Source organism: Bombina bombina, chromosome 2 (genome assembly GCF_027579735.1).
Source record: "Bombina bombina isolate aBomBom1 chromosome 2, aBomBom1.pri, whole genome shotgun sequence".
In the NCBI taxonomy this organism is placed as follows: domain Eukaryota; kingdom Metazoa; phylum Chordata; class Amphibia; order Anura; family Bombinatoridae; genus Bombina; species Bombina bombina.
The window spans coordinates 355,855,457-356,143,814 of record NC_069500.1 but is presented as its reverse complement, the minus strand read 5'-3'; the positions used below and the strand labels follow the sequence as shown (position 1 = coordinate 356,143,814).

The 288,358-nt window shown below is 40.7% G+C and overlaps 1 protein-coding gene across 1 annotated transcript; it reads right to left on the bottom strand.

The window, feature by feature from the left end:
* Nucleotides 1-70,092: 70,092 nt before the first annotated feature.
* Nucleotides 70,093-265,903, bottom strand: TMEM120B (transmembrane protein 120B). The gene is made up of 12 exons (XM_053701749.1): nucleotides 265,741-265,903; nucleotides 235,961-236,079; nucleotides 216,985-217,101; nucleotides 195,748-195,807; nucleotides 193,526-193,621; nucleotides 153,484-153,573; nucleotides 145,620-145,685; nucleotides 143,866-143,927; nucleotides 133,703-133,795; nucleotides 98,665-98,729; nucleotides 91,035-91,103; nucleotides 70,093-70,726 (listed from the first exon to the last, which is right to left on the bottom strand). The coding sequence occupies exons 1-12, from the start codon at nucleotides 265,801-265,803 to the stop codon at nucleotides 70,619-70,621; spliced, it is 1,008 nt and encodes a 335-aa protein (XP_053557724.1). The 5' UTR covers nucleotides 265,804-265,903; the 3' UTR covers nucleotides 70,093-70,618.
* Nucleotides 265,904-288,358: the final 22,455 nt, after the last annotated feature.

Here is a 288,358-nt window from a genome sequence, read left to right as displayed (position 1 = left end):
CTGGGTGTCTGACGGGTAGTGCTGTAAACGAACTTGTGAGAGAGTGTGCCTGGGTGTCTGACAGGTAGTGCTGTGACTGAACTTGTGAGAGAGTGTGCCTGGGTGTCTGACAGGTAGTGCTGTGACTGAACTTGTGAGAGAGTGTGCCTGGGTGTCTGACAGGTAGTGCTGTGACTGAACTTGTGAGAGAGTGTGCCTGGGTGTCTGACGGGTAGTGCTGTAAACGAACTTGTGAGAGAGTGTGCCTGGGTGTCTGACGGGTAGTGATGTGACAGAACTTGTGAGAGAGTGTGTCTGGGTGTCTGACGGGTAGTAATGTGACTGAACTTGTGAGAGAGTGTGTCTGGGTGTCTGACGGGTAGTAATGTGACTGAACTTGTGAGAGAGTGTGCCTGGGTGTCTGACGGGTAGTGATGTGACAGAACTTGTGAGAGAGTGTGTCTGGGTGTCTGACGGGTAGTAATGTGACTGAACTTGTGAGAGAGTGTGTCTGGGTGTCTGACGGGTAGTGATGTGACAGAACTTGTGAGAGAGTGTGTCTGGGTGTCTGACGGGTAGTAATGTGACTGAACTTGTGAGAGAGTGTGTCTGGGTGTCTGACGGGTAGTAATGTGACTGAACTTGTGAGAGAGTGTGCCTGGGTGTCTGACGGGTAGTGCTGTAAACGAACTTGTGAGAGAGTGTGCCTGGGTGTCTGACGGGTAGTGATGTGACAGAACTTGTGAGAGAGTGTGTCTGGGTGTCTGACGGGTAGTAATGTGACTGAACTTGTGAGAGAGTGTGTCTGGGTGTCTGACGGGTAGTAATGTGACTGAACTTGTGAGAGAGTGTGCCTGGGTGTCTGATGGGTAGTGATGTGACAGAACTTGTGAGAGAGTGTGCCTGGGTGTCTGACGGGTAGTAATGTGACTGAACTTGTGAGAGAGTGTGCCTGGGTGTCTGACGGGTAGTGATGTGACAGAACTTGTGAGAGAGTGTGTCTGGGTGTCTGACGGGTAGTAATGTGACTGAACTTGTGAGAGAGTGTGTCTGGGTGTCTGACGGGTAGTGATGTGACAGAACTTGTGAGAGAGTGTGTCTGGGTGTCTGACGGGTAGTAATGTGACTGAACTTGTGAGAGAGTGTGTCTGGGTGTCTGACGGGTAGTAATGTGACTGAACTTGTGAGAGAGTGTGCCTGGGTGTCTGACGGGTAGTAATGTGACCGAACTTGTGAGAGAGTGTGCCTGGGTGTCTGACGGATAGTGCTGTAAACGAACTTGTGAGAGAGTGTGCCTGGGTGTCTGACGGGTAGTAATGTGACCGAACTTGTGAGAGAGTGTGCCTGGGTGTCTGACGGGTAGTAATGTGACCGAACTTGTGAGAGAGTGTGCCTGGGTGTCTGACAGGTAGTGCTGTGACTAAACTTGTGAGAGAGTGTGCCTGGGTGTCTGACGGGTAGTAATGTGACCGAACTTGTGAGAGAGTGTGCCTGGGTGTCTGACGGGTAGTAATGTGACCGAACTTGTGAGAGAGTGTGCCTGGGTGTCTGACGGGTAGTAATGTGACCGAACTTGTGAGAGAGTGTGCCTGGGTGTCTGACGGGTAGTAATGTGACTGAACTTGTGAGAGAGTGTGCCTGGGTGTCTGACGGGTAGTAATGTGACCGAACTTGTGAGAGAGTGTGCCTGGGTGTCTGACGGGTAGTAATGTGACTGAACTTGTGAGAGAGTGTGCCTGGGTGTCTGACGGGTAGTAATGTGACTAAACTTGTGAGAGAGTGTGCCTAGGTGTCTGACGGGTAGTAATGTGACTGAACTTGTGAGAGAGTGTGCCTGGGTATCTGATGGGTAGTAATGTGACTGAACTTGTGAGAGAGTGTGCCTAGGTGTCTGACGGGTGGTAATGTGACCGAACTTGTGAGAGAGTGTGCCTGGGTGTCTGACGGGTAGTAATGTGACTAAACTTGTGAGAGAGTGTGCCTGGGTGTCTGACGGGTAGTAATGTGACTGAACTTGTGAGAGAGTGTGCCTGGGTGTCTGACGGGTAGTAATGTGACTGAACTTGTGAGAGAGTGTGCCTGGGTGTCTGACGGGTAGTAATGTGACTGAACTTGTGAGAGAGTGTGCCTGGGTGTCTGACGGGTAGTAATGTGACTGAACTTGTGAGAGAGTGTGCCTGGATGTCTGACGGGTAGTAATGTGACTGAACTTGTGAGAGAGTGTGCCTGGGTGTCTGACGGGTAGTGCTGTGACTGAACTTGTGAGAGAGTGTGCCTGGGTGTCTGACGGGTAGTAATGTGACTGAACTTGTGAGAGAGTGTGCCTGGGTGTCTGACGGGTAGTAATGTGACAGAACTTGTGAGAGAGTGTGCCTGGGTGTCTGACGGGTAGTAATGTGACAGAACTTGTGAGAGAGTGTGCCTGGGTGTCTGACGGGTAGTAATGTGACAGAACTTGTGAGAGAGTGTGCCTGGGTGTCTGACGGGTAGTAATGTGACAGAACTTGTGAGAGAGTGTGCCTGGGTGTCTGACGGGTAGTGATGTGACCAAACTTGTGAGAGAGTGTGCCTGGGTGTCTGACGGGTAGTAATGTGACTGAACTTGTGAGAGAGTGTGCCTGGGTGTCTGACGGGTAGTAATGTGACTGAACTTGTGAGAGAGTGTGCCTGGGTGTCTGACGGGTAGTAATGTGACCGAACTTGTGAGAGAGTGTGCCTGGGTGTCTGACGGGTAGTGCTGTGACTGAACTTGTGAGAGAGTGTGCCTGGGTGTCTGACGGGTAGTAATGTGACAGAACTTGTGAGAGAGTGTGCCTGGGTGTCTGACGGGTAGTAATGTGACAGAACTTGTGAGAGAGTGTGCCTGGGTGTCTGACGGGTAGTAATGTGACAGAACTTGTGAGAGAGTGTGCCTGGGTGTCTGACGGGTAGTAATGTGACAGAACTTGTGAGAGAGTGTGCCTGGGTGTCTGACGGGTAGTAATGTGACAGAACTTGTGAGAGAGTGTGCCTGGGTGTCTGACGGGTAGTAATGTGACTGAACTTGTGAGAGAGTGTGCCTGGGTGTCTGACGGGTAGTAATGTGACAGAACTTGTGAGAGAGTGTGCCTGGGTGTCTGACGGGTAGTGCTGTAAACGAACTTGTGAGAGAGTGTGCCTGGGTGTCTGACAGGTAGTGCTGTGACTGAACTTGTGAGAGAGTGTGCCTGGGTGTCTGACAGGTAGTGCTGTGACTGAACTTGTGAGAGAGTGTGCCTGGGTGTCTGACGGGTAGTAATGTGACAGAACTTGTGAGAGAGTGTGCCTGGGTGTCTGACGGGTAGTAATGTGACAGAACTTGTGAGAGAGTGTGCCTGGGTGTCTGACGGGTAGTGCTGTAAACGAACTTGTGAGAGAGTGTGCCTGGGTGTCTGACAGGTAGTGCTGTGACTGAACTTGTGAGAGAGTGTGCCTGGGTGTCTGACAGGTAGTGCTGTGACTGAACTTGTGAGAGAGTGTGCCTGGGTGTCTGACAGGTAGTGCTGTGACTGAACTTGTGAGAGAGTGTGCCTGGGTGTCTGACGGGTAGTGCTGTAAACGAACTTGTGAGAGAGTGTGCCTGGGTGTCTGACGGGTAGTGATGTGACAGAACTTGTGAGAGAGTGTGTCTGGGTGTCTGACGGGTAGTAATGTGACTGAACTTGTGAGAGAGTGTGTCTGGGTGTCTGACGGGTAGTAATGTGACTGAACTTGTGAGAGAGTGTGCCTGGGTGTCTGACGGGTAGTGATGTGACAGAACTTGTGAGAGAGTGTGTCTGGGTGTCTGACGGGTAGTAATGTGACTGAACTTGTGAGAGAGTGTGTCTGGGTGTCTGACGGGTAGTGATGTGACAGAACTTGTGAGAGAGTGTGTCTGGGTGTCTGACGGGTAGTAATGTGACTGAACTTGTGAGAGAGTGTGTCTGGGTGTCTGACGGGTAGTAATGTGACTGAACTTGTGAGAGAGTGTGCCTGGGTGTCTGACGGGTAGTGCTGTAAACGAACTTGTGAGAGAGTGTGCCTGGGTGTCTGACGGGTAGTAATGTGACAGAACTTGTGAGAGAGTGTGTCTGGGTGTCTGACGGGTAGTAATGTGACTGAACTTGTGAGAGAGTGTGTCTGGGTGTCTGACGGGTAGTAATGTGACTGAACTTGTGAGAGAGTGTGCCTGGGTGTCTGACGGGTAGTGATGTGACAGAACTTGTGAGAGAGTGTGCCTGGGTGTCTGACGGGTAGTAATGTGACTGAACTTGTGAGAGAGTGTGCCTGGGTGTCTGACGGGTAGTGATGTGACAGAACTTGTGAGAGAGTGTGTCTGGGTGTCTGACGGGTAGTAATGTGACTGAACTTGTGAGAGAGTGTGCCTGGGTGTCTGACGGGTAGTGATGTGACAGAACTTGTGAGAGAGTGTGTCTGGGTGTCTGACGGGTAGTAATGTGACTGAACTTGTGAGAGAGTGTGCCTGGGTGTCTGACGGGTAGTGCTGTGACAGAACTTGTGAGAGAGTGTATCTGGGTGTCTGACGGGTAGTAATGTGACTGAACTTGTGAGAGAGTGTGCCTGGGTGTCTGACGGGTAGTGCTGTGACTGAACTTGTGAGAGAGTGTGCCTGGGTGTCTGACGGGTAGTGATGTGACTGAACTTGTGAGAGAGTGTGTCTGGGTGTCTGACGGGTAGTAATGTGACTGAACTTGTGAGAGAGTGTGCCTGGGTGTCTGACGGGTAGTAATGTGACCGAACTTGTGAGAGAGTGTGCCTGGGTGTCTGACGGGTAGTAATGTGACCGAACTTGTGAGAGAGTGTGTCTGGGTGTCTGACGGGTAGTAATGTGACCGAACTTGTGAGAGAGTGTGTCTGGGTGTCTGACGGGTAGTAATGTGACCGAACTTGTGAGAGAGTGTGCCTGGGTGTCTGACGGGTAGTAATGTGACAGAACTTGTGAGAGAGTGTGCCTGGGTGTCTGACGGGTAGTAATGTGACTGAACTTGTGAGAGAGTGTGCCTGGGTGTCTGACGGGTAGTGCTGTGACAGAACTTGTGAGAGAGTGTGCCTGGGTGTCTGACGGGTAGTAATGTGACTGAACTTGTGAGAGAGTGTGCCTGGGTGTCTGACGGGTAGTAATGTGACAGAACTTGTGAGAGAGTGTACCTGGGTGTCTGACGGGTAGTAATGTGACTGAACTTGTGAGAGAGTGTGCCTGGGTGTCTGACGGGTAGTAATGTGACTGAACTTGTGAGAGAGTGTGCCTGGGTGTCTGACGGGTAGTAATGTGACTGAACTTGTGAGAGAGTGTGCCTGGGTGTCTGACGGGTAGTGCTGTGACAGAACTTGTGAGAGAGTGTGCCTGGGTGTCTGACGGGTAGTAATGTGACAGAACTTGTGAGAGAGTGTGCCTGGGTGTCTGACGGGTAGTAATGTGACCGAACTTGTGAGAGAGTGTGCCTGGGTGTCTGACGGGTAGTAATGTGACCGAACTTGTGAGAGAGTGTGTCTGGGTGTCTGACGGGTAGTAATGTGACCGAACTTGTGAGAGAGTGTGTCTGGGTGTCTGACGGGTAGTAATGTGACCGAACTTGTGAGAGAGTGTGCCTGGGTGTCTGACGGGTAGTAATGTGACAGAACTTGTGAGAGAGTGTGCCTGGGTGTCTGACGGGTAGTAATGTGACTGAACTTGTGAGAGAGTGTGCCTGGGTGTCTGACGGGTAGTGCTGTGACAGAACTTGTGAGAGAGTGTGCCTGGGTGTCTGACGGGTAGTAATGTGACTGAACTTGTGAGAGAGTGTGCCTGGGTGTCTGACGGGTAGTAATGTGACAGAACTTGTGAGAGAGTGTACCTGGGTGTCTGACGGGTAGTAATGTGACTGAACTTGTGAGAGAGTGTGCCTGGGTGTCTGACGGGTAGTAATGTGACTGAACTTGTGAGAGAGTGTGCCTGGGTGTCTGACGGGTAGTAATGTGACTGAACTTGTGAGAGAGTGTACCTGGGTGTCTGACGGGTAGTAATGTGACTGAACTTGTGAGAGAGTGTGCCTGGGTGTCTGACGGGTAGTGCTGTGACAGAACTTGTGAGAGAGTGTGCCTGGGTGTCTGACGGGTAGTAATGTGACAGAACTTGTGAGAGAGTGTGCCTGGGTGTCTGACGGGTAGTAATGTGACCGAACTTGTGAGAGAGTGTGCCTGGGTGTCTGACGGGTAGTAATGTGACCGAACTTGTGAGAGAGTGTGTCTGGGTGTCTGACGGGTAGTAATGTGACCGAACTTGTGAGAGAGTGTGTCTGGGTGTCTGACGGGTAGTAATGTGACCGAACTTGTGAGAGAGTGTGCCTGGGTGTCTGACGGGTAGTAATGTGACAGAACTTGTGAGAGAGTGTACCTGGGTGTCTGACGGGTAGTAATGTGACAGAACTTGTGAGAGAGTGTGCCTGGGTGTCTGACGGGTAGTGCTGTGACAGAACTTGTGAGAGAGTGTGCCTGGGTGTCTGACGGGTAGTAATGTGACTGAACTTGTGAGAGAGTGTGCCTGGGTGTCTGACGGGTAGTAATGTGACAGAACTTGTGAGAGAGTGTACCTGGGTGTCTGACGGGTAGTAATGTGACTGAACTTGTGAGAGAGTGTGCCTGGGTGTCTGACGGGTAGTAATGTGACTGAACTTGTGAGAGAGTGTGCCTGGGTGTCTGACGGGTAGTAATGTGACTGAACTTGTGAGAGAGTGTGCCTGGGTGTCTGACGGGTAGTGCTGTGACAGAACTTGTGAGAGAGTGTGCCTGGGTGTCTGACGGGTAGTAATGTGACAGAACTTGTGAGAGAGTGTGCCTGGGTGTCTGACGGGTAGTAATGTGACCGAACTTGTGAGAGAGTGTGCCTGGGTGTCTGACGGGTAGTAATGTGACCGAACTTGTGAGAGAGTGTGTCTGGGTGTCTGACGGGTAGTAATGTGACCGAACTTGTGAGAGAGTGTGTCTGGGTGTCTGACGGGTAGTAATGTGACCGAACTTGTGAGAGAGTGTGCCTGGGTGTCTGACGGGTAGTAATGTGACAGAACTTGTGAGAGAGTGTACCTGGGTGTCTGACGGGTAGTAATGTGACTGAACTTGTGAGAGAGTGTGCCTGGGTGTCTGACGGGTAGTGCTGTGACAGAACTTGTGAGAGAGTGTGCCTGGGTGTCTGACGGGTAGTAATGTGACTGAACTTGTGAGAGAGTGTGCCTGGGTGTCTGACGGGTAGTAATGTGACAGAACTTGTGAGAGAGTGTACCTGGGTGTCTGACGGGTAGTAATGTGACTGAACTTGTGAGAGAGTGTGCCTGGGTGTCTGACGGGTAGTAATGTGACTGAACTTGTGAGAGAGTGTGCCTGGGTGTCTGACGGGTAGTAATGTGACTGAACTTGTGAGAGAGTCTACCTGGGTGTCTGACGGGTAGTAATGTGACTGAACTTGTGAGAGAGTGTGCCTGGGTGTCTGACGGGTAGTGCTGTGACAGAACTTGTGAGAGAGTGTGCCTGGGTGTCTGACGGGTAGTAATGTGACAGAACTTGTGAGAGAGTGTGCCTGGGTGTCTGACGGGTAGTAATGTGACAGAACTTGTGAGAGAGTGTGCCTGGGTGTCTGACGGGTAGTAATGTGACAGAACTTGTGAGAGAGTGTGCCTGGGTGTCTGACGGGTAGTGCTGTGACAGAACTTGTGAGAGAGTGTGCCTGGGTGTCTGACGGGTAGTAATGTGACAGAACTTGTGAGAGAGTGTGCCTGGGTGTCTGACGGGTAGTGCTGTGACCGAACTTGTGAGAGAGTGTGCCTGGGTGTCTGACGGGTAGTAATGTGACTGAACTTGTGAGAGAGTGTGCCTGGGTGTCTGACGGGTAGTAATGTGACAGAACTTGTGAGAGAGTGTGCCTGGGTGTCTGACGGGTAGTAATGTGACTGAACTTGTGAGAGAGTGTGCCTGGGTGTCTGACGGGTAGTGCTGTGACAGAACTTGTGAGAGAGTGTGCCTGGGTGTCTGACGGGTAGTAATGTGACAGAACTTGTGAGAGAGTGTGCCTGGGTGTCTGACGGGTAGTGCTGTGACAGAACTTGTGAGAGAGTGTGCCTGGGTGTCTGACGGGTAGTAATGTGACAGAACTTGTGAGAGAGTGTGCCTGGGTGTCTGACGGGTAGTAATGTGACAGAACTTGTGAGAGAGTGTGCCTGGGTGTCTGACGGGTAGTAATGTGACAGAACTTGTGAGAGAGTGTGCCTGGGTGTCTGACGGGTAGTGCTGTGACAGAACTTGTGAGAGAGTGTGCCTGGGTGTCTGACGGGTAGTAATGTGACAGAACTTGTGAGAGAGTGTGCCTGGGTGTCTGACGGGTAGTAATGTGACTGAACTTGTGAGAGAGTGTGCCTGGGTGTCTGACGGGTAGTGCTGTGACTAAACTTGTGAGAGAGTGTGCCTGGGTATCTGATGGGTAGTGCTGTGACCGAACTTGTGAGAGAGTGTGCCTGGGTGTCTGACGGGTAGTAATGTGACAGAACTTGTGAGAGAGTGTGCCTGGGTGTCTGACGGGTAGTAATGTGACTGAACTTGTGAGAGAGTGTGCCTGGGTGTCTGACGGGTAGTAATGTGACAGAACTTGTGAGAGAGTGTGCCTGGGTGTCTGACGGGTAGTAATGTGACCGAACTTGTGAGAGAGTGTGCCTGGGTGTCTGACGGGTAGTGATGTGACCAAACTTGTGAGAGAGTGTACCTGGGTGTCTGACGGGTAGTAATGTGACAGAACTTGTGAGAGAGTGTGCCTGGGTGTCTGACGGGTAGTAATGTGACAGAACTTGTGAGAGAGTGTGCCTGGGTGTCTGACGGGTAGTAATGTGACAGAACTTGTGAGAGAGTGTGCCTGGGTGTCTGACGGGTAGTAATGTGACAGAACTTGTGAGAGAGTGTGCCTGGGTGTCTGACGGGTAGTAATGTGACTGAACTTGTGAGAGAGTGTGCCTGGGTGTCTGACGGGTAGTAATGTGACAGAACTTGTGAGAGAGTGTGTCTGGGTGTCTGACGGGTAGTAATGTGACCGAACTTGTGAGAGAGTGTGCCTGGGTGTCTGACGGGTAGTAATGTGACTGAACTTGTGAGAGAGTGTGCCTGGGTGTCTGACGGGTAGTAATGTGACCGAACTTGTGAGAGAGTGTGCCTGGGTGTCTGACGGGTAGTGCAACATAAGCAAATGTGAGGAAATGATACCATCAGTGGTCATAGCTTCATAAAACTAAATGGGTTATGAAACACAAAAATGTTCTTTTGTAATTTATACAGAGAATACAAAGGGAAAAGTTCCCAATTTACTTCTATTATCAAATTTGCTTCGTTCCCATGGTATCCTTTGCTTTTTGATTAGATACCTAGGTGGGTGTGTGGAGCACTATATGGCAGGAAATAGCGCTGCAATCTAGTGCTCTTGCAAATAGATAACATTCTTGCAAAACTGCTGCCATATATGTCCCTGCTTTTAAACAAAAGATACCAAGAGAAGGAAGAAAATTTGATATTAGGAGTAAATGAGAAAGTTGTTTAAAATTGCCGGCTCTATCTGAATCATGAAAGAAAAAATGTGGGTTTTGTGTCCCTTTAACCTCTTAAGTGCTAACGACGGCTCAGAGAAGTCATGAGCACTCTCCCCCCTTGAGGGAGATCTGGGGGCTCCCACCCGCTACTTCCCCAGCGATCGGGCCTGCATAATGAGAGGCATCGCCGGGGCTTCACGTTATGCATGGTGACATCACGCGCAACTTTATTTATACTTAACAATGTTAAGTATAGGAGCAGGGGGCATGCTGCTTAGAAGCCTGTATCTCGGGCATCTAAGCAGCTACAGACCCCCAAGACCCACCGTTAGAAAGGGAATCGCCTAACCTTGGGGATCTGAAAGAGAAAAAAAAAGTTAAAAACATTTTTTTCAAAAAATAAAAAAATAAACTTAAAAAAGCTTAGCACCTAGGTGGGAAAGTGCTTAGCACTTAAAGGGACATTAGTTTTCTGTATATATGTACAGTATACATAAAAAAAAGCTTTACATTTATTGCAGACCTTGAAAAAATTCAGAGAACGGCCACAAAGCTAATAAGGGGATTGGAGAAATCAACCTATGAGGAGAGGTTAGACAAACTGGGTCTGTTTTCTCTAGAAAAAAGGCGCTTGAGAGGTGACATGATTACTTTATATAAATATATTCAAGGCCCATATACAGAGATGGCAGATGCTGTGTTTATTCCAAGAATTTTTTTTTGTGACAAGAGGTCACAATTTAAGGCTGGAAGAAAGGAGATTTAATTTCATGCAACGGAAACTTTTTTTCACTGTAAGAGCAATAACATTGTGGAACTCATTACCAAAGGAGGTAGTGGATGCCAATACCTTAGAAACATTTACAAATGGTTTGGATGCATTTCTGGCTAGAAACAGAATTCATGGATATGATTGCTTGTGTTAAATGGGTCACCTTTTATTGAGATTAATTTAAGCTTCAAGGTACATGAAACCCAATTTTTTTTCTTTCATGATTTAGGTAGAACATACAATTTTAAACAACTTTCTAATTTACTTCTATTATCTAATGTGTTTCATTCTCTTGGTATAATTTGTTAAAGGAGCAGCAATGCACTACTGTTTTCTAACTGAACACATGGGTGAGCCAATGACAATTGGTATATATATGCAGCCACCAATCAGCAGCTAGAACCTAGGTTCTTTTCTACTCCTGAACTTTCCAGGATAAACATTTCAGCAAAAGGATAACAAGAGAAGGAAGCAAATTAAATAATAGAATCAAATTGGAAAATTGTTTAAAATTGTATGCGCTAAATCATGAAAGAAGAATTTTGGGTTTCATGTCCCTTTAACTGGAGATTTTTTGTAAGTTTATTAGATTTGTATAGGTTGAACTCAATGTACTTCGGTCTTTTTTCAGCCTCATCTACTATGTTACTATGATATTTAATACTGTCCCTTGAAAGAGCGGTCCTGAACAGATCAAGCAATCACTGTAATATGAGGTCAGAATCCTGCAGAGTTAAATTACAGATATTTTTTTATAATTTAGATTTTTGTTTGTTTACTGCACTGCAGAAGTATAAGATATATGACAGACTTTGTACTTATTAACTGTAATTCCTTAGTAATTATTTATATTAGCAGCTTGTTTTAGATAAAGGAACAGTCAACATATAAAGGTTTTAGTATAAAATGTTTAATTTATATGTAGTAAAACAACTTCACTATACTTTTTTTAACGTGGTCCCTTTTTATTTATAAAAGGAAATTGAGTTTTCCAATATCGACACTTGTAAGAGCACATTAGGCTTTGCAAGCTTAACCTTGCCACATATCTGCCTCTTATTGACTTTAGTAGAGATTAGATAAGTAACTGCAATAAAATTGTGGTTTTGATAACACATTGACCATGGCTAGGCTGTTAAAAAGTCCAGATTGGCTCCTCTAAAGTAGTGAGTGAAGTTTGGCTATTGAAAACATTTTCAGCAATCATGTGTAATCAACTTAAAACCGTTTCAAACTCACCCTCTATGTTAACTTATTGCAAGACTGTGCAAGTAATGAGTTTACTGTCACTTTAAGTAATTAACTTTATTTGTAAAGTTATGTTTTATGGAGATTTGATGCCCCTGGATTCTCTTTCCTTGTAATATTCCTACTAAGAAGCAGTCAATCTGCTGTAGACACAGCGTGGGAGAAATCAGGCCTCTGTGTTGCTTTACCACACACATGGTAAATAAAGAAAACATTAATATGCACTCTTTCAGATGGAACGAAGAAAAAAGGAGTACAGTTAGAAAACCCCCAGACTCAAATGCCTCACAGGTACTTATAAAAATAAGACTTCATAAGAAGCAGAGCTCACAGGAGTTTACTGAATATGAGGAAGTATATGAAGCACAGTAGTTATACTTCCTATGAGCCATATCTTGGTTAAAGGGACAGTCTAGTATAAATTAAACTTTCATTATTCAGATAGGACTTTTAATTTTAATTGACTTTCCAATTTACTTTTATCATCAAATTTGCTTTTTTCTCAACACAAAGAGACAGGAAGTACACGTGGGCCATATAGATAACACTGTGTTCAGGCACAGAAAGTTATTTAAGATTTAGCACAACACAATGGTAAATGCAAGACAATAGATAATAAACAGTCACAGTCATGTGATCAGGGGGCTGGAAGAAGGTTCCTACATACAAGGTAATCACAGAGGTAAAAAGTATATTATTATAACTGTTGGATATGCAAAACTGGGGAATGGGTAATAAAGGGATTATCTATCTTTTAAAACAATAACAATTCTATGGTTGACTGTCCCTTTAACAAGGATTTCTACATACTTATGATGAGAGAGCCCTCGGCACATAACTAGCGGAGCAGTTAACATTCTTTTTTAAAATTCTTTTATTTATAAAGTGACAGAGTACAAGAAACAAAAAGGAGAGGGGAACATAGGATATTATAACCAGACATGTGCAGTTGTTGATATAAATGGTAGATGGTATCTTAATATCTGTGTTAAGTTGAAACTAATAATTGTACTTTCTGTCTAAGTTTTATCTTATATACCCATACCTCAGAAAACAAAAAGTCAAAAACTTAAATTATGCTAACCTGATAATTTTCTTTTCTTCTGACGGGAAGAGTCCACAGCTGCATTCATTACTTTTGGGAATTTGAGGCAAAGACACCCCAGCCAAAGGCTTAAATACTCCTCCCCCACTTCCCTCATCCCCCAGTCATTCTGCTGAGGAACAAGGAACAGTAGGAGAAATAGCAGGTGAAAAACGTGCCAGAAGAATAAAAACTAAAATATGGCCGCCCCATAGAAAAAACACGGGCTAGGAGCTGTGGACTCTTCCCGTCAGAAGAAAAGAAAATTATCAGGTAAGCATAATTTAAGCTTTTCTTCTTAAACGGGAAGAGTCTACAGCTGCGTTAATTACTTTTGGGAAAACAATACCCAAGCTATAGAGGACACTGAATGCAAACAAAGGGCGGGTACAGAAGGCGGCCCCCTTCGAAGGACACCACAGCCTGAAATTACCCAACAGAAGCAGAGCTCACAGGAGTTTACTGAATATGAGGAAGTATATGAAGTACAGTAGTTATACTTCCTATGAGCCATATCTTGGTTAACAAGGATTTCTACATACTTATGATGAGAGAGCCCTCGGCACATAACTAGCGGAGCAGTTAACATTCTTTTTTTAAATTCTTTTATTTATAAAGTGACAGGGTACAAGAAACAAAAAGGAGAGGGAAACATAGGATATTATAACCAGACATGTGCAGTTGTTGATATAAATGGAAGATGATATCTTAAAGGACCAGTAAACACAACAGATTTGCATAATCAACAAATGCAAGATAACAAGACAATACAATAACATTTACTCTGAATTTCAAATGAGTAGTAGATTCTTTTCTAACACATTTCAAAGTTATGTACTGTATATTTCCACTCCCCCTGTACCATGTGATAGCAATCAGCCAATCACAAATGCATATACGTATAGTCTGAGTTCTTGCACATGCTCAGTAGGAGCTGGTGACTCAAAAAAAGTGTAAATATAAAAGACTGTGCACATTTAGTTAATGGAAGTAAATTGGAAAGTTGTTTAAAATTACATGCTGTATCTGAATCATGAAAATTTAATAAAACCTGAGTGTTCCTTTAATATCTGTGTTAAGTTGAAACTAATAATTGTACTTTCTGTCTAAGTTGTATCCTATATAACCATACCTCGGAAAAAAAAAAAAAGTCAAAAACGTAAATTATGCTTACCTAATAATTTTCTTTTCTTCTGACGGGAAGAGTCCACGGCTGCATTCATTACTTTTGGGAAATCAGAACCTGGCCACCAGGAGGAGGCAAAGACACCCCAGCCAAAGGCTTAAATACCTCCCCCACTTCCCTCATCCCCCAGTCATTCTGCCAAGGGAACAAGGAACAGTAGGAGAAATAGTAGGTGAAAAACGTGCCAGAAGAATAAAAACTAAAATATGGCCGCCCCATAGAAAAAACACGGGCTAGGAGCTGTAGACTCTTCCCGTCAGAAGAAAAGAAAATTATCAGGTAAGCATAATTTAAGCTTTTCTTCTTAAACGGGAAGAGTCTACAGCTGCATTCTTTACTTTTGGGAAAACAATACCCAGGCTATAGAGGACACTGAATGCAAACAAAGGGTGGGTACAGAAGGCGGCCCCTTTGAAGGGCACCACAACCTTAAATTACCCAACACCCGATAAAAAAAAACTAACACTGAGACACAAGGGGTGAAAAACCTGAAAGACCAAGTAACCGCCCATCAGTTAAAAACCCAATCCATTGAGCACAAAAAAACCCAGAAGAACCAAGTTCTGCAAGTTTTCTGATCGCACAGAATTAACCCCCGACCCGAAGGAAGAGACTTACCCCTACCCTCGAAGGGGAAAACGGAGGAGACATAATTTATCAAAACGAGTAAGCAAACCCAACTCCCTAGAAGGTTAAGAACCAGGGATCAACTCCACACCTATGAAAAGGCAATCACAGGAAAGAACCAAGGTCTACCCTCAGCTCCCTGACAACACCATACGACTTATGGTGCTTCAAGGAAGCCACCGGCTCCTCACATTACCATTGTTTAGCAGACACAACCGCTAAAAGTAGACAACATAGGAAGAAACCCATATGGAGCTGAAGAAAGTCGGAGCCCGTAGACAAGGATAGAAACAAACTAAATAAATATCCTATCAGAAAAAAAGGCTATCTTGTGAAAACACACAGCCACCTCTGAGCTCCAGCAACAAGGCAGCAAGGCTGACCCTGAGCCAACGTGGGAGATCAACCCACAGAGAATGACGAAAATATTGACGGAAACTCCTTAGAAGAACATCCAACCAACAGCATATGAAATCAGTGGAGGGATGAAACACTGTGAACCCCCCACCGAAAGCAGGAGACCAGATTAGAAAACCACTACAGCAGGACTCAAACTCCAAGCCTTCATCTACTAGGCAGGGTAGAGATCCCTTAGGCTACCTAGACCTGCATCAACTGGAAGTACACGGTCAAGATTTAGCAGAACAGTCAGATCCCTGACCCCCACTCCGAGGAAATAGACCCAGTCCAAAAGGATTGGCAACATCCGAAAACAGAGAATATAAAATTCTTCGGACCACACCTCAAATGAAAAGGGAATGACCCAAATGGGGGAACACTCTGACCATAATTTAAATCATGCTTGCTACCACAAGCCATGACGGAAATACTGCGTGCTCCAGTTCCAGAACCCCTACACAGCTCCCTCCTAAGAGGGACCACTCCCAAACCAGGGAAATAGACACTAAACCACAATGTCCCAGTACCAAAATTCAGCCCCAGGACCTCTTGCTCGCAAGGACAGAATGCCTCAGAAATGACACGAGAAGGACCTCGGGGCCTCAATGGAAAACTCTCCGAAGGAGGACAAACGCAAAGGAACCGCTTCCACAGCCATAGGCATGGAGAAGGGATAAGACAACGGTGAAACCAAGTGATAAGAGACCATTCGGTCATACCGACAGCTCAGTGGAACAGACAACCACAAGCCCACATCAAAGTGCAATAACTGACCCTGGCAACCACTGACAGATCCCACTGGAAGAATGCAAGCTAACCTTCAGGTAGATACCAGAAGGGACAAGCGGATGTCTTCAAACCTAAAGGTTTGAAACCTAACCGGCCAGGACCGATTTAGGTCCAGACTCCGAACTCTCAGACAAGAGACATGGTCAAAAACTAGACCCCCAGAACCCAAGACCGGTCGAAGTTCATACCCCCTGAGGAAGTGGCAAGTCACCACATACAGAGAAGAGCACCCTGGGCAGTGTATCCCACATCCCAATGTCCCTGGACATTGGATGCTTGAAATAGGTTGAGACCAGAAAGCCTAGAAAGACATCTTAACAGGTCTAAGAAAAGGGCAACCAGCACCCGGGGGAACGTCCGACACCTGGACCCTCTGCTTGTAAACCCCAAAGGCTAGATCTCTTAGAGAGTCTGTCAGGGTTTTTTCCCTGTTTCATTGCCATGTGCTGCTGGCAGCCATTTTACTCACCTCTCTTGATGACTCTGGTGCATACTGTGTGATGCTGCTCATTTCCTGCACTTCCTTTTATGGCCAGACTAGTGTATATCATCCGTGTGAGACAGGATGCAGTCCCAGAATTGTGATGTCATCACTTATTATTTAAAGGGCCTCTCACTTAGTCTGATGTCAATTAGGATAAAAAAAGACACCAATGCCTCTAGATCTTCTGGTAAATCTCTGGCAGCAACTTCATCTTTAATCCCATCAGAGAGCCCATGAAAGAAGGCGGCAACAAGGTCTTCATTGTTCCAACCTACCTCTGCGGCAAGCGTATGGAACTCAATGGCATACTGAGCAACAGATCTTGTACCTTGCTGAATGGACGTGAGTCGTTTAGCAGCAGAGGAGGAGCGAGCCGGAACATCAAATACCCTTCCAAAAGAGGCAACAAATTCAGGGTAATTTGAAATCACAGGTTTATTAGTCTCCCACAAGGGATTAGCCCAGGAAAGAGCTGTGTCAGAGAACAACGAGATGAGAAATTCCACCTTAGCTCTGCCAGAGGGAAACCCCTGAGGTAACATCTCAAAGTAAAAAACCCTCTGCACTGATTAGGATCGCCTCCATAACGCTGAGGTAGAGGTGCAGAACCGGACATGCTCCTAGTAGGACTAGGTGCAGCAGAGGAAACAGGAGCAGCCATAACTTGTGGGACACTTTGGTCCAAATGTGCAGTGCGAGTCAGCAGGGTTTGCATGGCTAGTGCAAATTGATCCAAGCAGTGATCCTGTTCATCCATCCTGGAAATTATGGCAGGTAAAGGTGGATTATTAGCACCATCAGGATTCATGACCCTTGCGTAATGCCAGGGTGCCAAAAATAATTACACCTTTATTAATAGCAAAAAATAATAAAAAGTCCACAAGTCAAATAACAAGCCAGGAAACCAGACCAGAGCTGGTAGTCAGATGAGCCGAGTCAGGAGCCAAAGCGAAAAGTCAGACGAGCCGAGTCAGGAGCCAAAGCGAGTAGTCAGACGAGCCGGAATCAGGAACAAGGAGAACAGCAGAGTCTGGAACAAGCCAGGGATCAGGAACCAGGAGGGACGTCAGACAGTCAGGTAATACACAGGAGCTCTCACAAACAGGTCTGAGACAACGCAAGGGCAATGCATACTGAACAGAGGCCCTTTAAATAATAAGTGATGACATCACAATTCTGAGACTGCATCCTGTCTCACACGGATGATTTACAGCAGGCTGGTCATAAAAGAAAGTGCAGGAAATGAGCAGCATCACACAATATGCACCAGAGTCAGCAAGAGAGGTGTGTAAAATGGCTGCCAGCAGCACATGGCAAACAAAACAGGGAAAAAACCCTGACAGAGTCGAAGGGGAACATCCCCCCGCTAAGGTCACGAGATTACATGGAACAGGCTCCATTTGAAGGATGAAGGGCTGATTAAGTCAGGGTATTTTACCAAATGAGCTACCTTTCTGGCCTTCAAGCCCTAAAGGATCAGCCTCACAGAAAATCCTGTACCTCACAGGAAAAAACGGTGGGAGCCTCACACCTCCTGACAGACCAGTCAACCAGAAGATGCCGGGGGAAAAACAACAGGGAGTAACCCCAACCCCTGCACTCCCTAGAGAGCGTGCAACTTACTAAAAAGGTAATGGTAAGGTAGATACAGATGACCCAACCACCCAGAAAGGGCAGTAAGTAGCCCTAGCAACCACGAGAAGTAACGCGACTAGGCCACATAAAAACAGACATCCGGAAAACAAAAATCATCATCCATCTGGTACCCCCGACGCCCAGAGGTCATCCAAACCTCCAAACCCATGGCAAATGGAGGAACGTCGGTTCCCAGGTCAAAGGGCCTTTCACAAGGAGCCTCAGTGGGCTCCGAGTCCGGAACCCCCTCAACAGGAGGAATAGGAGGAGGACCGACGAAGTCCCTCCGACGTCTAGTAATGATAACAGGAACAAACGAACACTTACCAAAGTGAACAACCCAGCACACCGTAAATATAAATGTGATGATTCTAAACAGAACCCAAAACAAAAGTTCATATAAGGATATGTGTTTTTCTTGTGCAGACTTCTGTATCTCTTGTGTCTTTTCTGTCCTTGAAGATTTCTCAAAGGAAGGGAGAGAGAAATAGCAACATAGTGTAATTCTGTGATGGTTATCAACAATGTATCAGGTTTGTGGCTAAATGCCTACTCACATGTACTTGAGCTTACGACCAAGCTCAGGGGAATGCGCACACCCACTTTATACTGGTGGGTAAACAGTACTCTCACGATAAATATGATATAAAAATATTTATTTAAAATATAATAAAAAACGTCACAAATGCGATACACAACAACTGATACAGAGGTTAATAGAGCCTTATGTCTTGATATTGCTCACAAAAGTCAACTCCTACTGCAGGATGTCAGCGGATTCAGGCAGCAGAAATTTAACCGCTGCACTGATCCCCTTAGACCCAAATGGGAGTGGCTCCTCCTACAAGTGTGACCGCAAGTGTATAGATGCCCAGGAGAGTAGAGAAATCCAACGATCGTTTCGCTTTGCAGCTTTTTCAAGGATATAAAGTGCGCATGTCCATAGGTCCTTATAAACCAGTCTCTTGTGTTTAAAACGGATATCCGGATTTTTCTGTTGCCATTTTGGAAAAGGGCATAGGTATCTTCCGTATGGTCAGATGAGATTAATTTCTATTTGCAGTTATTTAAGGAAAACACAAATGTGTACTTCTTAATTTACTTAACATATTGCCATCAAAGTAAACTATATTTAATAGGAAATCACAAAACAAATCTTGGTAAATTGTGCCACCTCTTAAAATACGATACACCAGGTATGATGTACCTTTCATACATACTGATTAACTGATGATATCTTTTATTCTTTATGTCAGTGTTATGTTGATCAAATCAATTGCCATCATTAATGTATCTTACTCATTATGTTTATTCTAAATCTGATCCCGTATCACTGTATTTGGTTCAATATTTTTGCCCCAAGTTACAGAACCTATTTACACTACATATACAGCTTTTAATAACAATCAAGATTATGGCATACTCAGATACTGAATTTAATGTAGCATTATCATTACAATTAGATTTAAGATTACTACTGTAAAAAATGGTGCAGTTCAAAATCTTTGTTTAAACCATTAGGTATAAACGTATCCATAGTATGAATCCATTTCATTTCTAAGCGTCCTAACTGGTTCTGTATATCACCACCTCTCCAGTCTTGTTCAATTTTTCTTATCCCTAGAAATTCTAGATCACCAACTTTCCTTTTATATATCCTATCAAAATGTGCTGACAGTGTGTGATTCTGATATCCCTTCTCAATATTATAGATATGTTCATTTAGCCTAGTTCTAAGGAGCCTAGAGGTGCGACCTATATAGATAAGATTACATGAACAGCGTAATAAATAAATTACATTCTTGCTGTTACAAGTAATGAATTGATTTATCTCATACTTTTTTGTAGTCCGCTGAATGAAACTTATTACATAATTTTGATGTTTTTTTCATTCTCTGACAAGCATTACAAAATGAACACTTTCTAAACCCTATCTGAGGAGTGGGCAGCCAATTCTTGGCAGAAGATACAATCTGTTTGTTCTTTATGTTATTTGTATGTGATAGCTGTAATCTTAAATTTGGAACCTTTCTAAACATAATGTTTGGACCTTCCCCAAGGAGTTCAGTTAATCCTGAATCTCTAGTGAGGATGCCCCAATGTCTATGAATAATATTTCTTAATTCATAACTTTGTGTACTGTGCTGAAAAATTAGTCTATTTGCCAAATCCTTATTTTTATCCTTATAATCTTGTGTGTTTTTATTCTTATATTTTAATAATTCAATTCTATCCATACTTTTAACTTCCTCTATTTTTTCCTCCAAAAAACTATCTGAATAATTTTTTTCTAGGAAATGTTTTTTCAAGACTTGAGATTGGGTTTGATAATCAGATATTTCCTTGCAGTTACGTCTTAACCTAACAAATTGTCCTTTGGGCACATTTGTTAACCAGTGGCGCTGATGGCAGCTGTTAAGATTAATGTATTTATTTACATCTATACTTTTGAAGTGATTCCTTGACTTAAGAGAATTATCCTTAATATATATTTCCAAGTCTAGAAATTCTATTTTTTCTTTACTATACTTCCAAGTTAAGGATACTTGGAACTCATTATTCTTCAGATATTCCATAAACTCAGTTGGACCTCACTACCTGACCATATTAGGAACAGGTCATCTATATAGCGGCGATAGGACACCAGATATTGCGCCCAGGGGGAGTTGTAGATATAATTATTCTCCCAATTAGCCATATAAAGATTGGCATAACTGGGCGCAAATCTGGTGCCCATCGCCGTCCCGCTAGTCTGAAGGTAGTATGTTTTATTGAAGTAAAAATAATTAGTCTCCAAGATAATCCTAATACCTTCCAAAATAAATTCTAGTTGTTTACTGTTTAGGGTTTTGTCTTCCTCCAAAATCTTTTTAACTGATGCAATCCCCAGATCTTTATTTATGATGGTGTACAGGGACGTAACGTCACTGGTGACTAACCACCATTCTTTATTCCATTCAATACCCTCTAGATGGTTCAGTATACTTATGGTGTCTTTTAGATAAGATTTGGTACTTTTCACATAATTTTGTAACTGTTGGTCTATATAAGCTGAGAGGTTACTAGTTAAGGAATTTACACCCGACACGATTGGTCTCCCTGGGGGATTACATAAGTCCTTATGGATCTTGGGGAGTACATAAAAGGTTGGTGTTTTCGGGAATGGATTATAAATGTAACCATACTCTTTTTTGTTTAGAATATCATCTTTAAGTCCTTTATTAAGATAGACTTCCAATCTTTTTTTAAAAAACAAAATGGGGTTGGAATTCAATTTTTTTATAGGTGTCAGTGTTATTTAATTGTCTAAGACATTCTTCATCATATTTATTTTTGTCCATTATCACTGTTCCTCCGCCCTTATCCGCGGGCCTAATGGTGATTCTATCATCATTTTTCAATTTATCTAGTGCAATTTGTTCTACTCTAGTCAGATTTGATCTATAATCCATTTTCAGATTTTTTATATCTCTGTGTACCAATTCCAAAAAAGTCTCCATAGGGGCCGATTTATATTGAGTTGGATTAAAGGTAGACTTTTTGCTTAATTCTACATGTCTATACAGATTTGGCTCTAAAGAATTATTTTTGATAATAGGACTATTTGCAAAAAATTTTTGCACAAGTTGCGTATAAATTTCTGTATCCCTATATATGTATCAAATTTGTTGAGTCTGTAACTTGGGGCAAAATTCAATCCCCTTTCCAAAACAGATGTTTGTGCTTCAGATAAAGCGACACTAGACAAATTGAAAATCCCTTTCTGTGCAGTGTTGGTGTTGCCCTTTGCATTGATACTTTCTTTCTTAATGTTGCATGGTTCACTTTTTAATAATCTATTCTGTCCATATTCCTTCTTCTCTTGTTGAATAGGTCCCAGCCCACTGGCACCACGTGGGTGACATGAACCGTAAGGAACTGCAGCTAGCGCCCAACCAGTATGGTATGGTATGAGAACACTCCAAAACCGCCCAAGGTCCAAGAAAAATGGAAGCCCCCGAAGGGATCAATAACATAAACTATAAACATAACTATGTCATTATATAATACTGCGCAACTTCCGAAAAAGTGCTCGCGCGACCATAAAATCGCAAGTATCAGTTCCAGAGAAGAAACGTTCCAAACGGAAAATCATAACAGACATGAGCTTCATAAAAAAAAAAATAAACAAATCCTAACCGGATCAAAGAAAATGAATGTAGCACCCAAGGGTGAACGCCCAAGGAGAATGGGAGCGCTATTAGGACCAGTCGATCAGAGGCCATAATCTCCTAAGCTCAGAACTGGAACAGATACTTAAAAGAAAAGAAAAGAACGGAGACGTCAAGGAGATTGGCTTCATCCCCATACGTCTAACCCAGTTTGCCATCCGGCACGGAAAACCGAGGCTCTCTCGGCCCAGTAGGACCAGAATCCTCCAGCACCGCCAAAACATGCCTTTGTAGTACACAAAGATGTGCCAGTCTATAATGGAAGGCAAAATGTTCCCCCGCCGGAACGATGGATGACAGCTTGACAGACCCTGGTTAACAGAACACGGACAGTATCTTAAAAATACTTCTCTTTGGAGATATAAATGCGCCAGCGCCATAGATATGGCCATGCGGAACCGTGCCGTAACCTCTGGAGGAAACAGGCCGCCTTCCGGAGGAGCAACAGCCATAGGGCCTGCTTGCGTAGCTAAAGAAGGTTCTGGGGCACGCGCCTCACGGCACATGGAATCCTCAGGGGCGGATGGCTCAACGCAATCTACATTCCCTGATTCGGAGGAAGAGAGTACTCTAGAATGGAAATCGGAACATAACTGATGGGCATGGATAACCCGGGCCATTTCATACTCCTCACAAGACGAATACTGCAAGCCGTAGATGTCCGTCTCTAAAAAATCAGAATCCTCCATAACTTGGAGATTGCAAATATGGACTAAAGCTAACGGCACCTTACACCCCCAATGGCTGGGACACTCACCACCTCCTGTGAACCAGACAACCAGTGAACAGACTCTCTCTGTCGCTACTCGGTCAGGGTACGGAAATGGAATGGGATATTAACCCTTGATTCCATTTTAAGATAAAAGGCGTCCCACTGGGACCCTGACTTCTTTCGTTAACATTACATTCACATATGGAAATAAAATGAAACGATCTTACCAGAATCCACGTTGTGGAACAGGAACACGGCCCTTCAAGTGTGACAGATAGTAGCAGCGCTTCTGACATGGACTTGAGTGAAGAAAGGCAGGTAGCGAAACTCGTCTGATTGCCAAGGAGCTGTTAATATGAGTCGGAATGGTTTCGCAGAGACGACACTGACAGAGACTGCATCTCCGGACTCCAACTTTCATCCATGCCCTCACTGAGAGGCTGACAGGATTAATTAAAACTCCAGTCCCATTTCTAAGAGTACTACCCTCCATAAGAGACTATCTTTCAATCTTCTGACACTTCTCTGCCAACCTCCTGTGACGAAAGGCAAAGAATGACTGGTGGATGAGGGAAGTGGGGGAGATATTTAAGCCTTTGGCTGGGGTGTCTTTGCCTCCTCCTGGTGGCCAGGTTCTGAATTCCCAAAAGTAATGAATGCAGCTGTGGACTCTTCCCGTTTAAGAAGAAAAAAGACAAACACAAAAAATAAATAATTTCCTCCCTCTGTAACCCAGTCTATAGGGCCTGCTATATTCCAAGTAGGACTAAATCTGTGTTTCTAAATGGGAATATAATAATATCTTGTTCTTCCTTAGATGAAAATTGACCATTTTCCAAAAAAAGGACCAAATTTGTAGTTCTAAATTGGTATCTGTGTCTCTCTGTTCGATGATACATTGCTTTTTGATAAAACTCATTATTTATGTAAATGTATGTATTGCCTTATCTTTCCACTTGTGGAAATGAGGCTTCTTATGCACAAAATGAAAGAATTAATAAGTTTGTTATTAGACAGGTCTATGTTATAGAGGGAGAGAATGACTATGTCATGCTTGCAAAAAGTAAAAGGAGATATATTTAAGACCATATTAATCCGGTATTCTAACTTTAACCACAATTGTTTTATCTTAGGGCATTTCCATAGCATATGCATTAAATCAGCTCATAGTAATTGACATTTAGGGCATTTGTTGAAATCTAAATTGTACCACTTATGTCCCTTGTATGGAGTGTAATAGGTCATATACAAAAGTGTAAGATGTGATTCTCTCCAGGAGGCTGATAGTGTGGTTTCATGCACCCTGTTAATAGAATGCTTTATGTCATGAATATGAAGATTTACACGTTATTATTCACAATATAAGTTAAGTTTTTCATCTCCTCTAAGTCCCAATAATATTATATACCAGAGAGAGATAGAAGAAAGACCATTTTGAACTAATTTGATCCAAGAATCTAATTTTACCCAAGTCTAATTCCACCCATGTAGAGTGGTAATATTAAGGATATAGTGTATTATCTGAAGAGAGGCAAATAAATCTTTATTGTCTAAAAGATACACTACTTTCAGATTAGAGAAAGATTTTACTATTTTTAAATTAAAATCTACAAATTGTACTAACTTGAAAAGCCCCAAACGGGCCCATTTTTTAAACACTTTCGTATAAATTCCCGGAGTAAATTCAGGGTTCCTCGTGGTAATCTGATAATTATAAATTGCGTAAGACCTATTTTTTCACATATCTTATGCCAAGCTAGCAGTAAATTATATATCTAGCTTATATTTTCAAATGATCTAGGAATAGTCTTAAGATTACAGTGAAGAATGGCTATAGGTGAATATGTGTATAAAACATTTTCTTCAAGTTCTGAGAAAAATTGTTCAAATTCAAGTCAACCTACAACAAATTTCGCCAAAGAAATTAAGCTATATAATTCCAGGTCGGGAAGTGCCAGACCACCATGCTCTTTTTCCAAAAATAGTCTTTGTCAAAGCAATTCTAGGTCTTTTCCCTTGCCATATAAAGTATGATAATGATGAATAGAAATTGCGGAGATCTTTTTTTTTTTTTTTTTTTTTAAAGAATTATAGGAATATTCTGAATTACATAAAAAATCTTAGGAAAAGAGATCATTTTGAACATGGCAACTCTTCCTGAAATGTTTAATGGCAAATTATGCTAACTTTAACCACAATTGTTTTATCTTAGGGCATTTCCATGTATATGCATTAAATCAGCGCCTAGTAATTGAGATTTAGGGCATTTGTTGAAATCTAAATTGTACCACTTACAATGCCTTGCAAAAGTATTCACCCCCCTTGACTTTTTACCTATTTTGTTACATTAAAGCCTTAAGTTCAATGTTTTATTAAAGGGACATTCAACACTGCCCACAACAATAATCTATGTTTCTAAACTAAGTATAAAGAGCAAGCTTCAACGTTCCCCCTTTCTCTTACTTACTGCCTTCACTGTTCAATCCTCATCGATAACTTCAAAATTTGTCTCCTAATATGGCTGCTTAACTCCCCCCACTGTGACGTATAGGTCGTCTTCTTCAAACTAGCCGGCAGTTATATCCCATTTCTCCTACTTCAATCCCAGCGCGTTCACGGGCGTTAGCGCATGCGCGATACAATAGGAACATTAAAAGCGGAACCATAATAACCCAAGTTGTTTCCGTTCTGATTATCTTACTTATAGTACTCCATTACGTAATATAAGCGGAACGGAAACAACTTGGATTATTTTGGTTCCGCTTTTAGTGTTCCTAGTATATTGCGCATGCGCTAACGGCCGTGAACGCGCTTGGATTTCAGTGGGCTCTCATTGGCTGCTAGTTTGAGAAAGAAGGCGAACACGTCACGGTGGGGGGAGTTAGGAAGACATGTTAGGACACCAATTTGGAAGATAACAATGACGATTCAACAGTGAAGGCGGTAAGTAAGAGAAAGGGGGTGATGGATCAGAACACAACAGTCTAAGTTGGTGAAGTGAAATGAGAAAAAACATAATTTATGTAAGAACTTACCTGATAAATTAATTTCTTTCATATTAGCAAGAGTCCATGAGCTAGTGACGTATGGGATATACATTCCTACCAGGAGGGGCAAAGTTTCCCAAACCTCAAAATGCCTATAAATACACCCCTCACCACACCCACAAATCAGTTTAACGAATAGCCAAGAAGTGGGGTGATAAGAAAAAAGTGCGAAAGCATAAAAAATAAGGAATTGGAATAATTGTGCTTTATACAAAAAAATCATAACCACCACAAAAAGGGTGGGCCTCATGGACTCTTGCTAATATGAAAGAAATGCATTTATCAGGTAAGTTCTTACATAAATTATGTTTTCTTTCATGTAATTAGCAAGAGTCCATGAGCTAGTGACGTATGGGATAATAAATACCCAAGATGTGGAACTTCCACGTAAGAGTCACTAGAGAGGGAGGGATAAAAATAAAGACAGCCAATTCCGCTGAAAAACCATCCACACCCCAAAATAAAGTTTCAATCTTATAATGAAAAAAACTGAAAATATAAGCAGAAGAATCAAACTGAAACAGCTGCCTGAAGTACTTTTCTACCAAAAACTGCTTCAGAAGAAGAAAACACATCAAAATGGTAGAATTTAGTAAAAGTATGCAAAGAAGACCAAGTTGCTGCTTTACAAATCTGATCAACCGAAGCTTCATTCCTAAACGCCCAGGAAGTAGAAACTGACCTAGTAGAATGAGCTGTAATCCTTTGAGGCGGAGTTTTACCCGACTAAACATAAGCATGATGAATCAAAGACTTTAACCAAGATGCCAAAGAAATGGCAGAAGCCTTCTGGCCTTTCCTGGAACCGGAAAAGATAACAAATAGACTAGAAGTCTTTCGGAAATCTTTAGTAGCTTCAACATAATATTTCAAAGCTCTAACTACATCCAAAGAATGCAACGATCTTTCCTTAGAATTCTTAGGATTAGGACACAATGAAGGAACCACAATTTCTCTACTAATGTTGTTAGAATTCACAACCTTAGGTAAAAATTTAAATGAAGTTCGCAACACCGCCTTATCCTGATGAAAAATCAGAAAAGGAGACTCACAAGAAAGAGCAGATAATTCAGAAACTCTTCTAGCAGAAGAGATGGCCAAACGAAACAAAACTTTCCAAGAAAGTAATTTAATATCCAGCGAATGCATAGGTTCAAACGGAGGAGCTTGAAGAGCCCCCAGAACCAAATTCAAACTCCAAGGAGGAGAAACTGACTTAATGACAGGTTTTATATGAACCAAAGCCTGTACAAAACAATGAATATCAGGAAGATTAGCAATCTTTCTGTGAAACAGCACAGAAAGAGCAGAAATGTGTCCTTTCAAGGAACTTGCAGACAAACCTTTATCCAGACCATCCTGAAGAAACTGAAAAATTCTAGGAATTCTAAAAGAATGCCAAGAAAAATGATGAGAAGAACACCAAGAAATGTAAGTCTTCCAGACTCGATAATATATCTTCCTAGACACAGATTTACGAGCCTGTAACATAGTATTAATTACGGAGTCAGAGAAACCTCTATGACTGAGAATCAAGCGTTCAATCTCCATACCTTCAAATTTAATGATTTGAGATCCTGATGGAAAAAAGGACCTTGCGATAGAAGGTCTGGTCTTAACGGAAGAGTCCACGGTTGACAAGTAGCCATCCGAACAAGATCTGCATACCAAAACCTGTGAGGCCATGCTGGAGCCACCAGCAGAACAAACGTACGCTCCTTTAGAATCTTGGAAATCACTCTTGGAAGAAGAACTAGAGGCGGAAAGATATAGGCAGGATGATACTTCCAGGGAAGTGACAATGCATCCACTGATTCCGCCTGAGGATCCCTGGATCTGGACAGATACCTGGGAAGCTTCTTGTTTAGATGAGAAGCCATCAGATCTATTTCTGGAAGTCCCCACATTTGAACAATCTGAAGAAATACCTCTGGGTGAAAAGACCATTCGCCCGGATGTAATGTCTGGCGACTGAAATAATCCGCTTCCCAATTGTCTATACCTGGGATGTGAACCGCAGAAATTAGACAGGAGCTGGATTCCGCCCATGCAAGTATTCGAGATACTTCTTTCATAGCCAGAGGACTGTGAGTCCCTCCTTGATGATTGACATATGCCACGGTTGTGACATTGTCCGTCTGAAAACAAATGAACGACTCTCTCTTTAGAAGAGGCCACGACTGAAGAGCTCTGAAAATCGCACGGAGTTCCAAAATGTTGATTGGTAATCTTGCCTCCTGAGATTCCCAAACCCCCTGCGCTGTCAGAGACCCCCATACAGCTCCCCAACCTGTCAGACTTGCATCTGTTGAGATCACAGTCCAGGTCGGAAGAACAAAAGAAGCCCCCTGAACTAAACGATGGTGGTCTGTCCACCACGTCAGAGAGTGTCGTACAATCGGTTTTAAAGATATTAATTGTGATATCTTTGTATAATCCCTGCACCACTGGTTCAGCATACAGAGCTGAAGAGGTCGCATGTGAAAACGAGCAAAGGGGATCGCGTCCGATGCAGCAGTCATAAGACCTAGAATTTCCATGCATAAGGCTACCGAAGGGAATGATTGAGACTGAAGGTTTCGACAAGCTGAAACCAATTTCAGACGTCTCTTGTCCGTCAAAGACAGAGTCATGGACACTGAATCTATCTGGAAACCTAAAAAGGTTACCCTTGTCTGAGGAATCAATGAACTCTTTGGTAAATTGATCCTCCAACCATGTTCTTGAAGAAACGATACAAGTCGATTCGTATGAGATTCTGCTAAATGTGAAGACTGAGCAAGTACCAAGATATCGTCCAAATAAGGAAATACCACAATACCCTGTTCTCTGATTACAGATAGAAGGGCACCGAGAACCTTTGTAAAAATCCTTGGAGCTGTTGCTAGGCCAAACGGCAGAGCCACAAACTGCTAATGCTTGTCTAGAAAAGAGAATCTCAGAAACTGAAAATGATCTGGATGAATCGGAATATGCAGATATGCATCTTGTAAATCTATTGTGGACATATAATGCCCTTGCTGAACAAAAGGCAGAATAGTCCTTATAGTTACCATTTTGAATGTTGGTATTCTTACATAACGATTCAATATTTTTAAATCCAGAACTGGTCTGAAGGAATTCTCCTTCTTTGGTACAATGAATAGATTTGAGTAAAACCCCAGACCCTGTTCCAGAACTGGAACTGGCACAATTACTCCAGCCAACTCTAGATCTGAAACACATTTCAGAAACGCTTGAGCCTTCACTGGATTTATTGGAACGCGAGAAAGAAAAAATCTTCTTGCAGGAGGCCTTATCTTGAAACCTATTCTGTACCCTTGTGAAACAATGTTCTGAATCCAAAGACTGTGAATCGAATTGATCCAAATTTCTTTGAAAAATCGTAATCTGCCCCCTACCAGCTGGGCTGGAATGAGGGCCGTACCTTCATGTGGACTTGGGAGCTGGCTTTGGCTTTCTAAAAGGCTTGGATTTATTCCAGACTGGAGATGGTTTCCAAACAGAAACCGTTCCTGTAGGGGAAGGATCAGACTTTTGTTCCTTATTCTGACGAAAGGAACGAAAACGATTAGCAGCCCTATATTTACCTTTAGATTTTTTATCCTGTGGTAAAAAAGTTCCTTTCCCCCCAGTAACAGTTGAAATAATAGAATCCAACTGTGAACCAAACAATTTATTACCTTGGAAAGAAAGGGAAAGCAAAGTTGACTTAGAAGACATATCAGCATTCCAAGTTTTAAGCCATAAAGCTCTTCTAGCTAAAATAGCTAAATACATATACCTGACATCAACCCTAATGATATCAAAGATGGCATCATAAATAAAGTTATTAGCATGTTGAAGAAGATTAACAATGCTATGAGTATTATGATCTGTTACTTGTTGTGCTAAAGCCTTCAACCAGAACATCCGCCAAAGATATAGCAGGCCTAAGAAGATTACCTGAACATAAATAAGCTTTTCTTAGAAAGGATTCAATTTTCCTAACTAAAGGATCCTTAAAGGAAGTACTATCTGCTGTAGGAATAGTAGTACGTTTAGCAAGAGTAGAGATAGCCCCATCAACCTTAGGGATTTTGTCCCAAAACTCTAATCTGTCAGATGGCACAGGATACAATTTCTTAAACCTTTTAGAAGGAGTAAATGAATTACCCAGATTATTCCATTCCCTGGAAATTACTTCAGAAATAGCATCAGGGACGGGAAAAACTTCCGGAATAACTACAGGAGGTTTAAAAAACGTATTTAAACGTTTAGATTTAGTATCAAGAGGACACGATTCCTCTATTTCTAATGCAATTAAGACTTCTTTAAGTAAAGAACGAATAAATTCCATTTTAAATAAATATGAAGATTTATCAGTGTCAATCTCTGAAACAGAATCCTCTGAACCAGAAAAATCATCATCAGAAACAGAATCAGAATGATGATGTTCATTTAAAAATTCATCTGATAAATGAGAAGTTTTAAAAGACCTTTTACGTTTACTGGAAGGAGGAATAACAGACATAGCCTTCCTAATAGACTTAGAAACAAAATCTCTTATGTTAACAGGAACACCCTGAGTATTAGATGTTGATGGAACAGCAACAGGTAATGGAACATTACTAAAGGAAATATTATCTGCATTAGCAAGTTTATCATGACATTCATCACAAACAACAGCCGGAGGAACAGTTAGCACAAGTTTACAACAAATGCACTTAACTTTGGTAGATCCAGCATCAGGCAGCGATTTTCCAGAAGTAGCTTCTGATCCAGGGTCAATCTGAGACATCTTGCAATATGTAATAGAAAAAACAACATATAAAGCAAAATTTATCAAATTCCTTAAATGACAGTTTCAGGAATGGGAAAAAATGCCAATGAACAAGCTTCTAGCAACCAGAAGCAAATAAACAACGAGACTTAAATAATGTGGAGACAATAATGATGCCCACATTATTTGGCGCCTAAATGCTTTTGGCGCCAAAAATGACGCCACATCCGGCGACGCCGACATCTTTGGCGCAAAAACGTCAAAAAAATGACGCAAACACAAACAACTTCCGGCGACAAGTATGACGCCGGAAATGACAAAGAAATTTTTTTGCGCCAAAAAAGTCTGCGCCAAGATGACGCAATAAAATGAAGCATTTTCAGCCCCCGCGAGCCTAACAGCCCACAGGAAAAAAGTCAAATTTAAGGTAAGAGAAATGTATTATTCATATGCATTATCCCAAATAATGAAACTGACTGTCTGAAATAAGGAATATTGAACATCCTGAATCAAGGCAAATAAATGTTTAAACACATATATTTAGAACTTTATATAAAAGTGCCCAACCATAGCTTAGAGTGTCACAAAAAATAAGACTTACTTACCCCAGGACACTCATCTACATGTAGTAGAAAGCCAAACCAGTACTGAAACGAGAATCAGTAGAGGTAATGGTATATATAAGAGTATATCGTCGATATGAAAAGGGAGGTAAGAGATGAATCTCTACGACCGATAACAGAGAACCTATGAAATAGATCCCGTAGAAGGAGATCATTGAATTCAAATAGGCAATACTCTCTTCACAACCCTCTGACATTCACTGCACACTGAGAGGAAAACCGGGCTCCAGCCTGCTGCAAAGCGCATATCAACGAAAAATCTAGCACAAACTTACTTCACCACCTCCACGGGAGGCAAAGTTTGTAAAACTGATTTGTGGGTGTGGTGAGGGGTGTATTTATTTTAAATATATTTTTATTGGATGAAAGAAATTATGACAATACATCGTGATACATTTCAGAGCAAAGTGAGTACATGTAGGCATGTCAAATTATGCTGTACAAAAGCTTAACATCCTGTATTGTATTTTCGAGGGTTATCAAACAACTTATACAACTTACTAAGAAATATAAAACCAAAAGTCGATCACCACATCTATGCGAACACTGAAGATTCTCATGTCTATCCCGATATAAGATTATAATGAATTATACAATGTCTATAAGATTTCTAACCGGGCTCTCTTCTCCCATTTGCTATAAAGTTGCTCCTAATTTATATATTGTAGTTAATGTGCGTGCATTCGTGTTTCCCAATAGAACTTTACATTGTTAAACATTTCCATATCTTTTCTTATAAAGTAGCCATATTCCTCTAATTGGATTGTATGATTCATTGACGCCTCCCAGGCCTCATATGTGGGGATTTCTTGTGATTTCCATTTAGTAGCTATTAGGGATTTAGCAGAATTTAGAGCTAATTGTATTAATTTCCTACGTATCTTGCATTTGCATTTTGGGAGTAAGTTTAGTAATGCTGTTGTGGGTTGCATTTGATACTCATCGTTTTGATTACTGACAGATTTAATATATTCCCCTATCTTAAGCCAGAAAGGTTGCAACTTGGAACAGGACCACCAGATATGTAACATGGAACCCCTACCTCCACACCCCCTCCAGCACATATCAGAGGCTGTCGGGTATATTGTCTTGATTCTCGCCGGGGATTTTCTGGTATTCTGTATAATATATTTCCATTCCTGTTCATTTAGTTCTTTCCCCAACTCCCTTTGCCATCTACCCACATAGTTAGGAACTTTGGTTAATTCACCAAGTGACAATGCCTTTTTGGCCCACATCAAAGTGTGACACAGGGGTTGATTACTGAGACATTGTTGTTCGAACAAAGTGGGCTGTCTAGTAAGTTTTTCCTTATCTGGGGAGGTGGTCAGGAAGTGCTGAAGTTGCAAATATTTCAGCCACCTCGAGAAGGCTCCCCCCATTATGTCCCCAAGATCTGTTCTCGGCTTAAGTTTACCGCTAGTTAAAAATTTATGTATGGGCGTTGTGTATCCTATTTCCCAGTCGAGCTGCTTACTAAGTTTTTGTTCTAAGCCTCCATGTAGTTCTGCATTAGGTGAAACTGGAGACATTGGGGACGATATACTATTTTTGCCCGCTATAGTGCTATCCCAAATGTCGAATACATGTTGATACAATGGATAAGTTTTAATCCAAGTTGGGCGACTCTTTCTTTCTATCCAGCACAGCACCCCGGGAGAAGGGGCCCTCAGAATATGGGAATCCATTGTCACCCAGGCCTTATTGTCTGCATTTCGGTGCCAATCTAATATTTTTTGTAGGCATTTTGCTTTATAATATAATTCGATATTTGGGAGTCCTAGACCTCCACTACTTGTAGGTCTATACATTGTGGACTTATTGATTCTTGGTTTAATTTTACCCCATATATATGTATTGAACAGTTTTTGGAGTTTATTGCGGAATGGGATAGTTAGTGCAATTGGTACAGTTTGGAGCATATATAGAACTTTGGGCAATGCGGTCATCTTTACTGCCTGCATACGGCCCCACCACGAGATCGATTTATCGCTCCATCTATTTAGGTCTTTAGCTAATTCATTGTATAAGTTTTGGTAGTTTTTCTCAAATAGGGTGCTGGGCCTAGGCGACAAGTGGATCCCCAAATATTTGATGGCTTTTTTCTGGGGAATGAAAGGGCATTTCTTTAATAATTCAGAATATTCTTTACTTGGCATGGTGATATTTAAAATTTCCGATTTTTGATCGTTCAATAGGAAATTGGAGAAAACCCCAAATTCCTTAAACTCCCTCAGCACTTCTGGGATCGACTCAGACGGATTAGATAATGTGAGTAGCACATCATCAGCATAAAGCGACAGTTTATAGTTATTTTGTCCTATTTTTATTCCTAAGATTTTCTTGTTTTGTCTAATTTTGTGGGCCAGAACTTCCATACTCAACACAAACAAAAGGGGGGACAAAGGACATCCCTGTCGGGTTCCATTCTGGATGAAAAACTTATCAGATAATATATTATTTGCTTTCACTTTAGCTGAGGGATTGTGATATAAACTAAAGATTCTTTTTATAATTGTATCCCCAAATCCCATTTTCCGTAATATTGCTTGTAAAAATCTCCAGTCTAGGCGATCAAACGCTTTTTCAGCGTCAGCGGAGACAACCACCATTTCTAGTTTATTAAATTTAGCGTAGTCAATTAGTTGTAATGTTCTAATGGTGTTGTCTCTCGCTTCCCTCCCCGGGACAAAACCTGCTTGGTCCAAGTGTACAATTTGGGGTAAGATTTTATTGATACGCCCAGCCAGAATCTTTGCGTAAAGTTTGAGGTCTGTGTTGAGTAGAGATATGGGTCTGTAGCTGCTTGGTTGATTAGCTGGCTTGTTTGGTTTAGGGAGTACGGAAATATAGGCTTCTAAACACTCTGCTGGGAAACTCCCCAATTCATCAATGTATTGGAATGCTTTTAATAGATGTGGGGCTATAAGTGTTTTGTACATTTTATAATAACTATTCGAAAAGCCATCTGGGCCAGGGCTTTTATTATTGGGTAGCGACTCAATAGCATCTAAGACCTCTTTCAGTGTGATTGGGGAATCCAGGGCATCCGCCTCTTGTGCTGAAATTTTAGGTGTATCAACCGAATGTAGGTATTGATTAAGGGCTTCTGAGTTTCCCAATGCATCTTGATTCGCTATATTATATAATTTAGCATAATAGTTACCAAATACATTTGCTATATTTTTCGGCTCCGTCTCGGTCTGTCCCTTATTTTCAATTTTGAAAATATGGGCCTGATATATCTTTTTTGCTAGGGATTTAGCCAACCACGTACAAGCTTTATTGCTGTTGTGAAAATACATTTTTTTAAGATAGAATGCTTTTTTGTTGGCATCTTTTTGTAGTAATGTTCGCAAGGCGACTCTTGCCTCGCACACTAACCTTGTGAGAACATCGTTTGTGGGGTTGAGTTTATGTCGCTGTTCTGCTATCTTTAAATTAGAGAGTAGTGTTTGAAACTCTGTGTCATATTGTTTGCGGAGGGTTGCTCTTTGTTTGATTAGCTCTCCCCTAATAGTTGCTTTGTGTGCTAGCCAATTATTCATATTATTTGTGTCTCCTGAAGTGTTGTGTCGAAAAAATTCTTTTATATGTTCGCTTATCTGATTTTTAATAGGTGGATTATGTAATAGAGTAGAGTCCATCCGCCACAAAGGTTGGCGTTTGGGCATTGATGGCCATTTAAGTTCTAGGGTAATAGAAGCATGATCGGACCATGATATCGGCAGAATCTCTGTGTCAGAGGCTAGAGCTATATTATTATGGTCTAACAGCCAGTAGTCTATTCTAGAATAAGAATGACCCAGGTGTGAGTAAAAGGAATAACTACGGGTTCTGGGGTGGTGTAGCCTCCAAACATCCATCAGTAAAAGGGTATCTAGTTTTTGGAGGAGCCCCATTCTATTTTTCTGAGTTATTTGGCTTTTCCCTGTGGAGCAATCTATAAGTGGATTCAAAGTAATGTTAAATCCCCGCCCACTAATACCACCCCTTTTCGAACTTCTCCCAATTTGGTTAAAGCCTTATTTAAGAAAGCCCGCTGTCCTGTATTGGGCGCATATATATTCATCATGGTTAACTGAGTGTTATATATTGTACCCACTAGTATTAAGTACCTGCCTTCTTCATCTGAGTATTTATCTAAAATTTGGAAAGGTACATCTTTGCTTATTAGAATGCCGACCCCATTCTTTTTACTGACGTTAGAGTTGAAGAAATTTTGAGTGTAATATTTGGAGTATAGCGTTGGTTCTCTCTGTTTGGGGAAGTGAGTTTCTTGTAGAAACACTATCGATCCCTGGGATTTTTGAAACCACGTCAGGGCGATTGATCTCTTGGTGGGGGAGTTCAAACCTTTACAGTTTTGTGATATTAATTTTATCTCTTGAGACATTGATTAAGACCTAGTATATATATGCGTTCAATCGGGTGGACAATACAATAATACCTCATATATAGTGGTGATCGACAATACATAAAAACCAAACATAACTTGAAAACAATATATAACAATTTCAACATTGAAACTATAAACCTCATTGTCAGTATCATTTTTTCTCTTGAGATATAGAAACAAGAGGAAAAAGTAAAAAAGAAAAGAAAAAGAAAAGAGCAGGGGAATCCAAAGACCATATTAGGTCTAGACACAGTTGGGGAACAAAGTGAAAAAAAAATTACGCTCACTGTTTGCAAAATTTTTCTATTGTAATTCTTTTTTTTTTTTTTTTGTTTTTTTTTTTGTTTGTTTGTTTATTAATACTTTCAATACCTATATTGAATAGTTATTCAGTAGGCTCTAGAGACTATGGTGATTGATTATGAATGCAAAATCTGTCAGTGACATCAACAATAAAGAATTTTTTCCCTTTTTTTTTTTTTTTTTAAAAAGAAAAGAACAAACTATAACTGCGTTTGAGTCCACATCTAAGTCTTTAGTGTGTAAAGGTGATACCTGTTCCTGGAGGGCTCTGAACAAAACAGCATAAAAAACATCAACAGAGTTACCTGAGCAGATGAGAATCAGCCTCTTCAAGGCAGAGGTGAACCAGAGGGATATTTTCAAACCCCCGGTTTCTCCAAAAGATCTATGCTTTATTTACAATGCAATGAGTCAACCATCCTCAGAGTCCTGTGCTGTAGATGGACCCCCTGTGGCAGGAGCCCTTGGACGTTTTCGCTGTACAGTTTGCCAGCGTAGTCTTTGTTGTAGTGGGTTGGGTTCCACTGGGGCCCTTGTTTCATGCAGAGATGGTAAGGAGGGTTGAGGTATTCCAAGTTGAGTGCAAAAGGTTTCCAAGTCGTCGACTGATTTGTAGATATGTATGCGGTTGTTTTTCAACACTTTAACACTAAAGGGAAACCCCCATCTGTAAGGGATTCCGTTGTCTTGGAGATGCTGCGTCAAAAATCTTGTTTCTTTTCTATTCTGTAGCGTGAGTGGGCTAAGGTCAGAGTAAAGTTGTAACTGGTGGTCCTGATAGGATATGGATTTCTGTTGTCTCGACTCTTTCATTATCCTCTCTTTATCCAAGTATTTATGGAACTTTATGATTACATCCCTTGGGGGATCTTTTTCTTTGGGTTGTGGACGTAATGCCCTGTGGGCTCTATCAAGTGGTATCTCATTATAATCAGATTCTCGTAGGATGGTTTTGAACAAGTCTTGGAGGGAGGAGTGCAGGTTTTCAGTGGAAATCCTTTCTGGCAATCCTCTTATCCTTATGTTCTGTCTCCTCCCTCTATTGTCCAAATCTTCCAATTTTTCCTGCAGGAAGGATATTTGTGATTCTTGTGCCAGGAGTTTTCTGTTTATTAGATCCATATCAGATGTCTGAGTTTCTGTCTGTTCCTCCAGAAACTCCACTCTATTTCCAAGCTCATTAACTTCTTTCCTCACCTCCGCCAGCCCATCCTTAATCATGCGACCTACTTGTTGAATAAATGAGGTGAAATCTCCCTTCGTGGGAAGATCTTTTAGATCAGCTCTGGTGAGTGGGGTATCCATCGCCACATCTTGATGGATTTCTATTTCTTCTGGGGTCTGAGATGAATCATCATCTTCCATTGTCAACGCCTGTGTCGTTTTAAAGAACATACTCATCTTATTGGGGTTGTTTTTTGCATTTTTATCCCCTTTAACCGACCTCCTTGATGCCATATTTGAGGTCTTAGCGGGTGTTAAACAATACAGCTTTCCTCCCCAGGATATAGGCTTTTGTCGTGAGAGTACAGCTTAAATTGAAGGAAATATTATGTTCCAGGTTGTTATCAATTTTCCCTTTCCTCTTTTCTCTCCTTCACTCTCACTCTCTCTCTCCTTTCTTTGATTTTCTTTGCTTCACTCTCCTTCCCTCACCTCTGTTCTCTATGTGTACCCTTTTCGGGTTTATGCTGTTTGATTATATGTCTCTTGAATTATGTTGTAGGTTGTAACCAGAGCATAAAGCTGTAATCTCTCTTTGATCTCACAGCAGTGAATTCTGCGTGAACAGTAAAGGCCTCTGGATGATTAGGTGCAAGGGAAAGAGAACAGCCCAAACCTTCTCCCAAACCTCTCTTAAAATGAGCCAACTTATTAAAATCTATCTGGGGAGTCAGTCATTTGGGCGCTATGCAGTGGGGAGGTAGGTGTCAAACCTTAATGTGCAGATAATCTGATCCGGTACCACGAGGTCAATATGCATAGGCCTACCGCTGTGTCTGACACAGTGGATCCAAAACAGCTCCTATTAGCCGTGTGGCCGGCAGCGCTAGTTGTAGCGGGGGACTTCCCACCCGGTGCTTGTGGCGATAAGCTCCGTATGGCATGTATTTATGTTTGCAGCGGTGAGGGTAAGTCTGGTCGCTTATATTTTGCTGCGTGTAAAGATGGCGCTCACCTTTCACTTGCGCTAGCGACGAGACGGCCGCTTCCTGTAGCTTCTTATCGATACCCGATCTGTCAAAACACCGGCTCACTCGCTTAGTGAACGGGTGATTACTTTTTCTTAGGAGTGACACTTAGATTGACTTGCGGTCCTGTCACTACGAATTTAGCTTCCCTAATAGGTAAAGGCTGATTGCTGGATAACTGTGCTCCGTTACAAATAGTGATTGCTTTGATACTCACATAATTAGCTTTCTCTGTTCTGTAGAGTTTGGTGATGTTGCAGAACATATTTCTTTGAGTAAGGCATGAGTAAATAAGGTTTTATGCCCCAACTGTGTCTATTGATTTACAGAGCTTCAGTACTATGCGACCATTTCAGTCCATGGTCGGCTCCGCCCCCTTTTGGTGAGGGGTGTATTTATAGGCATTTTGAGGTTTGGGAAACTTTGCCCCTCCTGGTAGGAATGTATATCCCATACGTCACTAGCTCATGGACTCTTGCTAATTACATGAAAGAAATACATACATAAAACTATTTTTTAGAAATAGAAAACAGAAAATTGTCATGTGCGTATATATTCACCCCCTTTGTTATGAAGCCCATAAAAAGCTCTGGTGCAACCAATTACCTTCAGAAGTCACATACAATAGTGAAATGATGCCCACCTGTGTGCAATCTAAGTGTCACATGATCTGTCATTACATATACACACCTTTTTTGAAAGGCCCTAGAGGCTGCAACACCTAAGCAAGGGGCACCACTAACCAAACACTGCCACGAAGCCCAAGGAACTCTCCAAACAAGTAAGGGACAATGTTGTTGAGAAGTACAAGTCAGGGTTAGGTTATAAAAAAATATCCAAATCTTTGATGATACCCAGGAGCACCATCAAATCTATCATAACCAAATGGAAAGAACATGGCACAACAGCAAACCTGCCAAGAGACGGCCACCCACCAAAACTCATGGACGGGGCAAGGAGGGCATTAATCAGAAAGGGCAGCACAAAGACCTAGGGTAACCCTGGAGGAGCTGCAGAGTTCCACAGCAGAGACTGGAGTATCTGTACATAGGACGACAATAAGCCGTACGCTCCATAGAGTTGGGCTTTATGGCCAGAAGAAAGCCATTACTTTCAGCAAAAAACAAAATGGCACGTTTTGAGTTTGCGAAAAGGCATGTGGGAGACTCCCAAAATGTATGGAGGAAGGTGCTCTGGTCTGATGAGACTAAAATTGAACTTTTCGGCCATCAAAGAAAATGCTATGTCTGGCGCAAACCCAGCACATCAAATCACCCAAAGAACACCATCCCCACAGTGAAACATGGTGGTGGCAGCATCATGCTGTGGGGATGTTTTTCAGCAGCTGGGACTGGGAAACTGGTCAGAGTTGAGGGAAAGATGGATTGTGCTAAATACAGGGATATTCTTGAGCAAAACCTGTACCACTCTGTGCGTGATTTGAGGCTAGGACGGAGGTTCACCTTCCAGCAGGACAATGACCCCAAACACACTGCTAAAGCAACACTTGAGTGGTTTAATTGGAAACACGTAAATGTGTTGGAATGGCCTAGTCAAAGCCCTGACCTCAATCCAATAGAAAATCTGTGGTCAGACTTAAAGATTGCTGTTCACAAGCGCAAACCATCCAACTTGGAGGAGCTGGAGCAGTTTTGCAAGGAGGAATGGGCAAAAATCCCAGTGGTAAGATGTGGCAAGCTCATAGAGACTTATCCAAAGCGACTTGGAGGTGTGATTGCAGCAAAAGGTGGCTCTACAAAGTATTGACTTTAGGGGGGTGAATAGTTATGCACATTGACTTTTTCTGTTATTTTGTCCCTATTTGTTGTTTGCTTCACATTAAAAAAAAAACATCTTCAAAGTTTGTGGGCATGTTCTGTAAATTAAATGATGCAAATCCTCAAACAATCCATGTTAATTCCAGGTTGTGAGGCAACAAAACACGAAAAATGTCAAGGGGGGTGAATACTTTTGCAAGGCATTGTATGTCCCTTGTATGGAGTGTAATAGGTCATATACAAAAGTCTATTGGCAAGAATAGTAGTTAGGATTTTGTAATCAGAGTTTAATAAGGCTATTAGCCAATAAGAAACCTATTTCAAGAGGATCTTTACCTTTCTTTAGGATCAAGGTAGTCCAGGATGCAGAAAAGGGCGTCCGAACATGGTGATTTATTTTAAAGTAATGATTGAAGAGATTTTTGAGATATGGGGTGATATTAAGTTTCAACATTTTATAAAATCCATTAGGAAGCAAATGGAGCAGTTAACATTCTGATTATAAAACAAAAACACAGTGCAGAGCTAGCTGTCAAGAGTGAAGTAACTCTCTGCAGCTCTGCTGAATCCAACTTATTATAGGGACAAAAAATTTCATACATACTAAAATTATATACTCTGTTTGTTCCCATGTTCAGACTTGTGCCTCGCTCTAGCAGGACTTTAATTTTTAAGTCACTGGAGCTGCTTTGTGGAGAATGTGGGAGCGGGAGGCCTAACATCAGACCAAGTGAGAGGCGGGAAGTCACAAGACCTTCTCCCCCACTCTGTAACCTTGCCTGGTTCCTGTTACTCAGTTACAAGAGAGACTTTCAGCACCCAGTGGGCTTCTCCTTCCAATAGGTAATGTCTCAGTGAGAAGCAAGTGGAGAAAGTTGAAGTTTGAAGGTGAGGCGCTTCAGTTGCACAAAGCCATTTTCTATACTCTAGCTGATACATTAACTGTTTCCACATCTAGACTAGGACTTTGGGGAATTTTGCTTACATCACCATTGAGTTATAAGCCTATTCCTTGCTGTACGATTACTTGCAACATGTCCCAAAACTCTAAAAAGAAGCAAAACATCTTTCCCCCTCCATAAGAGAACTGCTGCTGATCATTTCCATGGAGTCGTTTCAAAGTGACAGAAGATGATAACCTTAACTCAGGAGACAGTGGGCCGACTATTGAAGCTTCACCAGCGACATTAGGCTCTTTAGCTTTGCAGCTGCCCACTGTAATACCCTCTGATAATGTTAGATTCCATAAAAGCTTTATTAAAATCTCTCACTAAACGCTTTGATTGTTCCTGTGCTGAATTCATAAGGGACATTGCCTCTATTGGAGAGAGAATGGATGCTTTAGAGTAGAATTGGCGGTAGATCACACTAATTTAGTGAGCTACGCATACAATTTAGTGGATTATATTAGCTCCTTAGAAGCAAAGTTGGCAGATCTTTAAGACAGATTGAGGCGCAAAAAGATCAGTTTCAGAGGCATCCTCGAGACTGTCTCTCTGCAAGACTTAACTACCTATTTGCAAAATCTCTTTAAATATATAATGGGGACATATCTCTGAAAATGAGTCCATGGTGGACAGGGTATATATAAAGCTTTGAGCACTAAGATGGGAGCATCTGACAGACCAAGAGACATTATTGTTAGATTTATAGAACCTTTGGCGGCAGCCATTCAATCACATCCAGAGATTGCTACTTGGCACTGTTTAATATTTGGCCTTGTTTGCAGACGATCTAACAATTTTTCTCTCAGACCCTGAACACTCACTCCCCACTTTTATCCAAACAATTTGGTGAACTTTCCTTTTACAAACTAAATGATGGCAAGACTAAAGCATATTTTATTAATCTGGATAGTTCTATTGTGGATAGATAATGAGCGGTTTACCCTCTATGATGGTCGTCTGGTAGACTGAAGCACTTTGGTGTAGTACTCTCTCATAACTAACAGGTGTCACGCTGCCCCGCTCTAGCCATTGCTAGGCGCACGGCATCTCCTTCCTTGCTCGTTGCCTAGGGCTGTGTCGGGTCTGGATGCGTGCGGTGCTGACGTCATCCCCGCTCGCTCCTCTCCCTCTCTGCTGGTCACACGCTGTGGCGTGAATCCTACGCCTATTTAAGTGATCCTAGTACGATCCATCACTGCCCAAGTATAGGTGTTACTTTATGTGTTCCTGGGTGTGATAGATCGTACTATTCTTACTGCCTTATTGATTATTGTTGCTGAACTCTGCCTGTCTGACTACTCTGCCTCTTAACCCCTAACTCCTGGATTGATATACTGCTGCTGAACCCTGCCTGTCTGACTGCTCTGCTTATTAACCCGTTGTTCTGGATTGCTTCTTTGTTCCCGAATCCTGCCTACCTGACCATTCTAGTGGTGTGCCCTTGAAATGCTTTACTGTTGCCAAATTCTGCCTGCCTGACCATTCTAGTGGTGTGCCCTTGGACTGCTTTACTGTTGACAAAAAGTAGAAAATGAGAAAGCGCTGAAAACTAGAGGGGAAGGAGCTATGCCAACACAAGGAAAACAGGATGATTAATATAATCCCCAGGGAAATATTCTTCCTGCGCTAGAGGCCAAATAAACTGACACCAGAGCTAAATGAATGGGGCGATTCTATTTATGTTGAAATTATTTTTATTGATTTTATAAATAAAAGACAAGACAGAAATCAAATGGAATGAATACAACATAGGTCTTCGTAATTCAACAATAACAAGAAAAACGGATTGGCCAATGCGGATGACGTCATGTGGTATAGTGCCTGGGTTTCTGAACTATTCCAGGCTTCAATATGTATCGTCTAAACGTTTATTCAGAACTAACTTGAATGCTCTACGTAGCTCCATCTACATTCCCACTTCTATCTGATCTCCAAGCCGTTCATCATTGTAAGAGTTGCTTAGGGTATCAGGTCCCTATTAACCCTTAGCACTAATAGTTAGATAATAAGACCAAACCATCTTGAGAAGATATAATATTAAGACCAGATAACTATAAATTCTTGTGTCAAGAAAAAGGAATAAGAGGTAGGGTAAGAAGAAAGATGAGGAAATAGAGAGCGATAGATATAGAGTGTAGATATACCCGTTGTTTTTGTTTATGATTCTAATCAGGTAATCCGAAGTTATATCGGGTAAATACACAGAAAGTAAAGCATAAGACAGAAGGCTAGAAAGGATAAGACAAAGGTTAGATTAGGACATCCGCCCCCCCCCCCCCCCCCCCGATCAATGTGGTTACTATGTTCTTTGTTTCTGTGAGATCTCAAGAAAAATAATTATATAGCTAAGGGCGATTCTATTTATAAAGGTAAAATATTTGGGATTATATTAAAAGATAGATGGAGTCAATATATTAACATATGACAATAAAAAAAGGCTCTTTTAAAAATATTTATTCATAAAAAATAATTAAAAATAATAAATTATAGTGGGTTAGTGTATAGTGAATTAATAAAAGGTATACAATAAATACAAAGTTATAATCATAAATATACAAATGTAATAGCGAAAAACAGTAATAGTTGATTATATTAAAAGCACTAACAATTGAAAAGCAATTGATTAAATTCTGATGTATAGACAGACGGTAAAAGAAGATAGCACAATTGCAAAGGCCAAAACAGAGTTAGTATACACAATTAGTGCAGGCTAAGTTGTGCTATGATGAGATTACTGCAGTCAGAATAGTATTTTGTTGCATATATTGCTTTGCATAAGCAGACAATTATATTATCCAAATAGCTGACAATGTTGCTGTACAAGAAAGCAAAAAGAGGGCTGAAACAGTAGTCTTTTGGAAAAAAATCCCTTATCTTTTAAGAGGATATCCAATGTTGTATAATGGAAAACACTCTCTTCCAACACTGTGTTGTCACATCAGTATCGAGGCTGCAGTTGAAAATTCTGTAAATGCAGACAAAAAACTTTTCTCAAAAGTATGCTGACAGTTATAAACTTAAAAGTGTCAATCGAACTTACAGTTTAAGATATCTGTAAACCGCTCCGTTCCAGGGGGACGCTGTATCCACGTCTAGATTGTTTGTCGATCTTTTTTTCTTCCTCTCTCTCAAAAAAGCCGGGTATAATGGAAATGTTCTGACGTAGCAGACTACGGTGGCCTATCTTGGCCAAAACAAGAAGCAACGCGTTTCGGATAAGTCCTTTCTCAAGCTTCTCCTGGATTATTATGCTTACTCAAACATACTAGGACTCTTTTAAGGCATTGGGATTATGCTGAAGTATCTTGGTTGGGTCGCATTGCTGTCCTCAAGATGGTGTTACTCAAAAAGCTAACGTACCTTTTTCGTTACCTTCCTATTAAAGTTCAATTTCCAGTCCTTAACAAATTTTAGTCTGTTTTTTTCTGAATATATCTGGAGACCAGGTAAATATAGGATTGCATCCCAAGTGCTTCAGCTCCCCATATATAGGAGGAGGGATTGTTTTACAAATGTGAAACTATATTATGATGCAGCTATGCTGTCTCATGTGTCCCACATAAGCACCGGCCTGTTTGTAGAGAGTTGGAACAAGCCCCACCTCAGCGTTTTTGCAATTAGGTGATTTAATTTGGATTCCAATGCACACAATAATTCTTTCATAAATTAGCTAATCCAATTATTCACGTGTGTCTGCAATGGGGGAGGGATGGGGGCTACCAGGTGATTATTACACAGGCTGTGCCATTTTTCCATAGTATATTTGGTCTTTTATATTGTCTCCAGAACATATTTCCTTCTATTTGGGAAAGGGCAGTATATCAGAGAAGCAAGAGATCTTTAAATTTCTGATTCTTTATGCACCCTCTCTCTATTCAAGAACATTTTAGCTTGCCTAATAGAATACATTTTAAAGGTTTCAGATTGTGGTCACTTCTTTTGTGGGGATTTCCTAATTCTGCTCTTAGACCTCTCACTATTTGTGAGACTTGTTGGAGGGCAGGAGCCCAGCAAATGGGACAGAGATCTAGGTGTATATACTCAAGAGATTAGGATGATGGCCTTTGCTTTACAAGATCTGACATTCATTGTGTTACTTTGGTAGGGTTTGTATATCAAGATCTTATATAAATGGCATTGAGTACCTTCTAAATTACACCAAATATTTCCCACAAAAATATGATCTATATTGGAGAGACTTAGGTGGTATAGGTACTGCGTTTCAGCTTTGTAACACCTTTGTTCCTGCTTTGCGGCAGACTCCTTCGGGGGCTAGTTCCATCATAACCTTAAGGGCTTTCCCAAACCATATAGACATGTATTTATATTTTAATGGCTGTAAAAATTGGCACTAGCCAGCAACTAGTGAAGTACTGTTATTCCTAAAAGGCTGAAATTGGTGATATTAAATATTAAGTATATGAGACATAAGGAAGATCAGGTCTTTTCAGGCATTATCGCATCTTCTGAAGCTCTGTTCAAATAAACTGGTGAACTCGGATTTCCATACATGGAAAGTGGAAATTTTAAAATTTTATATTTTTGAGCCCAGGGTCCTACTTTGAAATATTATGTTTGCTCGTTTTGAATCTTGTTCTAAGATCTGTTGCAACAGCTATTCTGATTTAGAATGTTTCATATTATAGATATGTTGTGGTTTTTTAGTTTACTCACTGCTTATTTGTTTCTCAAAAAATCATTTGAGGTTATATATTGTCACGGATACCAGGCTGCTAAGTTTACACCTCCACTCCCCTCTCTACCTAGTCCCCTTATATTTCTCCCCTGATTTGAACTTTTGGGAGTTTCGGGATCTCCATGACGCTTGAATTTGTTCATTTTGATGTTTTGTACATCCTCCCAGGGGAGCTGTTCTCTAACCAGGCAAAACCCTTCTCGTCTGCCCGGGCTCCAGGAACTGCTGGCCGGGCCGCACTGGACACCCTGCTTCCATTTACCCCAGGTCGCTCCAGTGGCCCCTTGCCCCAGAGCTCCGCTCTTTTGGGGATTTATAGCCCCTAGGGAGGACCAGAGGTGGGGTGATTGCCGGGAGGGAGTTCCCTGGGGAACCGGGGGTTTTGAACACCGCCACCTCCATATCTTTCCCAGGCTGTAACTCCAGTCCCTAGTGACGGATTATGCAGCTTTTTGGACTGTGGCATCTGGGGACCGAGAACTTTCCAAGGACACCCTAGATCACCACAAACTGCCACCTCTTTATCACTGGGACTCTATAAGACAATGGACACTATGGGGGGGCGCCAGCCTCTCTAGAGGGGCGGGAATGGCGGAGATCTGGGGGCCTGATAAGGCTCCTTATCAAGATCAGTTTGTGTATAAAGGTAGTGTGTTTTCCAAAATAAAGTTGTTCTTTGTGTTTCACCTGAATGCTAGTCTGTCTAGTTATTTGGGTGGGGTCTGCTATAATAACTTTCTCTGCTACATAGTGGTATGTTCCAAGTATAAGAAGGTCCTTTGGCGGAGCTACCCAATCGGGAGAGCCGGAGTCCGTCACATTGGTTGGCAGTGGTGGGGATGCTTCCCGTCTACCTGAAACGTCTAAATCACTAACTGAAGACACCTTCAGATGGAGCAGCAATATGCTGGGCTCCGAAAGGATACCTTGAAAGACTTGCTGGAAGCTAGAGGGAAAGTTGCCGGCCACAAGTCCAAGGCAGAAATCATACCCAAGCTCATGGAAGGCAACCGGGCTAGCGAGGCCAGCTAGTGAGGCCAAGTAGCAGCCGGGACAGCGAACAGCCCAATGAGGCGTCACCCAAGGGGACCAAGATGTCCGAACTACAGAGAGAGATCCAGTGGTGGCTGGACCTCTATGGGACTGCCCCACCAGAGGAGGTTATCACTTGGATAATCACAGATGCCACCCAGGTCCAGATGCTGGAGCTCCAAAAGTCTATGGGGGGAGCCGTGCAGATGGCTCATGATCCCTACTTCCACAGCATAGGGAGCCGGCACCCCAATCCAAGTGCACCCGGCTGGAGCCCTTGGCCACTGAGCCGGAGGGGGATTCCTTGGCCTCAAATAGTTGAAGGTAGCTGTTGATCTCCTCCTCATTGTCTTTGAAGGCTCGAAAAGCCTCATGGGGGAGCCGGCTGAGGAAAGCTACCCCATGAGGCTTTTCGAACCTTCAAAGACAATGAGGAGGAGATCAACAGCTACCTTCAACTATTTGAAACCCAGTGCGAGTTGCAGGGTGTCGCCACTGCCGACAGTCACCCCCACTTGCTGTTCCAGACGGGCCCTGGAGGCTTTAAACACTGTGCCCCAGGAGACCAAAAGAACTATGACCGGGTGAAGGAGCGCGTCCTTGCCCGCTATGGTCTTACGCTGGAGGCTCACCGGCTGAAGTTCGGAGAACTAAAAAGACAAGAGGGGCAGTCACCCACCGGTTCACCCGATCCTTGGACTCTTGGTTTGCAGGCTGCCATGTAACTTCCCTGGAAGAGGCTACCCAGCTTGTTTTGTAGGAGCATTTCTACAACCACACCCCGGCGGAGGTCCGGAGGTCCGGAACTGGGGTAAAAGATAAGGGGCCTACAAACAGCTGACCAGGCTGATTAATAATTGGATGCCTGGCGCCAGACATCCCTGAGCCCCGACCAGTCACCTGCTCCCACCTCAGCAACGCTCTCTGGCGCCTACCTGGTACCCCCAGACTTGGCTGTCCGCCCCTCAGGGCCCAGCTCATCCCAGGGTCAAACGAGTGCGGATGGACGGGCCACATGAGACAAGAGTGCCCATAGCGGAGGCCAAGGAATCCCCCTCCGGCTCAGTGGCTTAGGGGCTCCAGCCGGGTGCACTTGGATTGGGGTGCCGGCTCCCATGCTGTGGAAGTAGGGATCATGAGCCCATCTGCCCGCTGAGGTCCCTGTTGGAAACGACCTTGTCCACCTTGCTTCAGCCTTTGTGTGGGATAACCCCACGGGATGCTTGTCCTGTCACCACTCGTCAGCAAGCCAGATGCCAGGCCACGGCGCACGATCTGAGGACCCAGGTAAGCCACTTCCCCCCCGACTCCTGCCCTGCCCCAACGACCAGCTCCCCTGGGCATCCCCCACTGACTTTGCCCAGGAGACATTAAGCGACCGACCCTATCCCCTTATACCGTGAACGAGTAGGGACTGACCCCAAGGGCCCCGGAGGGGAATGTTTTGAGTGGGAAAGGGGGCACCTGTACAGGATTTCCAAGAGGAAAAAGAGGCCGGTGCCCAAACGCCAGCTGGTGGTACCGCAGAAGTATCGGTACAACCTGCTGCGAATAGGGCATGACATTCCCCTAGCAGGACATATAGAACCCATCATATACTGACCCAGACATTCTTTTGGCCAGGGGTTACAGACACTATTAGGCAGTATTGTAGGACCTGTGACGTATGCCAGAGAGTAGGAAAGACAGGGGACCACTCCAAAGCCTCCTTACACCTCCTCCCCATCATTGACAAACCCTTCAGCCGGGTAGTCATAGATATTATTGGTCCATAGCCCCGTCCCAGCCCTTCCTGGAAAAAGTATATACTGACAGTGGTAGATTATGCCACCCGGTACCCAGAGGCGATACCTCTGTCTAATGTGCAGGCGGAGACAGTGGCAGATGCACTGCTCCGGATATTTACCAGGGTAGGTTTTCCCAGGGAAGTGCTCTCCGATCAAGGAACTCAGTTCACGGGGTAGCTCAGCCGGCAACTATGGAGACTGTGCGGGATAAAACCCACTGGGAGGGGGTCAGCCGGGGAGGAAGGACACTCCGTTTGTGGAGTACGTTCTAGAATTCAGGGACCGACTGAAGGACCTCGCCGAGAGGGTCCTATCCTTGAAGTCTGTCAAAACAGACAAGCTACAGGCCTCCTGGCAGGGACCCTACCGAGTGGTAAAGAAGCTGAAACAACCTACCTGGTAGCTAAATGCTCAGATGACCGGGTTTACCAGACCCTTCATGTGAACATGCTGAAGGCATACTAGGAAAGAGCCAGAGAAGTAGCTGCCATCTGTGCTCTGGCTATGAAGGACTCCGAGAGTCTTCCCATGCTGGAGCTCCCAGGGCGATATAAGGTGCCCCCAGGTGTAGAGGACATACAGCTGTTCGAGAGGCTATGGGCTAGGCAGAAGGGGCAAGTCCAGCAAATGTTACAGAACCGGAGAGAGATGTTCTCCAGTACCCCTAGGTACACCATGGCGGCAGTACAATGAGTGGAGACCCTGGGGCAGGCAACCCTGCGACAGCTTGCATACCGGGTTCCTGAGGCAGTTAGGGAAAGTATGCACAGTGAGCTCAGGGAGATGCTGGACCTAGGTGTTATTGAACCGTCCAACAGTCCCTGGGCCTTCCCGGTGGTGCTGGTACCGAAGCGGGACAGGACCACCAGATTCTGCTTCGCTCTTTTGGGGATTGATAGCCCCTAGGGAGGACCAGAGGTGGGGTGATTGTCAGAAGGGAGCTCCCTTGGGAATCGGGGGTTTTGGACACCCCCCACCTCCCTATCTTTCCCAGGCTGTAACTCCAGCACACCCCTGGAAGTGCTGCCACTCCCCCGGGATAACCCCAAAACCTCTTTATCACTGGGACTCCTATAAGACAATGGACACTATGGGGGGGGGGGGCGCCAGCCTGTCTGGAGGGGGTGGGAATGGCGGGAGATCTGGGGGCTTGATAATGCTCCTTATCAAATTCAGTTTGTGTATAAAGGTAGTGTGTTTTCCAAAATAAAGTTGTTCTTTGTGTTTCCCACCTGAAATGCTAGTCTGTCTAGTTATTTGGGTGGGCTCTGCTATATTCACTTTCTCCGCTACATAGCGGGCATGTTCCAGGTATAGGAAGGTCCTTTGGTGGAGCTATTCAGTCAGGGTAGCCGGAGTCCGTTACATATATATTATCGTTACTCTATGTATTATTTATGTTTCGATGCCTCAATTTTATTTATTTTGTCCCGGACCATTTTGTTTATATGGGGGTAGCAAGCAGCGTTTTGGGATTGAATTTGGGTTCAGGACTTGTGACTTTTTCCTTGTTAATCTAGTCCTTTGGAGGCAATTATTAATCATGGACTTTTTTTTTTTAGTATAGGGCTCATTATTACCTTGTGTAACTGTATTTTCCTGTTTGTTCAATTGAATCTATACTTCTATAATATATATATATATAATATATATAAATAAAATATGAGCAGGATTTTCTGTAACACTGAATCCTGGGGTATAGTGAACTCAGGATTATCTCCTGAAGAGACAAAGAGATAACTCAAACTCATCAGGAGTGTTTCCTCTAAAAATCAGTATTGGAGGCAGTACAAGTATCATATGTCTGCAACATATGTAAAAAAAAAAAAAAAAATATATATATATAGTATATATATATATAAACGCCATAGTAGAGGGTTTCTTAACCTTTATATCTACAGAGGTAGCAGACACAGTAGATTTTGCTTCTCAGAACATATTAAATAACAAAATGCTTAAGTACACAACACATGGACAGAAAATCACAGAAGGTTAAAAGCAACTGAAAGGCTGGAGATGGACCTTGTTACAGTCTTCTGCACACACTATTGTGACTAATATAAATGGCCCAACAAGTTTGGAAATGCAAAAAAAAAAAAAACAAAAAAAACAATGCATAGATCAAATCAGCAGCAGGATTTCAATGTCAATTGTCCAAATAGTCCAAAAAGGAAAGAACTTCTTACTGATATCAGCAAATTACAGATTCAACTCAACTCCCCTCAAGGCATTTAGTATTTAATATGTATTAGAATGTTTAGGTTATTTAATTTCTGAACTCTAAGAGATTCTCAGTTCATTTTGTAAATATTTGTACAACAGGTATTTGTAAACACACTTAAAAGGCGCATAAAATACGAGCAGAATTGTATAATCCATTAATGCAGAATAAAAATACAATGCAGTAGCACATACTCGAAATTTGAAAACATAATTATACTTACCCGATAAATTCCTTTCTTTCATGGTGGTGAGATTCCACATCCCTTACTTATGGTAATTACTTCTCTACCGCTAGAAGGAGTCTAGAAGGAGTCAAAGTTTCCCAAGCTCTATAAAACCCTCCCACCTAACACATACCTCAGTGCTCAAAAAAACAAAATAACCTTAAGAAAAGGGTGTGGGCTTGTGGGTAAGTATAAATGATATTTTCTATTCATATAGGAGGTGATAGTCCACGAGTAATAACAAAGAGAGGGATTTAAAAAAACATTTTCACAGAGAAAATAAATCCACAACCCACAAGTTTTTCTGTTTTTTAAATGTACTTAAAAAAACAGAAACAAGGTCTCAAGCAGAAACAACTACCTGAAGAACATTTCCACCAAAGGCCACTTCAGTTGAAGCAAAAAAATCAAAATGGTAAAATTTAGTGAAAGTATGGCAAGAGAGGGGGTGTGACGCTGTTACGTCAACAAGCAACGGAGCAGCAGCGCAATCACAGAGGTAGGCAAGGAACCGACAGCGGTGGAAAAAGACGCGGCCCGATGCCGACTCTGATTCTAAGGCTAACTGCGGAGTCTCCTTTGCGAGGAAGCTGGGGGCAGTGTGGCGGAAGTGGCGACCGCACAGGGGCTACCCTCCAGGAGCGCCGCGGGGAGAGAGGCGGTGCCCGTGGGTGACCACGCTAGTTGCTGTATACAGTGCTGTAAGAAGGGTCTTGCGGCCCAGAGTTTCTGTCTGCCGACCAACGCTGGGGCTTGCATGTGGGTGTTCCAGGAGGGGTATTAGGGCACCCGCAAGGCACAGCATCTTTAACCCCCTATAATACCCAAACTAAGAAAAGGAAAGAAGAAGGAAAAGAAAGAAGGAACAAGAGGACAAGATTTATTTAATAGCCCAAGGAAAATGAAAGTAAGGAGCTAAAGAAGGAAGAAGTGAAAGAAGGGGAGGTAGGAATTGTTTATTTATTTGCTCTGTTTTTTTGTTGGGCCCTGGAGAAGATTGTTGCTTTTTCCCCTCCCCTGTCTCATCCAACCCTTGTTACTGAGAGACTTGTTGAGTTGAAAATTTTTGTCCTTTGGTTCTAACTGGCTTCTCTTGCTCCCCTCCCCCTGCTTGGGGTAGTTAACAGCCTGGGGAATTGTTGGATATGTCAATAAGTATGCATGATTCCCTATCCTGATTTGATATTTTTCCTTCTATTCCTACAATTACAAATTCTCTTAAAGGGGGCCGACATCTTTTGACAGTGGATACATAAGTGACTAAATAACAAGTGTAAGAAACTAGCAGTGACACCACAATATCTGTTGATTTCTATATGGATAAATATCTTACCCCAACCAAAAAAGTCACCAAAGTTAAAACAAGTGGAGAAAAAAAGCTAATAAACCTGCTAGTATAACCAGATCCCCCGAATAAATCTTGAGAGAAGATAGGATCCCAGATACTTCATATGCAGGAGAAATTGCAACTTTAGTATCTGCTTTAATTGGTCCAAAATTGGAAGAAATTAACACAAGGCTGGGTACAATCCTGGAAGAATTGAAAAATCATGCAGAAAGAATAAATGAAGCAGAACAGAGGATTTCAAATTGTGAAGATGCTCAAAATATACTTCAATTGCAGATGGAAAGCCTGACAAAGCAAATCTATCTTTACTTACAAAAATTGATGACCTAGAAAATAGGACAAGGCGAAATAATCTGCGCCTAATTGGCATTCCTGAATCCTTATCCTCCCATGAATTAAAAAAATTGGTGGAATATTCTATCCCAGAGATGCTTGGTTTAAACACGGGAGAACATCTTTATAACTGAGAGAATACACAGGATGGGAAAAGAAAGGGATCCATCAGCATTAAATGGTAGAAGACCATGGCCAGTTATAGTGAAGTTTTTAAATTTCCAGGGGAAAAATTAAATGCTGAGAGCCTACAGGAAGCAACAACCCCTGCAATACCAATGAACAAAGATCCTGCTCTTCAAGACTTTTCTATTGAGACTTCAAACGAAAAAGAAGCAATTTTCACCTATTTGCTCACACTTAGTGGCTGAAAATAGATTTTTTTGCATTGCTGTATCCAGCTAGGCTTAAAGATAAAATCTGGCACTGACTTTTTTTTCTTTGACTCCCCTGAATCAGCCCAGTCTTTCTTGGAGAATGAAGCAAAATAGGGAGAAACTGAATGAGAGTCCTCCCTCCATTTGATATTAGGGCTATGTGTACTTATGTACAAATGTTTCTTCGTTTTAATGTGGTTTTTTTTTTTTTTTTTCTCCCATTTATACAGTGAAAACGGTCATGGGGTATTTTCTTTTTCTTTTTTTTTCTCTCCCATTTATACAGTGAAAACTGTCACAGGGTATTTTTTTTCTCTCTCTCCCATTTATACAGTGAAAATTGTCATGGGGTTTTTTGTTTTTTTTCCTCTCTCCCATTTATACAGTGAAAACTGTCATGGGGTATTTTTTTTTTTTTCTTTTCTCTTTTTTCCTTTCTTTTCAAAAACTACCCACTAATACACACAAATTTTATTAGTGAGCACAAAATTAACAGCACAGGGTGTATTGGAAAATATGGCTAGATATTTGTTGATACTAGTGTACATAAATTGTTAAGATATATGAATATGTTGTTTTTATGGGTAAAAAAATATGAGATTTTATTATTCACTAATGCACACTAAATGATATAAGATTGAGAATATGACACTTGAACACAGAACCACTGTAAAAGAAAAAAAGAAGAAAAAAGAAAGAGAAAAGAAAAAGAAGTCTATTACCTTCTCTTATGTTTAGGGGTGCGTGCAAAAGGTATAGATTTACCATATAACCACTGATATTATAGATATAATTATGGGGATGATTGAAAGCACGTGGTTAGAACACAAACACTAAATAGTTTATTCTTAAGTGTAAGGGGGGTATGTAACTAATATAATTCTGTTTTATGTTTTTAAGGCAATCATTAGACTGCCGTTTAGTATAAACTTTTTTTCTAAAGGAAAAGAATCAAGGGAAGGGAAGGGAGAGAGAAGAGAAGAGGGGAAAGAGAAAAGAAAAATGGGTACAAAGGTTAAACTAAGATGGGTGTAAATATTCTGTTAAGTTATGTAAAGATTCTTTTTTTTTATTTTTTTTATTTTATTACTATTATTCCTTCTCTTTCTCCCCGTGTTCCCTCCACCTCCTGCGGTGCCCCCACTAGGCTTGATCTATTTGCTCACTCTTTTTTGCTGGGTTGGATTGGTTAAAATCTTAACCTGGAATATAGGGGGGATTCACTCCCCAATAAAAAGAAAGGCAGTTATGAACCTTCTGGGAAAAAGGGATTTCGACATAGCTTGCCTACAAGAAACCCACCTATCCGATGTAGAGCATAGGGAAGATTAAAGCTAGATGGCTGGGAGAAACTTTATTTTCATCATATACAAGATCTTCCAGAGGGGTTATGGTTCTTTTCCATTCAAGATTAGAATATAAAATTTTAGATAAAGTCTATAGATAAAGGAAGGGAGATACGTAATTATTAGACTCTCTATTCACAATGAAGGAATATTTGTTGGTGAATATTTATGGTCCAATAGTCCCTGATGAAGGGTTTTGGAATCTAATGGTAACAGAAAATGTTCAAATTTCCGAAAGCTAAATTTTTGATGACAGGGGATTTAACGTCACCACCCGAATTCTTATCTGGATAGAAGGAAAATAGGGGAACGATAACACTAAAATCAAAATTAAGTCCACACAATTGAAGGTTGAAAAAAAAGTATTAACCTACTCTATAACTCACTTAATCTGGTAGAGTATTGGAGGATGTTAACCCCAATGCTTAGAATACACATGCTGCTCCAAGTCCCATAATACGCTTTTGAGATTGGACCTTTTCCTAATCTCAGACCTTCTGTACCAAGGTTCGAGAAATGCATTATTGGGGATTTTAGTTTGTCAGATCATGCTCCAGGTTATTTTGGCTATTACAACGAAAAGGAAATTTTCGTATAATTCTTTCTTTTTTCCGGTTTACCTGCAAGACTCTATTGACTTTAGAACCTTCCTAGCCAAAACTTGGGGAAGATTTTAGAACATTTAACAGTCACTGCAGGGACAATATTCAGCTTTTTTGGGAAACAGCGAAAGCTTACCTAAGAGGGGAAATAGCTAGCTATTGCGAAAGCAAAGAAGGGAGAAGGCGAGAAGAGATAAGGCCCTCTCAGATAAAGTGAGGGAATTTGATATTAAACTCTTGGGAAAGACCCTGTAAGGTAAATACTTGAGAATTACTTTCAGGCAAGAAAGAAAGAGAGACATTTCTTTTGGGAGAAGCACAGTACTCCTGTATAAAAACAGTGCCAGATTTGCAAAATTCGGTAACAAAGTAGGTAAATTTATGGCCTCAATGTTCAAAAGACAATCCAGGAGAAACCAATAGCAGACAATAAAGGTAAAAGAACAATTAGTTACAGGAACAAGAGCAGATTTCACACCTTTTCCATGCTTTTTACTCTGATCTTTATTCATCTCAACGTCCCGGATGCAGATACCATTAAAAAAATTTCTGGATGGGATTTGCTTGCCCACAATTCCATCAGAAAGTTGTGATCTTTTGAACCAGCCAATAACAGAAAATGAGATCTATAAAATTATTGGCTCAATGGTGAGAGGGGAAAGCTCCAGGCCCGGATTGCTTACCTAGTTGAGGCTCTATCAAATACTGCGACTGGAGATAGGGCCAGTAACTTCATCGAGTTATACAATAGAATACTTTGGAACAGAAATCTAGATCTCCGAGAATTTTAAAGAGGGCTAACATAATTTTTGATTCAAAGGCCAATAAGATCCAACAGATATGATCTCGTATAGACCTATTTCGTTATTAGGAGCTAGATTATAAAAATATTGATGAAAATCATTGTGGAGAGGTTGAAACCTTTAATGCCGGCGATTATCCACCAAGACCAGACAGGGTTTATTATAGGAAGAGCATCTTGAAATGAACATAAGGAAAATTTTACAGGTAATATGTCAATATGGGGGGATCGTTCTGCCCTGCCGGAGGCCTTCCTGCTATCCTTGGATGCAGAGAAGGCCTTCGACAGGGTGAGGTGGCCCTTTTCTGATCCAAGTTTGGAGAGATTTGGCTTTAAGGGATACTTTAGAGGACTTCATTGATAAGATCTATATAAATGTTAAGGCTTCCATTTTGATCAATGACTATGGTCAGATCCTTTTATTTTGACAAGAGGCACCCGTCAGGGTTTGGCCCGATGTCACCATTATTATTTGACCTTATAATGGAACACCCTGGCTATAAAACTGAGAGACTTATTGATCAGTATAGGACAAACAAAGCTTAAAACCGCCTTGTTTGCTGACGACCTTCCTGTTATTTGTTGCCGAACCAAAAAGACAAATCAGTGCGATTATGGGGTTGCTTGAACATATGGTGAGGTTTCGGGCTACAGAACAAATTCTCAAAATCAAAAATTTTGTGGCTTAAAGAAGAACCCTGGGGAACTACTCAACTTTTCAATTCATAGAAACTAAAACTCTGGAGTATCTGGGCTTAAAAATCTCAGCCTAATACAACAGACTGGTATAAAAGACAATTTTGGTACAATAACTAAGGGGACACAGCAAAAATAAATTAAAATCATGGGCATGACCTTCCGGTATCGTTGTCCGGGAAAAATTTCCCTTTTTAAGATGTTATTATTCCTAAGATTCTATATACGTTTAAGGATGCTTCCTTTTTTTGATAGATAGAAATTATTTAAATCGTTTTAACCCAATCATTAAGGCTGTTTCTTATGGAGTGGGAGAAAACCAAGGTTGAAACTAACTAAATTATATCAGCCCTATAATAAAAGGGGGCCTGGCGCTTCCTAATTTAGAGCGCTACAACCAGGCAGCAATTCTACGCTTCCCTCTTGATTGGCTAACAAGGTCTTTCTTATACTCCGAAGGAGAGTCCATAGAAAATCAAGCTTGTTTGCCGCTATCTTTAAATTATGTACTCTGTGCCACAAATAGAGGAGCTAGGTAAGAGCTTTCTGTCACACCCCTTGTATAGGGATATAATAAAAGTATGGAGAAATCTGGTCTACCAGTATTGGTGTGAGCCAAAATATCTCAAAATGGATTGCGAATAAGCGGTAATCCTCATTTCCCCCTAGGTAAATCTGATATCCCTAGGTAAATCTGATATTTTTAAGAAATGGTCACCAGAGACCATTAGTAGTGAATGATTTTTTATAACTACACCACAAATTAAAGTGTGTACATTTGATAGGTTTCAAGAAAAACATATGTTTTATTTTTCTACAAGTTAAAGGTTATATCCTCAAACTGACTAGGGATAGCTCCTCAACTATGGAAAAAGTTCATCCTTTAATTGATGTTGCTAAAGTTAGAAAAACAGAATTTATGTTTTACCTGATAAATTACTTCCTCCAACGGTGTGACCGGTCCACGGGGCGTCATCCTTACTTGTGGGATATTCTCTTCCCCAAACAGGAAATGGCAAAGAGCCCAGCAAAGCTGGGGTCACATATCCCTCCTAGGCTCCGCCTACCCCAGTCATTCGACCGACGTTAAGGAGGAATATTTGCATAGGGAGAAACCATATGATACCGTGGTGACTGTAGTTAAAGAAAATAAATTATCAGACCTGATTAAAAAACCAGGGGCGGGCCGTGGACCGGACACACCGTTGGGAGAAAGTAATTTATCAGGTAAACATAAATTCTGTTTTCTCCAACATAGGTGTGGTCCGGTCCACGGCGTCATCCTTACTTGTGGAACCAATACCAAAGCTTTAGGGACACGGATGAAGGGAGGGAGCAAATCAGGTCACCTAAATGGAAGGCACCACGGCTTGCAAAACCTTTCTCCCAAAAAATAGCCTCAGAAGAAGCAAAGTATCAAACTTGTAAAATTTGGTAAAAGTGTGCAGTGAAGACCAAGTCAACTGCCCTACATATCTGATCAACAGAAGCCTCGTTCTTGAAGGCCCATGTGGAAGCCACAGCCCTAGTGGAATGAGCTGTGATTCTTTCAGGAGTGCTGCCGTCCGGGCAGTCACATAAGGCCAATCTGATGATGCTTTTAATCCAAAAAGAGAGAGAGGTAGAAGTTGCTTTTTGACCTCTCCTTTTACAGAATAAACAACAAACAAGGAAGATGTTTGTCTAAAATCCTTTGTAGCATCTAAATAGAATTTTTAGAGCGCGAACAACATCCAAATTGTGCAAACAAACGTTCCTTCTTCGAACTGGTTTCGGACACAAAGAAGGCACGACTATCTCCTGGTTAATGTTTTTGTTAGAAACAACTTTTGGAAGAGAAACCAGGTTTAGTACGTAAAACCACCTTATCTGCATGGAACACCAGATAAGGAGGAGAACACTGCAGAGCAGATAATTCTGAAAACTCTTCTAGCATGAAGAAATTGAAACCAAAAACAAAACTTTCCAAGATAATAACTTAATATCAACGGAATGTAAGGGTTCAAACGGAACCCCCTGAAGAACTGAAAGAACTAAGTTGAGACTCCAAGGAGGAGTCAAAGGTTTGTAAACAGGCTTGATTCTAACCAGAGCCTGAACAAAGGCTGCGAACATCTGGCACAGCTGCCAGCTTTTTGTGAAGTAACACAGACAAGGCAGAAATCTGTCCCTTCAAGGAACTTGCAGATAATCCTTTCTCCAATCCTTCTTGAAGAAAGGGATAGAATCTTAGGAATCTTTACCTTGTCCCAAGGGATCCTTTAGATTCACACCAACAGATATATTTTTTCCATATTTTGTGGTAAATTTTTCTAGTTACAGGCTTTCTGGCCTGAACAAGAGTATCAATAACAGAAATCTGAGAACCCTCGTTTTGATAAGATCAAGCGTTCAAATCTCCAAGCAGTCAGCTGGAGTGAGACCAGATTCGGATGTTCGAAACGACCTTGAACAAGAAGGTCTCGTCTCAAAGGTAGCTTCCATGGTGGAGCCGATGACATATTCACCAGATCTGCATACCAAGTCCTGCGTGGCCCACGCAGGAGCTATCAAGATCACCGACGCCCTCTCCTGATTGATCCTGGCTACCCAGCCTGGGGATGAGAGGAGAAACGGCGGGAATACATAAGCTAGTTTGAAGGGTCCAAGGTGCTACTAGGTGCATCTACTAGAGTCGCCTTGGGATCCCTGGATCTGGACCCGTAGCAAGGGAACCTTGAAGTTCTGACGAGAGGCCATCAGGTCCATGTCTGGAATGCCCCAGCAGTTGAGTAATTTGGGCAAAGATGTCCGATGGAGTTCCCCACTCCACCGGATGTAATGTCTGACGACTCAGAAAATCCGCTCCCAATTTTCCACTCCTGGTTGTGGATTGCAGACAGGTGGCAGGAGTGAGTTCTCCGCCCATTGAAGTGATTTTTGGTCACTTCATTCCATCGCCAGGGAACTCCTTGTTCCCCCCTGATGTGTTGTACGCAACAGGTCGTCATGTTGTCTGATTGAAAACCGTATGAACTGGCCTTTGCTAGCTGAGGCCAAGCCTTGAAGCATTGAATATCGCTCTCAGTTCCAGAATATTTTATCGGTAGAAGAGATTCTTCCCGAGACCAAAGACCCTGAGCTTTCAGGGGTCCCCAGACCGCGCCCCACCCATCAGACTGGCGTCGGTCGTGACAATGACCCACTCTGGTCTGCGGAAGGTCATCCCTTGTGACAGGTTGTCCAGGGACAGCCACCAACGGAGTGAGTCTCTGGTCCTCTGATTTACCTTGTATCTTCGGAGACAAGTCTGTATAGTCCCCATTCCACTGACTGAGCATGCACAGTTGTAATGTGGTCTTAGATGAATGCGCGCAAAAGGAACTATGTCCATTGCCGCAACCAATCAAACCTATTACTTCCATGCACTGCGCTATGGAAGGAAAGAGAACGGAATGAAGTGTTTGACAAGATTTAGAAAGTTTTGTTTTTCTGGCCTCTGTCAGAAAAATCCTATTTCTAAGGAGTCTATTATTGTTCCCAAGAAGGGAACCCCTTGTCGACGTAGATAGAGAACTCTTTTCCACGTTCACTTTCCATCCGTGAGATCTGAGAAAGGCCAGGACTATGTCCGTGTGAGCCTTTGCTTGAGGGAAGGGACGACGCTTGAATCAGAATGTCGTCCAAGTAAGGAACTACTGCAATGCCCCTTGGTCTTAGTACCGCTAGAAGGGACCCTAGGTACCTTTGTGAAAATCCTTGGAGGCAGTGGCTAATCCGAATGGAAGCGCCACGAACTGGTAATGCTTGTCCAGGAATGCGAACCTTAGGAACAGATGATGTTCCTTGTGGATAGGAATATGTAGATACGCATCTTTAAATCCACCGTGGTCATGAATTGACCTTCCTGGATGGAAGGAAGAATTGTTCGAATGGTTTCTCCATTTTGAACGATGGAACCTTGAGAAAACTTGTTTAAGATCTTGAGATCTAAGATTGGTCTGAACGTTCCCTCTTTTTTGGAACTATGAACAGATTGGAGTAGAACCCCATCCCTTGTTCTCCTAATGGAACAGGATGAATCCACTCCCATTTTTAACAGGTCTTCTACACAATGTAAGAATGCCTGTCTCTTTATGTGGTCTGAAGACATTGGAGACCTGTGGAACCTCCCCCTTGGGGGAAGCCCCCTTGAATTCCAGAAGATAACCTTGGGAGACTATTTCTAGTGCCCAAGGATCCAGGAACATCTCTTGCCCAAGCCTGAGCGGAAGAGAGAGAGTCTGCCCCCCACCAGATCCGGTCCCGGATCGGGGGGCCAACATTTCATGCTGTCTTGGTAGCAGTGGCAGGTTTCTTGCCTGCTTTCCCTTGTTCCAGCCTTGCATTGGGTTCTCCAGGCTGGGCTTGGCTTGAGAAGTATTACCCTCTTGCTTAGAGGGAGCGTAGCACTTGGGGCTGGTCCGTTTCTACGAAAGGGACGAAAAATTAGGTTTATTTTTTTGGCCTTGAAAGACCTATCCTGAGAAGGACGTGGCCCTTACCCCAGTGATATCAGAGATAATCTCTTCAAGTCAGGGCCAAAACAGCGTTTTCCCCCTTGAAAGGAATGTTAAGTAGTTTGTTCTTGGAAGACGCATCCGACTGACCAAGATTTCACCAAAGCGCTCTGCGCGCCACAATAGCAAACCCCAGTATTTTTCGCCGCTAACCTAGCCAATTGCAAAGTGGCGTCTAGGGGTGAAAGGAATTAGCCAATTTGAGAGCACGGATTCTGTCCATAATCTCCTCATAAGGAGGAGAATCACTATCGATCGCCTTACCTAGCCCTCATCGAACCAGAAACGCGGGCTGTAGTGACAGGGACAATGCATGAAATTGGTTGTAGAGGTAACCTTGCTGAACAAACATCTTTTTAAGCAAACCTTCTAATTTTTTTATCCATAGGATCTTTGAAAGCACAACTATCTTCTATGGGTATAGTGGTGCGTTTTGTTTAAGAGTAGAAACCGCTCCCTCGACCTTGGGGACTGTCTGCCAAAGTCCTTTCTGGGGGTCGGACCATAGGAAACAATTTTTTAAATATGGGGGAGGACGAAAGGTAAACCGGGCCTTTTCCCATTCTTTATTTACAATGGTCCGCCACCCCGCTTGGGGTATAGGAAAAGCTTCTGGGAAGCCCCCGGGACCTCTAGGAACTTGTCCATTTTACATAGTTTCTCTGGGATGATCAAATTCTCACAATCATCCAGAGTGGATAATACCTCCTTAAGCAGAGCGCGGAGATGTTCCAACTTAAATTTAAATGTAATCACATCGGGTTCAGCTTGTGAGAAATTTTCCCTGAATCTGAAATTTCTCCCTCAGACAAAACCTCCCTGGCCCCCTCAGACTGGTGTAGGGGCATTTCAGAACCAGTATCATCAGCGTCCTCATGCTCTCAGTATCTAAAACAGAGGCAGTCGCGCTTACGCTGATAAGTGGGTATTTTCGGCTAAAATGTTTTTGATAGAATTATCCATTTCCATTAGCAGCCTTAATGTTGCATAGTAAGGAGTATTGGCGCGCTAGATGTACTAGGGGCCTCCTGAGTGGGCAAGACTGGTGTAGACGAAGGAGGGAAGTGATGCAGTACCATGCTTACTCCCCTCACTTGAGGAATCATCTTGGGCATCATTTTCAGTGTCACATAAATCACATTCTATTTAAAGGAGAAGAAACCTTGGCTTCCCCACATTCAGAACACAGTCTATCTGGTAGTTCAGACATGTTAAACAGGCATAAACTTTGATAACAAAGTACAAAAAACTTTTTAAAATAAAACCGTTACTGTCACTTTAAATTTTAAACTGAACACACTTTATTACTGCAATTGCGAAAAAGTATGAAGGATATTGTTCAAAATTCACCAAAATTTCACAACAGTGTCTTAAAGCCTTAAAGTATTGCACACCCAAATTTTGAAGCTTTAACCCTTAAAATAACGGAACCGAGCCGTTTTTATCTTTAACCCCTTTTACAGTCCCTGGTATCTGCTTTGCTGAGACCCAACCAAGCCCAAAGGGGAATACGATACCAAATGACGCCTTCAGAAAGTCTTTTCTATGTATCAGAGCTCCTCACACATGCGAGCTGCATGTCATGCTTCTCAAAACAAGGTGCGCAATACCGAGCGCGAAAATGAGCTCCTGCCTATGATTAGGGAAAGCCCCTAGAGAATAAGGTGTCTAAAACAGTGCCTGCCGATATTATTTTACAAAAAATACCCAGTATTAAATGATTCCTCAAGGCTAAATATGGTATATATGAATCGATTTAGCCCAGAAAATGTCTACAGTCTTAATAAGCCCTTGTGAAGCCCTTATTTACTGTCTGAATAAAAAGGGCTTACCAGGATCCCATAGGGAAAATGACAGCTTCCAGGCATTACATCGTCTTGTTAGAATGTGTCCTACCTCAAGCAGCAAAAGACTGCTCACTGTTCCCCCCAACTGAAGTTAATTCCTTCTCAACAGTCCTGTGTGGAACAAGCCATGGATTTTAGGTAACGGTTGCTAAAATCATTTTCCTCTTACAAACAGAAATCTTTCATCTCTTTTCTGTTTCAGAGTAAATTAGTACATAGCCAGCACTATTTTTAAAATAACAAACTCTTGATTGAATAATAAAAAACTACAGTTAAACACTAAAAAAACTCTAAGCCATCTCGGTGGAGATGTTGCCTGTACAACGGCAAAGAGAATGACTGGGGTAGGCGGAGCCTAGAGGGATCATGGTGACCAGCTTTGCTGGGCTCTTTGCCATTTCCTGTTGGGGAAGAGAATATCCCACAAGTAAGGAGTGACGCCGTGGACCGACACAACCTATGTTGGAGAAAGGTATGTTATCTTTTATATATAAACTATTGCTGTCCTTAGAAAGAAAACTCAGCATTAACAGAACTGGGTATCTTATTGGGACATCAGCGGTTGATTCTTCTAATCTGGAAAAAATACTATTGAAAAGTTTAATTACTACCCAAAAGCTACGACCTTCATCTTACCATAGAGAAATTGCAATTCAGACTATTACATAGGGATTATTTTATTCCACGTAGAGTGGCAAAATGGAATAAAAATGTGCTTAATTGTTGTTCTAAATGTCAATTTGGTCGATCCAGATCTAATTCAATTTGATATGGAACTGCCCGAAATTAAATCAATTCTGGAAGAAACTAGAATTTTTTTTCTTTACTATATTTAAAAGGAAATCTACTTAACTAAGGAATCTATTTTTTTTTCTTAGATCCCACTCTTCTTCGATAGAGATATTAATTTTTTGGTGGTAGCAATAACAATTACTAGAACTCTATTTTTAGATACTGGATTATAGATAAAGTTCCGTCAATAACGGAAGTAAGGAAATTACTATTAGATGCAGTTAATTAAAAGCGGCTTATGATGTTAAAATAGGAGGGAATTCAGGGGAAAGGTTCTGTAATATCTGGATAGCTTTTTGCTTGCTCTCAGAGGGCAATGATTTCACACAGCGAATAGAACAAATTTTAAACATTAAGCTAAACTAGGTCTAGTGCCCGGTGGAGTTGGAGAGAGGGACACGTGTGGAATTAGAAAAGGTCTTATAATATTTATAATATTATATTCTTTTTTTTTTTGTTTGTTTTGTTTGTTTGTTTTGTTGGTTTTGTTCAAATGGATCTCATAAGAGGGCTAAAGTAGTGTGCATATGTGGAGTTGGTATGTAATTGATGCTTGTATATTTTTTCTCTGCGGTTTCCTTCTGCCTTTCTGTATTGTTTCTTTTTTGTCTTGATGTACAGAAATCTACTGAATATTATGCAACATGTTTATATATATTGTTATACTAAAATAAAAATTTAATAAAAAAAAAATAAAAAAAATAAAAAAGAAAGAAAGTATGCAAAGGAAGACCAAGTAGCTGCTTTGCAAAACTGAAGATTAATTCTTGAAAGCCCAAGTGGGAACTGACCAAGTAGAATGAGCAGTAATTCGCTGTGGAGGTGAGTGACCTGCTACAAATAAGCCTTGTGAATCTGATACTTCAAAACAGAGACTAAAGCAACAGCAAAGGCTTTCTGGCCTTTCCGAGAACCAGAAAAAGAAGAAAAAAAAAAACAGACTAGAAGTCTTCCTGAATGCTTAGTGACAGAAACATAATATTTCCAATGTCCCTGGCAACATCCAAATAATGCAAGGATCTTTCCAAAGCATTCTTAGGATTGGGACACAAAGAAGGAATAATAATTTATCCGTTAATGTTGTTAGAAGAAACAAGCTTAGGCAAGAAATTAAAAGCTGTCCTTAAAACGGCCCTTATCCGGATGAAAAATCAGATAAGGAGATTCAAAAGAGAGCAGACCAATTCAGAAACCATTCTTGCAGAAGAAATAGCCAAAATAAACAACACTTTCCAAGAAAGTAGTTTAATGTCCAACTTATGCATAGACTCAATAGGAGGAGCTTGCAAAACTCTTAACACCAGGATCAGATTCTAAGTAGGAGAAATAGGCTTAACAGGTTTAATACGACCAAAGCCTGAACAAAACAACGAACATCAGGGAAGATTAGCAATATTTCTGTAAAACAATACAGAAAAAGCAGAAATCTGTCCCTTGAAAGAACTTGCAGATAAACCCTTTCTAAACCATTCTGCAAAAACTGCAGAATCCTAGAATTTGAAAAGAATGCAGGAGAAACCATGATCTATGCACCAGGAACTGTAAATTTTCCAACCTGATAAATCTTCCTAGACACAGGCTTACGAGCCTGTATCAGAGTCTCAATAACAGAGTCTGAAAAACCTCTATGTTTCGGATGAAGATAGGACCTAGAAGAAAGTAGGTCTGGCTGAAAAGGGAAGAGGCAAAGGAAGACAACTGGACATCTGTACCAGATTGCATACCAAACCCTGCGTGATCATGCTAGGGCAATCAGGATTACAACGGATTTCTCTCCTGCTTTACCTTGGAAATTACTCTGGAAGAGAGACCAGAGGTGGGGAATGACCAAGAAGTTACTAGAGAATCCACTGCCACTGCATGTGGAATCCTGGACCTCGCAAAGTGACCTGGGAAGTTTGTTGTTTCAAACAAGAGACCATCAGATATATCTCTGGTAGGGCCTCAAAGGTTCACTATCAGACTGAATACCTACTGATGAAGAGGGACCATTCCCCTCGATGAAGTGACTGACGGACTGAGAAAGTCGGCTTCCCAGTTGATCACTGCTGGAATATGAGCTGCAGAAATCGAAAGAGTTGGTTTCTGCCCTGGAAAGAATTTAGACACGTCTTTCATAGCTAGGGAACTGTGAGGTCTTCCCTGATTGACAAAAGCTACTGCTGTAACCATTGTCTGACTGGAAACAGAGTTAACACTCTCTTTTCAAAAGAGGCCATGCTTGAAGGGCCCTGAAAATAGCATGGAATTCTAAAATATTGATTGGAAGACTCGCCGGCAGAGGACTCCAAACCTCTTTTGCTGTCAGAAACCCCCCAAACTGCTCCCCAACCTAAAAGCTGAAGTGGCCTTATGTGAAACTGAGCAAAGGGGATTGCACCCAAGGCTGCAATCAGGAGACCCAAAACTTCCATACACTGAGCCACTTTAAGGAGAAAGACTGAAGGTTCAGACAAGCTGACACTCATTTTACTCTTCTCTGATCTGTAAGAGAAAGATTCATGGACACTGAACCTATATGGAAAACCAAATAAATAAATTATTGTCTAAGGAAACAAGGAACTCTTTGACAAATTGATCCTTCAACATGATTTTGAAGAAACGAACAATAGTTGTTTGGAATGAGATTCTGCTTAAGGAATAGGACCTGAGCTTGAACCAAGATATCGTCCAGGTAAGGAAACACTTCCAATACCCTGAGTTCTGATTACAGACAAAAGGGCACCCATAATCGTGACAAATATACTTAGAACTGTAAATAGACCAAATGGAAGTGCAACAAACTGATAATGTCGTTCCAGAAAGCAAACCTCAGAAACTGATGATGTCCTGGGTGAATAGGAACATGAATGTAAGCATCCAATAAATTTATGTGGACATTCAACTGAACTTGCTGAACAAAAAAAGGTAGAATAGTTCTTACAAACTTGTTTACGTAGACTTAGATCTAAAACTGGTCTGAAAGTACCTTCCTTGTTTGGAGCAATGAAGAGGATATGAATAAAAATCCCATCCTCTGTTCCAGTAACAGAACTGACACAATCACTCCCATTTCTTCCAGATATGAGACAGATTAAAGAAAAGCCTAAGGCTTTTACAGGATTCTTTGGGACATTGACAGAAAAAACATTCCTCTGTGAGGCCTTGATCTGAATCCTATCCGATAACCCTGAGAAACAATATTCTGGGGTAGATTTATTTTGCCTGCTTAGACTTATTCCAGTTGATAGTGGGTCTCCAGACTACACTGGGAATTACCTTGTTTCTGAGAGGAGTCAGATTTATATTCCTTGTTCTGGACAAAAGGAACGAAAACAACTGGGAGCCTTAAATTTTCCTATTGGATTTTTGTCCTGAGGAAGAAAAGCACCCCTTACCACCAGTAACAGAAATAATAGAATCTAAATCAGATCTAAAAGCTTATTTCCTTGAAAAGAAAGGACAATAGTTTTAGATTTAGGAAATCATGTCAGCATTCCAGGATTTTCAGAATATCAAATATAGCATCACCAATAAAAGAATTGCATGTTAGCAAATTCAATAAATTAGCAAGGACTATCTAATCAAAAGAAGCAGCTGCAGATACATCAGTAATAGATATAGCAGGTCTAAGAATATAACCAGAATGTAAAAAGGACTCTCTTAGAAAAATATTCAAATTTTCTATCAAGAGGGTCTTTAAAATAAGTACTGTTTTCTAAAGGAATAGTAGTACATTTAGCAAAATAGAAAAAGCTCCATGCACTTTAGGAATGGTTTCCCATAATTCCAAATTAGCAAATGGTACAGGGTGTAACTTTTAAACTTGCAGGAAGGAATAAAAGACAAATCTGGATTTAACCAATTCCCTAATTATTAAATCAGAAACATATATTTTTTTTAGGAGATTAGACACAGATTAATAGACTACATTTAAATTATTACAGGGCTTAATATCAGTAGGTTTAGGGTTTCAACCTCTAACGTATTCAAAACCTCTTTAAAAGAGAACAAATATATTCAATTTTAAATAAAAAAAAAGAGGCAATCAGGCTCATATCAGGTAAGGAATCCTCACCATCAGAGGAAATCTCACTATCCGAAGATACAGCAGTATCCTCATGTATCAGGAAACTTCATTGCTAGCAGAAGGGCAACACTTGAACTGACCTTTCACGTTTGCTAGTGGGCAGCAAGGCAGTTAGCGCCTGTGAAATCGCTGTAGAAATAAACTTTCTTGATAGCTGGAGGAACTCCATCATCATCCTGTAAAGAAGAGACAGTAAGTGCATTAACAACCCTGAGAAAAATTAGATTGATCAGAATGTGATAACAAATAAAGTACAAGTCAAATAAATTATGCTGACGACACTTCAGTTTCTTTCATGAATCAGATAGAGCATGCAATTTTAAAGCAACTTTCTAAATTTTCTCCTATTAGTAATTTTTCTTTGTTCTCTTGCTATCTTTATTTGAAAAGGCATGAATGTAAAGCTTAGGAGCCAGCATATTTTTGGTTCAGCACTCTGGTTAACGCTTGGTATTGGGAGTCTAAATGTAGCGTCCAATAAGCAAGCACTATCCAGGGTATAGAACCGAAAATGGTCAGGCGCCTAAGCTTTACATTCCTTTTCCAATAAATATAGCAAGAGAGATGAAGAAAAATTGCTAATAGGAGCTAGTTGCTTAAAATTGCATGTTCTATCTGAATCATTGAAAGAAAAAAATTTGGGTTTAGTATCCCTTTAATATTGGTAGAAAGGTGTACAGGAGACTCCAGTTTCTAGGGAAGATTTAGGGACATATTGTTGTTGCTCCATAATAGCAAAAACAAAAATAATGCTAACCCCCCTTAAATCAAGCTTTTGAGGAAAGGGAAAACTAAGCCCTAAGTGCAACGCAAGTCACAAAGACAGATAGCGAGCACCAGAAAAAACCTGGCATTTAACAACAAAATATGCGCCAAAAGACCAAGTTCGAGTCCTGAAGCGGCGAAAAAAACGCGTGAACGAGCATCAACCTGAAAAAAGCACAAAAATAATGTGCACAGCCCCGATTGCAACAAATTAAGGGTCAATATAAAAAAAAGAGCCTGCAAATTTAAAAAGCGTATAACTACGGTTGATAGTCTGGTGCGTGAAAACTAAAGCGCATCAAAAAATTTGAGTAAAAATCTGTCCCAGGGCTATATATATATATATATTTATTTTTTTTTAAACCTAAAGCGCCTATAAATAAAGGCATATGAGCGTAACATATATAAAAAATATACTTACCAATAGGACACTTGTCCACTAACACAGTAGTAGACAGCCAACAAGTACTGAAACTTATCAGTCCACAGGGATTCATCTTCTGCTCTGTAAAGGAAAGCAGAAGATGAATCCCTGTGACTGAATTTACAGAGGGCAAGTATGTAGAATCAAAGACCATACTCCAAGTACGTCCCTTCGACAACCACTGTACTCTGAGGGGAACCGGGCCTTACATAGATTGAAGAACGCTCGCTACAAAGAACACTGCACATCTTCATTCTTTAACCACCTCCATCGGAGGCAAAGTAAAGACTGAGGTATGTGGGAGGGGTTATATAGAGCTCTTGGGGTTTGGGAAACTTTGCCTCCTCCTAGCGGTAGAGAAGAAATTCCCATGAGTAAGGGATTGTGGACTCTCACCACCTGAGATTGCTTCCATTTCCCTGCCTACTGTATTTTGTGACACCCACCCTGCCAATTACAGACATATATACATTTTCACTGTGAATCTTTCCACATGCTCAGTAGGTGTTGTGTGCCTCAGAAAGTGTGCATATAAAAAAGACTAAGGAACAAATTGAAAAGTTGCTTCTAATTGCATACATTTATCTGATCTATGAAAGTTTTTATTTTGACTTTAGTTTTCCTATTAACTTTTGTGTATGATGAACTAACAATATATTGTTAGCACTGGCACTATGCAATGACAAAATGCTAAAGGACTTATTTAGTGGCTGAGTAGCTCAGATGATCCAGTGCTGAACAAGGTTTAAATCATACTGAAGGTACTTATGGCAGAATTCAAGTTTGAATTCTGAGATCTGAAACCCGGAATTTCCTAAAATTTTCATGTTTAAGTGGGAACTTTAACTATGGCATTATATATTCGTGTTTGATTTTACATTGGCCAATTATTCTATTTGGTTTTGAATTGTGATTTGTTAAAATAAAATAAAAAACTCATATTCCTAAAACACTCAGCTTACTAAGAGTACAAATTAGAAAACATATTTTTTCTGGTATTTAAAAGGTGGTAGTGATAAAGGTATCCACTAAAAGCTTCACATTGCATTGTACAATGAAATTCTAGGTGTAACTACAAATCTTTAGAAATTGTAATCCCCACCAATGAAAAGGTTGTGGTCGACTATGGAATGTTCTGTGAATAAAAAGTGCAGTTTGCATGGTGTAAGAAATGAGTCAGACTTCTTACATTTTATCACAACAAGGGGGCGGATTCCAGCGGTAACACTACAGCTCCTACTACTCCAAGATGTAAATAATATTATAGAGCTGCAGAAAAAGGTCAAAAATGTACCTGGATCAACAATTCATATTGTTAACAAAATGACACATTCATATGGCATCTGAACAAGAAATCATGCACTAGCTACACAATGTACAAGCATTTATCACTCTACAAGATGTGCAGTGCAAATAAATGCATCTTCTTGATTAAAAGCATTGTACTAAAAAGAAAAGGATTAACACAAGGTGGTTTAGGTTTATTTGTCATTCCTTACAGACATATAATAGACACTTCAACATAAAGAACATGTACGTCCCTTGTAAACAGTATAGACCTTAGAGTAAATGGTAACTCTCCTTTTTATTTAGGTAGGTCAGTTAATTACATAATTTCCTTTCTCTCAGATTTGAATAGGGGGAGGAAAAAAATCAATAAAAAAAAAAGGATGTAATAATTGATCTTTAGTTTTTCCAACAGTCGGTATTGTGTATTTAGTAACTGCTGCATAGTATTCAGGACAATGCAGTAGAGGGCTAATACTGTTCGGTATGTAATCTGTCTCTCCCAGAGAGAAAGAAAGAAAAAAACCATGAGGAGTTGGTCAGAACTCCATCATTTACCAATATCGCATAGCTGCAAAATGTCTGAACAGACTGGACAGATTCTGGCACTTCTCTCTTTCCTAGTAGTTCTTTCAAAATGCTCCAGGTCAAGTGGAAAAGTTTATCAGTATAAAAATACAAGTCCAGTATTATTCCGTCTCAGTGTTTCTTTAGCTTATTCTTCAGAAGTTTTGTGTGAACCACTTTTAGTGTTGTCAAAAAGTTACCCAGGAAAAGTACAAGAAACGTTAGAGCCAGAACAAAAATCTGCAGAATAATAAAAAAGAGAACATTATTACATTTCTAAGGACCAAATTGAAATATACACAGATATAATGAATAGTGTATGATGTGGTGGTGTCATATGATGGCAAACAAACAAACACACTCGGTCTGATAAATACGGATAAAGGTCTGTTAACCAATTGTATTTCCTATAAAAAACACAATATCTTCCAATAGGCTTATAGATCCAAGGGGTATGTATAAAATAGTACTTAAAAAACTATGCATTAAAGGGACATTCCAGACAAAATTGAAATCCACATGATGTATTTTAGTTTGTATAGAAGCGCATTTTTGTAATATTTTAGCAAAATGCTTCTAGTAAAGCTATAGTGGCTTCAAAGGTGTATTTAAGTATGCACCGTGCACGAGCATTTTAAACACAGCACTTGGGCAGAGAGGCCTAAGGTGCTTGTACCATCTAGCAATAACCCAATTCGTTAATTGCTGACATAATACAAGCCACACTGGCAATCTGAGCAGCTGCAGTATTTAAAATGCTGGTGTACTGACAATATCTAGCTATGCTAAAGGGACACTGAATCCAATTTTTTTCTTTCATGTTCAGATAGAGCATGCCATTTTAAGCAACTTTCTACTTTACTCCTATTATATTTTTTTCTTTGTTCTCTTGCTATCTTTATTTGAAAAAGATGGGCATCTAAGCTATTTTTTGGTTCAGAACTCTGGACAGCACTTTTTTTTTATTGGTGGATGAATTTATCCACCAATCAGCAAGGACAACCCAGGTTGTTCACAAAAATGGGCCGGAATCTAAACTTACTTTCTTGCATTTCAAATAAAGATACCAGAGAATAAAGTAAATTTGATAATAGGAGTAAATTAGAAAGTTGCTTAAAATTTCATGCTCTATCTGAATCACAAAAGAAAAAAAATTGGGTTCAGTGTTCCTTTAACATGCAAGTGCAGAGAAAAATGTTAACAGTAAAACAGTGATAACTTTTACTAGAAGCATGTTTGTCAATACATTTATATGAAAAAAAATGTTTCTATTCAAAGATCTAATTCATCTATGTGCATTTAAATTTTAATCGGAATGTCCCTTTAAGTATATATCAGTACGCATGTAGATAAAGTATTAAAGCAATTTATGTGTAAATTATTGAATTCTTAGGTTTTAACTCACAGGTACGTTTGTTTTATGATATTTCACAAGGTGATGTGACGGGAACAACGCACAAATGTGCAGTAAGTATTTAGAATAACCGCTTGTGATACGTATAAGACTAGTGTATTAATATCTATGTAGTTATCTGCAGACAAAAATCCCTCACACTGTGCTAAAGTATATATTACATAATTAAGTTCCCTTATTGCATCGCTCTCAGACATTGGTCTAACTACACCTGCCTGGGACATCCAAAGACCTTTTAAAGATTGAAAAGGGCAGGTTTGTGGGCTGAATCATTTGCAATTCTGCAATACGTTAAAAGCAAGTTTGACGCCTCCTCATATAAAGAGAGCTTTAGATTTCCCTGCAGAGCACAGCATTCCCCTGACCCCTGTGCTCCCCCAGCACACGCTGCAAATGAGAGGCATTGTACAAAAAATGATTAAGCAAATAAAAGCCACAATTAAAGACATTAAAATAACATTTTCAGGTGGGATCATTTGAAGTAAAAGCTGTTAAACCAGCTGAGCCAGGTGATAAGGACAGCAGCTGTAATTGGTTGAGGGGGACAACTCCACCATTAGAGTTTAGGATCATTTTTTAAAAACAAATTCAAGAGTAAACAGATTTAGACAAAACGGAGACTTTGTATTATTTTATACAGCATGTCTAACAGACCCCTGAAGAGATCTGCCTGCAGAGGAGGCACAGCTGAATTAGAAGTGTGCAGATAATGGCTACCATATCACATTCCTGTAATAAAGGGACATGCCAGCACATTTGTGTATTTCAGTTTTGAATAGAAGCATTTTTGCAATATACATTATATTAGCTAAAAACAGAATTTATGCTTACCTGATAAATTACTTTCTCTACGGTGTATCAGTCCACAGATTCATCCTTACTTGTGGGATATTCTCATTCCCTACAGGAAGTGGCAAAGAGAGCACACAGCAGAGCTGTCCATATAGCTCCCCCTCAGGCTCCGCCCCCCCAGTCATTCGACCGACGGTTGGGAGAAAAAGGAGAAACCATAGGGTGCAGTGGTGACTGTATTTAAACAAAAAAATTTAACTCTGACTTAATTGCCGGGGGGGCCGTGGACTGGATACACCGTAAGATAAAGTAATTTATCAGGTAAGCATAAATTCTGTTTCTCTTACAAAGGTTGTATCCAGTCCACGATTCATCCTTACTTGTGGGATACCAATACCAAAGCTTTAGGACACGGATGAAGGGAGGGAACAAGGTCAGGTAACCTAAACGGAAGGCACCACTGCTTGCAAAACCTCTCCCCCAAAAATAGCCTCCGAAGAAGCAAAAGTATGAATTTGTAAAATTTGGCAAAAGTATGCAGTGAAGACCAAGTCGGCTGCCTTACAAATCTGTTCAAACAGAAGGGCCTCATTCTTGAAAGCCCATGTGGAAGCCACAGCTCTGGTGGAATGAGCTGTAATTCGTTCAAGAGGCTGCTGTCCAGCAGTCTCATAAGCCAATCGGATGATGCTTTTCAGCCAAAAGGAAAGAGAGGTAGCAGTCGCTTTCTGACCTCTCCTCTTACCAGAATAGACAACAAACAAGGATGATGTTTGTCTGAAATCTTTAGTTGCTTTTAAATAGAATTTTAAAGCACGAACCACATCAAGATTGTGTAAAAAGTCGTTCCTTCTTAGAAACTGGATTAGGACACAGAGCAGGAACAATGATTTCCTGGTTAATATTCTTATTAGAAACCACTTTCGGAAGAAAACCAGGTTTGGTACGCAAAACAACCTTATCTGGCATGGAACACCAGATAGGGTGAATTACACTGCAAAGCAGACAATTCTGAAACTCTTCGAGCAGAAGAAATAGCTACCAAAAACAAAACTTTCCAAGATAATAACTTAATATCTATGGAATGTAAAAGGTTCAAAACGGAACCCCTTGAAGAACTGAAAGAACTAAACTAAGGACTCCATGGAGGAGCCACAGGTTTATAGACAGGCTTAATTCTGACTATAGCCTGTGCAAACGCTTGAACGTCTGGAACTTCTGCCAGACGCTTGTGTAACAGGATAGACAGAGCAGATATCTGTCCCTTTAAGGAACTAGCTGACAATCCTTTCTCCAATCCTTCTTGGAGAAAGGACAATATCCCTGGGAATCCTAGTTTTACTCCACGAGTAACCCGTGGATTCACACCAACAAAGATATTTCCGCCATATCTTATGGTAAATCTTCCTGGGTGACAGGCTTTCTAGCCTGGATCAGAGTATCTATAACCGATTAAGAGAACACACCTTAGATAGAATTAAGCGTTCAATCTCCAAGCAGTCAGTTGCAGAGAAACTAGATTTGGATGCTTGAATGGACCCTGTATTAGAAGATCCTGCCTCGATGGCAGTGTCCAAGGTGGAACAGATGACATGTCCACTTAGGTCTGCATACCAAGTCCTGCGTGGCCCACGCAGGCGCTATCAGAATTACCGAAGCCTTCTCCTGTTTGATTCTGGCTACCAGCCGAGGGAGAAGGGGAAACGGTGGAAAAACATAAGCCAGATTGAAGGACCAAGGCGCTACTAGAGCATCTATCAATGCCGCCTTGGGGTCCCTGGACTTGGATTCCGTAAAGAGGAAGTTTGGTGTTCTGACGGGACGCCATCAGATCTAATTCTGGAATGCCCCATAGCTGGGTCAGCTGAGCAAAAACCTCCGGGTGAAGTTCCCACTCCCCCGGGGTGAAAAGTCTGGACGACTTAGAAAATCCGCCTCCCAGTTGTCTACTCCTGGGATGTGAATTGCAGATAGGTGGCAGGAGTGATCCTCCACCCATTTGATGATCTTAGTTACTTCCTTCATCGCTAGGGAGCTCTTTGCTCCTCCCTGATGATTGATGTACGCTACAGTCGTGAGTTGTCCGACTGGAAATCTGATGAATTTGGCCGCCGCTAGTTGAGGCCATGCCTGGAGCGTATTGAATATCGCTCTCAGTTCTAAAATGTTTATCGGGAGAAGAGATTCTTCCCGAGGACCATAGGCCCTGAGGCTTTCAGGGGAGTCCCAGACGCACCCCAGCCTAACAGACTGGCATCGGTCGTGACAATGATCCCACTCCGGGTCTAGCGGAAGCACATTCCCTGAGACAACCAAGAGAGAAGAGAATCTCTGGTTTTCTGGTCCAGTTTATTTGAGGAGACAAAACTGCATAATCCCCATTCCACTGTTTGAGCATGAACAGTTGCAGTGGTCTGAGATGAATTCGGGCAAAAGGGGACCACGTCCATTGCCGCAACCATAATCCGATTACCTCCATGCACTGAGCTACAGAAGGCCAAGGAATGGAATGAAGAACTCGGCAAGTAGTTAAAAGCTTTAACTTCCTGACCTCCGTCAGATATATTTTCATTCTACCGAGTCTATTAGTGTTGCCCAGGGAAGGGAACCCTTGTGAGTGGGGACAGACTTTGACGTTCACCTTCCACCCGTGAGACCTTAGAAAGGCCAGAACAATGTCCGTATGAGCCTTGGCTCTGTGAAAAGACAGACGCCTGTATTATGATGTCATCTAGGTAAGGTGCTTACTGCAATGCCCCGGCGGTCTTAGTACCCGCTAGGAGGACCCTAGCACCTTTGTAAAAAATCTGGGGAGCGAGGGGCCAACCCGAAAGGAAGGGCCACGAACTGGTAATGCTTGTCCAGAAAAGCGAACCTTAGGAACTGATGGTGATCTTTGTGGATAGGAATATGTAGGTACGCATCCTTTAGATCCACAGTAGTCATATATTGACCTTCCTGGATCAATCGGCAAAATTGTCTGAATGGTTTCCATTTTGAATGATGAAGGAATTTGTTTAGAATTTTTAGATCCAGGATTGGGCCTGAAAGTCCTTCCTTTTTGGGAACTCAAACAGATTGAATAAAATACCCAGTCCTTGTTTCTGCAATTGGAACTGGATATATCACTCCCATCTTTAGTAGATCTTCTACACAGGTAAGAAACGCCTGTTTCTTTGTCTGGTCTGAAGACAAGCGAGAAATGTGGAACCTTCCCCTTGGAGGAGAGTCCTTGAATTCTAGAAGATATCCTGAGCAAACGATTTCTAATCGCCCAGGGATCTGGGACATCTCTTGCCCAAGCCTGAGCAAAGAGAGAGTCTGCCCCCTACTAGATCCGGTCCCGGATCGTGGGCCACCCCTTCATGCTGTCTTAGTAGCAGCTGCAGGCTTCTTGGCCTGTTTTACCTTTGTCCAGCCCTGCAAGGGTTTCCAGTTGCTGTGGGCTGTGAAAATGTTACCCTCTTGCTTTGCGTTTGCCAGAGGTTGAAGCAGGGGCCGCTCCTGAAGTTGTGAAAGGAGCGAAAATTAGCCTTGTTTTTGGCCTTAAACGGTCTATCTTGCGGGAGGGCATGGCCCTTTCTCCCAGTGATATCCGAAATAACAGGAATTTATGCTTACATGATAAATTACTTTCTCCAACGGGGTGTCCGGGTCCACGGCGTCATCCATTACTTGTGGGAAATGTTCTTCCCCCACAGGGAAGGCAAGGAGAGCACACAGCAAGAGCTGTCCATATAGCTCCCCCTCTGGCTCCGCCCCCCAGTCATTCGACCGATGGTTAGGAGAAAAAGGGAGAAACTATAGGGTGCCGTGGTGACTGTAGTGTATAAAGAAAAAATTTTTCAACCTAGATTAAAAAAAACTGTTTTCTCCAACATTGGTGTGTCCGGTCCACGGCGTCATCCATTACTTGTGGGAACCAATACCAAAGCTTGTAGGACACGGATGAAGGGAGGGGAGCAAATCAGGTTACCTAAACAGAAGGCACCACGGCTTGCAAAACCTTTCTCCCAAAAACAGCCTCCGAAAGAAGCAAAAATATAAAATTTGTAGAATTTGGCAAAAGTGTGCAGAGAAGACCAAATCACTGCCTTACATATCTGGTCAACAGAAGCCTCGTTCTTATAGGCCCATGTGGAAGCCACAGCCCTAGTAGAGTGAGCTGTGATACGGTCAGGAGGCTGCCGTCCGGCAGTCTCATAAGCCAAGCGGATAATGCTTTCAGCCAGAAAGAGAGAGGGATAGCAGTAGCTTTTTGACCTCTCCTCTTACCAGAGTAAACGACAAAACAAGGATGAGGTTTGTCTAAAATCTTTTGTTGCTTCTAATAGAACATGTAAAGCACGAACAAACATCTAAATTGCGTTATAAACGTTCCTTCTTTGAAACTGGGATTCGGACACAAAGAAGGAACAACTATTTCCTGGTTGATGTTCTCGTTGGAAACAACTTTTGGAAGAAAAACCAGGCTTAGTACGCAAAAACAACCTTATCTGAATGGAACACCAGATAGGGTGGATCACACTGCAAAGCAGATAATTCAGAAACTCTTCTAACAGAAGGAAACAGCAACCAAAAACAGAACTTTCCAAGATAGTAACTTAATATCTATGGAATGTAAAGGTTCAAACGGAACCCCTTGAAGAACTGAAAGAACTAAATTTAGACTCCAAGGAGGAGTCATGGGTCTGTAAACAGCTTGATTCTAACCAAAGCCTGAACAAAAGCTTGTACATCTGGCAAAGCTGCCAGTCGTTTGTGCAAACAAGACGGATAATGCAGAAATCTGTCCTTTTGGAGAACTAGCTGACAATCCTTTATCAAACCTTCTTGGAGAAAGGAGAGGAATCTTTGGAATTTTAATCTTACTCCAGGAGGAATCCTTTGGATTCACACCAACAGATATATTTTTTTTCCATATTTTATGGTAAATCCTTCTAGTCACAGGTTTTCTGGCTTGGACCAGAGTATCAATCACAGAATTTGAAAACCCACGCTTGCGTTCAATTTCCAAGCAGGTCAGCTGCAGAGAAACTAGATTGGGATGTTTCGGAATGGACCTTGTACTAGAAGGTCCTGTCTCAAAGGTAGCTTCCATGGTGGAGTCGATGACATATTCACCAGGTCTGCATACCAAGTCCTGCGTGGCCACGCAGGAGCTATCAGAATCACAGAGGCCTTCTCCTGTTTGATCCTGGCTATGAGCCTGGGGAGGAGAGGAAACGGTGGAAACACATATGCTAGGTTGAACGACCAAGGCGCCACTAATGCATCCACTAGAGTCGCCTTGGGATCCCTGGATCTGGACCCGTAGCAAGGAATCTTGAAGTTCTGTCGGGACGCCATTAGATCCATGTCTGGAATGCCCCATAATTGGGTTAACTGAGCAAAGACCTCCGGATGGAGTTCCCACTCCCCCGGATGAAAGTCTGACCTGGGATGTGAATAGCAGATAGATGGCAGGAGTGATTCTCTGCCCCATTGGATTATCTTGGTTACTTCCTTCATCGCTAGGGGAACTCTTTGGTTCCCCCTGATGATTGAAGTACGCAACAGTCGTTATGTTGTCCGACTGAAATCTTATGAACCTGGCTTCCGCTAGCTGAGGGCCAAGCCAGGAGCGCATTGAATATAGCTCTTAGTTCCAAAATGTTTATCGGGAGAAGCGACTCTTCCCGCGACCATAGGCCCCTGAGCTTTCAGAGGAGTCCAGGACCGCGCCCCACCCCAAGAGGCTGGCGTGGTCGTGACGATGACCCACTCCGGTCTGCGGAAACTCATTCCCTGAGACAGGTGATCCTTGGTCAACCACCAGAGAATGAGTCCTGGTTACCTGGGTCTACTTGAATTTGGGGAGACAAGTCTGTATAGTCCCCCATTCCACTGATTGAGCATGCACAGCTGTAATGGTCTTAGATGAATTCGAGCAAAAGGAACCACATCCATTGCTGCGACCATTAGCTCCTATTACTTCCATGCATTGAGCTATGGGAGGGTTGAGGAATAGAGTGAAGAAACTCGACAAGCTTTTAGAAGCTTTGTCTTTTGACGTCTGTGAGAAAGATCTTCATTTCCACAGAATCTATTATTGTTCCCAGAAAAGGAAACCCTTGTGGACGGTGACAGTGAACTTTTTTCTATGTTCAACTTTCCACCCGTGAGATCTGAGAAAAGCAACACAATGTCTGTATGAGCCCTCGCTTTGGCAAAGAGACGACGCTTGGATTAGGATGTCGTCTAGATAAGGTGCTACAGCGATGCCCCTCGGGTCTTAGGACCGCTTAGAAGGGACCCTAGGCACCTTTGTGAAGATTCTGGGAGCGGGTGGCTAAACCGAATGGAAGAGCACAAAACTGGTAATGTTTGTCCAGAAAGGCGAACCTCAGAAACTGATGATGAGATTTGTGGATTGGGATATGCAGATACGCATCCTTCAGATCCACGGTAGTCATGCACAGCTGTAATGGTCTTAGAAGAATTCGAGCAAAAGGACCCAAAAAGGGTCTTACCCTTGAAAGGAATATTCAGTAACTTAGTCTTGGACGACACATCTGCGACCAGGATTTTAGCCAAAGCGCCCCTCCGCGCTACTATAGCAAAACCTGGAGTTTTTCGCCGCCAATTTCGTTATTTGAAAGGCGGCATCCAATATAAAGGAAATAGCTAAACTTTAATGCGTGAATTCTGTCCATGACTTCTTCATAGGAAGTCTCTTTCTGGAGCGACCCTTTCTAGTTTTTCGAACCAAAAGGTCGCCGCTGAAGTGACAGTAATAACACACGTAGCTGGTTGAAGGATGAACCCTTGCTGAACAAAAAATCTTTTTAAGCAAACCCTTCCAATTTTTTATCCATAGGATTCTTTGAAAGCGCAGCTGTCCTCTATAGGAATAGTTGTGCGCTTCGCTAGTGTTAAAAAAGCTCTCCCTCAACCTTCGGGAACCGTTTGCATGCGTCCTTCTAGAGGTCTACTATGGGAAACATTTTCTTAAATATAGGAGGTGGGGCAAAGGGGTACACCTGGCTTCTCCAACTCCTTTTCCACTATGTTCGCTACCCTCTTAGGTATTGGAAAAGCGTCGTCGTGCACTGGGACCTCTAAAAATGTGTCCAATTTGCACAACTTCTCTGGTACTACCATGGAATCACAGTCATCCAGAGTAGCTAATACCTCCTTAAGCAAAGCGCGGAGATGTTCTAGCTTAAACTTAAATGCCACTAGATCAGGTTCTGCCTGTTGAGAAATTTTTCCTGAGTCTGAAATTTCACCCTCAGACAGCCCTTCCCTCACAGCCAATTCCGATTGATGTGAGGGTAAAATAGATAAGGCATCGTCAGCGTCTGATTGTTCATCCTTTTTATCTGTATTTAAAACTGAACAATCACGCTTTCTCTGAAAAACTGGCAGTTTGGATAAAAGATTTGCTATAGAATTATCCACTACTGCTGATAATTGTTGCATAGAAATAAGCACTGGCGCGCTAGGTGTCGCCTGCGCGGGCAAAGCTGGTGTAGACACAGAAGGAGAGGATGTAGAGCTATCCCCACTACCTTCATTAGATAAATCATCTTGGGCAACATTATGAAAAATAACAGAGCTGTCCTGATTTTGTTTGGACGCTATGGCGCAATTATCACAAACACTCGAAGGGGGAACCACATTTGTCTCTATACACACAGAAACATAATTTATGCTTACCTGATAAATTCCTTTCTCTGTTGTGTGATCAGTCCACGGGTCATCATTCCTTCTGGGATATAACTCCTCCCCTTCGAAAATGCAAGAGGATTCACCCAGCAGAGCTGCATATAGCTCCTCCCCTCTACGTCAGTCCCAGTCATTCGACCAAGAATCAACGAGAAAGGAGTAACCAAGGGTGAAGTGGTGACTGGAGTATAATTTAAAAAATATTTACCTGCCTTAAAACAGGGCGGGCCGTGGGCGGATCACACAAAACAAAAAAAGAATTTATAAGGTAAGCAAAAAATATGTTTTCTTCTGTTATGTGTGATCAGTTCCACGGGGTCATCATTACTTCCTGGGATACCAATACCAAAGCAAAAGTACACGGATGGACGGGAGGGATAGGCAGGCTCATTATACAGAAGGAACCACTGCCTGAAGAACCTTTCTCCAAAAATAGCCCTCCGAAGAAGCAAAGTGTCAATTTGTAAAATTTGGAAAAAGTATGAAGCGAAGACCAAAGTTGCAGCCTTGCAAATCTGTTCAACAGAGGCCTCATTCTTAAAGGCCCAAGTGGAAGCCACAGCTCTAGTGGAGTGGGCTGTAATTTCTTTCAGGAGGCTGCTGTCCAGCAGGTCTCATAGGCTAAACGTATTATGCTACAGAGCAAAAAAGAGAGAGAGGTAGCAGAAGCTTTTTGACCTCTCCTCTGTCCAGAATAAACGACAAACACGGGAAGAAGTTTGCGAAAATCTTTAGTTGCCTGCAAGTAGAAACTTGAGGGCACGAACTACATCCAGATTGTGTAGAAAGACGTTCCTCTCTTTGAAGAAGGGATTTGGACACAAGGATGGAACAACAATATCTTGATTGATATTCCTGTTAGTGACTACCTTAGGTAAGAACCCAGGTTTAGACGCAGAACTACCTTGTCTGAGTGGAAAAATCAGATAAGGAGAATACAATGTAAGGCTGATAACTCAGAGACTCTTCGAGCCGAGGAAATAGCCATTTAAAAACAGTAACTTTCCAAGGATAACAATTTTATATCAATGGAATGAAGGGGTTCAAACGAGACACCTTGTAAAACGTTAAGAACTAAGTTTAAACTCCATGGCGGAGCAACAGCTTTTAAACACAGGCTTGATCCTAGCTAAAGCCTGACAAAAAGCCTGGGACGTCTGTATTTTCTGACAGACGCCTGTGTAACAAAGATGGACAGAGCTGAAATCTGTCCCTTTAATGAACTAGCTGATAAACCCTTTTCTAAACCTTCTTGAAGAAAAGACAATATCCTAGCGATCCTAACCTTACTCCAGGGAGTAACCTTTGGATTCGCACCAGTATAGGTATTTTACGCCATATTTTATGGTAAATCCTTCTGGTAACAGGCTTCCTAGCCTGTATCAGGTTCAATAACCGACTCAGAAAAACCACGTTTGATAAAAACAAGCTTTCAATTTCCAAGCAGTCAGCTTCAGAAGAATTTAGATTTTGATGTCTGAATGGACCCTGTATCAGAAGGTCCTGTCTTAGAGGTAGAGACCAAGGCGGACAGGATGACATGTCCACTAGATCTGCATACCAAGTCCTGCGTGGCCATGCAGGCGCTATTAGAATCACTGATGCTCTCTCCTGTTTGATTTTGGCAATCAATCGAGGAAGCAGCGGGAGGGGTGGAAACACATAAGCCATCCCGAAGTTCCAAGGTGCTGTCAAAGCATCTATCAGAACCGCTCCCGGATCCCTGGATCTGGACCCGTAGTGAGGAAGTTTGGCGTTCTGGCGAGACGCCATGAGATCTATCTCTGGTTTGCCCCAACGTCGAAGTATTTGGGCAAAGACCTCCGGATGAAGTTCCCACTCCCCCGGATGAAAAGTCTGTCGACTCAAGAAATCCGCCTCCCAGTTCTCCACTCCCGGGATGTGGATTGCTGACAAGTGGCAAGAGTGAGACTCTGCCCAGCGAATTATCTTTGATACTTCCATCATTGCTAGGGAGCTTCTTGTCCCTCCCTGATGGTTGATGTAAGCTACAGTCGTGATGTTGTCCGACTGAAACCTGATGAACCCCCGAGTTGTTAATTGGGGCCAAGCCAGAAGGGCATTGAGAACTGCTCTCAATTCCAGAATGTTTATTGGAAGGAGACTCTCCTCCTGATTCCATAGTCCCTGAGCCTTCAGAGAATTCCAGACAGCGCCCCAACCTAGTAGGCTGGCGTCTGTTGTTACAATTGTCCAGTCTGGCCTGCTGAATGGCATCCCCCTGGACAGGTGTGGCCGATAAAGCCACCATAGAAGAGAATTTCTGGTCTCTTGATTCAGATTCAGAGTAGGGGACAAATCTGAGTAATCCCCATTCCACTGACTTAGCATGCACAATTGCAGCGGTCTGAGGTGTAGGCGTGCAAAAGGTACTATGTCCATTGCCGCTACCATTAAGCCGATCACCTCCATGCATTGAGCTACTGACGGGTGTTGAATGGAATGAAGGACACGGCATGCATTTTGAAGCTTTGTTAACCTGTCTTCTGTCAGGTAAATCTTCATTTCTACAGAATCTATAAGAGTCCCCAAGAATGGAACTCTTGTGAGAGGAAAAAGAGAACTCTTCTTTTCGTTCACTTTCCATCCATGCGACCTTAGAAATGCCAGAACTAACTCTGTATGAGACTTGGCAGTCTGAAAGCTTGAAGCTTGTATTAGAATGTCGTCTAGGTACGGAGCTACCGAAATCCCTCGCGGTCTTAGTACCGCCAGAAGGGCACCCAGAACCTTTGTGAAGATTCTTGGAGCCGTAGCCAATCCGAATGGAAGAGCTACAAACTGGTAGTGCCTGTCTAAGAAGGCAAACCTTAGATACCGGTGATGATCTTTGTGGATCGGTATGTGAAGGTAAGCATCTTTTAAATCCACTGTGGTCATGTACTGACCCTTTTGGATCATGGGTAAGATTGTCCGAATAGTTTCCATTTTGAAGGATGGAACTCTTAGGAATTTGTTTAGAATCTTTAAATCTAAGATTGGCCTGAAAGTTCCCTCTTTTTTGGGAACCACAAACAGGTTTGAGTAGAACCCTTGTCCTTGTTCCGACCGCGGAACCGGATGGATCACTCCCATTAATAACAGATCTTGTACACAGCGTAGAAACGCCTCTTTCTTTATCTGGTTTGTTGACAACCTTGACAGATGAAATTTCCCTCTTGGGGGAGATAATTTGAAGTCTAGAAGGTATCCCTGAGATATGATCTCTAGTGCCCAGGGATCCTGAACATCTCTTGCCCAGGCCTGGGCGAAGAGAGAAAGTCTGCCCCCCACTAGATCCGGTCCCGGATCGGGGGCTCTCGATTCATGCTGTCTTTGGGGCAGCAGCAGGTTTCCTGGCCTGCTTGCTCTTGTTCCAGGACTGGTTAGGCTTCCAGCCTTGCCTGTAACGAGCAACAGCTCCCTCCTGTTTTGGTGCAGTGGAGGTTGATGCTGCTCCTGTTTTGAAATTCCGAAAGGGACGAAAATTAGACTGTCTAGCCTTAGCTTTGGCTTTGTCTTGAGGTAGGGCGTGGCCCTTACCTCCTGTAATGTCAGCGATAATTTCTTTCAAACCGGGCCCAAATAAAGACTGCCCCTTGAAAGGTATATTAAGTAATTTGGACTTAGAAGTAACATCGGCTGACCAGGATTTTAGCCACAGCGCCCTACGTGCCTGTATGGCGAATCCTGAGTTCTTAGCCGTAAGTTTGGTTAAATGTACTACGGCCTCCGAAATGAAAGAATTAGCTAGTTTAAGGACTCTAAGCCTGTCCGTAATGTCGTCTAGCGTAGATGAACTAAGGTTCTCTTCCAGAGACTCAATCCAAAATGCTGCCGCAGCCGTAATCGGCGCGATACATGCAAGGGGTTGCAATATAAAACCTTGTTGAACAAACATTTTCTTAAGGTAACCCTCTAATTTTTTATCCATTGGATCTGAAAAAGCACAGCTATCCTCCACCGGGATAGTGGTACGCTTAGCTAAAGTAGAAACTGCTCCCTCCACCTTAGGGACCGTTTGCCATAAGTCCCGAGTGGTGGCGTCTATTGGAAACATCTTTCTAAATATTGGAGGGGGTGAGAACGGCACACCGGGTCTATCCCACTCCTTAGTAACAATTTCAGTTAGTCTCTTAGGTATAGGAAAAACGTCAGTACTCGCCGGTACCGCAAAGTATTTATCCAACCTACACAGTTTCTCTGGTATTGCAACGGTGTTACAATCATTAAGAGCTGCTAAGACCTCCCCTAGTAATACACGGAGGTTTTCCAATTTAAATTTAAAATTTGAAATATCTGAATCCAATCTGTTTGGATCAGAACCGTCACCCACAGAATGAAGCTCTCCGTCCTCATGCTCTGCGAGCTGTGACGCAGTATCAGACATGGCCCTAGTATTGTCAGCGCACTCTGTTCTCACCCCAGAGTGATCACGCTTGCCTCTTAGTTCTGGTAATTTAGACAAAACTTCAGTCATAACAGTAGCCATATCTTGTAATGTTATCTGTAATGGCCGCCCAGATGTACTAGGCGCCATAATATCACGCACCTCCCGGGCGGGAGATGCAGGTACTGCCGCGTGAGGCGAGTTAGTCGGCATAACTCTCCCCTCGCTGTTTGGTGAAATTTGTTCACATTGTACAGATTGACTTTTATTTAAAGTAGCATCAATACAGTTAGTACATAAATTTCTATTGGGCTCCACCTTGGCATTGGAACAAATGACACAGATATCTTCCTCTGAGTCAGACATGTTTAACACACTAGCAAAAAAACTTACAACTTGGTTATAATCTTTTTTAGCAAAAACGTACTGTGCCTCAAAGAGGTACTAAACGATTAAATGACAGTTGAAATAATGAACTGAAAAACAGTTATAGCATCAAACTTTAAAACAACACAACTTTTAGCAAAGGCTTGTTCCCATTAGTAAAATAACACTAATTAAATTTGACATAAAAAATGCAAAGCAACGTTTTTATTCACAGTCACTATAAGAATTCTCACAGCTCTGCTGAGAGAATTTACCTCCCTTCAAAGAAGTTTGAAGACCCCTGAGATCTGTCAGAGATGAACCGGATCATGCAGGAAATATAAAAGTAACTGACTGGAATTTTTTGATGCGTAGCAAAGAGCGCCAAAAACGGCCCCTCCCTCTCCCACACAGCAGTGAAGAGAAACGAACTGTCACAAATAAAAGTAAAAAAGGCTGCCAAGTGGAAAATAATGCCCAAATATTTATTCACACAGTACCTCAGCAATGTAAACGATTCTACATTCCAGCAAAAAACGTTTAACATGATAAATAGTTATTAAAAGGATTAGTGACCTTTAACAGAGTAGTTCCGGTGAAATACCATCCCCAGAATACTGAAGTGTATACATACATGTCATTTTAACGGTATGGCAGGATTTTCTCATCAATTCCATTCAGAAAATAAAAACTGCTACATACCTCAATGCAGATTCATCTGCCCGCTGTCCCCTGATCTGAAGCCTTTACCTCCCTCAGATGGCCGAGAACAGCAATATGGATCTTAACAACTCCGATAAAATCATAGTAAAAAACTCTGGCAGATTCTTCCTCAAACTCTGCCAGAGAAGTAATAACACGCTCCGGTGCTATTGTAAAATAACAAACTTTTGATTGAAGTCATAAAAACTAAGTATAATCACCATAGTCCTCTCACACATCCTATCTAGTCGTTGGGTGCAAGAGAATGGATGGGGACTGACGTAGAGGGGGAGGAGCTATATGCAGCTCTGCTGGGTGAATCCTCTTGCATTTCCTGTTGGGGAGGGAGTTATTTCCCCGGCAGAAGTAGATGATGACCCGTGGACTGATCACACTAAACAGAAGAAACATAGGGTTATCTGATGGAACTGACATGTTAAACAGATTTAGGCAGGCAAACAATGCAATAAAAAACGATTTTAAACAAAAACGTTACTCGTCTCTTTAAATAATAAAATGACACATTTATTTCTGAATGTTCAAAAAACTATGAAGGCAATATCCGATTTTTCTGAAATTTGGACCCCAGTGTCTTAATGCTTAGAACGTATTGCACAGCAATATGGAGACTCTAGGCTCTTAAAACAAGCAACAACGGAGCTAATTGTTGATTTAACCGTTTTTTATCACACCACAATCCCAGGCTACAGCCTTGCCTGCAGCTTTTTGCCTTCCTTAGGGGTCACCATTCACAGAAAAAAGCCTTTTGGAGTCACTTTCTGAACCACAGGACCCTCTCACATGAATCTGCATGCACTGCCTTGAAATTCAACTGCACAGCTGAAGTGCCAAAATGAGGCTTCCTCCCTCAGCACACTAGAGTGAGAGGGGCCTTCCTGACTAGATTTAGGTGGTCTAAAACAAGCCAGATCAATAAAAAACATTCCCAAGTGTATGTGAGCTTATAAAATATTTCTTATAATATTGTAATAAAAAACCAATCGATTTAGCCCCTAACAGTGTCTACCAGCATAAAAAAACAAAAAGGGGAAGCCTTTTTTGCTGAGGTGAAAGAAAAATGGCTTACCGTTTCCCCTGAGGGGAAAAATGACTGTCATCTAAGCATTAGCCTATGATGGTTAGAAGGAGACTAGTCATACCTGAAGCAGAGGAGTCCAGAAAACTGTTACCCCCAACTGAAGTTCTCTTGTTTCAACAGTCCTGCGTGGTAACAGTAATGGATTTTAGTTACTTGTGCTAAAATCATAACCCTCTTAAACAGAAATCTTCATCACTTTTCTGTTATAGAGTAAATAGTACAAGCCAGCACTATTTTAAAATAACAAACTCTTGATAGAAGAATAAAAAACTAGAACTAAACACCACAAACTCCCTCGCATCATCCCCGTGGTAGATGCTACTTGTTCAGAGCGGCAAGGAGAATGACTGGGGGTGGGGGGTCGGAGGCCAGAGGGGAGCTATATGGACAGCTCTTGCTGTGTTGCTCTCCTTGCCTTTCCCATGTGGGGGGAGAACATTTCCCACAAGTAATGGATGACGCCGTGGACCGGACACACCAATGTTGGAGAAAATTTCTTTCAACTCGGAGCCGAAAGGGTCTTTCCCTTGAAAGGAATAGTTAGTAATTTTGTTTTGGACGACACGTCAGCCGACCATGATTTGAGCCAAAAGCGGCTCTCCCGCGCCTATAATGGCAAAACCAGAATTTTTCGCCGCTAACTTAGCTAATTGTAAAGCGGCAACTGTGATAATTAGCCAGCTTTAGAGCATGAATTCTATCCATGACTTCGTCATATGAGGTCTCCCTCTGGAGCGACTCCTCCATAGCCTCAAACCAAAAAAGCCGCTGCAGTAGTCACAGGAATAATGCAGGCAATCGGTTGAAGAAGGAAACCTTGTTGAAACAAATATTTTCTTTAGTAAACCTCTCTAATTTTTTTATCCATAGGATCTTTGAAAGCACAATTGTCTTCTATTGGTATAGTTTGTGCGCTTGGCTAGTGTTGAAACTGCTCCCTCTACCTTAGGGACCGTCTGCCACGCGTCCCGCCTGGGGTCAGTTATGGGGAACTTTTCTTCTTAAAGATAGGGGGGGGGGAACAAAAAGGTACCCCTTGGTCTCTCCACCACTCCCTAGTTACAATATCTGCCACCCTCTTCGGGATCGGAAACGCATGCAGTGTATACAGGGACTTCTAGAAACTTGTCCATTTTACAACAATTTTTTTGGGACCAACCACTGGGGTTGTAATCAACCAGAGTAGCCAAAAACCTCCTTAAGCAGTACGCGGAGGTGTTCCAGCTTAAATTTTAACGCTAAGGGAATCTGATTCTTGCCCGCTGAGAAACCTTTCCTGTGTCCAGAAATTTCTCCCTCGGACAGCACATCCCTCACTGCCACTTCAGAGTGTTGTGAGGGTACAACGGATAAATCATCCAAAAGCTTCTCTGGTTGCTCATCCTCTTTCTTAAAACTTAGCAATCACGCTTTTTAGGAAAAACTGGCAGTTTGGATAGAAAAGCCGCAAGGGAATTATCCATGTCTGCTGCTAGATTGTTGTAATGTAATAGGGGGCCAATGCGGCTAGAGGTACTAGGCATCGCTTGCGCGGGCTTAACTGGTGTCGACACATGGGGAGAGGAAGGTGGACTATCCTCATTACCTTCCGTTAAAGTATCATCTTGTGCAATGTTTTTAAGTGTCATTGCATGGTCTTTAAAATGTTTAGGATACCTTAGCACACTTTAAAACACAAATGTAAAAGGGGGGGTCCGCCATGGCTATTAAACACATAGAACAACGTCTATCTGTAGGCTCTGACATGTTAAACAGACTTAGACAGCACTCAAGTACAGAAAAATACAATTTTAGAAAAAACGGTTACAGTTGCCTTTTAAATAATAAAAAGCGCACACTTTTTTTACTAAATCTCAAAAAATATACCCAATCATTATTAAATTTTTCACCATATGAATCCTAATGCTTTGAAATGAGTTGAACAGTGAATTTCAAGTCAATTAACCCCTTAATGGCCAAACCGGAGCAAACTAAAGATGGCAACCGTTAGCAAAACTACAGCACCATGCCACAGCAATCTGCTGGTGGCCCTACCTTCCTTGGGGATTAGTTTTGATCGAAAATCAGCCTCTCTGAATCCTCAAGTATCTTTGGACCCTCCATGTGAAGCTGCATGAAGCTGTCTGCAATATCAACTGCGCAACTGAGGCGGCGAATTTAGGGCCCCCCTCCCTCTCCACTCTGGGAGTTGTGGGGCCTTCACAAGCATAAATAGGTGTCTAAATATATTGCCATGTGGGAATAAACCCCATAAAAACGTTCCAAATGTAATAAAAACTTGTAAAAAGATTCCGATTTTTGTTATAAAACAATCGATTGCCCCTTAACAGTGTCCACCAGTGTTTTGAGCCCTTTTAATGTAAGCCTTCCTTCTATACTAAGTCTCAGAATATGGCTTAGCCTTCCCCACATGGGGATTCTTGTCAGTCTTCTAGCATTACTAAGTCTTGACTAGAAAAAAGATGACTGAACATACCTTATAGCAGTTAAGCCTGCAAACTGATCCCCCCAACTGAAGTTTTCTGGTACTCATCAGTCCTGTGTGGGAACAGCAATGGATTTTAGTTACAACATGCTAAAATCGTTTTCCTCTCAGCAGAAATCTTCATCACTTTCTGCCACAGAGTAAATAGTACAAACCGGCACTATTTTAAAATAACAAACTTTTGATTGAAGAAATAAAAACTACAAATCTAACACCACATTCACTTTACCCTCCCGTGGAGATGCTACTTGTTAGAGCGGCATGGAGAATGTCTGGGGGGGCGGAGCCTGAGGGGGAGCTATATGGACAGCTCTGCTGTGTGCTCTCTTTGCCACTTCCTGTAGGGAATGAGAATATCCCACAAGTAAGGATGAATCCGTGGACTGGATACACCTTGTAAGAGAAATTATTCTAGTAGAAGCTATAGCGGTTTCAAAAGTGTATTTAAGTATGCTCCGTGCAGAGAGTAATCTGCTTGTATCACCTGGTAATGACTCAATTTGTTAATTACTGACATGATACAAGTCCTACTGGTTCTCTGAGCAGCTGCAGTATTTAAAATGTTGGTGCATACAGAATACATAGCTATGTGTCACAAGCACATGCAGAGATAGATGTTAACACTAAAAAAAGTGATAGCTTTTATTAGAAGCCTTTTTGTCAATACATGTATATTGCAATTATGTTTCGATTTAAATATGCAATTTATTTGCATTTAAATTTTGACCGTAATGTCCCTTTAAAGGGACATAAATCCCTTTTTTTCATGATTTAGAAAGAGGATGCGATTTTAAACAACTTTCCAATTTACTTTTATTATCCAATTTGATTAATGCTCTTGATATCCTTTGTTAAAGATCATATCTAAATAGGCTCAGCAACTTCTGGTTGGTGGCTGCACATAAATGCCTCATATCATTGTCTCACCCATGTGCAGTTCTATTTCTTTGACAAGGATATCTGAAGAATTAAGCCAAATTAAATTATAGAAGTAAATTGGAATGTTGTTTAAAAAAGTTATTTTCTATTTGAATCATGAAAGAAAAATGTTGGGTTTCTTGGCCCTTTAAGATGATAGAAGTAGTAATATTTAAGTATCTACATAAAGATGTGCTGTACAGTGTTACAGCTGCACACAGGACACACCTTATTTTACAATGGCACTTGTTTCAGTTGCTATTTAATGTGTTTGGCTTACACAGGTGTGCCATAAATCCTGCAGAAACTGCAGCCGCTCCTCTGTTTTTATGCAGACACCGCCACTGATAAAGCCGTCAAGTGATTCACTCAATACTGTAACAGTCTGATTAATCACTCATACCTACAAATCACTATTATATCAGTTGGTTTGTGTGCCTATTGCAAGTCACCAAGTGATTCACTCAATACTGTAACAGTCTGATTAATCACTCATACCTACAAATCACTATTATATCAGTTGGTTTGTGTGCCTATTGCAAGTCACCAAGTGATTCACTCAATACTGTAACAGTCTGATTAATCACTCATACCTGCATATCACTATTATATCAGTTGGTTTGTGTGCCTATTGCAAGTCACCAAGTGAAGAGGCAATAACGTGTAACTCACCTGCCATTCCTTGCAGGATTCATGTCTGGACAGCCCAAAAAGTGTAATTGAGTTATACAACTGCCAAAACTGAAGAAAATATAAAGGTAATTATGAGTATGCAAATGACAGCATTGGTACAATATTAACTACATGTGAGTGTTGGGTTTTAGCTTAAATAGAAGCTTCTTTCTAAACCCTTACACATTGTCCTCCTGTTTAGCCCCAGAGCACGTTCCTTAGTTTGGGATCTTATATACAGATGAAGACAACTTGATAAAGAACAAGGGGTATAAAATGTACTCTCTCTTGGATTGTTTATTACATGAATAAACCTGGTGCTCTCCCTTAGCATTAAATAAAGACTTTACAGATCACAAACAAAAGGCAGGGAGCAATACAGCATAACATAAAGAACATGATGGCTGTTAACGCGCCCTTGGTCACCCTATTTCTAATCTGTTATAAAGGCTGCACCACCATCACATTAGTCTCGCTCTTTATTTACAAAAACAGTAAAAACAGAATTTATGTTTACCTGATAAATTACTTTCTCCAACGGTGTGTCCGGTCCACGGCGTCATCCTTACTTGTGGGATATTCTCTTCCCCAACAGGAAATGGCAAAGAGCCCAGCAAAGCTGGTCACATGATCCCTCCTAGGCTCCGCCTACCCCAGTCATTCGACCGACGTTAAGGAGGAATATTTGCATAGGAGAAACCATATGGTACCGTGGTGACTGTAGTTAAAGAAAATAAATTATCAGACCTGATTAAAAAAACCAGGGCGGGCCGTGGACCGGACACACCGTTGGAGAAAGTAATTTATCAGGTAAACATAAATTCTGTTTTCTCCAACATAGGTGTGTCCGGTCCACGGCGTCATCCTTACTTGTGGGAACCAATACCAAAGCTTTAGGACACGGATGAAGGGAGGGAGCAAATCAGGTCACCTAAATGGAAGGCACCACGGTTTGCAAAACCTTTCTCCCAAAAATAGCCTCAGAAGAAGCAAAAGTATCAAACTTGTAAAATTTGGTAAAAGTGTGCAGTGAAGACCAAGTCGCTGCCCTACATATCTGATCAACAGAAGCCTCGTTCTTGAAGGCCCATGTGGAAGCCACAGCCCTAGTGGAATGAGCTGTGATTCTTTCGGGAGGCTGCCGTCCGGCAGTCTCGTAAGCCAATCTGATGATGCTTTTAATCCAAAAAGAGAGAGAGGTAGAAGTTGCTTTTTGACCTCTCCTTTTACCGGAATAAACAACAAACAAGGAAGATGTTTGTCTAAAATCCTTTGTAGCTTCTAAATAGAATTTTAGAGCGTGAACAACATCCAAATTGTGCAACAAACGTTCCTTCTTTGAAACTGGTTTCGGACACAGAGAAGGTACGATAATCTCCTGGTTAATGTTTTTGTTAGAAACAACTTTTGGAAGAAAACCAGGTTTAGTACGTAAAACCACCTTATCTGCATGGAACACCAGATAAGGAGGAGAACACTGCAGAGCAGATAATTCTGAAACTCTTCTAGCAGAAGAAATTGCAACTAAAAACAAAACTTTCCAAGATAATAACTTAATATCAACGGAATGTAAGGGTTCAAACGGAACCCCCTGAAGAACTGAAAGAACTAAATTGAGACTCCAAGGAGGAGTCAAAGGTTTGTAAACAGGCTTAATTCTAACCAGAGCCTGAACAAAGGCTTGAACATCTGGCACAGCTGCCAGCTTTTTGTGAAGTAACACAGACAAGGCAGAAATCTGTCCCTTCAGGGAACTTGCAGATAATCCTTTTTCCAATCCTTCTTGAAGGAAGGATAGAATCTTAGGAATCTTAACCTTGTCCCAAGGGAATCCTTTAGATTCACACCAACAGATATATTTTTTCCAAATTTTGTGGTAAATCTTTCTAGTTACAGGCTTTCTGGCCTGAACAAGAGTATCGATAACAGAATCTGAGAACCCTCGCTTCGATAAGATCAAGCGTTCAATCTCCAAGCAGTCAGCTGGAGTGAAACCAGGTTCGGATGTTCGAACGGACCCTGAACAAGAAGGTCTCGTCTCAAAGGTAGCTTCCAAGGTGGAGCCGATGACATATTCACCAGATCTGCATACCAAGTCCTGCGTGGCCACGCAGGAGCTATCAAGATCACCGACGCCCTCTCCTGATTGATCCTGGCTACCAGCCTGGGGATGAGAGGAAACGGCGGGAACACATAAGCTAGTTTGAAGGTCCAAGGTGCTACTAGTGCATCCACTAGAGCCGCCTTGGGATCCCTGGATCTGGACCCGTAGCAAGGAACTTTGAAGTTCTGACGAGAGGCCATCAGATCCATGTCTGGAATGCCCCACAGCTGAGTGACTTGGGCAAAGATTTCCGGATGGAGTTCCCACTCCCCCGGATGCAATGTCTGACGACTCAGAAAATCCGCTTCCCAATTTTCCACTCCTGGGATGTGGATAGCGGACAGGTGGCAGGAGTGAGACTCCGCCCATAGAATGATTTTGGTCACTTCTTCCATCGCTAGGGAACTCCTTGTTCCCCCCTGATGGTTGATGTACGCAACAGTTGTCATGTTGTCTGATTGAAACCGTATGAACTTGGCCCTCGCTAGCTGAGGCCAAGCCTTGAGAGCATTGAATATCGCTCTCAGTTCCAGAATATTTATCGGTAGAAGAGATTCTTCCCGAGACCAAAGACCCTGAGCTTTCAGGGATCCCCAGACCGCGCCCCAGCCCATCAGACTGGCGTCGGTCGTGACAATGACCCTCTCTGGTCTGCGGAATGTCATCCCTTGTGACAGGTTGTCCAGGGACAGCCACCAACGGAGTGAGTCTCTGGTCCTCTGATTTACTTGTATCTTCGGAGACAAGTCTGTATAATCCCCATTCCACTGACTGAGCATGCACAGTTGTAATGGTCTTAGATGAATGCGCGCAAAAGGAACTATGTCCATTGCCGCTACCATCAACCCGATCACTTCCATGCACTGAGCTATGGAAGGAAGAGGAACGGAATGAAGTATCCGACAAGAGTCTAGAAGCTTTGTTTTTCTGGCCTCTGTCAGAAATATCCTCATTTCTAAGGAGTCTATTATTGTTCCCAAGAAGGGAACCCTTGTTGACGGAGATAGAGAACTCTTTTCCACGTTCACTTTCCATCTGTGAGATCTGAGAAAGGCCAGGACTATGTCCGTGTGAGCCTTTGCTTGAGGAAGGGACGACGCTTGAATCAGAATGTCGTCCAAATAAGGTACTACAGCAATGCCCCTTGGTCTTAGCACAGCTAGAAGGGACCCTAGTACCTTTGTGAAAATCCTTGGAGCAGTGGCTAATCCGAAAGGAAGCGCCACGAACTGGTAATGCTTGTCCAGGAATGCGAACCTTAGGAACCGATGATGTTCCTTGTGGATAGGAATATGTAGATACGCATCCTTTAAATCCACCGTGGTCATGAATTGACCTTCCTGGATGGAAGGAAGAATAGTTCGAATGGTTTCCATCTTGAACGATGGAACCTTGAGAAACTTGTTTAAGATCTTGAGATCTAAGATTGGTCTGAACGTTCCCTCTTTTTTGGGAACTATGAACGGATTGGAGTAGAACCCCATCCCTTGTTCTCTTAATGGAACAGGATGAATCACTCCCATTTTTAACAGGTCTTCTACACAATGTAAGAATGCCTGTCTTTTTATGTGGTCTGAAGACAACTGAGACCTGTGGAACCTCCCCCTTGGGGGAAGCCCCTTGAATTCCAGAAGATAACCTTGGGAGACTATTTCTAGCGCCCAAGGATCCAGAACATCTCTTGCCCAAGCCTGAGCGAAGAGAGAGAGTCTGCCCCCCACCAGATCCGGTCCCGGATCGGGGGCCAACATTTCATGCTGTCTTGGTAGCAGTGGCAGGTTTCTTGGCCTGCTTTCCCTTGTTCCAGCCTTGCATTGGTCTCCAAGCTGGCTTGGCTTGAGAAGTATTACCCTCTTGCTTAGAGGACGTAGCACTTTGGGCTGGTCCGTTTCTACGAAAGGGACGAAAATTAGGTTTATTTTTTGCCTTGAAAGGCCGATCCTGAGGAAGGGCGTGGCCCTTACCCCCAGTGATATCAGAGATAATCTCTTTCAAGTCAGGGCCAAACAGCGTTTTCCCCTTGAAAGGAATGTTAAGTAGCTTGTTCTTGGAAGACGCATCAGCCGACCAAGATTTCAACCAAAGCGCTCTGCGCGCCACAATAGCAAACCCAGAATTCTTAGCCGCTAACCTAGCCAATTGCAAAGTGGCGTCTAGGGTAAAAGAATTAGCCAATTTGAGAGCATTGATTCTGTCCATAATCTCCTCATAAGGAGGAGAATCACTATCGACCGCCTTTATCAGCTCATCGAACCAGAAACATGCGGCTGTAGCGACAGGGACAACGCATGAAATTGGTTGTAGAAGGTAACCCTGCTGAACAAACATCTTTTTAAGCAAACCTTCTAATTTTTTATCCATAGGATCTTTGAAAGCACAACTATCCTCTATGGGTATAGTGGTGCGTTTGTTTAAAGTGGAAACCGCTCCCTCGACCTTGGGGACTGTCTGCCATAAGTCCTTTCTGGGGTCGACCATAGGAAACAATTTTTTAAATATGGGGGGAGGGACGAAAGGAATACCGGGCCTTTCCCATTCTTTATTAACAATGTCCGCCACCCGCTTGGGTATAGGAAAAGCTTCTGGGAGCCCCGGCACCTCTAGGAACTTGTCCATTTTACATAGTTTCTCTGGGATGACCAACTTGTCACAATCATCCAGAGTGGATAATACCTCCTTAAGCAGAATGCGGAGATGTTCCAACTTAAATTTAAATGTAATCACATCAGGTTCAGCATGTTGAGAAATGTTCCCTGAATCAGTAATTTCTCCCTCAGACAAAACCTCCCTGGCCCCATCAGACTGGGTTAGGGGCCCTTCAGAAACATTATTATCAGCGTCGTCATGCTCTTCAGTATCTAAAACAGAGCAGTCGCGCTTACGCTGATAAGTGTTCATTTTGGCTAAAATGTTTTTGACAGAATTATCCATTACAGCCGTTAATTGTTGCATAGTAAGGAGTATTGGCGCGCTAGATGTACTAGGGGCCTCCTGAGTGGGCAAGACTCGTGTAGACGAAGGAGGGAATGATGCAGTACCATGCTTACTCCCCTCACTTGAGGAATCATCTTGGGCATCATTGTCATTGTCACATAAATCACATTTATTTAAATGAATAGGAATTCTGGCTTCCCCACATTCAGAACACAGTCTATCTGGTAGTTCAGACATGTTAAACAGGCATAAACTTGATAACAAAGTACAAAAAACGTTTTAAAATAAAACCGTTACTGTCACTTTAAATTTTAAACTGAACACACTTTATTACTGCAATTGCGAAAAAACATGAAGGAATTGTTCAAAATTCACCAAATTTTCACCACAGTGTCTTAAAGCCTTAAAAGTATTGCACACCAAATTTGGAAGCTTTAACCCTTAAAATAACGGAACCGGAGCCGTTTTGAACTTTAACCCCTTTACAGTCCCTGGTATCTGCTTTGCTGAGACCCAACCAAGCCCAAAGGGGAATACGATACCAAATGACGCCTTCAGAAGTCTTTTCTAAGTATCAGAGCTCCTCTCACATGCGACTGCATGCCATGCCTCTCAAAAACAAGTGCGCAACACCGGCGCGAAAATGAGGCTCTGCCTATGCTTTGGGAAAGCCCCTAAAGAATAAGGTGTCTAAAACAGTGCCTGCCGATATTATTATATCAAAATACCCAAATAAAATGATTCCTCAAGGCTAAATATGTGTTAATAATGAATCGATTTAGCCCAGAAAAAGTCTACAGTCTTAATAAGCCCTTGTGAAGCCCTTATTTACGATCGTAATAAACATGGCTTACCGGATCCCATAGGGAAAATGACAGCTTCCAGCATTACATCGTCTTGTTAGAATGTGTCAGACCTCAAGCAGCAAGAGACTGCTCACTGTTCCCCCAACTGAAGTTAATTGCTCTCAACAGTCCTGTGTGGAACAGCCATGGATTTTAGTGACGGTTGCTAAAATCATTTTCCTCATACAAACAGAAATCTTCATCTCTTTTCTGTTTCTGAGTAAATAGTACATACCAGCACTATTTCAAAATAACAAACTCTTGATTGAATAATAAAAACTACAGTTAAACACTAAAAAACTCTAAGCCATCTCCGTGGAGATGTTGCCTGTACAACGGCAAAGAGAATGACTGGGGTAGGCGGAGCCTAGGAGGGATCATGTGACCAGCTTTGCTGGGCTCTTTGCCATTTCCTGTTGGGGAAGAGAATATCCCACAAGTAAGGATGACGCCGTGGACCGGACACACCTATGTTGGAGAAAAGGACTATTTTTTTAGTCACACATTCTATTTTCCTCTTTTTTCCCCTTTACTGTGATAGAGAAAAACAAAATGGAGACAATTACTAATTACCTTTCCACAGTTTACCCAATTACATAAAACAGTGTTAAGAAGTCTAAATATCCAGTGAAGCTCTAGTACAGCAGAGTTATAGTAATACCTCATATGCACTGTTTTAATATGGGTTCACTCTATGAACTTGTGATTTGTTTACCATATTATGTAAGAAGGGCTGATACAGTTCATTTTATCTCAATACAGATATACAGCAGGTTTATAGTGTTTGCAGGTTCCTAGTAATGTGTCAGGTGTGGCTGCTGTAACTATATTGTCATAACATGAGCTGTACTGATAACATGTTTATTACTGTACTTGACTAAATAAACAGAAGGTTTTAACTGGAACATCTCAGACTTTAACAACCGCCATACACAGGTTGTAATCAAAGGGAAATCATAGTTAAACTAAAAAGAGTGCATGTCAGTTTTTGAATATAAATATTTTTATAGTATATGTATATTTTAGTAAACAAAACGTTGCCAGTAAAAGCTGTTTCAGGGGCATACACACATATGCTGCACATGCACTGTGGGTCAGCATTCAAACAATACACAGTGCCTTGCATGACACAGACCAAGCAATAACAAAAGACTTGTTGGCCTATAGTCCTTTTCTGCCTTGAAAAAACTATTTCTATGTGACAATACAAGGTGTACCAGTGACTCTATAAGCAGACAGTGCTGCACAAGCAGCATATGAGAAGCTAACATTTTAGCATATGAGAAGCTAAGCATTTTTGTTAAAACAAGAAAATACAAAAATGATTCTCTTCAGGGTAAATACAATCAGTGTTTTACTATTTAACCCCTTTAATAATTGCAGCTATAATTAGGCAGTGTGAGTTTCCCTTAGCTCCAGTGCACAGGAAAAGCACAGCATAAAGGACCAGGTAGCATTGCCCTATATCCCAAAGAAAGAAATGAGGGGGGTTAATGTCCCTTTAGTGCCTCATTCCCTACAAATTGGGGACAACTAAATTAGGTTTCCACTGCACAGGCTTTCAGGTACCACACAATGTCTCCATCTTTACACCTCAAGAAGGGACATTCCAATATATAGATAGTTTATTTATTTTAATCATTTACATTTCAGGGGGTCAAAAGTGCACACATGTTTATTAGATACAAAACACAGGTCACTTATTGCTTAGTACATAAATAGTGAATGTCCAATCCCTCATACTTACATGGCCAAAGAATAGGAACGGTAGTAGAAACGTGAGGCCTCGCCACATCCAGGACTGAAACCCCTCTGAAAACAACAGAACAATGTAATATGTGCATCACACACACAACACCCACTGTAACCATAGTCTAAAACTATTCACTTATAAAGTAGCACTGGAATCATTCTCTAATACATCTGTAGAAAGATTGTAAAATGCACAAGCTTTTACTGTACAGAGCTTTTTCACCAAGATAATATGTAGGTGTGACAATCAAGCCTTCAAGGGCTTACAAATTAGCATATGAGCCTACCTAGGTTTAGCTTTCAACTTAGAATACCAAGAGTACAAAGCAAAATGAATGATAAAAGTAAACTGGAAAGTTGTTTAAAATGACATGCCCTATCTGAATCAGGAAAGTTTATTTTTTACTAGACTGTCCTTTAATGTACTATAAAAGTATGCTGTAAATTCTCATACTGCTGCCTTCCTCTGCCCACAAGTAGAGGATTCACATCTGCTGCTATGAAGTACAAATACCATTGTCAATAGTGACTTTTTTTTTTTTTTTTAGACCAAGAAACGTCTCTACTACGCCATCCTTCTATCACATTATAGTGCAACTTTACACATCTTTTAACTGTTTTAGTATATCTAATGTATGGGGTGTAGTCGAGCTAAATGGAAGTGCAACATTTATTTATGTAAATTCAATAATACTCCAACTGGGGTTGGTCAGAACTAAAACTGAGTTAATATCAAAACACGCCAAGCCCAAAGGACAAGATCTCATACAAATGCCTATAATCTGGAGTATTATCAGTCCAAACTTTCCAGCAACTGGGAGCTGGAGAAGTGTGCCAGCTCAAAGGGTTATGCACAACACCCCAGAAATCAATCACGAACAAGAAAGAGCGGCACCCACAGTCTCGTTAACAGGATTTATTCAGCTCATACAGCCAGACCACAAATCATACGTTTTCGAAAGCTAGTCCTTAGTCAAGTATGGGTACAACCGGAAATGATCATGCCTTAAAAACCTCTCTAAACCACACCCCTAATAAACCTGACATACCTATATTACTGCCACCTAGTGGGCTTACACATTTTATCTATTATTTATTTATAAAATATTTTACCAGGAAAGATACATTGAGATTTCTCTTGTTTTCAAGTATGTCCTGGGTACACAAAACATTGCATTGATACAATGGGTACAATAAAATAAAAAAAACAATAATAATACACAATATATGCACAAAAATTTAACATAGAACAGGTAGGAAATATATAATCAACAATGACAGGTGCATTCTGTTTTGAGATATGTAGAGAGGGATCTCTTAAAGGATATTAGGCATGGGGAAGGTTTGAAAGTGTGAGGGAGGCTCGTTCCATAATTGTGGTGCACTGCAGGAAAAGGAGGATCGAGCTGCTCTCTTTTTGTATTGAGCAAGCTAAATAATGTGCTGGGGTACTGGATCGGAGGTTATAGGATGGTGGGGAATAACCGTTGAGTGCATTCTGCTCAGGTAGGGTGGGAGCTTCCCTGATAAGCTTTAAACACAAGGCACGGGAAAGTAGTGATGTGCAGTTCATGAACGAATCGTTCATTTGAAACTGGTTCTTTTACTGAACTGTATGAATCAGTTCCCAGAGCTGAACTGATTCGTTTGTAACAGTTCAGTTCCACCAGGCAGCATGTAATATGATCCTAGAGTGAGGTCTCTGTTATAACCTCTGCTTCTGCTATGAGACCTCACTCTAGATCATATTAGCATGCTGTTGAATCAGTGTACTGCATCAGTGCACTGTGTACTGTTAACTCAGTGATTCATTAGCAATGTGTTATAAGCTCTGGTTTCTGCTATGGAATCACTGAGCTTAACAGTACACTGTAAACTGTGATTCAGTAACACTGATTTCAAACACGCACAGCAACTAACAAGCTCTGTGATACACACATTAATTATTGGTGGAATACATTGGAACAAATTACAATAATAAAAAAATAAAAATATATACCTTGAGTGTAAATGGGAAACTGCCCGATCCCCACCCCCCCCAGGTTTTTAAGTTCTAACTTAAATTGTAATGTCTAAGATTGTTGTAATTATTTGTGTTTAAAATTGATTAAACTTTATATATGATTTTCAGGGGAAAATTATTAGTAGATATGTGTTTTGAGGTGATTATATATATATATATATATATTATATATATATATATATATATATAAACTGACAACAGGGAGTATGTGGTCCACATTCATCGATTGTGACTGAACCTAGGGTTGTTGTGTGTTTATTATTTTATGTTAAAAAATGCGAGACAAGGGCATCAGGATCGGGGTTTGGTCTGAAGCAACAAGCAGCCAGAGAGCAGTACAGACACAGTGACTCAGGAACTCATTCTAAATGATTCAGAATCGCTGCGTCTGTACTGAATTCTGCGATTCTTCTTGCTCTGCCCCTCAAGCGCATCATGTGATCAGTAGGTGAACTGATGAATCGGTTCATGAACCGGATTCAGTTAATCGAACTGTCCGAAATGAACCGATTCATCAGGATGAACCGAACTTCACATCACTACAGGAAAGATGGAGGGTGCGTCTGGATTCCAGCGACAGTCAGTTTAGTTCTTTTAGCATGTCACAATGGTGGGTCCTGTAGTTACATTGTAGCACAAAGCGGCAGAATGAGTTATACAATGTATTAAGTTTATTAAGGTGAGTTTGCGGTGCAGGTGCATATACTACAGCCCCATAATCCACGATTGGCATCAGCATTTGCTGTACAATCTTTTCCTTTACAGTAGGGCTGAGCAGGATTTGTTTCTGTACAGGGCACCTATTTTTGGATAAGTTTAAGATGCCAGTTTTTCTATATGGAGGCCAAAAGATAGATTGGGGGTCTAACAACATACCCAAGTATTAAAAGACTGGACTGCGGTCAGTGTGCAATTTGATTTTGTTTTGATGCATAGATGTGAATTTTGCAGTTTGTGTAGTTTAGGTCCCGTTCCAAAGATCATTGTGACAGTTTTGTCAGTGTTAGGAAGAGTTTGTTTTTGAGATCCACTTTTCTACTCTGCTGAACTGGTCTTGGAGCACTGCTTCAAGCTGCGGCAGATCGGAATTGTTTGCATAGATTACCGTGTCATCTGCATACATGTGTACAGTTGAGGATTTGCAGACATTAGGCAGATCATTATAAATAATGTGAATAGTAGGGGACCGAGAATGGAACCTTGGGGAACACCACACGTGACTGGGAGAGGGAGGGAGTCACTGTCAGAAATGGAGACATATTGTGATCGATCCGATACATATGATCAAAAACCAGATGATCACTAATACCTGCATTTTTTAATTTGAGCAGTAGTTAGTCGTGGTCTACTGTGTCAAAGGCCTTTGCAAAATCAAGGAAAATAGCTCCAGTTAGGTCTCCTTGTTCCATTCCAGTTTGGATGTCGTTTTAGGAGGGCAGTTGTGAGTGGAGTGATTTGTACGAAAACCTGATTGATCAGGGGTCAATAGTTAGATTGTTGGTAATATTCAATAATTGCGTATGGACGCATTTTTTCTAAGATTTTTGACAATACTGGGAGCAATGATATTGGGCGATAGTTAGAAACCAAGGTATATCTCCCCCACTTTTATGGATAGGCACTACTCTTGCAGTCTTCCAAAGTTTGGGTATGTATCCAGACACCAAGATATTGTTAATTAGGGTTGTGACAGGTTTAGTAATTGCTGGCACACTAAGCTTCAACAGTATTGCTCGGGATTTGATCAGGTCCAGACTGGGTTTTTCATTTTTAGGTTATTAAGGTGTTTTTTTTTTAATGACATTGATGGGTACAGGTCTAAATTTGAACTTCCTCTATATTGGGTCTTTCCTGATTTAGTGGGGGCCTGATCCACATTTGTAGCTTCAGGATGCGTGTCATTTATTAGTTTGTCAATCAGGGTGGTGGAGAATCAGACAAAATAATTGTTAAAGGCATTGCTACTTCTAAGGGAGTTGCAGGTTTGGTTGTCCACATTGACAGTGGAGGGTTTGGAGAGGATTGGTGGAGTTTGTAAGTTATTTATGAGCTTCCAAAACTTTCTAGGGCTTGATATGTTATTGTTCAGATTTTCACAGATATATTGGGCCTTGGCCAATTTTGTTTTTTTAGTGCATATATTTTGGATTGTCTATATACAAAGTGATCGTTCATAGCGCCAGTATGCTTGAACCTTGACCACAATGAATCCCGAAAACTGGTACATTTGAATGAGGTCAGCTGTGATTCAATTCAAATGTGCTCCTTTTACTCTTACCTTACGCAGCGGGGCATGTAAATTCCAAACTGTAGGAGTTTGATCTAAAAGAATTCAACTGCAGAGTCAAGATCTGGGATTAGGTTTAATCTGTGCCAGGGGATGTTCTTGATGTGATTTAGAAATGATTGAAGATGAAATTTTTTGAAGGATCTGGTGATTTTAACCTTGGAGAGGTTTTAGTTGCCTTTATTTTGCGCACACAGTACACTAAGCAGTGGTAAACTGAAATTGTGAGGGAGAACACCTGCCTCCTGGATTCGGTCGGGAGAGGTGGAGAGAATCCAATCGAGCAGGGTGTGATTATGGCTTTTGATGTTTATGCTAGTTGGGGAGGAGATTAATTGCGTTAGCTGCAAAGACTAAACACAGAGCAACAACTATTATTTTTAGATTCAGCCAATCAATATTAAAATCTCCAAAAAACCAAAACTTCACTTTTTGGGCTTTGAGCTATGGTTTCACTAAGGAGATGTGCTATGTCAGAAAGGGAATGCACAGTGGAGCTAGGTGGGCGGTAGATTCCTGCAACAATGATTGATTTACTGCACGGGATCTCAATTGTGCCAGAAAGGAAATCGAAGGTGGCAGGAGAGTTAGATTTTTGTAAGGGGGTGTACTTTGTGGAATTGTCAACATAAATTACAATGCCACCTCCTCTCTTTGCTCTGTCATTTCTATGGCTATGAATACCCATGTATTGCAATGGAGTCAGGTATTTTGAGGTTAGCCATGATTCAGAGATCACAATGATTTTGGGCTTGTATTGTAAACACCAAGCTTGTAGTGCATCGATTTTTGGTAGTAAGCTGCGGATATTACAGTGCACAAAGGAGATTCCTTTTTAAGCTGGAAGGCTAGGAATGGAATTTGTTGGGGGACCAGAGTTAGACTCCCACATCATTTGCAAGGGCAAGTAACATAAGGAATAGGAATTTGGACATAGTTTTTGTTTTGCCATATAGTGAATGGGATACTTTATAGTTTTATGAGGTGGGTTTAGCATTTAAATATACAGCAACACATAGTGAATATTATAAAGGCTAAACAGGAAGGGGTAGAAACAATTCTCTTAAAGCAAAACAACAACCAATTCGAGTTTTATAGTACATAAAATTCAAATAACACCCCATTATTATTACAGATATAAAGATAAATCCAATTATGTCCAGCAGTTAAAAACAGAATTTATGTTTACCTGATAAATACTTTCTCCAACGGTGTGTCCGGTCCACGGCGTCATCCTTACTTGTGGGATATTCTCTTCCCCAACAGGAAATGGCAAAGAGCCCAGCAAAGCTGGTCACATGATCCCTCCTAGGCTCCGCCTACCCCAGTCATTCGACCCGACGTTAAGGAGGAATATTTGCATAGGAGAAACCATATGATACCGTGGTGACTGTAGTTAAAGAAAATAAATTATCAGACCTGATTAAAAAAACCAGGGCGGGCCGTGGACCGGACACACCGTGGAGAAAGTAATTTATCAGGTAAACATAAATTCTGTTTTCTCCAACATAGGTGTGTCCGGTCCACGGCGTCATCCTTACTTGTGGGAAACCAATACCAAAGCTTTAGGACACGGATGAAGGGAGGGAGCAAATCAGGTCACTAAATGGAAGGCACCACGGCTTGCAAAACCTTTCTCCCAAAAAATAGCCTCAGAAGAAGCAAAAGTATCAACTTGTAAAATTTGGTAAAAGTGTGCAGTGAAGACCAAGTCGCTGCCCTACATATCTGATCAACAGAAGCCTCGTTCTTGAAGCCCATGTGGAAGCCACAGCCCTAGTGGAATGAGCTGTGATTCCTTTCAGGAGGCTGCCGTCCGGCAGTCTCGTAAGCCAATCTGATGATGCTTTTAATCCAAAAAGAGAGAGAGGTAGAAGTTGCTTTTTGACCTCTCCTGTTACCAGAATAAACAACAAACAAGGAAGATGTTTGTCTAAAATCCTTTGTAGCATCTAAATAGAATTTTAGAGCGCGAACAACATCCAAATTGTGCAACAAACGTTCCTTCCTTCGAAACTGGTTTCGGACACAAAGAAGGCACGACTATCTCCTGGTAATGTTTTTGTTAGAAACAACTTTTGGAAGGAAAACCAGGTTTAGTACGTAAAACCACCTTATCTGCATGGAACACCAGATAAGGAGGAGAACACTGCAGAGCAGATAATTCTGAAACTCTTCTAGCGGAAGAAATTGCAGCCAAAAACAAAACTTTCCAAGATAATAACTTAATATCAACGGAATGTAAGGGTTCAAACCGGAACCCCCTGAAGGAACTGAAAGAACTAAGTTGAGACTCCAAGGAGGAGTCAAAGGTTTGTAAACAGGCTTGATTCTAACCAGAGCCTGAACAAAGGCTTGAACATCTGGCACAGCTGCCAGCTCTTTGTGAAGTAACACAGACAAGGCAGAAATCTGTCCCTTCAAGGAACTTGCAGATAATCCTTTCTCCAATCCTTCTTGAAGAAAGGATAGAATCCTAGGAATCTTTACCTTGTCCCAAGGGAATCCTTTAGATTCACACCAACAGATATATTTTTTCCATATTTTGTGGTAAATTTTTCTAGTTACAGGCTTTCTGGCCTGAACAAGAGTATCAATAACAGAATCTGAGAACCCTCGCTTTGATAAGATCAAGCGTTCAATCTCCAAGCAGTCAGCTGGAGTAGGACCAGATTCGGATGTTCGAACGGACCTTGAACAAGAAGGTCTCGTCTCAAAGGTAGCTTCCATGGTGAAGCCGATGACATATTCACCAGATCTGCCTACCAAGTCCTGCGTGGTTACGCAGGAGCTATCAAGATCACCTACGCCCTCTCCTGATTGATCCTGGCTACCAGCCTGGGGATGAGAGGAAACGGCGGGAATACATAAGCTAGGTTTGAAGGTCCAAGGTGCTACTAGGTGCATCTACTAGAGTCGCCTTGGGATCCCTGGATCTGGACCCGTAGCAAGGAACCTTGAAGTTCTGACGAGAGGCCATCAGATCCATGTCTGGAATGCCCCACAGTTGAGTGATTTGGGCAAAGATTTCCGGATGGAGTTCCCACACCCCCGGATGCAATGTCTGACGAATCAGAAAATCCGCTTCCCCAAGTTTCCACTCCTGGGATGTGGATTGCAGACAGGTGGCAGGAGCGAGTCTCCGCCCATTGAATGATTTTGGTCACTTCTTCCATCGCCAGGGAACTCCTTGTTCCCCCCTGATGGTTGATGTACGCAACAGTCGTCATGTTGTCTGATTGAAACCGTATGAACTTGGCCCTCGCTAGCTGAGGCCAAGCCTTGAGAGCATTGAATATCGCTCTCAGTTCCAGAATATTTATCGGTAGAAGAGATTCTTCCCGAGACCAAAGACCCCTGAGCTTTCAGGGATCCCCAGACCCGCGCCCCAGCCCATCAGACTGGCGTCGGTCGTGACAATGACCCACTCTGGTCTCGCGGGAGGTCACCCCCTTGCGACAGGTTGTCCAGGGACAGCCACCAACGGAGTGAGTCTCTGGTCCTCTGATTTACTTGTATCTTCGGAGACAAGTCTGTATAGTCCCCATTCCACTGACTGAGCATACACAATTGAAATGGTCTTAGATGAATGCGCGCAAAAGGAACTATGTCCATTGCCGCTACCATCAAACCTATCACTTCCATGCACTGTGCTATGGAAGGAAGAGGAACGGAAGGAAGTATCCGACAAGAGTTTAGAAGTTTTGTTTTTCTGGTCTCTGTCAGAAAAATCCTCATTTCTAAGGAGTCTATTATTGTTCCCAAGAAGGGAACTCTTGTCGACGGAGATAGAGAACTCTATTCCACGTTCACTTACCATCCGTGAGATCTGAGAAAGGCCAGGACTATGTCCGTGTGAGCCTTTGCTTGAGGAAGGGACGACGCTTGAATCAGAATGTCGTCCAAGTAAGGTACTACAGCAATGCCCCTTGGTCTTAGCACCGCCAGAAGGGACCCTAGTACCTTTGTGAAAATCCTTGGAACAGTGGCTAATCCGAAAGGAAGCGCCACGAACTGGTAATGCTTGTCCAGGAATGCGAACCTTAGGAACCGATGATGTTCCTTGTGGACAGGAATATGTAGATACGCATCCTTTAAATCCACCGTGGTCAAGAATTGACCTTCCTGGATGGAAGGATTGTTCGAATGGTTTCCATTTTGGACGATGGAACCTTGAGAAACTTGTTTAGGATCTTGAGATCTAAGATTGGTCTGAACGTTCCCTCTTTTTTTGGGAACTACGAACAGATTGGAGTAGAACCCCATCCCCTCGTTCTTTAATGGAACCAGGATGAATCACTTCCAGAAGATAACCTTGGAAGACTATTTCTAGCGCCCAAGGATCCAGAACATCTCTTGCCCAAGCCTGAGTGAAGAGAGAGAGTCTGCCCCCCACCAAATCCGGTCCCGGATCGGGGGCCCGCATCTCATGCTGTCTTGGGAGCAGTGGCAGGTTTCTTGGCCTGCTTTCCTTTGTTCCAGCCTTGCCTTGGTCTCCAGGCTGGATTGGCTTGAGAAGTATTACCCTCCTGCTTAGAGGACGTAGCACTTGGGGCTGGTCCGTTTTCTGCGAAAGGGACGAAAATTAGGTTTATTTTTGGCCTTGAAAGACCTATTCTGAGGAAGGGCGTGGCCCTTGCCCCCAGTGATATCAGAGATAAAACTCTTTCAAGTCAGGGCCAAACAGTGTTTTCCCCTTGAAAGGAATGTCAAACAATTTGTTCTTGGAAGACGCATCCGCTGACCAAGATTTTAACCAAAGCGCTCTGCGCGCCACAATAGCAAACCCAGAATTTTTCGCCGCTAACCTAGCCAATTGCAAGGTGGCGTCTAGGGTGAAAGAATTAGCCAATTTAAGAGCACGAATTCTGTCCATAATCTCCTCATAAGAAGAAGAATTACTAATAATCGCCTTTTCTAGCTCATCGCACCAGAAACACGCGGCTGTAGTGACAGGGACAATGCATGCAATTGGTTGTAGAAGGTAACCTTGCTGAACAAACATCTTTTTTAGCAAACCTTCTAATTTTTTATTCTATGGGTATAGTGGTGCGCTTGTTTAGAGTAGAAACCGCCCCCTCGACCTTGGGGACTGTCTGCCATAAGTCCTTTCTGGGGTCGACTATAGGAAACAATTTTTTAAATATGGGGGGAGGTACGAAAGGTACACCGGGCCTGTCCCATTCTTTATTAACAATGTACGCCACCCGCTTGAGTATAGGAAAAGCTTCGGGGGGGCCCCGTGGCCATCTAGGAACTTGTCCATTTTACATAGTGTTTCTGGAATGACCAGATAATCACAATCATCCAAATTGGATAACACCTCCTTAAGCAGAGCGCGGAGATGTTCCAACTTAAATTTAAAAGTAATCACATCAGGTTCAGCTTGTTGAGAAATTTTTCCTGAATCTGAAATTTCTCCCTCAGACAAAACCTCCCTGGCCCCCTCAGACTGGTGTAGGGGCCCTTCAGAAACAATATCAGCAGCGGCCTCATGCTCTTCAGTATTTTCTAAAACAGAGCAGTCGCGCTTTCGCTGAAAAGTGGGCATTTTGGCTAAAATGTTTTTGATAGAATTATCCATTACAGCCGTTAATTGTTGCATAGTAAGGAGTATTGGCGCGCTAGATGTACTAGGGGCCTCCTGTATGGGCAAAACTGGTGTAGACGAAGGAGGGGATGATGCAGTACCATGCTTACTCCCCTCACTTGAGGAATCATCTTGGGCATCATTTTTACTAAATTTATTATGACATAAATCACATCTATTTAAATGAGAAGGAACCTTGGCTTCCCCACAGTCAGAACACAATCTATCTGGTAGTTCAGACAAGTTAAACAGGCATAAACTTGATAACAAAGCACAAAAAACGTTTTAAAATAAAACCGTTACTGTCACTTTAAATTTTAAACTGAACACACTTTATTACTGCAATTGCGAAAAAGTATGAAGGAATTGTTCAAAATTCACCAAAATTTCACCACAGTGTCTTAAAGCCTTAAAAGTATTGCACACCAAATTTGGAAGCTTTAACCCTTAAAATAACGGAACCGGAGCCGTTTTTATATTTAACCCCTTTACAGTCCCTGGAATCTGCTTTGCTGAGACCCAACCAAGCCCAAAGGGGAATACGATACCAAATAATGCCTTCAGAAAGACTTTTCTATGTATCAGAGCTCCACACACATGCAGCTGCATGTCATGCTGTTCTCAAAAACAAGTGCGCCATACCGGCGCGAAAATGAGGCTCTGACTATGATTAGGGAAAGCCCCAATAGAATAAAGTGTCTAAAACAGTGCCTGCCGATATTATTTTACAAAAAATACCCAGATTAAATGATTCCTCAAGGCTAAATATGTGTAAATATGATCGATTTAGCCCAGAAAATGTCTACAGTCTTAATAAGCCCTTGTGAAGCCCTTATTTACTGTGTGAATAAAAATGGCTTACCGGATCCCATAGGGAAAATGACAGCTTCCAGCATTACATCGTCTTGTTAGAATGTGTCATACCTCAAGCAGCAAAAGACTGCTCACTGTTCCCCCAACTGAAGTTAATTCCTCTCAACAGTCCTGTGTGGAACAGCCATGGATTTTAGTAACGGTTGCTAAAATCATTTTCCTCATACAAACAGAAATCTTCATCTCTTTTCTGTTTCAGAGTAAATAGTACATACCAGCACTATTTTAAAATAACAAACTCTTGATTGAATAATAAAAACTACAGTTAAACACTAAAAAACTCTAAGCCATCTCCGTGGAGATGTTGCCTGTACAACGGCAAAGAGAATGACTGGGGTAGGCGGAGCCTAGGAGGGATCATGTGACCAGCTTTGCTGGGCTCTTTGCCATTTCCTGTTGGGGAAGAGAATATCCCACAAGTAAGGATGACGCCGTGGACCGGACACACCTATGTTGGAGAAAAGTGATTTGCTACTGGTGCATCTGTCTTCTTGGTTCTTTTATTGCTCTTATGTTGATTAATGCGTTCACAGACAGTGCCAGTGGTCTCGCCAACGTACCCTAGACCACATGGGCATTTAATATAATAAACCGCAAACTCAGTATTACAGGTAAAGTGTCCTCTAAGTTCACATTTCTTTACTGTACTTGAATGACAGAAAGTAGGACCTTTAATTATGCTATTACAATTAGAGTAGCTAAGGCAGGGGAAGCTGCCCAAATTCCTCTTACCAATATAACCCTGGACCAAGGCTTTTTTATTTGAAGGGCCAATATCAACACGCACCAGCTCACCTTTCAGATTCCTGCCCCTTCTATAGGCAGGCATTGGAAGTTCTCTAAATTCCTTAACTTCAGGATTACATGTCTGCAATATATGCCAGTGTTTAAAAATGATTTTACAAATTTTATTACTTAATTGGGAATACTGGCTAACAAATACCAATCTATTTGAATTTTTCTTAGCCCTAGCCTCTTTTTGTTCCAACAGAGATTGCCTAGGGATTTTCCAAAACATTATCAATTTTTCTTTGTATTAATTCAGTTGGATAACCCCTTTCTTTGATAGCTCAACCAATCTCAGTTTAACTGGACCAGTGTCAGACACAATACGCCGTACTCTCAAGAGTTTGCTCCTAGGGAGGGATCTAATCAAAGAGGGGGGGGGAGCACTGGTATAGTAAAGAAGAGTATTACAGTCTGTTTCTTTCTTATGTAGATCAACTACAAGACCATGGGTATTTTTAAAAACCCTTGTGTCCAAAAAAACACACTCTCTTCACTAGAAACCAATTTAAACCTGAAGTGATGAATTGCAGAGTCCAAATCATTCACAAATTTCTCCAGGGTTCCAATGTCGCCCAGCCACATGCCAAAAATGTCATCTATAAATCGCCAACAGGTGGTGCCATACAATAAAAATAACGGATGGATATATACAAAGTATTCCTTAAAGACATTCATATAGAGTTGGCGTATGTAGGGGCGACATTGGAACCCATGGCCGTACCTTGGAGCTGTAGGTAATAATGGTCCTACAGGAAGTAATTGCAACTCATGACAATATTTAACAACTGTAAAATAAAGTCATTTTGTAAAGGAGTATATCTATCATCCCGACTCATTCTCCCCACCGCTCCAATACCAGCCTCATGAGTAATAGAAGTATACAATGATGTCACATCAAGGCTAAATAAAATGCTCTTAGTACTCTCAATAGGCAAACCCTGTATAACTAAAAAGTCACCCGTATCTTTAATATATGAATTTGAATTTACAAAAGCTCTCAATACCCTATCCAAATATACAGATACCTTAGAAAGTATGGAACTCATACCTGCCACAATGTGGTGCCCGGGGGGGGGGGGGGGGGTGGCCTCTAAATTTTTGTGAACCTTGGGGAGGGTATAGAGGACAGGTGTAATGTCCTCAGAATCTAATATAAACCTTGCTGTATCATTATTAATCACCCCATTCCTAACGGCAGAATGTACACAGCTCGCAATCTCTCTTTTGATCATAAAAACATAATTTAAGTCCACGGCTTCATTCCTTACTGTTGGGAAAACATAATTTATGCTTACCTGATAAATTTATTTCTCTTGTAGTGTAGTCAGTCCACGGGTCATCCATTACTTATGGAATATATCTCTTCCTAACAGGAAGCTGCAAGAGGATCACCCAAGCAGAGCTGCTATATAGCTCCTCCCCTCACATGTCATATTCAGTCATTCGAAAAAAACCAGACGAGAAAGGAGAAACCATAGGGTGCAGTGGTGACTGGAGTTTAATTAAAATTTAGATCTGCCTTAAAGACAGGGCGGGCCGTGGACTGACTACACTACAAGAGAAATAAATTTATCAGGTAAGCATAAATTATGTTTTCTCTTGTTAAGTGTAGTCAGTCCACGGGTCATCCATTACTTATGGAATACCAATAACAAAGCTAAAGTACACGGATGAAGGGAGGGACAAGGCAGGAACCTTAAACAGAAGGAACCACTGCCTGAAGCACCTTTCTCCCAAAAATAGCCTCCGAAGAAGCAAAAGTGTCAAATTTGTAAAATTTTGAAAAAGTGTGAAGTGAAGACCAAGTTGCAGCCTTGCAAATCTGTTCAACAGAGGCCTCATTTTTAAAGGCCCAGGTGGAAGCCACAGCTCTAGTAGAATGAGCTGTAATCCTTTCAGGAGGCTGCTGTCCAGCAGTCTCATAGGCTAAACGTATTATGCTACGAAGCCAAAAAGAGAGAGAGGTAACCGAAGCCTTTTGACCTCTTCTCTGTCCAGAGTAAACGACAAACAGGGAAGAAGTTTGATGAAAATCTTTAGTTGCCTGCAAATAGAACTTCAGGGCACGGACTACGTCCAGATTATGCAAAAGTCGTTCCTTCTTTGAAGAAGGGTTAGGACACAGTGATGGAACAACAATCTCTTGATTGATATTCTTGTTGGTAACTACCTTAGGTAAGAACCTAGGTTTAGTACGCAGAACTACCTTGTCTGAATGAAAAATCAGATAAGGAGAATCACAATGTAAGGCAGATAATTCAGAGACTCTTCGAGTCGAGGAAATAGCCATCAAAAACAGAACCTTCCAGGATAACAGCTTGATATCAATGGAATGAAGGGGTTCAAATGGAACGCCTTGAAGAACGTTAAGAACTAAGTTTAAGCTCCACGGCGGAGCAACAGTCTTAAACACAGGCTTAATCCTAGCTAAAGCCTGACAAAAAGCCTGAACGTCTGGAACTTCTGCCAGACGTTTGTGTAGAAGAATAGACAGAGCAGAAATCTGTCCCTTTAACGAACTAGCAGATAAGCCCTTTTCTAAACCCTCTTGGAGAAAAGACAATATCCTAGGAATCCTAACCTTACTCCATGAGTAACTCTTGGATTCGCACCAATATAAATATTTACGCCATATCTTACGGTAAATTCTTCTGGTAACAGGCTTCCTAGCCTGTATTAAGGTATCAATAACCGACTCCGAGAAGCCACGCTTTGATAGAATCAAGCGTTCAATCTCCATGCAGTCAGCCTCAGAGAAATTAGATTTGGATGGTTGAAAGGACCCTGAATTAGAAGGTCCTGTCTCAGAGGCAGAGACCACGGTGGGCAGGACGACATGTCCACTAGGTCTGCATACCAGGTCCAGCGTGGCCACGCAGGCGCTATCAGAATCACCGAAGCTCTCTCCTGTTTGATCTTGGCAATCAAACGAGGAAGCATCGGGAATGGTGGAAACACATAAGCCATGTTGAAGACCCAAGGGGCTGTCAGAGCATCTATCAGCACCGCTCCCGGGTCCCTGGACCTGGATCCGTAACAAGGAAGCTTGGCGTTCTGGTGAGACAGCATGAGATCCAGATCTGGTTTGCCCCAACGATGAATCAGTTTAGCAAAGACCTCCGGATGAAGTTCCCACTCCCCCGGATGAAAAGTCTGGCGACTTAGAAAATCCGCCTCCCAGTTCTCCACGCCTGGGATGTAAATCGCTGACAGGTGGCAAGAGTGAGACTCTGCCCAGCGAATTATCTTTGAGACTTCCAACATCGCTAGGGAACTTCTGGTTCCCCCTTGATGGTTGATGTAAGCCACAGTCGTGATGTTGTCCGACTGAAATCTGATGAACCTCAGAGTTGCTAACTGAGGGCAAGCTAGGAGAGCATTGAATATTGCTCTTAATTCCAGAATATTTATTGGGAGGAGTTTCTCCTCCTGAGTCCATAGTCCCTGAGCCTTCAGGGAGTTCCAGACTGCGCCCCAGCCTAGAAGGCTGGCGTCTGTTGTTACAATCGTCCAATCTGGCCTGCGAAAGGTCATCCCCTTGGACAGATGTGGCCGAGAAAGCCACCATAGAAGAGAATCTCTGGTCTCTTGATCCAGATTTAGCAGGGGGGACAAATCTGAGTAATCCCCATTCCACTGACTTAGCATGCACAATTGCAGCGGTCTGAGATGCAGGCGCGCAAATGGAACTATGTCCATTGCCGCTACCATTAAGCCGATTACTTCCATGCACTGAGCTACTGACGGGTGTGGAATGGAATGAAGGACACGGCAAGCATTTAGAAGTTTTGATAACCTGGCCTCCGTCAGGTAAATTTTCATCTCTACAGAATCTATAAGAGTCCCTAGAAAGGGAACCCTTGTAAGTGGTAATAGAGAACTCTTTTCCACGTTCACCTTCCACCCATGCGACCTCAGAAATGCCAGAACTATCTCTGTATGAGACTTGGCAGTTTGAAAACTTGACGCTTGTATCAGAATTTCGTCTAGGTACGGAGTCACCGCTATGCCTCGCGGTCTTAGTACCGCCAGAAGTGAGCCCAGAACTTTTGTAAAGATTCTTGGAGCTGTAGCTAATCCGAAGGGAAGAGCTACAAACTGGTAATGCCTGTCTAGGAAAGCAAATCTTAGGTACCGATAATGATCCTTGTGAATCGGTATGTGAAGGTAGGCATCCTTTAAGTCCACTGTGGTCATGTACTGACCCTCTTGGATCATGGGAAGGATGGTTCGAATAGTTTCCATTTTGAATGATGGAACTCTTAGGAATTTGTTTAGGATTTTTAAGTCCAAGATTGGTCTGAAGGTTCCCTCTTTCTTGGGAACCACAAATAGATTTGAATAGAATCCTTGCCCGTGTTCCGTCCGCGGAACTGGGTGGATCACCCCCATTAGTAAGAGGTCTTGTACACAGAGTAGAAACGCCTCTTTCTTTATTTGGTTTGCTGATAACCTTGAAAGATGAAATCTCCCTCGTGGAGGAGAAGTTTTGAAGTCCAGGAGATATCCCTGAGATATGATCTCCAACGCCCAGGGATCCTGGACATCTCTTGCCCAAGCCTGGGCGAAGAGAGAAAGTCTGCCCCCCACTAGATCCGTTTCCGGATAGGGGGCCCTCTCTTCATGCTGTCTTAGGGGCAGCAGCAGATTTCTTGGCCTGCTTGCCCTTGTTCCAGGACTGGTTAACTTTCCAGCCCTGTCTGTAACGAGCAACAGCTCCTTCCTGTTTTGGAGCGGAGGAAGTTGATGCTGCTCCTGCCTTGAAGTTACGAAAGGCACAAAAATTAGACTGTTTGGCCTTTGATTTGGCCCTGTCCTGAGGTAGAGCATGGCCCTTACCTCCCGTAATGTCAGCTATAATTTCTTTCAAGCCGGGCCCGAATAAGGTCTGCCCTTTGAAAGGAATATTAAGCAATTTAGATTTAGAAGTCACGTCAGCTGACCAGGATTTAAGCCATAGCGCTCTGCGCACTTGGATGGCGAATCTGGAGTTCTTAGCCGTAGGTTTGGTTAAATGTACGACGGCATCAGAAACAAATGCGTTAGCTAGCTTAAGTGCTTTAAGCTTGTTCATAATTTCATCCAATGGAGCTGTGCGAATGGCCTCTTCCAGAGACTCAAACCAGAATGCCGCCGCAGCAGTGACAGGAGCAATGCATGCAAGGGGCTGTAAGATAAAACCTTGTTGAACAAACATTTTCTTAAGGTAACCCTCTAATTTCTTATCCATTGGATCTGAAAAGGTACAACTATCCTCCACCGGGATAGTGGTACGCTTAGCTAAAGTAGAAACTGCTCCCTCCACCTTAGGGACCGTCTGCCATAAGTCTCGTGTGGTGGCGTCTATAGGAAACATTTTCCTAAATATGGGAGGAGGGGAAAAAGGCACACCGGGTCTATCCCACTCCTTGCTAATAATCTCTGTAAGCCTTTTAGGTATAGGAAACACGTCAGTACACACCGGTACTGCATAGTATCTATCCAACCTACATAATTTTTCTGGAATTGCAACCGTGTTACAATCATTCAGAGCCGCTAATACCTCCCCTAGCAATATGCGGAGGTTCTCAAGCTTAAATTTAAAATTAGAAATCTCTGAATCCAGTCTCCCTGGATCAGATCCGTCACCCACAGAATGAAGCTCTCCGTCTTCATGTTCTGCAAACTGTGACGCAGTATCTGACATGGCTCTCACCTCATCCGCGCGCTCTGTCCTTAACCCAGAGCTATCGCGCTTGCCTCTTAATTCTGGCAATTTAGATAATACTTCTGTCATAACAGTAGCCATGTCTTGCAAAGTGATTTGTAAGGGCCTCCCTGATGTACTTGGCGCCACAAAATCACGCACCTCCTGAGCGGGAGGCGAAGGTACTGACACGTGAGGAGAGTTAGTCGGCATAACTTCCCCTTCGTTGTCTGGTGATAATTTCTTTACATGTAAAGATTGACTTTTAATTAAAGTAACATCAATGCAATTAGTACACAAATTTCTATTGGGCTCCACATTGGCCTTTAAACATAGTGAACAAAGAGATTCATCTGAGTCAGACATGTTTAAACAGACTAGCAATGAGACTAGCAAGCTTGGAAATACTTTTCTAAATAAATTTACAAGCAATATAAAAAACGCTACTGTGCCTTTAAGAAGCACAAAAAGCTGTCACAGTTGAAATAACAATGAACCAAAATAGTTATAGCAACCAATTTTTCACAGTAAATGTATTAAGTTAGCAAAGGATTGCACCCACCAGCAAATGGATGATTAACCCCTTAATACCCAAAAACGGATAACAATTTAATAATTAACGTTTTTAACACAGTCAAAACACACTGTCACAGGTCTGCTGTGACGGATTACCTCCCTCAAAATGAATTTTGAAGACCCCTGAGCTCTCTAGAGACGATCTGGATCCTGGAGGATGAAGTAGACAGATTGTGACTGAATTTTTACTGCGCAAAAAAGCGCTAAAATAGGCCCCTCCCACTCATATTACAACAGTGGGGAAGCTCAGATAACTGTTTCTATGCAGAAAACAAAGATGGCCATGTGGTAAAAATCATGCCCCAATAAGTTTTATCACCAAGTACCTCACAAAAAACGATTAACATGCCATTAAACGTTTTGAACATACATTTTAAAAGTTATGAAGTGTTATTAATAAGCCTGCTACCAGTCGCTTTTACTGCAGTTAAGGCTCATACATTATTTCAGTATTAACAGTATTTTCAGAGTCAATTCCATTCCTTAGAAAAATACATTCAGTGTACACACACTCATCAGCCTAATACCAGTCGCTATCACTGCATTTAAGGCTGAACTTACGTTACATTGGTATCAGCAGTATTTTCTCAGTCAATTCCATTCCTCAGAAAAATAATTTACTGCACATACCTCGTTTGCAGGGGGGCCCTGCATGCTATTCCCCTTCTCTGAAGTTACCTCACTCCTCAGATGAGAACAGCCAGTGGATCTTAGTTACGTCTGCTAAGATCATAGAAAACGCAGGCAGATTCTTCTTCTAATGCTGCCTGAGAACAAACAGCACACTCCGGTGCCATTTAAAATAACAAACTTTTGATTGAAGAAATAAACTAAGTTAAAAAACACCACAGACCTCTCACAGTGACCTATCTTTAGTTAGGCTGCAAGAGAATGAATGAATATGACATGTGAGGGGAGGAGCTATATAGCAGCTCTGCTTGGGTGATCCTCTTGCAGCTTCCTGTGAGGAAGAGATATATTCCATAAGTAATGGATGACCCGTGGACTGACTACACTTAACAAGAGAAATACAACACCTGGCCACCAGGAGGAAGACACTCCAAGTCAAAGGCTTAAATATCTCTCCCAGTCATTCTGCCAAGGGAACAAGGAAAAGTAGGAGAAATATCAGGGTATAAATGGTGCCAGAAGAATAAGATAAATAATAGGGGGCCGCCCTTAGACAAGAAAAAATGTGCGGGGCCCGTGGACTCTCCCTATCCAGAAGGAAAGGAATTTATCTGGTAAGCATAAATTATGTTTTCCTTCCTAAGATGGGAGAGTCCACGGCTTCATTCCTTACTGCTGGGAAAACTCTACCCAAGCTCCAGAGGATGCTGAATGAATAACGGGAGGAAACTAAAGGAAGAGGTGGACCCTATTCTGAGGGCACCACAGCCTGCAAAACTTTTTTTAGCCAAAATAAAAACATCAAACTTGTAAAAATTAGAAAAAGTATGTAAGGAGCACCAGGTAGCCGCCTTACAAATGTGATCCATAGAGGCCTAGTTCTTAAAGGCCCAAGAGGAAGCCACTGCTCTAGTGGAGGATGTCCCGCTATCTAGTAAGCTAAGCGGATGACACGCCTTACCCAAAAAGATAGGGAAGTCAAAGTAGCCTTCTGCCCCTTACGCTTCCACGAATAAACAAACAAAGAGCAATATTGTCTAAACTCCTTAGTAGCCTAAAGATAGAACTTCGAGACGCAAACTACATCCAAATGGTGAAGTTAAGGTTACTTCGATGAAGAAGGATTAGTATAAAAAGGAAGGAACCACAATCTCCTGATTGATGTTGCGATCTCACACAACCTTAGGAAGAAAACTTAATTTAGTACGTAAAACTGCCTTATCTGCATGAAAAATCAGATAAGGGAACTCACATTGCAAAGCAGAGATCTCAGAAACTCTGCGCACAGAGGCAATAGCCAATAAGAAGAGAACCTTCCAAGATAACAATATAATGTCAGCGGAATGCAGAGGGTCAAACTAAGCCGGTTGCAAAACACGAAGAACAAGATTTAGGCTACAATGAGGAGCCCCAGATCGAAACACAGGTCTGATCCTAATCAGAGCCTTAACAAAAAACTGAATGTCTGGAAGCTCAGCCAGTCTCTTGTGCAATAAAACTGACAGGGCCAAAATCTGGCCCCTCAGGGAACTAGCAGAAATGCCCTTCTCCAGTTCATCCTGGAGAAAAGATAAGATCCTGGCAACCTTAACTGTGTGCCAGGAAAAACCATACTCTTCACACCAGAATAAGTAGGTCCTCCACCCTTTGTGGTAGATAAGGCAAGTAACTGGTTTACAAGCTTGAATAAGAGTTTTAATGACACTCGCAGAGAAACCTCTCTAGGCTAAGACTAAGTGTTCAATCTCCACGTAGTCCGCCTCAGAGAATCTAGATTTTGATGAACAAATGGACCTTGTAACAGCAGGTCTCTGCGACAAGGTAACTTCCACGGTGGAGATGAGGACATCCCCACTAGATCCGTGAACCACGCCCATCGCGGCCACAATGGAGCAATCAGGATTACTGATACCCGCTCCTGCTTGATGCGGGCCACCACTCAAGGAAGAAGCAGTAATGAAGGAAAAAGATATATAAGTTTGAACCTCCAGGGCACTGCTAGTGCATCTTTTAAATCCGCTTGGGATCCCTCGACCCGTACCAGGGTAGCTTGGTATTGAGACGGGATGCCATGAGATCTATCTCCGGCGTCCCCCACTTGCTGCATATCTCTGCAAACACCTTGGGATGGAGAGACCATTCCCCTGGGTGGAAGGGTTGCCTGCTGAGAAAATCCGCCCCCCAGTTGTCCACACCTGGAATGTGGATCGCTGACAGCGAACATCTGTGGGCCTTCCTTCATCGCCAAGAACTTCTCGTCCCCCCCTGATGGTTGATGTAAGTCACTGAGAATATATTGTTTGATTGGAATCTGATAAACTGGGATGAACCCAGAAGTGGGCAAGCCTTCAAGGCATTGAAGATTGTTCGTAGTTCCAAAATTAATTGCGAGGGAGGACTCCTCCTGAATCCATAACCCCTGTGCCTTCCTGGCACCCCAAACAGCTCCCCATCCAGAAAGGCTTGTGTCCGTAGTCACAATCTCCAAGGATGGTCTTAAGAAGCACATCCCTCGGGACAGATGATCTGGACAGAGCCACCAAGAGAGCGACTCTCTCGACCTGCTGTCTAATACAATCTGTAGAGACAGATCAGAAGGATCGCCGTTCCACTGTCTCAGCATGCACAGTTGTAAAGGTCTGAGACGGAACCTGGCAAAAGGAATGATGTCCATGCAGGACACCATGAGACCAATCGCCTCCATACACTGAGCCACAGAAGGACTCAAGGAGGTCCGAAGGGCAAGACATGCCGAAGTTAGCTTGCAACATCTCTGGTCTGCTAGAAATATCCTCATGGATATGAAGTCTATTATAGTACCCAGGAATTCCACCCTGGTACTTGGGATAAGAGAACTCTTTTCCAAGTTTATCTTCCATCCATGTGATCGAAGAAGACTGAGAAGGGACTCGGAGTATTCTTCCGTAAGATGAAAATATGGTGCTTGCACCAGAATATCGTTCAAGTATAGGGCTACTGCAATACCCTGAGTTCTGGCAATGGCTAGAAGAGCCCGTAGAACCTTCGTAAGGATTCTTAGAGCAGTAGGTAGGCTAAACGGAAGGGCAATGAACTGGGAGTGCTGGTCCAGGAATGCAAACCTCAGGAAAACATAATTTATGCTTACCTGATAAATTCCTTTCTTCTGTAGTGTGATCAGTCCACGGGTCATCATTACTTCTGGGATATTAACTGCTCCCCTACAGGAAGTGCAAGAGGATTCACCCAGCAGAGCTGCATATAGCTCCTCCCCTCTACGTCACTCCCAGTCATTCGACCAAGGACCAACGAGAAAGGAAAAGCCAAGGGTGAAGTGGTGACTGGAGTATAAATTAAAAAATATTTACCTGCCTTAAAAACAGGGCGGGGCCGTGGACTGATCACACTACAGAAGAAAGGAATTTATCAGGTAAGCATAAATTATGTTTTCTTCTGTTAAGTGTGATCAGTCCACGGGTCATCATTACTTCTGGGATACCAATACCAAAGCAAAAGTACACGGATGACGGGAGGGATAGGCAGACTCTTTATACAGAAGGAACCACTGCCTGAAGAACCTTTCTCCCAAAAATAGCCTCCGATGAAGCAAAGGTGTCAAATTTGTAAAATTTGGAAAAAGTATGAAGCGAAGACCAAGTTGCAGCCTTGCAAATCTGTTCAACAGAGGCCTCATTCTTGAAGGCCCAAGTGGAAGCCACAGCTCTAGTAGAATGAGCTGTAATTCTTTCAGGGGGCTGCTGTCCAGCAGTCTCATAAGCTAAACGAATTATGCTACGAAGCCAAAAAGAAAGAGAGGTAGCGGAAGCTTTTTGACCTCTCCTCTGCCCAGAGTAAATAACAAACAGAGAAGACGTTTGTCGGAATTCCTTAGTTGCCTGCAAGTAAAATTTTAGAGCCCGGACTACATCCAGGTTGTGCAGTAGACGTTCCTTCTTTGAAGAAGGATTTGGGCATAAAGAAGGAACAACAATCTCTTGATTGATATTCCTGTTAGTAACTACCTTAGGTAAGAACCCAGGTTTAGTACGCAGGACTACCTTATCCGAATGAAAAATCAAATAAGGAGAATCACAATGTAAGGCTGATAATTCAGAGACTCTTCGAGCCGAGGAAATAGCCATTAAAAATAGAACTTTCCAAGATAACAACTTTATATCAATGGAATGAAGGGGTTCAAACGGAACGCCCTGTAAAACATTAAGAACAAGGTTTAAACTCCATGGTGGAGCAACAGTTTTAAACACAGGCTTAATCCTGGCCAAAGCCTGACAAAAAGCCTGGACGTCAGGAACTTCTGACAGACGTTTGTGTAACAGAATGGACAGAGCTGAGATCTGTCCCTTTAATGAACTAGCAGAAAAACCCTTTTCTAAACCTTCTTGTAGAAAAGACAATATCCTAGGAATCCTAACCTTACTCCAAGAGTAACCTTTGGATTCACACCAATGTAGGTATTTACGCCATATCTTATGGTAAATCTTTCTGGTAACAGGTTTCCTAGTCTGTATTAAGGTACTAATAACTGACTCAGAAAACCCACGTCTTGATAAAATTAAGCGTTCAATTTCCAAGCAGTCAGCTTCAGAGAAGTTAGATTTTGATGTTTGAAGGGACCCTGTATCAGAAGGTCCTGTTTCAGAGGTAGAGACCAAGGCGGACAGGATGACATGTCCACCAGGTCTGCATACCAAGTCCTGCGTGGCCACGCAGGTGCTATTAGAATCACTGATGCTCTCTCTTGTTTGATTCTGGCTATCAATCGAGGAAGCAACGGGAAGGGTGGAAACACGTAAGCCATCCTGAAGTCCCAAGGTGCTGTCAGAGCATCTATCAGGACTGCTCCTGGATCCCTGGATCTGGACCCGTAACGAGGAAGCTTGGCGTTCTGTCGAGACGCCATGAGATCTATCTCTGGTTTGCCCCAACGTCGAAGTATTTGGGCAAAGACCTCCGGATGAAGTTCCCACTCCCCCGGATGAAAAGTCTGACGACTTAAGAAATCCGCCTCCCAGTTCTCCACTCCCGGGATGTGGATTGCTGACAGGTGGCAAGAGTGAGACTCTGCCCAGCGAATTATCTTTGATACTTCCATCATAGCTAGGGAGCTTCTTGTCCCTCCCTGATGGCTGATGTAAGCTACAGTCGTGATGTTGTCCGACTGAAACCTGATGAACCCCCGAGTTGTCAACTGGGGCCAAGCCAGGAGGGCATTGAGAACTGCTCTCAATTCCAGAATGTTTATTGGCAGGAGACTCTCCTCCTGACTCCATAGTCCCTGAGCCTTCAGGGAATTCCAGACGGCACCCCAACCTAGAAGGCTGGCGTCTGTTGTTACAATTGTCCAGTCTGGTCTGCTGAATGGCATCCCCCTGGACAGGTGTGGCCGAGAAAGCCACCATAGAAGAGAATTTCTGGTCTCTTGATCCAGATTCAGAGAAGGGGATAAGTCTGAGTAATCCCCATTCCACTGACCTAGCATGCACAGTTGCAGTGGTCTGAGGTGTAAGCGTGCAAAGGGTACTATGTCCATTGCCGCTACCATTAAGCCGATTACCTCCATACATTGAGCCACTGACGGGTGTTGAATGGAATGAAGAGTGCGGCAAGCACTTTGAAGTCTTGATAGCCTGTCCTCTGTCAGGTAAATCTTCATTTCTACAGAATCTATAAGAGTCCCCAGGAAGGGAACTCTTGTGAGTGGAACGAGTGAACTTTTCTTTTCGTTCACCTTCCATCCATGTGACCTTAGAAATGCCAGCACTAACTCTGTATGAGATTTGGCAGTTTGAAAGCTTGAAGCTTGTATCAGAATGTCGTCTAGGTATGGAGCTACCGAGATTCCCCGCGGTCTTAGTACCGCCAGAAGAGCACCCAGAACCTTTGTGAAGATTCTTGGCGCTGTAGCCAATCCGAATGGAAGAGCCACAAACTGGTAATGCCTGTCTAGGAAGGCAAACCTTAGGTACCGGTAATGATCTTTGTGAATCGGTATGTGCAGGTAAGCATCTTTTAAATCTACAGTGGTCATGTACTGACCCTCTTGGATCATAGGTAAAATTGTCCGAATAGTCTCCATCTTGAACGATGGAACTCTTAGGAATTTGTTTAGGATCTTTAAGTCCAGGATTGGTCTGAAAGTTCCCTCTTTTTTGGGAACCACAAACAGATTTGAGTAAAACCCCTGTCCCTGTTCCGATCGTGGAACTGGATGGATTACTCCCATTAACAAGAGCTCTTGTACGCAGCGTAGAAAAGCCTCTTTCTTTGTCTGGATTGTTGACAATCTTGACAGATGAAATCTCTCTCTTGGAGGAGAGTATTTGAAGTCCAGAAGGTATCCCTGAGATATTATCTCTAGCGCCCAGGGATCCTGAACATCTCTTGCCCAAGCCTGGGCGAAGAGAGAAAGTCTGCCCCCCACTAGATCCGATCCCGGATCGGGGGCCCTCAATTCATGCTGTTTTGGGGGCAGCAGCAGGTTTCCTAGTCTGCTTGCCCTTGTTCCAGGACTGGTTAGGTTTCCAGCCTTGTCTGTAGCGAGCAACAGCTCCTTCCTGTTTTGGTGCAGAGGAAGTTGATGCTGCTCCTGCTTTGAAATTACGAAAGGAACGAAAACTAGACTGTCTAGTCTTGGCTTTGGCTTTGTCCTGAGGCAGGGCATGGCCTTTACCTCCTGTAATGTCAGCGATAATCTCTTTCAACCCGGGCCCGAATAAGGTCTGCCCTTTGAAAGGTATATTAAGCAATTTAGACTTAGAAGTAACATCAGCTGACCAGGATTTTAGCCACAGCGCCCTGCGTGCCTGAATGGCGAATCCTGAATTCTTCGCCGTAAGTTTAGTAAGATGTACTACGGCCTCCGAAATGAATGAATTAGCTAGTTTAAGGACTCTAAGCCTGTCCGTAATGTCGTCCAGAGTAGCTGAACCAATGTTCTCTTCCAGAGACTCAATCCAGAATGCCGCTGCAGCCGTGATCGGCGCAATGCATGCAAGGGGTTGCAATATAAAACCTTGTTGAACAAACATTTTCTTAAGGTAACCCTCTAACTTTTTATCCATTGGATCTGAAAAAGCACAGCTATCCTCCACCGGGATAGTGGTACGCTTAGCTAAAGTAGAAACTGCTCCCTCCACCTTAGGGACCGTTTGCCATAAGTCCCTTGTGGTGGCGTCTATTGGAAACATTTTTCTAAATATCGGAGGGGGTGAGAACGGCACACCGGGTCTATCCCACTCCTTAGTAACAATTTCAGTAAGTCTCTTAGGTATAGGAAAAACCTCAGTACTCGTCGGTACCGCAAAATATTTATCCAACCTACACATTTTCTCTGGTATTGCAACTGTGTTACAATCATTCAGAGCCGCTAACACCTCCCCTAGTAATACACGGAGGTTTTCCAGTTTAAATTTAAAATTTGAAATATCTGAATCCAGTCTGTTTGGATCAGAACCGTCACCCACAGAATGAAGTTCTCCGTCCTCATGTTCTGCCACCTGTGACGCAGTGTCTGACATGGCCCTAATATTATCAGCGCACTCTGTTCTCACCCCAGAGTGATCACGCTTACCTTTTAGTTCTGGTAATTTAGCCAAAACTTCAGTCATAACAGTAGCCATATCCTGTAATGTGATTTGTAATGGCCGCCCAGCTGTACTCGGCGCTACAATATCACGCACCTCCCTCTGAGCGGGAGATGTAGGTACTGACACGTGAGGCGAGTTAGTCGGCATAACTCTCCCCTCGTTGTTTGGTGAAATTTGTTCAATTTGTACAGATTGATTTTTATTTAAAGTAGCATCAATACAGTTAGTACATACATTTCTATTGGGCTCCACTTTGGCATTGCAACAAATGACACAGGTATCATCTTCTGAATCAGACATGTTTAACACACTAGCAAATAAACTTGCAACTTGGAAATACAATTCAAATAGAATAATATTAAAATGTACTGTGCCTTTAAGAAGCACAGAAGATCTATGACAGTTAAAAATTAATAAATTGAAACAGTTATAGCCTCAATCCTTGTAAACAACACAACTTTAGCAAAGGTTTAATCCCATTAGCAAAGATAACAATTTCTGAAAGCAGGAAACAAATTACAGAATAAAAGTTTTTATTTCAGTCAAACTATAATTCTCACAGCTCTGCTGAGAGAAATTACCTCCCTCAAAATAAGTTTTGAAGACCCCTGAGCTCTGTAGAGATGAACCAGATCATGCAGGGAATACAATGAGTTGCTGACTGAAATATTTGATGCATAGTAAAAGCGCCCCTCCCCCACACACACAGCAGTGAGGGAGAACAGAAACTGACAGAAAAAACAGATTTAAGCAACTGCCAAGTGGAAAAATGGTGCCCAAACATTTATTCACTCAGTACCTCAGCAAATGAAAACGATTTTACATTCCAGCAAAAACGTTAAACATAATCTCTAGTTATTAAACAGCTTTATGTCTTTCTTACAGTGTAATTCTAGTGAAGTACCATTCTCCCAGAATACTGAAGTGTAAAGTATACATACATGACATTATATCGGTATGGCAGGATTTTCTCATCAATTCCATTGTCAGAAAATAAAAACTGCTACATACCTCTATGCAGATTCATCTGCCCGCTGTCCCCTGATCTGAAGTTTACCTCACTCCTCAGATGGCCGAGAACAGCAATATGATCTTAACTACTCCGGCTAAAATCATAGCAAAACTCTGGTAGATTCTTCCTCAAACTCTGCCAGAGAGGTAATAACACACTCCGGTGCTATTTTAAAATAACAAACTTTTGATTGAAGATATAAAACTAAGTATAATCACCATAGTCCTCTCACACGACCTATCTAGTTGCTGGGTGCAAGAGAATGACTGGGAGTGACGTAGAGGGGAGGAGCTATATGCAGCTCTGCTGGGTGAATCCTCTTGCACTTCCTGTAGGGGAGCAGTTAATATCCCAGAAGTAATGATGACCCGTGGACTGATCACACTTAACAGAAGAAATTAAAGTGTTCCCTGTGGATTGAAACATGAAGGTAAGCGTCCTTCAGATCTATAGTGGTCATTAACTGGCTTCCTGAACTAAAGGAAGGATGGACCTTATTGTCTATCTCGAAGGAAGGGACACTGAGAAATTTGTTTAAGCACTTTAGGTCCAGAATTGGGCAGAAAGTCCCCTCCTTCTTTGGGTCCAAGAAAAGGTTTGAATAAAACCCCAAACCTATTTCACCTGGACAACAACTCCTAAGGAGGATAGGTCCCGAACGCATCCTAGAAAGGCATCCCTCTTTACAGGTCTGGTAGACAGGTTCGAAAGTAGTAATCTGCCCCTGGGCGGATGAGATTTGAAGATTTGAAGTCTATCTTGTATATCTTGAACAGGATCCACGGATTCTGTACGTCCCTAAACCAAAAAGAGACAGTCTGCCCCCTACACGATCCGATCCCGGATTGGGGACCGCCCCTTTATGCCGATTTGTTTTCAGCGGGCTTCTTATTCTGCCTGGACTTATTCGAGGACTGAGCCGGCTTCCAAGTACTCTTGGGTTGCTCTGGCTTGGAGGAAAATTGTTGTTGTTGGGATTTATCCGATCGAAAGGAACAAAAATTAGAAGATTGTCGTCCCTTAGACTTGTTCTTCTTATCTTGCAGTAGGAAGGCACCCTTGCCTCCGTTAACCATAAAAATAATTGAGTCCAGTCCTGGACCAAATAAAATCTTTCCCTTGAAGGGAAGAAAAAGGAGTCTGGACTTAGAAGTCATATCCACAGACCAATACTTCAACCAGAGCGCCCGGTGGGCTAGGACCGCAAAACCTGAGGCCTTTGCATTAAGGCGAATAAATGTTCGCATCACAGATTAAAAAAAAAAAAAATAGCCATTCTCAGAGTTTTCATTCTGTTTTGAATATCCTTGAAGGAAGACTCCACCTCAATGAGTTCAGACAAAGAGTCGCACCAGTGGGTAGCTGCTCCGGAAACCGCGGCACCTGCAGCCTCCGGTTGAAATAAAAATACTGTATGTTGAAACATCTTTCTCAGAAAGGTTTCCATTTTCTTATCCATCGGCTCTCTGAACGAAGAACTATCCCCAAGAGGTATAGTAGAACGTTTAGCAAGCGTAGAGATAGCACCATCCACCTTAGGAATGGAGACCCACAAATCCAGTTGAGAGCCCGGGACCGGGACTAACTTCTTAAAAGTAGACGAGGGGGAAAAGGAAGATCCAATTCTTTCCCATTCATTGTTAAAAATGTTCGCCATTTTAACTGACACAGGAAAAGGTCAAAGGAACTTTCCTGTCTTCGTAAAATCTAATTTAGGTATCATAGGTTCTTCAGGCAGCGCGGCCTCTGGAACCTCTAGCGTGGAACCTCTAACGTAGACACAACGTCCTTTAATAAAAAAATGCAAGTGCTCAATTTTAAATCTAAAAGACGGTTCCTCCGCAGCAGGAGGCTTAGACGCTAAGGACTCTCACCCAGAAAGTTCACCTTCTAAAGCTACAGAGGTTAACTCATCATCTGATAACTGGGACATAATAGCTAAATCCGATAAATATTTAGATGACTCCGGGTCAGGAGAGCTATGTTTAACCTTTCTCTTGCGTTTGTTAGAGCAAGGTAAAGCACTGAGGGCCGCAAACACCACCATTTATCCACAGGAAGAAGGCCCCCTCCGGATGAAGGATTAGATGTGCTACAGGGAACTGCATGTGGAGTGGATAATGTAGCAAGGGTAGTAATCTCACGGGTCCCCAAGTCCTGAGAGGTAGATGGCTCAGAGGGACTAATAGCCTTAGCAGGCTTGTCTCCCTTCTTAGACATTATAACGTTGTTAAGACATGCAGAACATAATTGAGTGGGCGGGAAAACCACGGCCTCCTTATAATATAAACAGGTATGATTTAGTACAGAAGATATACTTTCTAACATGTCACAGTCTTCCATAGCTCAGGTTATACCCACAGGAGGACACAAATAAAAAAAAACCTTTTTTTTTATTTTTTTTTAATATACTCCCAATGGCTGGTGCACTCACTACCTCCTAGACCCAGACAGTTAACAAAAGAAACCCTCTCCTCAGGTTGAAGTCTCAAGGTGGAAATGAACATAGACCACATGCTATGAAAAGTACAGCAAGTTAATAAGAGCTGTGCAACACTTTCAAAACCGAAAGTAACACCTGCTTGTTCCAGCCAAAAACACACACAGTCTATGAGCCCAGAAAATAAAATCACACAAAGCAGCATGTAAATAATTAATACACTGATTAATTAATCCCAACTGTTCAATAAACCCCCCTCAGAGGATATTAACCCTGGATCCTATCAAGGTATAAAGGAGCCACACTGTGACCCTGTTATAGCGTTTTATATGTAAAAAATTGAAATGATCTTACCTCCAAGATCCATGCTGTGGAACAGAACACAGCCTCTCAAGTGTGACAGTCTTATAGCAGCATTCCTGACATGGACTTGAGTGAGAGAAAGAAGGCAGTGAAACTCGTCAACACTGATTGCTGTTAGCAGTAGTCTGGATGGTTTCACAGAAAAACTTTCCCTGCTTCTCCAGGCTCTAACTTTCATCAATACTCTCACTGAGAGGTTGACATGACTACTTAAAACTCCAGTCCAATCTCGAAGGGCAGATACACTTTTTCAGGACTCTACGAATCTTCTGACACTTCTCTACCACCTCCTATCATGACGAAAGGCAAAGAATAACTGGGGTAATGAGGAAGTGGGAGAGATATTTAAGCCTTTGGCTGGGGTGTATTTGCCTCCTCCTGGTGGCCAGGTGTTGTATTTCCCAACCGAAAGGAATGAAGCTGTGGACGCTCCCTATCTTAGGAAGGAAAATGGGATTACAAGTTAGTTTCTTATACACCTTAACATTAGACAGCTGAGTGGAAATTTCATTCACATAATATTGTTTATCTAACAGCACAATAGCTCCACCTTTATCAGCCCCCTTAATGACCACCTCTTTATTATTCTTTAGGTCAGATAGGGCAGCCTTTTCTCTCACAGAAAGACCCTTACTATAACTAACTCTATGACCATGCAAATTGGTACAATTACAACAATTGGTAACATCCTTTTCTACCACTATGACCATGCAAATTGGTACAATTACAACAATTGGTAACATCCTTTTCTACCAATTGAACAAAGGTCTGTACCCCTACATTAATTTTTTTACAGGTGTAAAGGTGCTTTTATTAGATAAACCCAATGTTTTTAATTGTAAAGCCTCACTTTGTGCATCAATCACTGTAGTGCTAGCATCTCCATTACTTTAAGGCAAGTTATCAAAAAACTTTTCAACTTCACAGATCTAAAGAACCGATATAAGTCCTTCTGTATATCAAACATATCATAGCTTAACTGTGAACAGAAAGACAGTTCCTTGTTAAGTACTGATAGTTCATCTCTGGTAAGTTGTACCTTGCTGATGTTAATCACTGTTTGTTGCTGCTGCAAGTTATCACTCGCCTCTCTCCCATCTGTACTCGTTTCTCCCGGGAATCTGCTCCTCTTGTGCCACTTGTGACGTCAGCCCCCCCGGCTTTTTCCAGGTAGTTCTAATTCTGATTTCCCCCAATGTCAATTCAGAAGAACCTTGAGTGCTGGAGTCCCCAGACCAGCGATAGACAGTTCCGGATGCGTAGTCGTCTTCATCCCTGGAGAATTTTTTCTTTTTATGATCCTGAATATCACCTCTCAACTCACTTATCTATTCATCCAGAGTTGAGGTAAGTTTCTCCATTTCCTCCACAGGTAGACTGTCAGCTAGCTCTTGTTTCATAACACTAATTAGCCCATTCTGGTTTTCAATCTCCTTTTGAAGGCATTCAACTGTTAAGACCATAAGGTCAAATGAGCATTTGTTTAGTATCATTTAAAATTTCTGGAAGTACTCCACATTTTCCTTCATCAAGGTAGGGCGTACATTCATGCAGAGACCCCTAGGAATATGCTTAACCCTATGATATTCAGATAGGGTTACATGGTGTAATTCAAAAGCAACATGTTTTTTCTGCAGGTACTCAAGTTTTTTGCTAACGGTTTGGGAAGGAGTAGATTTCAAAAAATCTCTGGAGCCACGAATCAGGGTAGTAATTTGTGCGGCCTCCATATCAGTATATCCAAAAGTCTTAGGCTCAGTAACATCTTGATTCTTTTGGACACAAGGGTTTTTAAAAATACCCATGGTCTTGTAGTTAATCTACATAAGAAAGAAACAGACTGTAATACTCTTCTTCACTATACCAGTGCCCACCCCCTCTTTGATTAGATCGCTCCCTAGGAGCTAACTCTTGAGAGTAAGGCGTATTGTGTCTGAAACTGGTCTAATTAAACAGAAATTGATTGAGATGGGTGATCGTTTCAAAGAAAGGGGTTATCCAACTGAATTAATACAAAGAGAAATTGATAATGTTTTAGAAAACCCTAGGCAATCTTTGTTGGAACAAAAAGAGATTAGGGTTTTTAAAAAATCAAATAGATTGGTATTTGTGTAAGTCCACTAGGTGGCAGTATCATAGGTATGTCAGGTGTATTGGTGGGTGTGGTTTAGAGAGGTTTTTAAGGCATGATCATTTCAGGTGTACCCATACATGACTAATGACTAGTTTCCTGAAAACGTCGTTTGATTTGTGGTCTGGCTGTATGAGCTGAAAAAAATCTGTTACAGAGACTGGTGGTGCTGCTCTTTCTTGTTTGTGTATATTCTGGAGTATTGTTCTTTTTTTTTTTTTTGTCTTCTGAAAACTCCTTTAAACTCAAGTTCATTTCAGAAAGCCAGTAAATAATCCCCATTTGTCTAACAGTGTGAACTGTTGCTTCTTATAGGAGAATAATAAGCACAGAAAAAGTGCCCAATATTTCCTCTCATCTGATATCAGATCTGTCAGAGGTCTGCCCCATAATAGCACAATTATGTTGATCACAATCCGTACTTCAGATAATACCTTTGTTAGTATGAGAGCTTACTGGTTTTCTTTCCCAGTTAGTTAAACTGATAGGACTCCTAGCAGTCTGTCAACCCCACAAACAAACGTGTTCACTACTAATCAGCTGAGGACTTCACTTCTTGGTTACCTAAATAAATCACAGCTGACATCATACTTATCAGAGAGTTCTACTATAGTGGCAGAAGGAAATTTTCTAGTGTTAGCAGTACATTGCTCTGGTTAAATGCAACGGCTGGACACTTAGTCTACATTCGATTCCACAGTCTATGGAAGACCACATGCCATTATGAGTGTCTTGAAGCAGTACAGAGGATATTTAGTGTCAGTTCTTTCTGTGACATTGTCTAATACGATGGTGTTGCTCTACCATTTTTCTATGACCTACTATAAGCTGATAATTTCTGAGGCAGTTTTCTGTCCAAATATCTAATAAAATAAAGCTGAGCTTATCTCACATATTATTCAGCCAAGTAAAAAATGAAATGCTCATACATTTAAAGGGTCAGTGTACTGTAAACTTGTGTTTCCCTTAATGTGTTTCCAATTAACATTTTACACTCTGCAGCTGGTGTAAAAAGTATGAGAAATTGCTTCTTTGTGTTTATTTTTGTATATGAAATAGCTGTTTTTGCCATTTGAAACCACAACCCTTATTTGATCACTTTCTCTACACACACACATGCTTATTTATACTATCTCTGTCTGTAACCCAAAGACTAATACTTTGAGAACTGAAAATTAACATGGTATTACTTTTCTCTCTTACTTCCCACTGGGAGTATAAATTCTTCTGGTAGCTATGTTTACATAGTCTTTTTATAGCCAATAGTTAAGTATTGAAACTTTCAGCATAGGTGGGGATACCAAAGGCAAAATAATTTATTTCAAATGCTGAAATAAAGGTGAATTAACTACCTGTAAACAATTTAATACACTCCAGCAGGTAAAATGGATCATTGAGAACACATTAAAATTTAGGATACACTGTCCCTTTGGCTTAACTGGTCCCGACATTAGGACCTTGGCTTGGTCTCTTCTGAACTCCCAAGAACTAAGTGATTAGATAACTCATCTCTAGATTTAGAGTACAATAAATTGGTAGGTCTGGATGTGTATCCAGGTGTGTACTCTTAACTGCGCTATCAGAGTAACCAGGATTCTGCTGAAGGGTGGTGTATGTGTACAGTCAAAATAAAACACCCACACAGACTAAAAATATCACAGTTTGAGGACTAATTAATTATTTTTGTTGTCAAGATGTTTGCTACAAAAACATATGATAAAACCCCTGACATATACTGAATGTAGAGCTGCAACAACTAATCGTCATAATCGATAATAATTGATTATGAAAATAGTTGTCAACGAATCTCATAATCGATTAGTTGGTTTTTTAATTAGTTGGTCTGTGCACAACACCAGCTGCTTCACTCCAATGAACTCCTGCACATGGTATTGTGTTTTATGGTTATGTCCTTAGCCTAAAGGACGTCTACAGACGTATATTTTTCACTTTTTCAGGACAGTATAAGTTTACAACTACCCCTGGCTTATGTGCAACCCAGATATAATAGTCATCATTTGGATTGTTTATATTAAATCAGGTGATTTGGAACTATGCTTTTCACCTAGCCCCTAGATTAATGGGAGTTATTTGAATTGATGTGCACTATTATCTGTTTGCACAATTATTAGCGTATTGCTTGCTATTGCTGATCATATGTACTGTATAAATAAATGTGTAGGGCTTTGTCCTGTTATTGATATATAGTCCTTAGCGCTTTTGATTCGCTTATTGTTTTTTTTATATTTTTAATAAATTGTTATAATATGTACCAGATTCAACCTTTATAAGTATATATCTGTTATTTTTAGAGTGGACTAGATATTTTCCTCTAACCTTATAGCTGGTATTTACCATTGCATATAGATATTCAAGATATTTTATATGTTAGAATGAAGTCAAGGGTTACTTTATTGAGAGGCCCCTTGCCAAGGTGGAAAACAGTTTGCATTGGTGAATATCCCACTTTGGTGAAATTGGCAAAGCCCTACTTATGCATCGCAAGCACCTCAACACCATCTGAGTGCCTCTTCTCTGATGCAGGAAATATAGCTGCAAACAGAGAACCAGCCTTAGCCAGAAGCATGTGGACATGTTGAGATTTTTGCATTTCAATGCAAAGTTTCTGAAAGAGTGAATAACAGAATGTTAGAAACAGTGATAGTCTACAAATTTCTAGTTCTACCTTTTTTCAAACAGGTTTTGTTTTTGTTTTGTTTAATTATAAAACTGTGCTCTGCTGCTTAAAAATTGGACAAACGGTTGTGTTAATGTAAAGTTTTAGTCTGAAGTTTATATTTGTAACACTCAGTATGTGGATTTTATTTAAAATATAGGAAACAATTATTGATTCTTTTTTTATCCGATTAATCGAAAAAATAATCGGCCGATTAATCGATTATGAAAATAATCGTTAGTTGCAGCCCTAACTGAATGTGAATCATTTCTGAAAAGTATTCCTTGAGATGAAAAGATACCACGCTTAAAGGTAACTAATGTTCTTTTACCAAAATAACTTAAGTATCGGTAACAGTTATTGTACTTACCAACAGTAAGGTCTAAATGATTTCGCTCTCCTAATGCCCGTAATCTGTATAGACAACCACTCTGATAATAGTATTGGAGGAACTGTACACAACCTAATTAAAAACAGAACACATATTTAAAAACAAAACATAAAACAAACCAAAAAAAAAAAACTGGGCTGCAGTACACTCACCAATGTTTATAGCTATATTTATTCTGTTTTTACAATGTTTAACTAAATAATCAGCTTAACAGTTTATCTCAATTACACTAGAAACTATGGTTAATCAATATACGTATAAGTGAAGAGGAATCTAACTCACTTTTATTTGATTTAAACCAATATATGTCTGTTTTCGCTTAATTTGCTTGTCAACAGAAACTGTTGTGTGAAGTTATGAAAAATAATTCAATATTTTCAAGGAAGTGTATTTAAATTCTACAAATAAGATTACAAATGATATCAAAATGTAAGAAAAGGCTTGAATTGCGTAATTCTGTATCATGTGACAGAGAATCACGACTCATATACGTAAACACTGAAATCATGCACATGCTCAGTAGTAGCTGGTGCCTCTAAGTGGTGCACAACATTTGATAATGGAACTGAATAAGAAAGTGTTTGGGGTTTTTTTATAAACTGAATGCTCTTTTTTAACTTTAGTGTTCCCTTAAAAATGATGATAGAGGGGGCGGAGCCGAGCCAGGGAACAGCATGGCCGCATCTTAGTGTTGCTCCGAAAGCAGTTCCTCATCAGGGCTTAGTAACAAGAGTACTCTTCACCCAGTAAGGCATAACATGGTGCCCACAGATACCCCAAGCCATAGTGCATAACAGTCTGCCTGTAAAAATCGCGGATCTCACACTGAGACTTTGCCGCGGGCTGCATATACACAGCATTGAAGGGAGGAGCGCCATCTTAGACCACGCGCTACAAGACCGAGTAACTCGGTGAAGAAAGCATAACAGCCGGCTACAAGAAGATCGCGGGGGCAGCTAAGTATACCCCCTTACATAAGATCAGGACAGGCGACCCGGCAATTACGCTATGCGGTAATGACCGCGAGCTCCCTCAATACCTTTTAAATCAAGAAGCTCCCAAAACAGCGCAGAAACGGCCCCAATCAAATACACAGGCCGCATTTAAACAGAGCGGACTTTCAGACTGACAAGGGGATTAAGATCACGGCGGGGAGGGATTGTCCTGCTGTTTTTCTCCTGACCCTCTCTCTATGCCTCAAAGAGAATAAAGTTCACAGCAGGCACAGAGATACAAAGTGTAAGGGCCCAGCCAAACTATAAATCAACACACCAGCACTGCTAGCCCTGGTACTCAGACACACACTAGGGCAATTAGGTGAACAAGAGGGGAGGAGGAAAAAAAAAATAAAAATAAAAAAAAATAAATAAATAAATATATCCTTTGCTTAATGTAAGTTTATAAGCAATCACACCGTCATTAAAAGCCCAAATCAACCTCCTCAGTTACTCACAAATAAACCTCATAGCAGAATTGGAATTGCAATGACGTCCAAACGCCTGCCTAAAGGGGACAAGCCTAGCAAAGCTGCCGCGACGCAATCTACTAAACTGAACTCCTTTTTTAAAACTGTAGAGGCCAAGACAAATGCGGCACCTAGCTCCCCACACAGCAACGATAGTACACAAGAAGAAGAGGCTGACAATATTCAAATTGATCCTCTTACCCCTATAACCAAAGAAGATCTACAGTTTTTACCAACGAAAGAGGACTTTGCGTCTTTCATGACTCAGGTCAGCCTACTTATAAAAGAGGGGCTCTCTGATGTCAAAAAGGAAATTACTGACCTAGGAAATAGGATACTTCAATTAGAGGAACATGCGGAAGAAATCTCAGAACCGATTAACCTTCATTCCATGCAGATCCAATATCAAACAGAAGAGATAAAACAAATGCAGATGCAAATAGAAGACCTAGATAACCGAGGCCGACGCCAAAATCTGCGAATCAGAGGAGTATCTGAAAAAATCCTGACCACTGAGCTCCAACAATATTTACAAGGCCTGTTTAAATTCCTCCTGGATGACAAAGAGACTGCAGACATCACCCTAGATAGAGTTCATAGGGCTCTAAAACCCAAACCCCCACCTAAAGCACCACCAAGAGACATTATTCTGCGATGCCACAATTTTAAAGATAAAGAAAAACTACTAAATGCAGCAAGGAAAAAGGCGCCAATCTATAAAAATGGAGATACAATCCAGATCTTCGCAGACCTCAGTCCACTCACACTCGCCAGACGGCGGAGTGTTAAATTCCTAACCACCCACCTACAAGACCACCAAGTTCCATACCGTTGGGGCTTCCCCTTCGCAATAAGAGTGATCAAAGACAATAAAGAAATCATTTACAAAGATTTGGAAGATCTTGACTCCTTCTGTTCACAGCTGAACATTCCGCCGCCAAAACAAATACCCCCAGATTTAGAACATGACAGAGGAGATCCAGCATTAACATCCTACCCACCAAAGCCGCAGAGACAAAAATGGAATACTGTCACGAAGAAACGTAAAATAGATCCTGCTACTCCCCGTCAGACACCGACCACCTCTACAAACCCTCCTTGAGACCCAACTCTCTCTGACTTGGGCCTAAAATTAATAACTCAACTTCGGTGCCCAGTGTGACTTTGTTTTACCAACGAGAATCTACAACTCTATTCAACCTAGGACTAAGGTCAATAATCCCCCCTTGGTACCTAGGGAATCCTAGCCAGACAAACGGAACACTTAACTCAACTTATGGACACTGACCTGTAGTAATCTATTCTTGCATTATGTTAGAATCATAAAGACATCACCCTTTTCCCCTAGAATATGCCCAATATAATGTTCCTCACTATGGCCAGACCCTTCACAGACTGAAGGGTACCCCAGTTAAATATAATTACAACACTAGCCCTGATAGGGGAACGGTAGTGACCCCAGAATACTACCTTTCTTCCCCTCTTTGTAGTTTAGTAACTTAGAGTTAAGAAAAGGGAATAGACTTTATATCCCTTCTTGCAATTGTTAGGAATGTTGATTGTCGTAACTTTATTTATGTTATATTATCTTTATAATTGTTTATTGTTTTGTTTTAGATTCACTGCAAATCCTGGATCGGCACTTTGGTCTACATTACCTTCAGGTCACACGCTCAACATATCCCACATCCCCCTAGGACCTTTCACAGAACACCACACTCATGTATCTTGGCAGACACGGACAACCTCTACTTCCGGTAAGACATGTTTAGAAATTCTAACAGCGAACACTCCCACAAACACTACATATGGCCTCTAGAGCGCTAACAATTATCTCACAAAACGCTAAGGGCTTAAATTCACCTACTAAAAGGTCAGTGGCGATACATTGGTTTGCTAAACAAAAAGGCTCCATTATATTTGTACAGGAGACCCACTTCCCACGAGCAAACCAACCTAGATTTTCGAACAAGAATTTTCCCCTTGGTTTTTTTAACTCCCATGAGAAAAAGAAAAATGGAGTGGGCATTCTTTTTCACACCTCTCTTCCCTTTCAGCTACTACACACCACATCAGATAAGGATGGGAGAATATTAATATTGGTAGGCCTACTATACAATAGACCGGTTACCCTGATCAATGTGTATGCCCCCAATACAAACAAGAGCAAATTTTTCAACAGACTCAAAACCATGATATGCGAATCCCGTAAAGGCATTGTGGTGATGGGTGGAGACCTGAACATAACCCTTGACCCCATACTTGACTCTACATCCTTACACTCAAACAGCATATCACGCCCACCTAATGCGACATACTCATGCTTCCGAAAAATAGGATTAATAGATACATGGAGATTACAACACCCTACAGACTGCGGATACTCTTTCTTTTCACATCCTTGGTCCATGTATTCAAGGATCGACTACCTGTTTCTTGACCAATCTAGCCTATCCCTGCTAACAGCGACTGATATAACACCTACGGCATGGTCAGACCACTCTATGGTTTCCTTAGGACTAAATTGGCCTGGCTCCCCAATTCACCCATTCATTTGGCGATTAGATCCATATCTCCTACACCATCCACCAACAGCCCAGAAGCTTGAGAAAGCTTTAACTGAGTATTTTGATCTAAATTCAAAACGGGAAACACATCCACTATATGTATGGGAAGCGCACAAAGCAGTTATCAGGGGGGAGTGTATAAAATACAAAGCACATATTAAAAAACAATACAACATTCAATTAAACACGCTCACTAGCAGACTCAACGACTTGGAAACCCAACATAAGCAAACCCCCTCTGACAAAACCTTACTAACTAATTTAACCACTGTCCGAAAAGAACTCCGAACCTTACTTTACTCTGATGCCCAAAAGAAGGCGCTACAACTCCAGAAAAAATTCTTCTATGAAGGGAATCGCCCAGGCAAAATTCTTGCTAACACTCTAAGAGACAGAAACAACCTCACACATATTCACAAACTTAAAACCAAACAAGGAGAATGCATCATAGATAGCAAAGCCATAGCTGCCCATTTTAGAAATTTTTATCAGCATTTATACAACTTAACTACAAATAATCACCAGGACCACATACAAAACATGATAACATACATAACAGAAGCAAACTTAAACAAATTAATGCAGGCGCAGACGACTGACTTAGAAACAGCCATAACCGTGACAGAGGTAGTGAAAGCTATTAAAAGTCTCCCAACAGGCAAGAGCCCGGGTCCTGACGGACTAACTAATCAGTATTACAAAGAACATTGCTCCACATTGGCACCACATCTGTTACAGCTTTATAAATCACTAGACGAGGGCACCCAACTTACTAAAGACTCACTAGCAGCCCACATATCCGTAATCCTGAAACCAGACAAGTCACAAGAAGACCCAGGTAGTTACCGACCTATATCACTACTCAACACAGACCTCAAGATATTAGGGAAAATATTAGCGAACCGTCTAAATTCTGTCCTCACCGACATAGTGCACACTGACCAAGTGGGCTTTGTCCCTGGCCGAGAAGCCAGGGATAACACACTTAGAGCTCTGGCCCTCATAGACTATGCTAAGACCCACAACATAGAATCAGTACTGATAGCCATTGACGCCGAAAAGGCATTCGATCGGACGAACTGGCAGTTCCTCCTAGAGACTTTAAAAAACATTGGATTCGGCCCGAAAATAATTAATAGAATCTTTAGCCTATATTCAAGCCCAAACGCAAAAGTTAAAGTTAATGGCATACTGTCAGATACTTTCCCCATACATAATGGCACGCGCCAGGGTTGCCCCTTATCACCAATTCTATTTGTACTGATGATGGAGGTCCTCACCTCCCATGTCCGTAAAAACCCGAGAATTAAGGGTTTATCATTCGGAAATCAATCCTACAAAATTGCAGCTTTTGCCGATGACTTACTATTTTCAGTTACCTCACCACTAACGACAATACCAGAGATATTACTAGAATTAGAGAGATTTGGACAATATTCCAGTTTCCTAGTTAACAAGCAGAAATCAGAAATCCTAAATATAACTCTACCAAACTCCCAGTTCCTTTCCCTATCAAAGATCTGCCCACTAAAATTAAGAGATGACTTTATTAAATACTTGGGAATATACCTAGCCCCTAAACGGACAGTACTCTTTGACAAAAACTATATAACTCTATTAAATAAAACACAGAATGACCTCAAGACGTGGACAAGTAAACCATTATCATGGTGGGGACGAGTTCAGGCCATAAAAATGACCACACTTCCTAGAATTACATATATACTACAAACACTGCCTATGCACCTCCCCCGCTAGTACTTAAACAAACTCCAAAGCAGTATCAATTTGTTTGTATGGGGGAGATGTAAACCTAGAGTAAATAGGGAGACAATGTATAGATCAACGGCAGATGGGGGACTCGGCCTACCAAATATCGAAGAGTATTATTTAGCAGTTACATTACAAAAGATACTAGATTGGCACGGGAAACAGGAATGTAAGGCATGGGTCGCGCTAGATTCACACATACTCAAGACACCCCTGGTACACGCGCTATGCTGGGTACCAAACGACTTAAGACCACCACAAAGTAAACAACTAGAAATACACAAACACCTATTTAAAAGCTGGGACCATATAACATCTACCAGACCACATATCTCCTCTAGCAGGTCCCCCTTGTTCCCGATTGTCCTAAATGTGGAAATGATAGGTGGCCTGGACAAAGGATTCCAGAGGCTTTCTGAGTGGGACTACACCATCCCGTTACTTAATTTTACTGAAGCGGGTAAGCTTTTGGAAAGGGACAAATTGACCAGTATAGCCCATGGCAAATACAATAATTGGCTGAAATATGCACAGTTACACCATTTTGTACATACCTCCCCCTTCAAAGCTGAACTGCTGAGAGCACCCACCACATTTGAAGCGATATGTAATGGAGGGATCATACCGAGAGGAACACTGTCACTCTCCCGCAAACTTTTAATCAAAAATAACAGGGACACGCTGCCCCCATACACAGCCAAATGGGACACTGACTTGGGAGACCACATAACGGAAGATAACTGGGCCAAAATATTTAAATTAGTCAAAAAATCCTCGACTTCACCTAACATACTAGAGTTAAATTATAAGATCATTTTACGATGGTATTTAACCCCATCGAAATTGAATAGCATTTACCCAAACCTGTCGGACAGGTGCTGGCGTTGCTGCGGGGGCTATGGGAGCTTGATACATATGTGGTGGCGATGTGCCAGAGTTCGTCCATTATGGAAAGCGATAGAACAGCATTTTAGACAAAGCTTTTCACCTGAGCTAACACTAAGCCCAAAAATCGCACTCTTGAACGACCTTCCTGACTTATCATGTCGCTTAAAGCTGTTGGTGTTTCAAATAGGCCTAAATAGTGCAAGAAAACTAATAGCCCGTCACTGGAAAAAACATCTAACTCTATCGAAATCAATGTGGCTTGAGGAAGTAGAGGACCAATTCACACTAGAACAATATGGCTACCTGTGCCGTAATAAAGTTGACACCCTTTTAGATGCCAAATTTATTTGGCAAGAGTCGTTACACTCCACACCTACTTCACGTCCTCCCCAAACTGTTGTTTGCCCTCCCTAGGACAGGATGGTCATTTCAACAGTTGCTAAACAATAGGAATATCTCTCATATCGAGTTATCATACAATATGTGAACCTATAACCCTATGCTAACCAGATGCTCTCATCATAGTGAACAGACCTTATAATACCATAGCAACCACATCTATTAAGAGCCAATGCCGATCCAGATGAAGAAATGAAGAAGTAAGTTATTATATTATTTACCATACTGTTTGGTTATCTATTGTTTGGATTTGTTGTTTGATCCTATTCCCTTTTCAATGTTTGAAAAACCACATGAGAGGCTACAATTGAGACATTGAATCATAGCCTTTACAATAATAATGAACTATATAAGCTTATGTTTCTAAATGTCAATATGTTTATCTATGAACCGTTGTCATGTTGAAGCTTATTATTGTCAAGTTCAAAATTTTCAATAAAAATAACAATTTAAAAAAAAAAAAATGATGATAGAGATGTTTTTCTATACGTGAATAATGTGTTATTTTTCTTGTGTGCGCCTTATAAGGAATATAGATTGGAACAGTTACACTGATAAAAGTCCCCTGTTTGAAATCTTAAATTAGCTGAAAAGTCATTGTGATACATATCATTAAATTGGACTACTACTTCAGATTTTTCATTGGCAGTTTTCAGAAGTTACACAGGTTTTAAATTTACAAAAACATAATTTATGCTTACCTGATACATTTATTTCTCTTATGGTGTATCCAGTCCACGGATCATCCATTACTTGTGGGATATTCTCCTTCCCAACAGGAAGCTGCAAGAGGATCACCCACAGCAGAGCTGTCTTTATAGCTCCTCCCCTAACTGCCATTACCAGTCATTCGACCGAAGACGAGCAAGAGAAAGGAGAAACTATAGGGTGCAGTGGTGACTGTAGTTTAAAAATAAAAAAACACCTGCCTTAAAATGACAGGGCGGGCCGTGGACTGGATACACCACAAGAGAAATAAATTAATCAGGTAAGCATAAATTAGGTTTTCTCTTGTAAGGTGTATCCAGTCCACGGATCATCCATTACTTGTTGGATACCAATACCAAAGCTATAGGACACGGATGAAGTGAGGGACAAGGCAGGCGCTTAAACGGAAGGCACCACTGCCTGCAAGACCTTTCTCCCAAAAATAGCCTCCAAAGAAGCAAAAGTATCAAATTTATAGAACTTTGAAAAAATATGAAGTGAAGACCAAGTTGCCGCCTTACAAATCTGTTCAGCAGAAGCCTCATTTTTAAAAGCCCATGTGGAAGCTACTGCTCTAGTAGAATGAGCTGTAATCCTTTCAGGAGGCTGCTGGCCAGCAGTCTCATAAGCTAAGCGTATTATACTCCTTATAGCCAAAAAGAAAGAGAGGTTGCCGAAGCCTTTAGCCTCTCCTCTGTCCAGAGTAGACAACAAACAATGCAGATGTTTGACGAAAATCTTTAGTAGCTTGTAAGTAAAACTTTAAAGCACGAACCACGTCAAGATTGTGTAATAGACGTTCCTTCTTTGAAGAAGGATTAGGACACAGTGACGGTACAACAATCTCCTGATTAAAATTTTTATTAGATACCACCTTAGGTAAAAAACCAGGTTTGGTACCCTTGAAGAACCTTAAGAACTAAATTTAAACTCCAAGGCGGAGCAACAGGTTTAAACACAGGCTTGATTCTGACAAAACGCCTGCACGTCTGGAACCTCAGCCAGACGTTTGTGCAAAAGAATAGACAGAATATGATCTTTATAACTTAAAGTAAAATCAGTACATTTGGTACACATTCTAAGAGGGGGTTCCACAATGGCTTCTAAACATAATGAACAAGGAGTTTCCTCTATGTCAGACATGTTTAAACAGACTAGCAATGAGACCAGCAAGCTTGGAAAACACTTTGATAAATGTAAACAAGCAAAAAATAAAAACGGTACTGTGCCTTTAAGAGAAACAAATTTTGTCAGAAATTGAAAAACAGTGATAAAAAGCAGTAAATCTTACAAAATTTTAAAAGTGTGTATAATAGGCTAACAGAGCATTGCACCCACTTGCAAATGGATGATTAACCCCTTAGTTTCAAAACCGGATCAAAAAAACGATATAAACGTTTTTTTAACAGTCACAACAAACTGCCACAGCTCTGCTGTGGCCCTACTTGCCCATACAACGACTTTTGAAGGCACAACAAGCCTTTGTAGAGGTCCTAAGTGTTCAGGGGACTCCTTCAGGGAAGCTTGAAGTCTCAAGCTGCAAAAACTACTGTACGATTTAGGCCTGAAATTAGGCCCCTCCCAAATTGTACTCACAGTGAGAGGGCCATAAAAAACTATCCCTAGGCAAAATCTAGCCAGCCATGTGGAAAAACTGGGTCCCAATAAAGTTTTATCACCAATATGTAGAAAAAAACGTTTAAACACTTCCAGCAAACGTTATCTTATTTTCAGTAATGTGAGAAAGTAATAAGAATATTACCTTTTACAGCAAGCATGATACTAGTCATTATTAAATCACTGTAATCAGGCTTACCTTAAATAAATCGGGTATTAACAGCATTTTCTAGCATATTCATTTCTCTAGAAAAATTTAAACTGCACATACCTCATAGCAGGAGACCCTCCACACCATTCCCCCAGCTGAAGTTACCTCATCTCTTCAGTTATGTGTGAGAACAGCAATGGATCTTAGTTACAACCTGCTAAGATCATCAAAAACCACAGGCAGACTCTTCTTCAACTTTCTGCCTGAGGCTAAAACAGTACAACTCCGGTACCATTTGAAAATAATAAACTTTTGATTGAAGATAAACTACATAAATTTACCACATCTCTCTAGCTACTTCCTATCTTGTCGAGAGCTGCAAGAGAATGACTGGTAATGGCAGTTAGGGGAGGAGCTATATAGACAGCTCTGCTGTGGGTGATCCTCTTGCAGCTTCCTGTTGGGAAGGAGAATATCCCACAAGTAATGGATGATCCGTGGACTGGATACACCTTACAAGAGAAAACAAGTTAACTAAACCAGATTAAACAATGTAACCATAGTTGTAATCACTTACTTTGATATATTGAAAATGCTAGAAATTGATTGCGGAACATCCGATACATGATACCATCTGGCCTAAAAGAATTAAAACAACAAATAAAAAATCATTGCTTTGTTCCCTAAAAAAATGTGCATGCAGTTATCAAATGGTTTAGTCCACAGAATTTATTCAATAAGTCACAGATTTCCCTGTGTAATTCATTTAAATGAACATAAAAGCCCATTATCAATCATAAGTTTATAGTATAATTTTTACACAAAACCCATGATAAAAGAAGATCTTGATTTATGTAGATAAATCACTTAAGGATTGTTATTGACCCCTATTGTGTTGTACCCCAGCAAAGGGTGTTAAATTTAGTTCCAGAGCACTTCTGTTCTGACTGGCGATTGGTGGTTACATACATGCGTCACTAACAGTGCCAGCCACAGAGCTGCTGTGGAACTTACTTAAATCCCTGCAAACACATTAAACAAATTGCTTAACACAGTTATATGAAAATGCTCTAACAAACTAAAGCATTTTCTTATTACACATTTATTCCCCTTTAAGACACCATTACACAGAGGACTGCTAAGAGGTTTAAGGTAATATAACCAAGTCTCTCAATAATGAGAAGAGTCGTGAAGTTAAAGGGATAGGAAAGTCAAAATGAAACTTGCATGATTAAGACATTTTAAGACAATTTTATATTCACTTCTATTTTGAAATGTGCTTGGTTCTCTTGGTATCCCTTGTTGAAAAAAAAAGTACATATCCTACACTAGTGGGATCTAGCTGCCGATTGGTGCCTGCACACATTTCTCTCTAGTGATTGGCTAACTAGATGTGTTCAGCTAGCTGCAAGTAGTACAATGCTGCTCCTTCAGAAATGGATAACAAGAGAATGTAGCAAATCTGATAAGAGAAATAAAAGAGAAAGTTTAAAAAAATTGTATGTTCTATCTAAATCATGAAAGTAAATTTTGGGGTTTCCTGTCCCTTTAAAACACAAAATTAAAGGGTCTATGGTAGATGGATTAGTGGTGTTGTCAAATAGTTACACGCAGCATGCAGTATCCTGTGTAAGGTTTAGAACTGAATTATCACCCATCTATTTCTCCTTGCACAAATCATAAATAACTACTTGCGTTTTTGCTTTGGCTACAATGAATATATGTTTAAAAACCTGCCGACATACGGCTCTACTACTTAACCCTTTAGTGGCCTCTGTGCCTGAATAAAAGGTTAAAGGGACATACAAGCCCAATGTATTTCTTTAATAATTCAGATAGAGCATACACTTTTAAACAACTTTTCTATATAGCTTTATTATCAAGCATGTTAAGCTCAGGAGCGTGCACGTGTCTGCAGCACTATATGGCAGCACTATTTACTGCTATGAACTGCGCCAGACAAGTGCACACTGTCTATCTAGAGATTGCTTCAACAAAGAAGAACGAGTATGAAACAAATCTGATCAGAGAAGTAAATTGGAAACATTTTTAAAATTGTATGCTCTTTCAGAATCATGAAAGATCATCAAAGAAAAAAAATGGGTTTCATGTCCCTTTAAGAGACATTTCACCCAAAACTGAAATGCACATTTGTGCATTTAAATGCTGAACAGAAGAACTGTTGGAATATAGTTTTAGTAAAAGAAATTCTAATAACAGCTAACACTTTTTATGGTGAGAGCTTGTGCAGTGCACGAGTACGTCTATGTACCAGGATGCCTTGCATCGTGTTGGTGATGACTAAACAGTAGGTGCATGAATCATACTTACCATGTTAGCATCACCCCTGAGAGAAAAGTGGAGACGTAATGATGGGTAACCCACCATCCCTTTATTCTGTGTAGAAACAGCAAGTATTGGTAAAGGGTTAAACATCAGCAGGTAAAGGGTTACTTACAATATCAATACATAAATACACACACAATACAGAAGAATTAGATAACCTCTAAAGCATAATAGCTCTCTAACACCATGACACTGCTACAGTACATTACTCTTGTATCAAACACAATCTTATTAGGAGCTGCTGGACCTTTACGGCTAATGGGGAGAATAATAGGGGCGTTTTCTGGAGCCTTTAGAGAGTTTGTGACAAACTAGGTCCTTTTAAAATCATTTGTGCAGGTGTTTTATGATGGAGAGATCACACTATGCTCTGCCACCATATTGGGAAACAGCACCAAACTTTTTTAACTTCAAAATATAATAGGCTCTGCAGACAGATGTGCACTGTCCCAGCAGGAATTAAATCTCAGTGCTTGCCAAGCATCTGTCTATTTTGACATCTTTTCCCTTAAATATCCACATTTGCACGTGCGCCTGTAGGTCTTGCATTCTGGCTTGTGTCCTTGCCTTAAGACTGATTATGTTCATTGAATGACAGTAGAGCGAAATAAAGAATCTCCTTTTTATTTCTTGTTTAACTCATAGATATGATCAATAAAGTCATCCTCTCCATTTATCTTCTTCACTTTGTTTAGGTGATGAAGTTGACTTGCTCCTTAAAAATATGTTTAAAGGGACACTAAACCCAAAGTTTTTCTTTCGTGATTCAGATAGAACATGAAATTTTAAGCAACTTTCTAATTTACTCCTATTATCAATTCTTCTTTGTTCTCTTGCTATCTTTATTTTAAAAGCAGGAATGTAAATCTTAGCAGCTAGCCCATTTTAGGTTCAGCACCATGGATAGCGCTTGCTTATTGGAGGCTTACATTTACCCACCAATAAGCAAGCATAACCCAGGTTCTCAACCAAAAATGGGCCGGCTCCTATGCATCACATTCCTGCTTTTAAATAAAGATAGCAAGAGAATGAATAAAAATTGATAATAGGAGTAAATTAGAGCATGCAATTTTAAGCAACTTTCTATCTGAATCATGAAAGAAAAAAATTGTGTTTAGTGTCCCTTTAATAAATACAGATCTAATAGAGCTAAAACTAATTCCTGACATTTCAATACCAATTTTTGTAATTACACACATTTACTGTATGTTTAGAACAGCTACAATAAGTAGTTGCAATACTTTACCACTAGAGGGCAGCATTATCTGCTGAACAATAAACCATTATGTCAACATTACCCATAAACTATACCCAGAAAGTCAATGAGAGGAATTGGTATATGCTTTGGATTATTATCAGCATATATAATCCCTTTAAAAGGCAGAGTGTCAGTGTCTGGTGATGGCCCAGAAGGATAAAAGCTGAAGGTCAGAAAGTGACTAACAAAGACTTCTGTTCCTTTTATTTTTTTTAAATAAACCCACACACAATATAAACTACACATTTAGCCTTCTTAAAATTTGTCATTGAATAGAAACATTACTTGGGATGTTAAATTAATATTTGGTCCAAATTATTAATTAGTCATCAAGGGAAATACCCCAGACAAGCTCACAGAAAACTAAAAATACCCCAGACAAACTCACAAAAAACAACAACCACCCAGAAATACCCCAGACAAACTCACACAAAACCAGAAATACCCCAAAGTCACACAAAATCAGAAATATTTCAAACTCATACAAAACCAGAAATACCCCAGACAAAGTCACACAAAACCAGAAATACCCCAAACTCACACAAAAACATAAATACTAGTCCAAACTCATACAAAACCATAAATACTAGTCCAGACAAACTCACAAAACCATAAATACCCCAGACAAACTCACACAAAACCAGAAATACTCCAGACAAACTCACACAAAACCAGAAATACTCCAGACAAACTCACACAAAACCAGAAATACCCCAGACAAACTCACACAAAACCATAAATACTAGTCCAGACAAACTCACAAAACCATAAATACCCCAGGCAAACTCACACAAAACCAGAAATACTCCAGACAAACTCACACAAAACCAGAAATACTCCAGACAAACTCACACAAAACCAGAAATACTCCAGACAAACTCACACAAAACCAGAAATACCCCAAACTCACACAAAACCATAAATACTAGTCCAGACAAACACAAAACCAGAAATACCCCAAACTCGCACAAAACCAGAAATACTCCAGACAAACTCATACAAAACCAGAAATACCCCAGACAAACTCACACAAGACCAGAAATAACCTAGACAAACTCACAAAACCATAAATACCCCAGACAAACTCATACAAAACCAGAAATACTCCAGACACACTCACACAAAACCCCAGAAATACTCCAGACAAACTCACTCAAAACCAGAAATAAATTCTACATTTTAGCAACTGAATGAGGGCAGGAATTAAAGGGACATTGTACTGTAAAACTAGTTTCCCCTTTATGTGTTCTCAACAACTTGTTATAGCAGCTGCAGAGTATAAAATGTATGGGAAAATGCTCCTTTAGGTTTATTTTGTATACAGGTAAAAATCCCCAAATACGGAATTCCAAAATCCAGAATTATTATGAAATCCCGATTTTTTTTCATCACCATTTTCCCGACAGTAAGTCATAACATGCAAATATATGTTTCCTTCTAAATACAGGGAGAGTCCACAGCTGCATTCATTACTTGTGGGAATACAGAACCTGGCCACCAGGAGGAGGCAAAGACACTCCAGCCAAAGGCTTAAAGGGACACTGAACCCAATTTTTTTCTTTCATGATTCAGATAGAGCATGACATTTTAAGCAATTTTCTAATTTACTCCTATTAATTTTTCTTTGTTCTCTTGCTACCTTTATTTTAAAAGCAGGAATGTAAATCTTAGCAGCCAGCCCATTTTAGGTTTAGCACCATGGATAGCGCTTGCTTATTAGAGGCTTACATTTACCCACCAATAAGCAAGCATAACCCAGGTTCTCAACCAAAAATGGGCCGGCTCCTATGCATCACATTCCTGCTTTTTAAATAAAGAGAATGAAGAAAAATTGATAATAGAAGTAAATTAGAAAGTTGCTTAAAATTGCATGTTCTATTTGAATAATGAAAGATTTTTTGGGGGGGTTTAGTGTCCCTTTAAATACCTCTCCCACTTCCTTCATCCCCCAATCATTCTTTGCCTTTCGTCACAGGAGATTGGCAGAGAAGTGTCGGAAGTTTTTTGGAGTAGTTCCTTATGAGGGGTACTTGCCCTTCGGGATGGAACTGGAGTTTAAAGTAGTCTTGTCAGCCTCTCAGTGAGAGCATTTATGAAAGTTAGAGTCTGGAGATGCACTGAGAGTCTTTCTGCAAAACCATCCAGACTCAGATTAACAGCTTCTATAAGCAATCAGCGTTGACGAGTTTCTCTGCCTGCTTTCTTCACTCAAGTCCATGTCAGAGGCACTGCTACTATCTGTCAAACTTGAAGAACCGTGTTGCTAGTCCACGGATTGGATTCCGGTAAGATCGTTTCATTTTATACACACATGTTAACGATAGAAGACAGGGTCTCAGTGGGACTCCTTTATCTATATGGAATCAAGGGTTAATATCTCCTGAGGGGGATTATTGAACAATGGGGTCTTTTTTAATCAGGTTTGTTATGTGATTTGACTGCGTATGTGTAAGGAGACATTTTAGGCTCTTAGGCTGATACGGAACATACAGGTTGTAGAGTTGCACAGTTTTATTAAGCTGGTGCGCTTTTCCTTAGAAATGTTTTCATTTCTAATCCGTTTTGGATAGTTTTTGTTTTAAGAGCTTGGGGTTCTTGTGGAAACTCTCTTTTGGAGTTTCGTCACTTGGATTGTACCTGGTTATATCGACTTTGATGGTCGAAATAGATGTCTTCTGATGGAAGCTTCTGGATCTCTGGTCGGGGTGATTTTTCCCTCGATTTTATAGATATGAAAGTTTAAGCCTCAGAGCTTGTTTCTTTATTTGTTTATTTTCAGTTCCCAGCACTGCTGAAACTTAAGTTTTTTATGACAGACGTGTCATACTCTTGATGACAGGCAGGACCTTTTTGGGGTATTAGTTCAGTCTGTTCTTTCCTTCTAATATAGAGAAGGAGCTTTCTCAAATTATTCTGGTCCAGGTAGAGCAGGTCCGTCTATACCGAAGGACAGGCAGGACCTGTCTTGGGTTCTGCTTGATGGGTACTTGATGCTGGATCGTATGGAATGGCCCGTCTTTTCTGGGTCCAATGATTTTTAAGCAGAGCTTATTAGATCTCTTTGTTCAGAGTGATTACTCGGTTCTCTCTATCTGGATTTAGGAAGAAGGATATCTCTCCTGTCTAAAGCCGTCCAGTGTAGCCTGGTAAATATCTCTGTGGCTTTTCATCTCGAAGATTGATGGTTCAAATCCGGCGGCTGACGCAGACTGTCCATTTAAAACATGCTTGTTTAAAACAGGTCCGGTTCTTAGGGACCGTATTCTTCTGAAACCTCGCTTCGGTCCTAAGTTTTGGAATCTGGGGTTTAATGTGGCAGTAGCCTATTTCTAGGTGTGCGGTGGCTCCCAAGCCTTGGCATTTCTGGTTTTTCCAGCGTCTGCTAGTAGACTTTTTGGGATTTGCTTCCTGCCGGTTCCATCCTCAGAGGTGGACCTAGATCTGATTCCTGGTGTTGCCACCAGGTTAGATCCTTTGGATGCGGCTTAGTCTTTCAGACAGTAAGGCCCTTTGCCCTAGAGCTTAAGAAGTTAGAATTACTTCATCGGGTTCTGCCCTCCAATTCACCTTCAGGCCTTAGTTTTGTGCTGTGTGATTCAACCCAGGCCGAGTCTTCGGCATAGCCTTGGGCTTTGGACTTTGTCTTAAGAGTTTTTGTGGATTACCGGTTGGGGAATCGTTCTCCAGTGTTTGGTCCAGATCTTCCGATGTTGGAGATTTTTATCCTAGTTTCCCCGGGGCAGTTTTGTCTTGGTCTCTTCCCTTCCAATCATCCTTTGGGGGTTTTTTCAGTCGAGCAATTTGCTCTGAGGTCTGGTCTTCTGGGTCCATGCAAGTCGGGACCTCTTTGTTAAATGGAACAGATGTTCCTTGCAATCAAACATTTGATCTGACTATCCAGAGTTTTTTAGAATGGAAAGAAGATCGGGTTCTCAGCTGAGGTCAGTTGGACTACGTGGACTAAGGGATGAGTTCCCGGCCTAGCAAGCTGTAGGTTTGGAGTTGAATTCTGCTGTGGCAGTTTTCTTAAGAATCTGAGGAGGTTTATTTTAACCTTCTTCTCCTCAGCCATGTCTCGCTCTTTCGAGGAAGGCTCAATCCTATCTGGAGTGGACGTCAGTGGGTCGGTTACTCCTTTTTACCCATGAGTTAGTGATCTTGCTTTAGAGGCTTAGCTGCCATGAGAGTTCCCTTGTTGCATGGATCTTCCAGGTTTGGGTCTCTTTGCATCCTGGGATCTTTTATTCCGGGGCCAATTGCGATGGATTCGCTTAAACCTATCCGAGAGAATGTTGTTTTCTGAAGGACTTCCTTCAGCTCATACCTGGTTCCTCGTTACCTATTTTAGGTGTGGAGAACTCCCTCTCTTTTTGTCGGGAGGAGCCAGCCGACTCTTCTGGATCCTGGAGTATTCTTCTTGAGCTGGAGAAGGGCTTGTCTAGCTAGTTCTTATTCGAAGGGGCAGCCAGCAAAGATAGCCTGTTGGTTAAGTTAACTGCCTGGCAAGCGGAAAGTTATAGATGGTTACCAGCTGTAGTTCCTTCTCTGGTATGTGGTTTCACAAGCAGTCTTTGCTCTCTATTTGTGAGCCGGTTCCAGAGGTTCATTGGTCTTTCATGTATTCAGTTGTTTTGCTAGGTCACTGCCAGATAATTTCCTTTCCTTCGATACAGGGAGAGTCCACAGCTCCCGCCCGGTGCTCTCTGATGGGCGGCCCTAAATTGAAGTTATTTTCTTCTGACACCTTTTTCACCCTGATATTTCTCCATTCTGTCTTGTTCCCTCGGCAGAATGACTGGGGGATGAGGGAAGTGGGGGAGTTATTGAAGCATTTGGCTGGGGTGTCTTTGCCTCCTCCTGGTGGCCAGGTTCTGTATACCCACAAGTAATGAATGCAACTGTGGACACTCCCTGTACAAAGGAAAGGAAATGGAAATTATCTGGTAAGTCATAATGTATATTTAATGTATATATATATATATATATATATATATATATATATATATATATATATATATATATATATATATATAACATTTATACCATATATATTTATAACATAAATACCAGAATTAACAGCATTAGTAATATCTTGCAATTTCAGTTGCCTTGTCAGCTGACTAAAATGACACAAATAATGAGAAGTGTGGCTAGTGCAGTAAAATGACTGTATAAGATTGTCTGATTGCATTTAATACATCTAAAGGCAATCAACAAAACACATAACATAAAATACATATGTTATATTAATTTATTTACTTAAAAAAACACTACAGCTACAACTTTTAGCTTTGAGCACCTGTAGAATTATTCGATCACAGACTGTTGCATGGACAAATAACAGTGCATTGCAGGTAATGTTCTAAATTAAAACCTCAGCAGTCTGGCAAGGCGCAGCCCCCCTACACAGCTATAAATCAAGCCTCTGTTGTCTCTAATGGAGCTGAACTAGAATAAATCTTCCTCCACACTAAGAGCAGATACACATCATGCCTATAGCTGCTAAGCAGCAGCAATTAACCCTGTGGCAAGCAAAACAGCAATACTCTGCAGTCATCAAAATCTCAGTGGCAGGATAACATATATGTGGCAAGCTTCCTGACTTAGGAGGCAATTTTTTTATTATGATACTCAAATTAAAAGAAAACCAGCTTACTATCCCATGACAAAAGACAAACACATCATAAACTTTAAACAGTGCATAAAATGATTTAAAGGACCTTTACAAATTATAAACCTTTTACTGAGTTAATGTCAGAGCCACCCTCTTTGTTAATTACTCTCTCACACAGTTTCTGTGGAGAATGCATCAGGATCCGGAACTTTTCAGGAAGTGTAGAAAGAAACACTCTAGATAGCAAAGGAGGCGGAGATGACATGAGGATGCTGTGATGCAGTGCCTTTGTGCGCAAGTGGCATTGTGGGAAATGTAGTTGCTAGCCAAATACCCCTAAAAAGCCTCTAGCTGCACCGAGCCAAAATTTTAGGTGTTGCTGGATGCAGAAAGCAGCAGCCATCATGTGTAAGTGTGGCACACCCATAGGTGTCTTGGGGGCTTCAATCAAGGGCACCAGGGACAAATTTTAAGGTGCCAGTGGCGCCTGCATTTGTTGAGCTCTGCTAGAGACAAAATTTATCATAGTTGCATGCAGACAGGTTTGCAAGAACACGTCAGCCTGCAATTGCTACTTTCGATGCTGCACTGCATGGGGAAATTTAACATTGCACAAGAAGATTCTTGTACAATGCCGCTTCTGCGCAACTGGTCGGGCATGTCAATCACCCAGAACGAGCAAGTGTCGGAGTGACTGATCTCGCCATCACTGAGGTGAACGACAGGCAGAAGAGGCAGTTTCTGCTTCTTTTTACAATTAATAGCTGTTATTAGTTCTATCACTATGGTCCTGCTAGTGCTCCTGTTGAGGCCTTTAAAGAAGGATATTTAGCAAAGAAATTCTAAGGTGCTATCCTCAACATTGAAAAACTTTCCCAATGCCAAATTGCAGCTAGGTTGAATATTTCTAAGTAGACAGTACAACTCACGCTGAAGATAAAATCATTTCCATATGTGTAAACTCTCAGCACACTCACCTTGAGCCATTGCTAATGAGAATGCTTTCCCTTATGGTTAGTGTGCAGAAGTACCAGACCAAGAGAAAGTTAAACACTTCATCTGTCACCCTGGAAGGAAATAAAGAGTTGGTGTGAGGCTCACGCTACATGCAAAGCAGTCAATCAATTGCAGGTTGTACATGTGCCAGGAATACCAGATTAGCTTTCACTTACTGTGTAACCTTTAGTTAAGTGCCTGTACGGTACAATCTGTCTCTAAACCTTGCTGAATAAAATAAACGCTGACAATAACTGAAGTACCCAGTGCACGTGCTTCAATAAAACAGCACTTTTAAAATAATTTGTTTACATTTAATAGCCGTGGTACCCTCTACAGTATATAACTATGGGTTCAGTCACAATCTATTATGTGATAACTGTTGACAGAATAGTGGCCGCCAATGAGCATGTTACAATGTTAAAGCAATCACAATCATTTTCCATTGATTTTTGGCACTGAAAACACATTATTGAATAATTGCTGATAATTACCCCTGTACTTAAAGGATATGAAGCCCAAAAATGTTCTTTTGCGATTTAGACAGCGCATATAATTACCCAAGTAGGTATCTGGAGCTCTACACGGTAGTAAATAGTGCTGCCATTTAGTGGTCTTGCTATGTATAACATTATATACCCAAGTAGGTATCTGGAGCTCTACATGGTAGGAAATAGTGCTGTCATCTAGTGGTCTTGCTATGAATAACATTATATACCCAAGTAGGTATCTGGAGCTCTACATGGTAGGAAATAGTGCTGCCATCTAGTGGTCTTGCTACTGTAACACATTCTTGCAAAACTGCTGCCATATAGTGTTCGTTATTATTATTATTATTATACTTTATTTATGAAGCCCCATCATATTCCGCAGCGCTGTCCATGGATACAGATTATTTAAATAAAACAATAGTATAAAACTTCTAAGACTAAGAGACAGGACAGAATTTACAAACACATACAGGAGGAATCGAGGGCCCTATTCCTGTGGGATAATCTAGACAATCTAGAAGGGTAGGAGGTTGAGAAACATGAGGTGAGGACTGCAAGATTGAGAAAGATGTTAATGCAGAGTTAGAGGAGGTAAATGTTGTTAGGTAAAAGGAATATTATTGAGTTGGGTGGTAGGCTTATCTGAACAGAAAAGTCTTCAGAGAGCATTTAAAGGAAGAAAGATTAGGGCAAAGCCTGACAGCACGAGGGAGAGTGTTCCAGAGGGTAGGTGCTGCATGACAGAAGTCCTGCAGTCTAGCATGAGAGGAGGTGATAGTCGCAGAAGCAAGGAGCAGGTCATTGTTGGATCTTAGTGGGCAGGCTGGAGTATACTTGTTTATTAGAGAGGATAGGTAGAGGGGAGCGGAGTTGGTGAGAGCTTTGTATGCAAGGGTGAGACTTTTGAATTTAATTCTGCTGTGTATGGGGAGCCAATGAAGGGACTCGCAGAGAGGTGCAGCAGATAGAGAGCGACGGGAAAGGTGGATCAGCCTGGCAGAAGCATTTAGGATGGATTGAAGAGGGGAGAGGCGGGAAAGAGGAAGGCCAGTAAGTAGGTTATTGCAATAGTCAAGTCGGGAAATAACAAGGGAGTGGATTATTTGCTTTGTGGTGTTAGCGCACAGAAAAGGTTGAATCTTGGAAATGTTGCGTAGATGGTTGCGGCAGGATGTAGAAAGCGATTGGATATGGGGGGGTAAAGGATATATTTGAGTCAAGTGTAACTCCGAGGCAGCGGACTTGGGGCGATGGGGAAATGGTGATGCCGTCAACAGGGATAGAGAAGTCACAGGTCGGCATAGAGCTTGAGGGGGGGATAAGAAGGAGCTCAGTCTTGGACATGTTAATCTTTAGGTGGTGAGAGGCCATCCAGGAAGAAATACCAGATAAGCAGTTGCTGACATGAGAAAGGACAGAGGGAGAGAGAGCAGGGGTGGAGAGGTAGATCTGGGTGTCATCAGCATAGAGGTGATATTTGAAGCTATAACTGTTGATAAGTTTACCCAGTGAAGAAGTATAAATGGAGAAGAGTAGAGGACCCAGAACAGATCCTTGAGGTACTCCAACAGACAGAGGCATTAGAGAGGAGGAGTCATTAGCAAATGACACAGAAAAAGACCTGTGAGAAAGATAAGAGTGAAACCAGGAAAGAGCAGTGTCACAGCTAAGGGTCTGTAGGAGGAGGGGGTGGTCAACTGTGTCGAAGGCAGCTGAGAGGTCAAGTAGGATGAGTATGGAGTAGTGGCCAATATTTTTAGCAGAGAGAAGATCGTTCGTAACCTTGGTAAGGGCAGTCTCAGTTGAGTGTTTGGGGCGGAATACGGATTGCAGGGGGTCAAGCAAGGAAACATACACTTTCATAATAGAAGTAAATTAGAAAGTTGTTAAAAATTGAACGCTCTGGGGCCTATTTATCAAATGTCTGTCCAACATGATCCGATCAGCTGACCATGTCCGACAGACATCGCTGAACTGCTGGTGCAACGCCGCCCCGCTAGCAGGGGGTGTCAATTAACCCAATCGTATTCGATCAGATTGATTTCTGGCGATCGCTGTCCACCTCCTCAAAACAGGTGGACAGGTTATGGAGCAGCGGTCTTTAGAAGGCTCGCCAGAAACAGAGGGCTTCAAGCTCCATACGGAGCTTGATAAATATGCCCCTCTATCTGAACCATGAAAGAAATATTTTGGGTTTTTGGTATTTTGCCCCTTTAACATGGGATAGTCCTAAATTGTGACACAATTAAGGTTGCCACCTCAGCCATGTTTTCCTGGACACTTACTAGTTACACATGCTGCAGGGAGGAAAATGAATAGTGCTGTCCAGGGTCACTATTTTTGTGCGCTCCAGCAGCACAATGCATATTGCCCTCCGCACACCCTACAGCATGTGTAACTCATAAGTGTAGAGGAAAACATGGCTGAGGTGGCAACCCTAAGTACAACACATTTATGGACCCATTTTTCACTTATCGAATTATCAACAGCTAAAGGAACTTGATACAGAATATCCCAAGACGTTTTTACTTTTGCACATAGACAAGACATACTGAAGTTAACAACTGATGCCATTCTGTCTGTATTTATACAACGGTCTTGCTTTATTCAGGCTCTTTTCCTCTCTCTTTTATCACGCATTTTAGTGAGCATTCATTAAATTGTATTCATTGAACAAATACATGTTATCTTCTTACAGCAAAGGTGAACCGCTTGAAAACACGAGCAAACGTGCATTTTTAAAAGACACAATTTTCCATATTAAATCCCATGTCACAATCAGGTGTCACTATTATAAATCTTATGGGCTTCGGAAATTCATGGTATTCCTTATATAGATATCAACATGTGTTAGTAGAGACCTGTTTTAAAGAGGAGGTTGTTGAGTATTTTAGTTTTTAATTTAATTTTTGTATTTGATTTTTTGATGCTGATATCAAGAACTTGACAACAAAAAGCTGAGGCCTTTTATCAGCAAAAGCAATTAGGGATTGCGATATGAAATCCATTATGACAATATGGGATAGCTTTCCAAACTCAATATCAGCCCAAAATATTGGCAACATTGTGATTGACCCCTATATGTTTAATCTCTGCAAATGTATTAAACGCATAGTAAAAGTGAGGTCCAGAGCAGTAATGCACTACTGAACACATCTGGTGAACCAATGACAAAAGGCAGAGGTATTTGTAGCCACCAGCTAGCTCCCAGTAGTATATTGCAGCTCCTAAATCTAAGTATGCTTTTCAACACAGGATAACAAGAGAATAAAGTAAAATTTAATAACATATGTTCATTGAAAAGTGTCTTAAAATGTCCTGCTCTATCAATAAAGTTTCATTTTAAGTTTAATGTCCCTTTAAGTCGCCCAGGAATAGCAGCTCTCAATGAAAAACATAAATTATGCTTACCAGATCATTTCATTTCCTTCTGTACAGGAAGAGTCCACAGCTGCATTCATTACTTGTGGGAATACTGCACCTGGCCACCAGGAGGAGGCAAAGACACCCCAGCCAAAGGCTTAAATACCTCCCCCACTTCCCTCATCCCCCATTCATTCTGCAGAGGGAACAAGGAACAGTAGGAGAAATATCAGGGTGAAAAAGGTGCCAGAAGAACAAGTTAAAATGTAGGGCCGTCCATCAGAGAACACGGGCGGGAGCTGTGGACTCTTCCTGTACAGAAGGAAAGGAAATTATCTGGTAAGAATACTTTATGTTTTTCTTCTTAATACAGGGAGAGTCCACAGCTGCATTCATTAATTGTGGGAAATTATAGCCAAGCTCCAGAGGACACTGAATGCTAATGGGAGGGCAAAAAGGAAGAGGCCGCCCCCATCTGAGGGCACCACAGCCTGTAAAAACCCTTTCTCCCGAAGACTGTTTCAACAGAAGTAAAAACTCGATAAAACAATTTGGAGAAAAAAAATGTAAGAAAGACCAAGTAGCCGCCCAACAAATCTGATCCATAGAGGCCTCATTTTAGAGACCCAAGAGGACGTCACTGCTCTCGAAAAGCTGAGCCGTAAACTTCTGAGGAGGATTGTGTCCAACCGTATCATATGCCAAGCGGACGACACCCCTCAACTAAAAGATAAGGAAGTCGAAGATGCCTTTTGACCCTTACGCTTCCCAGATAGATAACAAACAGAGAAATCTGTCTATTCCTATGTAGCCTGAAGATAGAAAAAAACTTACTCTCTAGGAACGCCCGATAAGGAGGGTCGCATTGCAAGGCTGCCATCTCAGAGACTTCTGCACGCAGAAACAATATTTAGACGGAAAGGATCTACTAAGATAACAACTTAAAGACAAGATCTAAGCTCCAAGGAGGAGCACCAGAACGACACACCGGCCTGATCTCAGTCAGAGCCCTAACGAAAAACTAAGTCCGGAAGCTCAATGAGCCTCTTGTGCAGAAAAACACAAAACTGTCCAAACAAGGAACTAGCTAAGAGGCCCTTCTCCAGACCATCATGTAGGAAGGAAAAAATTCCTGGCAGGCTTGAATAGAGTGCCAGCACGAACCAAGCTCTTCACAGCAGAAGGGGCCCTCCACACCTATGATAGATGACGAGGGACAAGCTTACGCGCATGAAGGAGAGGACCATAACCTCTCAGAAAAATCTTCTCTTCGGCTAAGACTAAGCGACATCTCGCAGTCTGCCTCAGAGAAATAAGATTTGATGAAGCAAGGGGTCCTTGTTCCAGCATATCCCTGCGACAAGGTAACCATCATGGAGGCGAAACCGCAAACCACTATCTTCGCGGCCGCACCGGAGCAATCAGTATCACTGACGCCTGCCCCTGCTAGGTTCGAGCCACCATTCAAGGAAAGAGTGATATGGCAGAAGAGGAAAAAAATTGTATTGAACCTCCAAGACACTGCTAATGTATCCATTTGCTCCTTCTGAGGATCCCTGAACCACGACCCTTTAATGGGTAACCTGGTATAGGGACGGAACGACCTGAGATTCTCATTCGACGTCCCCTTCCAGATACAAATATCTAAAAAAAAACTCGGAGACCATATCCCCAGATAAAGGGAATGTCTGTAGAGGACATCCGTCCCGGATAATCACACTCTGAGAGAGGATCGCTGACAGTGAGTAGTAGTGGGGCCTCCGCCCACTACCAAACCCAAGATACTACCCTCAACGCTAGTGAGTCTCTCGTTCTCAGAAGGAGATCTAAGCCACCGAGAGTAAGACTGACTAGAATCCATACAATGGCACAAACTCAGTAGACTAAAACCTCAGAGCAGAAAGATTGCCTAAAGATCAAAAAATATAATTGGGAGGGAAACCTCCTGAGTTCATGGGCCCCCTCTTGGTACACCCTCACCAACCTGACGGACTTGCGACTGAAGTCAAAACCGCCCCTGGTAATTTAAGAAAGATGTCCCGCAGGACAGGGAGATCTGGATAAGGACACTGGAGAGCAATTCTCTCAACCAGAAGTCCAGGTAAATCTGTTAAGACAGATTTTAATCAGCGCCACTCCACTGCCTCAGCATACACCGAGCCTCGGCTGAGATGAGACCTGGCAAAAGGAATGAAGTCCAAGATGGACCTCATGACAAATCATCACCCCCCAACACAGAGACAGCGATGGCCTGAAGGAGGCCTGGAGGGCACGACCTGATGAAGCTAACTCATAACTTCACCAGTCTGAGAGAAAAAGTACTCTGAAGCCTCAGAGAGAACCGCATCCTCCGATGACTGATCATATACAACCGTCAACTTACATGATGCTCCCTGAGCAGGAGTGCATGGATTAACCCTTCGTCTGCGCGTAGCAGTACCAGGCAAAACGGCTAAGGGCGAAGACATCGCCATACGGAACTGCACAGTAACGCCTAGTGGAAAAAGGCCCCCCTCCAGGTGGATTAGCAGTGCAAGGGGAAGCTGCATGTGTAGGATCAGATGACACTAGGGGACACACCTCATGGGACGAAGAGTCCTCAGAGGCGGAAGGCTCAGTGGCATCTAACATCTCAACATTGGTTGATGAAAACACCATGTTGCCGCATACAGAACATAATTAAGAAGGCCAGAATCCTTCATAACTAGGTAACCCTATACAAATCAGAGAAAAACAACCGGCACCTTATACCCCCAATGGCTGGGGCACTCACCACCTCCTATGACCCAGACAGTATAGGGAAAACTCGCTCCTCTCCATAGTCACTCGTCAGGAATAGAAAATTTAAACCGTGACCACTCCCGGTCACACGGTGCGCAATGCAGGATGAAATGAAACGATCTTACCGGAATCTATGCCGTGGAACAGAAACACAGTCCTTCAAGTGTGACAGACTCTAGCATCGCTTCTGACATGGGCTTTAGTGATGAAAAGCAGGCAGCGAAACTCGTCAACGCTGATTGCTTAGGAGCTGTTAACATGAGTCTGGATGGATTCACAGAAAGACTCTCCCTGCATCTCCAGAATCTAACTTTCATCAATGCTCTCACTGAGAGGCTGACAAGACTACTTAAAACTACATTCCCATATCGAAGGGTAGATACCCTTCCTAAGGTACTACTCAGAAATCTTCTAAGAAAGAATGATTGGGGGATGAGGGAAGTGGGGGAGGTATTTAAGCCTTTGGCTGGGGTGTCTTTGCCTCCTCCGGGTGGCCAAGTTCAGTATTCCCACATGTAATGAATGCAGCTGTGGACTCTCCTTGTATTAAGAAGGAAAAGAAACAAGATTGTTTAACAAGTAACAATATCTGTAGATAAGACTGGGCATTATTCCCTATGGCAGTCTAGAGGTTACAGTGACACTTTCACACTCATAATAATGCAAAGAGGAACTGAAATACCACAGGGTGGAGCGAAGAGTTCCCAGGCACTACTAGATGTTTTATAAAAAATCTATAGATAAATTAGATACATTTCGTTCTCCCTCCACTTGCCTGTTTGTAGTTCATTTTTCCCTATTTGTATTTCTTATACCATAAAGTGGCAAACGTGGTGATTTCTGAAACCTTCATTTTCACTGAGAAAGTAAATATCAATAAAGAAAACTGATCAAGAGCACACAAGTTACATTGTATTTCAGTTCTCTACTTACAAAAGATAAAAATATAAACCTAGTTGTTTTATAATTTACCTATTATATTATTATAATTACACAATGAAAAGATCTATTCACGTTTTTTAAAATTAATACTAAATACTATTTTTTTTAATGTTCCTTAATATGAGCATATTAGGAAGAAACACTACTGCTGAAGCATTTTTCACAAATTAATACTTCACTAAAACACTACTTCCTAAAAGGGGCAAGTGCAAAAAGAAAATGCTCTCATGTGTTAATATGTGTTTAACACCTGCAAAGCAATTCAATACTGGGAGCTAGTGGAACAAATCTCAATAGATAATGAAAACAGGCGTGTATGTGTGTGTGTAGCAACCAATCCCCAGCTAGGTCCCAGTAGGCACTGCTGCTCCTACCTAAGTATGCTGTTCAACAAATGGATACCAACAGAAAGAAGTAAATTTGATAGTAGAAGTCAATCGAAAAGTCTCCTAAAATTTAAAAAGTTTAAAATTTTACTTTCATGCCCCTTTAAAGTTTCCTGATCCTCTAAGACAGGGCTGCACAAACTACAGCCAGCAGGCCGCTTCCTGCCCTCCAGTAATTTGTTACCACATAAGCAGTTCAACATTTATTCTTGGGTAATTCAGCATGTGAGATTGTAACAAATTCGACCAATTTGAGTAGTATATGCAGTATATAATAAAAGTAATTTATTTCATATAAATTAATTTGACCTTGGACAATCTCAACATTAGTGACTGACTGGCTCTTCATACAAAAAAATGTGATGTAAACACAGAGCTTTAGGCACTTTGCTGTTTTAGAATAAACTTTATTATATGTAAGAGAACGCTACACAGCAACAGAACTGACCGAGCAGACACTAAACTAGATTACCTTGATTATTGCTCTAAAATAACCAAGCACTCTTAACATCAGAGTGGATAAAAATCAATTATTTTTAAAAATAAAAAAAAGAATTAGATTTTTTTTTGTTTTATTTAAAAAAAAAAATGGGGGGGGGGGGGTTTAATTTAAATCAGATTTATTTTTTTAAAATAAAAAATCAATCTAAATATAGTTTCTTTTTAAGGTACATATATATATTATATATATATAATCCAAAGGCTATTCATCCTGAAATAAAGATTAGTTGTTTTTTTTATTGATCTGTTTAACATTACAGAAAAGTCATATACTACATGTTTTCAGCATCGTCTTCATACAGCAGGAATGGAAAGGGATCCAGTTAAAGGAAAGTGAAGAAAAAAAAAAGTAGAGCTATATATATATATATGTGTGTATGTGTTATCGTGGTAGGAGTGGGTAAGAGGAGGTATGTGGACCGGAGGAGGGGGAATATCCTCCCACAACCAATATTTCAGCAGAGCCTATTAAATGGAGAGGTGATTTAGCTGGTAAATTTGTATGAGAAGTTTGTAGAGATTCTTCCTAAATGTATTTAACTTCTATAAGGAAAGCGGTTTTATTGTGTCTGAGGAATCCATACTCTTAAGCAATAAGAGTTCTGTCACTCTTTCTACCCACATATTTTTTGATGGTAGGCTATTTGTTTTCCAGTGGCGAGCTATAAATGATTTTGCGGCGTTTATTCCGGTTTGTAATAAAAACATAATTTATGCTTACCTGATAAATTTATTTCTCTTGTAGTGTATCCAGTCCACGGATCATCCATTACTTGTGGGATATTCTCCTTCCCAACAGGAAGTTGCAAGAGGATCACCCACAGTAGAGCTGCTATATAGCTCCTCCCCTCACTGCCATATCCAGTCATTCGACCGAAAACAAACAGAGAAAGGAGAAACCATAGGGTGCAGTGGTGACTGTAGTTTAATAAAAATTTAGACCTGCCTTAAAAGGACAGGGCGGGCCGTGGACTGGATACACTACAAGAGAAATAAATTTATCAGGTAAGCATAAATTATGTTTTCTCTTGTTAAGTGTATCCAGTCCACGGATCATCCATTACTTGTGGGATACCAATACCAAAGCTAAAGTACACAGATGATGGGAGGGACAAGGCAGGATTAAGCGGAAGGAACCACTGCCTGAAGAAACTTTCTCCCAAAAACAGCCTCCGAAGAAGCAAAAGTATCAAATTTGGAAAATTTGTAAAAGGTGTGAAGCGAAGACCAAGTCGCGGCCTTGCAAATCTGTTCAACAGAGGCCTCATTTTTAAAGGCCCAGGTGGAAGCCACAGCTCTAGTAGAATGAGCTGTAATCCTTTCAGGGGGCTGCTTCCCTAGAAAAATATTTTAACTGCACATACCTTATTGCAGGAAAACCTGCACACCATTCCCTCTCTGAAGTTACCTCACTCCTCAGAATATGTGAGAACAGCCATGGATCTTAGTTACTTCTGCTAAGATCATAGAAAACGCAGGCAGATTCTTCTTCTAAATACTGCCTGAGATAAACAGTACACTCCGGCACCATTTAAAAATAACAAACTTTTGATTGAAGAATAAACTAAGTATAAAACACCACACTCCTCTTACGACCTCCATCTTGGTTGAGGCTTGCAAGAGAATGGCTGGATATGACAGCTGGGGGAGGAGCTATATAGCAGCTCTGCTGTGGGTGATCCTCTTGCAACTTCCTGTTGGGAAGGAGAATATCCCACAAGTCATGGATGATCCGTGGACTGGATACACTTAACAAGAGAAAGAGTTCTTAATTTACAGGGGAATTTTGGTAGGTCATAAAGTAAGGAAATTTGAGGGGTCAGTCGGAAATCAGTACCCAAAATCGTCTGAAAGTGTACCTAGATCTCAGACCATAGGGTTTGTGTGTGTTTGCAATGTCATCAGATGTGAAGTAAACTGCCCATCTCTCCAACATCTCTTGGAGGCCCTGGGGTAGATAGTATTGAGCCTCAATGGGGTCAGATATCATCGCAATAAATCTAAAGGATTTGTGAAACGCTAGGATTTACCATTGGAACAAATTAAGGGGTCTTTCAGTCATGAAGTATAAAATACTTCATGCTGAAAGTTCCTTTATTTGTTTGAAGCGTTCGCCACACTGAGCTCCTCAAGCAGCCCACGGAAAAACGCTATTTTGCTGTGCTGTGACATTTCCACCTCTTAGCAAATAGCAGTGCGTCCCAGCTGGCGCCAAGCCGGATAGCACACATGGCTATTGGCTAAGAGATTGAAACGTCAGCTCAGCAAAATACCATTCTGCCGTGGGCTTCCTGAGGCGCTCAGCGTAGGAACAATTCAAACAAATAAAGGAGCTTGCAGCATGAAGTATTTTATAATTCATGACTGAAAGTCCCCTTTATTTGTTCCAATGGTAAATCCTAGCATTCACAAACGCTAGGATTTACCATCACTTTAAGCTTGAGTTTCCAAGGGAAAGTGGATGACCTGCGAGTATTGGTGTACATTTTTTTCCCACTCATTGGGAGTTATGTCTATGTTCAGCTCAGTATTTCATCTGGATGCATATGAGGGTAGTGTTTCATTATATTTAAATTTGTAAAAATCTACGAGAGAGGGGGAGTGGCTTTAAATGGTTAAGCATTGGAAGCATACATTTTCAAAGGGTGTTAAAGATCTAGTTAGATCAGATTTAAAGGGGAAAGAGTGTATAAAGTGGGTCGATAGGGCATATTTAAGCCATCTGGTAAATGCACTGCCTGCAATTTCTGCAAGTTGGTCTCTTCCTATTAGTTTCCCATTTTCAATCAATTTTTGCCACTGGGATGGTATTATCCCACTCCTGAACTCGTCGGAAACCATGGTCTAAGCCACCTGTCAATTCTGCACAAGAAGCAAGTGTTTGTGAATCTCCAGAAGTTGACTACTTGGTGGACTGAGGTCTCTTAGGACAAACATACTGCTCCCACATCTGGGACTTTCAGAATATGGGGGTCTATGGAGATCCAAGCTTTTAAATTTCCTGCACAGTGCTAATCCAAAATTATTTGGAGTTTCACTGCCTCGTAATAGTCTTTGATATTTGGGAGCCCCAGCCCTCCATCCCTAAGGGATTTATAAAGGGTATGTTTACTTATTCTTGGTTTACTTCTACACCAAATTAAAGAGTTAATCTGTCCCTGAAGTCTATTTCTATACTAATTAGGTAGATAAAGGAGAAAGGCTTGTAGTATATATAAGATCCTGGGGAGGGTGGTCATCTTTAAGGCTTGGATTAGTCCCCACCATGAAGATTTTTTATTCAAATTATTTATTTAGACAGAGTTTAAGGGAAAAGAAAAAATGGAGCCAATTTATTTGCTATGAATGCCGATCCCAAGCTTTCTCTGTCCTTTGACAAATTTCTTTATTGTACAGATGTCCAGGTTATACCTCCTGTGCAATTTTGGATGACTCTGAAACAATTGCAGAGGCTCCTAAAAGGCTAAAAAGCTAAACAGAGTTTTTGATGTCAAACCTAAATCTGTGGAGGTTTTTCCTGTTCCAGATCGCATGTCTTACATTATTTCTCATAAATGGGAGAAGCCGGGGGTTCCCTTTAACCCGTCTCCTGTGTTTAAAAATAAGTTTCCTGTGGCTGATTCAGTGGGAGATCTTTGGCGCACTGTTCCAAGAGTAGAAGGTGCTATCTATTTCTACCTTAGCCAAGAGAACTACTATTCCTTGAGGATAGTTCCTCTTTTAGAGACCCTATGGAAAAGAAACTAGAGGGTTATTTAAAAAAGATGTTTCTTTATCATAGTTTACAATGGCAACCAGTTGCTAGTATTGCGACAGTTGTTGGTGCAGCCCCTTATTGGTGTGACTCTTTGTCTAATCTAATTTCAGAGGAGACGACTATAGAGGAGATCCAGAATAGGATCAAAGCTCTAAAACTGGCTAATACTTTTATCTGTGATGCCAATATGCAAGTAGTCAGGCTGGGAGCCAAGATTTCTAATTTTGCGATTCAAGCCTGCAGAGCCCTTTGTTTAAAATCTTGGTCTGCGGATGTGACTTCCAAATCCAAGCTTCTGTCTCTACCTTTTAAGGGTAAGACTTTATTTGGTCCTTGTCTGGCAGAGATCATTTCCACGCTTACTGGTGGAAAATTAGCTTTTTTACCTCCATATAAGAAGAAGAATAGGCCCAATGGTTGTCAGACTTATAATTTTTGTTCCTTTCGTAACTTCAAGGGACAGGAACCTTCCTCATCTTCTAAGTCTGAGAAAGCCAAGACCTTTTGGAGAGCTAGCCAGCCTTGGATTTAGGGTAAGCAATCCAGGAAGCCTTTTTCTGGCGCCAAGTTAGCATGAAGGGGCCGCCCCCGATCCAGTTCTGGATCAGGTAGGGGGCAGGCCCCTTCATTTTTGTTCCTTTCGGAACTTCAAGGGACAGAAATCTTCCTCGTCTTCTAAGTCTGAGAAAGCCAAGAATTCTTGGAGAGCTAGCCAGCCTTGGAATTAGGGTAAGCAATCCAGGAAGCCTTTTGCTGGTGCCAAGTCAGCATGAAGGGGCCGCCCCCGATCCAGTTCTGGATCAGGTAGGGGCAAGCCCCTAAAGGGTCAGATTTAGCTCTGTCGATTCTTTTGCAGAATCTTTTGTCCAGAATCAGGCCTTTGTTTAGGTCAATTGCTCCTCCTTGGAGTCTTAATCTTGTTCTCAGGGTCCTGCAGCAGGCTCCATTTGAGCCTATGCATTCTGTTTATTTTAAGTTATTGTCCTGAAAGGTTTTATTTCTGCTGGCAATTTCATCTGCCTGTGGAGATAGGGCTTTTGGCTCTACAGTGTGAACCTCCTTATCTTATTTTTCATGCGGATAAGGCAATCCTCCGTACTAAATTAGGATTTCTACCTAAGGTGGTTTTGGAATATTAACCAAGAAATTATTGTTCCTTCATTTTGTCCAAATCCTTCCTCACAGAAGGAACGGTTGTTGCACAATCTGGATGTTGTGCGTGCTCTGAAGTTTTATTTGCAGGTTACTAAAGATTTTCGTCAATATTCTGCTCTTTTTGTTGTATTTTCTGGTAAGAGGAAGGGTTAAAAGGCCACTTCTTCTACTCTTTCCTTTTGGCGGAGAAGTGTTATTCGATTAGCTTATGAGACAGCTGGACAGCAGCCTCCAGAGAAAATTACGGCTCACTCCACTAGGGCTGTTGGCTTCCTCTTGGGCCATTAAAAATTATGCTTTTATGGAACAGATTTGCAAGGGGGCTACTTGGTCATCATTGCATACTTTTTCCAAATTTGATGTTTTTGCCTCAGCTGAGGCTTCTTTTGGGAGGAAAGTTCTTCAAGCTGGTGGTGCCTTCTGTTTAGGCTTGCCTGTCTTGTGTATCCCTCCCTTCCATTCTGTGGACTCTAGCTTTGGGTATTTGTTCCCACTAGTAATTAAATGGATTTTTGGACCTCGGCTGAATGAAGGGGATTGTGGGAAGTGGGAGGATGCTTGAAGCTTTGCTGGGGTGTTCTTTGCCTCCACCTGGTGGCCATGAGTTGAATTCCCACTAGTAATTGAATGGATTTGTGGACTCTCCATGCCAGAAAAGAAAATAATTTATCAGGTAAGCATAAATTATATTTTTGCATAGTCAGTGTTTAAGCTATTATAGTGTATTTTCTCTTGTCTCCAGGGGCGGAACAAAGCTAACCTGATCAGTATAAATATAAGGATTAATTTTTAATTATGTAGCATGGGGATGTATATTAATTGATTAATTGTAGTAATGTTTATTTTTTTGGTAAATTAATTCCATTACTCCACTCATAATGTCATGCTCTCCCAGTGGTTTCAATAAGACTATTTTTGGCATTCTTTCTGTCTTGAAGATATTATAACATATTCTTGGTTTTATAGTTGTCAAAACTGTAAATGTATGTCTTCAGGAAATACAAAACAATATAAAATAAACATACAGGGTTGAGAAATGGACCTTAAAAGGGACAAAAACAACATTTATCTTTCATGATTGAGATAGAGCATACAATTTTCAGATTTACTTCTTTTATCGAATTTGCTTCATTCTCTTGGTATCCTTTGTTGAAGGAGAGAAATGCTGTACTGGGAGCTAGGTGAACACATTGGGTGAGACCATGACAAGCAGATAGCTCACAGTAGTGCATTGCTTCTGAGGCTACCTGTGTATGCTTTACAACAATGGATACCAAAAGAACAAAGAACAAAGTAACTAATAATGGATACCAAGAGAACAAAGAACAAATTAACTAAGCAAGATAAGAGGAGTAAATTGGAAAGTCATTTAACATTGCATGTACTATCTGCATCCTTAATTGGACACTAAATAAATGCTAGATATAATGATGTATTCAAAGAAAAGATCAGTCTGAGAATATGTAGAATATGTATTTATTAAGTTTCATTTGTTGTTTTAATAGTGACAAAATAAGTGTAAAGTTTTAATGTCTATACAGCAATAGGAGCGGTCATGTTGTAACTTAGGTTACCTTCTCTGTTGTGGCCAATTATAGGCCACTAGTGTGCAGCAAATGGCTGGGTGGAATATAACAGTGATCTGCACTTTCCTTTCTAACAGGAACTGAAAAGCTCACAAATTCAGAACAGAATTACAGAATTTGGAGACAAAATAATGAAAGTATATTGCAGAGTTTGTTTTAATATATACAATTTATCATTTTTATATTACCATCTCAAAGTGTTTAATGTCCCTTTAAAGTTTAATTTTGGAAGGGACGGAGTCTGACTGGAGACGGAGATGGCTGCATAATTGAAGTGCTCCATACAGTAAAAATAACAAAGGGATCATTCCCCACTAATTATTTGCTGAAAACGAATACATTTTGAACTAAAGAGGCTCCCTGTCAGCAGAGGATCCCGGTACAACGGGAAAATGCATCTCCGAAGCGACACGCATTAATTCAAGTAAAGGAAAAGCTCAGTTTTCACCTCATGCACCGCCATCTTGCTTATCCATGAGGAGCAGAGAACACGCATCGATCGCCTTAAATTTGACAGGGAGACGAAAGCGGAATGTAGGTATGAAAGTGAGTTGAGATAAAAAGGCACAGTTAGCTCTAACGGACATCATATTAAGCCCTAAAAGTACAATGAACATAACCAGTCAGCAGCAACACGCTGAGTACACAAGGCTATTTGCATTCCTGCACATACGCTATAACACACAGATAATTTTAGGCCCAGAATCTAGGTCAAATGAACCTAACACAGGGAAAAAATGGTCTTTAAAGATGTCTCCATTCATCACAAAAGTCTTAATGATAGACAGCTCTACAACTAGAAGTATGATTTAGCAGAAGCCAACAAATCCACCCACACTATGAATTCTGTAGCTTTACACCTATTGCAACCGGAATGTACATTCATCACATCTTGAATAACCGAGATTCTTTTACTCAATTTTTGGCTTGCATTAATAGAGCTTGGAGTTTAAACTTATTTCTCCCAAAGTGCAAGGTTAATTATAGTAAGAACCGGACTTAACCCTAAGGAGAAATCAAACTCCTACTGCACCCTGTACATACAGAAACTGCTACTACGAATACTCTAAACTTTGAGCCTGATACAAGAAATCATGTCGGCCAGAAAATCAAACAAAAATTCCTCAACAGGAAAACACTCTGCAGCTAGTTTATTTTTTAAATCCTCTAGAGGTGAAAAAACACCTGATATACAAGAGGCAGCTCCAGAAGAAGACTCTGACATAGAGAATAACATGCAAACATGTAATGAAGATTTAACGCCAGTTACCAGAGCTGATATTAAAACACTCGTCTCAAAACAGGATATTAATCCAAATTTTGAGAAAATGTGGGAGAAAATGGATGCTATACAAAGTACAGTTACTAGCAGTCTTGCAGAAATAAAACAAGATATTAAAGACTTGGGGGCAAGGGTGTCATCACTTGAAGATAATGAGAACAATATGGAAGCGGATATAAACACATTGTCCCAGGAAGTCTTTAAACATCAGCAGGAATTAGAGAACCTCTAGGAAAAGATGGAAGACATGGAGAACCGCAGTAGCAGGTGCAATATTAGACTCAAGGGAATTCCAGAATCCATAGCTCCACCAGAACTTCATAATTATCTTAGACAGCTATTTCACGCTATTACAGGTCAAACAGAAGAAGACAATTTCCAGATAGAAAGAGCACACAGAGCTCTACAAGCAAAGCCTAAGGGGAAAGCCCGCCAAGAGATGTCATCGCAAAATTACTTCGCTTTCCAGAAAAAGAAGCAATTCTACAGGCAGCAAGGAAGAACCCAACATTCAAATTCCAGGGTTCAGTGGTTTAGCTTTACCAAGATCTCTGCATGAAAACCCTACAGAGAAGAGGCTCATTAAGACCACTTACCCTGATTCTAAGGAAAAATCAGATCAATTATCGTTGGGGATTCTCATTTGAGCTACACATCCTTCATGAAGGAAAGGTACTAACAATCAAGACTCAACAGGACATTCCGGAAATATGTACCCATCAAAAGCTAGAAACGCCAGGAATTCCTAAAACTACACAAGAATCCAGAGGAGAACATAACCTACAAAGAGATCTCTCCAATAGAAGTTCAAAATGGACTACAGTCACCAAGAAAAAGTCGAATACCTGAAAACCAGAAAAATGGAACCATCAAGAGACTTTTCTAGAAGAATCTCATGTAGATCATATAGCAGATGAGTATGAGAAATATAACCCTAATCCTAGTTAACCTTTCCTTCACAGGATGTTGACTATTTAATCGTAGAGACATAGCCTTGTGTGAGGTACAACAAGGTATTGACGGAACTATTTTGATTAAAGATCGATAGTATAAGACATGGGGTAATCTCCTCTGTTGAGGTCATGATCTTTGTACAGGGCAAAAAGGCTCATAGGTTGCAAGGGTTGTAACTAAGAGAATAAGAAATGCTTTAGAGCATTGTGGGTGGAAATTTAGAAAATACACCAAAGTATTTTGTTATGGTTAACCTTTGTTACTGAATATACTATGATATTAATATATATTACTGCACAGCAAATTATTATTTCAATTTAACTATGCTTATATTTTTTGTTCAGGTAAATTACCTTTTTTGTTGTTATGTTGTTTTCAAGCTTAGATGTTGTTATACAATTGTGGTCAAATCTGCCAATGGTGGCTCTGGGAAGGATTTGTGTGAAACTAGAAATCTATTATATCTGACACACTCAAGAGAGAGGAAACACTGTAGGGTAGAAATAACAATATATATTAATGTTAGAGTCAAGTAAATACACAGGAAAATCTAAAAATTATACCATGGCTACAGATTTAACACATAATGTGAGAGGCCTGAACGCCAATGGTTAAACGCAAGACTGCTCTAACCCAATATCAGAGATTAAGAGCTAAAATTATATTCTCCACCAGGAGAGCGATTATCTCGATCTGTTGTCCAGAGAAATCTGTTGAGACAGATCTGAATGATCGCCGTTCCACTGTCTCAGCATGCTCAGCTGTAATGGTCTAAGATGGAATCTGGCAAAAGGAATGATGTCCATGCTGGACACCATGAGACCAATCACCTCCATACACCAAGCCACAGAGGGCCATAAGGAGGTCTGGATGGCAAGACAAGCGGAAGCTAGCTTGTAACGTCTCTGGTCTTTAAGGAATATCCTCATGAATATGGAGTCTATTATAGTACCAAGGAATTCCACCCTGGTACTGGGAATAAGAAAACTCTTTTCTAAGTTTATCTTCCATCCATGAGATCTAAGAAGAAACAGAAGAGATTTTGAATGGCCTTCTGCCAGAGGACAGGATGGTGCTTGAACCAGAATATCGTCCAAGTATGGAGCTACTGCTATACCTCTGGTTCTGGCAACTGCAAGCAGAGCCCCTAGAACCTTCGTAAAATCTCTTTGAGCAGTAGCTAGACCAAACAGAAGTGCAATAAACTTAAAGTGCTGGTCCAGGAACGCAAACTTTAGGAACTTGAAGTGTTCCTTGTAGATTGGAATGTGAAGGTAAGCATCCTTCAGATCTATAGTGGTCATGAACTGTCCTTGCTGAACTAAGGGAAGGATGGACCTTATCGTCTCCATCTTGAAAGAGCGGACAGATAGGAATTTGTTTAAGCACTTTAGGTCCAGAATTGGCGGAAAGTTCCCTCCTTCTTTGGGACCACAAAAAGGTTTGAATAGTATCCCAAACCTCTTTCTGCGAGAAGTACCGGGACAATGACTCCTAGGGAGGATAGATCCCTCACGCACCCCAGAAAGCTTTCTCTCTTTTCTGGCCTGGAAGACAGTTTTGGAATCTGCTCCTGGGTGGATAAGACTTGAAATCTATCTTGTATCCCCGAGCGATTACATCCAGGACCCATGGGTCCTGCACGTCCACAAACCAAGCATCTGAAAAGAGCAACAGTCTGCCCCCTACATGATCCAGAACCGGATTGGGGGCCGCCCCTTCATGCCAACTGTCTCGGCGGGCTTCTTGCTCTCCTTGGATTTATTCCAGGACTGAGCCGGCTTCCAAGTACTCTTGGATTGCTCGGGCTTTGCAGAAGGCTGCTGACGTTGGGATTTATCAGAACGAAGGAACGAAAATTAGGACCTTGTCCCTTAGGCTTGTTCCTCTTATCCTGCGGTAAAAAGGCACCTTTGCCTCCAGTAACCGTGGAGATAATGGAGTCCAGGCCTGGACCAAATAAAATCTTTCCCTTAAAGGGGAGGTAAAGAAGTCTGGACTTAGAAGTCATGTCCGCAGACCAGGACTTCAGCCAGAGTGCCCTACGGGCTTGAACAGAGAAACCTGAAGCCTTAGCATTCAGGCGCATAATTTGCATCACAAATAAAAGAATTAGCAACCCTTAAGGCCTTAACTCTTTCCTGGATCACGTCGAGGGTACCCTCCACTTCGATCAACTCAGATAAGGAGTCGCACCAGTAGATAGCCGCTCCAGCAACCGCAGCAACAGCCGCTGCCGGTTGAAACAAATATCCCATATGTTGAAACATCTTTATCAACAGACTGCCAGATTACGAGTTTTGTCGGTAAAGACTTGCGGTGCTAACGAGTCTTTTTTTTCCAACGCTGGTATTACAAGTTTTCTGAATGGCTGCGTTAGCCTCAGAAAAGTGAGCGTTGAGCAAATTTAGCTCCACTTCTCACTGTAATACCAGCGTTGCTTACGGTAGCGGTAAGCTGGCTAAAACATGCTTGTGCACGATTTCCCCATAGGAAACAATGAGGCTGAGCTGGCTTAAAAAAAACCTAACACCCGCAAAAAAGCAGCGTCCAGCTTCTAACGCAGCCCCATTGTTTCCTATGGGGAAATAAAAAATATGTCTGCACCTAACACCCTAACATGAACCCCGAGTCTAAACACCCCTAATCTTACACTTATTAACCCCTAATCTGCCGCCCCCGACATCGTCGCCACCTGCATTATACTATTAACCCCTAATCATCCGCTCCGGACACCGCTGCCACCTACATTATACTTATGAACCCCTAATCTGCTGCCCCCAACATTGCCGACACCTACATTATAGTTATTAACCCCTAATTTGCCGCCCCCAACGTCGCTGCAACCTAACTACACTTATTAACCCTTAATCTGCCGACCGGACATCGCCGCCACGTTAATAAATGTATTAACCCCTAAACCGCCGCTCTCCAGCTTCGCAAACATTAGTTAATTTTTATTAACCGCTAATCTGCCTGCCCTAACATTGCCGACACCTACTTACATTTATTAACCCCTAATCTGCCACCCCCAACGTCGCCGCTACTATAATAAAGTTATTAACCCCTAAACCTAAGTCTAACCCTAACACCCCCCTAATTTAAATATAATTTAAAAATATCTAAATAAAATAACTACAATTAAAATACATTATTCCTATTTAAAACTAAATACTTACTTGTAAAATAAACCATAAGATAGCTACAATATAACTAATAGTTACATTGTAGCTATCTTATGATTTATTTTTATTCTACTGGCAACTTTGTATTTATTTTAACTAGGTAGAATAGCTATTAAATAGTAATTAACTATTTAATAACTACCTAGCTAAAATAAGTACAAAATTGCCTTTAAAATAAATCCTAACCTAAGTTACAATTACACCTAACACTACCATAAATTACCTAAACTACCTACAATTAATTACAATTAAATACAATAAACTAAATTAGGGGAAAAAAAAAAAAAAACTAAAATTACAGTAAATAAAAAAAATTACAAGAAGTTTATACTAATTACACCTAATCTAAGCCCCCTAATAAAATAAAAAAGCCCCCCAAAATAATATAATTCCCTACCCTACACTAAATTACAAATAGCCCTTAAAAGGGCCTTTTGCGGGGCATTGCCCCAAAGTAATCAGCTCTTTTACCTGTAAAAAAAAGAAATACAATACCCCCCCAACATTACAACCCACCACCCACACATCGCTACTCTTAAACCCACCCGATTCGACCTTTAAAAAACCTAACACTACCCCATTGAAGATCACCCTACCTTGAGCCGTCTTCACCCAGCCGGGCACCAGTGGTCATCCAATGGGGCAGAAGAGGACATCTGGACTGGCAGAAGTCTTCATCCTATCCGGGCAGAAGAGGACATCCGGACCGGCAGACATCTTCATCCAAGCGGCATCTTCTATCCGACGAGGAACGGCTCCATCTTGAAGACCTCCAGCGCGGAACATCCTTCTAGGCCGACGGACTAACGACGAATGAATATTCCTTTAAATGACGTCATCCAAGATGGCGCCCTTCGAATTCCGATTAGCTGATAGGATTCTATCAGCCAATCGGAATTAAGGTAGGAAAAATCTGATTGGTTGATTTAATCAGTCAATCGGATTGAAGTTCAATCCGATTGGCTGATTGGATAAGCCAATAGAATTGACCTTGAATTCTATTGGCTGATCCAATCAGATTGAACTTCAATCCGATTGACTGATTAAATCAACCAATCAGATTTTTCCTACCTTAATTCCGATTGGCTGATAGAGTCCTATCAGCCAATCGGAATTTGAGGGGCGCCATCTTGGATGACGTCATTTAAAGGAATATTCATTCGTCGCTAGTCCGTCGGCCTAGAAGGATGTTCCGCGCCGTAGGTCTTCAAGATGGAGCCGTTCCTGGTCAGATGGATGAAGATAGAAGATGCCGCATGGATGAAGATGTCTGCCGGTCCGGATGTCCTCTTCTGCCCAGATAGGATGAAGACTTCTGCCGGTCCGGGTGAAGACGGCTCAAGGTAGGGTGATCTTCAATGGGGTAGTGTTAGGTTTTTTTAAGGGGGGATCGGGTGGGTATTGTATTTCTTTTTTTTTACAGGTAAAAGAGCTGATTACTTTGGGGCAATGCCCCGCAAAAGGCCCTTTTAAGGGCTATTTGTAATTTAGTGTAGGGTAGGGAATTTTATTATTTTGGGGGGCTTTTTAATTTCATTAGGGGGCTTAGATTAGGTGTAATTAGTATAAACTTCTTGTAATTTTTATTTTCTGTAATTTAGTTTGTTTTTTTCCTAACTTAGTTTATTGTATTTAATTGTAATTAATTGTAGGTAGTTTAGGTAATTTATTTAATGATAGTGTAGTGTTAGGTGTAATTGTAACTTAGGTTAGGATTTATTTTACAGGTAATTTTGTACTTATTTTAGCTAGGTAGTTATTAAATAGTTAATAACTATTTAATAGCTATTCTACCTAGTTAAAATAAATACAAAGTTGCCAGTAAAATAAAAATAAATCATAAGATAGCTACATTGTAAATATTAGTTATATTGTAGCTATTTTATGGTTTATTTTACAGGCAAGTATTTAGTTTTAAATAGGAATAATGTATTTAATTGTAGTTATTTTATGTAGATGTATTTAAATTATATTTAAATTAGGGGGGTGTTAGGGTTAGACTTAGGTTTAGGGGTTTAATAACTTTATTATAGTAGTGGCGACGTTGGGGGTGGCAGATTAGGGTTTAATAAATGTAAGTAGGTGTCTGCGATGTTAGGGCAGGCAGATTAGAGGTTAATAAAAATTAACTAGTGTTTGCGAGGCGGGAGTGCGGCGGTTTAGGGGTTAATACATTTATTAAAGTAGCGGCAATGTCCGGTCGGCAGATTAGGGGATAACAACTATAATGTAGGTTTCGGCGATGTTAGGGGCAGCAGATTAGGGGTTCATAAGTATAATTGTCACAAATATCTCAGGATTCAGCTCCTAAGGAGTTAACTTTGTGCAGCTTGCACTCAAAACAGTTATTTGTTTTCAAGAAGAATTGTGTTTGTATTTTCTTTGAAGTGCCAGAACCCTCTAACTAGCCACCAAATGCTAGTGTGTATGCATTGAGTCATAAAATCACTGAAGCTCTTAGTCACAGAGATACACAGGATAAAGTTTATGGCTTAAGCTGTCAATAGAATGCATGATGCAAAACAGGCCCTTCTTTACAAAAACTGACCAGGTCACTGACAGGACATTGGTATATTATGTACATATGTTGGTTAAAAGTGTTATAACCTTAACGGCAGGTAAATATGACAACCTATGGCATATTTGATATCAAACTGGTTCTCCCAATAAAACTAAGAGGTTCTAAATATGTAAATATAGAAATTTCTTACCTAGCAGGAATGATAATGGATTGTATAAATTCAGGCAAGAAATTTAGTCTATTGAAGTTTGTGAAGACAGTGGGGTTTCTTAGCCCGCCCAGGAGGGTGTGGTTAAGCAACATGATCTCTGAGAAGTAGGTTTAAGAATCTTATTTTTTAACAATAAGATTGTCATTCTTACAAGGGGAGCTGCTGTACAGAAGTAAGGAGCCATCATTTTCATGCCAGCCCCTGGCGCAGATCTTGAAGACTAGGAAAGTATTCAATTCTGTTTTTCTCCTTTTTATTTTAAAATAATGTTTGCGTGTGTAATTTTATTTGTAACAACTTTTTATTAATAATGCATTGTGCATAATATTTTTGGCATAATAAATAATTCCTTTATTAAGTTTGGCCTTTGTCTAATAATTGAACCACGTTACTGAAAGGGACTGGAATATTAGAACTGTATAATTTTAGGTTATTTTCTGCTAAATTGTATTTCTAGAGTTAATGTGTAAAGTCTGGGGTTTTCCTTAAGATTTTCCCTTTAATAAATTTTAAGTGGTGGCAGCATTTGAGCTTTAGGATTTATAGTTTATTGTGGGTGGCATTACAAGGGAGTGTTGGGCATTTCTCTTACGTCTAGTACAGATTAAGGGAATGCGAATTCACTCTTGCACCCACTAAACTGAATCACAAGCTTGCCTGGTGTGGCTAGATTGTGACCTATAGGTGACAGAAAAGGGGGCTGAAAACCCTTTCTGTGCCAAATAAGTGACTGGCGCAGGGTTGAATAACCTTGGTTCGTCACAAATTGGTGGGCAGCGGTGTAGATAAAAAATTTTATTATTAGATTTTAGTGCTTGTGGATTTGCTAGTGTGAAAATCCCGGTACTAAAAGAAATTGTTTCTTACAATTTCCAAAGGCTAAAACTCAGTGCATTATATAGTCACACATTGCAAACAGTCCCCTTCCCTATTCTCTGTTTTTCTTTTCTATTTTATTTTTGCTATGGAGGCATACGAGCAGCGATCTAGAGAGGCACTGATACTCCTATGCCAGGAGCGGGATATTCCAATACGTTCAAAGAACAAAGATTCACTAATACAAGCTCTTGTTGAATATGATAACAGCCAAATCACACCAGTTGAAGTCTCAGGAGAGATGTCTGCAGCTGTGGGCGGTGATTCATCAGGATCTGGGGATCCATTGGACTGTTATTTGCAAACTGTTCTTAAACATATGGGCTCAGTGGATGCAAGTTTGCGCATGGAACTGATTACAAAGTTTTATGAAAGAGAGTCTCTGGCAGCTGAAAGGCAGGCTGCTGAACGACAGGCGGAGAGAGAGTATCAGCTACAGCTTGCACAGTTGGAGAGAGGGACGGTCTCCCCTGTTGTTAGTGAACCTAGAGACCCACCTGCTCCCAGAGTGCGTGCAGAGAATTTTCCCACCCTGGAGAAAGATGGAGATGTCGATGTATTCCTGCGTAGCTTTGAGAAAGTTTGCAGACAGTTCCAGTTGCCAAGGGAGCAGTGGGCCAAGTACCTTACCCCTGGCCTGAAAGGTCCTGCACTGGAGGCGTTTGCTGAACTACCCCCAGAGTTTGATCAGGACTATGATTCCATTAAAGCTGCCCTGCAGAGGAGATACAATCTTACTCCTGAAGTTTACCGAAAGAAATTCCGTTCCCTGCAGAAAGGTGTGTCAGAGAGCTATATTACAGCTGTTGGAAACTTGAGGACAGCCTTTAAACAGTGGGTCAGAGGATTAAAAGTTGCCACTATGGGGGAGCTGGAAGATTTGATTGTGAAGGAGCAATTTATGCAGCTGTGCCCAGCCGGAGTTCAAGAATGGGTTTTAGATCGGAAGCCCATAACAGCATTGGAAGCTGGCGAGCTGGCTGATTTTTACACAGCTAACAGGTCTCCAGAGAATGGGAGGAAATCCTTTTCTAAGGGGGGATCCACCTGTAAAGGAGCTGCTGCACGACCCCCCTTCACAAAGCCTGCTGTGCCTTTATCCAGTGTGTCTGCTCCCTCTGGGAAAGGAGGGGCGAGTGCTGCATCTGGGCAGGGGGATACCCGCAGATGTTTTATTTGCAACAAAGTGGGCCACATCAGCTCCACTTGCCCAGAGAGGATTAACTTGGGGCAATCAGATGGAGGGAGTAATCCCTCAGAAGTACCAGCATCTGTTTTGTTTGTTACCTGTCCAGAGGAAAACAACCATGAGAACCTGCAACCTGTGACTGTTGGAGATAAGGTAACCCTAGGGCTAAGGGACACAGGTGCAGAAGTGACTATGGTGCATCCAAAGCTAGTGAACTCTGAGAACATTATCCCTGGAAAGACTCTAGCAGTTAAAGGGATTGGGGGAATGAAACTTGCAGTGCCTATGGCACGTATATATCTTGATTGGGGAGTGGGGAGAGGTTTAAGAAATGTGGGGGTATCTGAAAATATTCCTAATGATGTTTTACTGGGTACTGATTTGGGTAGATTGTTATCTCTTTATGTGCCTGACAATGCTACATGTGACCTAGTGACATTAGTTGCAGACCCTTATGTGGAAAGGGCTGTGTGTAAAAATGCTCAGAGACATTATGACCAGGAGGGAGGACAGAGTGCATGTGTGCGCAGGGCTGTGCCTGAACTGGGGGTGTCTGTGCTGAGAGGTGAATCTGTGAGAGAAGAGACTGACTGGGGAGAACGACAGACAGACGGTGTGTGTCTTCCTGTACTTAAACCAGCAGTATCGGCAGAATTACCGTTAGCTGTTGGGGGAGAAAGGCAGATAGACTGTGTGGGTCTGTCTGTGCCGGAACCAAGTTTAGCTGTACGGGAAGAGCTTGTCTGTGAGAGAAGGCAGATGAGGGGTGCGTGTCTGTCTATGATTGAATCAGTGTATTCTATAGAAGGAGGTGAGATTGACGGGGGAGAGAATGACTGGGTGACTGGGCCGCTGGATGATGTGTGCCAGTCTCTGCCAGGGACAATTCTGTACCCTGTGAAAAGACACAATAGTTGGGATAAATGGCAGAAGGAAGATGTGTGCTTGTCTGCACCAGTGTCAAAAGGATACCAGATTCTGTGTGATTATGCAAAGTGGCAGGCTGACTGTGAGAGAGAGCAGGGGGGCAAACTAGCCCACTCTAGGACAGAAGCAGCAAAGCCACAGATTTCAGACTGTGTGGGGGAGGAGGGTACAGGATACTCTTTGAGGGACCCCCAGAGTGAGTGTGAAAGATTGTGGGTGACAGAGACCCCAGTAACCTCAGCTGTGACCTATAAACAGACTGCACAGGCTAGGGGACAGAGACTGACACAGACTGCAGGCACAGGGGGGAGGAGTACAGAGAAGTGTATTTACACAGCCCCACCGTGCCATTCAGCAAATACACTGATAGATGTGCAGCATCAGTGTCCCCAGCAGTTAGAACCCACAGTGAGGAGAAGGGGGGCAGTTAGTCAACCCCCTACCAACCATAACAGAGTGCAGGAGTACAGGAATTCTACTCCAGTGGGAGGGCAAGAGCCTATGGTAGTTAAACAGCAACTGACAGCACACAATATGCTTAGAGAGCACACCATAGGTAGCAAGACACAAGGTTTCACAGGCACCTCTGTAACAGGGGATGATGTGTTGTTCAGAGATAAGATGCCAATCTTATTGGGGGAGGTACCTGCAAAACCCAGAGATGCCATATTCACACAAAAACAGTTGCAGGAGTTTACTGCCAGAGAGGGAGTGTGTGAGATGGTCCATAATGTTCTTGTACTCACGCCCATGAGACAGAACAAACTAGAGGCTGCATGGGAAGGGCCCTGCAATATATTCAATCGGTTGGGTAGAGCAACTAGTGTGTCACTTTTAAAAGGAGGGCATCCTGCTGCCAAAACTGCTAGGTGCAATCTGTCTGGCAATGGTGTTCTCACCGCAAGGGGAAGCTCCTTTTGATACGCATCGGGAGTGGCTCGTAGCCACCCCCTTTTGCGTCTCTTATTGGGGGAGGTGTCACAAATATCTCAGGATTCAGCTCCTAAGGAGTTAACTTTGTGCAGCTTGCACTCAAAACAGTTATTTGTTTTCAAGAAGAATTGTGTTTGTATTTTCTTTGAAGTGCCAGAACCCTCTAACTAGCCACCAAATGCTAGTGTGTATGCATTGAGTCATAAAATCACTGAAGCTCTTAGTCACAGAGATACACAGGATAAAGTTTATGGCTTAAGCTGTCAATAGAATGCATGATGCAAAACAGGCCCTTCTTTACAAAAACTGACCAGGTCACTGACAGGACATTGGTATATTATGTACATATGTTGGTTAAAAGTGTTATAACCTTAACGGCAGGTAAATATGACAACCTATGGCATATTTGATATCAAACTGGTTCTCCCAATAAAACTAAGAGGTTCTAAATATGTAAATATAGAAATTTCTTACCTAGCAGGAATGATAATGGATTGTATAAATTCAGGCAAGAAATTTAGTCTATTGAAGTTTGTGAAGACAGTGGGGTTTCTTAGCCCGCCCAGGAGGGTGTGGTTAAGCAACATGATCTCTGAGAAGTAGGTTTAAGAATCTTATTTTTTAACAATAAGATTGTCATTCTTACAAGGGGAGCTGCTGTACAGAAGTAAGGAGCCATCATTTTCATGCCAGCCCCTGGCGCAGATCTTGAAGACTAGGAAAGTATTCAATTCTGTTTTTCTCCTTTTTATTTTAAAATAATGTTTGCGTGTGTAATTTTATTTGTAACAACTTTTTATTAATAATGCATTGTGCATAATATTTTTGGCATAATAAATAATTCCTTTATTAAGTTTGGCCTTTGTCTAATAATTGAACCACGTTACTGAAAGGGACTGGAATATTAGAACTGTATAATTTTAGGTTATTTTCTGCTAAATTGTATTTCTAGAGTTAATGTGTAAAGTCTGGGGTTTTCCTTAAGATTTTCCCTTTAATAAATTTTAAGTGGTGGCAGCATTTGAGCTATAGGATTTATAGTTTATTGTGGGTGGCATTACAAGGGAGTGTTGGGCATTTCTCTTACGTCTAGTACAGATTAAGGGAATGCGAATTCACTCTTGCACCCACTAAACTGAATCACAAGCTTGCCTGGTGTGGCTAGATTGTGACCTATAGGTGACAGAAAAGGGGGCTGAAAACCCTTTCTGTGCCAAATAAGTGACTGGCGCAGGGTTGGATAACCTTGGTTCGTCACAATAATGTAGGTGGCAGCGATGTCGGGTCGGCAGATTAGGGGTTAAAAATATTTATTATAGTGTTTGTGATGTGGGAGGGCCTCGGTTTAGGGGTTAATAGGTAGTTTATGGGTGTTAGTGTACTTTTTTATCACTTTAGTTAAGAGTTTTATGTTCCGGTGTTAGCCCATAAAACTCTTAACTACTGACTTTTAATGCGGTAGAAGTCTTGCCAGGAGAGGGTCTACCGCTCACTTCTTCCAAGACTCGTAATACCGGCGTTAGGCAAATCCCATAGAAAAGATAGGATACGCAATTGACGTAAGGGGATTTGCGGTATGGAAAAGTTGCAGAAGAAAAGTGAGCGGTGAGCCTCTACCTGCCAAACTTGTAATACCAGCGTTAGATAAAAAGCAGCGTTGGGACCTCTCAACGCTGCTTTTTAAGGCTAACGCAAAACTCGTAATCTCGCCGAGAGTTTCTATCTTCTTATCCATGGGCTCTTTGAACGACAAACTATCCTCAAGCGGTATAGTAGTGCGTTTAGCAAGCTACTACTAAACTAATGTGATTAATCCCAACTGTTCAATAATCCCCTCAGGTGATATTAACCCTTGATTCCATACAGATAAAAGGAGCCACACTGAAACCCTGTCTTCTGGCCTTATCATATGTGTAAAGAATGAAACGATCTTACCGGAATCTATGCCGTGGAACAGAAACACAGCCTCTCAGGTGTGACAGTCTTGTAGCATCGCTCCTGACATGGACTGGAGTGATGGAAGCAGGCAGTGAAACTCATCAACACTGATTGATTGCCTAGGAGCTGTTAATATGTGTCTGGATGGGTTCAGTGTCTGGATGGGTTCACAGAAAGACTTTCCCTGCATCTCCAGACTCTAACATTCGTCAAAGCTCTCACTGAGAGGCTGACAAGACTACTTAAAACCCCAGTCCCATTTCGAAGGGTAGATACCCCTCATAAGGAACTACTCAATCTTCTGACACTTCTATGCCAACCTCCTGTGACGAAAGGCAAAGAATTACTTGGATATGAGGGAAGTAGGGGGAGTATTTAACCCTTTAGCTGGGGTGTCTTTGCCTTCTCCTGGTGGCCAGGTTCAGTATTTCCCAACAGTAAGGAATGATGCCATGGACTCTCCTCATATTAAGAAGAAAAACATAATTTATGCATACCTGATAAATTTATTTCTCTTATAGTGTATCCAGTCCACGGATCATCCATTACTTGTGGGATATTCTCCTTCCCAACAGGAAGTTGCAAGAGGATCACCCACAGCAGAGCTGCTATATTGCTCCTCCCCTAACTGCCATATCCAGTCATTCGCCTGAAACAAACAGAGAAAGGAGAAACCATAGGGTGCAGTGATGACTGTAGTCTAATTAAAATTTAGACCTGCCTTAAAATGACAGGGCGGGCCGTGGACTGGATACACTACAAGAGAAATAAATTTATCAGGTAAGCATAAATTATGTTTTCTCTTGTTAAGTGTATCCAGTCCACGGATCATCCATTACTTGTGGGATACCAATACCAAAGTTAAAGTACACGGATGATGGGAGGGACAAGGCAGGGATTAAGCGGAAGGAACAACTGCCTGAAGAACCTTTCTCCCAAAAACAGCCTCCGAAGAAGCAAAAGTATCAAATTTGTAAAATTTGGAAAAGGTGTGAAGCGAAGACCAAGTCGCGGCCTTGCAAATCTGTTCAACAGAGGCCTCATTTTTAAAGGCCCAGGTGGAAGCCACAGCTCTAGTAGAATGAGCTGTAATCCTTTCAGGGGGCTGCTGTCCAGCAGTCTCATAGGCTAAGCGTATTATGCTCCGAAGCCAAAAGGAGAGAGAGGTTGCCGAAGCTTTTTGACCTCTCCTCTGTCCAGAGTAAACGACAAACAGGGCAGATGTTTGACAAAAATCTTTAGTAGCCTGTAAGTAAAACTTCAAGGCACGGACTACGTCCAGATTATGCAAAAGACGTTCCTTCTTTGAAGAAGGATTAGGACACAATGATGGAACAACAATCTCTTGATTGATATTCTAGTTAGAAAACACCTTAGGTAAAAACCCAGGTTTGGTCCGCAGAACTACCTTATCTGCATGAAAAATCAGATAAGGAGAATCACATTGTAAGGCAGATAACTCAGAGACTCTCCGAGCCGAGGAAATAGCCATCAAAAAAAGAACTTTCCAGGATAAAAGCTTAATATCAATGGAATGAAGGGGTTCAAACGGAACTCCTTGAAGAACTTTAAGAACCAAGTTTAAGCTCCACGGGGGAGCAACAGGTTTAAACACAGGCTTAATTCTAACCAACGCCTGACAAAATGCCTGGACGTCTGGAACCTCTGCCAGACGCTTGTGCAAAAGAATAGACAGAGCAGAAATCTGTCCCTTTAAGGAACTAGCTGATAATAAAGATATTTACGCCATATCTTGTGGTAGATTTTCCTGGTGACAGGCTTTCGTGCCTGTATTAAGGTATCAATGACTGACTCGGAGAAGCCACGCTTTGATAGAATCAAGCGTTCAATCTCCATGCAGTCAGTCTCAGAGAAATTAGATTTGGATGATTGAAAGGACCTTGTATTAGAAGGTCTTGTCTCAGAGGCAGAGTCCATGGTGGAAAGGATGACATGTCCACTAGGTCTGCATACCAGGTCCTGCGTGGCCACGCAGGCGCTATCAGAATCACCGATGCTCTCTCCTGTTTGATCTTGGCAATCAGTCGAGGGAGCAGAGGAAACGGTGGAAACACATAAGCCAGGTTGAAGAACCAAGGCGCTGCTAGAGCATCTATCAGCGTCGCTTCTGGGTCCCTGAACCTGAATCCGTAAAAAGGAAGCTTGGCGTTCTGGCGAGACGCCATGAGATCCAACTCTGGTTTGCCCCAACGATGAATCAATTGAGCAAACACCTCCGGATGGAGTTCCCACTCCCCCGGATGAAAAGTCCGACGACTTAGAAAATCTGCCTCCCAGTTCTCTACGCCTGGGATATGGATCGCTGACAGGTGGCAAGAGTGAGTCTCTGCCCAGCGAATTATCTTTGAGACTTCTAACATCGTTAGGGAACTCCTGGTTCCCCCTTGATGGTTGATGTAAGCCACAGTCGTGATGTTGTCCGACTGAAATCTGATGAACCTCAGTGTTGCTAACTGAGGCCAAGCCAGAAGAGCATTGAATATTGCTCTTAACTCCAGAATATTTATTGGGAGGAGTTTCTCCTCCTGAGTCCACGATCCCTGAGCCTTCAGGGAGTTCCAGACTGCACCCCAACCTAGAAGGCTGGCATCTGTTGTTACAATTGTCCAATCTGGCCTGCGAAAGGACATACCCTTGGACAGATGGACCCGAGATAGCCACCAGAGAAGAGAATCTCTGGTCTCTCGATCCAGATTTAGTAGAGGGGACAAATCTGAGTAATCCCCATTCCACTGACTTAGCATGCATAATTGCAGCGGTCTGAGATGCAGGAGCGCAAATGGAACTATGTCCATTGCCGCTACCATTAAGCCGATTACTTCCATGCACTGAGCCACTGACGGGCGTGGAATGGAATGAAGGACACGGCAAGCATTTAGAAGTTTTGATAACCTGGCCTCCGTCAGGTAAATTTTCATCTCTACAGAATCTATAAGAGTCCCTAGGAAGGAGACTCTTGTGAGTGGGGATAGAGAACTCTTTTCCTCGTTCACTTTCCACCCATGCGACCTCCTATCTATACTATCTCTGTATGAGACTTGGCAATTTGAAAGCTTGACGCCTGTATCAGGATGTCGTCTAGATAAGGAGCCACCTCTATGCCTCGCGGTCTTAGAACCGCCAGAAGTGAACCCAGAACCTTTGTAAAAATTCTCTGGGCTGTAGCCAACCCGAAGGGAAGAGCTACAAATTGGTAATGCCTGTCTAGAAAGGCAAACTTTAGGAACCGATGATGATCTTTGTGAATCGGTATGTGAAGGTAGGCATCCTTTAAGTCCACTGTGGTCATGTACTGACCCTCTTGGATCATGGGTAGGATGGTCCGAATAGTTTCCATTTTGAATGATGGAACTCTGAGGAATTTGTTTAAGATCTTTAGATCCAAGATTGGTCTGAAGGTTCCCTCTTTCTTGGGAACCACAAACAGATTTGAATAAAAACCCTGTCCTTGTTCCGTCCACGGAACTGGATGGATCACTCCCATTACTAGGAGGTCTTGCACACAGCTTAGGAATGCCTCTTTCTTTATCTGGTTTGCTGATAACCTTGAAAGATGAAATCTCCCTTGTGGAGGAGAAGCTTTGAAGTCCAGAAGATATCCCTGAGATATGATCTCCAACGCCCAGGGATCCTGAACATCTCTTGCCCACGCCTGGGCGAAGAGAGAAAGTCTGCCCTCTACTAGATCCGTTTCCGGATAGGGGGCCGTTCCTTCATGCTGTCTTGGGGGCAGCAGCAGGCTTTCTGGCCTGCTTGCCCTTGTTCCAGGACTGGTTAGGTTTCCAGGCCTGTCTGGAATGAGCAACAGTTCGCTCTTGTTTTGAAGCGGAGGAAGTTGATGCTGCTTCTGCCTTGAAATTTCGAAAGGCACGAAAATTAGACTGTTTGGCCTTTGATTTGGCCCAGTCCTGAGCAGGGTATGACCCTTACCTCCAGTAATGTCAGCAATAATTTCCTTCAAGCCAGGCCCGAATAAGGTCTGCCCCTTGAAAGGAATGTTGAGTAATTTAGACTTTGAAGTCACGTCAGCTGACCAGGATTTAAGCCATAGCGCCCTACGCGCCTGGATGGCGAATCCGGAATTCTTAGCCGTTAGTTTAGTCAAATGAACAATGGCATCAGAAACAAATGAGTTAGCTAGCTTAAGTGTTCTAAGCTTGTCAATAATTTCAGTCAATGGAGCTGTATGGATGGCCTCTTCCAGGGCCTCAAACCAGAATGCCGCCGCAGCAGTGACAGGCGCAATGCATGCAAGGGGCTGTAAAATAAAACCTTGTTGAATAAACATTTTCTTAAGGTAACCCTCTAATTTTTTATCCATTGGATCTGAAAAAGCACAACTGTCCTCAACCGGGATAGTGGTACGCTTTGCCAAAGTAGAAACTGCTCCCTCCACCTTAGGGACCGTCTGCCATAAGTCCTGTGTAGTGGCGTCTATTGGAAACATTTTTCTAAATATAGGAGGTGGGGAAAAGGGCACACCCGGTCTATCCCACTCCTTGCTAATAATTTTTGTAAGCCTTTTAGGTATAGGAAAAAAACATAATTTATGCTTACCTGATAAATTTATTTCTCTTGTAGTGTAGTCAGTCCACGGGTCATCCATTACTTATGGGATTATATCTCTTCCCCAACAGGAAGTTGCAAGAGGATCACCCAAGCAGAGCTGCTATATAGCTCCTCCCCTCACATGTCATATCCAGTCATTCGACCGAAACAAGACGAGAAAGGAGAAACCATAGGGTGCAGTGGTGACTGGAGTTTAATTAAAAATTTAGAACTGCCGTAAAAGACAGGGCGAGCCGTGGACTGACTACACTACAAGAGAAATAAATTTATCAGGTAAGCATAAATTATGTTTTCTCTTGTTAAGTGTAGTCAGTCCACGGGTCATCCATTACTTATGGGATACCAATACCAAAGCTAAAGTACACGGATGATGGGAGGGACAAGGCAGGAACTTAAACGGAAGGAACCACTGCCTGTAGAACCTTTCTCCCAAAAACAGCCTCCGAAGAAGCAAAAGTGTCAAATTTGTAAAATTTTGAAAAAGTGTGAAGTGAAGACCAAGTTGCAGCCTTGCAAATCTGTTCAACAGAGGCCTCATTTTTAAAGGCCCAGGTGGAAGCCACAGCTCTAGTAGAATGAGCTGTAATCCTTTCAGGAGGCTGCTGTCCAGCAGTCTCATAGGCTAAACGTATTATGCTACGAAGCCAAAAAGAGAGAGAGGTAGCCGAAGCTTTTTGGCCTCTCCTCTGTCCAGAGTAAACGACAAACAGGGAAGAAGTTTGACGAAAATCTTTAGTTGCCTGCAAGTAGAACTTCAGGGCACGGACTACGTCCAGATTATGCAAAAGTCGTTCCTTCTTTGAAGAAGGGTTAGGACACAATGATGGAACAACAATTTCTTGATTGATATTCCTGTTAGAAACTACCTTAGGTAAGAACCCAGGTTTAGTACGCAGAACTACCTTGTCTGAATGAAAAATCAGATAAGGAGAATCACAATGTAAGGCAGATAACTCAGAGACTCTTCGAGCCGAGGAAATAGCCATCAAAAACAGAACTTTCCAAGATAACAGCTTGATATCAATGGAATGAAGGGGTTCAAATGGAACACCTTGCAAAACGTTAAGAACGAAGTTCAAGCTCCACGGCGGAGCAACAGTCTTAAACACAGGCTTAATCCTAGCCAAAGCCTGACAAAAAGCCTGAACGTCTGGAACTTCTGCCAGACGTTTGTGCAGAAGAATAGACAGAGCAGAAATCTGTCCCTTTAACGAACTAGCAGATAAGCCCTTTTCTAAACCCTCTTGTAGAAAAGACAATATCCTAGGAATCCTAACCTTACTCCATGAGTAACTCTTGGATTCGCACCAATGTAAATATTTACGCCATATCTTATGGTAAATTCTTCTGGTAACAGGTTTCCTAGCCTGTATTAAGGTATCAATAACCGACTCCGAGAAGCCACGCTTTGATAAAATCAAGCGTTCAATCTCCATGCAGTCAGCCTCAGAGAAATTAGATTTGGATGGTTGAAAGGACCCTGAATTAGAAGGTCCTGCCTCAGAGGCAGAGACCATGGTGGACAGGACGACATGTCCACTAGGTCTGCATACCAGGTCCTGCGTGGCAACTATCAGAATCACTATAGGTGCAGTCTTGCAGAGAGGTCTTTCCCTCTCTTTTGGTATAATATATTATTTAACTACACAGCACCAACTTTTCTGTCACTATAAGCATAGAAACATTAATTTGATGTCAGACTCACTGCAATTATAGAAAAGGCTGCCGCAGTGGTGCCACTGTATATCAATTGTGGTAAAAGCTATCAGAATCACCGATGCTCTCTCCTGTTTGATCTTGGCAATCAATCGAGGAAGCATCGGAAATGGTGGAAACACATAAGCCAGGTTGAAGACCCAATGTGCTGTCAGAGCATCTATCAGCACCGCTCCCGGGTCCCTGGACCTGGATCCGTAACAAGGAAGCTTGGCGTTCTGGCGACACGCCATGAGATCCAGATCTGGTTTGCCCCAACGATGAATCAGTTGAGCGAAGACCTCCGGATGAAGTTCCCACTCCCCCGGATGAAAAGTCTGGCGACTTAGAAAATCCGCCTCCCAGTTCTCCACGCCTGGGATGTAGATCGCTGACAGGTGGCAAGAGTGAGACTCTGCCCAGCGAATTATCTTTGAGACTTCCAACATCGCTAGGGAACTCCTGGTTCCCCCTTGATGGTTGATGTAAGCCACAGTCGTGATGTTGTCCGACTGAAATCTGATGAACCTCAGAGTTGCTAACTGAGGCCAAGCTAGAAGAGCATTGAAAATTGCTCTTAACTCCAGAATATTTATTGGGAGGAGTTTCTCCTCCTGAGTCCATGATCCCTGAGCCTTCAGGGAATTCCAGACTGCGCCCCAACCTAGAAGGCTGGCGTCTGTTGTTACAATCGTCCAATCTGGCCTGCGAAAGGTCATCCCTTTGGACAGATGGGGCAGAGAAAGCCACCATAGAAGAGAATCTCTGGTCTCTTGATCCAGATTTAGCAGAGGGGACAAATCTGAGTAATCCCCATTCCACTGACTTAGCATGCACAATTGCAGCGGTCTGAGATGCAGGCGCGCAAATGGTACTATGTCCATTGCCGCTTCCATAAGCCGATTACCTCCATGCACTGAGCTACTGACGGGTGTGGAATGGAATGAAGGGCACGGCAAGCATTTAGAAGCTTTGATAACCTGGCCTCCGTCAGGTAAATTCTCATCTCTACAGAATCTATAAGAGTCCCTAACCAAATTAGTTATAGCAACCAAATTTTCACAGTAAATGTATTAAGTTAGCAGAGCATTGCACCCACTTGCAAATGGATGATTAACCCCTTAATACCCAAAAAACGGATAACAATTATATAATTAACGTTTTTATCACAGTCAAACACACTGTCACAGGTCTGCTGTGACTGATTACCTCCCTCAAAACGAATTTTGAAGACCCCTGAGCTCTCTAGAGAAGTCCTGGATCATGGAGGATGAAGTAGGAAGATTGTGACTGAAATTTTGCTGCACAAAAAAGCGCTAAAATAGGCCCCTCCCACTCATATTACAACAGTGGGGAAGCTCAGTAAACTGTTTCTATGCAGAAAACCAAGATAGCCATGTGGTAAAAATCATGCCCCAATAAGTTTTATCACCAAGTACCTCACAAAAAACGATTAACATGCTAGTAAACGTTTTGAACATATATTTTAAAAGCTATGAAGTGTTATTAATAAGCCTGCTACCAGTCGCATTTACTGCAGTGAAGGCTAATACATTACTTCAGTATTAACAGTATTTTCTGAGTGAAATTCCATTCCCTAGAAAAATACTTCAGTGTACACACACTCATCAGCCTAATACCAGTCGCTACCACTGCATTTAAGGCTGAACTTACATTACATTGGTATTAGCAGTATTTTCTCAGTCAATTCCATTCCTTAGAAAAATAATTTACTGCACATACCTCATTTGCAGGGGGGCCCTGCATGCTATTCCCCTCTTTCTGAAGTTACCTCACCCCTCAGAATGTGTGAGAACAGCCAGTGGATCTTAGTTACGTCTGCTAAGATCATAGAAAACGCAGGCAGATTCTTCTTCTAATGCTGCCTGAGAACAAACAGCACACTCCGGTGCCATTTAAAATAACAAACTTTTGATTGAAGAAATAAACTAAGTTTAAAAACATCACAGACCTCTCACAACGACCTATCTTTAGTTAGGTTGCAAGAGAATGACTGGATATGACATGTGAGGGGAGGAGCTATATAGCAGCTCTGCTTGGGTGATCCTCTTGCAACTTCCTGTTGGGGAAGAGATATAATCCCATAAGTAATGGATGACCCGTGGACTGACTACACTTAACAAGAGAAAGTACACACCGGCACCGCATAGTATTTATCCAGCCTACACCATTTCTCTGGTATTGCAACTGTGTTACAGTCATTCAGAGCAGCTAATACCTCCCCAAGCAATACACAGAGGTTCTCAAGCTTAAATTTAAAATTAGAAATCTCCGAATCAGGTTTCCCCGAATCAGAGATGTCACCCACAGACTGAAGCTCTCCGTCCTCATGTTCTGCATATTGTGACGCAGTATCAGACATGGACCTTACAGCATTTGCGCGCTCTGTATCTCTTCTAACGCCAGAGCTATCGCGCTTGCCTCTTAATTCAGGCAATCTGGATAATACCTCTGACAGGGTATTATTCATGATTGCAGCCATGTCCTGCAAAGTAATCGCTTTGGGCGTTGATGTAATTGGCGCCATACTAGCGTGCGTCCCCTGAGAGGGAGGCAAAAGGTCTGACACGTGGGGGGAGTTAGTCGGCATAACTTCCCCCTCGACAGAACCCTCTGGTGACAATTCTTTTATAGATAAAAACTGATCTTTACTGTTTAAGGTGAAATCAATACATTTAGTACACATTCTCCTATGTGGCTCCACCATGGCTTTCAAACATAATGAACAAGTAGTTTCCTCTGTGTCAGACATGTTTAAACAGACTAGCAATGAGACTAGCAAGCTTGGAAAACACTTTAAACAAGTTTACAAGCAATATAAAAAACATTACTGCGCCTTTAAGAAACACAAATTTTGTCAAAATTTGAAATAACAGTGAAAAAAGGCAGTTACACTAACGAAATTTTTTCAGTGTATGTATTAAGTTAGCAGAGCATTGCACCCACTTGCAAATGGATGATTAACCCCTTAATACCAAAAACGGAATAATAAATGACAAAAACGTTTTTCAAAGTCACAACTGCCACAGCTCTACTGTGGCTTTTTACCTCCCTCAAATACGACTTTGAAGCCCTTTGAGCCCTCCAGAGATGTCCTGGATCATGCAGGAAGAAGCTGGATGTCTGTGTCTGTAATTTTTCCTGTGCAAAAAAGCGCTAAAATAGGCCCCTCCCACTCATATTACAACAGTGGAGAGCCTCAGGAAACTGTTTCTAGGCAAAATTCAAGCCAGCCATGTGGAAAAAAACTAGGCCCCAATAAGTTTTATCACCAAACACATATAAAAACGATTAAACATGCCAGCAAACGTTTTATATTACATTTTTATAAGAGTATGTATCTCTATTAATAAGCCTGATACCAGTCGCTATCACTGCATTTAAGGCTTTACTTACATTAATCCGGTATCAGCAGCATTTTCTAGAAAATTCCATCCCTAGAAAAATATAACTGCACATACCTTATTGCAGGAAAACCTGCATGCCATTCCCCCTCTGAAGTCACCTCACTCCTCAGAATATGTGAGAACAGCCATGGATCTTAGTTACTTCTGCTAAGATCATAGAAAACGCAGGCAGATTCTTCTTCTAAATACTGCCTGAGATAAACAGTACACTCCGGTACCATTTAAAAATAACAAACTTTTGATTGTAGAAATAAACTATGTATAAAACACCACACTCCTCTCACGACCTCCATCTTTGTTGAGAGTTGCAAGAGAATGACTGGGTATGGCAGTTAGGGGAGGAGCTATATAGCAGCTCTGCTGTGGGTGATCCTCTTGCAACTTCCTGTTGGGAAGGAGAATATCCCACAAGTAATGGATGATCCGTGGACTGGATACACTTAACAAGAGAAATTATATAATTATGGATTTAAAGTGAGAGTACAAACCTGTAAAATACATACAGGTACAGAAACTTAAATCTGGAATTCTGGAAATCCAGACTTTTTCATTAATATTTTTTTTTAAAATAAAACTAATAAAAATAAATTTCTCCCCATAAGTTACAATCTTCTCTGCTTGCATTTTTTTGTGTTCTAAAATGCAAATGCTATTTTATATTTATTTAAAACAATAACTGAATACCCTTCTGATTACAGTACTATATTTCTGATGTTACTGTGTATACAAATGATCTAAAACTACATTTGGTCTGCATGTGTACGCTGTATAATGATACGTAATTAGTGCTAAATGTCCCGTTTTAAATATGTAAATATACAAATATTACGAAATACAAAAACTTTTCAGAAATCCAAACATTTTCAGGTCCCAAGCAGTTTGGATAAAGGGTTTCATACCTGTATTAGTAAACCACACACAAGTGAAATGACAGTTACATTATAAAGGTGATTCTGATAAAGCATATAAAACAAACACAAAAAAATATATTTCCAAATGATCATATTTACTTCTTGGTATATGTAAATAAAAGGAAGCAATGTTTTGTAGCAATGTTATACAAACAGTGCTCAAGACAGCATTCATGAGAATACCGCAGTATGCTTTCATACACAACTAAGCTTTAAAAAAATTATACCAAGAGAAAGCAGTACAATTACAAGTAACAGAAGTTGGAAATGTTTTTTTGTTGTTGATCAAACTCTCTTATCTAAAATCATGAAACTTTCACCTTTTCTTTTATGTATATTTAAAGATACATAGAATCATATGCCAGGAATATTTAAACAGTTTAAAAGTTGTACTTAATTTGGTAGGAATTGGATTTCTCACCTATAATGAAGCACAAATCTACATGCTATGGCCCCCAGCAGCAAAATTATCGTCAAATAAAGCTTGAATTTTTCATACTCATCCTTATAGGCAAACCTGTAAAAGCAAGCACATGAGAGAAGAGAGGATGAAACAAATGTAACTCACAAAAAAACACCCAATACAACACCCTAGGTATTATTATCATTAGTTTGTATAGAGCTGCAACATTCCTTATGTAGGGTGTACAGTGATAAAGATACAAAGCTAGTACAGGAGAAGGGCCCTGCCAGTAAACTATAATGCAAGCAGTGCATAACCATAAGCAACTGTCTCCATAGGGATACTAATCTCTAGATCAGATCCTCCCATAAAATGTTTCAGCATAACAAATAAATGTGACATATAAACTGATTATTCTTTCTTCCTTACCTGTAACTTTATATTTAACACAGACAAGCTGGAGTGCGCCCTGTCACTTAAGTATACATTAACTTTAAATTACATTGCTACATTCTACCCAGTGATTACTTAGATCAGTATAGGAGCTCATGTACATCTCCTTATAAATTGACCCAAATTAAGTACATAACAAACTTACTCAAGGTTTTGAAATGATGTGCCCTTAAACGGACAGTCAAGTCCAAAAAAAACTTTCATGGTTTAAATAGGGAATGTATTTGAAACAACATTCCAATTTACTTTTATCACCAATTTTGCTTTGTTCTCTTGGTATTCTTAGTTGAAAGCTAAACCTAGGGGGTTCATATGCTAATTTCTTAGAGCTTGAAGACTGCCTCTAATCTGAATGCATTTTGACCACTAGAGGGCATTAGTTCATGTGTTTAATATAGATAACATTGAGCGCATGCACATGAAGTTATCCTGGAGGGAGCACTGATTGGCTAAAATGCAAGTCTGTCAAAACAACTGAAACAAGGGGGCAGTTTGCATAAGCTTAGATACAAGGTAATCACAGAGGTAAAAAGTGTATTTCTATAACAGTGTCTGTTATGCAAAACTGGGGAATGGGTAATAAAGGGATTATCTTTCTTTTTAAACAACACAAATTCTGGTGCTGACTGTCCCTTTAAGTGTGCTCTAAATTTACAAAACTTCATATTTTGCTAATATAGAAAACTCTTCTGCAAATCTTTTACAATGCAGAACAAAATTGACATAATTTATTATCCATATAAGAATTTTGAGTCACCTGAAAATTCGAGTGGGTGTGACCCCTCATTTAAAAGCGGGTAATTCTCTCTTTCACTTGAGGGGTCTCATACCCCTCTTATTAAGTCAGTGGGGGAGATATGAGCTCTGTAGTAGCCACAAGGCTCCACCACTAAAACTTACCTTTTCACTACAAGCAGGTGATCTCTGGTTCTAATAGCGATCATCTGCTTCCTAGGAGGCAATTTGCACCTTAAAAGAGGGATATCTGCCCTTTCATATGATGAGCCACTTGTCTGGATTCCAAACAGGGGATGAGATAGAGGCTCCCTTAGAGCACTCCTCTCTCTCTCTGGGTAAGCAGCATTTTAATAGCCCTCTTCACCCGCTGGGTAAACAGTATTTTCATTACTGCTGTAGGTTATCATGTCAATCACCTGCACCATATATGGACATGCAACCCCTTATTTGAAAGGTCAGAATCCCCTTTTTCAAATGAGTGACGGGTCTAAGGTCTGAGATGTAGACTTTTAAAGCCCCTACCCCCACAACCTGGAGATTACCAACTCATCAGGAGTTTCTAGTTGTTGGTAACATCATTGAACCCCCCCCCCCCTTAGCAGGGAGCAGGAAGGAGACTACAGTTAAGGGCAAAATTCAGAAAAAAATGGCCCATTTTTTACCCACAAAAAAACAAAAAAAAGTTCTCTATTTTAAAAAACGCACTGTGGAGTTATTTGTGCACAACAGATGTAACCTTTTTAGAGATACCAGCTGCCTATAGACAATCATATGTTTGGCATGTATCAACAGCTGAAATCACACAAAGTGACTGTCCGCCCCCAATATTTAGTGAGAGCTCAACATGCTTATAAGAGTATATAACATTTTTAAGATATAAAAAAAAAAAATTTAAAACACCGGCCCTACACTGTTTTGAGGTCTTCCTATCAGTACAGACACTAAGAATAGCCATAGCTTCATACGACGTGAAAAATGCTAAGAGGAAGGAAGGAGGACAAAATATACTCAGCATGCTTAGAAAATAAACAATGATAAATAACACTTACTTTGCTTGATTACTAAGAAGAGTGACATTCACATTTCCAAGGACTAGATTTAAGTACAATCTGAAAAAGAAGACAAGGTTACAAGCATTGTAATGTTACCTGTAACAAGTCAAAAAAAACTTTCACAATTTAAATAGGGAATCTAATTTTAAACAACTTTCCAAATTACTTTTATCACCAATTTTGCTTTGTTCTCTTGGTATTCTTAGTGAAAAGCTAATTCTAGGAGGTTCATATGCTAATTTCTTAGACCTTGAAGACTGCCTCTAATCTGAATGCATTTTGACCACTAGAGGGCATTATTTCATGTGTTTAATATAGATAACATTGAGCTCATGCACGTGAAGTTACCCTGGAGTGAGCACCGATTGGTTAAAATGCAAGTCTGTCAAAAGAACTTAGATAAGGAGGCAGTGTGCAGAGGCTTAGATACAAGGTAATCACAGAGGTAACAAGTGTATTTATATAACTGTGTTGGTTATGCAAAACTGGGGAATGAGTAATAAAGGGATTATCCATCTTTTTAAAGAACAGAAATTCTGGTGTTGACTGTTCCTTTAATTTGTTTGGTACTGTATATGTGTGTGTGTATATGTATATATATATATATATATATATATATATATATATATATATATATATATATATATATATATATATATATATATATATATATATATATATATATATATATATATCAGCAAAATTGAAACAAGCACTCACTGGTCTTCAGATAACAGTTCAAATGAAATTCATTAGTGACGTTTCGGGACAGATAGCGTCCCTTCCTCTGACCCCGAAACGTCACTAATAAATTTCATTTGAACTGTTATCTGAAGACCAGTGAGTGCTTGTTTCAATTTTGCTGATGAATTTTCCTATAGAGCACCCTGGCAGTTGATGGTAGCTGGTGAGAGTGCATATACCCCTTCTTTCCCTAACAGAAGATGCTATTTCTACGGCACTACATTTTGCCCTGACCCATCTGGATCACAATAACACCTATGTAAAGATGCGGTTCATTGATTTTAGTTCAGCATTCAATACTGTTATCCTGCAAAATTGGTTGCTAAACTTCATGACCTGGGATTAACACCATGCTCTGTAACTGGATCCTGGATTTTCTGACTAATAGACCCCAGTCAGTTAGAATAGGCAATCACACCTCTTCTACTCTGATCCTTAAAGGGACACAGAACCCAATTTTTTTCTTTTGTGATTCAGATAGACAGAGCATGCAATTTTAAGCAACTTTATAATTTACACCTATTATCAAATTTTCTTTATTCTCTTGGTATCTTTATTTGAAATGCAAGAATGTAAGTTTAGATGCCGGCCCATTGTTGGTGAATAACCTGCGTTATTCTTGCTGATTGGTGGATAAATTCATTCACCAATAAAAAAAGTGCTGTCCAGAGACTGAACCAAAAAAGAAGCTTAGATGCCTTCTTTTTCAAATAAAGATAGCAAGTGAACGAAGAAAAATTAATAGGAGTAAATTAGAAAGTTGCTAAAAATTGCATGCTCTATCTGAATCATGAAAGAAAAAAAATGTGGGGTTAGTATCCCTTTAACATCGGTGTTCCACAAGGCTGTGTATTGAGGCCATTACTATACTCTCTCTTCGCCTATGATTGTTTGCTTAAGTTTGTGTCCAATAACATCATTACATTTGCAGATGATACTACTGTAGTAGGCCAGATTAGTAACCACAATAAGACAGCCTATAGGGAGGAGGTAAAGCACATGGTGACATGGTGCGCTGAAAATAACCTGGATCTCAATATCAAGAAGACCAAAGACATCACTGTTGATTATAGAAACACCAAACGCTGTATACAATACCCATCTACATAAACAGATCTGAGGTAGAACGTGTGTCAAACTTTACATTTCTGGGAATTCAGATTTCTGAAGACCTGTCTTGGACATTGAATACTTCTACTCTGGTGAAGAAAGCGCAACAACGACTTTATTTTTTAAGGAAAGTGAAGAAAGCTCATTAGTCCCCTCAGATTCTGGTCAATTTCTACCGTTGTACCATTGAGAGTATTTTCACCAATTGTATTACAGTATGGTACGGTAATTGTAATAACTCTGACTGAAAAGCTCTGCAACGGGTGGTAAAGACAGCCCACTATATCATTGGTGTTCAGTTACCCCTTATTGAGGATCTCCAGCATAGTCGTAGTCTCCAAAGGGCTTGCTGTATCATTAAAGATTCTTCCCATGCTAGTCATGGATTGTTTGCCCTTTTACCATCTGGGAGGCGATATAGGAGTCTGTATGGCAAGAAAGACAGGCTACGGAATAGTTTTTTCCCCAGAGTTGTTACTTTGTTAAACACAAACCTCTAGTTTATTTTATTTTTTTACTTTCTAAACCTGTCATTGACTTTATTTTATTTATTTATTTTTTTTATTTTTTTTTAGGTTTAATTGTTTTTCTTTATTAGTTTTTTATTGAAATTTTTATGGATAAAACCAATACAAAATCAAAAAGTGCAACATCAGCGCTGTGATTACATATTTCTTGACATATCAATGAGAGAAGAAACAAACTCAAAGTCATTAGTTCATTCTAATATTACAGCTGTTGTGATCTAGGTCCTCTTACACAATTAGAATTACTACTTTGATAAGATTCTGGAGTTTGATTTAGTCATGATCACAGCGTTAGCATTAGTATTAACATGTGAGTACAATAACATCAATATAACAAAAAACTCGAAACAACTACTTCCTGCAGAGAGCGCCTTGTCTTGTTCTCATCTAGCTAGTATTCGGGATTGGCTAGTCAGGTAGCTAAAGAACTTGTTATCTATATGTGTTTAAAGTTGTTTAATAGCTCCGAAATAAGACTCCCAGTAAAACCACATGTCGTTGTATGTTGCCAACTGGTTTGTTTTAAAATAATAATATCTTTCTAGCAACAGGGCTCCTTTCACCCTTTCCCTCCACTCATCTATTGTAGGGATCTTGTCAGTTCGCCACGCAGCTGCTAGGAGCTGCTTAGCTGAATTAAGCATAATATGACCAAGGTTCCTTCTTATTTTACATTTAATATTAATTAACATATTGAATAGACAGTTTTGGGGTGAAAGGGCAACATCGCAGGCTAAAGCCAGATTTATTTAATCTATTATCTTTCCCCAATATGTGTTTATTGTAGGACATGACCACCAGATGTGGCCCATAGTGCCTACTTCCTCCTTACATCTCCAACATTTTTCATTAGCTAAGGGAAAGAGATGTTTCATTCTATTTGGTGTTAGATACCAACGAAACAATACTTTGTAATTTGTTTCTAAAGCTGCAGTAGTGTGTGCTGAGTGAGCTATGGTCCTAAATATATTTTCCCATATCTTAGGGTCTTGGGGTCCCAGTAGATCTCTCTCCCAACTTTTCACATAATTATGAGGGTTGGGTTTTGTGGCTGAGAGCAACAGTTTATACATAGAGGAGATAATCCCTTTTGGTGTAAAGCTAGATAGGCACATCTGTTCAAATATCGTTAAGGGCCTTGTCAACATTGTTCTGTTCCTGTGTGTCATGATGTAGTGGCGTGTCTGATGGTACCTCATCCACTGACTAAAAAACCGACCACCCATTTCCTGTAGGTCATCAATAGGCAACAATTTCTCCTTTCTGAGTAATATTGTGACTGGAATGTGACCCTTTAGACTATTGTCACCCTCTGTATTATGATTCTGGCCTTCTAGAAACTCTGGGTTAGCTATAATTGGTGTCAAGGGTGAATGGGCACTGGATATTCCCTTATATCTATCTCGGATGTATATCCAATCCGTTATAGTCGACACTACAGTGGCTGTGAAAGTGTTCTGAGATTTAGCTAAAGCTGTAGGTAACCAGCACATACCTCCTAGTTGGGGTACCCCTGAGATGTCATGTTCTAATTGTATCCAGTGTTTAGAGTCACAACCATTATTTCTACTCCATTCTAAAATTCTTTGTAGGGAAATAGCTTGTTTATATAATAATATATTAGGGACTCCCAGTCCTCCCGAGTCTTTATTAGCATACAGTGAGATTTTGGATACTCTTGGCGGTTTCCCTTTCCATATAAAGCTGTTCATTATTTTCTGTATTTTTCGTATGTATATGAGAGTATGTGGTAAGGGTAAGGTTTGTAATATATACAAGACTTTTGGCAGGAGTACCATCTTAACCGTATTCATTCTCCCTATCCAAGATATATTTTTAGACATCCAGGATGAGGCCTGAGTAGAGATTGTTTGTAATAGCCTAGTGTAGTTAATAGTGCGAATTGAGTCCAGACTGCTTGTTAAATGTATACCCAAATATTTTATGGCTTTCGTCTGAATCGCGAAATCACATTTATTTTGTATAGTAGTGATAGTGTTTTGGGGAATATGTAGTGGCAAAAGTTCCGATTTATTAGTATTTACTGAAAAGTTTGATACTTCTCCATACCCTTTCAATTCCTTCTGCACTGCGGGGAGAGACCTCAAGGGATTTGACAGAGACATCAGAACGTCATCTGCAAACATGGATAGCTTATATTCTCTGTTTTTAACAATTATACCTCCAATGTTTTCGTTTAGTCTAATTTTACATGCAAAAATTTCTAGTGATAAAATAAATAGTAAAGGGGACAGTGGGCAGCCCTGTCGGGTACCATTTCGGATTTCAAATTGTTCAGAAAGAGTACCATTTATTCTAATTTGGGCTGTGGGGAAGGAATATAGGGCCATAATTTTGTTTATAAATGCCTTTGGTATGTTAAATTTGGTGAGTACTGATTCCAGAAAGGTCCAATCTAGTCTATCGAACGCTTTCTCAGCATCCGTTGATAATAGCACTGAAGGTATTTTGTTCTTATTGATAAATTCTATAATGTTTAAAAGTTTCACAGTATTGTCCCGGGCCTCTCTCCGCGGCACAAAACCCACTTGGTCTGGAGAGATTAATGATGGGAGAAGAATGTTTAGCCTAGAGGCCAGGACCTTGGCAAAAATTTTTAGATCAAGGTTCAGTAAAGAAATGGGTCGAAAATTAGCTGGGGTGTTGGGCTTTTTCCCCGGTTTGGGAAGGACTGTGATAACTGCTTGTAACATTGTTTCCGGTAGGTCGTCTCCTTTGTCTATTTGTTGAAATGTATTTAGTAGGTGGGGTGTCAATATATGTGAATATAGTTTATAGTAAGAACCCGAGAACCCGTCTGGGCCAGGTGCTTTTTCAGGTTTTAATGACTTTATTGCATCGCTGATTTCCTTATGGCTTATTGGTGCCTGTAACAGTTCACTGTCCTTTTCTGAAATGGTTGGGACCTTAACTGTCTTTAAATATTCATTGCATTTATTTTTGTGATCTATTTGGGACCTGTTAGGGAAGAGGTTATATAGTGTGTGGTAATATTGTTTAAATGTGTCTGCTATCTGTTTGGTATCTTCTACTTTCTCCCCTCTAGAGTTATTAATTGTATGAATATAAGTTTTTGCTTGTTTGGTTTTAAGTAGTCTAGCCAACTGTCTGCCAGGTTTCCCAGCCTCACTATAAAATTTCTGTTTAAGTTTGAAAGCTATTCCTTGGGCTTTGATATGTAGGTGAGAAGTTAATTTTGATCTGTAAAATTTTAATTGTTGGAAAATAGAATCATTTTGTGGATGGAGTTTGTGTAAGTAATCTAGTTGTGAGATTTCCTTGGCAATGTGTTGATATTCCTCCCTCTGTTTTTTTATTTTTTTGGCTCTAATTTGGATCAGTAAGCCTCTTATGTAACTTTTATGTGTTTCCCACACTGTTGCTGGTGGCATATCTTCTTGGACATTTCTATGAAAAAATTCTTGTAATTCAGTTTCCAGAGTCTTATGTGTCTCTGGATCTAGAAGCAATGATTCGTCTAATCTCCAACTGAATTCTCTGATTGGGGCTGATGGCCAATTGATAGAGCATCTGACCATAGAGTGGTCTGACCATGCAGTGTGTGTAATATTCGTTGTAATTGCGTGGGATAGGGTAATGTGATCGAGAAAAATATAGTCAATCCTTGAATGGGATTTATTTGGACTGGAAAAAAAGGTGTAATCTCTCCGTACTGGGTTGGCTACTCTCCAGGGGTCATGTAGTCCAAGTGTCTTAACAAGATTCCACATGGCTTTAAGTTTGTTATGTGCAATGTGTATATTTGGGTTGGAGCTGTCTAATTTAGGATTTAAAGGCAGATTAAAATCACCCATAACTATCAGTTGTCCCTTTTGTATGTCTTGTATTAGAGGTATTATTGATTTATAAAAGGCTGCTTGTTTTTGATTGGGAGCGTAGATATTAACGAGCGTGACTACTTTGTAGTCAGGAACCTGCCATCTGTGTCTTTTTTCTGATCAATTAATTGGAAGGGTATGGAGCTACGTATGAGGATGCTGACCCCATTTATCTTTTTCTTAGGGTGAGAGCTATGGAAGTGTTGAGAGAAGTTATTATAGAAATATTTGGGGATGGAGCCTCTTTTGAAATGTGTTTCCTGCAAACCTATGATCTCCCCTCCCTTTTGTGCTATGTCTCTCATAGCTAGCGATCTTTTATTAGGGACATTGAAACCCTTTACATTTTGTGTGACAAAATGAATATTTTTATCTGTCATGGTGTTACCTTATCAGCTCCTACTCTGTTCTCATATAACATATTGATCCCGGAAATGGTGTTTCGTCTCTGCAGTATGAAACCTATAAATAGTCTAACAAAAAAAACTATAACAAAACAATAGAACATTAAAACATGAAAAACATAAACATTTTTAACTCTATATAAACAATAGAGGGAAATAGCAATGAATTCCTGGGAGGAAAACATTCAGCCCTCGAAGTACAGCTATGCATATAACATTCTATCTAACCTGTCAGTTTTTCAGTTGGCATGAGATCTTAAGATACGAATAACTAGTGTTCATAGTAAGACCTTTGAAGCCATCCTGAGGTCTCTTTTATTAATATGCGTGAGGCTTTTCTCACTCTGGTAACCTAAAACACCCAGAGAATCTTCTTTTTTTTTTTCTTTTTTTTTTTATTATAAAAGGATACTGTCCACCAGTTCAGGCTTTGAAGTCTGAGGAAGAAGGGTTCTTTGTTCGTCCACTGCGAACCATCTGCCACTCCTTACGTTGCGGTAGCGGGGTTGTTTGTGAGATAGAAGTGGCAGTGGAGTCCTGTCCATTAACAGTGTCCCCATCTGGTGAAGGGATTTCCAGCTTCCTGCAGAAGTCTTCGATTTCTGTGATAGATGAGCAAATTGCTCTCCTATTTTTCCAGATGACTGTGAGTTGGAAAGGATGACCCCATCTATAGGGTATGTTTCTGGCTTGAAGATGTTTTGTGAGGATTGAGAGTTCTTTTCTCCTGGCCAGAGTTCTGGCCGATAAGTCAGCGAAGAATTGCAAAGTAGCTCCATCTTTTTGTATAGGTCTCTTATCTCTAGCTGCTGTCATGAGGCGCTCCTTCATTTGATAATTTGTTATTTTTATGATCACATCTCTGGGAGGTGCCGCTTCAGGGGGTCTGGATCTTAAGGCACGATGGGCTCTGTCTATTCCTACTTCAGAATTATCTGTAGGATCTCTGAGCTGAGAGAATAAGGATTGTAGGTATTCTTGTAGAGTTGAAGAGTCGACTGTTTCCGGGATACCACGTATCCTGATGTTTTGCCTTCTGGACCTATTCTCTAAGTCCTCTATTTTATCTTCTAACTGACGGACAGTTTGGTCTTGAAGGTCCAGATGATCATTCACTTTTGAAATGCATAAATCATGTTCCTGAACATGTTCTTCCAAAACATTAACTCGATTCCCTATTTCTGTGATATCTCTTTTCAACTCTGATATTTCATCTTTAATACACTGTTTAACTTGAGTAATGAGTGAAGAAAAATCTTGCTTTGATGGTATAGAAGAGATCACTGATTGTGGAATAGAGACCATGTTGTCTTCCCCATCTGAAGCAGAGTCAGAGGAGCTAGATGAATGTAGGAATTGAGATTTTTGCGGTGTAATGGGGTCATCTAGTGGTGTGGGTAAAGCTGCTGCTTTAAGGTATTTATCCATTGAAGGATTACTTCTGTTCCCATTTTTTTTTTGTTTAACTTTTTGTGGATCTTTTTTTGGCGACATTTTGATTGCAGGTGTCACTGTGGCTTTTGAAGTTTGCTCTAAATGTGTGTTAATTTCTGTAAATAATGCCTCAGTACAGTTGGCAGCAGCAAGACATATAGATTTTCAGCCAGCCACAGCAATAGGAGCAAATATCTTGTTGAGATTGTGATTGCATATATTATCAGCTGGGTTATAGACAGAGATTCCCCCTGTGTTAATGCATAATAGATTCTAGCCTCAGTGTTAATAATGCTGCATGTCAAATACAGCTATGAAAGAATTAGATCTGTATTCTCATGTAGATTCTTGCAATTTTCTTATTTAAACATTTTCAGCTTCAGTGCAATCCCTACCGGAAGGGCATAGATTAACTTAACATTTGTTCTAGGTTTTTGTTAGAGGGGCCCATCGATAAGCCTAAATAGTTGAACATATACCCCTTCATTTCTGGATATACTGAGTATGAGAGAAAATCTCCTGTAAGCTCTGTTTGTGCCAAACATGCGCTGGGTATTCTGTGTCTCTATTCAGGTTATTACCAAAGTCTGTCTTTTTATTGGTATGCATCCACAATGCCCTTGTCTGCAAAATCCCCTTTGTAAATCGCGCTGCAAGGTGAGCTATTCAATCTGACCTTATGTCTTTATGTCTGCTTTACTTTATGTTCAGCGCGGGCTGGGCAGGCCTCATTGTAATCCTAAGTGCGTATGACTCACCAAGATGGCGCTCGGCATCGGCGATCAGGATTCCCTTGTGTGCAGTAACAGGCCGACTACCACTCACAACAGCATCGCTTACTCAGTGTGAGTCCTCTTTCTTGCTTGCGACTCAAGCGGTAAAAGCCCATACAGTGTAGAATACCTTCATGCAGTTTACCGTTCCGGTTAGTGACACAGGGCCTGTGATTATTAGGAGGTGTCTGCCAAATCACGTAACTCACAGAAACGGTCTTTCAGTAGTCAGTCTTTGTTCTAGCTTAGTTGTGGCGTAATAAAACTGTGTTTATTAGGCGAGAGAGCCAGGTTTTAAGGGCTTGCATTGTACTTTCTCGGGCTGAAGCACCGGAGCTCACCTAATGTGCGGCCATCACTATCCAGTGCCGGCTCCGCCCCCGTCATTGACTTTATTTTTAATCTTATATTGAATAATTTTGGAATCCAATTGCTGCTTATTCTGCACTTCACACTTTTCTATTTGCCATGCTAACTCATGACTAGTATATAGGACTTAATTGTCCCTTATTGTTTTTATACACACTACACATATACTGTATATTTCTGATGTACTTACTGTTTGCTATCTATATTATAAAACACCTTTTAATTGCCCTTTTGGGGGGGGGGTTCTGCACTAATTACCTGTATAGTGTACATTTCTGAGAATTCTTACTTTATCATATACTACATATCACATACTTATTGCACTAATTTATGTATTTTACATATTGTCTTATTGTGGGTTATTACTTTTTTATCAGCATTAACATTTTTTGTGCCAGAATGATTATTTTGCACATATTTCACTTATTGCACATCTCAAACTTCAGTCTACTCATTCGTATTTACCATTTTATAGTACATTTTGTTATGTATGGGTAAGATACTTAATTACATTTTGTTGTCTTTGTTTTTATACTTTGAACAATGACATTAACAGGAATCTAATCTAATACATATATAAAAAATATATACACACACACATATATATTTGTGTGTGTAATAATATATATATATATACATATATATATATAATATGTGTGTAATCTATTTGTGTGTGTATGTATGTATGTATGTATGTATGTATGTATGTATGTATGTATGTATATATATATATATATATTATTTTTTTTAACCGCACTGGGCACACTAACTACAGGGAGTGCAGAATTATTAGGCAAATGAGTATTTTGACCACATCATCCTCTTTATGCATGTTGTCTTACTCCAAGCTGTATAGGCTCGAAAGCCTACTACCAATTAAGCATATTAGGTGATGTGCATCTCTGTAATGAGAAGGGGTGTGGTCTAATGACATCAACACCCTATATCAGGTGTGCATAATTATTAGGCAACTTCCTTTCCTTTGGCAAAATGGGTCAAAAGAAGGACTTGACAGGCTCAGAAAAGTCAAAAATAGTGAGATATCTTGCAGAGGGATGCAGCACTCTTAAAATTGCAAAGCTTCTGAAGCGTGATCATCAAACAATCAAGCGTTTCATTCAAAATAGTCAACAGGGTCGCAAGAAGCGTGTGGAAAAACCAAGGCGCAAAATAACTGCCCATGAACTGAGAAAAGTCAAGTGCGCAGCTGCCAAGATGCCACAAGTTTGGCCATATTTCAGAGCTGCAACATCACTGGAGTGCCCAAAAGCACAAGGTGTGCAATACTCAGAGACATGGCCAAGGTAAGAAAGGCTGAAAGACGACCACCACTGAACAAGACACACAAGCTGAAACGTCAAGACTGGGCCAAGAAATATCTCAAGACTGATTTTTCTAAGGTTTTATGGACTGATGAAATGAGAGTGAGTCTTGATGGGCCAGATGGATGGACCCGTGGCTGGATTGGTAAAGGGCAGAGAGCTCCAGTCCGACTCAGACGCCAGCAAGGTGGAGGTGGAGTACTGGTTTGGGCTGGTATCATCAAAGATGAGCTTGTGGGGCCTTTTCGGGTTGAGCATGGAGTCAAGCTCAACTCCCAGTCCTACTGCCAGTTTCTGGAAGACACATTCTTCAAGCATTGGTACAGGAAGAAGTCTGCATCCTTCAAGAAAAACATGATTTTCATGCAGGACAATGCTCCATCACACGCGTCCAAGTACTCCACAGCGTGGCTGGCAAGAAAGGGTATAAAAGAAGAAAATCTAATGACATGGCCTCCTTGTTCACCTGATCTGAACCCCATTGAGAACCTGTGGTCCATCATCAAATGTGAGATTTACAAGGAGGGAAAACAGTACACCTCTCTGAACAGTGTCTGGGAGGCTGTGGTTGCTGCTGCACGCAATGTTGATGGTGAACAGATCAAAACACTGACAGAATCCATGGATGGCAGGCTTTTGAGTGTCCTTGCAAAGAAAGGTGGCTATATTGGTCACTGATTTGTTTTTGTTTTGTTTTTGAATGTCAGAAATGTATATTTGTGAATGTTGAGATGTTATATTGGTTTCACTGGTAAAAATAAATAATTGAAATGGGTATATATTTGTTTTTTGTTAAGTTGCCTAATAATTATGCACAGTAATAGTCACCTGCACACACAGATATCCCCCTAAAATAGCTATAACTAAAAACAAACTAAAAACTACTTCCAAAACTATTCAGCTTTGATATTAATGAGTTTTTTGGGTTCATTGAGAACATGGTTGTTGTTCAATAATAAAATTAACCCTCAAAAATACAACTTGCCTAATAATTCTGCACTCCCTGTACAGCTTGATTGTTTCGATGATCACGCTTCAGAAACTTTGCAATTTTAAGAGTTCTGCATCCCTCTGCAAGATATCTCACTATTTTTTACTTTTCTGAGCCTGTCAAGTCCTTCTTTTGACCCATTTTGCCAAAGGAAAGGAAGTTGCCTAATAATTATGCACACCTAATATAGGGTGTTGATGTCATTAGACCACACCCCTTCTCATTACAGAGATGCACATCACCTAATATGCTTAATTGGTAGTAGGCTTTCGAGCCTATACAGCTTGGAGTAAGACAACATGCATAAAGAGGATGATGTGGTCAAAATACTCATTTGCCTAATAATTCTGCACTCCCTGTATATGGTTGGGAAATATTTGCTCCCATATATATCCTCCACAATATAGCCTATTTAGGCATTACTTCTTGATACTAAATAGTGTTCACTCCTTACGGTGGAATACAATTAGTTAGTGTTACACCCAGTAGCAGATGTGGATCATTTGGTACTCTTAGACAGTCCAATTAGTAGTGTATGTACTATTTAATATACTTGGTCACCCCGTGACCCACAATTACCCCCCACTTGGCTACAGTAAATACAATTTTGAAGTATAGGAGAGCGTGCCTTTGTGTTTTTATGTTACTATTTCTTTTTATCTTGTAGAATTATTAAAAGTTAAAGGGCCAGTAACCCCACCAATATATATAATACTGAGCGGGTCTGTTTTTTACCTAAGCGCATTAGGCACACTGTCTAGTCACAGCACGCCCAATCGCGCCATTAAACCGAATGTAGCGCGCTCTCGCTACCATACCCAAGCGGGAACGAGCTACATTCAGTTTAATGGTGCGATTGGGCGTGCTGTGACTAAACAGCGTGCCTGATGTGCTTAGGTAAAAAACAGACCCGCTCAGTAGAGCCAGAAGCGGGGTTCTGAAAAATAGATTTTCGTAGGTAAATATATTTCCTATACTCTGCTTTAGAAACGTGGCGCTAGGCTAATGTTATTATATAACCTTATTTAGTGGGGTTACTGGCCCTTTAAGTTTTAAACACATACATACATATATACCGGTACATACACACCCCACAAGCAAACAGATTATGACTCACTGAAGGTTAGCATTTTTTGGAAAAATGTATTTTTTAGTTAAGATATGTACATTGCTTAACCTATATACATTATAGTGTAAATGTAACTTTTATATGCACTGGGAAAGAAAAAAAATAGTGTGACTCCCTTTATTGCTATATTCACTTAAAGTTTGCGGAATGAGTGCCCAGTTTATAAAAATCCTATTTAAAAAAACAGGGGCACTTTCATTCATCAAACTTTACATTTCACTGGTTTTGTTAAAATACTTACTTTTCCTTTTTGAAAGCGGCTCCAGCGCTTCTCCAGCCCGTCATATGAACCCTCTTCATACGTCAGCAATGACGATTCCGGCATCCTCCAATCACTGCTTACCCCCGGGGGAATTATTGCCTAAAGTAATGCCGTGATTGGAGGAAGGCCGGGATCGTCATGCGACGGGCGGGGGAATCGCTGGAGCGGCTTTCACGAAGAAAAGGTAAGTATTTACCAGTGAAATGTAAAGTTTGATGAATGAAAGTGCCCCTGTTTTTAATAGGATTTTTAAAAACTGGGCACTCATTCCGCAAAGTCTAGTAAAAAAAAAAAAAAAACTTTCATGATTCAGATAGGGCATGTAATTTTAAACAATTTTCCAATTGACTTTTATCACCAATTTTTCTTTGTTCTCTTGGTATTCTTAGTTGAAAGCTTAACCTAGGAGGTTCATAAGCTAATTTCTTAGACCTTGAAGGCCGCCTCTTAAGAATGCATTTTAACAGGTTTTTCACCACTAGAGGGTGTTAGTTCATGTTTTTCATATAGATAACACTGTGCTCGTGCACGTGAAGTTACCTGGGAGCCATCACTGATTGGCTAAACTGCAAGTCTGTCAAAAGAACTGAAATAAAGGGGCAGTCTGCAGAGGCTTAGATACAAGATAATCACAGAGGTAAAAATTATATAAATATAAACTATGTTGGTTATGCAAAACTAGGAAATGGGTAAACAAGGGATTATCTATATTTTAAAACAATAACAATTCTGGTGTAGACTGTCCCTTTAAGTGAATATAGCAATAAAGGGAGTCACACTAATTATTTTCTTTTTTCTTTACCAGTGCATATAAAAGTTACATTTAACTAAAAAACACTTTTTTTCCCTGTTTTTAATAGGATTATTAAAAACCGGTCACTGGTTCAACAAAATTTACATTCACTTTAACTGTGGTCTGGAAACAAACCCGCAATATCTCAGAGGTACGCCTGTATACTGTTACTGTAATTTAGCTTGTAACCGACTTGGGGTTAGATTATAAGTGAAGCACTATATGCGCTTGTGCGTCAACTTCCCTAGACAGAAGCTTAACACCTATACATGCACGATAAAACGACAGTGTGAAAATGTCACATTCCAATATTCTTCACATATAGAACAATGTACTTTTAATTGTACACACACACATATACATATATATATATATATATATATATATATATATATACACACACACATATACATATACATATATATATATATATACACATATACACACACACACACACAGTATTATTATTATCAGGTATTTGTAGAGCGCCAACAGATTCCGCAGCGCTGATATATATCTTGTATACCTATACCTGCATATCTATTCCTATAGATATATAGGTTATACATATGTATTTTACATGAACTAACAGTATCCGATATATATATAATATTAATAATAAAAATTACATTATTTTCTATTAATGTTAATATTTAATAGTTTATATTTAATATTTCAATAACGCACATTCTTCATGTGCGCTTATCTGACCTTGTTAATCCTAAATTGGAATCGCAGTGTACGTTATGAATATATTTTACATTCCTAAGTTCTTCAAATAGAAAATAAAGAACTTTTTATTATTAAATATATTTCTCTATATATCTGATACTGTTCATGTAAAATACTTATATATATATATATATATATATACCTATAAACATATAGAAATAGATATACAGGTATATATAGATATATATCTGTATATAGAAATATGTATTTACAATAAAAAGTACATTAGTGAAGAACGCTGGAATGTTTAAAATGAACAGTAAATATACAGTAAAACTTAAATACATATGTATACACATCTATATATATAAGTATTTATGTTGTGTTTTATGCAACTGTTTTTCTTCCCCTACCCTTTACGCAAGCTCTAAAGTCGCGCTAACCTGACGCGCATTACATTTGACTGTGCTCGAGCAAACCCGTTTACTTTCAACTCGTAATACACGCACTATTTCCGTCACACGCAAGAAGACGAGAAAAACTGGATATTGCTTGCGCGCCACTCGTTTTCTAGCCCTTTATATTTTAAAACTAATAAAATGTTTCAATAAAATTTTTTAAAAAAGCCCTATTTTACTGGAAATGCTGTACTAAAAGCTTTTTACTTCCATATAATGGTTTAGTCACTGCAAAAGAACCAAACAGTTAAAGTTAGTTCCAGAGCAGAAATACAGTACTGGTCCTTAGCTGAAAATGGCCAGTGAGCCAGTGACAAGAGGAATGTGTGTGTAGACCCCAAACACTAGCATTCTTTACCAATAGAGCAAACTTTGCAGGGGTTAACCATAGTTATATGCAAGTAGCAATAATAAAATGTTCTAACACATTAGAGCAGTTTCTTTTTGCTCTTTTATGTCCCCTTAATTAACCCTTTTGAGTGCTAAGCACTTTCCCAACTGGGTGCTAATATTTTCTAAGGTTTTTTTAATGTATTTAATTTTTGAAAAAATTGTTTTAACTTTAATTGTTTTTACAGACCCCCATGACTTAGGCGATTCCCTTTCCAACAGTGGGTCTTGGGGGTCTGTAGCTGCTTAGATGCCTGAGATACAGGCTTCTAAGCAGCATGCCCCCTCCTCCTATACTTAACATTGTTAAGTATAAATAAAGTTGCACGGTGACGTCATCACGTAATTACGCGCATCATGTAAAGCCCCGGCGATGCCTGTCACTCTACAGGCAACGATCGCCGGGGTAGGAGCTGTTAGGAGCCCCCAGATATCCCTCAAGGTGGGAGAGTGCTCATGACGGCTCTGAGCCATCATTAGCACCAGAGTGAGAAACTCTGTGACGGCTCAGAGCCATCATTAGCACTCAAAGGGTTAAACACTTTATAGGGAGATTATATGTTGCACCTTACATCCCTTTATTAAGAAAATTAAATTATTTGTGTAATCCAGAAAGAAAGAAATAGGAGTTAGTGTCTGCTTACCTATGGATTAACATTGTATTTGAACACTATAATTTGCTGGTCATATGCCTTTAAAAGCAAAGACCATAAATAATCCGAAGACAAGTTCAGGAATACTTTAAGCATTAAATTATCACCAATTAATAAAGTTTGACCCTGGTATTAAGAAAGCATTTGTATAAAAGTAAAAATGTTCTATTGTAGTAGGGTCTAATGCTACAAGCAAATGCAAGCAACACCTACTTATGTGTTTATTAAAGCCCCCCCCCCCCCACATACACACATAAAGGAGTTAAGCACATAGTTAAACTACTTCTCAGATGCCACAAAGAACCACTGGATTGCTCAGGACCAACAGTTCTTTGCCTCGTACTTTAACTATGTGTTTAAAGTTTAAAGAGTTGCAGGGACAGTAGTGATAAAATAACATGCTCTGACAAATAAGTGCATTTAATTTTTCCACTATAATTGCTCCCTAATATCAAGACCAGCTAGCTAACATTTCTACGCAAAAAAAAAACTGTGGCCCTACACTGTGTTCACATAAGCGCATGTATGTTTGATAAAGTGGGCTTAACGCTCATGCTTCATGTTTGCAATGGATACAGGTGATGTGTAAGGCAGTCAAGTCAAAATTAAACGTTTATGATTCAGATGGGACATGCAATTTTAAACAACTTTCCAATTTACTTTTATCATCAAATTTGCTTTGTTCTCTTGGTATTCTTTTTTGAAAGCTAAACAAAGGTATGCTCAAACTGATCTCTATGCCCTTGCAGGCCGCCTCTTATCTCAGTGCATTTTGACAGTTTTTCACAGCTAGACAAGGCCAGTTCATGTGTGTCATATAGATAACATTGTGCTCACTCCTGTGAAGTTACTTATGAGTCAGCAATGACTGGCTGAAATGCAAGTCTGTCAAAATAGCTGAGATAAGGAGGCAGTCTGCAGAGGCTTACATACAAGGTAATCACGGAGGTAAAAAAATATATTTATATAACAGTGTTGGTTATGCAAAACTTGGGAATGGGTAATAAAAGTGATTATCTATATATTTAAACTAGGGTTGCACCGATACCGATACTAGTATCGGTATCGGTACCGATACCAAGTATTTGCATGAGTACTTGTACTTGTGTAAATGCACCGATACTTAAACCGATACCTCCACTTCCTACCCATATGCTATCTTGTGACGTTTTTTCAAACTGCATGTTCCCATTTCATTTTAAGCTGGAGTGGAGACTAAACTAAAAATTGTTTACTATTGTTCTGCCAATACAAATTGTTGTTATTTGTATTATTGTAGGAGAGATCACTGTACCTCGTTCAGACAAACCCCTGAAGTACTGGGCAGTTAATAAACTGAGATTTCTAGCCCTGGCTAAAATGGCCCAAAAATATATTTCTGCCCCATGCAGTAGTGTGGAAAGTGAAAGACTGTTCAACTTAGAGTCGAACCTCCTTACTGATAGCAAAAACAGACTAATAGCTGAACATGCAGAGATGCTTCTGTTCTGTTCCTTAAAAAGAACTTGCCACTAAGTTTTGAAAAACTATTCTTATTGCTTGATTGCCTTTTTTACTGCTAGTTCTCATCTTGCACAATTATGTTCAAAACATACTGTACTCTGAGGAACATCCATACCCTTAGATTATATAATTGCAGGAAGAGTACTCATAGGACAAATTAAGTTAATGAACATTCATCCTGCAATTATAGGACTAGATTTATATTACATTTGATTGGTAAGCTTTACCAATGCTCTGTTCACATTTCCAATTCCATAGACTTGAATGGAGTAGGACATGTAATGAGATCATTGGTAAAGCTTGCCAGTCAAATATAATCTAGCCCATAGTGTTGTTCCCCATGATTAAACAGTCCACTGTTCTATTTTTTACTGTATTGCACTTTTGGTTGGTTGTAATTTTATATTTGTTATTTATTGTTGTTGTTATTAATATATTTTATTGTAATATTTTTATTTATAAACATGTTCTGTGAACTTTGTGACAAATAAAACTGTTTTATTATTTTATGTCTTTTGAGTTATAGGCCTTCATAATTATAAAGAAGGAATCTTAAATAGTTGGTCTGTATTGTGCTTGGTAAACTGTCACATGACAGTAAAAAATATCGGTAATTGGTATCGGCAAGTATTTGAAAAGTATCGGTACTTGTACTCAGTCTTAAAAAAAATGGTATCGGTGCAACCCTAATTTAAACAATACAATTTTTCAAGCAGGCTGCCCCTTTAAGGTTACTTCAGTTTGACATTAGGAATTCAAACGTGTGCAGTTCTTTTTTAGAGTTGTCTCCCCTCCCCGTATTAACTCACTATATATTTTATTTTATTATAATTTTATTGAGTTTGAGTGAAAGTACAATGTCCATAATAAAAGAGCAGGATAAGTCAGTATTGCACAACAATAATAAACAAAAAGGTAACAGCAAACACACATATGACAGACGATTAAGACAAGCAACTATAACAACAAATACAGCTGAAAAGGACTATAACTTATGTAGGTTTTATACTGGTGCTAGTTATAATGTAACTCAAACAATAATTTAAAGGGACATAATACTCATATGCTAAATCACTTGAAAGTGATGCAGCATAACTGTAAAAAGCTGACACCTGAATATCTCTATGTAAAAATGATATTTTACCTCAAAATTTCCTCAGTTCACCAGAGTAAGTGTTCTGTAAAAAGCTATATTTCAGTTACTGCCCAGTTGTAAGTTTAAAAAAAAAAAAAAAAAAGAAGGAAGGAAGGAAGGAAAAAACGAGCAGCATGAGGCAAAACGAGTGTGCATGAGGCATGCTCCCTTGCAGTTTCCGGGAACAGACAGACATATTTTCTAGCCAGCTTTCAAGTGTTTCAACATTTGGGTATTATGTACCTTTAAGACTAAGGGGTAGATTTATCATAGTGCGAGCAGTCATGATACGATGTAGCATATCATGTCCTCTGCACATTGACAAATGCCGACAGCATACACTGTTGGCATTTTTCATTGCACCAGCAGTTCTTGTGAACTGCTGGTGCAATGCCGCCCCCTGCAGATTCGTGGCCAAATGGCCGCTAGCAGGGGGTGTCAATCGACCCGATCGTATAGGATCGGGTTGATTTCTGTCTGCGGCCTGAAGGCTCGCACGGAAACAGGGGCATCAAGCCTCATACGGCGCTTGATAAATCGGCCCCTTAGTGTCCCTATGCTTTCTAAGGGGAGCAAAAGATTCAAGAGTAAGGATGGGATACTCTATACTTGGTGTGGAGAAGATAATATTATGGGGGGGGGGGGGAGAAGAGTATGGGGGTGGAGGGGATAGAGAGGAAAAGAGGCTTGAAAATCCAAATGTATTGAGAGATTGTGGTGTATTCGGGTGCAGTTACACATTTTGCATTTAAATGGTGGCTTTTTATTTAGTAGTTCAATCAGTAAAGTTAATTCAAATTCCTCCCCCTATAGATATGTTGAAAAGTCTTTTTAACACATTACTATAATGGCCTCAACAACCAACATGACCACTACATGAGTGTCACGTTTTCCTAGTGAGCCACAACCTCTCCAATATAGGTTAGAGGCATTAGGATCTATTAGTTTCAACCTAGCCAGAGTGAGATACCCGCAGGTCAGCAACTTATAATTAAGCTCTAGTATGTGAGTGGTAACTGATTATCTGAGAGTATTGGTAAAAATATATCTACCCAGTCTTTAGATTCCAATGCTTTACTTGCCTCCTTGTTTTATGTTATAACATAGCTAAGGAGAACAGGGCTTTTGATAAAGTTCTTTCCAGAGGGATATCTACCAGGCACCACTGCTCAAATACAGTCACAAGACAATGTTGTAGCTGAAAATAACCCAGGCAAGAAGCATATATTCCTCCATCAACATTTTTTTAGGTCCTGCCTAGATTTTAACCTCCCCCCAATCCAGAAGTTTTATTAAGGCAATGTATAATCCATGTTCCTCCCATCAGACGCATTTATATGAAAAACATTTTTAAATTCAGGGTGATTAAGAAAGCGAAACAATGATGCCATGTGTGAGGATATCCCATTTGTAGATGTAAGTATCATGTTCTAAATTTGAAAGATATTTATATAGCACATGGGAAGTAGTAATGCTAGGTCTTTATCGAGGGATACAACATATAGTACTTACTTTTGGGGTTTTCAGGACATGTAAGCCTATTAACACCTAAGCCTTATGGTCTCCGCCCCCATGCCATCAAGCACCCTATCACTATGCTTAGCAGTAGGGAGAACTTTTCAAGAAAGCAATTTTCAATAAAATAAACATATTGCAAAAGTGCCTCTAATGGAGTTTGAAAACCAGTATTATATATTTCACTTTATGTTCCTTAAAATTAAAGGGACACAAAAGCCAACATTTTTCTTTCTAATTTACCTTTGTCATCAAATTTGATTCATTCACTTGGTATCCTTTGATGAAGTATCAATGCACTACTGTGAGTTGCTAAACCCATTGGGTGAGCCAATGACAAGAGGACCCACAAATCAGCAACTAGAGACTATGAGTGCATAGCTGGTCCTGAGGCTACCTAGGTATGCTTTCAACAAAGAATACCAAGAGAATAAAACAAATTAAATAGAAGTAAATTGGAAAGTTGTTAAAAACTGCATGCTCTGTCTGAATCATGAACGTTTAATTTCAACTTTACAGTGCCGTTTTTCACCAGGTTTCTGTATATAAATTAAAATCTTAGTCTATTTCCACAGGTAATGTACAGGAGATTCCTTCAGATGTCCTATCTCCATCCTTTAGTAAGACACAACTACCCTACTATAACTACAGTAATATCCACAGCCATTGTGTAAACCATAGTTGAAAATTTCCAAATACTATACATTAGCCAGAAGCGCACATCATCTCAGTACAAGTTAATGACTTTGCCAAGCTTAGCCTGTTCTAAAGCCAATTGTATTTCAGCCACTAACACAGAACTGTAGATAAACAGTACAGTTCTTCCAACAGCTTTAGAAAATATGCTATTTCATTAAAGAATGTGCCCATTTATACTGTGTCTCTAAGCTGATGGCAGCACATGGGCATCTGAGATAGGGTGGAAAGCAATAAGTATGAAGTCTCTGAGCCATGTGCCTTTCTGTGAGGTAAGAATTCAACAACCATTCACGTACAGGAGTGATGAACATAAAAATGACTAGAGTCGATAAGTTACCACCAGCTAAAAAAAAACACATCTATACCAAGGAGAAGATATATCATGGTAGCTGTGAGTCACATACACCCAACACAGCATAATATACAAAGCTAAAAAAGCAGTAAATTCATAAAGGACAATAACATTATTGTAGCCAGATTTGCAAACCTACCCATTCTTCTTTGGCAAATAGGCCTCCATATCAAAAAAGACATTGTGTCTCTCTTTAATTGTGCTGTCTATCTGATGAATGAGCTCATTCTCGCCTAGGCTTGCGGTGTGTTTATGCCTAGAAGAAGAAAAAAAACAGGAACAAATGTTCAATAGCAGAGAATTCATTGTGTGCTCATTTTTACAACTATAACCAGTTTAAAACACCCCACAATGCAACATCAATTTTTCACTTTAATTTGAACACTCTGCACCTTGGCAAGTTTTATCTAAAGGCGAGAGCTGGTATATGTATATATATATATATATATATATATATATATATATACACACACACACACACATACACACACACATACACAAAGCTTACATATATAAAAGATAAATGTGGCAACAGGGGCTAACAGGGATGACTCTATAATTGAACTAGAAGGGACCACATGACCCAGGTAATACATAAGTACAGCATATTGCAGACCAGCAGTGCTCTGCGGCTGCTGAGCGGTACTTTAAGGGATGATTTTGCAGTATAAAATTTAGGAAAAACAGAATTTATGCTTACCTGATAAATTTCTTTCTCCTACGGTGTGTCCGGTCCACGGCTTCATCCTTACTTGTGGGAATATTCTCTTCCCTAACAGGAAATGGCAAAGAGAGCACAGCAAAAGCTGCCCATATAGCTCCCCCTCTAGCTCCGCCCCCAGTCATTCGACCGACGGTTAGGAGAAAAAGGAGAAACTATAGGGTGCCGTGGTGACTGTAGTGTACAGAAATAAAAAATTTGAAACCTGACTAAAAAGCCAGGGCAGGCCGTGGACCGGACACACCGTAGGAGAAAGAAATTTATCAGGTAAGCATAAATTCTGTTTTCTCCTACATTGGTGTGTCCGGTCCACGGCTTCATCCTTACTTGTGGGAACCAATACCAAAGCTTTAGGACATGGACGAAGTCAGGTTACCTAAACGGAAGGCACCACGGCTTGCAAAACTTTTCTCCCAAAATTAGCCTTCGAAGAAGCATAAGTATCGAATTTGTAAAATTTGGCAAAAGTATGCAGAGAAGACCAAGTCGCTGCCTTACAGATCTGATCAACAGAAGCCTCGTTCTTGAAGGCCCATGTGGAAGCCACAGCTCTAGTAGAGTGAGCTGTAATTCGTTCAGGAGGCTGCCGTCTGGCAGTCTCATAAGCCAATCGGATGATGCTTCTCAGCCAAAAAGAAAGAGAGGTAGCAGTAGCTTTCTGCCCTCTCCTCTTACCAGAATAAACGACAAACAAAGATGAAGTCTGTCTGAAATCCTTTGTTGCTTCTAAATAGAATTTTAAAGCACGCACCACATCTAAATTGTGTAACAAACGTTCCTTCTTCGAAACTGGATTCGGACACAGAGAAGGAACAACTATTTCCTGGTTAATATTCCTGTTGGAAACCACTTTTGGAAGAAAACCAGGTTTGGTACGCAAAACAACCTTATCTGTATGGAACACCAGATAGGGTGAAGTACACTGCAAAGCAGACAATTCAGAAACTCTTCTAGCAGAAGAAATAGCAACCAAAAACAGAACTTTCCAAGATAGTAACTTAATATCTATGGAATGTAAAGGTTCAAACGGAACCCCTTGAAGAACTGAAAGAACTAAGTTTAGACTCCATGGAGGAGTCATGGGTCTGTAGACAGGCTTGATTCTGACTAAGGCCTGTACAAATGCCTGTACATCTGGTACTGCTGCCAGACGTTTGTGCAACAAAACAGACAGAGCAGATATCTCTCCTTTTAGAGAACTCGCTGACAACCATTTATCCAAACCCTCTTGGAGAAAGGAGAGTATCCTAGGAATTTTAATTTTACTCCAAGAGAATCCCTTGGATTCGCACCAACAGATATATTCTTTCCATATCTTATGGTAAATTTTCCTGGTCACAGGTTTTCTGGCTTGGACCAGAGTATCTATAACTGAATCTGAAAAAACCCACGCTTAGATAAAATCAAGCGTTCAATTTCCAAGCAGTCAGTTGCAGAGAGACTAGATTTGGATGTTCGAATGGACCTTGTACTAGAAGATCCTGCCTCAAAGGTAGCTTCCATGGTGGAGCCGATGACATATTCACCAGGTCTGCATACCAAGTCTTGCGTGGCCACGCAGGAGCTATCAGAATCACCAAGGCCTTCTCCTGTTTGATCCTGGCTACATGCCTGGGAAGGAGAGGAAACGGTGGAAACACATAAGCTAGGTTGAACGACCAAGGCGCCACCAATGCATCCACTAGTGTCGCCTTGGGATCCCTGGATCTGGACCCGTAGCGAGGAACCTTGAAGTTCTGACGAGACGCCATCAGATCCATGTCTGGAATGCCCCATAGTTGAGTTAACTGGGAAAAGACCTCCGGGTGGAGTTCCCACTCCCCCGAATGGAAAGTCTGACGACTCAAATAATCCGCCTCCCAGTTGTCTACTCCTGGGATGTGAATTGCAGATAGATGGCAGGAGTGATCCTCCGCCCATTTGATGATCTTGGATACCTCTCTCATCGCCAAGGAACTCTTTGTTCCCCCCTGATGATTGATGTACGCTACAGTCGTCATGTTGTCCGACTGAAATCTTATGAATCTGGCCTTCGCTAGTTGAGGCCAAGCCCGGAGCGCATTGAATATCGCTCTCAGTTCCAGAATGTTTATCGGGAGAAGAGACTCTTCCCAAGACCATAGACCCTGAGCTTTCAGGGAGTCCCAGACCGCGCCCCAGCCTAAGAGACTGGCGTCGGTCGTGACAATGACCCACTCTGGTCTGCGGAAACTCATTCCCTGAGACAGGTGATCTTGAGTCAACCACCAACGGAGTGAGTCTCTGGTTAACTGGTCTACTTGAATCTGAGGAGACAAGTCTGCATAATCCCCATTCCACTGTTTGAGCATGCACAGTTGCAATGGTCTTAGATGAATTCGAGCAAAGGGAACCACGTCCATTGCTGCAACCATTAGTCCTATTACCTCCATGCACTGAGCTATGGAAGGCTGAGGAATAGATTGAAGAACTTGACAAGCGTTTAGAAGTTTTAATTTTCTGACCTCTGTCAGAAAGATCTTCATTTCTACAGAATCTATTATTGTTCCCAGAAAGGGAACCCTTGTAGACGGGGACAGGGAACTCTTTTCTATGTTCACCTTCCACCCGTGAGACCTGAGAAAGGCTAATACAATGTCTGTATGAGCCCTTGATCTGGAAAGGGACGACGCTTGGATTAGGATGTCGTCTAAGTAAGGTGCCACCGCAATGCCCCTCGGTCTTAGAACCGCTAGTAGGGACCCTAGCACCTTTGTGAAAATTCTTGGAGCAGTGGCTAAACCGAACGGAAGAGCCACGAACTGGTAATGTTTGTCCAGAAAGGCGAACCTTAGGAACTGATGATGATCTTTGTGGATAGGAATATGTAGGTACGCATCCTTTAAGTCCACGGTAGTCATGTATTGACCCTCCTGGATTGTTGGTAAAATCGTTCAAATGGTTTCCATTTTGAATGATGGAACTCTGAGGAATTTGTTTAGAATTTTTAAATCCAGAATTGGCCTGAAAGTTCCCTCTTTTTTGGGAACTACAAACAGGTTTGAGTAAAACCCCCGACCTTTTTCCACTGTCGGAACTGGGTGTATCACTCCCATCTTTAATAGGTCTCTTACGCAATGTAAGAATGCCTGTCTCTTTATCTGGTCTGAAGATAAGCGAGACATGTGGAACCTTCCCCTTGGAGGAAGTTCCTTGAACTCTAGAAGATAACCCTGAGAGACTATTTCTAGTGCCCAGGGATCCGGAGCATCTCTTGCCCAAGCCTGAGCAAAGAGAAAAAGTCTGCCCCCTACTAGATCCGGTCATGCTGTCTTGGTAGCAGCAGCAGGCTTCTTGGCCTGTTTACCCTTGTTCCAGCCTTGCATTGGTTTCCATGCTGGTTTAGACTGGGAAGCGTTACCCTCTTGTCTTGAAAGGCCTATCCTGTGGGAGGGTATGGCCCTTTCCCCCAGTGATGTCTGAAATAATCTCCTTCAATTCTGGCCCAAAAAGGGTCTTACCTTTGAAAGGAATATTAAGCAGTTTTGTCTTGGACGACACATCCGCCGACCAAGATTTTAGCCAAAGCGCTTTGCGCGCCACAATTGCAAAACCTGAATTTTTCGCCGCTAATTTTGCCAATTGCAAAGCGGCATCTAAAATAAAGGAATTAGCCAACTTTAGTGCATGAATTCTGTCCATGACTTCCTCATATGGAGTCTCCTTATTGAGCGAATTTTCTAGTTCGTCGAACCAAAAAGACGCCGCCGTTGTGACAGGAATAATGCACGAAATTGGCTGGAGAAGGAAACCTTGCTGAACAAATATCTTTTTAAGCAATCCTTCCAATTTTTTATCCATAGGATCTTTGAAAGCACAACTGTCCTCAATGGGAATAGTCGTGCGCTTGGCCAACGTAGAAACTGCCCCCTCAACCTTAGGGACTGTTTGCCATGCGTCCCTTCTGGCGCCGACAATGGGGAACATTTTCTTAAATATAGGAGGTGGGACAAAAGGTATAGCTGGCTTCTCCCACTCCTTGTTCACTATGTCCGCCACCCTCTTGGGTATCGGAAAGGCATCATCGTGCACAGGGACCTCAAGGAATTTGTCCATTTTGCACAATTTCTCTGGAATCACCAAAGAGTCGCAATCGTCAAGAGTAGTTAGCACCTCCTTAAGCAGGGCGCGGAGATGTTCTAACTTAAATTTAAACGTCACTATATCAGGTTCTGCCTGCTGAGAAACTTTTCCTTGAATCAGAGATTTCTCCCTCAGACAGACCCTCCCTCACTGCCAATTCAGACTGGTGTGAGGGTATAACAGATAAATTATCGTCAGCGCACACTTGCTCATCCTCTGTATTTAAAACTGAGCAATCACGCTTTCTGGGAAATGCTGGCAGTTTGGATAAAAGATTAGCTATAGAATTATCCATTACTGCCGTTAATTGCTGCATAGTAACAAGCATTGGCGCGCCAGATGTACTAGGTGTCGCCTGCGCAGGCATAACTCGTGTTGACACAGAAGGAGAGGATGATGAGCTATCCCCACTACCTTCATTTGAAGAATCATCTTGGGCAACCTTATTAAATGTGACAGAACTGTCCTTACTTTGTTTGGACGCCATGGCACAATTTTCACATACATTTAAAGGGGGAACCACCTTGGCATCCATACACACAGAACATATTCTATCTGAAGGTACAGACATGTTAGACAGACTTAGGCAGACTATTAATGCAATAAAACCGTTTTTAAACAAAACCGTTACTGTCTCTTTAAATAATAAAAAGAGTACACTTTATTTCTAAATGATTGAAAAACTATGAAGGAAAAATCCAATCTTTACAAAAAAAAACCTTAAATGAGCAAACCGGAGCTAATTGTTCAATTTACCAGTTTAAACCCACTACAGTCCCAGCCACAGCCTTTGCTGCGGCTTTACCTTTCCTTGGGGGTTATTCACCACAGAAATAAGCCATCTAGAATCGTTTTTATGGCCACAGGATCCTCTCACATGAAGCTGCATGCACTGCTTCCAGAAGAAACTGCGCAACTAAGGCGCGAAAATGAGGCCTCCTCCCTCTGCATACCAGAGTGAAGGGGCCTTCCTGACTAGATTAGGTGTCTAAACTGCCAGGCGTAATAAAAACGTTCTCAAAAGTGTTTCCAAGTTCCAAAACACTCCAAAAGACATATAAATAATATATAAATCAATCGATTTAGCCCATAATAGTGTCAACCAGTATATAGCCCATTTATAAGCCTTCATTCTGTTATGAGTCTAAGAAAATGGCAGTCTTCTAGCATTACTATGTCTTGTTAGAAAAGAGACTAGTCATACCTTGAGCAGAAAAGTCTGCAAACTGTTCCCCCCAACTGAAGTTCTCTGGTTTCAACAGTCCTGCGTGGGAACAGCAATGGATTTTAGTTACTTCTGCTAAAATCATATTCCTCTTTAAACAGAACTCTTCATCACTTTCTGTTGTAGAGTAAATAGTACAAACCTGCACTATTTTAAAATAACAAACTCTTGATAGAAGAAATAAAAAACTACAACTAACACCACATACTCTTTACCATCCCCGTGGAGATGCTACTTGTTCAGAGCGGCAAAGAGAATGACCGGGGGGCGGAGCCAGAGGGGGAGCTATATGGGCAGCTTTTGCTGTGCTCTCTTTGCCATTTCCTGTTAGGGAAGAGAATATTCCCACAAGTAAGGATGAAGCCGTTGACCGGACACACCAATGTAGGAGAAAAGATAACATTTATTTATTAAGCAGTATTGTTAATAATCTTGTCAAATGGAAACTATGACACCTGCAATTATTTAACACAGCTGAAAGATGACCTACTTTATATTTAATGACATATGGTTTATGCTGTTGTGTTTTCTACAGGCAGCAGGTGCACCACATGTACATACAGCGGACTTTGCATAACGAACAATAATAGTTCAGAGTGAATTTGAAAATAATGAAAACAGCAGTCAGGCAATTTTCACCAACAGCAATTAACTTCACAGCAGGTAGGTACATGTATAACTGTATTCTCATGAGAGCACAAACCACAAAAACAGTTATGTATAGATCTAAGCAAATATCTTACGCCAGAATATATATATATATATATTTGATGCATTAATAATAATAAATAATAAGTTCTTATAATAATATCAGAAATATTGTCATTAGTTAACCCAGTTTCTCTCTATAAAAAAACACAAAACAACAACTACTAAGCAGGTGTAATTTTTTTTTTCATTTGAAAAAACATATTTTAAAGAATTTAGTTGTTTTTTTTACTTTAACATTGTAATTGGTTATTCAAAAAAGTTGTAAAAGTTAGGACATAATATTTTCTTTGTCACTATGGCAACATGCAGATTGTCATTGGCAGTTCTGATAAGGAGGTATGCTAGTACGGAAAACTATGACCTTAAATTAGTAAATAAGATTCTCTTAATGTTGTATCCCATTTCTATATGATGTTTATATTTAGCAATGTGGTCAGTTGAGCGATTAATCAGCCTGTGGTTTCTAATTACAATCTTACTGATGGAAATAAACAGTTCCTTATCTCACAGGAGGATTTAACGTTTCCAGCACCTATAATTTTGTTTTTTTCTTGTAAGTGTGCGCAAAAACAGAATTTATTCTTACCTGATAAATTCCTTCTTTCTTGGTGGTGAGAGTCCATGAAAATCCTTACTTGTGGGAATTGATCCTCTGGCCACCAGGAGGAGGCAAATATACCCTACACCAAGAGCTGTAATATCCCTCCCACTTCCCTGAACCTCCCAGTCTATAGTTTAGTCAATAATAGGAGAAAGCAGGAAGACAGTAGGGTATTGAGGTGCAAACTTTAAAGGGACATGACACCCAGTTTTTTTCTTTCTTAATTTAGAATGAGTATACAATTTTAAACAACTTTCTCATTTACTTCTATTATCTAATTTGCTTAATTTTCTTGATATTCTTTGCTGAAAAGCATATCTAGATAGGCTCAGTAGCTGCTGATTGGTGGCTGCACATAGATGCCTCATGTGATTGGCTTACCCATGTGCATTGCTATTTCTTCAACAAAGGATATCTAAAGAATGAAACAAATTAGATAACAGAAGTAAATTGGAATGTTGTTTAAAATTGTATTCTCTACCTGAATCATAAAATATTTTTGGAGGGTTTAGTGTCCCTTTAACTACCGCCAACTAGAAACAAAATCTGTGGGTTTGTGGACTCTCACCACCAAGAAAGAAAGGAATTTATAGGTAAGAATAAATGAGGTTTTCTCTCTTAATGTGGTGAGAGTCCATAATTCCTTACTGTTGGGAATACCCAAGCTGTGGAGTCCACAAAAAAAGGGGAGGGGGGAGAAAACAGGCAGGCAAATATTTACCAGGTACTACCGCCTGAAGAACCTTCCTACCAAAAGCTGCCTCAGCTAAAGCAGAAACATCAAAATGATAAAATTTTTGTGAAGGTATGTGATGACAACCAAGCTGCAGACTTGCAAATTTGATCAACTAAAGCATCCTTATTTGAAAGCTCAAGAAGTAAACACAGAATGAGTCGCATAAGCTGTAATACGTACAAGCAGAGACTGACCCACCTCCAAACACTTTAAACATGAAGATAAAGATTCAGACATAGCCTTTTTGGCCCTTATCATTACCAGAAAACAAAACAAATAAGTTAAATAAATATAATAAATGTACGTCTGGGGTTTTGCTGTTTCTCTCATTCAGAGAGGGATTGCCTGGTATTTCAGGGCTGGACTGTACTGTGAAGTCAGAATCAGACTGATATGCTTCAGGAAAGTTCTGCTCTGTGAAAGGCACATGTTGAGCAAAAGAGGCTGCTTCTTGGGTACTAACTAGCCATAGAACAAGTTATTATGCTATTGTTCGTTCCCAGGTTGAGCGCTTCTCTCTTTTTATTAATGTTTGTACAACCACCTTGCCCTGATGAAACACCAGAGAAGGGGGATCACAGGAAAGAGCTAAAAACTTATTATATTTTCCTTCCTGAGGCGATAGAAAACCTTTTAGGTTAATAATGGAATATCCAATTAATTATATTTTAAGAATAACTATATATATATATATATATATATATATATATATATATATATATATATATATTATATTATATACCGTGCTTTTAGCGCAACATCCGTGTTTTTAACTATTTCTGTATTTTTTAATTGCCATCAGAGGGCTTTTCTTTCTGGATGATTGCTGGTATTTAAAGTGGTGAAGGGAGCTAGAATTTTGTATTTGCTGTATTCTGAAAAAAGGCGTAACCTACCTACTACCAGCAATGATTCTGGGTCCGTAGTTTCATGCAGATTTTGCATTGGACGGGGATTTCCTGAGTTTCCATGTAGACTTTATGGAATCTGTCTTCTAATAAGAGGAAGATTTTTGGTTTCTGGACAGATGAAAGGAATAAAAATATACAAAAGGAAAAGGTGCGAAACCCAGATTCAAGTGTAGTAAGAAAACACATTTTAATAGCCCCCACTTCTGGGTTACTACTCACAAGATAAAAAATAGACAAAAGCACATCATGTACAAAGTATTGCTATCCCAATTTAACCCGGTCTTTTCAGTCCATCAATTCTATTTACCAGAGAGACTGTCGGTAACCTGTATTCCGGTTCCAATTACCTGTCCTGGCTCCCAGTTGACGTGTGGTGGTCCGATGACAGACTTATACCAGTAAGTGTATTATGAACACATAATGTTTAAACAAAGCTTAAAACACCAAAAATCACCAAAGCTCTCTCCTGTTTGATTCTGGCAATCAAACGAGGAAGGAGAGGAAATGGTGGAAACGCATAAGCCAGGTTGAATGATGAGGGTACTGCTAGAGCATCTATCAGTACTGCCTGAGGATCCCTTGACATGGACCCGTAACGAGGAAGTTTGGCATTCTGACGAGACGCCATCAGATCCAATTCTGGTGTGCCCCACTGCCGAATCAATTGTGCAAACACCTCCGGATGGAGTTCCCACTCCACCGGATGAAAAGTCTGACAATTTAGAAAATCCGCTTCCCAGTTCTCCACTCCTGGGATATAGATTGCTGATAGATGGCAAGAGTGAGCCTCTGCCCATCGAATTATTTTGGTAATCTCTATCATTGCTAGAGAACTCTTTGTTCCCCCCTGATGATTGATATATGCTACAGTCATGATATTGTCCGACTGGAATCTTATGAATCTGGCCGACGCCAGCTGAGGCCACGTCTGAAACGCACTGAATATTGCTCTCAGTTCTAGAATATTTATCGGGAGGAGAGCCTCCTCCTGAGTCCACAAACCCTGTGCTTTCAGGGAATTCCAGAATGCACCCCAGCCCAATAGGCTGGCATCCGTCGTCACTATGACCCACGCTGGCCTGCGGAAACACATTCCCTTGGACAGATGATCCTATGACAACCACCAAAGAAGAGAGTCTCTGGTCTCTTGGTCCAGATTTATCCGAGGAGATAAATCTGCATAATCCCCATTCCACTACTTGAGCAAGCATAGTTGCAGTGGTCTGAGATGCAAGCGAGCAAACGGAACTATGTCCATTGCCGCTACCATTAAGCCGATTACCTCCATACACTGAGCCACTGACGGCCGAGGAATGGAATGAAGAGCTCGGCAGATGGATACAATCTTTGATTTCCTGACCTCCGTCAGAAAAATTTTCATGTCCACCGAATCTATCAGAGTTCCCAGGAATGGAACTCTTGTGAGAGGGATAAGTGAACTCTTTTTCACGTTCACCTTCCACCCGTGAGATCTTAGAAAAGCCAACACAATGTCCGTGTGAGACTTGGCTAGTTGGTAAGTCGACACCTGGATTAAGATATCGTCCAGATAGGGTGCCACAGCTATGCCCCGCGGCCTTAGAACCGCCAGAAGGGACCCTAGCACCTTTGTGAAAATTCTGGGAGCTGTGGCCAACCCGAAGGGAAGAGCCACAAACTGGTAATGCTTGTCCAGAAAGGCGAACCTGAGGAACTGGTGATGATCTTTGTGGATAGGGATGTGTAGATACGCATCCTTTAAGTCCACGGTGGTCATATATTGACCCTCCTGGATCATTGGCAAAAGAGTCTGAATGGTCTCCATCTTGAAGGATGGGACTCTGAGGAATTTGTTTAGAATCTTGAGATCCAAAATTGGTCTGAAGGTTCCCTCTTTTTTGGGAACCACAAACAGATTGGAGTAAAACCTGTCAGGGTTTTTCCCTGTTGTGTTTGCCATGTGCTGCTGGCAGCCATTTTACTCACCTCTCTTCCTGACTTGGTGCATTGTGGGGGATGCTGCTCACTTCCTGCACTTCCTTTATGGCCAGACTGTTGTGCATCATCCATGTGAGACAGGATGCAGTCTCAGAATTGTGATGTCATCATTTATTATTTAAAGGGCCTCTGTTCAGTATGCTTTGCCTTTGCGTTGTCTGAGACCTGTTTGTGAAGAGTTCCTGTGTATTACCTGGCTGCCTGACGTCTTTCCTGATCCCTGGCTTGTTCCTGACTCTGCTGTTCTCCTTGTTCCTGATTCCGTCTCGTCTGACTATTCGCTTTGGCTCCTGACTCGGCTCGTCTGACTACCAGCTCTGGTTTTGACTCCTGGCTTGTTATTTGACTTGTGGACATTTTATAATTTTTTGCTATTAATAAAGGTGTGATTATTTTTGCACTTCTCGTCTCAGTCTGATTCCTGGCACTCTGACAGAACCCTTGCCCCTGTTCTGTTTTCAGAACTGGGCAGATCACTCCCATGATATAAAGGTCTTCTACACAGATTAAGAAGCCTCTCTTTTTGTCTGGTTTACAGACAATTGAGAAAGATGGAATCTCCTCCTTGGCGGAGAATCTTTGAATTCCAGAAGATACCCCTGGGATACGATTTCTAAAGCCCAGGAGCCCTGAACATCTATTGCCCAAGCATGAGCAAAGAGAGAAAATCTAAACCCTACTAGATCTGGTCCCGGATCGGGGGCTACCCCTTCATGCTGTCTTGGTGGCAGCAGCGGGCTTCTTGGCCTGCTTACCCTTGTTCCAAGTCTGATTAGGTCTCCAGACTGACATGGATTGAGCAAAATTCCCCTCTTGCTTTGCTGCAGGGGAAAAGGAAGAGGGACCATCTTTGAAGTTCCGAAAGGAACGAAAATTATTTTGTTTGGTCCTCATCTTATTTGTCTTATCCTGAGGAAGGGCATGGCCTTTACCTCCAGTGATGTCTGAAATGATCTCTTTCAGTTCAGGCCCGAATAGGGTCTTACCCTTGAAAGGGATGGCTAACAGCTTAGCTTTTGATGACACATCAGCAGACCAGGACTTAAGCCATAACTCTCTACGCGCTAAAATGGCAAAACCTGAATTTTTCGCCGTTAATTTAGCCAGTTGAAAGGCGGCATCTGTAATGATAGAATTAGCTAGCTTGAGAGCCCTAATTCTATCCAGAATATCATCTAATGGGGTATCAACCTGAAGAGCCTCCTCCAGAGCCTCGAACCAAAAGGAAGCTGCAGTAGTTACAGGAACAATGCACGCTATAGGTTGGAGAAGAAAACCCTGATGAACAAATATTTTCTTTAGGAGACCCTCTAATTTTTTTATCCATAGGATCTTTGAAAGCACAACTGTCCTTAATAGGTATAGTTGTATGCTTAGCCAGGGTAGAAATAACTCCCTCCACCTTAGGGACCGTCTGCCACAAGTCCCACATGGTGTCTGATATGGGAAACATTTTCTTAAAAGTAGGAGGGGAAGCGAACGGAATACCTGGTCTATCCCTACTTAACGCCCGCACTAGAAGTACTTGGTGTCGCTTGTGCGGGCGTTAATGGTTGTGACACTTGGGGAGAATTAGATGGCATAACCTGATTCCCTTCTGACTGAGAATCATCCTGCAACATACTTTTAGTAGCTAAAATATGTTCTTTGCAATTTATTGACCTTTCAGTGCATGAGGGACACATTCTAAGTGGAGGTTCCACAATGGCTTCTAAACATATTGAACATTGACTTTCCTCAATGTCAGACATGTTGAACAGGCTAGTAATGACTACAAACAAGCATGAAAACACTTTATTTAGTGGGAAAAAAAAACAACAATCTTAAAAAACGGTACTGCTCCTTTAAGAGAAAAAAAAGCATACACGTTCTGCAAAACAGCTTTAAAATGCACCAAATTTTTCAAAATTTTGCAAGCAGACACAATATATGTAGTTAAGATTGCCCCACAAGGAATTTTAACATTTAACCCTTTGATGTGCAAACTGGATTGAAATTAGGCCTAAATCCGGAAAAAAAAAGCCTCAGCAACCTTGCCACAGCCCTGCTGTGGCCCTACCTGCCCTCAGGGATAGTAATATGGGGTTAAAGCTTCGATTTGGCCCAAAACATTCACCAGGGCCCTCAGGAGTTGGAGCTTGCTGCGAGAAAATAACTGCGCATCTGAGGCGCGAAACTAGGCCCCGCCCATCTCACTCGATGTCTCTACAGCCTCAAAGAACCGCACCAGAGCGGTTTTCAACTAGCCATGTGGGTTCTGAGACCCAAAAAAATAAGCCAAGCCAAGTGTACCCTCAATAAAGTTGCCCAAAACGTTATTGCCTACAAAACGTTAAACAGCACTCCCAGATCATAAAACGTTTGCCCACAAACATTTACAACTCAGCGTCAACCATTTTTGTAATTAGCCCCTTATGCAAGCTTAGTAATGCCCTTCTAATTAGCTCTTAGGATTACTGCTTACCCTTACCCTCATGGGAATACTGTCAGCCTTTCTGAAATACACAGTCTCTCCAGAAAAATATGACTGAACATACCTCACTGCTGCAAAGCATGAAAAACGTTCCTCACACTTAAGTTTCCTGTACTCCTCAGCCTCTGTGGGAACAGCACTGGACCTTAGTTACAAATGCTAAGGTCATCATCCTCTAGGCAGAAGTCTTCATCCATCTGCTACCTGAGAGTAAATAGTACACACCGGTACCATTTAAAATAAACTCTTGCTTGAAGAAATTAAAAACTAATATTTTATCACCTCTTTCACTTTACCCTTCCTAGTACTTAGAGTAGGCAAAGAGAATGACTGGGGGTTGGAGCTAAGGGAGGAGCTATATAGACAGCTCTGCTGTGGTGCTCTTCGCCACTTCCTGTTAGGAAAGATAATATCCCACAAGTAAAGGATGAATCCGTGGACTCGTCTTACCTTATAGAAGAAATACATTTTATTATTTATTTTTTATCCAAAAATAGAGCTAGAATTATATGCACTTGCTAAGGATCCCTTAGAGCAGTGTTTCCCAACCGTGGTCCTCAAGTACCCCCAACAGGCCTGGTTTTCATTATAGCTGAACTAGTGCATAGGTGTAGTAATCAGCTGATTAGTAACCAACCTGCTCTCATCCATCAGATGATTATTTCACCTGTGCTCTAATTCAGCTATAATGAAAACCAGGACTGTTGGGGGTACTTGAGGACCGCGGTTAAGAAACACTGCCTTAGAGGATTATAAGGTAATTGGCAAATGTCAAAGTAAGCAGATTTTTACCTTTTGGGGGCGGAGTACCATAAATGTATAAAAACTTCGGATAGATGTGAATGTCTATACTCTTAAAAAAGTTTTGCCTGAGCAAAGCAAATTGCGTAGAGGTATTTTGTCCCTAGGAGGCATTCATACTTTCAGCGTTGTGCAAGAAAGTTGGCGCCGAGAGACTTTTTATGGTATGTTTTAAGCTTTTTTAAATATTGTTATGTGTTCATAATACACTTACTGGTATCAGTCTATCATCGGACCACCACACGTCAACCAGGAGCCAGGACAGGTGATTTGAACCAGGATACAGGTTAACAACAGTCTCTCTGGTAAACAGAATCAAAGGACTGACAAGACCGCGTGGAATTGGGATAGCAATACTTTTGTCTATTTTTTATTTTGTGAGTAGTAACCCAGAAGTGGGGGCTATTAAAATTTGTTTTTTTACTACACTTGAATTTGGTTTCCTGAGAACTTTCCAGCTTTCGATCCAAAGGATCTCTGAAAGAAGAGCGGTCTTCCAGAAGAATCATGGTTCTTCTAGCCAAAGTAGAGATTCCTCCATCTACTTTATGAATGGTTTCCCAAAGTTCCAAATTAGTATCTGGAACTGGAAACAACTTTTTAAATTTAGGAGAATGAATAAATGGAACCCCAGACTTGTCCTATTCCTTGGAAATAATATCCATGACCAGGATCGGAACTGAAAAATCTTCAGCTGGCTCAGATTTCTATTTGAAGATAAGATCCAGTTTTACATACTTATACTCAAAATATTTAGGATTGTGGACCCCTAGGAAATGTAGATGCTCAAGATTAGGATTAAACATTGCCTCCTCAGATTCCTGATCTGAACTTCAGGATAAATCCTCTGAAGACAACATACCCTCAAAGAGTGAGGAAGAGACATCAGAGTCAGATAATTGAACAGGCTTGGCAGCAGAAGAATTAAATGCATTTACACTTACTTGAAGGCGTCATAGTAGCTAGAACCTCTGAAATAGTTATGGAATCGTGTAGACATCTGAGAGAGTAAAACAGAATTTAGGCAAGTACTACATAGTTGAGCTGGAGGACAGATAGTGAACAACATGTAAAGTATACATTTGTTTGAGGGCAAAATAAAGTCTGTTGATCTACTCTCTAAAGGGTCTCTCAGCTCCAGTATGCTCCATAACAATATGTACAGATTAGCCGCAGAAAGTGCAAAAAAAACTAGAATAGCAAAGTAACAACAAGACACTACTGAACTGAACAAAAGCAATCCTATATAATAAAAGGCCAGGTATGTTTGTCAGATGCAGTCATGCGCAGTAGAGACTGCAGAGGACAAACAAGTGGCGTCACTAAGAGGGTGCGGGCCGCACCCGGGTGACACTCTCCAGGGGGTGACACCACACAAAAAAAAAAAAAAAATATTCAAAGAAATACAATGTAGAAATGCATAGATTGTTTTTATTAGAGGGGCCAGCATTTGTGAACATTAGTTGGACTGGGGAAGTTGTAGACACACTAAATGTTTTTGCCCCTTGAGCCAGCGCTGCAATTTCCACAAATAGTTTTCCCAGCTGCTTTTGTTTGTACTTTACTCCCCACTGACCAATTTCACTATGACTGTTGTGGGCGTGCCGTGGGGCTTGCAAAGTTGCGTTGTTAGCCTAAACCTGCCTGCCTATCTGTGCTCACTGCTCAGTGACGTGTGGAGCAGTGGAGCCACTCACTGCTGTGCTGTCTCTCTAAACGGGAACCTGACCGCAGCACTGACTGACACTGTCTATAAAGTGAAGGAGCCACGTATGATGCCCACCAGAACGGTATGGTTACGGTACACTAAGTGCACACTGAAGAGGTAGGAGTGGAGGGTGGGTGGGGGTCTGGGGGTGGGCAGAATGCAGAGGTGATTGGCCATAAGAAACGGGAGGCACGTGGCCCGGGGCTGTGCACTGACAGACTTGGAACAGAGTCAGAGAGCAGAATTTTTATAGTTTGCGTGCCTAAACCTTTTCTTTACAGTTTATCTTTCATTTGATGCTCTGCTGAGAAAGGGAGCAGCTCTAGGCATGAGCTTTATAATTAATGCAGTGCAGTTTACATATTTTGTATGTGCGTGTGCCTGAGTGTTTTTGTGTGTGTGTGTGTGTGTGTGTCTGAGTGTTTTTGTGTGTGCCTGAGTGTTTTTGTGTGTGTGTTTTTGTGTGTGTGTCTAAGTGTGTTTCCGAGTGTTTGTGTGTGCATCTGAGTGTTTGTATGTGTGTGTGCCTGTTTTTTGTGTTTGTGTGTGTCTGCTTTCTGGGGATGGGGGGCGGTGACACCATAACTTACTGCACCGGGTGACACCAACCCTAGTGACGCCACTGGGACAAACATACCTGGCCTTGAGCAGCAGAGGAGTGCGCACTACGGAATCTGCCTGGTGGGGGCATGGCCGGGCGTGTCGTGGCCTCACGGGAGCGCGCATGGAGGGGCGTGGCCAACAGGAGAGAGAGAGCGCAAAAGAGGGGGGGAGAGAGAGAGAGAGAGAGCGCAAAAGAGGGGGGAGAGAGAGAGCAAAAGAGGGGGGGAGAGAGAGAGAGAGCTCAAAAGAGAGGGGGGGAGAGAGGGAGCAAGGGTTGGAACCGCGTGTACATGGGCTTTAGGACTAGTGTATAACGTAAAACAATAGCGATTGCTAAACGTTCCCAAAAATTGTTGTAAGCACAATGAAATGGGACAGTCTAGTTTTTACTACACTAAATTAAACATTATATACAGTACAAACTAAAGGTCTTTAAAAGGGACCATCTATTCAAAATTAAACTTTCATGATTCAGATAGGGCATGCAATTGTAAACAACTTTCCAATTTACTTTTATGATCAAATTTGCTTTCTGCTCTTGGTATTCTTTGTTGAAAGCTAAACCTAGGTAGGCTCATATGCTAATTTCTAAGCCCTTGGAGGCTGATTCTTATCTCAGTGCAGTTTGACAGTTTTTAACAGCTAGACAGCACTAGTTCATGTGTGCCATACAGATAACATTGTGCTCACCCCCGTGGAGTTATTTATCATTCAGCACTAATTGGCTAAAATGCAAGTCTGTCAAAAAAACTAGAATAAAGGGGGCAGTCTGCAGAGGCTTGGATACAAGGTAATCACAGAGGTACAAAGTATATTAATATAACTGTGTTGGTTATGAAAAACTGGGGAATGGCTAATAAAAAGATTATCTATATTTTTAAACAATAACATTGTGGAGTAGACTGTCACTTTAAGTAACCTCAATAATGACCTTTCACCTGGTTTACTGCGAGAGATGGCCGCTGGCAGAATGAAGCAGGAATTGAAGGAAAGTGCTAAAAGATGTCTTAAAGGTGGGAAAGGATATTAACACTCTGTTTACCAGATAAAAGTCCCTCCCACACTGTGCTCTGCAGTATGTGCGACTAGCGCTCTTTAGATAAACCTGGAACTATTATAGCACTCACTCTGATCTCCTGCGCTCCCTCTGACTCCGGTGGCATAAATAAGTCTACTCGCTACTGTTAAAATCAGAACTGGCAGTAAAGTAAGGACTGGGACACCTTAACGGCCAATGGACACAAAAAAGGGCAACCCGTAAGTTAGGAAACATTGAAAATAACAGTGCAATGTAAAATCACTAATCTCCAAATATAGAATAATGGCAAATATATATAGTACTTGTCCTGACACATGAGACAGTAAGCCTGATAACATGGTCTGTAGAATGTACTAGCTAAGGTACCTACTAATAGCCTGTGGGCTGTGTAAGGATGCAGGTACTAACCCAGTAATTGCCCACTCCACTGGTCTTACCCTGGAGTAATATGAGAATTCAATACAGAGCTTATCCTGTACTGTACTATACAGTAGACTAGTAGAGGATACACTGAGGAATTACATCTGCATGGCCTGACAGGATAAGGCTGAAGCATTAGTCCCATTGCTACCTGAGGAAGGCGTGTGACTACCACTCCCGCAGGAGATTTACATTGCACAGACAGTACTCTCCTATATCCTTATTTTCCAAGTTGCACCTAAAATGCTAAAATAAAATCCTAAGCACCTCTATCTTCAACTGCTCCTAGAGAGGCAAAGAAAGACTGGGAGGTTCAGGAAAGTAGAAGGGATATAAAAGCTCTGGTGTAGGGTGTCTGCTTCCTCCTGGTGGCCAGGTGATGAATTCCCAACAGTAAGGAATTGTGGACTCTCACCACTTTAAGAAATAAATATGTACAATCGAGAATTGCTTGAGGTTTAGTTAGCTCCACAGACTGCTTATACAATCTCTCCAAATTGCTCTCATTTGACTTAAATACTGGGTAAATAAAAAGCAATGAGGCTGCACATTTATAATATATTTTCACACAAAAACAAACACAAAAAAAACATATCATTGTTTTATTTATATTAAAGCACATTACCAATAAAACAAAATAAAGTATGTGCAGCACATGCGTTAGCAGCAAAGTCTACCAGGCCATGTATTTTGTATATAGAAACTGAACATGAAAAAAGCGAAACTGACTTGTTTAAGAACCCACATCATTGCTGCAGATTATTTTATTTATAATAAACAAAAGAAAAAAAACGCTGTACAATACACATAATGCTGTTTTTTTTCTCTGCATTGCACCGTCCTTGCAAATAAAACTATGTTTGACCTGTAGCCAAGATATGACAGAAGTCAGTTGCTTCAGGCTTATGTCTGTCATTTAAATAAAAAACATAAGCTATAAAGTAATAATAAAGTAGCCTATACTTCTATGCAATGTGGTATCAGCCTTTTAACACAGACAATAATAAGATATTACAACACAGAGTACCAAGTGACGGAAGAAGACAAACATTTGGGAAGATCCTGACAGAACACTGTGTTCCTGTTACCTTTGGAGGTTACGTTTCAGATCAGCCAGTCGTCTCTTATGCTTATTTATGTAACTGCTACACACACTCTGAAGGCTGTTAAGCTCTTCCAATTTCTGTTTGTATATTTTGTGTGTTTCCTATAAATAAAAATAAATACAAAATGATTACTTTAGGCGCAATACATACATTATATTGTCATGCAATCAATATTTGTTGGACAGCTTATTTTTACTGAAAATATTTATCAAATGTCACAACTTTGTATAAATTAGTTTTGTAATTAATAATTTGTATAACTGTTAAACAAGTTAAAAAGTTTAACAATCCATGTGGACAGCTCTTTACAGTTTTGTTTTTTAAGCTCTCTCTCTTTTAAAAAATTAAAAAAAAGCCAATAACATTTGAAATCACAAATTTTGTGTCAAAGCACTTTTTATGGTTTTCTCTAAAGAAAAAACAAAAACAAACAAGCGCATCTTCCTACTACACATAAGCCTTGCATGACTCCAAGGGGTTGTTACCCCAAGGCTCTGTTACCAGGCAAACAGGATCTTTAGGTATGTGTGCCTGAAACGGACTCACTAAACTTTACTTGTCTGCCGTACAGTAAACAATGTTATACCTGTATTTAACTATCTCACCTCTGTCATTAAAAACAGTATATTGATTTATTTTAAAAAAAAATATTATTATTATTAGTTTCCAACTTTAAGCAGAATGTACTTATTACAAAATATAAAAATATATAAAAATCAAACAGCAAGTACAAGTCAATATTATAATGCTGCTATTGCAACTTTGTATCTTTTGCCTTCCGGCTAAAGTGTTTTGCATTAGTTCAAACAGCCTAGGTATTGTCCATATTGAGTTTGAAAAAAACATTACACAATGTCTGTATGAAGTATGCAAACCAAGCGAATAGATAATATATAGTTGCAAAATAGTACATACGTTAGCAATTGTAAATAAACGTTCAAGTAACCTTTTTCTTGATGGGCTAGGAATCCTTAGGGGGGATACTATAAAGCAGTTGTGACTAGTGTAGTCTTGTGTGTAATCTGGCGTGTGTGGTTTTCAATATCTAAAATTGAAGAGTTCCAGATTTCCACAATTAAAATACATTTATCTCTAGTGTCATTTAAAATAAAACCATATTCCACATATATTAGTAAGTCAGAAAGTTCCTATGCCATTGTTGGATTAAAGGGCACTCACTAATTTACCAGTTTTTGGTTAACAGAAACCGAGCCCTATTAAAAGGGACACTGAACCCAAATTTTTTCTTTTGTGATTCAGTTCGAGAATTCAATTTTAAACAACTTTCTAATTTACTCCTATTATCAATTTCTTTTCGTTCTCTTGCTTTCTTTATTTGAAAAAGAAGGCATCTAAGCTATTTTTTTGGTTCAGAACCATGGAAAGCACTTGTTTATTGGTAGGTGAATTTACATTTATCAGTGTGTTCACCAAAAATGGGCCGGCATCTAAACTTACATTCTAGCATTTCAAATAAAGATACCAAGAGAATGAAAATAATTTGATAATAGGAGTAAATTAGAAAGTTGCCTAAAATTGCATGCTCTATCTGAATCACAATAGAAAAAATTTGGGTTCAGTGTCCCTTTAAGCATAATGTTGTTTTTTTTGGGGGGGGGGGGGGCGCCTTGCCTGATGGTGATTTATTTTATAACCATGTCACCGGATCTGAAGATAGTGTCTTATCTTGGGTCTTTTCTATTTCAGACTTTATCATAGACCAGAAGTCAAACACTATAAGCATGAACACCACATGGTACATATCACTTTGTTCAGCACTGCATCTCCAGCATTTGGTATTTCATTTAGGGAGGATTTTGTGTAACATTTTAGGGGCAAAGACAAGTACAAGCGACAAAGGATCTTGTAGTTGATTTCTAATAGCTGGAACAAAGTAGAGTATTTCATAATGCAAGTGTAAATGTGTGATGCTGCTTGAGGTAGGATTATGCAGCCAATCTCGCTTTCCCAGCTTTCTAAGTATTGTGGTATGTAGCTTGGGGGAGATTTTGGATAATATTGTATACCAGAGATAAACATGTTGTGGAGGGGAATATGCAGAGCAACGTTTTTCAAAGTTAGTTAAATCTCTCAGCATATTACTTTTAGCTTTATGTGTTTGAATTTAATAGAATATATGAAAATAAGTAAATCAGTTGTTAAAATGAAGAGGACCTGAGCCCATTAGTTCTTTTCTAGTTTTGAGTTTGTTGTCATGCACGAAGTGTTATATATAGAGGTTAAAGGGACAGTATATACCGATTTTCATATAACTGCATGTAATAGACACTACTAAAAAAACTTACTTAGAAGTTTAGCACTGTTGATGAGGTTAGGCTGGGACACCCAGTGAAAGTGGCTGCAGGGATAACATGAACAGCAGACACTCCCACCAACCCCCCTTTCCAGCATATGAAAAGACAGATTACACAAAAAGGAGCCGCAGGAATCTGTAGACATCAGTATACATCTAAAACTTTGGGGCTTGGTTAGGAGTCTGAAAATCAGCACAATGTTATTAAAAAATAAGCAAAACTATATATTGTCCACTCCCAGATGGGATATATAAATGGATCATCTACAAAACATTTATGCAAAGAAAAATCTAGTGTACAATGTCCCTTTATTGAGGAAGAGGCAGAGGAAATATGAGGATATAATCTTAGTGAGCGATACCAGATAATCACAGCTTCATAGGCCTATAGATTTTTACTCAATCTGGATTTTTACCCGGTTTTGGGATGAGTGTGATGTGGGCTAAAAGTGATTGGTTGGTGAAGTGGGTCAATGCTCTCATATCTTGGAAAAAGAGATAAAAATTGTGGTGCTAGTTTGTCTTTATATTTTTTTTAATAATATTCATTAGAGAAGCCATCAGGTCCTGGGGATTTTAGGTTTGGGAGGGACGATATAGTACAGAGCAAAGTTGTTGGTCTACAGAATTTTTGGATTGGGATGGAAGGTATAGTCCTGATGAAAGTGGTTGGTTTAGGGCCTCTAGCCAATCTGAAGTTAATCTAGGCAATAATAGTTTAGTTACATATTTATTAATTAATGAATTAATTAAAGTCTGTCGGTGGGGATGCTCGAGTACCTATGGGGGGTTGTTTAAGGGCTGGGTGTAATCATTTTGGAAGGATTTGGCTATATCTCTAGTGTTATAATGAGTTTTACCTTTAATGATTTATATTGATAAGATATATGATTTTAAGGTTCGCTTTTTACGACAACAGGCCAGTAGCCTGCCTTGCATATAGCCTCCTACATAGCACTTTTCTCTCAGGTGATAAGCTTGTTGTTTTTATTTTTAACTATATATAGTATTATCTATAAGGTCTTAAAGATGCCTATTAGAGCGGTCTTTTTTAAACTGTATTTCTAAATTTAGTTTATTCAAGATTGATTCTGAATAAATAGTTGTTAGTTTTCACTGCTGAGCCTGCAGCTTAATGAATTCATCACCCTATTCCAAATTTATGTGCTTCCCAAAAATTGCATTTGTAAGTAATGGAATTCGTATTAAAAAAAAAAAAATCACTGTCATTTGAATAGTGTTTCCAATAATAAATAGACTGTAAGAAAAAGATTATCCAAATTTCCAAACAAAGTTTTTATGAGGTACATTGGGTCAAAGGAGTAGGCAGCTAACAGGAGAATGATCAGACAATGTCCTGTCATGGATCGTTATAGAGTGCACGCTTGCAAGGATAGTGGCAACAAAAATAATATATGATCTATTCTTGAAAATTAACCATGGGGATATGAGAAGTGTAATCTCTTGGCGATGGATGATGAACTCGCTAAGCGTCATGTGCCACTAGAGTGATACTGTAAAGCCACGGAGGATGATCCTCAGGAACAATAAGTAGTTGGATCGAGTGGATGATTGGAATCTCCTCCCATAATCATTCCCACACAACTATTTGAAAAAAATAACATAATTTATGTAAGAACTTACCTGATAAATTCATTTCTTTCATATTAGCAAGAGTCCATGAGCTAGTGACGTATGGGATATACATTCCTACCAGGAGGGGCAAAGTTTCCCAAACCTCAAAATGCCTACAAATACACCCCTCACCACACCCACAAATCAGTTTAACGAATAGCCAAGAAGTGGGATGATAAGAAAAAAGTGCGAAAGCATATAAAATAAGGATTTGGAATAATTGTGCTTTATACAAAAAAATCATAACCACCACAAAAAAAGGGCGGGCCTCATGGACTCTTGCTAATATGAAAGAAATGAATTTATCAGGTAAGTTCTTACATAAATTATGTTTTCTTTCATGTAATTAGCAAGAGTCCATGAGCTAGTGACGTATGGGATAATGACTACCCAAGATGTGGATCTTTCCACGCAAGAGTCACTAGAGAGGGAGGGATAAAATAAAGACAGCCAATTCCTGCTGAAAATAATCCACACCCAAAATAAAGTTTAATGAAAAACATAAACAGAAGATTCAAACTGAAACCGCTGCCTGAAGTACTTTTCTACCAAAAACTGCTTCAGAAGAAGAAAATACATCAAAATGGTAGAATTTAGTAAAAGTATGCAAAGAGGACCAAGTTGCTGCTTTGCAAATCTGATCAACCGAAGCTTCATTCCTAAACGCCCAGGAAGTAGAAACTGACCTAGTAGAATGAGCTGTAATCCTTTGAGGCGGAGTTTTACCCGACTCGACATAGGCATGATGAATTAAAGATTTCAACCAAGATGCCAAAGAAATGGCAGAAGCTTTCTGGCCTTTTCTAGAACCGGAAAAGATAACAAATAGACTAGAAGTCTTACGGAAAGACTTAGTAGCTTCAACATAATATTTCAAAGCTCTAACAACATTCAAAGAATGCAACGATTTCTCATTAGAATTCTTAGGATTAGGACATAATGAGGGAACCACAATTTCTCTACTAATGTTGTTGGAATTCACAACCTTAGGTAAAAATTCAAAAGAAGTTCGCAACACCGCCTTATCCTGATGAAAAATCAGAAAAGGAGACTCACAAGAAAGAGCAGATAATTCAGAGACTCTTCTGGCAGAAGAGATCGCCAAAAGGAACAAAACTTTCCAACAAAGTAATTTAATGTCCAATGAATGCATGGGTTCAAAAGGAGGAGCTTGAAGAGCCCCCAGAACCAAATTCAAACTCCAAGGAGGAGAAATTGACTGAATGACAGGTTTTATACGAACCAAAGCTTGTACAAAACAATGAATATCAGGAAGATTAGCAATCTTTCTGTGAAAAAGAACAGAAAGAGCAGAGATTTGTCCTTTCAAAGAACTTGCGGATAAACCTTTATCTAAACCATCCTGAAGAAACTGTAAAATTCTCGGAATTCTAAAAGAATGCCAAGAAAAATTATGAGAAAGACACCAAGAAATATAAGTCTTCCAGACTCTATAATGTATCTCTCTAGATACAGATTTACGAGCCTGTAACATAGTATTAATCACAGATTCAGAGAAACCTCTTTGACCAAGAATCAAGCGTTCAATCTCCATACCTTTAAATTTAAGGATTTGAGATCCTGATGGAAAAAAGGACCTTGCGACAGAAGGTCTGGTCTTAGCGGAAGAGTCCACGGATGGCAAGAGGCCATCCGGACAAGATCCGCATACCAAAAGCTGTGAGGCCATGCCGGAGCTACCAGCAGAACAAACAAGCATTCCTTCAGAATCTTGGAGATTACTCTTGGAAGAAGAACTAGAGGCGGAAAGATATAGGCAGGATGATACTTCCAAGGAAGTGATAATGCATCCACTGCTTCCGCCTGAGGATCCCGGGATCTGGACAGATACCTGGGAAGTTTCTTGTTTAGATGAGACGCCATCAGATCTATTTCTGGAAGCTCCCACATTTGAACAATCTGAAGAAATACCTCTGGGTGAAGAGACCATTCGCCCGGATGCAACGTTTGGCGACTGAGATAATCCGCTTCCCAATTGTCTATACCTGGGATATGAACCGCAGAGATTAGACAGGAGCTGGATTCCGCCCAAACCAGAATTCGAGATACTTCTTTCATAGCCAGAGGACTGTGAGTCCCTCCTTGATGATTGATGTATGCCACAGTTGTGACATTGTCTGTCTGAAAACAAATGAACGATTCTCTCTTCAGAAGAGGCCAAGACTGAAGAGCTCTGAAAATTGCACGGAGTTCCAAAATATTGATCGGTAATCTCACCTCCTGAGATTCCCAAACTCCTTGTGCCGTCAGAGATCCCCACACAGCTCCCCAACCTGTAAGACTTGCATCTGTTGAAATTACAGTCCAGGTCGGAAGAACAAAAGAAGCCCCCTGAATTAAACAATGGTGATCTGTCCACCACGTCAGAGAGTGTCGTACAATCGGATTTAAAGATATTAATTGAGATATCTTTGTGTAATCCCTGCACCATTGATTCAGCATACAGAGCTGAAGAGGTCGCATGTGAAAACGAGCAAAGGGGATCGCGTCCGATGCAGCAGTCATAAGACCTAGAATTTCCATGCATAAGGCTACCGAAGGGAATGATTGTGACTGAAGGTTTCGACAAGCTGAAATCAATTTTAGACGTCTCTTGTCTGTCAAAGACAGAGTCATGGACACTGAATCTATCTGGAAACCCAGAAAGGTTACCCTTGTCTGAGGAATCAATTAACTTTTTAGTGAATTGATCCTCCAACCATGATCTTGAAGAAACAACACAAGTCGATTCGTATGAGATTCTGCTAAATGTAAAGACTGAGCAAGTACCAAGATATCGTCCAAATAAGGAAATACCACAATACCCTGTTCTCTGATTACAGACAGAAGGGCACCGAGAACCTTTGTAAAAATTCTTGGAGCTGTAGCTAGGCCAAACGGCAGAGCCACAAACTGGTAATGCTTGTTCAGAAAAGAGAATCTCAGGAACTGATAATGATCTGGATGAATCGGAATATGCAGATATGCATCCTGTAAATCTATTGTGGACATATAATGCCCTTGCTGAACAAAAGGCAAGATAGTCCTTACAGTTACCATTTTGAACGTTGGTATCCTTACATAACGATTCAATATTTTTAGATCCAGAACTGGTCTGAAGGAATTCTCCTTCTTTGGTACAATGAAGAGATTCGAATAAAACCCCAGCCCCTGTTCCAGAACTGGAACTGGCATAATTACTCCAGCCAACTCTAGATCTGAAACACATTTCAGAAATGCTTGAGCTTTCACTGGATTTACTGGGACACGGGAAAGAAAAAATCTCTTTGCAGGAGGTCTTATCTTGAAACCAATTCTGTACCCTTCTGAAACAATGTTCTGAATCCAAAGATTGTGAACAGAATTGATGCAAATTTCTTTGAAAAAACGTAACCTGCCCCCTACCAGCTGAGCTGGAATGAGGGCCGCACCTTCATGTGGACTTAGAAGCTGGCTTTGCTTTTCTAGAAGGCTTGGATTTATTCCAGACTGGAGATGGTTTCCAAACTGAAACTGCTCCTGAGGATGAAGGATCAGGTTTTTGTTCTTTGTTGAAACGAAAGGAACGAAAACGATTATTAGCCCTGTTTTTACCCTTAGATTTTTTATCCTGTGGTAAAAAAGTTCCTTTCCCACCAGTAACAGTTGAGATAATAGAATCCAACTGAGAACCAAATAATTTGTTACCCTGGAAAGAAATGGAAAGTAGAGTCGATTTAGAAGACATATCAGCATTCCAAGTTTTAAGCCATAAAGCTCTTCTAGCTAAAATAGCTAGAGACATAAACCTGACATCAACTCTGATAATATCAAAAATGGCATCACAGATAAAATTATTAGCATGTTGAAGAAGAATAATAATATTATGAGAATCATGATCTGTTACTTGTTGCGCTAAAGTTTCCAACCAAAAAGTTGAAGCTGCAGCAACATCAGCCAATGATATAGCAGGTCTAAGAAGATTACCTGAACACAGATAAGCTTTTCTTAGAAAGGATTCAATTTTCCTATCTAAAGGATCCTTAAAGGAAGTACCATCTGACGTAGGAATAGTAGTACGTTTAGCAAGGGTAGAAATAGCCCCATCAACTTTAGGGATTTTGTCCCAAAATTCTAATCTGTCAGTCGGCACAGGATATAATTGCTTAAAACGTTTAGAAGGAGTAAATGAGTTACCCAAATTATTCCATTCTCTGGAAATTACTTCAGAAATAGCACCAGGAACAGGAAAAACTTCTGGAAATAACCACAGGAGATTTAAAGACCTTATCTAAACGTTTAGATTTATTATCAAGAGGACCAGAATCCTCAATTTCTAAAGCAATTAGTACTTCTTTAAGTAAAGAACGAATAAATTCCATTTTAAATAAATATGAAGATTTATCAGCATCAACCTCTGAGACAGAATCCTCTGAACCAGAAGAGTCATTAGAATCAGAATGATGATGTTCATTTAAAAATTCATCTGTATAAAGAGAAGTTTTAAAAGATTTTTTATGTTTACTAGAAGGAGGAATAACAGACATAGCCTTCTTGATGGATTCAGAAACAAAATCTCTTATGTTATCAGGAACATTCTGAACATTAGATGTTGATGGAACTGCAACAGGTAATGGTACATTACTAAAGGAAATATTATCTGCATTAACAAGTTTGTCATGACAATTAATACAAACAACAGCTGGAGGAACAGCTACCAAAAGTTTACAGCAGATACACTTAGCTTTGGTAGTTCCAGCACCAGACAGCGATTTTCCTGAAGTATCTTCTGACTCAGATGCAACGTGAGACATCTTGCAATATGTAAGAGAAAAAACAACATATAAAGCAAAATTGATCAAATTCCTTAAATGACAGTTTCAGGAATGGGAAAAAATGCCAAGGAACAAGCTTCTAGCAACCAGAAGCAAAGAAAAATGAGACTTAAATAATGTGGAGACAAAAGCGACGCCCATATTTTTTTTTTATTTTTTTTTAGCGCCAAATAAGACGCCCACATTATTTGGCGCCTAAATGCTTTTGGCGCCAAAAATGACGCCACGTCCGGAACGCCGACATTTTTGGCGCAAAAGAACGTCAAAAATGACGCAACTTCCGGCGACACGTATGACGCCGGAAACAGAAAAGATTTTTTTGCGCCAAAAAAGTCAGCGCCAAGAATGACTCAATAAAATGAAGCATTTTCAGCCCCCGCGAGCCTAACAGCCCACAGGGAAAAAAGTCAAATTTTTAAGGTAAGAAAAATAATTGATTCAAGTGCATTATCCCAAATATGAAACTGACTGTCTGAAAATAAGGAATGTTGAACATCCTGAGTCAAGGCAAATAAATGTTTGAATACATATATTTAGAACTTTATTAAAAAAGTGCCCAACCATAGCTTAGAGTGTCACAGAAAATAAGACTTACTTACCCCAGGACACTCATCTACATGTTTGTAGAAAGCCAAACCAGTACTGAAACGAAAATCAGCAGAGGTAATGGTATATATATATATATAAGAGTATATCGTCGATCTGAAAAGGGAGGTAAGAGATGAATCTCTACGACCGATAACAGAGAACCTATGAAATAGACCCCGTAGAAGGAGATCATTGAATTCAAACAGGCAATACTCTCCTCACATCCCTCTGACATTCACTGCACGCTGAGAGGAAAACCGGGCTCCAACCTGCTGGGGAGCGCATATCAACGTAGAATCTAGCACAAACTTACTTCACCGTTTGTAAAACTGATTTGTGGGTGTGGTGAGGGGTGTATTTGTAGGCATTTTGAGGTTTGGGAAACTTTGCCCCTCCTGGTAGGAATGTATATCCCATACGTCACTAGCTCATGGACTCTTGCTAATTACATGAAAGAAATGTTGTTTAAGGTTGGGGGTTATAGTAATAGTGTAACTGGACAATTAAATTATAGACCAGATAGGATAATATAACTTCCATAAGTATCTTTTATAAGAAAGGGAATATTCCTCGTAATAACAATACGAGGTAGTAGCCACTCCTTTTTTATAGCACAACATAAAAACCACATCTCAAGCCCTGGCTGAAGTTATATGATAGCTTATAATTTTAGTTATAAAATTGTTCTTTATTGATTTTTTAAAAAGTTTCAAATGTATTATTATTATTATCCGTTATTTGTAGAGCGCCAACAGATTCTGCAGCGCTATAAAAATAGGTGGTATACAAGGTAACATTTATAGGGATCAAATGGGTAGAGCGCCCTGCCGAGAGTCACACTGTTGCAGTCAGCTCGTATGAAGGTGATCAGCAAACAGTTGGGCTCTTAGGCTTACATGCTAATGGGGCTCATGGCGGATAGTAATGGAGGAGAGAAACTTGTATTAGGAAAGGTTAGTGTACGTTGTATGCATCCCTGAACAGTAGAGTCTTTATGGAGCGCTTAAAGCTTTCAAAACTAGGGGAGAGTCTTGTGGAGCAAGGCAGAGAGTTCCACAAGATGGGAGCCAGTCTGGAGAAGTCCTGTAAACGGGAATGTGAGGAGGTAACAAGAGAGGAGGAGGTCGTGAGCAGATCAAAGGGGATGGGAGGGAGAGTATCTGGAGACAAGGTCTGAGATATAGGGGGGAGTAGTGCAGCAAGGCCTTGTATGTCAGAGTCAGAATTTTGTGTTTAATCCTGGAGGCAAGAAAAAGCCAGTGAAGGGATTGGTTGAGAGGTGCAGCAGATAAGAGTGACGTGTAAGGAAGATGAGCCCGATAGAGGCATTCATTATGGATTCTAAAGGAGCTAGGTGGCAGCTAGGGAGACCAGAGAGGATAGGGTTGCAGTAGTCAAAGTGGGAAAGGATGAGAAAGTGGAATAAAATCTTAGTTGTGTCTTGTGTAAGGAAAGGTCTAATTTTAGAGATGTTTCTAAGGTGTAAGTGGCAGGATTTAGCCAAGGACTGAATGTGAGGAGTGAAAGAAAGATCCAAGTCAAATGTGACCCCAAGACATCGGGCATGCGGGGTAGGGGTAATGATGGAGTTGTCGACAGTTATAGAGAGATGGGGGTGAAGATTTTAGAAGGAGGGAAAATAAGAAGCTCAGTTTTGGAGAGGTTTAGCTTAAGGTAGAGGACATCCAGGAAGAGATATAAGAAAGATAGTTAGTGACATGGGTTAGCAAGGAAGGAGATACGTCTGGTGCAGAGAGGTAGATTTGGGTGTCGTCGGCATACAAATTATATTGAAACCCGTGGGACTTTATTAAGGAACCTAATGATGATGTGTAGATTGAGAAGAGAAGGGGACCGAGGACAGAGCCTTGCGGCACCTTAACAGAAAGTGGCCCCAGAGAAGGCTACACTAAAGGTACAGTTAGACAGGTAGGAAGAGAACCACAAGAGGGATGTCACAAATGTCGAAGGATTGAAGGCTGCAGACAGATCAAGGAGGATAAGCAGAGAGAAGTGGCCTTTGGATTTGCTGTAAGTAGGTCATTGGTAACCCTAACGATTGCTGTCTCTGTGGAGTGATGGGGGCGAAATCCAGATTGCAGTGGGTCAAGGAGGGAGTTTAATGTAAGGAACTGGGAAAGGCATGCATATACCAGCTTTTCAAGAAGCTTTGAGGCAAGAGGAAGTAGGGTGGCAGTTGGATGGGGAGGTTGGATCGAAAGAAGATTTTTTGAGGATATGTGTGACCAGTGAAAGTTTCAGAGATAAGGGAAATATACTGGTGCTGATGGAGAGGTTGAAAATGTGTGCGAGTATAGGGGTAAGTGTAGAAGACAGGGAGGAGAGTAGCTGTGAGGGGATGGGGCCGAGGGGACAGGTAGTGAGGTGAGAGCACAGTATAAGTGCAGAAACTTCTTCCTCAGGAGCGAAAGAGCTAAATATATGGCTATGTGGGTTTCGATTGATTGCAAGCTTTTGGGAGGGTGAGAGACAGGAAGTATGTTGGGAGCTGATTACGTTTCTGATGGGATCGATTTTGTTATTGAAGTGGCTGGACAAATCTGGAGCCGACAGAAAAGTTGTATTAGGAGGTGGGAATGGGCGGAGAAGAGTACTGAAAGTGGAGAATAGACGTTTTGGGTTTGAGGAAAGAGTAGAGATAAGAGTAGAGAAGTAATGTTGCTTATAATGATTAAGGGCAGAGTAGTAGGAGTTCAAGATGAACTTGTAGTGAAGAAAGTCAGCTAAACTCCAAGATTTTCTCCTGTGCCGCTCAGCAGTATGGGAACATCTGCGTAGGTACTGTGTTAGAGGATTGTGCCAGGGCTGAGAGCGAGCGTGTGATTTCCGAGCTATTGGAGGAGGGGCCAGATTGTCAAGGACAAATGTAAGGGTGGAATTATAATGGCAAATTTGCTTAGTTCCCATGATATTCTGTGTTGAAGCGATAACCAGGTGGCATCTGGAGCACTACATGGCAGGAAATAACATTCTTGCCAAACTGCCTTCATATACTCAAGAAATGGTTCGGCTCCTAAGCATATATCCTTGCTTTTCAACAAAAGACACCAAGAAAACAGAGAGAGAAAAATATATTAGAAGTAAATAAGAAAGTTGTTTAAAATCGCATGCACTATCTAAATCATCACAGAAGAAAGGATGGAGTCCCAGGTTAAGATAAAACAAATTCTTTATTCGATTCTTTAAAAGTGAAGTTCAAGTGAGTCGCAGCTCACACGGACACAAAATCAGCCAGAAAAAGAGTGGAGAGATGAGCGTAGCACCAGTGGCTTACATGTTTCGGCTAAATGCCGTAATCATAGCCTAAGGTGCTATACCTGTGTAATCTTTAAAAAGGGTGAGAAGTGATTCAATTGGCTAAAACACTTACAAGGATTAAAAATGTACGCCCATTTCAACACACCTAGCATGCACATAGAAGTTAACCCTATACATGTCATAATATATTAGAGCAAGGGGTGTTTGATGTGAAAGGAAAAATACGAGATGTGAAAGTGTAATGAAAAGAAAAAGATAGTGAAAGAAATATAGAATAGGAAATAGAAAAAAGAGACTGAAAAAACAGCGCATGAATTAAAGGGACAGACTAGCAGCAATATAGGTAATGTAGACTCGTTGTGGACTAGGGATGCTTAGAATGCTCACATTAGAGGATGTATATAACCACAATATACGAGGCAGAAGTCAATGTAACATAATGATATGATAACTGATGTGAACATGTAAACAATAAGCTGATATGTCCACATTATAAGCTTAAACACGCACTGTCGCTAAGGCAAAAAGAGGAGAAAAGAAGAATAAAGAGAAGAGAGAATAGGAGAAGGAAAAGAAAAAAGAAACCCACAGAGAAAGAAAATAGAAAAGGAGAAATAGCGGGGGCAGATGTATATACATATAGCACATATATAAAAGTACATGAGGATGTTTACATATACACCCATATACTGATTAAGCTGATGTATATAGAAGGAAGGCAGAAATATAGTGTACACAAATTTGATGCTATATATGTGAATATATAGGGTATATAAGATTTAAAACTATGCTACATGAATATGAAGGAACCACAATAGACTCCCTATGTGATAGATTATGCAGCTGTAGCTACACTATATAAAACATATAATACATGCAATACAAGCATTCAAAACATGTGTTAATGAACAACATCAAATTAGAGAATATAGAGAAGAAGAGAAAATTGTGTACACATGTATCTACAATTAGACACGTATGAAGACTGTCAGGGATTATAGGACTAAAGGAATATGCCGTTGTAAATGAATAGGACAATAGAAAAAAAATTTATGTATATATATTATGAATTGACCTATATATCTAAATCATGACAGAAAATTGTTGGGTTTCATATCCCTTTAACACATTTATTTCAAGTTTAGAAGCCTGCAAGAATATTGAAGTGCCACTTTTTTTTAATCAGGTGAAGATTTCAGAAAATATTACAAAGCTTTAGGAACAAGAAGCAAAATATTAGGATCCCGGGATCCTATAGTCTGTCGAGCTCTGGCATGTCTGGAATGTTTCCCACTTCTACCTTCAGGATATCAGAACTGAGAATCAAAGACTACAAGTGTTGATATAAAATTCCTACAGGTGTCCCTCTTGTACCTTGTATCTATACCAAAGTCCACGTCTGCGCAAATTCTCTGCATAACGTTCCAGGAAGAATGTCTTACATGCTGGTACTTAATGAAAACATTCAGCATTCTCTGCAACCATAAATCAACGTTATTGTCCATATAATTATAAAAGGAAATATTCTTTAATTAGGGAGGGTAGTTATACTGTTTCTACATTCCATGAGCTTACAAACTTTTTGATTTTTTTAGTCAGCCAAAAGTTGCAACTGCTGAGATTGTATCTGAGCACAGGATACAAGAGAGTGGTTATATATGGCTAGATTTATTAAAGCCCTACGGCTGCAAGTTCTCACAAGAACATGCTCGCCGTCATTTATCAAGCAGCGGTCACCAGACCGCCGCTTTCCTAACCTCTTCGCCACCTCTAAGGTGGCGAAATTCAATCTCCTCGGTCTAGTCAGACCGAGGAGATTGACAGCTCCTGCCCGCGCGCGATTGGCTGTGCGCTCGTGTTTAATGGCAAATACCTGCGGGTAATTTTGCCCCGCCACAGGCGAGCTGAGGCCTCAGCTTTAATAAATCTAGCCCATAGAGCGCTCAGAGACTTTTCATACAATGACCATTTATTATGCTTTCATTTTCCTCCTAGCAGATATATTTTACACTTTGCAAAGCCATATTTCCTTGCAAATTGCTGTTGATTGCTCTCACATTTTACAGCACAGTCTGTTTAGAAGCTGTTTTCTCTCTCATTGAGGGGTTGCCTAAGTGAAAAAAGGATTACAGGTCCTAGAGGCCACAGCAGGACCTCAGAATGGCAAGAAGGGGGAATGTTCCAATAAGGTGAATTATGATCATTAGGCACACTGCACAAAGATTTTTAGACTGTGCGATTAATGCATTAATAATCTTTGCTGCATTTAAAATAGTGTATGTTAAAATCTATTATTTTTAAAGGGATACTAAAGCCAATTTTTTTCTTTCTTGATTCAGATAAAGCGTGCAATTTTAAGCAACTTTCTAATTTACTCCAATTATCAATTTTTCTTCGTTCTCTTGGTATCTTTATTTGAAAAGCAGGAATAAAAGCTTAGGAGCCGGCCTATTTTTGGTTCAGAACCCGGGTAGCACTTGCTGATTGGTGGCTAAATGTACACACACACACACACATATATATATATATACAGGGAGTGCAGAATTATTAGGCAAGTTGTATTTTTGAGGATTAATTTTATTATTGAACAACAACAACCATGTTCTCAATGAACCCAAAAAACTCATTAATATCAAAGCTGAATAGTTTTGGAAGTAGTTTTTAGTTTGTTTTTAGTTATAGCTATTTTAGGGGGATATCTGTGTGTGCAGGTGACTATTACTGTGCATAATTATTAGGCAACTTAACAAAAACAAATATATACCCATTTCAATTATTTATTTTTACCAGTGAAACCAATATAACATCTCAACATTCACAAATATACATTTCTGACATTCAAAAACAAAACAAAAACAAATCAGTGACCAATATAGTCACCTTTCTTTGCAAGGACACTCAAAAACCTGCCATCCATGGATTCTGTCAGTGTTTTGATCTGTTCACCATCAACATTGCGTGCAGCAGCAACCACAGCCTCCCAGACACTGTTCAGAGAGGTGTACTGTTTTCCCTCCTTGTAAATCTCACATTTGATGATGGACCACAGGTTCTCAATGGGGTTCAGATCAGGTGAACAAGGAGGCCATGTCATTAGATTTTCTTCTTTTATACCCTTTCTTGCCAGCAACGCTGTGGAGTACTTGGACGCGTGTGATGGAGCATTGTCCTGCATGAAAATCATGTTTTTCTTGAAGGATGCAGACTTCTTCCTGTACCACTGCTTGAAGAAGGTGTCTTCCAGAAACTGGCAATAGGACTGGGAGTTGAGCTTGACTCCATCCTCAACCCGAAAAGGCCCCACAAGCTCATCTTTGATGATACCAGCCCAAACCAGTACTCCACCTCCACCTTGCTGGCGTCTGAGTCGGACTGGAGCTCTCTGCCCTTTACCAATCCAGCCACGGGCCCATCCATCTGGCCCATCAAGACTCACTCTCATTTCATCAGTCGATAAAACCTTAGAAAAATCAGTCTTGAGATATTTCTTGGCCCAGTCTTGACGTTTCAGCTTGTGTGTCTTGTTGAGTGGTGGTCGTCTTTCAGCCTTTCTTACCTTGGCCATGTCTCTGAGTATTGCACACCTTGTGCTTTTGGGCACTCCAGTGATGTTGCAGCTCTGAAAAATGGCCAAACTGGTGGCAAGTGGCATCTTGGCAGCTGCATGCTTGACTTTTCTCAGTTCATGGGCAGTTATTTTGCGCCTTGGTTTTTCCACATGCTTCTTGCGGCCCTGTTGACTATTTTGAATGAAACGCTTGATTGTTCGATGATCACGCTTCAGAAGCTTTGCAATTTTAAGAGTGCTGCATCCCTCTGCAAGATATCTCACTATTTTTGACTTTTCTGAGCCTGTCAAGTCCTTCTTTTGACCCATTTTGCCAAAGGAAAGGAAGTTGCCTAATAATTATGCACACCTGATATAGGGTGTTGATGTCATTAGACCACACCCCTTCTCATTACAGAGATGCACATCACCTAATATGCTTAATTGGTAGTAGGCTTTCGAGCCTATACAGCTTGGAGTAAGACAACATGCATAAAGAGGATGATGTGGTCAAAATACTCATTTGCCTAATAATCCTGCACTCCCTGTATATATATATATATATATATATATATATATATATATATATATATATATATATATATATATATATATATATATATATATATATATATATATATATATATACACACATATATATACACACACACATATATACACACACACACATTAGCATATACATGTAGATTTACAAATTGCTGCCATCACTGTGCTTAGGTTCTGTAGCGTGTATGACGACATCAGAACAAGGCTCCCATTGGAGCCTATGGAAGTGCACTCTCGTGAGGGCAATGCTTCCCTGCAATGCTGTCAACTTGTAATACCAGTGCACATTAGCGATATTTTGCTCTCCACTTGCAATGTGGCCCTAAAAGGGGTAAATTAACATAAAGGTCCTTCAACCTGTGATGTAAGTGCTAAACGCAACAATCGTAATCAATACATAGTCGGGGATTGATAGACAGATGATGATTTTGTATGATTTTCTGGACCTAACATAACTCTTGTAGAGCAGAATTAACAGCATCAGTCTTTTAAGGTGATCACTTGATACACAATAGCTAAAACCGGTCTGAGGTCCAGAAATAGTTTTTTTCCTATGTAAAAAAAAAAATCCAAGATTTGTTCTGACTAGAGCAGTTTCTGCTAATGATTTTATTCCTCTTCTTCCCCTCACTTTCAACAAAAAAAACAAGGAAACGTCAGTGATATATTTGTCAGTTTCACGCATCAAAGCCCAAAAGGCTGCTTAAAGGACCACTAAATACATTAGAATTACATAATTTGCAAGTGCATAATAACTCTCTTTGAATCAAATAATTAGAACATTTTTTTCTGACAAATCTATTGTTTTCACCCATAAGCCAATCAGACAAGTAATCGTATACCCTGTGAACTTGTGCACATGCTCAGTAAGAGCTGGTGCCTCAGAGAGTTTGTATAACTTAGGTTAACTTCTCTACTGTTAAATTGAGATGGGAAGAACAAATTGGGGATTGCTCTCATATTGTATGTAGGGCTGCAACTAACGATTATTTTCATGATCGATTAATCGGCCGATTATTTTTTCGATTAATCGACTAATCGGATAAAAAGAGAATTAATAATAGTTTTCTATGTTTTAAATAAAATCCACATAATGAGTGTTACAAATATAAACTTCAGACTAAAACTTTACATTAACACAACTGTTTCTTCCATTTTTAAGCCGCAGTGCACAGTTTTGTAATTAAACAAAACAAAACCACAAACTGTTTGAAAAGAGGTAGAACTAGAAAGAGTTAGACTATCACTGTTAATAACATTCAGTTATTCACTCTTTCAGAAACTTTGCATTGAAATGCAAAAATCTCAACATGTCCACATGTTTCTGGCTAAGGCTGGTTCTCTGTTTGCAGCTATAGTTCCTGCAGCAGAGAAAAGGCTGTTGAGGTGTATAAGTAGGGTTTTGCCAATTTCACCAAAGTGGGATATTTATCTTTGTTAGCTCTTCACCAATGCTAAGTGTTTTCTACCTTGGCAAGGGGCCTCTCAATAAAGTAACCCTTGACTTAATTCTAACATAAAAATATCTTGAATATCTATATGCAATGGTAAATAACCAGCTATAAGGTTAGGGGAAATATCTAGTCCGCTCTAAAAATAACAGATATATACTTATAAAGGTTGAATCTGGTACATATTATCACAATTTATTAAAAATATAAAAAAACAATAAAAAACAAAATCAAAAGTGCTAAGGACTGTATATATCAATAAAAGGACAAAGCCTTACACATTTATTTATACAGTACATATATTCAGCAATAGCAAGCAATACGCTAATAATTGTGCAAACATATTATAGTGCACATCAATTAAAATAACTCCCATCAATCTAGAGGCAAGGTGTAAATAACAAGCTTGGCACTGTATCATGAAAAGCATAGTTCCAAATCACCAGATTTAATATAAACAATACAAATGATGACTATTATATCTGGGTTGCACATAAGCCAGGGGTAGTTGTAAACAAATACTGTCCTGAAAAAGTGAAAAGTAGACGTCTATAGACGTCCTTTAGGCTAAGGACATAACCATAAAACACAATACCATGTGCAGGAGTTCATTGGAGTGAAGCAGCTGGTGTTGTGCACAGACCAACTAATTGCAAACCAACTAATCGATTATGAGATTCGTTGACAACTATTTTCATAATCGATTATGACGATTAGTTGTTGCAGCTCTAATTGTATGCTTTATTTCACTTTACATTTTTTGCCTTGTAATACTGGTTTATTATTTTCTTCTTGCATCCTCAATAACAAAAATAAACAAATAAATTAGTAGCCTGTAAAATTATTTAGGAGCCAGACATACTTTTAGGAATCAGACAGTGGTATTTGTATATAGATCTATAGAGAATAACCCAAAAGGTTAGGAGCCAGGGTGTCATGAATACCTCGTGATTTAGATGCTAGTGGGTTAATTTTCTTTAGCTTGTGTGCTAAAAACATTTGTTTTTTTCAAGAATAAAATGTGTTGCTGTGTTTGTGTTGCTGTGTTTTCCCTTAGATGATAAGCCAGAACCCCTAATAAATAGTTTCTAAGTTCTACTTGACAAAATGTTATTGCATATCTATTGATGCATCAAGTAAGCAAAAATGTCAGCACAAGAGAAAAAAAAACAGTGCCTCTATCCAGGAACTAGCCTGAGGTCATTGACAGGACAACCAGCCTTGCAAATCAATATACATTTCTAAATCAATGCATCAGAAACACAAAGAACGCAAAATATATGGTGTTTGATATAAAAAAAAAACTTCTAGTGACATCAAAAAGGGATTGCCTATCTGTGTGTATGGGTTAGATATACATAACAGAATTTATAAGGTGTTCTATAATTTCAGCCAAAGACTCTGAACTTTATGACATGTCGTGAAAAGACGGAAGTGGATATTTTTTGGCAAAAGAGGGAAGTGGATATTTCTGGCCCCTCGGCAAGAAGGTTGGGTCAAGCTATTTGATATCAGAGAAACAGGTATACAATTTTGTGTCTAACAATACAAGCTGTTCATTCTACTTGGGAGGCTGTATACTACAGGGTGAGGAACCATCTTTTTCTGCCAACCTCCCTGGCACAGACAACTAAAGCTAGTAAAGTATAAGGTATCTGTTATTTCTCCTTTTTATTTTTAAAACTGTTTGCTTGTGTAGAATTCTATTTGTTAACATCGTTTTATCAATGCACTGTGAATAATTTTTTGCATAATAAATAATTCCTTTATTAAGTTTTTGCCTTTGTCTAATATTTGAACCACTTTACTGAAAGAGACTGGTAGTATAAATACTGTGATTTTACGTTATTTTATTTTTTTGCTAAATTGTATTCTAGGATTTAATTTGTTAGTCTGGGTTCCTTAAGATTTCCCATATAATAAATATTTAAGGGACAGTACACTGTAAAATTGTTTTTATATTAAATGTATTTTCAATGACATGTTATACCAGCTGCAGAGTATAAAATGTATGAGAAATTGCATTTTCATGTTTATTTGTGTATATGAAGTAGTTGGTTTTGTGCATTTAAACCACAACCTATTACAATGGGTTGAGCTTCAGGTAATGTATCTCATTATGTTATCACTTTGTGTACACACTTCTTTATCTTATATTGGTCTGGAAAACTAAACCTCAATACATAGAGAGAACAATGGAAAATAATCATTTTATTACTTAACTATCCTGCATCCCACTGTGAGTTTAATTTCTTCTGCTGGCTGTGTTTACTTAGGCTATTCAATAGCTGAGACTGGGATACCACAGGCTAAATCAGCTATTTCAAAGGCCAAAATAGGGGTAAAGGAGCTATTTGTAAACAATTTAATACACTCCAGAAGAAAACCCTGTATACCTTTATGTTGTAATTTTAAATAGCTGCTTTTGCCTGTTGAAACATCACTAATATTGAAAATTCTAATCTAGCTGTAGAAAAGCTATGTAAATAAGTGGTAGCAGCAGAAGGCAAATCTTTTGACACCTAAAGTATGAACCGTCCCGCTAATGACTCATCCCTTAGAATGTAGACTAAAAGGACACAAAGTAATATTAAACCCAAAAATCTCTTTCATGTTTCAGATAGAGAATACAATTTTAAACAACTTTCCAATGTACTTCTATTATCTAATTTGCTTTATTCTCTTGGTATCCTTTGTTGAAAATCATATCTAGATAGGCTCAGGAGCTTGGAGCTAGCTGTTGCTTGATGGTTGGTCTTGTATGCCCATTTTAATTGGCTTACAAATGTGTTCAGCTAGCTCCCAGGAGTGTATTGCTGCTTCTTCAATAAGGAGATACCAAGAGGATGAAGCAAAATTAATAACAAAAGTAAATGGTAAAGATGTTTAAAAATGTATAATCTATCTGAATCATGAAAGAAAAATGTTGGGTTTCATGTCCTTTTAAGATGCTTTAATGTGCATGAGCATTTCGTTATTAGCCTTTTCCGCTATTAAAACTAAATATTACAATGGGGGGGGGCGGGGAGAGAGAGAGAGCACTGAATCAGCAATAACCAATCCTAAACTGAATACTGATAGTGATTGAAGGCTATGTACATATGTCATCCCTGATTGGCTTATGGACCTTCAGGACCAATAGTGCATTAGTCAGTTTGCAGCTAAGTTTATCTTTGCATGGGGATAAACATAGTTCTCTTCAAGCAAAAGTGCATAAATTAATTTATTAAACACATCAGAGCATTTTATTATGTCCCTTAATATCAGGGCATCATAAAAAGCAAAGCCCACAGCACCAAATCGTATGAAGACTCTTAGCTTTATTTAAGAATCAATTCACACAACAGCAACGTTTCGCACTATTCATCCTTAATCATGCTTTAGCATGAATAGCCCAAAAAGTTGCTAGTTGCTGTGTGCCATGATGCTCAAATAAAGCTAAGAATCTTCATAAGATTTGGTGCTGTGGGCTTTGCTTTTTGTGATTCCAGGGGTGTTTGCAGTGGCCCCCACATCACTTGCACCAGGTATAGTGCTGTTTGTCTATTGGACTTGTTAAATCAGCGTGTGACAAATACAGGTGTCAGGGAGCAAGTTGTTCCTTGAAACTAAGGCCTAGCACCCTGGATTAGAGTCCAAAGACCCCCATGGTTGCCCCTAAAATTCTGCTTGGTGATGCTGGATGCTTTCTAAGCCTATATATAAATGAACGTAAGAATCTTATGAGATAATCACAGAAATATTGGCATGGTTATTGTTCAAATAAATGTATTGTTCTCCAGCAAAGCTAACTAAAAAGAATAAACAATTCTCATGTTCAGAGTTTAATCTCCTTTGTCATTCAAGGTTTACACTAAGGGCTAATACGCCCAGTTGCTTATTCATCATTGCTTTGCGCCGATAATTTCGGCTGTAATTGCGTGTTGTATATTTCGCCATACAGACTGAGTCGAACACCATTATAATACATGCTTTTACATCTTGTGATGCAGTACTTTACTCTTAACTAATTTTTCAAAAGTTCAGCACAAAGAAGAGACTGTTATTGCCAGAAATTTGTGCATAAGGTACCAAAAGTTTTATATATATATATATATATATATATATATATATATATATATTTATTTTTGTGTCAACATATGGCACAAACTGCACAGAAACATTATATAATATAAATATTAGCTAAATAGTTACCTAAAAAACGTTTTTTTAATAATCAAAAGATGGCAGTGCAAATATTTATATGGATGTACTGTGATAAATAGGGAGTAAATGCTTTTTCCGACAGGCAAAATTTATCATTATTACGCCCCAGCTCGCCTGAGCAAAGTTACGTCTGGGGGGCGAGCTGGGGCTCAGTTACAGGCGAAGAACATACAGAGTTCGCCTAGCCTTTGATAAATCTAGCCCTAAGACCAATTTTGAGCATACAGAGTGGAACGATAAGTACCTTCATATCCCTGCTCATTTCATCAGGTTTCCAACAAAACCCTGTCAGTTTCCAGACTTTCATTCAGAACAGCCACAGCACTTTGTTCATAAAGGTATTTTCTGAACACCATTTAATTATTAGAATAGAAATTAATATAGCAACCCCCTTTATTTGCAAGTTGTTATTTTGGTAAAAACAAAAATCTCATCCAGAGAGCTCAATATACAGTTCGGATTTTACTGACTAAAGCCAAGAGCTCATTGCCTACTTCCATCAAGGTTTAGTTTTTATGATTAATACTAGATTCTGTACTTTGGCCATGTCATTAGTTTTTCAGACACACAATAGTAATAACCTATAATTATGATATGCAGGCTCAAATCTTACTATAACCAAAAACTGTATGGTACATTTTTGTCTAATATTCACAGGCAGAAAAGTGCTTCCTGATGACAGGTACTATAGGAAAAACATTTTCTAGCTCAGTGGGATAATTTACATTAAATCTTTGTTTTATTAAAAAAAAATAATAATAATAATAATAATAATAATAATAATAATAATAATAATAATAATAATAATAAAGACATCAAATATTTGCAGAACTATCCAGCAACAAAAACAGTAGCAGAAGTGTTAAGCATATGTCAAAAGAAAATTAAAGTGAGCACTAAAATTAAACATTTTAATTCATAATTCAGATAGAGCACAATAAATTAAAAAAAATGAATTTACATATATTATCAAATTGTGCTTAGTGTTGTCAGACACAGACTTTCTAAAGCATCAGCTCCTACTGAGGATGTGCAAGAGTTCAAAGTGTATACGTATATCAGTCTTTGATTGGGTGATGGCTGTCACATGATACAGGTGGCTGGCAAATTGCAAAAGCTGCAAATTAATCAGAAATAAAATATATACAGCTATACCCCGCTCATACAGTGGGTTAGGGACCGGAGCCCCGCTGTAAAGTGAAACAAGGCAGTTTTAGCTTTCTTTTCACTTGCTAGTGTTTAAAAACTTGAAAGCATGTTTGAACTAACAAATATTAGGAGTGCAATAGTGCTGCATTTAGTTTAACACTAGCACAGCACAGTATTCAATAAATACTGTAACTGTAAAATAGTGACAATGACTGTATTAAAAATTTGTCAGACTATAGCACTGAGACACAGATTGCACTGTAATGTTGTAAACAGACTGAACTGCGCATAACAAAATGGTGCGACTCCCTTTTCTCACAATCTCACGATGATTACAGCACTGTTTAAAAATCTTTGGAGGTTGAACTTCAGCTCCACAAAGCGCTGTAAAGTGAAGCGCTGTAAAGTGAGGTATACCTGTACTGCTTATAAGAAATTCAGAGTAAGTGCTATGGCATTAACTTTCTACTATGCATTTGTTATTTATGCAATTCTGCTTTATTTAAAGGGACATGAAACACAAATTTTTTCTTTCATGATTCAGATAGAGAATACAATTTTAAACAACTTTCCAATTTTCAAAATGTAGCCACCAATCACCAAGCACTACCCATGCACTGAACCAAAAATGGGCCAGCTCCTCAGCTTTACATTCCTGTTTTTCAAATAAAGATACCAAGAGAACGAAGAAAAAATGATAACAGGAGTAAATTAGAAAGTTGCATGCTCTATTTGAATTATGAAAGAAAATTAAGTTTTAAATCCCTTTAATGGTTTTTTAATTATTTGAAACAGAAAAATCGTGTATACCCTTTCAGATCAAACATATCAGTGCTAACAGGTTTCCTTTATACTGTTAATCCAACTGCTCTGCAGAAAGAAATAAAATAACACCTTTTATGAAAACCCAAACATGCCTAGTTCAAGATGAGGTCTATATAAAAAAAAAAAAAAATAGTAGGTGTCTATCAAACAAGTGCTAAAGAGAGCATGATCTGGCTGGCCACCAAAAAGGACCCGAAGACTTCCAATGTATCAACTGCAAAATGGAATTGGCTCTACCATTCTAATGGCATACAAAACTCAAGCATAAGCCATCATCTTTTAAGGCCACGGCCTATTTCTCCACTAGATCTGTGGCTTCCACGCTGGTTAGCTATAATAAAGTCTCTGCTGAACAATGGTGTAAGGCAGCCACTTAATCTACCTTGCATGTACTTACAAACTTCAGTTTAATGTGTTTAAATGAAGAAAAGGAAAAGGGGCGCCTCATAGTGTATTTCAAACAACTGATGTGTAGGATTAAAAAGTGAAAAGCTCACCAGAACAAGTTGCACCGTGCTGTGACGGGTGCTCAAGAGCAGGCTAGCACTTTGCAGCGGCTAGTACACTGACGAGTGATGACAAGCTGCGGTCCGGGAGAGACTCCAGCGGTACTTGGTTCACCAACGGACAGATGAAGAAATAATCAGCACGATTTGGAATCAATACTGAACCAGGTCAGTATAATAACTTCCAGAAGAAAAGTTTAAATTCAACTCTATTTCCTTGCAACGTGTTTCTCACCGAATTCTCTGGTCGTTTCATCAGGCAGTAAAATATGGATAAACGCAATCATAATTAACATCTTTAAATACACATGGTATGAATAAGACAGGAAGAGGTGTGTTTAAAAAGAACCAATAGGCTCACATTAAATCTATCACATGTGTTTTTTTGTTTACATAGTATCAACGAACAAATTAAAACAAGAATATTACACTCAATCTGTCTTTTGTGGTTTGTTTACATTGTATTGGATTGAAATAAATCTATTGCACTAGATACATGCTGAGTTACTCTAGTGCAATAGATTTATTTCAATCTTATAAAATGTAAACAAGCCGCAAAAGACAGATTGAGTGTAATATTCTTGTTTTAATTTGTTCGTTGATACTATGTAAACAAAAAACACATGTGATAGATTTAATGTGAGCCTATTGGTTCTTTTTAAACACACCTCTTCCTGTCTCATTCATACCATGTGTATTTAAAGAGGTTAATTATGATTGCTTTTATCCGTTTTTTACTGCCTGATGAAATGACCAGAGAATTCGGCCGAGAAATTTGTTGCAAGGAAATAGAGTTGATTTTAAACTTTTCTTCTGGAAGTTGTTTTTATACTGACCTGGTTCAGTATTGATTCCAAATCGTGCTGATTATTTCTTCATCTGTCCGTTGGTGAACCAAGTACCGCAGGAATCTCTCCCGGACCGCAGCTTGTCATCACTCGTCAGTGTGCTAGCCGCTGAAAAGTGCTAGCCTGCTCTTGAGCACCCATCACAGCACGGTGCAACTTGTTCTGGTGAGCTTTTTACTTTTAAAGGGACATTAAACCCCAAATTTTTCTTTCATGATTCAGATAGAGAATACAATTATAAACAACATTATAATTTACTTCTATTATCTAATTTGCTCAATTCTTTAGATATTCTTTGTTGAAGAAATAGCAATGCACATGGGGGAGCCAATCACACGAAGCATCTATGTGCAGCCACAAAAAAAATTGGGTTTCATGTCCCTTTAATCCTACACATCAGCTGTATGAAATACACTATGAGGCACCCCTTTTCCTTTTCTTAATTTCTACAGATCACCCAACACACCGGGTTTTAAAATGGAGCAGCCTGTTTATCCCCAATACCATTGGAACACCGGTCATCGTTGGACTTTATTAACACACAAGGAACTAGTATTTGTTTTTGAGTCGACTTTGATGTGTCTAACACAATTTGTTTTTGCCACTTGACACTGTTTGATGTCTTTATGTGACTTTGGTGCGCTCCCTTTTTAGGATATCCCTATAGGTATGTGTTTTTCTAGCCTAATGTGTTTGCATGGATTGTATTCAAAATGATAATGGCACAGATGCAGACTACTCTTCATTATACTTAGGTATTTATATTCTGTCTATCCAATGCTCTCAGTTGGTTCTGGTGTGGTGCAAGCACAAGAGCAAACTAAGCAGTTGTTTTAGAAATTATCCATACATGCCAACTTGCAGTTGCTTTAAGAATAATAAACTTTCTAAGATATCTCAGAAAAACAGGTTAAAGGGACACTCAATAAAATTATACTTTCATTATTCAGAGAGAGCATGCAATTTTAAACAACTTTCCAATTTACTTCCATTAACTAAATGTGCACAGTCTTTTTATATTTAAACTTTTTGAGTCACCAGCTCCTACTGAGCATGTGCAAGAATAAGTGTGTATGCATTTCTGAATGGCTGATGGCTGTCACATGGTACGTGTATGCATTTGTGATTGGCTGATGGCTTTCACATGGTATAGGGGGAGTGGAAAAAGACATAACTTTTAAAATTGTCAGAAAAAAAAATCTACTACTCATTTGAAGTTCAGACTAAGTGCTATTGCATTGTCTTGTTATCCTGCATTTGTTGATTGCGCAAATCTACTGTGTTGACTGGTCCTTTAATCTAACTCATTCATCTGCCCAACCTTTTTGTAGAGAACATTCCTTTTGAACCATATTCAACCCATAACTAATCCTGTGCAGTATTTCTGTATATTTCAAATGAAAATTACATAAAATAAATATTTCACTAAAATAAGATGCATCTGAGTAATAAACCAGCCCCAAATATAAAAAGACCACAGTGTAGCCTGGAGAGAAGATGCTGTGAGTGTATAAAGAAATAGGAGAAGGTTAGCTCCTCAAAAAGACTAAAGGAAGGAAGAACCCCTGCAACATAGGTGGCCACAGGAAATAATGTATGACACAAGGATCAGGGAGATCATCAAGTTATATCAGGAAAAGGCTACACAAAATTCTACTATCTTCCAATGGAAAAATGAGGGAGGTTCCACAAGCATCCTCATGGACTAAATAGGGATGTGTGAAAGAGTAATGGATATCATAACAAGTGGGTAGGTCCAACAAGTGTCCCACAGAAAAACACAGTGCACCCACAAGTGTGTCAGAAGACAATGTCAGACAACAAAACATACAATAAAAAAAATATGAGGAAACAAATGCTGTCTGTCACAGAAGAGAGTACTGCTAGCCATAGATAAGGACTCTCTAGATTGTAAGCTTATCAAAGCATCAGTATCAAGTATCTGTAAGTGATGCAATACAAATACATAAAACATATTGGTACTTTCCCATTATACAGTACAGCATGTGCCAACAAGGAGAACTGATCAAGTGAGTCACAGGGCATCTGTCCAGTATAGGAGACCACCATCAGTATGTGCCACAGCACAAGATCCAGCCTGAGCTTAGGAAAGTGCAGTACCTTCAGCCGAACTGCACAATCATAATTCTCACATTAACTTTATGGTTAACGGTGGCTCATAACTGGTGCTTCCTCAGTATGCAGCATACAGCTGCTGCCCTATGTGTTATCGTATTGCTCCTTCTCTGGTGGACAAGGGGTTAATCTATGCAGTACACCTACGGCTTCAATAGTGCATGTTGTGGGCATGTCCCTGCCATTACCCTGGCAGCTGCCATGTTGCTGCAATAAATGACACCACAAATCCAACCTGATTGGTTCTTTCCTTTTTGGACGGTAGTGAGTGATTTAGATAACCATGAATGAACCAGAGAGTTGGGTGTAGTATGAGATCTTTTCCCAGAAGATCAAAATGTGATCTCTTAACTAATGATGTGTATGATGGCATTTGGGGGCATTTACTATATCTTTGTTATAAGTCAGTTGTGTATTGTAACTATAAACAGTCTCATAAATCATAGCATGTTTCTTTACTTTCCTACTCATACTAGTGAGTTACAGTGGCCGCACTTGTGCCCACTGCCCCTACAGCTATGCTCTATGACTAACCTAATCTGATCTCACAGTAGTCCTGAATAATGGTAAAGTACCAACATAAGAAACCTGTACGTCACAAGAAGAAAAAGGAGGATAATTAGATGTGATTTAGTGGTGAAAGGGGTAACGCCTAGGGAAAAAAGGAGGTATAGCTGCTTATCACATAAGAAAAAAGGAATTTTGCAGATATTAAAAGAGGATACTTGCACATTACAGAAGAGAAGAGGGGACATACCTGCATATTAGAAAAACCAAAAAGCGGAAAACTTCATGTCACAAACAAAAGGAAAAAATTAGGATATCTGCAGTTTACAAAAAGGCAATACTTGCATGATGACACAAAAAAGAAAAAACATCCCACAGAATAGAAAGGGGATACTTGCACTTCACAGAGAAGGAAAGGGAGACATATCTGCACATCACTTAAAAAGTGGAATACTTATATATTGCAAAAAAAAAAGAGAGATACTTCATGTCAGGAAAAAAAATAAAAAAGGGGGACTGCTGAATGCCACTGAAAAATTAAAGGGGGACACCTGCATGTCACAGAAAAAGGGGATAAAAGGGGGACAGCTATATGTTACAGAAAAAGGGGGACACCTGCATGTCACAGAAAAAGGGGATAAAAGGGGGACAGCTACATGTCACAGAAAAAGGGGATAAAAGGGGGACAGCTATATGTTACAGAAAAAGGGGGACACCTGCATGTCACAGAAAAAGGGGATAAAAGGGGGACAGCTACATGTCACAGAAAAAGGGGATAAAAGGGGGACACCTGCATGTCACAGAAAAAGGGATAAAAGGGGGACACCTGCATGTCACAGAAAAAGGGAGACACCTGCATGTCACAGAAAAAGGGATAAAAGGGGGACACCTGCATGTCAGAAAAAGGAGATTAAAAAGGGGGACAGCTGGATGTCACAGAAAAAAAGGATATGCTGTATTCTGTTAAAAACAAAAGTTAACTGCAGATCACAGAAAAGAAAATGATACAAATACATTTCATAGTGAAAGAAGAGGTTATATACATGTCACAATAGCGAATTAAACAATTAGGTGGGCTGACCATAAACATGAAGGTGTTCTGATGCGTAAGTGCCAACATAACAAAGAGGGTTACTGAGATGAGTTAGAAATGAAAAATGGGATCGTTCCTTATCTACAAATGGACCGTAGTCCTGTCCTCAGGTACAGAGGGCATTAGTATCTATGCTGAGGGAGTGTATGATCCTTTTCACATTCCTGAGAGAGCTCGGTGTGGATCCCTCTACTCCAGCTATTTACTTTAGGGCAAACTAATGTCACAAAACAGAACCCACCACTCCTCCACAACAGCCTCTAATTCCCCAACACTGTATAACCAGGTCCCCTTTACCTGAAGCTGCTGGAACTCCTTGTCCAGTTCTCCCCATTCCTCTTGGCACTTCTGCAGGGACATATCTGCAGCCGTGCTCAGCAGCCCCGGCCTCCTAGCCACGCTCACTCCTGACGTCACCTCCACAACTTCATGACCCAGGCCGCTGTCCAGACTGGTAGGCGTGGAGAACTACCTGCGCATGCGCGCACGATTTTCCATTCTGGCTGTTCATTGACTTGTGGCATCAGGCTACTGTGACAGGGGCGTGGCTACATCACGGGGAGGAGCCATATGCAGCATCTCAGTGTAGTACAATAGATGTTAGAAACAAAAGTGCGCATCTGTTGCAGTTTCTGATGAGTGTCTTTTTTTGTTTCCATGTTTAATTATTATCTTGCCAAAGCTGAAGCTGCCTATATGTTTGCTACGTTTAGACATTTTTGCGTATGGTTTGATGTTTTATTCATATAAGTCTGTTATATTCAGCAGATCAAATGTTAATTAATTATATTTTATTTAGATACAGAAGAGACAATAACCACTGACAATAATCCGCAATATCGCACATGACATATGTCCCAAAGACTTACAGGATTAGCCTGAAAAAATAGTACCTATAATGATTGACTTGAGTGATTCTTGTGTAAGCTCTTGAGTTTCAATTTAAAAAACTTTTTTTTTCTGATGGGGCCACATTAGTGTCCTCATGCTTGGTTGGAGAAGCTTTTTCAGAGAACAGATTGTCTCTTATCGATTTATGGATGATGTGTTGTTTACAGGGCAATTTCATCAGCCAAACATTTCGTGAAACATCTTTATGATGTGTGCTGCCCTATAAGACTGAACACTTCAATATAAATGACACAAAAGTGTGATATGGTCACTGGTACAATTATTACTATAATACATAGTCACCGAAAGGGTTAACCAACGCTGCAAAAGTCACCAGTTTGTGACATAGAGGATTAAACAACCCTTTCCACTTTAAAGGGACACGAAGCACAATTTTTTTTCCAATTTACTTCTACTATCAAATTTCCTTTGTTTTCTTGTTATTCTTTGTTGAACAGATATCTAGATAGATAGTGTATACATGTCTGGAGCACTACATGACAGGAAATAGTGCTGTCATCTAGTGCTCTTGCTAATGTATAACATTGTTGCAAAATTGCTGCCATAAAATACTGCAGACATGTGCACACTCCTGAACTTACCTTTCTGCTTTTCAACAAATGGTAACAAGAAAACACAAATTGATAATACAAGTAAATTGGTAAGTTGTTTAAAATTGTATGCTCTATCTGAATCAGGAAAGAACATTTTGGGGTTTTATGTCTCTTTAACCCCTTAGTGACCACAGCATTCTTTCATTTTCTGATCATTTGGGACCAGGGCTATTTTTACATTTCTGCTGTGTTTGTGTTTAGCTGTAATTTCCCTCTTACTCATTTACTGTACCCACACATATTATACACCATTTTCTCACCATTAAATGGACTTTCTAAAGATACCATTATTTTCATCATATCTTATAATTTACTATAAATTGTTTTATAAAATATGATTTAAAAATGGAAAAAAAACACTTTTTCTAACTTTGACCCCCAAAATCTGTTACACATCTATAACCACCAAAAACTCAATGTTTACATGTCCCTTGCTTTTTTGCAAGTTATAGGGCAATAAGTACAAGTAGCTCTTTATTATTTCCAAACCATTTTTTATTTTTTTCAAAATTAGCGCTAGTTACATTGGAACACTGATATCTGTTAGGAATCCCTGAATAACCCTTCACATGTATATATTTTTTTTAGTAGACAACCCAATGTATTGATCTAGGCCCATTTTGTTATATTTCATGCCACCATTTCACAACGACAAATGCAATCAAATAAATAAAATAGTTCACTTTTTCACAAACTTTAGGTTTCTCACTGAAATTATTTACAAACAGCTTGTGCAATTATGCCATAAATGGTTGTAAATGCTTCTCTGGGATCCCCTTTGTTCAGAAATAGCAGACATATATGGCTTTGGCATTGCTTTTTGGTAATTAGAAGGCCACTAAATGCTGATGCGCACCACACGTGTATTATGCCCAGCAGTTAAGGGGTTAATTAGGGAGCTTGTAGGGAACTTGTAGGGTTAATTTTAGCATTAGTGTAGTGTAGTAGACAACCCAAAATATTGATCTAGGCCAATTTTGGTATATTTCATGCCACCATTTCACTGCCAAATGCGATCAAATAAAAAAAAATTGTTCACTTTTTCACAAACTTTAGGTTTCTCACTGAAATTATTTACAAACAGCTTGTGCAATTATGGCACAAATGATTGTAAATGCTCCTCTGGGATCCCCTTTGCTCAGAAATAGAAGACATATATGGCTTTGGCGTTGCTTTTTGGTAATTAGAAGACTGTTAAATGCAGCTGCGCACCACACTTTTATTACGTCCAGCAGTGAAGGGGTTAATTAGGTACTTTGTAGGGTTCATTTTAGCTTTATTGTAAAGATCAGCCTCCCACCTGACACATCCCACCACCTGATCCCTCCCTGACCCCCCTCAAACAGCTCTCTTCCCTCCCCCACCTCACAATTGTCACCGCCATCTTATAAGTACTGTCAGAAAGTCTGCCAGTACTAAAATAAAAGGATTTTTTTATATACAGTTTTTCTGCAGTGTTGGATCCCCCCTTAGCCCCCACCCTCCCTGATCCCCCCCCAAACAGCTCTCTAACCCTCCCCCCTCAACCTAGTTGCCGCCATCTTGGGTACTGGCAGCTCTCTGCCATATTTAGAAGATTGCATTAAAATATAGAATAAGAAACAAATAAAAAAAAAAAATTGACAGACAAATAATAGATACAAAGGAATCCAATTATCAAGCTGCAGATGCAGCCTGGGAGCCCATGCAGTGCTGGCTTGTTCACGAGAGCCTGCAACTTTAAGTTAAAGTGACACTCAAGTCAAAATAAACTTTTATGATTCAGATAGAGCAGCAGATTTAAGACACTTTCCAATTTACTTCCATTATCAAATTTTGCACAGTCTTTTTATTAGACGTGCAATTTGTTTCGTTCCAAATCAAAATTTGGACGAAAATCTGGTTATTCAAAGATTCAGGCTTTGACATGCTGCAGGATTGAGATATCCTGAATAAGTAATGCATATCTGATTTATTCTCCCTAAGCATATACAGGGAGTGCAGAATTATTAGGCAAGTTGTTTTTAGTTTGTTTTTAGTTATAGCTATTTTAGGGGGATATCTGTGTGTGCAGGTGACTATTACTGTGCATAATTATTAGGCAACTTAACAAAAAACAAATATATACCCATTTCAATTATTTATTTTTACCAGTGAAACCAATATAACATCTCAACATTCACAAATATACATTTCTGACATTCAAAAACAAAACAAAAACAAATCAGTGACCAATATAGCCACCTTTCTTTGCAAGGACACTCAAAAGCCTGCCATCCATGGATTCTGTCAGTGTTTTGATCTGTTCACCATCAACATTGCGTGCAGCAGCAACCACAGCCTCCCAGACACTGTTCAGAGAGGTGTACTGTTTTCCCTCCTTGTAAATCTCCTTGATGATGGACCACAGGTTCTCAATGGGGTTCAGATCAGGTGAACAAGGAGGCCATGTCATTAGATTTTCTTCTTTTATACCCTTTCTTGCCAGCCACGCTGTGGAGTACTTGGACGCGTGTGATGGAGCATTGTCCTGCATGAAAATCATGTTTTTCTTGAAGGATACAGACTTCTTCCTGTACCACTGCTTGAAGAAGGTGTCTTCCAGAAACTGGCAGTAGGACTGGGAGTTGAGCTTGACTCCATCCTCAACCCGAAAAGGCCCCACAAGCTCATCTTTGATGATACCAGCCCAAACCAGTACTCCACCTCCACCTTGCTGGCGTCTGAGTCGGACTGGAGCTCTCTGCCCTTTACCAATCCAGCCACGGGCCCATCCATCTGGCCCATCAAGACTCACTCTCATTTCATCAGTCCATAAAACCTTAGAAAAATCAGTCTTGAGATATTTCTTGGCCCAGTCTTGACGTTTCAGCTTGTGTGTCTTGTTCAGTGGTGGTCGTCTTTCAGCCTTTCTTACCTTGGCCATGTCTCTGAGTATTGCACACCTTGTGCTTTTTGGCACTCCAGTGATGTTGCAGCTCTGAAATATGGCCAAACTGGTGGCAAGTGGCATCTTGGCAGCTGCACGCTTGACTTTTCTCAGTTCATGGGCAGTTATTTTGCGCCTTGGTTTTTCCACACGCTTCTTGCGACCCTGTTGACTATTTTGAATGAAACGCTTGATTGTTCGATGATCACGCTTCAGAAGCTTTGCAATTTTAAGAGTGCTGCATCCCTCTGCAAGATATCTCACTATTTTTTACTTTTCTGAGCCTGTCAAGTCCTTCTTTTGACCCATTTTGCCAAAGGAAAGGAAGTTGCCTAATAATTATGCACACCTGATATAGGGTGTTGATGTCATTAGACCACACCCCTTCTCATTACAGAGATGCACATCACCTAATATGCTTAATTGGTAGTAGGCTTTTGAGCCTATACAGCTTGGAGTAAGACAACATGCATAAAGAGGATGATGTGGTCAAAATACTCATTTGCCTAATAATTCTGCACTCCCTGTACATCAATCTATCTGTCAGGTTTATCTGGAAACTTTACGGACCACACTAAAAAGAAATGTGGCAATAGCACAATTTGTTCCCTGAAGTGCGCTAATGCCTGCCTGGGTTTGGGAGTGAAGCTGATTCATAATGAGCATATTCTATAAGTGAGACTTGCGCTAAAGGATGCACAATTTATTACCCCAATATCTGAAGTGGCCCTGAGGTCAAAATTTGGACAAGAAGTTTTAAAAAGCACCTGGGAGCACCATTTGGCTCTTGAGTATTTAATTGTGAAGTTCCTAGCATTCTTCCTCTTGAGGCTAACTTGTTATGACCTGGCTTGGGGACTGCCAGTTATAGACCTCAGCTTGTTTGAGCTCTTGGACTGCACTGCAGAACATCTCCTGCATAAGTGGTTACAGTTAACAAATTCCAATTATCCTTATATTATCTTCTCTGCTATCTATCTATCTATCTATCTATCTATCTATCTATCTATCTGTCTGTCTGTCTGTTTGCATGTCTGTCTGTCTATCTATCTAGCCTTGGTTAAGAGTCCCAAAGACACCTATGGATGCCCCCACTTCCCCTCACTTGACATCAATAGCCACACCTAAAATGTAGCTTATTGAAATGCAAATTCAACTTTTATAAGGCTATAATATTTTGTCTTGTTTTATATTATGATGTTATGTGTATATCTCTATCTATAATCTATTTATATATCTATTTATCTATCAATCTATTTATTTATCTATCCACCAATTGAGGGATGTGTATCTGTCTGCAATTTGCATTTCCAGCTATGAAAATCCAAAATTTAACAAAAAGAGGGAAATTAAATAATCAATGTATATTGCAAAGTTATTTTACTATGCATAACAAAACATTTTTGGCTAAATTACGAGTGGAGCACTATTTAGCGATCCCTCTCGAGCATAAACAGCGATGGATGGAGAGTTTTTGTGCATGCCGGGTTGCACTCGTATTACAAGTTGAAAGATGCATGGAATGCATTAACGTATTCCCCCAAATGGAGCTCAATAGAGCACAAAAAAGTAAAAAAATGAACACCCATACTCGCGCGCTAACCCAATCTCATTTAACAATATGTTTTTTTGTTTTTTTTTAATGCTCCATTTGCCTTCCCTGCATGCCGGTGGAATCCGAAAATGGCAGGGTGGCATCACCCTGCCTTTTTCGGAATCCACCGGGATGCAGCTTATGCTGCATGGTGGATTCTTTCACCACCCTGTCATTTTCAGAATCCCCCTCGCGCTGCCAACATTCCATTGAGGATGCGTGTGCAACTGTCGACGGACATTACAAACACAATTATAGTATAGCTATATACTGTATATATATACAGTATATATATATATATATATATATATATATAATTCAAAGAGAGCACTCTCACTTCCAAAGTTTAAATGCCAGGGTGCTAGCGGATATGTATATAAATGAAGGAAAGCACTCTCTGGTCTTTTGGTGAATATTTAATCAAGCGTGACGTTTCGGGGACACACTCCCCTTCCGAAACGTCACGCTTGATTAAATATTCACCAAAAGACCAGAGAATGCTTTCCTTCATTTATATATATATATATATATATATATATATATATATATATATATTATATATATATATATATATATATATATATACATACATATACATAAAATACATATTCCCCTATGTGAAGAACATTGGAATGTGAAATATTTACCGTAAATACATAGTTAAACACTTTATATTTATAAATATGATTTTTCATGTTTTCAACTACTTGATTGCAAAGGGCTCCAAAGTACATACAGTATATCTATATATGTATACATATGTATCTATGTATTTATGTGTTTTACTGTATATTTACTGTACATATTTATCATTCCAATGTTCTTCACTTACAGGATAATTTCCTTTTTATTGTAAATACAAATTTCTACAAATATCTGTATATTCTTATACCTGCATATCTATTGTTATAGACATAGTATTCTTAAGGTGTGTTTTTTAAATATTACATATTAAATATTTTAAAAAATTAATACAATTGTGAAACATGCTGTAAATTATTCTAAATAATCCATGCGCGAAATGCATTGTGCAAAACGCGTATTTTAAATTCTTATGTTCCTTACATAGAAAATAAGCTATTTATTATTATTAAATATATATTTCTATATATATTTGATACTGTTCATGTAAAATACATATCAATACCTACAGTATATATCTATAGGAATAGATATATAGGTATATACAGCTCTAAATAGAAATATTTATTTAAGAATAAAAAGGACATTTTCCTGTAAGTGAGAACATTGGAATGTGAAATATGTACAGTAAATATAACAGTAAAACACATAAATACATATGTACACCTGAGACCTTAGATATTTGAGCATTTATATCTTTTTAATGCAATTTTTTAAAGTAATTTTTATCAGACAGTGTTACTATAAGTGTAACTTTACTTTTACAAGTGTTTTTGATGTGTTTTGTGCAACTTTTTTCTCTTGCATAACAGTTATCCAGAGTTCTGAAGTCACGCAAATCCGACTCGCATTAAACTAAATTGTGCTTAAGCGAACGTGTTTACTTTCAACTCACAATACGCACACAACTTACGACGCACGCAAAGAGTGATACACCCCTTATCGCTTGTACGCAAAAATTAGCGTGTCACTCGTAATCTAGCCCTTTATAGTGTAATCTTAAACTGTTTTTAAAGGATATAATACCTCATGAAGTAAGGTTATTAATTGTGTGATGAAATAGATATATTTTAAAATGATCTATAAATAGGACATCAATGGCAAATATAAAGATTCATGATTCAGATAGAGGGTACAATAAAAAACTTGGCCAACAGGAAACTTAGCTAAATCCATTTGTTTTGCAGATTATACACACAATTACTTCTGCTTTATACTTAGGGCTTGGTGATAAAGAACTCAACGGCATAGAGAGAATTTAAACAGAAACTTTGTGGGGGTTTTTGAGCATTAAATTGTAATGTATGGATCTCTCCTTCACAACCAGAGCCCTGTATAGCTAGATGAAAAGTTTGCAAGCTAACATGTGCCTTTCTAAAATTCTTTGAGGGCCCTTAACCCCTTAATGACCACAGCACTTTTCCATTTTCTGTCCGTTTGGGACCAAGGCTATTTTTACATTTTTGCGGTGTTTGTGTTTAGCTGTAATTTTCTTCTTACTCATTTACTGTACCCACACATATTATATACCGTTTTTCTCGCCTTTAAATGGACTTTCTAAAGATACCATTATTTTCATCATATCTTATAATTTACTATAAAAAAAATTATAAAATATGAGGAAAAATGGAAAAAAACACACTTTTTCTAACTTTGACCCCCAAAATCTGTTACATATCTACAACCCCCAAAAAACACCCATGCTAAATAGTTTCTAAATTTTGTCCTGAGTTTAGAAATACCCAATGTTTACATGTTCTTTGCTTTTTTTGCAAGTTATAGGGCAATAAATACAAGTAGCACTTGCTATTTCCAAACCATTTTTTTCCAAAATTAGCGCTAGTTACATTAGAACACTAATATCTTTCAGGAAACCCTGAATATCCCTTGACATGTATATATTTTTTTTTAGTAGACATCCCAAAGTATTGATCTAGGCCAATTTTGGTATATTTCATACCACCATTTCACCGCCAAATGCGATCAAATACAAAAAATCACTTTTTCACAAATATTTTCACAAACTTTCGGTTTCTCACTGAAATTATTTACAAACAACTTATGCAATTATGGCATAAATGGTTGTAAATTCTTCTCTGGGATCCCCTTTGTTCAGAAATAGCAGACATATATGGCTTTGGCGTTGCTTTTTGGTAATTAGAAGGCCGCTAAATGCCACTGCGCACCACAAGTGTATTATGCCCATCAGTTAAGGGGTTAATTAGGGAGTTTTTAGGGAGCTTGTAGGGTTAATTTTAGCTTTAGTGTAGTGTAGTAGACAACCCCAAGTATTGATCTAGGCACATTTTGGTATATTTCATGCCACCATTTCACCGCCAAATGCGATCAAATTAAAAAAAAACGTTAAATTTTTCACAATTTTAGGTTTCTCACTGAAATCATTTACAAACAGCTTGTGCAATTATGGCACAAATGGTTGTAAATGCTTGTCTGGGATCCCCTTTGTTCAGAAATAGCAGACATATATGACTTTGGCGTTGCTTTCTGGTAATTAGAAGGCTGCTAAATCCTGCTGCGCCTCACACGTATATTATGGCTAGCAGTGAAGGGGTTAATTAGGGAGTTTGTAGGGAGTTTGCAGGGTTAATTTTAGCTTTAGTGTAGAGATCAGCCTCCCACCTGACACATCCCACCCCCTGATCCCTCCCAAACAGCTCCCTTCCCTCCCCCACCCCACAATTGTCCCCGCCATCTTAAGTACTGGCAGAAAGTCTGCCAGTACTAAAATAAAAGGGTTTTTTAAAATTTTATTTTTTTTTAGCATATTTACATATGCTACAGTGTAGGATCCCCCACTTAGCCCCCAACCTCCCTGATCCCCCCCAAAACCGCTCTCTAACCCTCCCCTCTGCCTTATTGGGGGCCATCTTGGGTACTGGCAGCTGTCTGCCAGTACCCAGTTTGCAAAAAAAAAGTGCTTTTTTTTATTTTTTTGTTTTTTTTTCTGTAGTGTAGCTTCCCCCCCCACACAGACAAACCCCCACCACCTTGCTTATCATTTTTTTTTTTTACTTCTAAGACGTTTTTTAACATTTTTTATTAAAGATTTTCTGTAGTGTAGCGGTTCCCATCCGCTCCCTCCCCGTGCACACGCCCGCCCCCGCCCTCCCGTGCATGCGCGCGCGTCCGTGCGCGCCCCCGGTCACCGCCGCCCACGATCCCGCCCCCCTCCACATCAGCAGGGCCATCGATGGCCGCCACCCGCCTCCCGGTCCGGCTCCCACCCACCAACGCCGCAAGCCACCGATCTCCGGTGCAGAGAGGGCCACAGAGTGGCTCTCTCTGCACCGGATGGCTTAAAAAGGTTATTGCAGGATGCCTCCATATCGAGGCATCACTGCAATAACCGGAAAGCAGCTGGAAGCGAGCAGGATCGCTTCCAGCTGCTTTCCACACTGAGGACGTGCAGGGTACGTTCTCAGGCGTTAACTGCCTTTTTTCTGAGGACGTACCCTGCACGTCCTCAGTCGTTAAGGGGTTAAAGTACTGATGAGATCTTTTAGATAATCTCACCAGAGCAGAGAGCTTTAGATCAGCTGGGCCTTAAAGGGATACTAAACCCAATTTTTTTATTTCATGATTTAGACAGAGCATGCAAGCAACTTTCTAATTTACTCCTATTATCAATTTTTCTTCGTTCTCTTGCTATCTTTATTTAAAAAGCAGGAATGTAAAGCTTAGGATCTGGTCCATTTTAGGTTCAGCACCCTGGATAGCACTTCCTTATTGGTGACTACATTCAGCCAACCAATAAGCATGCATAACCCAGGTTCTAAACCAAAAATGGGCCGGCTCCTAAGCTTTGTATTCCTGCTTTTTAAATAAAGATAGCAAGAGACCAAAGAAAAATTGATAATAGGAGTAAATTAGAAAGTTGCTTGAAATTGCTTGAAATTGCATGCTCTATCTGAATCACTACAGAAAAAAATTGGGTTAAGTATCCCTTAAAAAGCCCCCCCCCCCCAAATAAAAACACCCCCTAATCTAATACTAAACTACCTATAGCCCTTAAAATTGCCTTTTGTAGGGCATTGCCCTAAGTTAAACAGCTCTTTTCCTTAAAAAAAATTCTAAGTCCCCCCTCTAACAGTAAAACCCTCCACTCACCAAACCCCCCAAAATAAAAAACCTAACACTAAAAAAACCTAAACTACCCATTGCCCCTAAAGGGGCATTTGTACAGGCATTACCCTTAAAAGGTAATTCAGCTCATTTACTGTCTTTAAAAGGGCATTCAGCTCTTTTAAGAGTGCCCATTAAAACCATAATCTAAATATATATATATATATATTGTTAAAAAAGCTTAACTCTAACCCCCAGATAGGTACTCACGGTTCCTGAAGTCTGGCGGTGAAGTCTTCTTCCAAGCGGCGACCTCTTCTATCTTCATCCAGGACCGCGGAACTGAAGACCGGTGACGGCGGAACTGAAGACTGACAATGGCGGAACTGAAGACCGGCGACCGCGGAGCCATGGAGCGTGGAGATCCTCTTCGTATGATCACCAACGCACACTGAGGATAGAATTCAAGGTACGCGTTTAAATATGGGGTACCTTGAATTCCTATTGGCTGATTTGATTCTTCAAATTCAAATCAGCCAATAGGATGAGAGCTACTGAAATCCTATTGGCTGTTCAAATCATCCAATAGGATTTCAGTAGCTCACATTCTATTGACTGATTGAATTTGAAGAATCAAATCAGCCAATAGGAATGCAAGGGACGCCATATTTAATCACGGACCTTAAATTCACTATTCAGTGTATGCGGTGATCGTACGAAGAGGATCCTCCACGCTCCATGGTTCCGCGGTCGTCGGCCTTCAGTTCCGCGGTCGCCCAGTCTTCAGTTCGGCGGTCCTGTATGAAGATAGAAGAGGTCCCCGTTTGGAAGAAGATGTCGGCCGCTTGGAAGAAGACTTCACCGCCTGGAACAGGACCTTCTGCGCCGGACTTCAGGAACAGTGAGTACCTATTTGGGGGTTAAACTTAGGCTTTTTAAAAAAAATTTGGGGGTTTCTTTTTTTTAGATTAGGGTTTTAATGGGCACTCTTAAAAGAGCTGAATGCCCTTTTAAGGGCAGTAAAAGAGCTGAATGCCCTTTTAAGGGCAATGCCTATACAAATGCCCCTTTAGGGGCAATGGGTACCTTGGATTTTTTTAGTGTTAGTTTTTTTTGGGCGGGGGTTGTTGTTAGGGGAGACTTAGAATTTTTTTAAAATGCATAAGAGTTGTTTAATTTAGGGCAATGCCCTACAAAAAGCCCTTTTAAGGGCTATTGGTAGTTTAGCTTTAGATTAGGGGGTGTTTTCATTTGGGGGGGGCTTTTTTATTTTCATAGGGATTAGGTTTAAATTTTTATTTTGGATCATTTTGTTTATTATTTTCTGTAATGTTAGATTTTTTTATTTTTTGTAATCTTAGATTAATTTAATTTTTAATTTTTTTATTTTTAAGTAATGTTAACTTTTTTATTTTAATTGTTTGTAATTTAGTATTTTTTAATTAAGGTAATTGGGGTTAATTTAGGGGGTGTTAGGTTAGGGGGTTTAGTAATTTAATTAACTATTTGTGTTGTGTGGATTTGGCGGTTTAAGGGTTAATAGTTTTAATAGGATTATTGCATTGTGTGGGTTGGCTTTTTAGGGCTTAATCATTTAAATAGGATTATTGCGTTGTGTGGGTTTGACGGATTAGGGGTTAATAGATTTATAAGGTTTGTTGCGATGTGGGTTAATGGCGGATTAGGGGTTAATAGTTTTAATAAGGACTTTGCAAAGTGGGTTAATAGCGGATTAGGGGTTAATACTTTTACTAGGTAGATCGCGATGTAGGTGAATTGCAAATTAGGGATTAATACATTTATTAGGTAGATTGCGATGTATGTGAATGGCGGATTAGGGGTTAATAGTTTAATTAGGCATATTGCGTTGTGGAGGGGTTGTCGGTTTAGGGGTTTATACATTTATTATTAGTTGCGGATATAGGGATTTTACGTGTCAGGTTTATTTTTGGGAGTGGGTTAGACTTTTACGGGAGATTTTACTTTTTTTTTATTTTCTTAGGCGCTGGCAGTTTCTAAAGTGCTGTAAGTCACTGGCGACTCCATAAATTTCTATTTACGCTCATTTCTGGATGCTAGTTTATTCGACTTACGGCACTATATCAACTGCTGGTGGGGTTCATGTAATACCCCGATGTGCAAGGTGAAATTATGGGCGGCGTGGGTTTCAGCGCTTGCTCCGTCCATAATTTTACCTCGAACATTGGGGTATTACATGTACGGCGCCGTCAGATGCTAGACTGGCGTAAGTAGGACAGACTGGCGATCTTCAGAAATGTGCGCAAATACACATTTCTGTCTTCGCAAGTAACTTACGCCAGTATTATGTCCGCGCAAAGTGTCAATAAAGAGTAGTTTTATGCAAATGAGTATAACGTGTAAAAACGAAACCGGAATTAAAATAAAAATGCAACACGTAATTACACTATTCAAATTCCATATATAAACCCATGCGCAGCCGGCATTTTCTTGTGTGTGTTTGGATTGTTCGTTGAGCTACAACACCATAAATTTAAATTTTTTCACAGAGATAGAAGCACAAACAGAATAAATAGTTAGGTTGTAATGGTGGATTGAGTAAAATTGTACACTTACACATATTCTGACATATTGCACACATTGCATACATGCATATACAAATGCACCACACTTTTTTTCTAACATATTACATATTTTATTTTATTTTTACAGTGTGATAGGCTGAGTGTTTGGTTGTGATTGTGTGTGACTGAACTGGGAGTGAGTGGGAGTGTGTGTAGTGTGATTAGTGTGAGGATGGCAGGGAGAGGTAGGGATGAGGGGAGGAGGGGAGAGGAGTGGCAGGGAGAGAAGGATAGGAGAGGACAGGAGAAGCAGTGGGCCCCCCGACAGGAAGTAAGTGGAGTGGGGAGAGGGAGAGCCAGAAAGGATGATGGGAGGAGAGAGGCCAGAGAGCCCCAGATACCAGGCACATCCAGGAGAGCGACAGAGGGTGCACATGGGGACAGAAGGGGGGAGGGAGAGGATAGGGAGGAACCCACACTGCCAGGGACATCACAGGGAGGAAGCCAAGTGGCCATAGAGGATGAGAGGCTGAGATGTCCCAACTTCTCATTTCATGAAAATGTTGCCCTAGTCTAGGCCATCATGAACAACTACAGTGACCTCTGTTTCAAAATGGCGTACCTTGCATTCCTATTGGCTCATTTGATTCTTCAAATTCAAATCAGCCAATAGGATGAGAGCTTCTGAAATCCTATTGGCTGTTCAAAACAGCCAATAGGATGAGAGCTACTTAAATCCTATTGGCTGATTTGAACAGCCAATAGGATTTCAGAAGTTCTCATCCTATTTGCTGATTTGAATTTGAAGAATCAAATCAGCCAATAGGAATGCAAGGTACGCCATTTTGAAATGGCTATCTTGCATTCAACTTCAGTGTACGGCGGTGACCTATGAAGAGGGTGCTCTGTGCAGGATCGGCTTCCAGGATGGCTCCGCTCCGCACCACCGGGATGAAGATAGAAGACGTCCCAAGATGGATGAAGGTGTCGGCACCTGGATGAAGACTTCTCGCTGCCTGGATGAAGATGGATGTCCGGACTTTAGGAACCGTGAGTAGATATACTGGGGTTAGTGTTTTAGAATTAGGTTTTTTATTTTGGGGGGTTGGTTGGGTGGTGGGTTTTACTGTTGGGGGGACTTTGTATTTTTTTACAAGTAAAAGAGCTGTTTAACTTAGGCTATACAAAAGGCCCTTTTAAGGGCTGTTGGTAGTTTATTGTAGGCTAGGGTGTGTTTTGGGGGGCTTTTTATTTTTAGGGCTATTAGATTAGGTGTAATTGTTTTTATTTTTGATAATTTTGTTTATTATTTTTTGTAAGCTTAGTGTTTTTTATTTTTTGTAATTTAGTGTTTATTATTTTTTGTAATTTTAGATTTATTTATTTATTTTTCCAAACCTTTTCAAACTGTTTTTATTTATTTTCATATTATACAATGCAATTCTCCATATTTAAGTTTTACGTTCTTGGTTACAAGTTGTTGAAACAGTATTGTTACATAAATCATGACTTGGCCACAACCCAAATGTGTTTTCTAAAATCCATCTTCTACATTTTTAGTTGGAATTAGGGTTAATGCCTGGCCAGGAGGTACTCAGTTGAAATAAACAAACATTAACAAATCTAAAGTAAATTAATTAATTGTCAGCCGCTTACAATGAAAATTTAAATTAGTTTATGTGCCCTGAGGGAAGTATAATAAAAAACTGTGTGATCTATGTGTCTCCACTTCATTCATCTCATATTGAGACGTGCGATACCCAACACTCCGTATTTAGTCTCACCAGACTCCCCACATGCTCCCTGAGGGGAAAGAGGAAGAGGAGGACAGAGTGGTGTCAGATCGTCTGTGGACGGTCAGTGTTTCCATCGTTAAAGCTCATGTGGTTTGGGCTCAAACATCCCAGGCCTTCTTCCTACAAGACTCTTATGTCAGCTAGGAAATGTAGTTTTTTTCTTTTGATGTAACCATATTCTTCCAGTATTAGCAAGTCTGCTACTTGTGTAGGAGGGAGGTTGGTTAGCATGTTCACTTTGTATAATTTTCCTTGCCAATGACAATGAATGTCTTGTAGTTCCTTTAGTGGAACAATAGCTCTCAAATGGAGTGGGCTTTCTCATGTAGTCTTGTCTAAAAGGGGAAGTGTGTACGAAGTGCACTAATTGCGAATATTTTAGCCAGCTAGTGTATCTGCCCCCCGCTATGTCTGCCAACTCCTCTCTCCTCTTAAGTTTCCCTTGTTTAGAGAATTCTCTTAGTGGAGTAGTGTAATCCCATTCTGTTAATCTCCTATGGCCCCCATCCAAAACCCCTATCAGTTCAGCATTTCTGGGGATTGGGAACATTAGTGAGCGTGTACTCGAAATGTGTTTCCTCCTCTTAATAATCGAGTCCCATGACTCAAACACTCCGCAATGTATCGCTAATTCTGTGCATTGGGGTGGTCGAAGGTCTTTGGGAACCCAACAGAGAGCCCCTACTTCTGGGACTTTAAGTATGTTTGAGTCTATTGCCACCCACGCCTTGGAGTCTTCGGATCTGTGCCAATCCATCACCCTTTGTAACGTTATTGCGTCTAAGTAATCTACTATGCATGATAGGCCCAGTCCCCTGTTTTCGTATGATCTATATAAGCTATCTCTACGTATCCTGGACTTGACTTTCCCCCACATGAATAGGTTAATATGTTTTTGTATTTGTGCTGTAAACCATCTGGGTACTGGGATTGGGAGGGTCTGAAATAGGTACAAGATCCTGAGCAAGGTAGTCATTTTAACACATTGGGTTCTGCCCCACCATGTGATCGGTTTAGTTGTCCATGCGTTAAAATCTATTTGTATTTTGCACGATAGTGCCAGGTAGTTCTCATCAAAGAGTTGTGTCATATTAGGGGAGAGTTGTACACCAAGGTATTTTAGGGATTTCTCTTGATGTTTTAGAGGGCAAATATCTTTTAAGGATTGAAAGGAGGCAACCGGGAGGGAGACATATAATATTTCTGATTTTTGGTTGTTTATTAAAAAGTCGGAAAATCTGCAAAAGATATCTATTTGTTTCAATACTTTTGGGATACTGGAAAGGGGGTTTGCAATTGTGAACAAGATTTCATATGTATACATGGCAATCTTAAAGTTATGTGGGCCAATGGGAATTCCTTCTATTTCTTTATCCTGTCTAACGTATGTTGCCAGGACTTCCATGGTGAGAATAAACAGTATTGGTGAAAGGGGACAGCCCTGCTTAGTTCCATTATGGATGCTGAAAGGGTCCGATAGCATTCCGTTTGCTTTAACTTTAGCCGTGGGGTGGGAGTATAAACTAAATATGCGCGTTAACATTTTAGGGCCGAATCCTTGGGATATTAATGTTTCTTTAAGGAATTCCCAGTTAATGCGGTCGAATGCCTTTTCAGTATCCATCGCTATGATAACGGAAGGGATCTCATTATGTTTAGCGTGTAAGGCCAAGGTAACTGCTCTAGTTGTATTATCCCTAGCTTCTCTCCCAGGGACAAAGCCCACTTGATCTGTATGAATTAGGGAGTGTAGGATTCCGTTAATTTGGGTGGCCAATATCTTGCCCAAGATCTTGACGTCTGTATTTAAGAGGGATATAGGTCTGTAGCTACCGGGATCAGTGGGGTCCTTATTGAGTTTGGGGATTACTGAGATGTGCGACATCAACATGTCCCGTGAGAGTGCACAGTTATCATCTAGCGTGTTAAATAAATGGTGCAAGTGTGGGACCAATATGTCCCTAAAGGATTTGTAATAAGCATTGATGAAGCCGTCTGGGCCCAGGCTTTTCCCAGAGGGTAGGTCTTTTATCGCCTTAAGCACTTCTGTAAGTGATATAAGTGTCTCCAAGGTATCCTTTTGTGTCTAATCTAGTGCCGGGAGATCTGCTCCTCTTATGTAGTCCTGCATACGTTCTAAGTGTTCAGGTGGGTACTCACTGTCTAGAGTGTATAATTTAGAATATAATTTACTAAAGTGATTGGCTATCTGTTTGCTATCATACAAATTTTGGTGATCTGTTGTTACCAATTTGTTGACTTGGGATCTGAGTGTTTGTGTTTTTAAAAGTTTCGCTAAAAGTGGGCCTGATCGATTTCCTTCATAGGCATATAACTTCTTGATGTTAAGTGCTTTTCTTTGTGCTTCTTTCATAAGTATGTTATTAAGGTCTTGCCTGGTTTTTAATAATTGGGCGTATGTAGTAACGTCTGTTGGTGTGTTTTTATGTTTGAGCTCAAGGTTTCTTAATAGTGCCATCAGCAGTGACGTGCAGTGAGGTCAGAGGCTGGTGAGGCACTAGATATGATACGCCTGAGAAACACATGTACAGAGGGCCGCAAGTACCCCCAACAGGGCAGGTTTAAATGATAGCTAAACCACTGCACAGGTGACATAATCAGGTGATGGGTGAGAGCAAGTTAGTAACCACTGAGTTACTGATCAGCTGATTACTTCACCTGTGCACTGATTCAGCTATATTGAAAACCTGGCCTGTTGGGGGTACTTGAGGACCATTGTTGAGAAACACTGCACTAAAGCACCAGCTCATCGGAAATGTATTGATTACCTGGAGAATTAAGCACACATACTCTGCTCACTGACACCCACACACTTCTGTGGTACAGTGCCAGTTACTAAGCAATTAGAATGATCCACAATCTCTTCTCTACTCACTACTGTATTGTAAAAATAGAAATAATTTACCATACAAGTTTTACACAAAGGACAAGTTATCAATACTGCCAACACAGCTGCTGCAATATGTTGTTCAAGAAACACACGTGCACATCACACTTAGGTATGCTCTTCAACAAAGGACACCAAAGGATACCAAAAGAATGAAGTACATAATAATAAAAGTAAAATAGAAAGTTTATTTATTTCTTTTTTTTTGCAATTTCTATCTGAATGATGGAAATGTAATTATGACTTTCATGTTCCTTTCAAAAACTAATTTGATTTGCTGACATGGGGCCAGTAACAGTTGATGCTAATTCTCAAAATATAAATAACTAGAAAAGTCTATTAAAATAGCATGCTCTACCTCAATCATGAAAGTTTAATTTTAAATATCTCCCTTTGACTATGTGTTTAACCAGTTACTTAACAGTGGAATTATTTCTAAAAACATTTAACTGCAATAATTACATATATTTTTTTAAATGACTCATTATCTCCTTTTTATTAATATAAACTTGTATAAAAGCAGCACATATTAAAAACACAATGCAACAGCTTTCAATTGATTTGTGAATTACAAGTTAACAGCAGTCTTTAAATAAATGGAGACACAGAGAAAAATAAAAATAGATGCTGCATCCTCCTCCTTAATCTATATATCCTTCAATTGCTAGGAGGCATCAAGAGGGGTGCCTCCTATTGGTCCCAATTTTTGCTGCTAATATATTGACAGAACACAGGTGGCGCTGCAGCACAGCTTTTCCTTTGACCCATGTACTGCAATGGAGAGAAGCGTTCCTGTACCTACCTCTCCATAGCATTACATGGGGGGCAAATATATTTTTTTGGACTTTTTTTTGTTTTAATTAAAATTAAGCTTTGGCCACATACTGCCTCCCTTGCCTCCTATGAGTGCACGTCCCTGGCCGTCAGGGTTTCTATTTTTTCATGATATATCTTTTCCTTCTGAACGCTGAATGCTTAATGCATTTTCCCCTCAGGACGGCCTTAATGGCTTCCCATATGATGTTGGGTTCCACTCCTGGGGTAGTATTAAGTTGAAAATAGTCTTGTAAGGATTTTGTGAGTGCCTCTCTAGTAGATGGATCATGGAGGAGTGAGTCGTCCATTCTCCATATGAATGGTATGATGGGGTGGTTGGGCCATTTCAGGTCTATACTGATCTGTGAGTGGTCGGACCAGGAGGTTGGTTGTATATCAGAATCAGTGGCTAAGGTGAGGTGATTTCTGTCAATTAACAAATAGTCTATTCTTGTGTACACTGCCCAAGGGTGTGAGTAAAAAGTGTAGTTTCTTTGGGTATTGTGTTGTATTCTCCACACATCTATCAGTCCTAGTTGTGTCAAACAATTGTAAATCACATTGGGGGGTCGTGCTTGAGATAGGGGGTTTCCTGAGGAAGAGTCCAATTTAGGGTCTAAGATGGCGTTTAAATCCCCTCCCAAAATCAGGGTCCCTTTCTTGTTATCTGTTGCTAATTTACAGAGCTGATTAATTTAGGGTCTAAGATGGCGTTTAAATCCCCTCCCAAAATCAGGGTTCCTTTCTTGTTATCTGTTACTAATTTACAGAGCTGATTGAAGAATTTATATTTGCCACTATTAGGGGTGTACACATTCACAAGCGTCACTGGATTGTTAAATAGGGTGCCTATTAGGATAAGAATTCTACGATCCCCATCTGTTACTTTGTTTAGTAGCTTAAACTGGATATTTTTATGTAATAAAATTCCAACTAAATTTTTCTTTTTGTCGGCTAGAGAGTTGAAAAACCCAATGGGGTGCAATTTGGATAATAATCTGTGCTCTGCAGTCCCCATGAAGTGGGTCTCTTGAATAAAAATAATTCAATCTTTGTGTCTAGCAAAACATCTAAGAGCTACAGATCTCTTTGTGGGTGAGTTAAGCCCCTTCACGTTTTGTGATATTATCGTTAAAGTCGTATCTGTCATGTGTGGATGTGTAGGGTGTGATGGAAAGATCTTACCCCTTGCAGCTGGTCAGAGAAGAGTTGCATTGGTCCATTATGAAGAGTGCAGTAGGGCACGAAGGGACAGATAAAAGGAAAGGAAGTGAAGTGGTGCGGCAATTCCCTCTTAGTTGTAACAGGGCTGACAAACAAAAAAACAAAATTAACATAATTACTTAACATACACAACACAATTTTCTGGATAATTACATCATGTCCAACTTGATTAATGCTTGTTTGGGTTATAAAATGTATCCCAGAAATAAAAAAAAAAGAAAAACAGCAGTCATAACTTCCTCTAGAGGGGGAGGGGGGGGGAATGAGCCAAAAGCATGAAAAGACAAAATATAAGGAAAAAACAGCCAGCTCAGTTTCGGGGGCGGGTTGCCCAGAGGGGGGTGGGCAGAGGGGTGGTGGTTAGTAGATGGTCAAATTGACCATACATGTAGCTATGGTGTCAAATCACTTTCTTAACTGATTGGTAAAACATTTACAACTTCAAGCAAAAAACAATTTTATAAGAGCCAATGCGCTATGAACTAGCATGTCAACTAACTAATTAAATCTCAAAAGTCATAGTTTAGGTTTGGTTGGAATAAAAGGGTTCTGTGGCCTTTCCACAGCCTCAGGTTAGTAGTGAGGAGAGGTCTAGGATCTACAGGAAACAATTTCAAGTTGGATCCTCCTCGTCTCAATTTCAATTAGGGGGGCTGTTTAATGCATTCCTTCTTTTTTTAGGAACTGTCGTCCATTCTGGACGCTGTGGTCTTGGTGGTAGGTTGGTATGGGTTTTGTCTCCTAGTTCTGTACTTGTCAATGATGGGAGAGAAGGTTGTGGGATCTCCAGTTGTTTACAAAACGTTTCTAGGTCTTCAGGGTCTCTGTAGATATACATTTTGTCTTCTTTTACCACCTTTATGGCAAATGGGAACCCCCATCTGTATGGGATATTGAGATCAGATAAGTGCAAAGTCAGGTAGCGTGCCTCTTTGCGTTTCGCTAAGGTTAGGTTGCTGAGATCTGCATACACTTGTATGGTGTCCTCTCCAAAGGTAATAGGTGATTTCTTCCGTGCTGCCTGTAGTATTCTTTCTTTGTCTATGAATTTATGGCAGCATAGAACAATGTCTCTTGGAGGTGCTGTTTTAGTGGGTCAGGCTCTCAGGGCTCTATGGGCTCTGTCAAGTAATATGGTTTCATCTGCTTTCAGGTATAAAAGGTATTTGAAGAGGTTTTGCAGGTATGAAGCTATCTGTGCTGGATGTATTTGCTCCGGTACTCCCCTGATGCAGAGGTTTTGGCGTCTACCTCGATTATCAAGGTCTTCCACTTGAGCCTGCAATTGCAGTATCGCAGTATTCTGTTGTTCTATGGCTGTCGCCATATTGTCTGAAGTCTTGGATGTGTCTTCTACTTGTTCCTCCAGTTGCATTACTCTATGCCCCAGTGCGGTGACTTCTCTTTTCACTTCAGTCAGACCGTCTTTCATGGCTTGATTGACCTGGGTCATGAAATAAGAGAGGTCCTCTTTCGTGGGCAGCTTGTTGAGATCTGCTTTAGTAAACGGTATGATCTGTTCATCTCTGTCATGTGAATTGCTCTCTATTCTGTCTGAATTATCCTCAAGTGCCATGCTCATGCTGGTGGGGTTTGACCCATCATAGGGCTTAAAAAACACATTTAACTTGTTAGCCAAGGATGCAGCTGGTTTAGCTATCTTGTCTGCTTTTTGTTTGTTGCGTGATGCCATATTATTTATTTGTAATGCTGATTGTCCCACTTGTGTCTCTTGAAAACTGGTAGCCAGGGTATGCTTTTCAATATGGTTATAGTTATTATTATTGCAGCGCCTGATGGCAAGGTCTCAACATTATACAGGCCCGAGCAGTTTAGGATTACTTGCTGGGTCTCTCTAAACTATTTCTTCCTGGGCCTGTGTTACTTTGACTTTAAACTCAGAGCAGGGTCTGGTCTCATGTGGCCTTGTATAAAAAAGAAAAAATTATACTGTATCCCTGCAGTTTCATGTATCAAGTGTTAGTCTGGACCGCCCGGTACTGTGTATTCTGGTGTTTGGGTGTTGGCTGGGCGTTGTGGCTGACTGGCAGACAACAGCAAGGTATATTTTGTGCTGTGGGGGTTAAAAGGTGTCCGGGCTGTCCTCTGTTGTAAGCCCCCTTAACTGAATTAGTGCGTGTGACGATCACATGTAATATACAGTGGGGCAAAAAAGTATTTAGTCAGCCACCAATTGTGCAAGTTCTCCCACTTAAGAAGATGAGAGAGGCCTGTAATTTTCATCATAGGTATACCTCAACTATGAGAGACAAAATGTGGAAACAAATCCAGACAATCACATTGTCTGATTTGGAAAGAATTTATTTGCATATTATGGTGGAAAATAAGTATTTGGTCATCTACAAACAAGCAAGATTTCTGGCCTCTCGCAGACCTGTATCTTCTTCTATAAGAGGCTCCTCTATCCTCCACTCATTACCTGTATTAATGGCACCTGTTTGTACTTGTTATCAGAATAAAAGACACCTGTCCACAACCTCAAACAGTCACACTCCAAACTCCACTATGGTGAAGACCAAAGAGCTGTCGAAGGACACCAGAAACAAAATTGTAGACCTGCACCAGGCTGGGAAGACTGAATCTGCAATAGGCAAGCAGCTTGGTGTGAAGAAATCAACTGTGGGAGCAATAATTAGAAAATGGAAGACATACAAGACCACTGATAATCTCCCTCGATCTGGGGCTCCAGGCTCCATGCAAGATCTCACCCCGTGGGGTCAAAATTATCACAAGAACGGTGAGCAAACATCCCAGAACCACACAGAGGGACCTAGTGAATGACCTACAGAGAGCTGGGATCAACATAACAAAGGCTACCATCAGTAACACACTACGCTGCCAGGGACTCAGATCCTGCAGTGCCAGACGTGTCCCC

Coding starts and splice junctions, on each gene's coding strand:
- TMEM120B (XM_053701749.1), bottom strand. CDS start 265,803: ATGTCCCTGCAGAAGTGCCAAGAGGAATGGGGAGAACTGGACAAGGAG. Junction 193,622..195,747: donor CTTCTTAGTAATCAAGCAAA/GTAAGTGTTATT, acceptor TTGCTTTTACAG/GTTTGCCTATAAGGATGAGT. Junction 143,928..145,619: donor TCAGGGGTGATGCTAACATG/GTAAGTATGATT, acceptor TAATTCTTTTAG/GCCAGATGGTATCATGTATC.